We start from the raw sequence: 288,358 nt of genomic DNA, 5'->3' as shown, positions 1-288,358 counted from the left end.
AATGATCTAGCAAGTGTCCAGGTTCCTGCAACCCATTTAAAAGTCAGAATATTGTAGTGAGGTTAAATATTGCACCCCTTGTGTACAGTGGATGTAACTACATTTTAAAGGGTTTTTTTGTTTATGGGTGGTTTTACTCTTTGTTTCTATTCTAAGCCATGGAGGATGATGTGTGCCTATTGTATTTGTTATTTTTCTGTTGCTTTGATAAAATATCCAATTGAGAAACAAGTTGAGGAAGAAATGGCTTGCTTATTTTGGCTTACAGCTACAGGGAGATAAAAATCTATCACGTGGGGAAGACATGGTGTGGGGGCAGGAGCAGGAAGCTGGTTGACCATATTTCATCCACACCTGGAAGCAGAGAAAACAGGAAGAAGGGTGAAGCTATGAAACTCCAAAGCCTACCTTCAGTGAGAAGCTTAAACCAGCAAGGCTCTACCTTCTGAAAGTTCCCCGAACAGTGTCTAAGTCCAAGTGTCCACAGATAGAAGCCTATGGAAGATAATGAGGCCTTGGAAGGAGGACCACAAGCCACCCTGGCTAGTGAATCCCTGCCACAGAGAAGCAGTTTTTATTTCATCTGTCTACACATAGGAAAATGTATATAAATGTAAACTTACCACAGGCCACTTTTAAAAGATTTTGAACTTTCTAAGTACCCTGGTGTCTTTTCAAAACTCTGGGCAATTCTCATGGACATGCAGAATGACCATCACAGAGACACTTTGTACTCAGCCTCCTGGACACCTGCCTCTCTGGACATACTCTGTGGACCTGACTGACTTTCTGTGGCTCCACGTTAGTATTCTGCCTCCCTCTGGGCTCCCTGTCCTGTGGATGTCTCTCCAGTCTCTCCTGCTCCTTTACCATCATCTTTACTCATCTCTCTCTGGGTTGTCTCCCTTCGCCTCAGTTCTTCACCAAGCCTGAGTTCTGAGTCTGCCATGTCCTAGCCTATCGCTGCCACTATATGCTGTGAGCTCTACCTTCCCCACTCCACTCCATAGCATTTACCCCATAGTGAAACGGAGTGCATGGAGTTTCAAAGCCTGGTCCATCAGTCATGTAGGAAGAGGAACAAAACAAAACAAAAACATTCGTTGCTGTCATTTGGTATGTTGACCGGGAGGGCAGAACATGTCTTTGTCGAAATTACATGGCAATTGCCGTGTGTGTGAATATGTGTGTGTATGTATGGATGTGAGTGTGTGAGTGAGTGTGTGTGTGCTCATGGTTGTGAGAGGATTTGTTAGACTGACTTACTTGATCAGAGCTGAGTGTTTTTATCATTCTGTCTGTAGTGGATAGCCATCCCAGCATTGGCCTGGAAGTTCCAACCTCCATTGAGGCTTTGGTAATGGTCATGCCCACAAGGCGGGCAGAGGAGGAAGTGGAAGACCCAGGATAGAGAGGAGGGCTCTCTCTTGGTTCTGGGACGCTGGACGCAGGAGGTAGACCCAGCAGAGTTCTCCAGAGAACACCGCCAGACTGCGCCATACCTTTGCCAGACCCTACAACCTATCCCTTCATTTGTAAGTTACCCCACAAAATAAACCTCCCTTTTAACTACATGGAGTGGCCTTAATAATTTCACCAGTATCTGTCTACAAGCTGAAGAGTCAGGGAATAAGCATCTATTCGGTTCAAGAAGCTGGAAGCCCAAGCGAGTGGAAGCAAAGATGTAAGCCCGACTCACACCAAGGCTAAAATCCTGGGAGCCCTGGAGAGCTGCTGGTGTGAGGCCACTTCACAAAGCTGGAAACTGAAATAGGGATGGAGACAGGAAGATTGGAAAGCTGAGCTGATCTAACCCAAATGAGTGTATTATATGAAAAATACACGAGGAAGCTACTACTGGTTTTTTAAACTAACCTTGTATCTACAGTCAACAGGCAGCAGCAACAATGAAATTGCACTCACTTGAGAGTGGGGTCTGTGCATGGAAGTTTCCCCTTCCACTTTCCTTCTACTCCAGCCTCTGGCTTATCACACGGTGCCCATATTCAAGGCAGGATTTCGCCTTCAGCTCGCTGACTCACACACTAATCTTCTCTGAAACCATCCTCACGGACATATCCAGAGTTGAACTTGACCAACATTGTAGGCAGCTCTCTACCCAGCTAAATTGACAACCAAGATCTGTCATCATACACAGCCATAGAAAGGCAGACCTGGTTTCCTTAACACATAGACTATCAGGATACATCGTGCTGGATGATGCTGGCTTCATCATGAGTAAACATCATCTGTTTCCCTTGGTTAGTTCCTGTTACAATCACTGTGTGCTGTGGTGTGGATTCAATCCCACTGGTTTCAATGGGCTGAAAACAGCCTATGTGTGGCTATGACCTGTTTTGTCTGGGTTAGCTCAGTTCTAGAACAAGGAATTGCCTTCTTGATTCACTCTGCTGTCTCATGTCCCGGAAAAGCTGAGGATCTTTGGAAGACCAGAGAAGATAATGGAAAAAGTGATCTGCTCTACCCCCACCTTGGGGAAACCACACATGTACATGAGACCCAAGCTGGAAATCTTGCTTACTGTGTGGAGCTATGACATTAAAATTTTCATCCTTTTCAGTCTGGTCAGGGACTTCCCATTTCTCCCAAGTCCAAATGTCAACCTAAAACCAACACTCAGTCAAGTGTTGATATTTTCTGTGGGTGAAGAAACTATGGAAGGTGTATTTTTATCTTGAGCTTGAGCTGGAATGAAGTGTTTTTCGGGCTGCTGCCCCAGAAGCCCCAGGTTAAGTCTGCTGAATAAGCAAGGACAGCATGATATTCCAAAGGGAAGAGCTCCCAGAGACTGGCATTTTGAGGTTCAAAAGGAAAATACTGTAAGTTTGTTTCATCCTGGGACATCAATGGGCCCCTCATTTGGGAAATACTGGAATGAAGGTTTGCTCTCATGAAAATGGACTAGAAACCACTAAGCTAATGAGACTGTTATCTTGGAGATCTAAAGAAACTGGAGCTTTTGATTTTGTTTCCATGTGCTGCAGTCCCCCCACCCCTGCACCTGATCCCTGGGATCTTTCAACCGTGTTTGTGGGGTAAGTTGAGCAGCAGCAGAGCTCTTGGTATCTCCCTCCCACACTGTGTACAGGTATGCACACATCCACCACCTCGCCCACACAGCTGGCCTGTCCACTGCCCGGCTTAAAACCAACTGTGGCTTTTAAGAGTCTGCTTTCTTTTTAAAATCTTGATCTAAGTAAATCCCAAGCTCAAATAGACATGACATCAGACAGAGGCACAGAGGGACAGGCACACATGAGCTGTCTTTACATTTCATTAACAGTGGATGCAGGAGGCCACTAAAGTCAACACTTAACCATCTGAGACCTGTTCATGATTTGCTCCTTTGCTTAGAAAAACAAGCATCATCTGGGTTACCCTGAACCCCCCAGCAGTGCATGGCCCAGTTGGAAAGAGGGGTACAAGCTCCAGGTAGCATTTAAGGCCTTTCTGCCCTTTCGACCCATGTTAAGGCTGTTGTAAGATAAAAATAGACCTTTCATAGTTTCTTCACCCACAGAAAATATCCAAGTAAAGGTCAGTGAATGTAGTAAGCTTTCTTTTTCTTTTTTCCTCCTTCCTTCTCTCCTTTTTTCTTTCCTCCCTCCCCCTTTTGGAAACAGTTTCTCAAACTAGCTACATAGTTAAATGATCTGGAACTCCTGATTTTCTGGAAGGTTGTCACAAAGGCTCAACCTCATGCCAAATCCCACACTCACTGACTTCAAAGTTGAGGATTATGGGGGAACGGGCACTTAGCGTAGAGGTGATTCTAACTGCAGGGTCAAGTTTGAAGTACATTTGAGTTTATCCAATTTACTATGCAAAAGGCCATCTGGTAGCTACATTGTGTCAACCATATGCATACTTACTGATGAGCTGGAGAGGCCAGGGGGTCTCTACAGCACTGGAACTGTATTCCTAGCATTCTTATCTTGCCGAAGAAAACAGAGGAATGCAAAGACAAACAAATCGGTCTCATATTCCAAAAGACATAAAATCAGTGGCGTGTCACATAAAGGCATGCAAATCAACCTGTGCAGGTGTTTTTGATGTTACTGTTGTTCTTTGTGATAAGGAAATCAACAAGCTAATTTTTCCTGTTTTCAGTTACATATGAGAAATGTGGTTAAAAAGTAGAAAAAATTATTTTATAGTCAAAGGACAGACACTAAACTCTACAGAAGAACTTGTTTTCTTAAACGATGGAGACTTTTGTTACATATTCTTTGTACCTAGCCTATTCCTTAGCCTGAAGTAGATGTTTAATATACAAATATTTATTCAAAGTGAGGCAAATACATATAGTGGCAAAAGAAAGGAGAGAGGGGGAAAAGGAGAGAGAACAGAAGGAAATATAAACGTGATACAGAGAAAAAACTTTAAAAAGTTAGAGGCAGCCACCCATGCCTGCAGGTTCAGTATCCACGAATTCAGCCGTGCGCTAATGGAAAATCCTTTCACTTGCATTTGTATTGAATATGCCCAGATTTTTTTTTGTGACCATTCCCTGTATGACACCTATTTTCGTGGCATTTACACTTTATTAGGTACTACAAGTCATCTAAAGATGACTTTAAGTATGCAGGAGGATTACAGAGGAAAGATCCAAATACTGTGCCATTTTAATAAGGTATCTGAGCCCTTGAGCTGTGAGAAACCCTCAAGAGGTCCTAGGGTCACACATTCATGGGTACTGAGGGTTGGCTGTCCAGAGAGGAGATATCAGGTGCAGAGGGAAAAGGGCTAGAAGATGATACTTTGAGAAACAAAGAACTAAGTCAGTTTATAAATTATAGGAGTAAGGCTCATGACCTTTAATTTAAATGACGTAGCTGCTAGGAAATGGAATATTTCCTCTTTCAAAATTATCTCTCAAAATCCTTGCCTCCAAATGCTGGCCAAGTGTCAAGGACCAGGAGAAGAACTCTGAGGGATAGTTCTTCCTGTCCTGGTCTCAATAGAAAATGTCTCCTGTGGGCTCAGGTGTTGGAACACTCGGTCTCTAGATGGCGGGGTTGGTTTGGAAACTTGTGGAACCTTTAGGAGGTGGAGCTTTGGTGACAGGGTGTGCCTAGAAATTTGATAGCCTAGCCCTAACTTCCTGTACTCACCCCATACAGTATGACCAGCCGCCTCACTCTCCTGCCACCATGTCTTTCCAACCAGAACAGACCATTTGTTTTCTTCAACTGTAAGCCCTTCCTCCATGAAGCTGCTTCTTGTCAGATAGTAGGTCCAGGGATGAGAGAAGCAGCCAATGCACTCCTTAGCTGAAAGAATTCCCTTTCTGGGGTACAACTGTGCAGATCTCCTAAGTTGCTTGAGAGGCGGTGCATGTAAGGAATGAGGCAGGTTCTTGACCGAGAGAAGAGAGACAAAGGCAGTTTAGGTTTGCAGAGAGGATTTCTCAGAGTTGCAACTTGCAACAGCTGCTCATGGGTTTAGGAAACGTGGCTCAGTGGAGCAAGGCAGGTGAATTCTCACTGCAAACCACAGTCCACTGTTCACCTCACAAACAGTAGCCCGGTTCATGCTTGGTTTCGTGTCTAAAATCGGAACATACCCTAATATTATATGATGTGCAGAAACTATGAAGAGTGTTCCCCAGAACTGAAAATGTGAATGCTTGCTGGCTGCTTTCCTATAGCAGCTAAGCAAAGAATACAAGGTTCAGTTAGGTGTCAGAACACTTAGACCTCAGAACAATATAACTTGATGTAAACCCTGGAAGAGGCCTTCTCCCTACTCCCAAGGAGGCATCTGCTTGTTCAAGAGAAGACATCAGTTCAAACTCAACTTGTAGATAGAGACCTGGCCAGTGGGTCTTCAGAGGCATAAGAGTGATTACTTTCTAGGCAAGATGGTGTTTTTCCCCCCAATTAGTACTTACATTCAGAAACACCTGACCCTGAATGCATTTTAGCTAGGGTTGGACATTCACTTTATCATCTCAGGTCATAAATGAGAAAAGAATGGAGAAAAGCAGCACCCAGTTCCATTTCTGCTCTGAACTCTATTCAGAGTTGCTATTTATTTGCAGAATGTGGTATTTAATAATGTGGATGACAAGATATTTGATATTTGGTTCACAGATGTGGAAACAAAATCCATCTTGCAGTCAGTCCCAGACTTTCCTAGGTTTGTTTGAACTTGACTCAACAGTATCCATTCCCTACCCATCCCACCCAGAAAACAAATTGAGACTTTACACTTTTTGCTTAAAGAAATACATTAGAAAGAAAGTAAACAGACATGTAAAAAAATCTCATGAAAAAAAATGTGGATTTTCTGTACATGTACACAAATGCAAGTAGAGCCTATGTGCAATCCTTCAGTCTCTTTGCAGAAACTCCTCCCCATCTTCTCTCTGGGGATGGCTGACCTAAATTTAGATGCATCTCTCCTCAGTCTCCCTGGTGATTTCAATGGTTACAATCCCACTAACCATTGTCATGGTTAAGCTTGGTTGTCTGCTTGATGGGATTTAGAATCAACTCTATAGCAACACCTCTGGGTGTGTCTGTGAAAGTGTTTCCAGGAAACTCTAACTGAGGAAGACCCACACTGAATGTGGGCTGCACCATCCCATGGCAAGCTGGGCAGAATAAAAAGGGACAGGCTGGAGAGCTGGATGGCTCAGAGGTTAGGTGCATATGTACTGCTCTTGGAGAGGATCTTAGTTCAGCTCCCATACCGGGCAGTTCACAACCATCTGTGTGTCTTTCCAACTCCAGGGTATAAAAAATTTTTAATGGATGAAGGAGAAAGAATGAACAAAGCATGAACATGAGAGTTCCCCGCTGTTTTCTGACTACAGATACAATGCGACCAACTGCCTCCAACTTCTGCAACCTTATCTACAGCCAATCTTAAAGCCATCCTTTTTTTAAAAAAGAGAAAATTTACTTATTTTTATTCTATGTATGTGAGTGTTTTGCCTGTGTGTATGTAAGTATACCATGTGAGTGCCAGGTACCAATTGGAGGCCAGAAGAGGACATCAGATCCCCTGAAACCAGGGTTACAGGCTGCTTGTGAATAACCTTATGAATTGAACTTCGGTTCTCTCCAAGAACAGGAAGTGCTCTCAACTGCTGAGCCATCTCCCCGTCCCCTCCTCCCAGGCTTTCTTGCCTATAGGGCTTGAACCCTCAAACCATAAACTGAAATGAACTCTTCTTTCCTGGTATTTTGTCACAGCCTCGTGAGTACTTAGTGATGCTCCACGCACATTTTCAAAGCAAAGCCCTGGAGCAATGGGGATGCACCTTTCCTCGGACAATAGTGATCACTCTGGAGTCAACTGAGTTCATAGAAATCTCAAACCGGTTCAGTTAAAACACGTTACCTTGGATTCCATATTACTATTGTTTTATTTGTAAAACATTGGATGTATAACATTTTCTATTAAATTGAGCTCCTTTTCCATCTGAAGTCAACATGGGATTGCATTTACTGGGGTGTGTCATTCAGTTTCCCGTGTAACGCGTGTGTGTCTCTTGTACTTAGGAACAGGCCTTGACAGATGCAGAAGACAAAGGAGACATTTCAGTTCCTAAGAACCTTTGTACACAAGGAAACAGAAGAAATGAACGTGTTTATGAACTAAATGACTTTGTGCAAACACATTCCTCCTCTCTGAGATAACACCCTCTTACTAGTAAGAGAGTCAAAAGGACTGCTGTTTACTGAGTCCCTACCACCGGCTGAGCATTTTACACACATCATTTCTTCCACCGTTACAGCCAACGCATGCAGATCTTACTACTGTCCCTGTCTTCAGGTGAAGAAACTAAAGATAAGAAGGTAAAAATGAAAAAGAAAAAGGATAATGTTACCAGACAGCTACTAACAGGGGTTCAAACCAATGCTCAATGCAAAACCAAGGGCCATTCTATTGTGTGGTGTGGCTCTATTTGCTAACCCTATCAGTTTGGAATTTTTGTTTTTTGGAAAAGGTCTCAAAAGGCTAGATTGTTATAGCTGAGGCTAACTTTGAACTTCTGACCTTTCTGCCTCCTCTCTTCAGTACTGGGATTATAGGCAGGTACCACTATGACAGGCCTTTGTGAAACTGGGATCAAACCCAAGACTTTATTTGTACTAGTTAAGCACACTATCATCTGAACTACACCTCCCCTCCCGTCTTTCCGTCTATCAACTTGTCATTCTAATGTATCTTCCCTCATGGCTGATTGTCAAAAAAGTAAACCACCTACCTCCACACACACATGTCTGCCTCTTTAAGTCCATAGCATAATGTATAGAGCACAAATATTGGGATGAGACTCCATCCCTCAGTATTAATATTGGCCTCTTTATGACACTTTCTACTAAGTTACACTGTTCAAACTTCCATATCAGCCATGTGTACTACAAGCAAGGTACACAGGCAATCAGACTCAGTTTCCCTTCTATAAAATATCCGCATGCAGTATAGAAAACTTACATATGGCATCTGTGATAGAAAATTATAACATGTCCACACGGTTGAGCTTGCCCGGCAGACCACCTAATTATTTCTGGTTCAAAATATCCATTTCTAGGTCAGAACATCTTGTGTGGCTAGGACTCTGTGGCTTTACATGGTTGCGTAAAGAGCGCATGGCCATGTAATCTACACGCATGCGTGGAGTAGCCACATACGGTCCTGTACGCATGCGCGGCACACTCTTTAAAAAGCTGGCGCTATTTTGCACAGGTCTCTCTCTCTTCTATTCTCTCTCTCCTCTCCTCTCCCCTCCCCTCCCCTCTTCTCTCTCTCTCTCTCTCTCTCTCTCTCTCTCTCTCTCCTCTTCTTTCTCTCCTCTTCTTCTCTTCTCTCCTCTCCTCACTCATGTGTGTGCTTCACACAGGCCTGTCATGTCTTTTCTATCCTATATTAATAAACAGCTCTTCTGTGGATTTGTCATGTTCGGGATGTGTTCCTCGCAGGGTAAGAGAGCACTAAATAACTAACAATCTGGAGGAAACTCACTCTGATATATGAAATAAGTGTTGCCTGAGTCTGGAATCCAAAGGGAAGCCAAGAAGGGTCTTTAAGTTATAATCTTGTCATTTGACGTTAGCATAAAATTTACTGAACTGTCTAGAGTTTTAAAAAGTGTCTGGGCCATTTTGAAGATGTAAATATTAACCCTGGCTTAGGTCAAGGAGGATCAAACACATGAATAATATCGCTGTCCATGTGCCTTGACTCAAGCAGTTAGGGCAGTGAAAACTTTGTACTGAGGAGGGCGAGATTTTGCTCCATGCTCACAGATGCCTTCATCTACTCAGCTATGGTGACAAGTATTGTGGGCCTGCAGGGCTCCCTGACATAGAGCAAGTCAGTGCCCTACAACATATCAAACTTATCAAAAAGCAGGGAAGAATTCATTTATAAAATGAAAAGTGACTCTTCCTGTCGTGATTGAAAAATGATAATTATTATAGTAATATTATTCATTGTAGGAAAAAGATAAAAGCAACTGCCCTGTTCATCAAGAGAGGAGTTGATAAAGAAGCTGTGGTATAAGTAATTGGAGTAATATTTAGTTTTAAAAGGAGGGAAATCCCAACACTGTGAACCTTAATGTGTTAAGTGAAACAAGGCAGCCATACAAGCACAAATACGGATGATTCCTCACACATAAGATAAGCATGGCTAGGCAAATTCACAGAATGGCGACTTACAAGGGCAGGGGAGAGGGGAGAGGGGCCACTATTTAATAGATGTAGAATTTCAGTTTGTCAGGATAAAATGTTGTGGGGGTCAGTTCCATAACAATGCAACTGCTATTGAGTTATACATTAAACATGGCTAAGATGGTAAAAGCTTATGCTACACATGTTTTTATAATAAGTAAGTAAGTAAAAAACAAACAAACAAACAAATAAATAAATAAATAAATAAATAAATATAGATGTCAACCAAATCAACAATGGCTACCACGGTAGCCTCTAGTTAGCTCTGTTGTTACTGGTCTATAAGGTTTTACAGAATTATCAGTGATTTTCCTGCCAATGTCCAAGCTCAGTGGTGTGCCACAGCTGTGCTCTGTGCTCCTCAGTCTAAACAAGAGCGTGGGCCTCCTACCTTTAGCCTTTGATTCTTTCTCAGAAGACTTACAAATATGAACCTTGAATTAAGGGCTATGTGTACAGGACACGCCTGGTGACCCCGGAGAACCATTCCATATGGGAGATGGGACAGCAGTGCCACCGTGTTCCTTGCGGGACAGTTGTGTGAAATCTCACGGTTGTCAGAAGTGATGCTTTTGCCCCTGGGGACCTAAATAGAGCCCTAGGTGATATCCCAAGGCTTATCCATGTCTTTTCCTGGCATATACCCATCACATCTGCAACTTATTATTTGGGCCATTTCTCCAGCAGGAAGTGGTTGAGTCTCCTTTAATAGGGCTTACTGAGATTTCTGGTTTCAACCCTTTAGGTTAAAATTACTGCCTATTAATTCCCTTAAAAAGGGTGTTTGGGTTTCACAAGTGTGTGGATTGAATATCCTTTGTTTGCCTTGAACTGGAGGAGAGAAGACAAACATTATAGCTCCAAAACAAATGAGAGCTGCCTTCAAGTCCAGCATATCCATCACCCAGCAAGCGATTAGCCTTTAGAATAGTAAGGCAGCACTTGCTTCACTTTACCTAGACATTGACCTACATGCCTTATTCTTCCGTCTACAACTTCCTCCATACTTTGCACACATATACATGTTGAAGTGTGTGAATGAAGTGCATGTATTTGGTGCATATATTACGTGTTATATTGAAATGAAACTGGAAATAACAGATGAGAATGAGAAACTAGAAATTTTGTCTCTGATAAGTATGGTACTTCTATAGCACATTTTCGATCCAAACACAGCTCTCAAACAGCTCATGGTCAGCTCCACAGAAATCAAACTGCAAAGTGACAGCTCTCACCTTGAGTTGTCTCATAAAAAAGCCAGTCATTCTGGAGAGCAAGTACTACCTATTAGTGGAACGGGGCCAAGTGACCTCTGACCAGCCAGCCACTGGGGAGTTTGGGCCACAGCTGTGATTCCCATCAGCACCCACTGTCTTCCACGATGGGCTAGGGACAGCTCTTGGCCAAAGTGAGGAAGTGGTGTTCAAAGGACTTTGAGATGAAAGGGCCTTTGGAATCAAAAGGCTCAGTGTCGTGGTAGATTCTCTTTAATATGGTACTAAGAAATGACCTGCTCTTGGCCTTTTAAAGTGTTACTTCCAACCTGTCAAGATACTGAAGAGGAGCCACAGCAGCTGAGACCACCAGGTGTGACAAAAAAACTAAACTATTTTAAGGCCTAGACTGGCAGTTACATCAAGACCCTGACAAGAATGAGCCTTCTCTGAGAGCTTTCTTACTGAACTGGAGAAACTGGAAATGCCCTCGTTGGGAGCTTTTTGTAACAGGAGAATAGAGATGAGAAATCTACATTAAGCTTAGCATATAAAAGAAGCCAATTGATGGAGAAATTCTTCACCTGGGCTTCTTGTAATCAACAGCATATTTAAGAAAAGCCTGCCATATACGAATGTGAGTATGACAGGTGCGTGTAAGCATCCCATGTGCTTCCTGGCTGGGTGCTTTTGGAGTCCTTACAGAACACTGCTTTTTCCTTAGCTCTCTAGCCCACTCTCATTGTTGAGACTGCTTTCATTTGTCAATGAACTATTTTTATTCCTATTTCTAACCATGTGCCCCTGGTCCATTTCTTGATGGTGGGATACAAGAACTTGCATACTTTGACGGGTTCCCTTGGAACCTTCCAGTCAGATGCCCTGGGACGCGGGTCTGTATTTACTGCATATTGGTAAGGGTTTCAAACTTCTTGTGGGAAGGGGAAGCAAGAGCTTCAAATTAAGTTTCCCTTTTAAATTCCACCAAGAACAGGTGTTTGTTCTACTCAAGAAAAGATTTCACAGGCCTATTTCATGCATAGCTAAAAGCAGTGATAGCTCCCTCCCCCATGACAGAGTCTCTTTATGTAACCCAGGCTAGCCTCAAACTTGTGATCCTCCTGTCTCAGCCTCTGAGTGCTGGAGTAAAAGTTGTGTCCCATTAGAACTGGCCCTACTCCAGGGGCTTTCTCCACATACCATATTAAGTTTGTGTGTTTGCAATGCTGTGCTGGTGTCTTGTGATTGACTGCCTACTCTTTCCTTATTTGCAAAACCAGAACTTTCTACCAGCAAGTGGAATAACTTGCTGAAGTAGCATAACAGGCAGTGGTAGAGGTAGGTTTGAGCTCAAGAATTCCAGGGTTCTGCTTTCACTTATGATCCCATAAAATAAATGGCATAAATTGCACAGACTATGTGGAATCTCCAAGAAATCCTAGGTGACTATCTGCGAAGTCCATTCACTAGACTCTCCTCTATAGTTGACATATAAGCCCAGGAGTTGTAGTCCCCTTCATTCAATGCTCCTTTTCTTATGTGGATTTCAGTCCTTTCCAAGATTAGCATTTGGCTCTTTTGCTCTCTATGGCTCTATTGGTCACCTACCCAACAATGGGAAGGGAATAACAGAATAGGTCCTAATCGTCTTGGTCATCTTCCCTAGTGAAATGCCCATCCCTCTACATACTTCTTGGGTTGTACTACTTACACAGCCATGACTAACTGCCCAGTATTCTCTGTAACAGAGTCCCCAACATCACTCTCATTCCGTAATTACATATTGAGAAAGAAAAAAATCAATTAAGCTGATGGTCATCCGTGTTCCTTCCAACCCTCTCCTGGATGTGTTCATCCTTTTACTTCCAGAACTTTGATTCAGTATGTTCTTTAAGAGGATGCACTGTGTCAGACATGACACTGCATAGTCATAGTGGCTGTGACTACATGTAGAAGACCCACACAAGAGTAAACTGACAAAGTCCCACATGGATGGAGACAATCTCACGGAGTCCCATCCCTAGCAGAGGAGCTATTGGCTACTGACAGCTTCTAGGGGAAGAAGAGTCAGTTTTCTTCAGCGTTTTGGCTCCTGTGAGCGTCCTGTGTTTGAGTAGATTATTTTATACCCATGTACAGACAGGTACCACTAAGTGGACTCTGTGGGTTTAAAAAAATTAGCCCATGAAATTAGGAATGAATAATGGCAGGGGGTATAGGGGAGGAACTGGAGAGGAGGGAAACGGGGGTAGATTATATGCATATGTGAAATTCTCAAACAATAAAAAAGAAAACTTTAAAAATATGCAATAAATTTTTAAAAGAGACCACACTGTGTTGCTATGTTCCAGCTAGCTGGTAGCTAGCTAACTAGGTCAGTAAGTATTCTTAGTGTGGGTTTCCCCAGAACCACCTTGTGGTAAGAATTCATACCCAAGTAGAAAATGCTGGTAGAGGAATAAAGAAATGAGAAACAGGGAAATGAAGCTTATCTGTTAAAGGGGAATTGCCCAGTAAGTTACCATCTGTGGTAAGTGTAGCTCTATTCCACTGGACATTCTAGAAAACAATGTAGAATTTAATACAAACTATTTCATCATCATTATCACTATCATCACTACAGTCACCACCACCATCATCACCGCCACCATCACCATCACTACCCTCATCATTACCACCACCAGCAGCCTCATCTCAAGCTCTACCCCATATCCACTGAATCAGAATGAAACATTTAAACAGCATCTTCAAATAGTGAATTGCTGTTAAATGACTAGGGTAGAGTATGTTCCCAAATAAGTCAAATGGGACAAGAAAACTCTGATATTCAACCACCATATTCCCATTTGGCATTGTTTGTGTGCCATTTCTGAGGGTTTGACTTTACTTTGGCCCTTGTACAGGCAGAAGAAATCCCCCAACAACAATGTCAAAGATATTAGCAGAAAGTAGCTCTTGACATGCACCAGCTACTGTATCCAGCTACTACACCGTTAGACATAAATGTGCTATTAAAGCCGAGGTCAAATTGCAATGATTATAAGAACCATCACTATAGCACAAAGTCAATAGTAAAAATACATTAAATAAATTAGTCATCTTCTTTTATTGTAGGCTCTTATTCTAAATTTCCAAATAAACCAGCCAAGCTCCCTTTTAGAGAAAGAACATTACCACATTCATTTTTAACAAACATTAAAATAAATATAGCATTATTTTTCACTCAGTACTTATTTCAAACTCTGTCAAGCAAACCACAAGTGACGTCAGGAAATAACCTCCTGTGTTTCATTTGCTTCTTATAATTCCTAAGATCAATCCTCAGCTGTGGTGGAGAATGGGATGACCTATGTTCTTCATAGCAGTGACACACTGTGGCTGCATTTATTTTGGAGTGTATTCAAACACTGAAATTATAGTGTAAAAAAAAACTTGACTCCTATTATAATGTCAAACACTGGTAGAGACATTTGGACAACATCCAGAAAAATCAATGGCTGCTCCAGACACAATAAAATACTACACAAGAAAAATAGTCTGTATGTCTTACGATTTTTAACAAGACTATCAGAGTATTCCATACTGAGCAAGGGAAACATGTTTGTTTTAAAACATTCTAAGTGTATCTAAAGCTTCTCAGTTGGCTAGGAAACCAAGCTGATGGATAGTACTTCTAAGAAGCAGTGGGGTTTTAGATGTGATGAGGTTGATCAGTGTAGGAGCTGGTAGCCTGGCTCAGCAGGGAAGGACACTTGCTGCTTTTACAGAGAACTCAGATTTGGTTCCCAGCTTCCAAATGAGGTAACTCACAACTGTCTATAATACTAGTTCTAGGGGAGGATCTCACAGCCTCTTCTGTCCTCTAACTACATGTACAAATGTGCACACACTCCCTTCCCACATGTACACAATTAAAAATAAATCAAAGCCTTAAAAGATATATTAGCTTAGGAGCTCACAATATAAGTCTAATAATGGAAATTCAATAAAAATAAAGATAAAATAGATTAGCTATGATCTGTTTTGTTCAATGTACCAAGTGGGCTGAAGTGTTCAAAATATTGTACAATTCCACTTGTTCATTTGTCAACCAACTATCCACATTGAAAACCCTTCATCTAGAAAATGAAAAGTTAATGCATATTGTATATAGTTGACATGTATAACTGATAGAATCCCACAGAATACATTCTTAATCCTGCCTTTCCCCCCTTAACTCTTCAGTCTTCTATCTCTCTGCTCTCACAGCAGCAAAATCAGTTCTATTATCTCCATTAAGTAAGTCTTTCCTGATCCCATTGAACATTGTGTTTTCTGTGCATTTTATCACATTGTAAATGAGCTGCCTAGCTATGAATAAAAGTCTAAAGGGAATCTTGCTTTTCTTAGAATCTTTTCTCTCCCTTCATGAAGATCTTCAGCTCTGGTCAAAGTCCCAAAGGACAGAAGAGGTTTTATGTCTTTTATTTGTGTGCAGTGTAATTGCTAAACTCATTGGTACTATAAAGCAAAGCTTGCCACATTTGAGCATCCACTGTTTATTATGAACTTTAGTTTGCTAAAAAATTGTTAGGAACACCAGTGTGGTAGAGGAGAGTTCTCAAAGAAGCATAATGATTTTTCTTGCCCTGAGTCAGGTGTGGATTGAGGTCAGAAGGCTGAGGGTTAGGCTAGGAATGAGACTCACTTATGAACACAAGGAGAGAAGTGATGAATGCCCCAAATCTTGAGTGCAAATCAGATGTGACAAATCCATGGGTTCTCTTCACCAGCGCTGCCTAATAGGAGCATGATGTAAGTTATAGAAACAACTCAGATGTATGATTTTTCAATGTTTTGGTGGGTCCATCAGAAAAGAATAAAGGAGTGTGTGTGTGTGTGTGTGTGTGTGTGTGTGTGTGTGTGCATGCACGTATATATATGAAAATTCAAAGAACAAAATTAGCTTAAAAAGCAAAAATTAACAGGCAATTTCATTTTAATAGTATGGTGTTTAGCTCATTGTCTATAAAATGCAATTGTTATTAATATTTAGCAATCTCTTTTCCATACTAAGTCTTCACAATCAAGTGTGAATTTTACACTTATGAGACATTTTAAGGGTCCCCAGGCCATCTTTGCTGGCCAGTGTGGGTCTAGACAATCTATTAAATGAGTCAAATTGCTTTTAAAATCTTTGTAGGGTCTTTAAAGCCAGATCAAAGCCCTGGCTGAAGCCCTGACACTGAAACCAATGGCTTTACTACTGTGAGTCCTGACTTCTTTCATGTGTGCTTAGAACTCTAGCCATCTAACAATAATTTTTCTAAAGATTATATTGTCATCCAATTCAATTTTCCACACACTTGTCTTGAACATGTGTTATGAGCATGCAACACACCCGTGACACACACATATATTCTTACTCCCTACAGAGTCTTGTCCATGAGCCCTTAGGAGTTACTTTGGAAATTAGGAAAGCATTTTAAGTATGATTTTCTTTTTGGCACAAAAGTTAGTGTTATTACGTTCTGCTGTAAAATCTGATCTGCCTGGAGTGCAGAGAGGCCTCATGTAGAAGAACATTGAAGGTCTTTCTACAGTTGGGTGAAAGACAAAGAAGCAGGTGGCTCTGATGTTTGGAAACACTGTGTGCACTAGAATTCTCCAGTTTTATGTGTTGTGGACCTAAGTGTGGGTCAGAAAGGAGACCCAGCACAGCCTGGTCATCTCTATAAGAAATTCCGTGTGATGTACAAGGAAGCTTCTAGACCAGTATATTTGTTTAGCAAATTTGGTCAGTTAATACACAAAATCAATGCTATTTCTTTAATCTGACAATAAATAGATATTTGAAACTAAGAAATCAATAAAACCATCTATAAAAGCTAGTAAAAAATACAAAACACTTGGGGGCAAATTTGACATAGGGTGTGTAGTGGTTTAAACAAGAGTGGCCACCATAAGTTCATATGTTTGAACACTTGGTCCACAGTTGCTGGAATTGTTTGGGAAGGATTAGGAGGTGTGGCCTTGCCCCATCACTGGGGGCAGGCTTGGAGGTTTCAAAAGATTCCCATCATTTCCAGTGTACATGTGTGTCTTTCTGCTTCTTGGTTGTATGTCAAGATGTAAACTCTCAGCTACTGGTCCAGCACCATGTCTGCCTATTTGCTAGTGTGCTTCCATGCCATGATGGTCATGGTCTCTAACTCTGAAAGCCCCAAATAAACCCTTCTATGTTACCCTAGTTATTCTGTCTTCTCACAGGAATAGAAAACTAATTAAGACAGCTAGTAAGCTTTGTGGAGAGAAATGAGAAATTGGAGGATAATAATAAGTACAGATGCTTTGCCTATGGTTCAGAGAGTTCCAGTTTTTAGGGTGTGTGCTTTCTCCAGGTATATCAATGCAAGCCAAATCAAAATACTACTGACCTTTTTTAAAAAGCAGAAGATGATGTAAACATTCACCTGGGAATTCAAATGACCCAGAAGATATAAAGATACAAAGGAAACGAAAGCAAAATTGATTTTGAGAAAGTTTTGTGGTTCCCATGAGGGTAAAGAAGAGAAGAATGCCTTGATAGTAAATTTATCTTCAAATATGTTCACATAAAAGCATGTAGACTGTTAATTGTGTTGGGATTTAGGAAAACAAGATAGACTGGTATGCATTATCTGGATCAGCAAATATCTAACTGGTTGAGGCCACGCACTAAATATTTGTTAGGTATGAAGTCAGTTAGGTAGTGAAGGGTCTTGAGTGTTTGGGTTATGTTAGAAATAAACTGCATCCATTCTTGATAAATACATTTTTTTCAACTCACATGTTATTTTTATTCTACTGCCAGAGATTTATTCTCTTTTCTATGTATTTTACACCCTTGTGTATTCCTCCAATTCTCCTTTGAGCAGAGGGGAGATCACTGACTGGTTTCCACTCTACCATCATAAGGGTGGAGGACCAAAGGGCTTATTTATGTCTTCCTCTGTCTAGGCTTCTTGTTTATCTTAGATCCAGCTAGTACTTGAAGTACAATGTGACATTTCCCAAGACCAGGAGGAACAACAGGGGACTGGAGCTGTCATCCAGGCCTACCCATGTTAGGAAATTTCCCATCATTGTTCCATGAAGGCAAACGCTTGGGAACTGCACTGCAGGAAATGGATGGTTTTGCTTAGATGCCACATAGACCACAATGTCACACAATGTGTTACAACGATGGCATTCCCAACTCAGTATCTTTCCTTGCTGAGGAAAGGTTGATTTTCTAGAGAAGAAATTGTTGACTAGAGTTCACATTTCCTCCTCTAAAGATTTTCTTTATGATTATGAAAAAAATGATAGTAGCAGTAAGTGGTACTTAACATAAGACAGTAGGTTGGTGTTTAGACATGCTACTGCCTTTGATGGAAGTCAGAAAATTCTTATGTAAGCCTTACATGTTAAGAGATGGAGGGAAATTTACTGATATCTGAGTCTATAGCCTTAAGTATACTTACTTGGGATAATGAAGATTTTACTTTAGAAAAAAAATATATTTTTCAGCTGTGCAGCCTATAAAGCAAGTTCCAGGACAGCTAAGGCCACTCAGAGAAACCCTATCTCAAAAAAACCAAAAAACCAAAATACAAAAAAAAAAAAAAGGAGAAAGAAAAAAATTGAGACAGGGGTCTTACTATGTAGCATTGTATGGTCTAGAACTTGCTATGCAGACCAGGCTGGTCTCAGACTCACAGAGATCTATCTGCTTTTGCCTCTTGAATGTTGGCAAAGGCATATGCCATCATGCCCAGCTTCCTTTAAACATTGTAAAATAATGACAAAGGAGACAAACAGGTGCCATGGGCTTTCTTCTTCACTGCCAAAGTTGGTGTTGCTGTCTCTTCCAGATTGCTTACTTTGAAATCTTCAGGTCTGACTGCTTTTAAATCTCATATTCATTTTGTGCTGCCTGTCACACTGTCTCTGAAAGAAGGTGACACTTTATTTCTGCCATATGTCAGTGGCTGTTTACATTCTCTAGTGTAATTCACCCAGAAACCTTACACTGTGACTTCCTCAGCTACTTCTCTATCTGCATGGAACTGTTCTATCAGTATCTAACCATATCAAAGTATTGCGGTCATAGAAACTTGTTTATACTGGTTGTGATAGAGAATCTTCAATGTCAACTTGACTAGATTTGGAATCACCTAGGAGACACACTTCTGGATATGAAAGGTTTAACTGATGAGAGTAGGCCCCTTCCTGAATGTGGGTTGTACCATTTCATGAAATGGAATCCTACACTGGATAGAAAAAGGGAAAAGGCAGAAGCCAATTGAATGACATTCTTCATCTCTCTGTTTCCCCACAGCTGACACCCATGACTAGCTGCCTCACCCTCTTGTGGCCCCATCTAAACCTATTCTTGAACTCACACTTTCTCAAGTGTGATGGAAGACCCAACCCTCAAACTGTGAGCTAAAGGAAACTCTTTCTTAAGTTGCCTTTTGTCAGGTATTTTGGCACAACAGTGAGATTAACAGAAAACATATTTGTAGATTGCTTTCTGACTCTTGTTTGCCTCCCCCATTCCTGCCCCGATTTCTCTGGAGACAACATTCTCTAGGTGAGCGTTGACTAGAAAAGAAGTGAGGTGCACTTGTGTTGGTCGAGACAAGCACAGTGGAAACTGTACAAGAAAACAGGAAATCCAGCAACAGCTTATTTCTCACAGATCCCAGAGAGCAGAGAGCAGCATGGGTCATCTCCTCCCAGGGACAGTCAGGAAGAAGGCATGGCTGGTGTTGTGATGCTCAACCAGGGGATGTGGAAGAACACAGAGAGAAAAAGGCAAGAGGAGAGGAAGCTGTGGGCAAAAGCCTTTCCTGGGGTGCAGTGTTACCCAAAAGTATTTCTTAAGGGCTGGTCTGCTTTTGTTAGAATTATCCAATCATTAGTTGCATAAATTAATGAGTTTTACTGAGACATTTGCATGCAGGTGCATCTCTTGCTTTGAGCATATGCATACATGTTACCTCCCTCTCTGCCTGCTCTTCTTCCTTAACTACTTTGTTTTCTTTCCTTTCCCTAAAGTTGATCCTTTCACGTCATCATTAAAAAATCAGTTTCCTGGGTTGGGGATTTAGCTCAGTGGTAGAGTGCTTGCCTAGCAAGTGCAAGGCCCTGGGTTCGGTCCTCAGCTCAAAAAAAAAAAAAAATCAGTTTCCACACATAAGAGAAAACATGCAATACTTTTATCCCTCTGTCTGGCTAGTCTCACTTAACAGGACAACCTCGATTCTCTGTGGTGATTTCTAATTGGTGGGCTTCCAACAAGTAGTCAAAAGTGTGGGGTGATCACACTGTACTACATGTAAGCCATGATCAGGGGCAGTGGCCAGTCATTGCTCCACAGAGAGATGGCCACCAGGAGGCAACTGGTCAAAGCAGAGACATACTTGACTGACCAAACTGAGGAACCTAGAAGAGGAGGAAACTGAAATCTATTAGTGCTGACCAAGTCCTGTGCCTAACTTGGGAGTCCAACTTGTGTTTATAAAGGGTAGTAAAGCATATAAAATTATGGGAATTCACCACCATGCTACCATCCCTTCCACCAACTTCATGACACACTTCCTCCCTAGGTTTCACACTTACACCCTGTAAGGCAGCCATATGGAAATCATTTCAGTACTATATATGGCCTGGCTCCCAGCAGACTCTGGGGCTTTGCCATGTTCCATTTGTTTTAAACACCATTTCACACACAGTCTGTGTTTGGGTAACTTCCATGGAGCCTCAGCTTAGTGAGCATTTGCTTTGAAAACTTCCTGATGGACAATAAAAATGGGGATCAGATCTCCCTATACATTACCTTACTTCACTCATAATTCCACTGTCATTTTGGCAGATCATATTTCTAAAGATGCCCATAACTATACCTCATACCCCACGTGGTCATATGTACCAGGCTTTTTCTTTGGGACCACCAACCAGCTCCCAAATCACGACATGGAGATTTATTATTAGTTTTGAATGTTTGGCCTAGCTTAGGCTCATTTCTGGCTAGCTCTTTTTAACTTAAATTAACTTGTTTCTCTTCATCTACCTTTTGCCTTGAGACTTCTTACCTTTCTTTCCTTCTGTAGATCTTACTTTCACTGCTTCTCATGTTTGGCTGGCTGGTGGCTGCCTGGCTTCTGGTCCCAGGAATGTTCCTCATTGTCTCCTCCTTCTTTTCTTGCTCTTCCTCTAGAGCCTAGATTTCTCTATTCTCTCTGCCCACCAGCCCCACCTAGCCTTTATCTGCCTAGCTATTGACCTTTCAGCTCTTTATTAGACCAATCAGGTGCCTTAGGCAGGTAAGGTGAAATAGATGCAAACACATCTTTTCATAATTAAACGCACATTCTTACATCATTAAACAAATGCAGCATAAACAAATATAACACACCTTTACACAGTTAAAGTAATATCCCACAGCATAAACACATATAACACATTTTTATTAGTTAAAATAATATTCCACAATAGTCCTATTTAGTTTGTTCCTCAAGAAACTAGAGTTGGCAGCAGAGGCTGGGAGACTCAATTCTTCTCCTCTGTATGTAGTAAACAATAGAATTGCAGAGAAACAGTGGTCCTGATTCCCAAGACCAGGTAAGGAAAAGACATGCATCTTTGGTCTATTTTTTTTTTTTAAATCATAGCTCCCAGGGAATCTAGATTCTTGTGTATCTCTTAGCTGTCATGTTGGAGAGGACACAGAGTCAGTGTTTTCAGCAACAGCACAGACACATGGCCAGGGAGGCTGAAAGAACTTAGTCAAGCAAATAAGACAGCTCCAGATAGCCCAGCTCCAGACACTGAACCACCACAGCCATTAATGTCCCTGTTGAGACCCAAACACGATGAACTCTGTGCCTTGTCCAACTTCCTAAGGTGCACAGCCATGAACATAATCAAGTGGTTCCTTGAAGCTTGTAGGTTTGGGGATAATTTGTTATACAGAGCAAGAAAGCAAAATCCTATTAGGTCAATGGGTGTTCAGTCAGAACTTCCATGGAGATATGGGAGGTGGCAATAGAAGAACCATCCAGAGGCTCATGGGCCATCTAGCACTGGAATACTCAGTGCAGCAGAAGAAAGGACAGGAGAGACCCTGCCTCAACCAAGTGGAAGACAAGAATCAACTACTGAAAGTTGTCCTATTATCTGCACATTTACAGCATGGAGTGTGCACCCATCCACCCTAATACACCTCCACACTCTAAATTAATTAATTAAAAGTCTGGTTCATTGTCCCCTTATAATGGCTGATCTTGTCGACTTGATTGAATTTGGAATTATCTAGGAGACACACCTCTTTTGAGGTGTGTCCAGAAAAGTTTAATCAAGGAGGGAAGAGTCACCCTCAATGTCAACAGCACCATCTCATGAGCTGGGGTTCCAGAATGAAAAAAAAAAATAAAAAAGAGGAGAAAGATCCAAGCACCAGAATTTATGTTTCTGATTCTTTTTGTTTTGTTTTGTTTTTCAAGTCTGATTCTTGATGGGAACTATCATGTGACCAGCAGCCTCAAGCACCAGACTTGCTACCATGGTGAAATGTATCCTCAAGCCCTGATCCCCAAAGACCTTGTTTTTCTTTAAGTTGCATTTGCTTGTCAAGTGTTTTGTCACAGTGACAAGAATAGTAACTAATGAACTCCTTCATTTGAAACCCTTTTCCAGCATTTACACACACACACACACACACACACACACACACACACACCCCATAGGAGGCTGGGAGGGGAAGGGGGAGGTGGAGGGGGAGGGAGGAGGGCCACCTACTTTAATCGCATCTCACTCGGCCAGACCCTGGCGGTGAACACCTGTAATACCAGCACTCAGAAGAAGAAATGCAATAGTCTGAGGCCAGCCTGAGCTACAGAGAATGGCCTTGTTAAAAGAAAAAGGAAAAACTCCTCACCCTACGCAGGATCATTTTATGCTGCACTTACATTTTTGCCCCAGTTACAGAGACAGAATATAAGAGAGAAGAATAAGAAAGATAGCAATAACAAAAATTTTAAATAAAACATGACAAAGAGAAAGAGATGTTGCTTGGTGTTTGTCAAGTGATCTGAAATAGTAAACCTGTTTTTTTTTTTTTTTCATGATCTTATAAATCTGAAACAGTAACAGCTTACAAGGTAAGTGTAACTTCTAATTTACAGAGTTGTTAAATAATGTTCAAAGAATTTAAGTAGAAGCCAGCTGTGGTGGCAACACAGCATTCTGGAGGCAGAGGAAGACAGATCTCTGTGAGTTAGAGGCCAACTTGTTCTACATAGTGAGTTTCAGGACAGCCAGAGCTACAAAGTAAGACCCTGTCTCAAAAACAAAAAACAAAAACCAGAAACATAACAGAATTTAAGTAACTTTATAATGTCAGTAAATGCTGGAACTAGTGTTTTGTTTTGTTTTTGTTTTTGATAAGTTTAGCTCTCTCTAAATTCCATGTTTTCCCTCTTTAACAAAGGTGATTGCTGAAAAAAATATCCAAATAACGGACATGGAGCAGTGTCCAAACAGGCTTACTCGTAACCTAAGGATCACTTTGATTGCAACACTATACAGAATTGAACTAACACACTCTTCTCCAGATGTCTGAGCACAGCCAGGATCTCCTAACTAGCCTAGAGGCCAGTGCCTGGTTCAACAATTCCGTCTATGGAACTCAAAACCATTATGTTGTGTTGCATAGAAGATGGTAGAGTAATGTAGCAGAAGATTCCTAGCTATTACTTGCTTCATACCAAAGAATGCATTTATTTTTGGGCTCAAGAAAATTGGTGCCATCACGGCCATCTGGTCAACCTCTCTAATGGTACTGCTCATAGCAGCCCCTGTAAGTTGAGCTGGTTTTCTCAACCTCATATGACAAAGTGTGCATATAAAAGTTCTATTTGTTAAGGCAACACAGTTAATGATTTCTTCACTGATTACAGAAGAGATAAAGAAATGAAGGACCAGAATCAAGTATGTAGGTTCTCTATTAATTCACTCTCAGGTTATAAGGAATTCTCTGAGGCATTGCATAGTTTTGGGACTATGCTTTCTTGAAATCAGGTTTGGGTTCCTAAGAACACACCCAGGGTTCTATAGCTGATTGACACATTCCAGATCTGCAAAGAATTGCTCTCCAGAAACTTCTTTCAATGGCTTTTACTTTAATTTTCTGATTCATTAACTATTTCTCAATCCACTATTGTAGAGCACTCCATGTGGCTACATAGAGAACAGCAAGAAGCAGAAAATGAGATCACTACCTTTACAGTATTTGCTGGTCCCTGAGTGTTAACTGCTAGGTAAGTCAGGTGCCTTTAGGGGTAATCCACCATCACCTTCAAAGTGTCCTTTTCTTTATTTCAGCTCAAATTTTATGATACAAACAGAGCATGTCCAGGGATATTTCCATGCATCTTTCTTATCTTTTAAAGGTGTGCTCTGTGGCCTTGGCCTAAAATATGCTTCAGAGTTTGTTTCTTAAATGTTAGCCTTAAACTGAGCATTATCATTAATGTACTCCTTAACTGGGCATGTTTAGTAATGTACCCTGCCTTAAAGAACTTCTCTATGTGAGTGTACATAGACTCCTGAATATAATCCCACACTTCCTTTGTTGAAGGTGTTGCTTTGGAGATAACTGTGATGCTTTTTCTTACCTGCTGCAGGCAGTAAATCCTTCTCTACTCTGTGTCTTCAACATTCTTGCCTTGGCACTGAACTCATCAAAACCCAAGTGTATTGTGTCCAGTTACACAGGTTGTTCCCAAAATACCAACAAAGAACATAGCCAGGAGATGACTATTCTAATAGACAGTTGCATATTTAATTTCAATTATGGATTTATTCTTATTGCTTGATGCAGTATGAACCTTCAAGCCTCATTGTGAACTAGACATAAAGCTATAGGGGAGAAATAATTGGTCCTATAGTCCAGGTTCAACTGACTGATAGCACCTAGTGGTTATACTAAGGGTACAGCTTTCAAAAGGTCTCTGGCATTTCAATTTTTGGAGAGGACAGAACACAACTCTCCATGACATATTCATGCTGACTTTTAGTTCAAAGTCAGAGCACATAGTCAGATATATAATTATGATAGACAACAATTTACATGTAAGCTACTTTACCAGTAAGTGGCACTTTGGCTCTTCAATCTGAATGTACTTCACATGACCATCCAACCACACTGGAGAAAAAAAAAATACAAATCTTCTCTCTATAAATTCTACTGTTTAGAATATGATGTAAAAAGTCAAATTGTAATCTCATACCTGCTGAGTGGAGCAGCAGACTCAAATGTTAGGATGGAAGATTCCAGACATCCCAGTGGCGAAAGTTTATATTCATTCCAATGGAGAAATAAGGACATCAGAAAAAGTAGGAAATGAACTGTTAGAAAGCAAAACAGAAACTGGAAACTGAACAGCAACCTGGTTTACATCATTGATCCTGTTTAATATGACTAAAACAGGGCTCAATTTAGTTTCCAATAAATGACACCCTTCCCCACAGAGCACCCAGTGGCTCACAGCAGAAAGCCACTAAAATAAACCATGGAAATGGATTTGAGTTTATGTTCAGTATTCCTAGAACTGTTTCCTTTCTTGCTAATGAAAGGTCAGAATGTTCTAGAACATTAGAATGCTCTCTAGGAACTTAAAAAATAATATAAATAAATTATATTTTAACATGTTTTCTCTCTCTCATTCGCTCCTCTCTCTGTCTCTCTGTCTCTTTCTGTCTCTCTGTCTCTCTCTGTCTCTCTGTCTCTCTCTCTCTGTCTCTCTCTCTCTGTCTCTCTCTCCTATAGCAAAATGTTTTCCTGTGTCCCACCTGGTCCACAGCTACTCAAACCCAAGTAAACAAACAGAGGCATATATTAATTAAAACTGCTCAGCTATTAGCTCAGGTCTATCACTGACTACCTCTTACACTTAAACTCAGCCCATGTCTGTTAATCTATATGTTGCCACATGTTCCATGGCTTTACCTGTGTGCCAGGCTGCTCCCTGGACAGCAGGCTGGCATCTTTTTACTCATCTTTTTTCTTCCCAGAATTCTCTTTGTCTCTTATCCTGCCTATAATTCCTTGCCTAGCTCCTGATCAATTGGTGTTTTATTAAATCAGTGTACAAAAGCATTATCCCACAACATTTTCCCTTTTCTGTTTAATTAAAAAGGAAAGTTTTAACTTTAACATAGTAAAACTATGTATAACAAAACAGTTATTAAGCAAGAATTACAGTTACAATATCTAGTCTATTTATATTTGATAAGTTCGAAGAAAATATTCTATTTATCCTATATTTATGAGTCTAAGATTTCATATCTAACTTATCTTTTATCATAACTAAGGAAAATCATAACTATCTAGTCTTCAACTATATCAAAGACCTCAGAAGGATATAATATCTAAGTAAACAGGAAGAGCATTGTAAGCAACTTCCAAAAAAATCTAGAATGACAGAGACAGCTGGCTACCTGGACAGTTATCCAAAGTTCCTCTGCAATGTGGGGGTGTCCATTCTTCAGCCCACAGGCCTGGAGTCACTTCTTCCTGTGTCTGGCAGTTTCTTCTGTGAAGCAGAAACCTGAAGGACCATTTTGCCTTGCAAAGTTCAGTGGTCACCTTCCTATGGGTCCTACATGTCCAGTCGATATAATGCTGTGGGATAATGCTTTTGTACACTGATTTAATAAAAATGCTGATTGGCCAGTAGCCAGGCAAGAAAAAAGCTCAGTAAGGAGACGCCAGCCTGCTGTCCAGGGAGCAGCCTGGCACACAGGTAAAGCCATAGATCATGTGGCAACATACAGATTAACAGAAATGGATTGAGTTTAAGTCTAAGAGGTACTCAGTGGTAAGCCTGAGCTAATTAATAGCCAAGCAGTTGTAAATAATATTAAGCCTCTGTGTGATTATTTTATAAGCAGGTCACAGGACTGCAGGGCCCAGGCAAGACCAGAGAAACTTTTAGCTACACTCTCCCCCATCTCTCTCCCTCTCTCCCCTCTTTCTCTCCCTCTCTCCTCTCTTTCTCTCCTCTCTCTATCTCCCTCTCTCCCCTCTTTCTCTCCCTCTCTCCTCTCTTTCTCTCCTCTCTCTATCTCCCTCTCTCCTCTCTTTCTCTCCTCTCTCTATCTCCCTCTCTCCTCTCTTTCTCTTCCTCTCTCCTCTCTTTCTCTCCTCTCTCTTTCTCTCCTCTCTCCCCTCTCTCCCCCCACTCTCTCATTAAATGTAGAGAGCAGTACGAAAGAGCCACGAGGTATAGTTGTGGCATGACAGTTGAGTGAGTTACAAAATGAGTCAGGGTAGTAACTGGCATTAAAGTCAGTCCTTCTCAGCTGTACCACTCTAGTACTTCTCCAGCCTCTGAGAGCTTCCCATCAGCACCCTCATTTGGGGTCCTCTGCCACGGTGGTCGTATTTTAACAGGCCTTCCTTTATTGGATCTGTACTTTCTTTGCCCACCCATGCCTTTCTCACTTGACTTTCAGCTTATAGCCATTCACCACATGAAAATATCAGGCCTAACAAGATGATTAGATGCAAACTTCAGAATAATAACCATGCAATATGGAACGTGCCATCAGTGTGGTGTCCATGTAGTAAGTATTATGGCAAAACCCTGGTAATTGCCTGTCTGGTTTAATTTTCAGCTGAGTAGAGGGAAAATTCTTCCGAGGCTGGACTCTTTTCCTCTGTTATTCTTATTACAAGTATTCGTACTGGTCAGGGAGCCACAGAAACCCATCATTCTAGTTTTCAACTTGGCAGATTTTCCGAGTTGGCAGCTCTAACCCTAAGGTAAAGCAGTCTCCCCTGCTCGGCTTTCCAGAGTTCTTATATTTTCATTAGAAATGAATTTCATGTAACCTTTAGATAATCCAAAATAGGAGTGTGCTATGAAATTATGGGGTAGCTAAACCCCAGGGTAGAGAGTGGTGTGACCCAGGGTGAGGACACCGTGTCCTTACCCAGCCTGTCAGCACATGGCTTCACTCACAAATGGCCTTCTTCCATCTTGGAGAATTGCTGTGGTCTTCCTACCACAAAGAAAAGGTGGCCCACTGGCTTAAAGGCAGGAAGTGGAATGGAAAATATCTGCCACGGGTTTTCAGCCTCTTCTGTTTGTACCTGCTACAGCCATTAGCTTCCAACTTAAGGTCTGAGGAACATTTGGCATGACACTTTAATTTTTAGACCCGCACAAATGTCTAGTGAGTGTTCGGGGTCCGGGAGATCACAAACCTAGGCTGGAGCTACAATGGAGAATGCTTGGAGAGGGGACACAGGTCACAGGGGATGCCTGAATAAGTCTTCATGTACCTGTAGCTGGATCTATCTACACAATGACATCAACATGGAGGCAGCCAGGGAAAAGGAGATGATACTAGGCTGGTAAGAAGAGTAGGTATAAAAATGCCAATTGTTAGAAAGTTTAAGTGAATAAGAAAAGGGAGGGTACTGTGTTTCAAAGAGCTGAGCTTGAGTGTTTTTCTTTTTACCAGGGACAGTCCTGTCAGGCTACCAAATTCCCCAGGCTGGACAACTTAACTGATAGACATTTGTTTCTCACACTTTTGGATCCTAAGAAGTCTAAGAACAAGACCAGCAGATCTTGTTCCTGGTGCAGGCTTGCTTCCTGGTGTAGGTGGCCATCTTCTGTGTTACCCCAAGGCAGAGAGAGAGGGCAAGAACTCTAGTCTGTCCCTCTTATTACAAGGTCGCTAGTCCTGCAATGGTGCATGGTGTGTGTGTGTGTGTGTGTGTGTGTGTGTGTGTGTGTGTGTGTGTGTCGGGGGATTACTGCCACGGTGTCATCTAAACCTAATACTCCCAAAGGCTTAACCTCCAAATATTGTGATCAGGGTTTCTGTATATGAACAGGGCAGGGCAGGAGGAATGGGGGACACAAACATCCAGTCAGCACAGTTGCCACCAGTACTCACTGTTGTAAGATGAGAAATGGACCTATTGAGCACACTCCTCCCCAGATGCCTATAGCAGGATCACTATAGCCCACAAAACTGTTCTTACTCAAATCCACAACCAGTTAACAAAACTCCAATGATGGCTCCTCAGAGAGGCTGTGCATAGTTCTAAGACAGTCTTTTATTAGTCATGTAAATGCTTCTCTAGAAACCCACTGGTGTGCCCAGACTAGAGTGAGCAGGAGTTGGGGCACCACACCGTACTTCAGCAGCTTAGGTGTTGAAGGTCACAGTGAGCCTTGGGAAGATCGCTCAGTTTCTTCCCTACTGGTTTGCGATCACAGGGGACCCCCAAATGCTATGGTCAGTGCTAACTTAAGGCAGCAAATGTATCCTCCCCCACATTTCTTTTCTGTCTATTTCAGTCCCTTGTAATCCATAGATTTCAGTCCCTTGCTACTCAAGTAAGTGTAAAAGTTTGAGGGATATAATTTTTTGAGGGGGGTGAGTTGACATTTTTTTAATTGAAAATTAATTTTTGCTTACAGTATACCCTGACCACCATTTCCTCTCCTTGTCTTCATAGATCCTCTCCACCATTCACCCATCCAACTCTACACCTTTTCTCTCTCTCTTTAGAAAACAATCAGGCAAATATAATAACAAACAGTCCAGAATTAAAACACACACACACACACACACACACACACACACACACACACACACACACACCAAACAAAACAAAACTCACAAAATCAGAAACCATAATATATAAGCAAAAGGTCAGTAAAGTTAAAAAAAAATTCTCCCCAAATACCATTGAGTTAGTTTTGTGTTGGCCTTTTACCGCTGGGCATGGCCCTGCCCTTAAATGTGTAAATGTGGTTTATACACCCAGTGAAACTCTGCTGAAGAAAACTAATTTTTCCTATATGAGCAGTTGTCAGCTGGAGATAGCTTTTTGGTCATGGATGGGAACTTGTATCTATTTCTGCCTCTCAGTGTCAGACCCCATCTAGTTTGGACCTATGTGGCCACTGTACATGCTGCCACAGTCTCTGTGAGTTCATACATGTGTTAGTCCTGTTGTGTCTGAAAGACTCTGCATCCTCAGAGGGAGGATACTCCATCCCCTTTGGTTTTCCCAATCTTTCTGCCTTCTCTTCCACAGAGTTCCCTGAGCCCTGAGGAGAGGGCTTGATGAAGGCACCCTGTTTAAGACTGAGTGTTTCAAAGCCTTTCTTTTTGTGTATTGTACAGTTCTGGGTTTCTGTATTCATTCCCATCTACTGCAGGAAAAAAACTTCTCTGATGGTAGCTGAGCTAGACACTATCACTGTCTGGAAGGCCAAACTCCAGCAGTCTCCAGGGTATATAAAAAAAAAAATCCATGAATCCAAGACATTGTTTTATGAGTATACAGAATGCCATTAGGAGTCATTTTATTGCCATGGTCCTTTAGCAGACAGTAGTATTTGATTATCCTTTAGGTCCATGGTCTATTGAGTCTCATGTTCTTGGCATCTGAGCTGTGTCAGGGATTGGTTCTATCTCCTGGAGGGGGTCTTAATCCAATCAAATGAGGGCTGAAATTTTTGAAATCTCTATGAACTGAAACAAGAATTGGTGGAAACATAGATTTCACTTGTTGCATAATCACTGGTATATTTTTATAAACAGAACCTCAAAGTTCTTTTAAAACAGCATGCCTATGAGAAGGAAGCAGCTGATGTCATTTGTTTTTTTCATTTAAGTCATCAAGAACCCTTAGACCTTAGGAAAATACCAGTTACATGTGCCATTTGCCATCTTTCAGTGTAAACTAATGTTGGTGGGAAGGAGGAGTCTGGTTAAAGAAGGAAAAAGACACAGTGTACGGGGAAGAATCTATGTACCAAAGAACAAGGTCGCTAATGAAGTGACGTGGTTAACCAGAAGTTGGCTTTGAAGATGGAGATTCCAGGCCCCTGAGCAATGCTATTCCTTTTGCTCCAAGTCTGTCTATCTTGTTTTCAACTCCTTGCCTGGTGGTTTGTGGGTTGAGCTCACTGCTGGGCCAGAACTAGGGGCTAAACACACAAATGCACTGAAGACTTAGCTCACATCCCCTTAGAGGGCAAGGAGAGCTAGGATTTCATGACCTTCCTCCAGAATTCAGCACCATCTCCAAACCGGAAGTGAAGCTGTTTACAGCCACTGTCTCCTTTGGGTCCTGGGGTGTTTCCCTGGGATATATTTGGTAAAAGTGGAATTCTAAATTTGATGGAGAAAACAGTCACTTGTTATTTATAATAAGAACTAAATGTTTTCCTCTGTTTTTCCACACGCAGCCTTGGTTATTTAGAGCGGTCATTTATGGTTTGGATCCAAACTCAGCATGAAAAAAATAATAAAGCATGCATTCATCAGTCCACCAGAGCAGTAAACTCTGTTGAATACTTACTGTCTTCCTGGGGTTACAAAGAACTGTTAGATCCAGTTAGGACCTATAATGAACCTATAACTAGGCCACAGAACAGAAAGGTTATTCATGGTGTTTCCTCATCACTGCATTTCACACACCTAGCACTGTATTTATTTAGTAAATTCTAGGTGCTCTACAAATATTTGTGAAGTACATGAATGAGATCAGCATCTCATGAGGATACCAAGTACATTCCAGGTAAGAAGTGAGTAGGAATGGTTGTGTAAAGGAGATGGAATTTTAGCCATGCTTTCAGGAAGGGGTAGGGCTCCATGCAGTTAGTGAGGGGCAAGGGGAAAAGGTAGCTCCTTTGGGTAAGGAGACATAGTTGAGCCTGGAAACTGAGAGACCCAGGCATTTTCAGGAGACAGAATCGCTGGTGTATAAGAGATTCAGATGTAGGAGAAAGGGCTGAGAAGGGTGGAGTGGGGTCAAACTGGCTAGGAGGGAGAGGACCATGGATACTTGGAGAGGTGTCGATGGGTATGAATGCATAGAGCCCTGGGTGGTCTCATCTTGGGCTCCTCCCAGCATTACCTTTATCTGAAAGAAAGAAAGAAAGAAAGAAAGAAAGAAAGAAAGAAAGAAAGAAAGAAAGAAAGAGAGAAAGAGAGAAGAGAGAAGAGAAAGAGAGAGAGAGAGAAAGAAAGAAAGAGAAAGAAAGAAAGAGAGACAGAAAGAAAGAAAGAAAGAAAGAAAGAAAGAAAGAAAGAAAGAAAGAAAGGAAGAAAGAGGAAAGGAAGAAAGAAAGAAAGAGGGGGGCGGGAGGGAGGGAGGGAGGGAGGGAGGGAGGGAGAAATCACCTGCCTTCCTTTATACTTTTCCAAGTAAGTCTTAGTATTACAATGTTCACAGCTAATTTTGATATAAAGGTAGGAACAGAAAGAACATATCTCATGACCTCCAAGAGATTGCTTTTACCCAAAAAATTTAGGGAGTGCGGGGAATAAGTATTGAGAGTGAGAGGAAGTGTTGATGCTCAGAAATGGTACCTCAATCTGTCCCTTGAACTTAATGGAGGCAACTTTCTCTAAAACTACCTCATCACATGAACCCTGGACCCAACAAAAATGAGGGTGTCTTTCTGAAATATCTCCAACAAAGGAAACCTGAACTCACTCGATGGTAGATGACCCTGAAGTCAAGCAGCACCCAGAGCCCTAATGACATTTGTCCCCAACTGTCCTCAGTCCTTAAGGCCCGTTCCTTCTTCTAAAAATTATTTATTCTTCTGAGTTGGCTACAGTCCTCAATTTCCCTCCCCCAAGAAGACGGTACGGAAACTTCTAGATTCCATTGTATTTGGGGTACTTATCTTCCCATGATGCCCCAATGTACAAAACAGCTTAGTAAGTTTCTCTCCCATTCATATGTACACAGTCAATTAATTTCTAGGTCTCAAATATTGATCTACCACAGGAGAAAGAGAATTCTTTGGCCCTTATAGTTGAAAAGCCAGTGGGGGCCTAGACAATGTCATTCCTCTGAGTAGAACTATGTCTTCTCCTTCCACCTCTGCAAAACTAAATGATCTCAGAGAAGCCCCATAACCTGATAGATGCCTAAAAAAAAATAACAAAAATGTCAGGGAAAAAATTAGAAAAAAATGGAATAAAGAAAATCAAAACTCCTAAGATTAGATTTCTCAGAAAGACAGTTACAGGAAATTGCTTCTACAACAGGCAGAAAAGAAAAATTTTCTGTAATTAGCTTTCCTATCCATGTTGCAATAATATTATTTATCTTTATTGAAATGATCAGCTGGCCTCCCATCCCTTACTATGTTATTAGCTGTCTAATTACTTCCCTGTCCTTGTTGCTATGACAATATAACTGACAAGAAGCATATTAAGGAAGGGAGGAAAGGGTTAATTTGGCTCATAGTTCCAGGGACTACAGTTCATCATGGCAGCAGGAACCTGAGGTGACTGGTCACATTCAAGCCACAGTTGAGAAACAGAAAGGGACAAATGCTTATGTTCCTCCTACACAGAAGGGTGCTGCCCTTATCTAAGATGGGCCTTCTCTATCTAGAGGCTCCCTCACAGACATGCCTAGAGGTCTGTCTCTGCATGACTTTAGGTTCTGACAGGCTGACTGTCAGTCTGAACCACGTCAGATGAGCATCCCTGCATCTGGTCCTTTATCAAGTCCTCTGACTCAGGGCATGCCAGGTCCTCCTGGAAGATGGGAGAACATTGCTGGACACAGCAACCTATATCCTATATGGAATCCTAGGGGGACTTTGGAATTCAGTCTCCTGAAGAGTCTCACTAGCCACATGAGCTGCAGACAATCAACTTTCTCGGTGTCTCATAGGCAACCATGGGAATGAAAGGACATGTGCACGCACACACACCACCACCACCACCTTCCAAAAACCAAGTATTACCTTTCAAAATCATGTTCTCCATTTCAATATCAAGGAATCTGCATGTTTTCTTAATACAGCTCAACCTATGCTGTGCTAATACAATAATTGTCTTCTATCACATTTACTTGTTACATTTATTAACTCCTTTAGTCACACCCAGTAACTCTAGTCTCCCCCAAGGGAGGATCTGGGCCATCCTCTGCCCCTAAAATCCCACCAAAGAATTTTGGGGTCAGTCAGAGAGGAACACATAAAGCCATGCAGATGCCTCTGTGTCAGCGGTTCTCAACCTTCCTAATGCTGTGACGCTTTAATACAGCTCCTCATGTTGTGGTGACCCACAACCATACAATTATTTCCTTGATACTTCATAACTGTCATTTTGCTACTGTTATGAATGGTAATGTAAATATCTGTGTTTTCTGATGTTCTTAGGTGATCCTGTGAAAGGGTTGCTCAACTCCAAAGTTTAAGAACCACCAGGCGGTGGTGGTGCAGCCTTTAATCCCAGCATTCAGGGGGCAGAGCCAGGCGGATCTCTGTGAGTTTGAGGCCAGCCTGGTCTACAGAGTGAGTTCCAGGATAGGCACCAAAGCTACACACTACACAGAGAAACCTTTTCTTGAAAATAAAAAAATAAAAAGAACCATTGCTCTAAGGCTGTTTTCTATGTGTTAAGTACGTCACATTCCTGAGGGAGCATTTCAGAGTTTTTTTTATTCTTAAATTAGAGGGATAAGTCAGGATTTATTAGCCTTTTGTGAGACAGACACATGTACATTCCTTACTTTGTTTGAGACGGAGGCAGTGGGCCAAGTATTGTGAAGGGCGTTGACTTACTCTTCCAGTTATAATGACAAACTTCCTATTGCATACATACGTCATAGACATCTAGAGAAAGCAGAATGAAGACCGTTGTGCAATGCTTTGCAAAGGATTCTCCAAGTCCAACAGTAGTGCCAGAGGAATGGGTAAGACTGGAGTTGAGGGAATGGGGTATTCCTGGGTAAAGTAATAGCAAAGGGTATCAGGGCTCCTACAGGGCCACTCTGTCCAGAAATGCAGAGGGAATTTAGGATGTAGGAGCCCTGCAAAGGTAGCATGTATTTATGCATTATGTGGGCATGCATGCCAGTGCATATATGCACATACTTGAACAGCAATCTTTATTTGCACATTCTGCCTCTGCAATCCTTTCACACTCTCTCCTCAATCTGAAAAGCATAGTCTGAGTATTAGTAATGATAAAAGTATCTGACACATGGAAAATGCAACAACTTAAAAGAAGTATCCCTGTATCTGTAGCATGAAGTCTCTGAAATACTCTGTATGCTCCTACAGGTATTAGAAATGCCTATCATGGTAACTTTATTATTGCATGTAAAAAGTATTGTTTGCTTAAAGTAACTGCTAAAACATTTCCTAGGTGCTCTGAGAAGCTGCTAAGATTCTGCACTTAACACTCACTTGTTTTCAGAAGCATCTTTCTATAAAGTTTGGGGTGTACTGGGCTGCTTAGCTGTCTCTACCCTGGAAATGCTATTTCAACAGGAAGGGTGGGGGAGGAACTGTTGATCAGGAGTCTAGGAATGTAAGTGGTTCCTTTGGCTTCCTGCTCTGCCCACATAAAGGAAAAGTACCTTCAGCAAAGCCAACCCCCAGCTTCAGGCGGCTCAGCCAATGCTTTTTTTTTCTTCTTCCTTTTAGTGAATGCCAAACACTGTGGGATGCTCTGAACCTGCCATGCCTTTCTCAGAACCTTTCCCAGCGGGGTTCTGTGTTATGCAGCCCTGTGGCCCATGTGTGGGGAACAAGGAATTCTCAAGTAGTGTGTTCATACTTGCTAGACATACTCATTATCCCTGAAGCCCTGGCATCATTGCTGAAGTCTGTGTCTTTGGATGTTGAAGGAATGTGACTTAGCTTTGGGCTTTCAACCACTGTGGCAAAAAAAGAGGTTCTGAGTTCAAAACTTCTCTGTGGGGAGCCACTAAAATAGTGAATGGTGAAAAATCACCCCCCCCAACCCTTCTAATATGAGTCAGGACCGATCATGAGCTGACAATGGGACATCACCTAATCCCAGGTCACCTATAAGGTATGTGTTATTGTATTTCAACCCCAACCCACCTGAAAGTCAGTGAAGTTAGACAGCTTGCTCTAGATGTGGCTGCTCATAAACTACAGTAATTTTTATTTAGGTTTCACTACCTCCTCCTCCTCATGGAAGAAAGGTGTGATGTACCAGGCCTTTTCCTTTAGGCCAACCAGCTCCCAAATCATGACCCGGAGACTTATTATTAGTTATGAATGCTCAGCCTTATCCTAGCTCTTATTTTAATTTGTTTCTCTTCTTCTGCGTTTTGCCTCAGGACCTTTAACCTTTTTTCTTTCTGTAGATCTTACTTTCACTGCTTCTCGTGGCTGGCTCGTGGCTGCCTGGCTTCTGGCCTGTCCCTTGTTCTCTTCATTCCCCTCTCCTCTCAAGCCTGGATTTCTCCTCCTACTATCCTCTCCACCCACCAGCTCCGCCTAGCCCTCTGCTGTCTAGCTATTGACCATTCAGCTCTTTATTAGACCTGTCAGGTGCCTTAGGCAGACAGGGTGAAACAAATGCAACACATCTTTATATAATTACACAAATGCAGAAGAAACAGAAGTAACACATCTTCGCATCATTAACAAAGGCAGCAGAAACAAATGTAACACACTTTTACACAGGTAAGGTAATATTCCACAGCGTCAACAAATATAACACAACTTTTTCTAGTTAAAATAATATTCCACAACATTGTAATTCATATGTCAATTCATTATTTCCATAGATTGGTATTTAATGAGCTCCTGTTGCACACCTGGCTCTGGAAGCACAGCCCTGAATAAGACAAGTTAGGGCTCTTTTAAATACTGGTTGCTAGACAGAAAATTCACAGATAAAGTGCTGTGTGGTCTGCTTTCTGTCATTGCAACAAAATGCCTGAGATAATTAGCATATACAGAGAAACTTCATTTCTTCTCATGGTTTCGGAAGTTCTGGTCCGTGATCAAGTAGGTGAGTTACTTTTAGATGCCTGGTTAGTGTGTCAAAGACAAGGGAGCATGAAGCGGATCAAACAGCTCACTCCATGGACAGGAAGTGAAAGAGGAAGTGGCCAGAGTGTCAGAATCCCTTCAAGTGCATAAAAGCCAATGACCTAAAGACCTTCTTCCCCTAGGTTCTACCTCCCAAACAGTTACAGGAGGAACCAACCTTCTAACATGTGGGCCTTGAGGAACAGCCAGCATCCAAATTATAGCAAGTGCTATAGGGAAAAATAAAACAAGGAAATGATACATTCCTGATGACAGGACATAAACATGCTTCCCGTCATGTCAATTTCGAGAGCCCTGAAAACTGTCACAGCAGCTGTGATAACAGTATGACACTTCTACAGGCAGCAGAAGAGAATCCTCAGCCAAATAGGTGTGTTGGAGCTTGTGGGAAAACACTGTTGAAGTGGAAATGCTACAACACAGATGGACTGGATGGCTCAGGGGTGGTGATGTGACCCTCCCGAGAGCCATAATTATTCCCACCTTGATTAGAAATCAGCCTCTTCCCCTTCTTTGCTTACAAAGGGGTTTTGAAAACTGATTCCTCCCAATCTGGAAGCCATTTGGAGATTCCCATGAGGAAAGAGCTATGTAGTAATGTGATTATTGGTGTTGATTTCATTTACTATGACATGACTGGGGATTACTGGGAAAACCCATTACCAATGAGCAAATGAGTTTCCAAAGATGTGACAAATTAGCATGTCTAGAGATTGGCCACAACATCAGGAGGCTGATGGACTACCAATCTGTCTAAGCTGTGTAAATAGGCGCTGCTGTAAGTAGCATGATTTAGGGATCTACTGAGAGGGTGGTCCACCCCTTAGAAAATAAGTAATTTAATAACAGAACAGTGTCCTTTGAGAGGACTATGTGCCCCAGAAGTAGCAAGGTTTGCTAATATTTCATTTGATGGAGGATGGGACAATTCTCTCATCTAAACAGTCCTGCCTAGTTTTCTGAGATACCTGGAAATTCAGACAATGTATGAAAGCCATTATTAGAACAGTTGATAAAACTGAATGTCTTTAGTCTAGAGGAAATTGAAACTTAACTAATGCAGAAATTAATTTCACACAAAATCTTAACCCTATCATATTTTATATTTTGGACTGACCCCCTTGTAACACTTTCCAGGGTCTATACTGCTTTTGTTAGCAAATAAAGCTCAAATCCATAATTAATTGAAGTAACAATTGACATAATGATCATTTTATGAAATCTTATGCAAATTCATTTGATATCCCTTGAGAACTTTGATTACTTAGAAGTGTTAATACAGATGATTTTAATTTTATTATATGTTTGTACATATATCACTTTTTTACAATTTCTCCTTGATTCAAAAAGAAAAGCTGGGTTGGAGAAGTCATAGATGCTAACATCCATGCCACACAAGCCAGAAGAACTGAGTCTGAGCCTCAGCTCTCACAGAAAACCAGCTGTGCATAGAGGCATTCACTCGTCATCTCCCTGGGGGGTGGGGTGAGAGGGAGGTGAGGCAGAAAGACCCTGAGACTCACTGCACCAAGTCAGTGTGTCCAGCACAAAGTCTGACTATGAATCATGAACCCAGTGCCCTAGAACATGGAGTTGGGCGTGGAACCCCTGGATCTACTACAATAGATCCTATCAATTTGAATAGGAGTGGGCTTAGAACCTATGTCTGCAACAGTCAGCCTTCAGCCTGCAGCCACATGGGCTGAATTGGTATTGGGTAGGTCTTTATGCTGAGTGTTGTGTGACCACTCAGGTGAGAAAACAGATTTAGAGCCTGAGCCCACCTGACTTATACCCACAAATTCTGGCCTCATGCCAGAACAAGTCACAATGATCTTACATCTATGGGGACCATGTCCATTCAGACTGGCCTGGTGATTGGTACTAGAGATATCAGTTTGGCTTCTGGATAGCCTGAAGTCTGGGCTGTCCAGGTCAACTTGTCTATAAGTTAGTCTGGAACCAGGGCTATCCTGGTGCTGGACAGGCCTAGAATACATGTCCACAGGTACAACTTGGAGACGTAGTATGCAGGTTTCAATCTGATGATTAGGGCAGCGGATTCCTGCCTTATACTGAGACATGTATGAAGCCGGGGATCATAGGGACCAAGCTTTTCTTTGGGGCTGCTGGACTAGATGGCCCTTAGGAGAGTCTGGGGACAGTCCACAAAGGCTGCCCTAGGTTTGATGTAGGCTCAAAGCCCAAGGGCACTAAGGCCACTAAGGCCACCAGCATTGGGGTTGGTGCTGGGACTGAGCCAGAGTTTTTGAGTCTATTAGGCAGGACTGGATTTTGGCCTGACTTGACACTGAGGTAGGCATGGAGGCTCACTCCTTAGGTACCAGCTTGGAATCTGATACTGTGGTAGCCTTCCCAGCTTAAGTTTTACTGGGCCAAACCCCATGTTGGACTTTGCAGCTAAGTCATATGTTCAGCTGCTCATTTCTCCAAATGAAGAGTATCTCTCTACTGCATGCTCCCTAGGGCTAGAGGATGGAGTGGTGCAGATGATGCAAAACCTCCTCCCTATCCTTTCTCATGTGTTCTTTGTTATTTTCAGTGCTGAATCTTATCTTAGTGCTTGAGGAGATGCTTTCACACCTCCATAGTTGCTCAGAGTGATTTTCTGTGAGAGAAAGCCCTGGAGTGTCCTATTCTGTTTTTCCAATAAAGAACAGGCTGTATTCAACTGATCTCAAAGAAATTCTAAAGCAATCTGCAAGTTTGATTAAGTGAGACTCATGCTGGTTAGCCTTTTCTCATTCAAATTAAGATCAATAATGGCAGGAAAAAAATAATTAGGTAAACTGAGCTAAGCAGGTTCAGACCAAGATGGCCAGGTACCACAGGCAGCTAGCTACCTAAAGGGAACAAGCCAGTGGTGTAGAGCAGATTTTTGTCTTTGTATAATATTGCCATAATACATTAACTCCTCCCCACAAAGAAACTATGTGACCCTTGGCAAAGACAAGACAAACAGTCACTTATTAGAGGTCACTAGTCAATCACATATCTCTTCTCTTCTCTATTCACAGGCAGTACGAGAAAACAAATTCCATAATGAGAAGTCCAGATCCAAACCACTTTGCTGCCAACTCTAGCCTCACTGAAAAAAATGCATCAGTCCTTTATTAACTTTTTGAACATAATGGATGAAGGTGATTTGCTCCATGGGACTAGATTTATCTGATATCAAACCAGACCAAAGTATCACAAGGAAAGAAAACTACTGCAAACTATGTGATGTTAGACCAAGCATTTGCACGACTCCACCTAAGAATCATAGCCCAAACCTACAGCAAAGAAGTCACGAGGAGGATGTGATGGGGACAAACCGCCAGAGCCTCCTAGATGCAGCAGTTTGAATCCCGACATCTGCACAGGTCAGTGAATGCCCACAAGAAGCCTCCAGAAACGGGAGATGGCTTTAGAGCCCCATTCCCATTCAGAGAAGCAGTGCACCGAGATTTAGAAGCATCTCCTCCCGCTTTTTCCAGATATGTGCACTGTCAGGTTCAGCAGAGTCGGGATTTATTCATTTCCACCAGTTTAAGACCTTCTTTCATTATCCGTCACCAACCCAAGACCCTGAACTCTTCGCCACTCCATGTCAAATCCTCTGAGAACTGGGCCAGAACCTCAAGAAGACTCAGCAGTTAAAGGTGTTTGCAACCAAGCCTGTTGAGCTCTGTTTCATCCATGGAACCCGCAAGGTCGAAGTAGAGAAACTTGCAAGCAAGTTATCCTCTGACCTCTACACAGCGGGCTATGATGGGTGCACACATACATAGACACATACCCACTAAGTAAATGGAAGAAAAAGTCTGAAATCTTCTTTCATGTTAGGGTCTAGCAAATGATCACAGTCTAAAACCATTTCAGTAAGGTGTGTGCCTCTCACCAGATTCAAGCTTAAAGCTCCACACCAGACTCAACTGATCATTTGTGTCAGCTGACAGTTTTATACAGAGTGAGTTAGGGATGAAGAAAGTCTGTGTGCAGAAGGCCTCCAGATTTTCCTGACCTGAAAACAAACAGGATGTTTGGGGATCACATGATGGCCCAGCAAGTGGGGACACTTGCTGGCAAGCCTGATGACCTGAGTTTGATCCCTGCAACCCACATGGTAGAGGAAAAAAAAAACATGACTCCTAAAAGCTGTCTGCTGCTCTCCACACATGCACATGGCATGCACACTTACTTCCCCCAGCCCACAACAGATACATGTAATTAAACAATTGCAAGTCATATAAATATATATATATTTACTGAGACTATTTTAACTCAGGTGCCAAATTCAAGGCTCCTGGAAACACGGAAGAAGTAAAAACACTTGGGATTCCTGTTTGCAGCAGATTCCAAAGCTTGTCCAGGCTGTGCACAGGAGGAAAAAAAAAACAGCACACAGGAGATACCTCTTTCCTGAAAAACTAAACTTGCTTTCCCCCATATGCACAATCCACTATTTAGATATACTATATATTGGTGCACATTATATATGTGCCTAAGTATATAACTACAGGGTATACCTAAAACCTCAGCTGATAAAAAGACACAGAAGCATGTAAACTTTGGACTCTTGTTAATGTTAATGACAAGGGATTTTTAAAGAGACCTTTCTAATCCCTTGGTGATTTAGAAGACTTCTTGTACCTGATTAAAAAAAATCACTTTAAGTCGCTAGCATTTGGTCCTATAATCACTGGGGAATGTGAAGCAAGGCCTCCCAAAGCCCCATTTCCCTCATTTGCCCCTGAGATTAAGGGCATCCAAGAGGCAGGTATTGTGTTTGCTCTGGGACCATGCAGTCAGCTAATTCCTGTCAGCACCATCTGGACTACCTTCACTAATGCCATTTTAAGACTAGGAAGGTGAGGCCTGCTAATCTCTGGCGGATCTCTTATCAGGTGGTTGGATCTCTACCCACCCACAGGATTCTTCTTCTTACTAATGCTACATAAGGCACTGAAAGAAAAAAAAAAAAGAAAGAAGGAAAGACCAAATGGTGGGGAGCTGTAGTGTAGGAAATCAACCTGGTGGATCATTAGGGTGAGCATATGGGTTAAAAGTGGGGACCACTGAAAGCTAAGTGAACAGTAGAGAGAACTCCTGTCTATTGATGTCTTCGGGTTGTAAAAGGACAATGAAGGCTTGTGAATGCCGGGGAAGCCGACGATGGAGGAATGCTCCCCAGACGGCGCTGAGAGAATGCTCATTTTATTTTATTGCACAATAAAAAGGAAAAATGGAGAGTTTTAAATTCCCCCCTCCCCCAAATGGACCAGGCCAAAGCAGTTTGTGGCATGAGCTGTGAACTCATTCAGAGAAGAACCGACATATTTTAGAGCTGAATTGTCTAAAAATAACTTGTTTCATCAGTTCTAGGACATTTTTTCAGTCTTTTGCCAAGAATTCAATTAATGTGTGTGGCTTTTTTCTTCCAGGAAGTTTTATGGGGTCTTGATATCTTTTACTTTTTATAAAGTCCATACAGCCAAGTGTGTATGAAAAATAACTATGGGATCCGTGATGCCAATGCCGCTACTAATTCCCAGAGACTCGGGGCGCTCAGGAAGACCGATTAATTCATTTGAACTGTTCTGCAAGTCACCACCACCCACCCCACTCCGCTTCCTCTCCTGTCCTCACCTCTTTTCTCCTCTCCTCTCTCCTGCCCTCCTCTTTTCTCCCCTCCCCTCCCCTCCTCTCTAGCCTCCTCTCTTCTCCCCTCCTCTTCCCTCCCCTCCTCTCGAAGCTCCTCCCAGGGCTCACTTCTGCAGAATGCTGGTGTTTTGCTGTATGTGGGAAGAGGGCAGTGAAGGAGCAATTAAAGAGACACGAAGATTAGCCCTGGCCTGGACTTCATCCTTGCTCAGCGTCTACAGACAGCTATTAAGAAATATTAAATATGAGAAGTAGCCTTGGAAGGGCATCAACACTTTACTAATACTACTACTTAAATGATAAGAATCCTATGAAATACATACACTGGATGCCATGGATTTTGAAAACAGAAGACTTCCAAGATTCTGTTGCTGCTTTTCTAAGCAGGCTAGCTTGGGCTAAGACTCAGAAGCTTCTGATAATAAATGAAAATAAACATTATTACACATTACAAATGAACATTTCAGGACCATCTCTGACTGTTCATTTAGGAAAGTATTATCCAACAAAACCCTCAATGCCATTAGCTATGGATCCTAATATCACAATGAGCCCGAGAAGTCATTTGCTCCATCTACTACATGTGGATCAGTACAGAGAAGACACAGCAAGGGGTCCCGTTCTCTGGAACAGAACCGTGGCGCTATCGACTGAACATGCCATTGCTTCTCTGCTGACATTCTTCCTTTGGTGTGCAATGCCTTCTGCTACAAAGGCTTGGTTAACCATCAAGAACATCTTCTTGAGGGACACTGTATCCCTCCAGGCACCTAGCTGCTTCTTCCTTTCTCTCTGCTGTGGTAAGTTTTTTGATATTATTTTGTTTGAGCCCCTTTATAGCCAAGCAAATCAGCAAAGCAGATAATCACATGCAACCTCTGCAGTTCTGTTTTTTTCTAGTTTCTCCATCTGCAGGTACAATTCTAAGAAGAATCTTTTTTTTTTTTTTTTTCAGCCTATGTTTCCTTGCCTGTTTCCTTGTCTGCTCACTCCAACTGGCTTCAGTCCTTTCTAGTCATTGAATTCTTTGTGACGATAGTAGCTGTGCCTTCCACGTTGCCCACCCATTGGCTGATTTCTAATTCCCATTGTAATTTTCCTCTTTTGAACATCCTATGCCTTGACTATCACTTCTTTAAAATACGCTTAGGAACTGGGTGTGGTGGCATACTCATGTGATTCCATTCTTGTGAGGCTAACCGGGATGGCTGTGAGTTTGATCTAGCAAGGGGGAGGTCTTTTGCCCCACCCCTTGGCATTGTTATAAAAGCCCATTTGGAGAGCCAGAAGGGGCCAGTAGATATTGATCCAGTTCCTCCCAAAGCTATCCTGTGTTTCTGTCTGTCTTGATCTCTGCTATCTTTCTATCTACAAGTTTCACATTCCTCTCTCCACAAGAGTACCCTGCGTGAAAATGGGAGCTGGCTTCCCACACTCCGGTGGCTTGGAGGCATTTTTCTCAATCTCCTAGAGAGATTATCTTTCTCTCACATATCTTCCTAGATCCTAGACCTCCACTAGTTCTCTGTTGTCTTTGGTGATCTTATCCACTCCTTGCTTGAGTTCTTTATCTGCATCAGCAATATAGTGAGGACTCACACACTTTCTCTCCTTCCCTCTCTCCCTCCTCCTTTCTCTCCATTTCTCTCTTTCTCCATGGAGTCTAGATTATAAATCTGAATGTCTACCTACATTATTAGCACTGCCATAGGTGTGCTAAAATCTCACTAAAAACAAAATCCTCCTGCCTTAGCTTCCCAAAAGAAGACACAGAAGTGACAGAGACTAAGAGACATACTAATCCAGTTCTCTTAACTAAACAGGAACAGAAGAGAGGAATCCCATATCCTCAGACCTCTTCCTTTCAACTTCTTCTCTCTATATAGTTTCTTCAAAAAGAATAAAACCCCCACAGAGGGATCGTACTCATCAACAGCTCTGAATTTATGGGCTCATAGCTCCATAGACAGTGTTAACATCTTTTTTCTCTCCACTCAGGTTAAGAGAAAGACTTTTATTGATCCAATGAGGTTTCCACATCTCCGCAACAAGGCAGCCATTACAGACTGTGAGTCAGATGTTGTGATTGGTCAGACTGAGACATTTACATACCCTTTATATATATATGTATAATAAATTATGTATATATATAATTTTTATTAAGAGATTTTTCTATTCATTTTACAAACCAACCACAGATTCCCCTGTCCTCCCTTCTCCTGCCCCCGCAGCCTCCCCACCCCACCACCCAGCCTCCCCGCTCAACCATCCCCCATTCTAACCTCCTCCAAGGCAAGGTCTCCCATGGGGAGTCAGCAGAGCCTGGTCCATTCAGTTGAGGCAGGTCCAAGCCCCTCCTTCCTGCACCAACATATCTTTCTTGTAATTACAGAGGAATAAAGATGGGCTACGTAAGGTCACCCAACAGGTTTCTGCTCTGCCTTGAACATTCGCACTTAGCACTCTCAAGATCTCAATTTCAGACACATGTCTAGAACAGAGCCAGTGATGTTCTCCCCTAAAGACATAAGAAAATGCTAATCAAAACCACACCTCACCCCAAGTAGAATGGGTATATTCAATTGTGTAAAGTATAACAAATGCAGGCGAGGATGTTGGTGGGAATGAGAATTTACATAGTCATGCTGGAGAGTACTCTGAAGTTTCCTTAAAATATTTAAAGTAGACCCAATGTATAGTCCACCCATCCTGCCTCTCTGGGTGTATATGCAAAGGCAATAATCAAGACATTGAAGACACACATGCATGCTCATGTTTATTGCAGCACTATTCACCATATCTAAGATTCAGAATCAGCTGAGGTGGCCACCAAGAGATGAACAGATAAAGAAAGAGCAAGGCACCAGCTCTTCCCAAGAGTCAGGCAAACACATCTTGTTGAGAACTCTGCTAGAGTTCATCAAATCTTAGCACTCATCAGAAATGATTTCATGTGCAGATCATAAAGAGCAAGGGCTGCATCTGTTCCATTTGACACAGTGCGTGACACTTTGTAAATGCTTAGCCAGCAGCTTTTACTGAATGAGTGGTAATTCCACTTTATTATAGATCTCTCTCTCTCTCTCTCTCTCTCTCTCTCTCTCTCTCTCTCTCTGTGTGTGTGTGTGTGTGTGTGTGTGTGTGTATGTATTATTTTGTATATATGATATGCACACATAGGTGTGCATGCCATATGTGTGGAAATCAGAGGACATCTCTGTGGAATCAGTTCTCTTTCCACCCTTATCTGGGTTCCAGGAATCAAACTCAGGTCACTGGGCATGCGCAGCAAGCTCTTGTATCCACTGAGCCGTTCTGCTGGCCTCATTATAGATCTTTTCTGCCACAATATGAGTCTATTCCCTTCTTCACAAATTGTAAGATTGTTTTATGAGGTACATTGTTTAGGGACAGAAGCAGTTCTTGCCATAAAGAAATTATAGCATTTTGACTGTGCAACACTACTTGCTTTTTTCTTTCTGAGGTACAATAGACAGAGAGGGGCAACCAAGGGGCCATGAAAAAGAAGCCTCTGGCCCTCCAATCTGGTTCTCCTATCCTGATGTCAGGAGTCCAGAGACATAAACAGAGCTGAGAGCTGAAACTACTGGCAGAGATATGTGTTTCCCTTGAGGCACCTCAGACAAAGATGTCAAAAGCAACAAATGACCGCCAGCCAGAATGTCCTTGACCTTGACTGTTACCATATCAGCACTCTCAAGTCTCATTCCTAAATCTAAACAAGACACCTTATGAAACTGCTTTTCAATCTTATTTTCAAAAGAGAATTCTTAGATAAGAAAAATAAGTAAATCAATTCATATGTTTTGTTTAATTTTAAGATTTTACTTGGTTTTAAGCTTTGCTTAATCTCTAAACCTTGTTGTAAATTATATCCAATGAGGAATGTAATGTAGAAAACCACAGGATCATATACATACCTGCTGTATAGACTCTCAAACACAGTTCTCTGGAGAAGTCCATACTAATATCTAAGGATTGTGTACTGTCCTCTTTTTACATGACTCTATCTAAATACTTGATGAACTCCCTGACTTTGATCACTCTGCCTCATCCTAAAATGTGCATTTTTGTTTTACACATTGGGGAGGGCATGTAGATGCATACAAGTGCAGGTCCTTGATGAGACCAGAAGAGGAGGGTCTTAGAGTTCCTGGAGCTGGAGCTAGAGACTATTGTGGACCACCTGATACAGGTGCTGGGGACTGAACTCTGGTCTTCAAGAGTGGCAAGCCTTCCAAACCATCTCTTTAGCCCTATGAAATTCTTTTCTGTGGCCTTACCTAAACGGAGGTCCCTAGGGGGAAAGAGAACTCCTTAGATTACTGGTGGCTGCACTGGGTGCTGCCCTTCCCTTCCCCTCACTGCTGACATTTCTATACACATGGCAGTTATTAGCTATATGATAAACATTTGCTGCATTGACTGACTATCTGAATGAATTCATGGTACTTACAACCTGACCATCAGTTACTTCCCTGGAATGTGTTAACAGTTGTCTCACAATAGGTGTCACTTACTGATCACACAAACGACCCAGCATGTGTGTTCACTATCCGTGCCCATCTATAAATTCTGAGGATTCCACAGGAATCTATAGAGAATGCAGGGCCCTCGAGATCCCCCATGTGGGAGCTGCCAAGCAGAGCTGTGTATACCGTTGATATCGGTGAGTGATGACTGCCCTCTTTCCCTCTTTGGCCAGCTCTCTGTGATGTAAGATTGGAAGTGCTCAGTTCTCCTGGCTGTCTGGTGGAGTCCCCAGAAACCTGGCTGGTGTTGAAGGCAGCAGGAGGCAGTTCAGCGGCCCCTCTGTGGTATAGTGGCCCAAAAGGCAGACCAGAAAATGTTCCTTTAAGAAAAGTGCAACCACTAAGATACACAGCTTGTATTAGAGACAAATCAAGTAGAGATAATGCATAGGTAAAGCCAATTTTCTTCTTTTCTTCCATCAGCTTAAGAGTCTTCTTAAGACAGGGCGGGGCAGGCAGTTTGCTGTGTCTGAGCAAGTGTGTGAGAACACTGAGTGCAATGCAAAGCTGCCTCCTTCCTCATCTTCCTTCCTCATCCTCCTTCCCCATTCTCCTCCCCCAGGCCCTTGGCCCCCCCATGCTGGGGCCAGAATGTCTACTGTTTCCCAGCCCAAATCTTAGCTGAGAAGGATCTGAAACTCATTTACATTCAAATACAAATGAGGATTTGCAGCTGAGAGTGTCGCCTCTGCACGTGCTTCTTCTTAAAACATTGCAGCAATATTTCCAATCGGCTTAAGCAAAGGGCAAGATGCCATCTTTAGGGAGATCACACCTGACTAGCTGGCATTTTAAAGATGGAACTGTGCTAGAAAATCCTGAAGCCCAGCATAGGTGTAGATACATCACTGGGATGCAGACAAATCAGCCCTGTTTTTTGAAAGCACCAAGAGTCAACAAGGGTTAGATTCGAATCCAGACTATGAGGCATGATGTCTTAATTTCCTTTGGAAGGAGCTATAGGCCTGCTTGGTAGTCCTCAAATCATCTCAATTTAAAAATCACAGAGTATGTCTATGATGGCAACCAAAACTTCTGAGATGACTTTCTATGCCTTAACTCCTTTTCCCCAGAAACTAATTTTTGTTTAAAGCATTTAAACAAATGGGATCAATTATGGAGAATAGTAAATGAGAAAATTAAAGATCGGCTCCTGGCAGTTCATGCCTCAGTTCAAGAGGGTTGGCTCCTATCTGAATCAAATCTCACTTCCTTATCGCCTCGTTTGGAAGGGGTGAGCCTGACTCCCCCACTTTGTGCTCTCCTCAGCTCTCAATTGTAATCATTGCAAAAGAACATCTCTTTCCTCTATGGGCAGTTCTGCACGTTGCTGGCAGGGTCACCTTCCTGTAGGATAGTGCTGGGCAAGCCTGTGGAATCCACAACCTCACCAAGTCTACGCAGAAGCATCAGTTACCTTTTTAAAAGAATGTGTTGCTTCTCTGTGTAGCTGTTTCCTCCCTCTGGCTAGTGTTCATACGGCCCAAGGTGCTACATAGGCTGCTGGGGAAGAAAGCCAGCAGATTTCCCACCTGTGGCCCCTGCGTGCTAGAATACCGATTTTTCAAGCAATCTTTATCCACTAGTGTGATAGTGGTGTGACTGACTGCTTAGTGGGTAACCAACCACTTTCTGAGTGGATTTGAGGCTTGCTTCATGGGAACACATGCCCGGTACTGTAAAGCTGGCTGGGGAGGTCACAGCTAGTAGGTATTGGTGAAATTATTAAGGCCACTCCACGTAGTTAAAAGGGAGGTTTATTTTGTGGGGAACCTTACAAATGAAGGGATAGGTTGTAGGGTCTGGCAAAGGTATGGCGCAGTCTGGCAGCGTTCTCTGGAGAACTCTGCTCAGTCTACCTCCTGTGTCCAGCGTCCCAGAACCAAGAGAGAGAGACCTCCTCTCTATCTTGGGTCTTCTGCTTCCTCCTCCGCCCCGCCTTGTGGGCATGACCATTACCAAAGCCTCAATGGGGGTTGGAACTTCCAGGCCAATGCTGGGATGGCTATCCACTACATCTCCCCCTTTTGTCTAAATAAGAAAGTTCTAACCTAATACAAGACTATATACAAAGAGATGGTTATCAAATATTGTCCAGGAGTGATGAGGGATAATGACCTAGATAAGTTGGAATTACAGTAAGTGCAAACAATATCAAGCAAAAAACACATAGTAAAATCCAGGGAAGTCTAGAGCGTGGGTAGGTAGCATGTTACAAAGATCATTCCAAAAGATGTTCTATCCTAAAGAACCTGAGTCTAATACTTAATATATCCTATCTAAGATATTATATATGTATATATACTAAGTTGTAACTGTAACTGCTAATCTTCAACCTCATCAAAGACCCAAGAAGGAACATAATAATACCTGAGAAATGGGAGAAGGATGCAAGCAACTTTAGGGAGTCTTGCAAGAGTAGACAGAGACAGCTGGCAGCCTGGACAGTCACCTAATGTTTCTCAGCATTGTTGGTGCATTCAAATTGGCTACAGGCGTAGAGTATCTGACAGACCATTTCCAGAAGCAGGAATTCTGAAAGACCATCTTACCTTGTCTTGGCAAAGTATAGTGGTTGCTTTCCTTGTGTCCCGCTTGTCCAGAAAGGACAGCATTTGTACTGTCAGCAGTTGAGGCAAGGGCAGTTCTTTGCCCAGTAGGCCATTTTGTGCCAAGAAGACAAACTTCCAAATGGAAATGTCTTAGAAGCCCAACATTCTCTCGGGATCAAATTGGTGCTGACAGGAGCAATTGTGTCTCACGTCAACAGAATTCTAAGTTATTTAAATGCCATATTCTCTAGGTCCATGAAGTGTTTGAAGATTACCTGTCCATCTGACCTATGTATTTATAAATCTGGATAACCTAACTAACATAATTATAGAGATGACAAGCATAGGTGACAATAACTCTATAAATCTTATCAACCTAAACAACCTAAGGACTAAGCTTCCTATAAATAAGGCAAATAGTCTGTAAGCAAATGTACAGTAAAAGGACAATGACTTTAAATTGTGAAAATACACAAAATATCTTTAACAGAGGTAGGAATGTATAGTGCAATATGCAATATGATAATAATCCTAAATATATATCAGTATACGGAATATCTTAAACAGAAGTAGAACATACATACAGTATGACAGATATAAATTTACATTTGCATCAATATACAAATATTTTAAATAAGAGTAAAAATATGTGTACAATATAACAAACATAGTTCTGTATTTGTATCAATATACAAATTATCTTAGATAGGAATATAAAAACTTTATATTTGTATCAACATATAAGAATTCATAATAGTGCAAATTATCTAAGGCTGCTATTTTATTAAATTTGTTTACTAATGTATATGATAGTCTACCATAATATATCTATCCATTCCATTTCTTCTTTTCCCTTTTTTTTGAGACATATTTTCTTTCCTTAAGGAGAGTACTGAGTAACAGTTTCTTCCACCCCCAACCCTAGAACCATTATCCATAACCCTGAGAAATATGAAACCTTAGGGATAAGGGGCGTCGTTTTCTTAGAATTGCTTCCTGCTGTTTAGGGGCAATAGTATCTCTGTTGGGTATTGTGAGAAAGCTCAGATAGTTAAATCTCAGTTAGACTAACTGTAGATTTTGCAGCAACTCTCAGAGTAATGGGTAAGATTGTCTGAAATTCTGGCAAGAAGTGTAGTATGATGATGATTACCATGGCATCATTTTGGATCGGGTAGAGTTGTTGTTGGGGCCCCATCTTCCTTCTGGAGACTTCGGAGATTGCTATTGGAAGAAACTTACTTTTTATCAGAATGGAAGGTTTGGATTTAAAGAAGTCATGGCATGTAAGAAAGGATTCCAAGAAATCAAGAGTAAGCATGGAGAGAATTAGAATCTTGAAGTTAATGGTCCCTTATTATTGGTTTCCTTCTGTCACACATCAGAGGGCTCTTCTGATATGGGACTGAAGTATCTCTCAACCTTTTTTTTTATCAATATGCTTGGGTTTAGAGAAGGAGTGAGCCAATTCCATCTCCAAAGCCAGCTTGGTTTATAATTAAATTGGAACCACAACTATTCTAGATTGATAGAGATATAGATGTTAGACAGTGATATCTTACCCTGTGTAGATTGGTACCAATAGATTCTTTCTTTCTGTTGTAAACATCCAGATATCCAAGGCCTTATGATTTTTGGAAGATGGGTATTTCCATTATCCTGGAAAGACAAAAACAGAACCCTACCCCAACCTTTGATTGTTAAATTTTTCTTACAACCTGAAGAGATATCGCATTGGTGGATAATCTTTTACTTCTCCTCATCAAGGGGTTTCTCCTATTCGAATCAAATTTTTGGAGATAATGTACCATTGAATATTCTGCTAAATGGACATGTAGCCAAACTGCCTCCTAAATATTTATGTTTATAACCCAGACTAGTGCTGCCTTCAGTCTGGGTCAGAGAAGCTGCTTTTTACTGAGGGAGATAGTTATGTCAGAGACTTAACAGCTGGTCAAGGTTCTGAGCATAAGTGACTACTGAATCCTCAGCCCTAAGCATGAAATCTGTATCACTCCTTCCAAGGCTCAAAGAATACCTCAGAAAACGGTGTGAAAGGATTGTAAGCCCAACGATGGAGAATACTATGAACCACTGTCTTCTGGACATGGCATGGACACAGCCATCATGAACACACAGCAACTGTGGCTACCTGCATAAGGCCCATAAAAAGAAAGAAAGAAAGAAAGAAAGAAAGAAAGAAAGAAAGAAAGAAAAGAAAGAAAGAAAGAAAGAAAGAAAGAAGGAAGGAAGGAAGGAAGGAAGGAAGGAAGGAAGGAAGGAAGGAAAAGACAAGGTAGGAGGAGGAGTTGGAAGGAAGAGAGTCATCAAGAGCGGAAGAGGGATAGGGCTGAATATGATCACAATACATTCTACTTGTATGAAATTGTTTTTAAAGGAAATGTTCACAGTACTATCATTGTGCCACCAAATTCCTACAAAAAGTTGTGTATCAAGAGATTGCATTACCTTTTAAATATTAAAGTGTCTCTACATAAAAATTTCAAAGGCAAGCTCTTGCTCACAATTTTCAAGGCCTCCGTGTGATTTCGGCCAGGCTACTCTTTTGACCTCCATGCATACCATGTCTGACCTGCTCTTAGGTTCACTAGGACTTCATGGATCCTGGGAGAACGCCTGCCTCTCCGATGGCTTCTGTCTCAAGGATGCTGCCTTGTGGCTCCCTGATCCCCAAATGTATTTCTCCCAGGTGCTCACATGACTCAAAAACTGCCTTCTCCTCCAGCAGTCACTCAGGGTCATTCATGCTAGCTTCATGTTTGTTCACTTCGCCCATTTCTTTGCTTACATCTCTGGCTTTGATGAGAACCTGGTTTACCCATCCACTGTTCACTGTTGTACCTAGGTAGCAAGCACATTGTTAACTTTCCATCACCATTTTGCACAAAACCAAATCATTCCTCTGCTAACATTCTTTCCAGGTTTTACATCATATTTAAAGTCAAGTATACATTTCTGGATTCCCAAGTGCCCTAATGCACTCACTAAACTATATTCATGGAGTGTCATTATTATAACAATTAACACACTCTGTTAAAATCACCTGCATGGGCCTGTCCTCCTGACCTTTCATCCTAAACATGGAGTGAGTGTGTGGATCAGTATTAATTGGCCTCAGGTAGGAGGGTTTGTTTTCTTTTTAAGTATAGACTATAAAGCCTGGCACTAGCCCTACTGAGTCACAGAATCTGGGCCGAGTTGAATGTTCATGGACCGCGTACACACCTCCCAGTCACTAGCTGAACAATATTGGGCCTGATATGTATCAGATGAACTAGTCAGCATTCTGCTGGATCTCTCATGAGGAGCTGAAGTTCATGGTGTTCAAATTTTAACTAGTACTGGGATCCCTCAAAGACTGTTCAGCTTCATTTTCCATGTGCAATGCTAGATTGGCTTCTGAATGGCTTACCGAGGCGAACCCCGAAAATGCTCAGCCTAAGTGGAAGAGACGTTAAGCACATGCATTGTGACAACCTACTTAACCCACTCCACCAACAGTATTGAGGCTCTGACAGCCAAGGGAAAGTCCCAATGCACCGAGGAGACAGTAATGACAGAGTTTGCCCACCAGTTGGTTGCAGGGAGAGCCAGGGACAACTGCTAGAGTCATGCTTCAGAAATGGGGTGTAGGTGGTCTCATAGTTCAGAATAGAGTGAGGTTGGATGTCAGGAGAGATTTGGGAGCTCCAAAACAGATTGTAGACCTGGCCTATGTTGAGTGCTTACTGAGTCAGATTCCCACCCTGACCATTGTTTCCTTGGCCCATTCACAGTCACACAGTCCTGCACCCAAAGCAGCCTGTTTCAACAACCTTGCCTTCCTCCACAAACCCTTACCTCCTCCCCATGTACAGATTTCAATCTTTGCTGATAACTGGGTTTCCTGTCTCACAGAAAAAGCAGAAGCACTCTGAAGACAATATGGATACCCATGAACCTCAGCTGCCATTCCCACGCCTGAAGGCTGCCCTTCTCTTGTTTAGAAGCCAAGCTCTCCCCTAGTTTCCTGTGGCCGGCTCCCTTTTGCCGCCTCAGGAACTCCATTCTAACAATCCTGTCTGCTCCTCCGGGATCATTAAACTGTCTGTGTCTGGGGCTGGAGATGTAGCTGTCAGAGAAGTGTGTGAACTTTCTGTTAGATGGCTTCTTTTATCATCCAGGGACATTAGCACTCTTAGCTAAGAGAAAACAAGTCTTTACCGGCACAACCCTTCTATGTCCATCACCCCGTTCTTCTGTTCCCGTTAACAGCAAAGCTCGCTCATCTGCTTCTTGCTTCTTGATTGACTTATGCCGTGCAAGAGATTGAACCCAGAGCCTTGTGCACCTGCAGCCCTGAATTTTGTTCTTTGGAAACAGCATCTTACTCTGTAGTTCAGGCTAGCCTCCAACTCACAGTATTCTGCATCTGCCTCAGCTTTCCCAGTACTGGGATTATAGGCATCAACCACCATGCCCAGCTGCCAATCTTCTTCAAAATATTTTTTTAAAGTTTTTGTTAAAATATAACTGTGTCATTTCTCCCTTTCCTTTCCTCCCTCCAACCATTCCCCATCCCCTCCTTCCTCTAGTTCTTCCCCCTTTTAATCCTTCTTCAATTCATGGCCTCTTTTCCTGTTATGTGTATGTTTGTGTGTATATACATAAATATACCAATACACATGCTGAGCCTATTTAATGTTGCTTGCATGCACATGATTTCAGAGCTGACCGCTTGGTATTGAACAACCAATTATGGAGCTTCACCCAGGGAAGGCATACTCTCCCTCCCTCAGCAGCCGTTAGTTGCCTGTAGTTCTTTGTCTAGGGTGGAGCTCTGAGGGATTTACCCTTCCACGTTAGCATGGCTGTTAGTGTTGCCATTGTTCAGGTCTCACTCTAGCAGCTGTATGTTGAAGTATCTTGGGTGTAGCTTCTCTGTCCAGGAGACACAGTCTCACTGCAGACTTCCTGGTCCCCTGGCTATTAATGTCTTTCTGCCCTTTTTCCTTGGTGATCTATAAGCCTTAGGTGCAGGAGCTGCATTGCAGATGTGTCTATTGGGGCCCATCCTCAATATTCACGTTGGGCTCCCTCTCTTGCAGACACCTTGAGTTGTCACACCCTATTCTTAGATGTCATTTGTCTCTGTGTTCCATGTGCAGCTCCCCTGGGATCCTACTCAGAGATCCCATCTCTGATGTCATCTGCTAATGCTCCTACTTCTACCTCCAGCCAGGACTTCTTCCCTAACACTCCACATTCCCATATTTATCACTCCTCTTCAGTATCTAATCTAACCAAATGAAGTTTCGAGTCCCATTCCCACTGGTTCCTCTTTGGTCATTTCATTTCTAAAAATGACAACTTCATTTTTGATTTTCTGGGGCCAATATCTCTGATCTGAGTGTTGCTTTCTTCCCTCCACTTCTTCACCTAATAGGTCTTATGGTTCACGTGTTCAGTTGTGTGTTTCGTTCTTCCATCTCTCAGGGTTTTACTGCTCCTTCATCCTGGCTCCAGCCTTCATCACCTCTGACTCTGACTCTACTGGTGGCCTTAGAGCAGTAGTCCTCAACCTGTGGCTCTTGACCCTTTTGGGGCTAGAATAACACTTTCACAGGGGTCACATGACAGATATCCTACATATCAGATATTTACATTGCAATTCCTAACAGTCACAAATTACCGTTATGAAGTAGCAATGATGAAATTTTATGGTTTGGTTATTACAACATGAGGAACTGTATTAAAGGGTCACAGCATTAGGAAGGTTGAAACCACTGCTCTACAGTGTAAGTTGGATCCTCTCCTTAAAACAAGCAATGGCTCCACACTGTACTCATGTCCGAAGCTCTAACACTGCCCACAGCCCCCTCCCACCACCCATCCTTGCTGCCGCTCTGCTCTTGTTTCCTCCTTCTTCCTTCTTGTTTACTCCATCCTGGTGATCTGAAGATTCCTTGAGGATGCCAGCAGCAGTCCCACCCCAGGTTTCCTTACTTCTTTTTGTCTCTGCTACTTACTGCCATGATGGTCCTTGGCTTGCCTAAGTGCTGTATTGTTTAAAAGTCATTACCTGAGTCTCTGTGATGAGAACAGTCTTCTTGATTCATGCCGCCCTCATCTATGACCACTCCATTTAACATAAGAAATGTTCTTTCTGATTTTTCAATACCAGTCTTGTCAACCAGTAAATGTCACAAAGATAGAAATCAGTCTGTCTATTTTGTTTATGTCTCCAGCAGATAAACTAATACCAGGCAGAGAGTAGGCATTCCATAAATAGACATTGAAGACATGATTAGATTGAAAATAGTATAATGTCTCAGAAAATGTTATGAATGTATAAATAGGAATTGGAGGTTTAGAAAGGAAATGTTCTTAGATCAGGAATTGAGAGGAGCAAGGAGAGATAGAGGACTCAGTTCTCAGGGAAAGGAAGAAAAAGGGGGGAAGGAGTAACAGGAAGAAGAAGAGGAGGGCTAGGAGGAGGAAGAAGATCTTGTAAATGGGTGAGGAAAGAAGTCACTGGAGAGAAGGTAGGAGATTGACCATGGGAGGATCAAGACCAAGGGGCAAAGCAGAGCTTCTGAGAGTCTCCACCAAGTAGAATGTTCCTGCAGAAGAACCAGGTAAGAGAAAAGTGCAAACGTCCATTGCGTTTACCCAAAGTGCTTTGGAGACCTTGTTGCCTCCTAGCAACCAGAGAGTGACCAACTCTCCTAGAAGGCTGTGATGTGCCCTGGATCACAGCACTGGCCCATCTGAGGATGGGCTGACTGACGTGTCCATTACCCATCAAATTAGCCTGTCGGTGACTGGAGCCCTTTGAGGATGGCAAGGGCATCTCTTAGACAGTTCCTATAGATGAGGCACTGTGCTGGGTATTTTGCACACACTAATGTGTTTGGTCCTCAGAGTGACCCAATGAGGTGAGTGTGAGTTTCCATTTAACTTATGTGAAAAGTGACACACCAACCTCTCACGACTACTAAGGAAAATGCTGTACTGGAGCGTCAGGCTTCCTTACTCTGGGAGACTACCAGGGTGTGGTCAGGTCTACCCCCGCTCCTCCTGGGTCATCTCTGTCATCACTGCCATCGTTTGGAAGTCCTGCTTCCTAACAGCCACTATTGGTTTCTCACTCAACAGCCCCCTCTTCTTCCTCCTAAGGCACCAGATTCTGCTTCTAGACAGAGCAGGTCTGTGGTCCAGAAATCCCTGCATCCTTTCTTATCCCTAGGGTGCAAACTTCAGCTGGTCAAATCCAGTTATGATCACTTCACTACCCTGTAGGAAAGGACTTGTGACACATTTTGAGCTCTTCAGAGTTCAGGACATACCTGATGGGGAACAGGGGTCAGAAGTCAAGAACCTCTATGAAAGGAGTCATCTCAGAGAGCACAGAGGAAGGGTGGGCAACATGGCTCTACAGGTGAAGGTGCTTGCTGCACAAGCCTGATGATCTGAGTTCAAATCCTGGAATCCACATGAAAGTGGAAGGCATAAACTGATGCTTCCGAAAAATTGTTCTCTTGCCTCTACACATATGCTGTGGCTCACATGACCGCACACATATACATATTATACATATGTGATAGTAGTGACAGAAAAAAAAAAAAAACCTGTGAAGGGCCTCAAAGACAGAAAGGTCCTTTTTTGTTATTTTGTTTTCTTCATTTATTTTAATTTGTTGCAGTGGAGAATGTGCTGCCTAAAGCTATTATAACTGTTTTCCAATCATGAGGGAATGAAGAACTTGAGGAACTAACATACTTTTACAGAACTATCAAATTAGCCAACCCCTGACAATCCTATCCACCCTCAGGGCTCCACCACGGTGCAAAGATTCATCGAATCCATTACAAAATAAATGTTTACGTATCTGGAGCCAAGAGCTCTCCCCTGGATAGTCTCACTTACCAGTTCACTCCTGGTCAGAACAGAGAGATAATTGCTCAAAAAATATGCCTTCATTGATTGCATGAAGGCTTTGATGTATTTCTGAGTAAAAATGAACAATTCCATTAATTACCATAATAGAAGTCCTGAGTGACAAGACCCCATGGGAATTCTTTCTAGAAACACAATGGGGCCCAGAAACACACATGAAGCTAAGGACAGATGCCACCAACAGAGCCTAGTCATATGTAATAATTCCTTCCACTACTCCCGCAGAGTACGTGCAGCAACAGTGTGCTACAACTCCATGTCAATTGGACAGCCATTTCCTCCTGTATGGTTAATTAAAACGGAAAGCAGCCAGTTTTGTCCCCAGTTACTAAGATTGAAAGTAAAATCAGCCCAAAAAAGGTTTTTTGTTTTTGTTTTGTTTTGTTTTGTTTTGTTTTGTTTTTAGCTCCAGCTTGGCCTCTTGAAGCTGTGAACACAGCACACATTTTTATAGCACAAATCAGACGAGACTTCCATGGAAGAGTTTCCTCCAGCAAGATGGTGAGGATGGCAGAGGCTGGCTCAGACGATCCAAGGGAATGAGAATTATTCTTTCCAGTTAAGGAGACCACCCCACCCACACCTCCAGGGCAAATGCAGCTATGCAACAAATGCATGCAGTTCAGACGTATCAGCAATATAATTTTTGAATTTCCATAGGCTTTGGTGGCCTCTTTTGTAAAGATTAGCAGTTAGAGTCTTGAAGGGTTGAATGCAATTACCTGAACTGTTTTCCGAATGTCTGTGTTCAGCTTTGGGCTTGGGGACCATTCCCTTCCCCCTCTTTCCACCCCTCTTTCATCTGAATGGAGAAAGCCCGCTGTGGCTCCAAGCTCCAGTTCAGCCTTGGTATATACAGGGGTACATAGAGAAGAAATGCCTTGCTCACAGTCCTCCTCTGAGATCAGTGGCCACAAGTGATTTCTTATATGCAGATGCATTTTATCCCTTTGGTCTAGAGAGAACTCAATCACAGGTTTATTTGTTGACTTTCTGTCTGGATTACCAGCCCATTGCTAGAAGTGGGTGTTAGAGACTCCAGCTACTGTACTGTAGCCTGACTCTCCCTTTACATCCATTTTTTTTTTTTACTATCTTGTATGTATTCTTTAGCTATTTCACACATATATGCAAAGTGTCTTATTCATATCCACTCCCTTTAAAAATGTATTGATATTTGATTTACATAATTAGGTGCCTTGATGTTGGGTGCATAGGTGTTATGGTTGTTACAACATTTTGCTGAATTAAACTCCTTTGGCATTATATAGTGGCCCTCCTTGTCTCTTTCTGTGGGTTTGTATGAAACACCATGTTATCTTTCACCACTACTTCTCGTTTCTTACATGCAGTTGATTCTACTTGATCCCCATGATCCTGGCTGATGGAAGCAGAAAACAGAGTTGGTGTGGAAGACAGCCATCCATAAGCTGCTACAGCCAGACAGATAACCCAATGGACTCCTTCTATACAATGAGGATGTCCAGTGACTTCCAGCCGAGAGCAGACTGGATCAGAGCCTCTCATTCAGGAAGCTTGGAGTTGACTTACAGGTAGACATATGAATGTCAACACAGTCCTGGATCCAAGAGACTCCCATGAAGGAGCCAGTGGTGGAGGTCGAGAGTAGGCCAAGTGATGGTGAGAGACTGGAGGAAGTTGAGAAAGCTTTGAGAAGCACCAACAGTGCTCACAGACACACAAAGTCTCCTTTTGCGCTGTCACCGAGGCCTGTTGTTGAGAAATAGATAAAGTTGTGGCATCTGCAGCCAGAACAAAGTGTTGACATCTGAAAAGCTTGAGTCAAGTTCATTTGAACCCTCTGCTCTTTTCTGTAACATTCTTTTTTATCATAAAATTTCATTGGTTAAGAGTCTGATTACATCAGATATTGCCACTGGAGTTTAACAAATAGAATTATCAGCTTTGTGACCTTGGAGAACTCAATCTCCACAAATATTCATTGTCTTGTTTCCACATGTGACAGATAGAATAGTAGCCACAAGTATCTTCATGTCCTGATTCCCAGAACCTGAACATACATGACCTTACATGGTGAGACTTTGCAGTTGTAACTATATTAAAGACCAAGAGAAGGGCTCATGTTAGTCTTGTCTAATTATATAGGTCCTTAAAATAAGATTGAAATTTCCCCAGCTGGAGTGAAGAGGAGATATGGTCAGAAAAATGTGATGTGAGAGGTAGCATAGAGGCTATAAAAATGGAGGAAGATGACCATGAGCCAAGGAATAAGAGAAAAGAGGAGGAAACAGTCTCCCCTGTTGAGAGAAGAGAAACTCTGCCATGCCAGCATGCTAACTTGACTCAGTTATGTCTGTGCTGGACTTCTAACCCTCAGAAACACAAGGCAATGAATACGTGCTGTGTTAAGCTACTGTGTTTGTGGTAACTTGATATAGGAGCATAGAAAGTAAACATTATAGTAGATCACACTGGATGTACGTGGGGAAATGTCTAAAGGAACATACACTCTGGTGTAACAATGATTGCATGACTTTTTTGGATAACTAAGACTTTGTAGTTTCATCAATGAGAGTATGGTATATGAGTGATAAATAAATAGTGGAACTAGGCAAGAATATGTAATTCATACTGAAACAAAGCCAAGGACCCCCCATGCTCGGCTCAGCAGCTGCACTGTATGAGCTAGCTAGGAGGTGGCTAAAGAGTCATTTTGTATTGATGTAGAAGTCTCAACTATTATACAAGAGGATAACTAAGAGTGATATCAAATCACTCTTGCTGTCTTCATCTTCTTTCCCACCTCTTAGTTATATATCATCTATTCACAGCACCTATTCATGGTTCCAATGTGTTATATACTTTTGTTACATGTAGTTTTTCTTTTCTTTTGTTATTATATATGACTAAAGACAGTCATATATAACTATAGGGGTACACAGTGATAGTATGGTATGTATACACCATGTGGAATGATATCAAGCCAGTTACCATATGCATCACCTTGAACATTTATTTATTTTTCCTGTCTATGATTTTCTGGTCTAAGGCCAATAGCTCCAGACCTGTTAATTACCCTTCCAATTTGTTCCTGTGAGTTCAATATATATATAAATAAAAATAGGTGTTTTTTGGCCTGTGGCTGGCTTATTTCACTTATCATAATGTTCTCCATCCATATTATCACAAAAGATAACCCATCCACTCATCCATTGACAACCTAGGGAAGCCCCTTACTTCAGCTATTGTGAATTATATTACATGAACTTGGGAAGACAAATAACTTTAACCTAGTTACATATGTAAGACCTTTGGTTCCATAGCTAGAAGTAAGTGTGCTGACTCCATATTGCCTTTAAAAATAGTTTGCTCTTTTGCTAACAAACCAATCTTTTAAGTATCCTTTTGTGTCATCCTGAAGTCTTTCAGATAACCTAAGTTTTGTGATGTTTTTGACATGTGCATTTTACAACATATCTCAAGATGATGATCGAGATCAACATTAAAGGGGTCCTTTTTTCAAAGGCATTTTAGAGATGCTGTTGCCAAACGAGCCTTGTCCATCCTCACGGTTGTTCACCAGCCTCACCTACAGCCCAAAAAGCTCTCAAAAACCTGTTCACCATCCACCCAGAGTCACCAGAGAAGGACTATTAACCAGAATGGAATTATCCTCATTGCTGATAAGCTCAGTAAAGGGAGCCAGAGAGATCATTAGAAGACCCTTTGAACCACTTAAGAACATGGCTTTGCTGTATTTGTGAGTAAACTCTGCGTTTTTTAGCTCAGCAAAGCCATGTTCTTAAGTGGTTCACAAGGGTCTTCTAAAAATGCAGAGTATACTCACAAATACTGGTTTCCCTCTTGAGAAAGAATGTCTGAGTCCTTATCACAGCCAACCATCTTCCGGACTCTAAATGACCCTAAATGCAACTTGGCATTTGGACAGGACAATGGGTACTTTGCATGACTCAGTTAGAGAATAATGCAAAGCTGTTTCCCATTAGGTCACTTTGATCTATGCTGAGCCAAATACCTGGGTCTGTCACCCTGGAAGCTATGCCCCAGACAGAAGGAGAAAAGAGGGCAGACTTTTAGGAGTAGAGATCCTAGTATCTTCAATCATGTTTTTATTTATCAAATATTCACCAGACACCATAGATGTGTTCTCCAACATTGGGATTACCCAAGAGCATTCTGCCCCCCCCCACCCCCGACAAATCGATCCAGCAGTTCCACAGTTCAGCCAGGAAGAATCCTAGGTGAATCTGATGAGGGACTTCTAAGGACCACATTGTAAGCTGTTTAATTTGGTCAACAGTTTCTTGGCCTTAGGAGCCTTGAAACCCAGAAGAGAACAGCATATCATTGTGACATTTTGTGATACATGAAGTCACAGGGATGGAGGAAAGGATCATTCTTCAGGGCATGTGATGGTGAAGGCTGCTGTCATGTTGCCAGAAAGAGAAGGAGGACAGGGCTTTCTAGGCCATGTTATAATCATGAGAAGTCACAGACTATGTGGGAAAAACTGTGTCCCATGTGATGTGAAGGTGAAGGGGACTGGTGACTTGGACAAGGTTAGAGAAAATCTAAGAAGACAATATGGGTCTTGAGTCGCTGAATCATTTCAGTTTCATTTTGTAGGCAGCCAGGACTTGGTAAAAGTCTTTAAGGAGGGTATGGCAGGAGATCTCTGAGAATATCAAATACTGTGGAGATGCTCCTTCAGTTAATATCTTTGTCACTTCCAGCCTGCAGTGATAACTTAGACTAGATGACTTGTAAACAATAGGAAATCCATGACCATGGTGCTGGCTGTCTGGACGGAGCCCTGGTCCTCACAGATGATGCTTTCCAGCAGTGTGGCCACCAGTTGTAAGGGGCAACCAAGCTGTGTTGGAACTCTTTTATATGGGTACAATAGCACTCATGGGGTGACACTTTCATGTTTATCACGTCCCATGACAAACCTTACCTATCAGCATAATCACAACGGAGGGGGCGTTTCAGCAAATGGATCTCAGAGGAACACAAATATTTGAGCCATTGTACCTGCCACATGGTCTTCTCAGTATTCACATTGGAAGATGGCTGTCACAGCCAAGAATTGTCCCAGTAGTCCAAGCAATGAAAATCTAAGCCAAGCAGTGGCTGGAGTGCGCACAGAGAATGGGTCGATATGATTTGAGGCTTATTTATTTTTGACAAAGCAACTGGAAATAACTTTTATTCATATTATGAGCATGTGTGGACTTAGGTGGCTTGTGTTGTTCCTGCCTTTACCTGCTCAGCACCCTGGGTACAGAGTTTTGCAGCCGAGATGAACTCTATAGCAGTGGTGTGAATACAGCACATGCAGAGAGGCTTCTCCTGATCTGGATGAGATGGGCACCCCCACCAAGAGCAGCAGAATGATGCATAGTAGGTCTAACAGTGAGACTTAGGCAACAGGAAGAGGAAGAGGCTTTACTGAGCCATGGAGGAGAGGACCAAACCTGGCAGCTGTCCATCAAAGAAAAAGGGTATGGGAGGGAAGCAGTGGTTGGCCCTTCCTTTTGGTTCCAGTGCTGGGGATTGAACTGGAGGTCTCATGAGTGGTAGGCAAATCCTCCACCCCTGAGACATGCTCCAGCCTAGCCTTTTAAAATACAGTGTAAATATAAAACCTCTCTAGCATCTATCTATGGCTCCATCATCTGGGTTATCAAGGATGAAATTAGGAAGGCACCAGTGAAGAGTCAGGGATTAGAGGCATGGATCCAGGTGAAAGGAATGCAGGGAGGAGAAGGGAAATGGAAAGTAAGAAGCAGAGGTGCAGACAGCTGGATATGAAAGGAAGAAGACTAGGCAGCAGGGCTCCTGCAACAGAGGGATGCATACAAGGAGAATGTGGACAAAGAGCTTTGTTTTTGTGAAAGGAAAGTGAAGGGGGGAAAGGAAAAACAGGTTGGATCCCATTGAAATTGCTATTATCTTATAGCAAATCATTCCATGCAAACTAAACAAAATAAACAGATGCTCCTGGGGTTATTAGCTAAAAATACCTCAATTTAAAAGTAGTAATCACTTCTCATGGGGTAGAGATGGGGGATTCGGAGGGATGAACATGTCCAGTGAGAAGGAGTGGGGAGAAAAGGAGGGGAAAGTGGACAGGTGTGAGCACAACACCTGGCAGTCCTTTTATGGGCCTGGGGTGGCAATCAGGGACAGCAGATATATGCGGCTAAGAGGAAGTGTTGTTTGACTTGACTTGTTTAGTTGCGTAGTCAAGTAGGCAAAAAAGGAAAATCCAATAAATGGCTTTATCAGATGGTACTGATCTTCAGTATTGGATCTGGGAATCTCTTTTCAGAGCTGACACATATGGATGGCAATCTTCATTTCCGAATATTCAGAAAACAATGAACAGAAGCCAAGTAAACCAAGGAACACAACCTTCCCAACCATCAATAGCAGTTATGCAACTTTGTCCCCTCCTAGTCTCAAGAATAAGTTGGCTTCAGGTGACTACTTGTGAAACCAGAATAACTGTTGGTTTCCTTCCCTCAGCAACAGGGTGCAATGGTTTCTCTTGTGTCCTGGTCATGAGCCCCCCAGTGATCACCAGGAGTCCAAGCTCATACACAAAAGCAAAGAGTCTCCATTGCAAGATCAAGCTTGGGCTTCTTGTCCATTTCAACACTGCAGTCGGAGCAGGGAGAGCATTGAGCTCAGTTATGGCAGGATTTTTAAGGAATAAAGGATGGGGTAGGGGTAGGGAATTCTGGATTCAGATGGGGTTGAACTCCTGATTGTGCAGGAGTGAGGTAACAAAAGTCTTGTCAAACAGGGATTGGTACTGGCATTGCTGTAAGGAAACTGGCAACCTATATACAAGTGATGTAAGCTATCCTTTATGTCTTGGAGCACCTAGTACTTGTTTGTCTCAATTCTAATAGGTCTCTTGAAGGGTACAGTTTGTGGCTTCTTCTGGTTATTGTAATGTGAGGCCTAGTCCCAGTATTGTTGGTCTGCAGCCTGTAATGGTTGCACTAATGTTAAGTTAGGTCTCTTCGGTTTTGTTTCATGTTCTGTTTGCATAGCACATTCAAGGGCAAGACAGCACATGAGCACAACTGTAAATTCATAACGCTGCATATGTTTCTATAAATACCTGGAGAGGGTCCCAGAAGAATGCATCTGAGACAGAGAGCAAGGTTTGTCGTGGGCAAAACACAGAAGAGAACTGAAATTATGACCGATGGATTGCTTTACTAGATTAGCTCGTTAACAAGAGAAAATGTATTCTGTGTGGAGCTTACAATTTGATTTAAGCATTATAGAAATATTATCACTAACAAGATTTTGGCATTTATTTATTTATTTATTTATTTAGGAAGTAAAAAATGGTTACTATCCAGTAAAGAAGTGATTTTTAAAAAAATTTAAAGTGTAGGTAAGTTTAAAATGCTGGACTGATATTTCACTGGAGAAGACCTTCCCATCAGTAATTCATTTTCAAATCCCATACTAAATATCCATACTTATCATTATACCCATTTGCATACATTATACAAAGTACACATATGATCTAATAAAGCTAATTTTGGAATGAAATCTTCATATAATCTCTTTTTATCATGTTAATATAATGGTTTTTATTGTTGTTGATGATGATGATTTTTCTGTATACCAGTCCTGGCTGTTCTGAAATTCACTTTGTAGACCAGGCTGGCCTTGAATTCACAGAGATCCACCTGCCCCTGCCTCCTGTGTGCTGAGATAAAAGGTTGTGCACCACCACCATCTGGCTAACGTTGTCTTTTTAAAAAGAAGCAAAAATGTTAGGGAGACATTGAAACAAAATATAAGTTACAAAGAAATTAGTGTTTGCTTTCAATAAATCAGAACCTTTTAGAGTTCCCACCCAGTGTCTCTGGTGAAGAACTCAGTCTTCATTTTACCGTCTCTACGTTCGTGTTTTCTCACACACTTGCCTCAAGCCAGAAGGACTGTTTCCTTTTGCAAATGTCACTTACCTCTTAATAACCATTCTTGAAAATGGCGGCCACTGATACCATTCTTAAGTAGTGATGGTTGATGCTATACTGAAAAGGAGTAAAGAAGTCAGGTAGTGGTGGTGCACACCTTTAATCTCAGCACTCTGGAGGCAGAAGCAGGCAGATCTCTTTGAGTTCAAGGCCAGCCTGGTCTACTGAGCTAGTTTTAGGATGCCCAAGGCTACACAGAGAAACCCTGTCTTGGGGGTAAAAGGGAGTAAAAATGGGCAGAAATAAAATTCAAGAAATAGTGAAACTCTCCTGGGCCACAGTATTTATAAAGAATAGAAGTTAATTTTTCCACTGGATCTATAGGTTGGAAAGTCCAAAACTGGGTAGCAGCTCCATCTGGTTTTTGGAAAAGGCCTTCCTGCTGCATCCTCAATGCTAAAGGTTACTGCTGTGAGAGGCAGAACATGGTGCTAGCCTGGGATACTCTTCTGTTTTTATGAAGCCACTGACAATATCATGGGGACTCCATCTTTAAGACCTCATCTAATCTCAACTACCTCCAAATGACCAACACCCTATGAGGTTGAGGATTAAGTGTCTAATACCTGAGTTTGCAACAACATATTCAGACTATGACCCTGCTTCGTAATCCTGCTAAGGGAAAGATTTGTCTCACTAAGCCATGTCTCCTCTGAGGTGGGGTCAGTGTCATGTGGACTGAGGAATCACAAATGCTCAGGGATGCTCCAGGGAGCCTGCAGGTACACATAGGTATTGAATGAGCAAAGAAGCTAGATCTTGAATGCAGCTTTTCCCAGTTAAAAAGGAACATCACAACACTGATTGCCATGCCTAAGCAGGGATGAGGCCAGACACGACAGAGAACCTTGGTCTCAACAAACCCACCAAACCAACTCTTGACCATACTTATTTGAATTCTTTAGTGGGAAGCTGATTCCCAGTGGCTGGTCACGTTTTCGATCATGGAAGGAAGTGAGTCAAACAAATGTTAAGTACTCCTCACTTTTCCCTGTCTCTCCATTCCATGCAACATTTGCTCCTTAGACCAAACAACCATGCCAAAGTCACAGCAGCTGCCTGGGGGTTGGCTGCCATTTAACAGAGAGCTGTGAACCATTTTGTGGTGTTAACTGAGATTTCAGCAATAGGGACAGCATGAAGAAGCTAATTAAAGAAGCCAGGGAGACTGTCTAAGTGCAGAAGAAATGTAAACCCTCTCTTTGTGGCAGGAGCAGTCAGAAACTGCTAACTGGTTCTTTGTCAGAACCATCTGGAGTTTGTAAAAATTTTAACAAGCAGCATCACCTGCCACTAATCAAACAGAAAGAAAAAATAAGCAAGCAAGTAAGCAACAAAACAAAACCAGAAACAGAAGGAAAAATCCAAGATCCCAAGAAAGAAAACAGACACAGAAGTCCTACATCTTATCAACTGTGAAAAATACTAACCTGTTTTTCTAAAAATAATTATGATTTGTTTTTAGACAAATTCTCAGTTCTCCAGTTTGCCTTAAAAGGAACATGCTCTCTCTCCAGTCTGAAACCCTCAGTGGAGGGACAAGGGAACATACTTGCTGTGCAAATGTGATGACCTGAGTTCAGATCCCCAGCACCCACATAAAAGCCAATTGTGACAGTACTTGTTTGTGACCCTGGTGCTGAAGCAGGGAGACGAGAGGATCCCAGGGTCTTGTCTGGTTAGCCAGCCTAGCTGAATTGTTGAGTGACAGGTTCAGTGAGACACCCTGCCTCAAAATATAAGTTGGAAAGTAATGAAGGAATGTACTCAACCTCAACCTCTGGCCTTCGCATAGGTACTCATGGGCAAGCACACCTAAACACACACACACACACACACACACACACACACACACACACACACACACCTATACTCCCCATACAGACATCTCATCAGAGGGAGAATCAAGCATCTAGATATGAAGAAGATCAGTGGGTAAGCTATGAAACCCAATGTTTTATGGACAAGCTACCCACACTTTCCCAGTATATCTAGTGTCCCAGGGATTTACAAGGAGAATCTAATGGCGTTTGTTACACTATAAAACTGTAAATCACATCCTAAAGTTCATATATTGAAATTATACAACAAGATGAAAGGCCCAAAGAAGAAATAATCCTTTAACAATGAGGAATGCATACAGGTATACTTAGACAAATTATGTACAGCCGTTTTCCTCTGCCCCTGCCAGTTCATTATGAAGAGTCTATGCTATTAAATAACAACTTGCAAACATAATAATCTACTCAGAGCCTAGACCAGGTCTGGATACATAGCATGAATCAAGAATGAGTTGTAAGAGGGAGAGGAAGAGTAGCTCAGGAGTTATTCTGATTCACTTACAGACACATGGGGAGAATAAATGGAGATGTTTTGTGCTGGTGTGGTCAGAGATCAACCTGCAGCTCTTGAGATGAGCTATATTTCTCTATTTGCCTGAAGTGGTGTCTGTTTATGGATAGACTACTCTTTAGTGACATCTTGCCATCTCAGGTGTTTTAACATAAATGACATGGATCTGAATTTCAGTGGAATGGTACAGGAAAGTAAAACAACAAAATCGGAGACAGGATGCAGTATGGTGGAACATCAATTGTATGATTGACATGGTTAGGGGTTGGATTTAAGCCACAGCATCACACACACACACACACACACACACACACACACACACACACACACACAGGGGCTCCCAAGATTATAAAAGAAAATGTGAGTTGAGACTGATAGTGTGGAGACCAAATACAGATTTTCCTTTGTCTTGATAAGAAACAGGGGTTGTACATGACTATCCTCTTAGCCCAGCTGGGACCACCTTCAGGAGTTCAACTGGGCCTGCTTATAAAAGATCATCGCAGCTGGGCTTGTTGACTACTCAGGTTCCCTCATAGAGCAAGAGCAGGAAGTCATGGGACCCTCTTGAGTATCTCGCCACTTCTCCCAACCAGTTTCATGTAATTCTATCCTAATTGCACATGGCCTAAATCTCTCAAAGATGGACTAGAACATACATACAGGTGGAGAAGGGACTCTATCTACACAGCCCTGAGAAAGCCATCATCTATTATTGGGTACCTGACTTCCAGTGTGGCTGTTTTAAGGTCAGCCACATTCCTGCCCCGCTACCCACGGGCATCATCCATGCTCTGTAAGTAACACCAATAATCTCATTGGTTTCCTGGGGTGAACTTTAGTTTGCCATTGGGATCTCATGAGGAGGGAGGATGCCCCCCCCACCCCACCTGCACCCACCATGGAGTCTGGGGATTTTCACAAAAGCAGGCCAGAGATGAGAGGAAACACAAGGCACTAGAGGATGTTCAGGATAATTTGTTCAAATAATCTCTGTTTTCTCTCAATCTGCTATGTCCTCAAGTAATGCCCTGGGCAACTCTCAGGAAAGGAAAGAAGAAAACAAAGACCTAGGTGGAGAGATACAAAACTGGTCCTGATAATTCTATCAAACGCTCACATAGCTCTTACTTTATGCCTGATTCTAACCATTCAATTATTATAGCGCTTCCATGGTTTTTCTCATTGCTCAGGTGAGGACACTGAGGCCCAAGGGCCCCAAAAGTATGCAACGTAGAACATAACTCTGGTCAGCTGGTTCACTCATCTACTACTCAGAAGCACAGAAGAGGAAAACAGGGGTGGGACTAGATGGCATTCATCTTCCCTTCTACTGGCTCAAATATTTGTTTCTTGCTACACTGTAAGTTGGAGATTCACTGGGGACATAGTCCCTAGCTCATTACCTATTATACTCCACAAGTTCAATAAATCCTACTATGCATAAGAATGTTCCATGTCAATTTACAGTAAAAGCTTCCAGAACAAATTTAGTCCATACAAACCCAGCTGCCTGGTTTTTTTGTTTGTTTGTTTGTTTTTTAAATAGCCTATATTTTGATGCACTGAAGCCCAGAAAAGCCATTTCAAGAGAATCTAATCTCAATATTAAGAATACCTGTGTTTCAAACCTCAGAAAAGGCATCCTATAAAAATTAGTTTGGTTAACTCACTCAAAATTACAAAGCATGTCCAGCTTATAAGAAAGTCTGACAGACAGAAAGCAGAAGGAGGAGGAGGAAGAGGAGGAGGAGGGGGAAGTGGAGGTGGAGGCAGCAGTACAGAGCGGAAATGCATTAAGACAACATCGCCTCTCAGCAACCGGAAGAAAAACCCCACACAGGCATAAGCCGCTCACATCCTACGGGTGTGGTGGCTCTGTAGAGAAGAACTGGCAGCTGCCCTTAGATGCAAGCAGGGCAGCTGCAGAGAGATAAGCATTAAGGGCACAGAGGGACTAGCTCCCATCCCTGCCTGCCCACCCAGGAGAGAGCAAGGTGACCAGGGTCACAAGATGGTCTGTTCACTGTGGTTCTGCCTTTGGGTGAGTGCCAGCCACTTGCTGTGGCTTGGGGTGAGGGTAGGGCTGGAATACATTCAGATTCTTACTTCCTGTGTTGGTGTCAGACATCCGGGTATGTCTCCACAGACAACACCCTTCCCAGTGGTGGGGAGGGCTCAGCCCGCCCTGGAGGCAGTTGGTTCTAAGTCCTGTCAAGTCTGATTAACCCCTACTGTTTAAATCCTATTTCAATGCTTCCTGGTATACAAGTACAGGACTCTTCCCCCACTACTGGCTTCACAAAACTTACCCCGGAGGAGATAAAGCTCTTAAATTATTTTAGTCCTGTAAGCATAGGTTATAGTCATTTGCATCGATGTAATTTTCAGTCTCTCTGGGAAACAAAAAATTGTGACTACTACCTGTTTCTGTGTGTCCCAACTCTGTAGAGAAGTTCTCATTACACTCTCTCTAAGGAGGGGTTCTCTCAGCTTCACTGGGTCACTCTGATGATTCCACCTTTACTTTTCTCTGTATTCAATTATTTAACACTTTCCCTTTATTTCATCTTCTTTCTTCCTGTCTGTCTATCTTTCTGTCTTTTGTCATTCCCTTTTTCCTGGAATGCCTGTAAAACGAACACATACAAAGGAGAAACTGTAAACGGAGGCAGAGGTCTTCTTGTCTGGTCCACCCAATCTCAAATACCTGGCAGCCACTTCTCAAGTTACCGTACAGAGGCTTATATTAATTTATAAATGTTTGGCCAATGGCTCAGGCTTATTATTAACTAGATCATACATTTAAATTAGCCCATTCCTATTAATCTATTTATTGTCACATGGTCTGTGGCTTACCTATCCCTTGGCATCTTAGGCAGTAGGCTGGAATTTATGCCCCAACTCTGCCCCTTTTCATCTCAGTCCTCAGTTTGATTGTACCTAAACTTATCCTGAATTGCCATAGGCCAAAACAGCTTTATTATCAACCAATGAGAGCAACACACTTTCACAGCACACAGAAGGACCATCCCACAGCAAGAAATATCATATCTAGTGAAAACTATGGAGACATTGACCACTAGGTTTTTCTATGTTAAGGGAGAATGGAGGTTCCAGTCTTTCAAACTTCCTTTTGGGGTGCTTCTCTTTTCCCCAGAATTCAGTTTCCCACTTGGAACAGGGTGTGAAGAAAAATTGTTCTGAACAAAATCCTGCAGCCCAGCCAAATGCCTTTTCTCCTCATCTTAGTTTTTGTTGCAAACTTGGTTGTTTTCAAGAACATTCTCATTCTAAGAATAGGAATAAAAACAGAGGAAGGGTAATATACAATCAATTTTGAATTAGAGTCCCCCATATCTCATCAATGAGTCAATTTATTTAACAACTATCTAGAGAGGGCTCACTATTTCCAGTCCTATTTTAAGTCAAAATCTGTAGAAATGGGAGCAAACTTGTACTCCAGGAGACAAGCAGACATTAACTAATACAGGGAAAGAAGAATTGCTTTCTTCTGTACTTCAAAGTTCATTACCTGAGTAGTCTGTGAATTAACTTGGCATATTAACCAGAGAAAAAACAAATTTAATTATATGGCTCAAGGCAGGCAGGTGATTGAGGCTCATGTATCATCCTGAACTGCAGGAGGAATCTAGGGGTCTGGGTTTCTAGTGAGTGGTGGGACAAAATGTGACAGTGGAGAGAAAAGCCTGCTTACAGCTTGATGTCCAGGAGAATCCTAGTAAAAATGAAAGGAAGGTGACCTTACTCAGATTTAACAGGCATCAGATCAAAGTCTGTTGTTTTGTCATTTTCCTGGTACAGAGAGTAAGACACACTAATAAGTGAGATCTTTCTTTCTTTCTTTCTTTCTTTCTTTCTTTCTTTCTTTCTCTCTCTTTCTCTCTCTCTCTCTCTCTTTCTTTCTTTCTTCCTTCCTTCCTTCCTTTCTTCATTTCTTCCTTTCTTCTCTTCTTTCTTCCTTCCTTTCTTTTTTTTACAGATGTAATTTTTTTTTATAAACAAGCAAGTGTCAAAACTTCTCTATCTGTGATTTCTCAAAATCACCCCTCAAAGCAGACAACACACCATAGGGCATCATTTAGATGATATATTTTGATGGCTTCCTATAGCCATGTTTTGAGGTGTTGTGTCCTGAACTCCATTGAAAGTCACACAAATGTGATGAAGGCCAGAACATATTCTGGGGAACACTGATCTGTCTTGGAGTTGGTCAGTTTCCATAAAGAGTGTGGAAATGAAAACTGGATGAGGTGGAGGGGATCTGGAGGCAGTCAGAGGGCAGAGGGATCAGCCACATAAAGATCTGAGATGAGAAGTCCACTGTCAAGTGAAGAGAGGAGAGGGGGGAAAGAGATGAACCTGGAGTATGGGAAGGGGAAGGTGGCATTTAGGATGCTATAGGCCAGTGGTTTTCAACCTGTGGGTTGTGACCCCTTTGGGGGTTTGAATGGACCTTTCACAGGGGTCACATAGCATATCAGATATCCTGCCATCAGATATTTACATTATGATTCATAACAGTAGGAAAATTGCAGTTATGAAGTAGCAACAAGAATAATGTTATGTCTGGGGGTCACCCAAGCATGAGGAGCTGCAGTAAAGGATCACAGTGTTAGGAAGGTTGGTAACCACTGCTGCAGGCCGTGTGTTGTATGTAGGTGGTACAGCCTCTTGTTCCTGCGACCATGAGGAACAAAGTGGCACAAGTTCACAACAAGCACTAGAGATTGTAGCAAGAGGCTCAGGGAACAAGGAAGGTTGTTCTGGGGTCACGTGGCAGAATGTTTTACAGTCAAACTGTGTTGTAAGAACGAGCCCTCTAATGATTAAAAAAAAAAGAGTACAGTACAGTACATGCCTAAACCAGTAGCAGGTGACTTATTATTAAGTACCACGTAAGTTGGGAATGCCATGCTTTGATCTGATTGGCAGTTGGTTCTTTCAGTGTCACCATGCACAGATGGATGATGTGGTGTAGGATGGCATAGTGACTGTGATCTAACTGAGAGGCAGGACTTCTCAGCTCCACCAGAATGTGGCAGGCCATCATTGTAGACACAGCCCGTCACTGACAAAGGTTTTTATTTGGCACATCACTATGTTTTAGTCTTATTATCCAATGGCCCTCTGCCCTTGACCTGAGACATTTTGGTTTTGAGATCTCTCCTATCTATTCAAGGGCTGCAGTGGGGGCAGGATGGGTGATATGCTTCCTTCCTCTGAGGCATCTTGGGGAGAGAGCACATTCATGACCTCAGGAAGCTCCTTGTGCCGTGACACATCTCGCCAAAGATTCATATCCTGCTACAAAGAACTTCACCCTCCTTGGCTGATCTGTCTCCTTCACAAATCGTTAGAGCAAAACTTCCAGAGTGTGGAACATACCATCAGTTACATGGAACAAAATGGCAGCAAGGGTCTTAATCCATTTGAGTCATATAAAATTTTTTTTAGCGTTTCATTCTTTTGGTCCACTGACTTTAGCCCTAGCAATTATTTTCAGTATGTATTAGTAAAGTCTGTTTGGCTTCATCTAAAAATGCACATGTCCTTATCTCTTTATAGATAGATAGATAGATAGATAGATAGATAGATAGATAGACAGATAGATAGATAGAAATAAAGACAGAGCTCATGTGACATAGATAGATAGATAAATAGATCATAGATGATAGATAGACAGATATTTTACTAGTGTGTGTGTGTGTGTGTGTGTGTGTGTGTGTGAGAGTGTGTGAGAGAGAGAGAGAGAGAGAGAGAGAGAGAGAGAGAGATTGTAGCTCTTTGGTAAATGGAAATAAATTCAATCTTACTACATGTCTTCTTCTGTGGTTTGATCTTTGGCTCAACATTGTTTCTCAGGGTTAGACATGTTGATACAGAGGTATTGATAATGGACTGGGAGAGCTCAATGGTAGAAATATCATGTGAGGCCAGAATTTTACCTTTAGCCCCCAGCATATGAGAGATAGAGATTTTTATTGATTGGTTGATTATTGATTAGTGGTTAATTTTATAGCAGCATAGCAGTGTATCACATGAACTCATGACAGTCTATGTCTCTATGAATTTACAGTGTTAAGCAATTGACAACTCAACAACTCTGAGTTAAGATGTCAAGAGGGTACAGTAAGCTGGGCGGTAGTGGCACACGCCTTTAATCCCAGCACCCAAGAGGCAGAGGCAGAGGCAGGCAGATCTCTGCGAGTTTGAGGCCAGCCTGGTCTAAAGAGGAAGTTGCAGGACAGGCTCCAAAGCTACATAGAGAAACCCTGTCTCAAAAAACAACAACAACAAAAAAAAACCAACAACAACAAGAAAAGAGGGCACAGTAGCTCTCAAATTCTCCCTCTCTGTCACAAAATACTGTCAGCAAAGATGAAAGAGGCTTCACTTGGAGTTAGAGACAAGTTTTAAGGGCCCAAAGTAGCAGCATACCCCTGTCATCCTGTACTAGGGAGGCTGAGGAAGGAAGCTGAAGGCTTGGTGCCTGGGCTATATAGTGAGATCCTATCAAGGAAAAAAAAGGAGGTAGTGGGGAGGAGAGGAAATGAAAGCTGTTAAGTAGACACTAGGAATGGATGACGTAGAAGCTTGAGTGACAGGAGAAGGCGTTATGGGGGCAGGGGGCAGGGGAGGAGACCTAAAATGGAAGGAGGAAGAAGGGAAAGATAAAGCTACCTCAGAACGTGAAAAAGACAAAAATTGTGCCAGGCCCAACCTGTGCAGGTTTGGGGGAATTCCAGTTTTCACTTTTATCATCCACTTCCCCATTATGCAAAACTCCTAAATCCTCAGTGAAAGGGTCTGTGTAAGTACCTCCCTTCCAGAAGCAGAGGCCCCAGACCAGCTGATCAGGTTGCCAGTGCTGGTCACTTTTCTTGATGCTAGCGAGAACGAGATCTCCTGGTGCTCACTTGGAAGTTTCCCGTGGAAGGGTTCTCTGCACTTGCCTTCCCTTGTAGTCCAGGGTCCAGGGACTGTGCGAGTAATCACACCATCATCCAATGATATCGTCTGTGGCCCGCTAGTAACCTTCTGACAACTTTCCGTGACTCTGAATTCCCCACCCACAGCCTCACTGGCTGTGAGAGGAAACACGTAGAGGCAGTGAAACTGTGGGTGGTTCTCTGTGGCCCTGGGAATCAAAGTGGCAAGCCGGAGGAGCCTTGGGTCACACCAAGGGACACAGCTTCTGCAAGTCACAGTCGTGGGTTGACCGGAAGTTGTGGCTCACTGCTGCTGCCCAGCATCATGAGAGAGGATCCAAACACAAAGAGATAGCCAGGGGACTGAGACCGAAAACCCCAAGTGTGGTTTGGTTTGGTTTCTATTGGGTGTGTATCACCTTTTTACATCACCAGAAAGTTGAAAAGTCCTAATTTGGGCCTTTCTAAATTGAGGACCATCTTGTATATTCAAAGTGTGGGGGTGGAGGCAGGGAGAGGGGGTTTGCTTTAGTGCAGGAGCTGCCAAGGCTCAGGCCAGTAGGATGCAGTATTTGAAGCCCAGGGCCTTTGTCTAGTTAGGCTGGCAAGTGATGGGATGTGTCCCCCACAACATTGTGGATAGCCATCTTTATAATCGACAGATTTAAATATAACTCTTAATATCAATGTATTTTTATAATTATCAATATATTTTACCTATATGTATATCAACCTAACTGAATTGATGCATAAAATTAACTGTCTCAGATTCTGTCCTGCTTTTCAGAAACTTGGTAATTAACTATTCACAACTGTTGAGGGCTTAGTATGATTCTTCTGGGACTGCATCATGAAGCTGGCAGACAAACCCCATCCTCAAGCAGCTTGTCTGTGGCGGTGGGGGAGGAGGTCCACGTAAAAATAATGAAGTATTTGTGGTAGATTTCAGACCTCCGAAAGCGCTCCACTCTAAGTTCAGCTCATGTCAATCAAATTTAAATTTTCAATTTCAAAACATATTGGAATATACTAAGGAAAGGAGTGAAGGTTTTTTGTTGTTGTTGTTGTTGTTGTTGTACTTTATGGACTATGCTGTCTCTCAGGGATAACAGATCTGAGGGGCATGATAATGTGAGGCAGTCTCTCTCTCTCTCTCTCTCTCTCTCTCTCTCTCTCACACACACACACACACACACACACACACACACACACACACACACCATAGCATCCATTACACAGCTTTCAGTGGTATTGGAACATACAGTCAGTGTAAGGGACCAGGAGAGTGAACAATTACTTGCAATTGTACTAAAAATTAAATGGCCAGAGTCATTTGGGCATACTTATTTCACGTTCTTCACAGTCTCTCTCTCTCTCTCTCTCTCTCTCTCTCTCTCTCTCTCTCTCTCTCTTTCCCTCTCTCTCTCATGTCCAGCCTGTGCAAAGAACCTCCTCAGAGGTGACTGCTTCAGGAAAATATTAGAATAACTCAACAGTATGTACTGGTTTTCTCTGCATGGCTATTTATTTTATTGGCCTCTTTTATTGGTGTGTGTGTGTGTGTGTGTGTGTGTGTGTGTGTGTGTGTGAGAGAGAGAGAGAGAGGGGGGGGGGGAGAGAACAGACATCAGAAATCAAGGCACTCGTTCATGTTCTTCAGACCTGGGAATCTGTTTGCTCACAATGCATGTGTCTGTGTTGGCTGCTGGGAAATGACACACACATGGGCGTGGAAACAGAACAAAAGACTATCAACCCATCTTTAGGAAATGTGACTGTCAGAGGCAGGGGGCCACCATCTGCTGCAGTTTAGATACTGACCCCAAAGGTCCATGTGTTAAAGGCATTCATTGTGCTATAGGGAAGGTAGACCCTGCAGGAGTGAGGGCTATCCTGGGGGAATTAGGTCACTGGAGGCATGACCTTGAAGGGGAGATTGGCACCCCAGGCATTTCTTTCCTGATCTGAAGGTTCTTGGTCATCTTTGGCACATGTTCCTGCTGTGAGGTGCAACCTTGTCACAGGTCCACAGAGACAGAGCAACTAAGCACGGGCAGTACTGGTTACTTTTCTGAGTACTATGACAGAAAACTTGACAGAAGCTTATGGTTCAAGAGAGGATGTAGTTCACTGTGAGGAGAAGAGCTTGGGATCAAGAGCAGCTCTAGCTGGGGTCACAAATGCATGAGGAGGCTGGTCACATTGCATCCTCAGTCAGGACTCAGAGGCAATGCTGATGCTCAGCTGGCTTCCTCCTTTCTCCCTTTCTGTCCAGTCTCCTACCCCAGTCCAAGGGATGGTGCTGTCTACACTCAGGCTGTGTCTTTTATCCTTAGCTAAACTCAGAAAAGACCTCCACAGGCACATGCAAAGATATAACACAGACACACACAAAGATATATCACAGGCACACACAAAGATACATCACAGGAACACACAAAGATATATCACAGGAATACACAAAGATATATCACAGGCACACACAAAGATATATCACAGGAATACACAAAGATATATCACAGGCACACACAAAGATATATCACAGGCACACACAAAGATACATCGCAGGCACCCACAAAGATATCTCACAGGAACCCCACAAAGATACATACATCACAGGCACACACAAAGATATATCACAGGAACCCATAAAAATATATCACAGGAACACACAAAGATATATCACAGGAACACACAAAGATATATCACAGGTACATGAAAAGATATATCACAGGCACATGCAAAGATATATCACAGGTACATGAAAAGATATAGCACAGGCACATGCAAAGATATTCCTCATAGGTGATTCCAAATCCAATCAATCTAGTGAAGATTAACCATCACAAGAACCAAAAACTCTGAGACTGTGAGCCAAAATCACCTTTTCCTTTTGTTGAGGTGACTGTCTGAAGCCTTTTGTCACGGAGATGGGAAACTGAGTGGTGCTGCATCCCAAGGTTTCAGCCAGGACTGGAAAGACCATAGGGATCACACTGCACATAGGCATACTTCAGAGTGGAATTTTAGTAAAGAAATCATGGTTATGACTAACTGCTTTTCATCTCCAATATGTAGCCCATTCTCTCAAGAATCTCTCCTATTTGGGTGGAGCAGAGAACATATATTGTGAAACAAAAACCATATTTAAAACATACCTAAAAACACTGATAAGTGAAAGAAGCCAAACTGAAGAAGCTCCCTACTGTGTGATTCCAAATATGGGGCATTCTGGGCATGGTAAAACTACAGAGAGATGAAAGCTCACTGGCTGATCATGGTTAGCCAGGAGAGGAAGGATGAGGGGACACAGAGGATTTTTAGAACCTGGCAACTGCTTCATATGGTGTTACAGATGTGTATGTTTGATGCTATACACCTGTACAAACCACAGAGTCCTCAGCATTGTGTGTGAACCCTGGGCTAATGATTTATCAATGCAGTTCGATCAGTTGTAACAAACCACTGTGATATGGGATACTGACAATGGGGAAGCTATGCACAAGCAAGGCAGAAACATGTGGAAATTACTCTATGTTCCTTACAATTTTGCTTTGAGCTCCAAATTTCTACTATAAATAACTTGGTACCTTCAGTATGATATTCTTATCTTGCTTCCTTTGCTCATGACTCCTGACTCTGCCCTTCCTCTTCCCAGCATTCTTAGTTTGGTCGCCCCACCTATACTTCCTGCCTGGCTACGGGCCAGTCAGTGTTTTATTAAACCAATTCAAGTGACAAATCTTTCTAGTACAGAAGAGGATTATTCTACAGCAGCCAAGAAGGTCTCTAATCGGGACTTGGGCACTCATGGTTGCTCCTTCTTTTCCTAGCTGGTTTTGTTTTGTTTGATGGGGTATTTTGTTGTTGATGCTTGTTTGTTTGTGTCAATGTGATACTAGCTAGAGTCATCTGAGAAGAAGAATGTGTGGGAAGCCTGTGGTGCCTTTTCTTGATTGATGGGGAAGAGCCCAGCTCACTGTGGGCGGTGCCACCCCGGGGCTGGTGGTCCTGAGTGCTAGAAGAAAGCAGGTTGAGCAAGACATGGGGAACAAACCAGGAAGCAATGTTCCTTCCGTGGTCTCTACATCAACTCCTGCCTCTAGTTTCCTGGCCTGTTTGAGTCCCTGCGACTTATTGCAGTGATCAACTGTGATATGGAACTGTAAGCTGAAATGAACTTTCCTCTCCAAGTTGCTCTCGAGACTTGTGTTTAGTAGCTATGGCACCTCACCTGGGCAGCAAACTAGAGCTGACCTTGTTGGTGGGAGCTCATGTGAACCTGGCCTGTGGGAGCACGAGCAGGAGAGCTGCTCCCTCCCCCTCTCTTGTATGCCACAGGGTGGTAAGGGTAAGGGAAACATGCCCTCCCCACCACCACTTGCCACCTGCAACAGGCAGAAGAGCCAGGCTCATGGGCATGAGAATGGAAGAGCTGGCTCTGCCCCTCACCAAGTCCAGCAATCCGGAGAGTGGGCCCTACAGCTTGCCTGGACAAAACAGAAGAGCTGGTCCTGGTGCTGAGAGTGCAGGTGAGCTGGACCTGAGGGTGTGAGAGCAGGAGAACTGGCCCCGCTCCTTACTGGCTGCTATACTGGGTCAGCTAGCTCAGGCAGTGCCTGAGGTGACAACTGGCCCAGGTGGTGACGATGAGGGAGAGCTGGCAGGCTGACCAACCCAGTTACCACCCGGGTCCAGAACCAGGACTACAGGGTAGCCCAACCCAATGTCCACCTCATCTATGAACTGCTGGAGTATGTGAACGGGCTGAACTTGCAGGTCCAAAACTGATCTCCATGACACAAGGCAAAATAAGATATCCAAGAGGAGTCCCAACACCAACGAGGGCCAGTGTTGATAGTATAGCAGAAGCCAAGAGGCCTCAAACCAGACCTCTTTGCAATGAACACTTGCAAGCAAAGGTGTACGGACTGAAGGGTATATACTATATGACTCCCGGCCACACTACAGCTTCTACGCCAAGATTTTTTTTTTTTTACTTGTTTTGCTTTTTTTATTTTACTTTTAAATTTTGTTTTGTGTTGGAAGTTGCAAGGGCAAAGGGTAGAAGCGAGGGGAGAGGGAGATGAGTGGGATTGGGATACATGATAGGAATTCCATAGAGTCAATAAAATGTGAAAAAACCGAAAAAGAAATTCTAAGACATCCCAATCCAGAAAGAGCCTTGTTGGGAAACAGCTGTAAGGCTGTGTCTCTTCCTCATTCAGCTCTGTAGCCACATCTCACTGTGCCCAAGGCAGCCCCCTCTCACCGTGCTCATGACACCCCCTGACACACTCTTATAACCCATTTTTCCCAGCAGAGGACACAGTATGAACCTACAGTCTGTTGCCTCTGGACTGTCAGCTCCATGATCATTGAGTCCATTTTTTCCTCTATATGTCAGCACATAGGAAGTGCTTGAATAAAGGAAGGGAGGGAGGGAGGGAGGGAGGGAGGGAGGAAGGAAGGAAGGAAGGAGGGAGGGAGGGAGGGAGGGAGGGAGGGAAGGAGGGAAGGAAGGAAGGAAGGAAGGAAGGAAGGAATGAAGGAAGGAAGGAAGGAAGGAAGGAAAGAATCAAGTGAGTGAGTGTTGGAAACTAGCTCTCCAAGACAGGGCAAGAACACTCTCTGCTCCTAAGAAACAGGCCAGGGTGCAGAGAGGAAAGCCAGAACAAATGAGAAGGTAGAAACAGTGGCTTGAGCCAAGGTGTGTGAACTTTAGTGGGGCCTGATGAAGAGATCCGTAGTGCAGGAGGTGGGACAACAAAGGTAGGATCTGGGGTCACCCCCTTCTGCACCTTGCCCAAGAGGACAAGAGGCCAGGCCATGGCTGAGTGATGAGAAGATCCCTCCATCCAACTGTGCACTCTGTAGGCAAAGTTAGCCTTTTCCTCAGGAGAAGCAAATTTGGCCCTGCTCCCTCCCATGTTTGGATAACAGCCCAACAGACAAAGAGAGTTTCAGCAGAGCAGAGCAAAGACTATTTCTGGACTGAACATTTCACAGAGAATGCTTGCGTTGACCTCCAGAAACCTTTAGCAATGCTCCACACAGCCTCTCACTCCAAATCTACCCAGCACTCGGGCCCTGGCCTTCCTCCTTTTCTATGAGGATGATTTAGTAGAGTTCTCTACCTCCTGAGCTTTGTCTCAGAGTCTTCCTACACACCACTTAGCATCCTTGACAGTACTTCCTGAGAGACGTGGTGTTGAGCCTCTTTGTGTCATATTTTCTCTCTACTGATTTTTGTTTTCTGAGTAGCAGAGAAGGGCAACTCAGCCCTAGCACTCCTCACTCAAGTTCAGCCTGGTGTGAGTTTCTTCCTTCAGAACCTGTGTGTATATGTGTGAAACGCAGGAGCCAACATGATCTGGATGCCCATCAGTGGGGTCCTAATAAATTACATTTGGGGTACTCTGGAGTAGTATGCTACTCTTAAAAACAGTAGGGGACAGGAATATGAAGGTATGAGTACCAAGTTTAAATCAACCAACACAGTAAAATATTCAGTGGATTACCAGTTCTTTTAAGATTTATTTATTTTATGGGTATGAGAGATTTGCCTACATATATATATATATATATATATATATATATATATATATATACACACCTTTTATGTGCCTGATACCTGTAGAGGTCAGAAGAGAGGGTTGAATCCCCCAGAACTGAACTTCTGAATGGATATGAGCTCTGTGGGTACTGGGAACCAAACCTGGGTCCTCTATAAGAACAAGTGCCATTATCCACTGAGCCATCTTTTCAGTCCCATAAGGCTAATTTTTTAAATGATTTTTTTTTCATCTATCACTCATTTTATGCAATATAAGTCTAACAAAATATAGACCCTGAAATCTTTTAAAGTGGGATGGGATTACTACATAGGCTTATTTTATGCAACAAACAGCGCCAAGCTTCTAGAATTTTCAAGTGAATTTGTTATTTTCATTATTAACAACAGATTCAGACATCGATGTTACATTGATGTATGTGTATATTGGCAAATACACATTTGTGAATCTGAGAATCTGTGATTGTGGGGAATGGAGAGTTATTAAATTTCTGTGTTTTCCTAGTCATTGTTCTATTTCTGTCAAGAGACATCATGACCAAGGCAACTCTTATACAATAAAGTATTTAATTGCGGCCTTACTTATAGTTTCAGAGGTTTAGTCCATTTTCATCATGGCAGGGAGCAGGGTGGTGGGTGGGAAGACAGTGCTGGGAAAGTAGCTGAGAACTACATCCTGGTCTGCAGGTAGGGAAACAGCTGGGCGGGGATGGGGAGACTGGGCCTGGCACAGGCTTTTGAAACCTCAAAGCCCAACCCCAGTGACACACTTCCTCCAACAAGGCCACACCTACTCCAACAGTCCACCAACTGGGAACCAAGCTTTTCAATATATGAGCCTAGAGAGGCCATTCTTATTTAAACCACCACACGAATTAAGAATTGTTAAAACTTTATAGTAAGTCTCAGATCTTTATTGTTTACTTCCCTTTGTTTGGTAACCAATAATTGCCAAAAGAGAACAGAAAGTGGAAATATTTTCTAGGTGACATAGAAGCAATAATGTGCATTCCTTCCTTAGAGACCCCTTTCTTTGCAGCATGGGAACAGTCAGGAAACAATTGGCAACAACGTACATTGAGACATAAGGACTGGGATTCAGGAGATGGACAGATAGAAGGGAGTTGGAGTAGCTGCTGGTGTATTAGGGAAGCCAGCAGCGGCCCAGGTTCAGATTCACCTCTGCCACACACCTGTCATGTTCCCTGGAGCAAGTCAGTCTCTCATTTGCAGAGGATGTGACAAGTCCTACCACACTGGATAGTTTTGAATATGAGTTAACAGGTGAGCACACACAAAGCGCCTCCAACTATGTCTGAGACATTAAGGTGCTTGATTTGTATTACTTTGTAGGGGTGAGCAGGCAATGAAGTTTCATAAAAGAGAAGGCACAGGGCTGGGGTGTGGCTTAGTCGTAGAGGGCATGTCTACCATGCTGAAGGCACTCCCTAGATTCAATTCCCCAGAAGCATATAGACCAAGTGTGGGAATATATGCCTGCAATCTTAACACTCAGGAGGTGGATGCAGGAGGATCAGAAGTTCAAGGTCATTCTCAGCTATGTAGTAAGTTCCAGGCCAACCTCGGATATGGGAGGGATAGAAGGATTTGACAAGGAAAAAGAATTATATCAGAGACAAAGCTCAAATGCGTCTACAACATTAAGTTCAACTCAGTTCAGCCTCAGTAAACAAAGTCACATGATGTCTAGAGTTGATGAGAACAAGTGAAATAGAAGAGGCAGTCTTGAAGTGATTTATACAGACCAACCTGTGGTCAGCATCCATTGGTCACCAAACATGGTCTGGGTCTCTGCAGTGTGCTGAGCACTGGTGAGCCCAACTCAGACATGACCTCCACCAGCATGAACTTTTTCAAATGGATTTAAGTTGGAAAACTACTGAGCTCATTTTCTCTGGTGTGTGTTGATTTGTAACCAGGTGTGGTTCATTAATAAAGAGAAAGATTTGATGTATAGACTTTCAATACTGACAGCACTTTTTAAAATCATTCGTCTGTTACGTGTGTGTGATCTCTCATGAGCACATGTATGCATGGCACAACATGTATGTGGAAGTCAGAGAACAACTTTTAGGGGTCAGTTCTTTCCTTCCACTGTTTCACTTTGGGGGACTGAACTCCAGTCATCAGGCTTGGTCTAACTGCTTTTGCCTACTGGGCCATCTGACCAGCCCTCAATATTTAGTGTTAATGAACCATGGGAATAGAAAGTGTTGCTAGATCTAATATGTTCATTCTTTATAAATCAAATAGATCTTCATTGCTTTGCCCTTCTTGAACATATGTGTAGGTCTCTGATTCACCTCCATCCCTATCTCTTCCTCTCAAAGTACAAACATCCACTGAGGACCAATGCCCAGAGAAGAGCTGAGTGCCAGGCTGTCTATGAAATGTTATGTTCATGGCTTCCCCTTGGCTAACACCTTGTCTGTCTCACTCACTGAAATACTTGGGAATATGCCCCTGAGAGTCAGCAGTTACAGCCTCTGACCCCACTTGGGGAAAGCCCTTGGGGAAGCCAAAGCTGAGCTTCCTGAACTACTGAGAATTCTGATGGAAATCCCAAATTCACACTGCTGTGCAGGGCTTGTATTCAGGAGGGCTAGGCAGATGAGGCCAAAAGAGCTAGGAACTCCGTTTACGGAATTCTAGTGACTCGTTGGTTCAGAGAGCGTCATTCAGTCTTAAACACACATTGCCATAGATGGGGCTAAGAGTTTGATCTCCTGGGAAGAGTTAAAAATCATACAGGAACCATCATAAGAATTTTCATGGCAAGCCTTCCAGGAGAAGCAGAGAGACTTGCTAATTGTAGTTTACTCAAAATCTAACTACAGTCTAGCATTTATGAAGAAAGATCAGGTTTCAATGACAGTCATGGGGGTGGGGGTCTGAATAAGGCAAACATAGTGGGCTCCTTCAGTGAGGAGGAGACAGCACTGGGAGATCAGTCAAATTTCCTTTCTCTGAGATTCTTTCCGACAGTATGAATTGTCGAAACATACTTGTGCTGGCTGTATATTTCAAAAGTTCAACTGCATAATCACTTTCACAGGCACACCGCACCACCCTGCCTAGGTTTCCAACATTTCCTTGATGAAGCGTGATTACAATAGAAAGGAATGCTATTCTTCTCCAGCCATGGGGAAGGATGTGTCTTCCTTTGTCCCAGAAACTAAATCACGGGCTGTGACAGAGGCCTTGACCTAAATCTTAATTGATGCCCATAGCCTGTTTAGACCACTGTGTACAACTTAACCAGACAGTCGCAGGAGGAAGGATTAAGGCGGCCACAATAAGGAAAAGACTGATATTTTGACTGACTATTCACGGAATTTATTGCAATGCCTTTCTGCCTATAATTTAGCTTCATTAGGTTTGGCTCTTGGGGAAATCCTTTCTTCTTAATGTTTAGTAGAGTGAAAATTAGGTTTCTATTTTATGTTTAAATGTTCTCTTTAATCCTTGCTCTAATAAACATCATTAATTTAGCCAAAACATGGACTTAGCATGCTGTGATGGCTCCTGTCTGTGATCCCAGAACTTGGAAAACAGATTCAGGAGGATTTCTGCAAGTTCAGGTCTAGCCTGAGCTGCATAGTGAGTTCTAGGCCACCCAACACTAGAGTGAGACCCTGTCTCAAAACAACAAAACAAAAATAATAACAGCCAACGTTGGCATGCTAATTTATTGTTGCTCAGCACATTAACCCCTATCGTTTCATTAGATTTTCACAGTAGGCCTAGTAATTGTTGGTTGTATCCTTCTCTTTACTGATAACAAAGCTCAGTAGATTGCAGTGGGAAGCTGTTTAGGTAAAAATTGGGGCAGCTGACCAAATAATGCAGATGTGAGTGGAATCTAGGTCTTCCAGCTCAGGATTTGCTTAAAGACCCCTTGCCAGGGTCTGGACACCATTTATATCTTTGTTGTGAAAATACCAGTTTTCCTCAGACTAACATGCCTTTTATTTCAAGGCAGGGAGTCTTTCTTTTCGATTTCCATGTCTCATACTTTATCTCCCCTACCAAATACTGGCTACTAGAATTATCCTGTATGAGAAGCTTCCATATGTATGACATGGTCCTTGGAGACCACCAGCTTTTCTTCCTAAGTCTTACTCCTTTACCCCCTCCCTTTTTGGCACTCATGAAGGTGAAAGTGTCTTTTCAAGTACCCAACATCCATAGATTTACTCGATTTTACTTTATCAAAACTGGACTAACAGGGATGGACTTTGATCCCATGGCTGTCAATCATTATAACTCCAAGCCACAGTGTTCCTGGCCTTTCCATTCAAGGGAGTGTTTTCATAGTGTAACAAGCTCTGCTTTTCTAGGAAAGAGAATTTCAAGGAGTGGATGGAGGTGAAGGCATCTGTCTTTCCCCACCCCTGCTGTCTACCAGTCAGGCAGCCTGGGCTCTTACAAGCTCATCTCTCACTGCAATATCATCATTACCGTCTCCTCAGTATGGCTCATCACAGACAGACCTTCAACACAAATAGTTTCCCTTTCAAAGAAGTGCAAGAATAGATCTGTGGGAGGATGATGCCATTTGACTTTTCTCCTTGGAAATGGGGTGTCTCTTTATTAATCAGAAGGCTTGAGAGGTAGGAGGGGGAACTGAGAAATAATAATTCCAGTAAACCAAGTCTACCACTTTTGTGCTAAGAAAGTGTGCCCAGTTGCGGGTGGATAATAGAAAATTTGGCCACCATAAAAGAGGGGGCTCTCATACACTGAGTCTTCTAAACATCCAGCTTCCCATGCTGACTCCCTCACTGTCACCTACTGTGCCTGTAGACCCTCCAAGCTGGGAAGCTGGAGGCCATAGAAGTCAAGAGAGAGGAAATGCAGGAGTTCCTTTTGTCTTAGAAAGAATCTGTAATAATAGATATCATTGTAAAATAAACAAATGGAGAGCAGAATGAGTTCCACACTATAGCTCATCCTTTTTCTCCAGGATACTTTCATTTCTCAGGGACATTCTGTTGGCCAGTGGGACTGTGGTATTCAGTAAGGATGTGGAAACGATAGGGGTGCATAATGATATAATAATAGGCTATGTGGTGTTCTGCATGTTCAAAGCAAACACACCTGCTCTGATTTGAGCCACACTATGAGGGAGGTAGCAATCCTACAGTTTTAGAGTATACATAGAGGTTAAAAATCAGCCATTCTGTGCAGGTCCATATACTGGTTATACCTTTGTGTAGTTTCTAAACCTCTTCACCTTTAAGTAATAACGCCATAGTTACTTTAAATTACTTTAAGTAGTAATGACATACACCTACGGGAAGGGGATTCCCAAGGCCACCCTCAGGTACACTGACTGGTTGGATAACCAAAAAGGTTCAGCATGCAGCTACACCCACAGTTAAGTGATGCTACATCAAGAGGACACAAGCCAGGATCCACAAAGGGAGGAGACCTGGCATCAGCTACCGTGAATCCTGTCCCCATGGAGTCATACAGGATGCACGTGGCTTTTCCAACAATGACTTGAGTCAGATATGGAATGCTGTCTATCTGGGAAGCTCATTAGAGACTTGGTGCCAGAGTATTGATTGGGGCTGGTCATTTAGACACTCTCTGTATTAATCACAATTCCAGACTCCTAGAAGAAAAGCAGGTTTTTGGCATAAAGCACATTGTTTGCACACATAGTTAAGTGTGTATGGAACAATGGGAGTCTTCTATGCATGAGTCCTCAGATGTAAGCCAAGGGCCAGACTTATAAGCAGGGCTTCCTGAAGATAACTGGTCTCAGGCCTCCATGTTCATGCTTCTCTGCCCCATTGGATTGTTGGGAAATTAGGTGATGAATGTGTATCCTTACAATACTACTTTATACTTGAGAAACTCTAAAAACTTTTTCTGTAATTACTAATAAATAAGACAGAAATACTGAGACTTAAAATTACTACGGAGCCAAAGCTAGCTAACTAGAATTTTAATTCCCATCTCTCTGACTAAAAACCACCCATCCATGCAACAGTTCATTCCACTCTAACATGAACAAAATGGCCTCCTTCTTCAAACCACTTCAGAATGCAGTTGGTAGCTTTCTTTTCTCTCAGGGTTTCAGTGGGAGGAGCCTTTAAGTATTGGTGATGGTATTGAGTGCATAGCTTTCTTAAACTGTAAGCAATAGCACATTATAGAGCTGAGTCCTCACTGGTTCAACCTATTCAGAGTATGTTCCAATTTGATTTCTTGTTGCTGTGGTAAACATCATAACCAAAAGCAACTTGGGGTGTGTATGTGCAGGGGGTGGAGGGTGGAGGGAGGGCTTTACCTGGCTTACACTCCCAGGTACAATGCATCATTGAGGGAAGTTGGGGAAAGAATAAAAGCAGAAAGCATGATAGAATATTGCTCATTGGCTTGTCTCTCTAGCTCATACTCAGCCAGCTTTCTTATACATCCCAGAACCACCTTCACAGGAGTGGTATCACCCACATTAATTAACAGCAAGAAAATGCCCCAGAGACATGTCCACAGCCTGTCTGAATCAGGGAATCTCCCAATTAAGACTCCCTTAGATAATAACTCTAGGCTATGTCAAGTCAACAGCTGAAGCTAGCTAGAAGAAAGTAAGTTTATAGGCTACAACTTTAATGAACCAAGAAAGCATAGTTTGGGCTCCATACCATCTTTCCTACTCAATTAGTCATGCTTTCCTGATGCTCCCTATTTTTCAAGATATGTATACCTGATACCCCAAGAATTTCTTTTAGGAAGATCTAGATAGTAGATGTATGAAAATTAGAAATCATTCAGCTATAATGCATTTTGGGCTTAAAAATTCATTGCAAAGAACTCCCCCCTCTCCCCTAGAAGCCATAGTCAGTTTCACTTATCATAGGATGGTTTCTGTCTCATGTTTTTCCAGGTTTCAGGGTAGCAGAAGTATCTGTGTTGGTCAGAGTTCTCTAAAGGAACAGAAATGATAGAATGAATTTCCATCCCTCCCCCACTATATATGTGCGCGTGTGCGCGCACATATATAATATATTACACAAAGAGAAACACACACATAGAGTCATACATACACATACCACAATATATGTAATATATATATATCTCCAATATATATGTATGTTTATGGGATTTCTTTAGAATGGCTTACAGGCTGTGGTCCAACAATGGCTGTCTACCAATGGAAGTCCAAGAATCCAGTTCAGTCCATTAAGTTGGCTGCCTCAGCTTGTCTTCAGTATGTGCCAGGATCCCAGTGAAGTGGGCTCTAATATCAGTGAAGGAATGGACTTGCCAATGAGAGGGAGGGCAAGCAGGCAAAGGCAGAGAGCTTCCTTTATGTCGACTGCCATGAGAAGGTGTGGCCTGGATTAAAGGTGCATCTTCCCACCTCCAGAGATCAGAATTAAAAGTGGGTCTTCCCACTGAAGATAATTTAATCAAGAAAAATCTCTCACAGGTGTACCCAGCCTCTTGGGGGCTCAGTTAATTCCCAAATGTAGTCAAATTGACAACCAAAAATGGCCATTAAGTACCCAACAGCTAACTCAAATAGACTCTAAGCAACTGGGGTGTGGGTCAACCTGACTACTTCATAGAAATTATCTGCATTGAAATGCTTGCAGCCAATTGAGAGGGAGCTTTTGGTTAAAAGACTGGGGGTATAGAAAGAGGAAAAGAATCTTTCAGAAGGGAAGTTAAAACTTTTCTAGAAGTTACTTCATTAATGGATCATTGCTATTTGATCACTTCCTTCAATTTTGGCATATGCTTCTAGTTTTTTCCAATAAGCAAAGATTTTTGTAAACATCTTAATTACTTCTATTCCCATAGAATCTAGATTTAGACATGGTGAGTGTTCAGTAAAGACCAGATCCATCAACATGCAAACCCCAAAGCATTCAACTTCAAATAGGTGATTTCCCTTTGGGTTTTGGGGTTGATGCCATCCCAGGTGAGTAGGTGTCTATTTCTTGATAGCTATAGTCTAGTACCAGATCCTGACACCTGTATAAATCACTTCCTTTGGCAAGAAAAGTGTGGTAGTTTGAATAAGAATAGCCCATATATTTGAATGCTTAGTCACCAAGGAGTAGAATTGTTAGGGAAGGATTAGGAGATGTGGCCTGGCTGGAGGAGGTGTATCACTGGAAGTGGGCTTTGGAAAGACACAGTCTCTCTCTCTCTCTCTCTCTCTCTCTCTCTCTCTCTCTCTCTCTCTCTCTTTCTCTCCTACCTATAAATAGAATGTAAAGCTCTCAGCTACTACTTCTATGCCATGCCTGACTGCTTCCCACTGTGATGATCATGGACTAATCCTCTAAAATTGTAAGCAAGCCCCCAAATGATGAATGCTCTCTTTTATAAGAGTTGCCTTGGTTATGGTATCTTTTCAGAGCAATAGAACTAAGCAAGAGTATGGAGTTATCACAAAAATAATGTGAATAGAATAGTCTAATATCATAATTAGAATAAGTGTGTTTGAACTAATGGAATATGTTGGTCAAAATACTGGCTACTTCTATCTGGGCCCATGGACACTACTGAATGATTTAAGATGTGTCAAGTAGAAGTAAGGCAAACATATCAAAAAAAGGAAAAAAGAGAGAAATGAAAGATAAAATTGCATTAATGCTGGTATCAACTCAGATTACTATGGCAGAGAGCTACAAATTTATTTCTTAAGGCCAGAAGTAGAAGAACCGGGTGCCACCATGGTTGAGGTGCTGCCCCTGGGTAGCAAGTGTTGCCTTCTTGTTGTATTCTCATATCTTAAGACCAAGACAAAACAGGTGAGAGATCTCTGTTTGGTCTTGTGATCAAGGCACTAATCCATTCATGAGGATTCCACCCTCATAATATAACACTTCACAAAGGCCCTGCCTCCTAACACCAGCATGTTGATTGCAAAAGTCAGTACAGTGTTAATGTGCTTCCAAAATATTCCCTGGATATCTGTGACTCTGCCTTGCTCAGGCTAATTTTCTATACACACATTACAACCACCAATGCTCTGTCCTTCCATGTATTACAACTCTTCTCCCTGAAGGGGTATTCTAGAACAATCTAGTCCCTAAGAATGAGAACTGGCAGAAAGGTGTTATAAGACCAAAGAAAAGAGGCATACAGATCTAGTATTACACAAAGTGCAATTTATTTATCAGCTTACTGACTGAAGCATGATCCTAGGTGGCAGCAGTCCCAGGTAGAACTCCACAGTTTGAGTCACAAGAAGGTATATGTATGTTGGTTAGGGTAAAGGTTATTTCAGCTAAGCCAGAATGTACCTACTCTATCTTGAGATAACATCACTGTCAGATACATTCCAGAACCAGGAACCAGCTGAAATTCTTTGCAGGCCACTCTAATCATTTAGCCTACTTATATTTTTTTCTGAGAGAAAGCGCAGAAAACAGAAAAAACAATTCTGACATCTCTGGGTGGTGGTTATGACACAAGATGGCTGCCCTCATGTCAAATTGAGACAAAGGTGAATTTGCAAACAAAGAAAAGAACTTATAGGTCACTTTATACTTACTTATATGTAGTTATTTCTGTTGTATGAATTTGTCATGGGAGAACTAGCCCTCCCTCTAACTATGGGGGCAAAAAGAAGTTGTTCTTTCAAGTAGATATGTTACAACTGCAGACATATGCCACCATGTCCTTTTACATGTGTTCAAGGGGTCCAAACTCAGCTCATTAGGCTATTGGCAAGTGATTTTACCCCGAGACATCTCTCCTGCTCAAGAGGCAATTAATTATTAGGAGTGAGATGAGGACCGCTTCCCTTCTCTTCCCAAACACCCTTTCTACCTCCTGCCATGCTCATGAACTCCCATAGGACTCCCCACTAGAAGCCTGCTCATTCTCCCTGGAGGATGACCTGTCTCTCTAACTGGCTTTCAAGGAGAAACTTCCCACATGGAATTTATTATCTAACATAACATTTTCCTGGCAGCAGATTTGGAGATGCTTCCTGATACATAAAGATTGTTAACACAGAACCATAAAAGTTCTAGTATAACTGGACATATTATAAGACTATGCCTATAATCTCAGTACTCAGGGGTTTGAAGCAGGAGGATCATGAATTCAAGGTCAAGCTGAGGTACATAGTGAACCTCTGTTTCAAAACAATAACAAAAATCCACCAGATTCTAGATTCTAGAACTTTCTAGAGTTCCCAAAGCCAAGGCACCTGGCTCACAGCATTAGTGGGGAGTGCATTGGTCAGGCAACAGCTAAGTGGCTGTTCCTTAGCTGTTGAAATGTCACATCTGGAGGAGGTACCCACTGTGACTGTCTGGGTGGAAGGGCAGAGAAGGCTGTTTTTTGATTGTGGCCATAGACTCTGCCCTTCCCTTAGGCAGATTTTATAGAACTAATTTAGAAAGGATCTTGTCTCCACAAGCATAGGCTCTGGTTAGAACCAAACCCCCTTTCCAGGGAGGAACCAGAAGATCCTTGTTTCTTGGGGATCATCATACTAAGCACCAACAAATTTACTGTCATGGAAACAGGATTAAAGAGAAAGAATCTCTTTGAAATTTTTATTCTTGTTATTTGTGTTTATTTTGGGGGCTGCCATCTCTTATTTCAACCCTGTTATGTAAAAGCTACGAAAGCCACCTAAGCACCATCCTCGGAATGTTCCTCCAGAGCTTGGACTGCACTCTCCCTGTTTAGTGGTTAATAATGGTCAGTGGTTTCTCTTCCTTTCTAACTTTATTTGGGGTGTGTCTGGCCTTGAGGTCTGGGATGTGGCTATGAGTAGGTCTCTGTAGTTTAAGAAGCACTTCTTGTCCCAATGGAGACAGAGAGACAGTACTGCGCTGCCTGCAGCTGTCCCCACACTGAGAGCAAAACCCAGTGAAAGGACATGTGATGGTCAGAGTGCCTGGTGCACATTGCAGGGCATGCACTGATCATTTGGCAGCAGCAGCATAAGCTTATGGACAAGAATAAAGAGATATAGCCACCAGAACAAGCTTATGTAATGATCCTACAAATTGATTAAAAAACTGAAACACAACAAGAAGATAAAGAATGCCATAAAGGAATTGGTGGGTGAGATGTAAACAGTCGGTCTTAGAAAGTAATAAAGCAAAATGAAACTTGGAGAAGGTCAGGCAGGATTGGTCAGGGCCCCCAGAATAGAACACAGCCACTGCTGGGGCATTGTGCTCAGGACAAAGTCCCTAAAATTGAAAGCCGGAAATCCTGTTGTCCCCACCCATGTCCTCATCCAAGCTCCCATGTAAGCCTCAGAGCCAGCAGAATCAGTTCGCCTGTGATAAAGGATACAGGCTCCATAGTCTTCAAGCAGCTTACAGCAAAAAATAAATAAATAAATGCTTGAGGTGATGGGTATACCATTTAGCTGGCTTGATCAGTATATTATATGTATTAAAATATCAGATTGTATTCTACAAATATGTATAGTTATTATTTAGCAATTGGAATTTGAAAAACATAAGAAAAAAGGAAGTTGGCACTTACTGACTCCAATAAAACATTTATCTGCTCTTTTATTTATTATATACATAATGTAAGGAGGAGGGAGGGGAGATTAAACCAGGGCTTCTGTGTGATAAGCAAATGTTTTACCACTGAACTACCACTTCGACCCTCTCCATCAGAAATTTACTAAGTACTATATCAGGGAGAGGTCCAAAGGCAATGTTACAAATGCCACAAAGATTAAAGAGACCATGCAAGACACTCAACTGAGCTAAGATATAAAATGATGCTCCTAACAGCAGCTGACAACCTTCTGAATTTAATGTCTGCAAATATCTTGTCTTGCCTGACTCTACTGTAACGGAAATGGGCATGGGTGGGGCAGCAATCCCACTTTTCTCAAGCCCTCAGGATGCATGGAAAGTTCAAGATGTACTGAACATGGTATCTGGAACAATGGTCTGTGTTGGTCATTTTTGAAATGTGTGGAAAGCAATCTATCATTGATGAGAGTCAGTGAACTGGCGTTTGTGAATAATTTATATGTATGTCACCTGACAAGATTTAAAAACAAAACACAGAACTCTGGTTCCAACCAATTCTGGTGGAGCCCAAGTTCAGAGGTGGGGAAGCCAGTACTGGGTTTTAAAGCTCTCAGGCGGCATTAGGAGCCACCAGGTGCAAGAATACTGGAGCCTCTTGACTCAACAAAGAAATGGAACTATGGAATTCTAGATTGGGTCCCCTAAAGAGCAGGTATTCCCCAATTTAAATGATTAAAGCCCATTTTTTAAAAATACACGAAAGAAACTTCTCTAGTTTCAACAGAAGGAGAGGTTGCTCCATGTGCCTCCTTTCTGTAGTGGCCCATGTAGCCCTTCCTGAAAGTCTGTATCTCCAAAAGCCTGCTTTGAAATACACAGGGTTTCTACCACTAGCCCCTCCACACACTCCTTGTTCATTAGTGTCAGAAAAGCAATATGACCTGATTATGGTAGAAAAGCATGTGACCAGCCTTAAGATTTGTCAGGGACTAGCATTTCCAGGACACAATACATTGAACTTCTATCTATCTATCTATCTATCTATCTATCTATCTATCTATCTATCTATCTTATCTATCTATCTTTCTAATCTATCTATCTATCTATCTATCTATCTATCTAATCTATCTATCTATCTATCTATCTATCTATCTATCTATCTATCATCTATTTATCTAATGTGTGTGTGCATGCACCATGGTGCAGGAGTAGAAGTCAGAAGATAACTTTCAGGAGTTTGTTCTTTCCTTATACCATACAGGTCCCAGAGAATCAAACTCAGACCATAAGGCTCGGCAACAAGTGCCTTTATCCACTGAGTCATCTTGCTGGAGTCAGGATATTTAGTTTTAAAACCAGAGATACCCTAGGACAGATCAGGATGAATTGGCCTCCCCAGGTCAAAACCTCTACTAATTCCATAGTTCTTACCTTTAGGAAAGTTCTTTATAGTGCCACGTTACTGCAAGGAGAGCTCAGCTTACTGTTGCTTTCCTTCGTAAAACTTGATTCTCTACTTTGAAAGAGCAGTGTGACCAATTGCCTTCAAAACAGTTCTAGTCCCCCATTCTGCCCACATTCATGCCTTCCCTGTCTCTCACGTCTTCCTATCCAGTGATGTCACATGCACACAAAATGTATCTTTGGCTTCAATGCATTTTTTGTAACATTTGTCATTATACTTTAGAAAAATCTGTGTTACACTCTGGGTTGATAGTAAAGAATACCTAATTTCCAATGCCTTGAATAAACAAAGGAAGTACAGTAGTTCTGTAACAGGAAAGAGATGATTACAAAACGTTGCAACTGGTCAAATGCAGAAAACAACTGACTGTGGGAGCCCAGCCCCACATGATACCTCTGTAGCAAACCCCCAATACCCCTAAGGCTCAAGGAATAGCACAGAGAGGGAGGCAGGAAGACTCTACGAGCCAGAGGCTCAGGGCATTTGCTTTGAGATTGTGTCTTCTATATTGGCCAGGGAAGCTGTACCCAGAAGATCTCAACAATATAGTAGACTAAACAAGACAAAACAATGGCAATACTAGTTGACATGCCAACACGGATGGGGAAATGTCCAAAGGGCCCACTCCTAGATAACAAGCTATAGGCAATTAATGACTGCTAAGAGAGGGAGACTCAGTCTTCCCCAGAGATGAGCCATCTGTTGGTTTTCCAATACCAAGTGGTCATCTCTAAATGCACATATAACCAAGCAACACTAGAGACAGTCAGCAGGCTGTATTTAAATATTTCTATGTATGTATACATGTAACAACAATAATGGTAAGAGTTTCTGGCATCCTGGAAACAGGTTCTATCTTGTTAAGACTTTCATCTCTCCCTCCTCTGCTCACTGAGATGATTTTTTTTCACTTTGTAGCAAGATTACAGCTGTAATTGTGTGCATCCCAATCCTTCAGAAGAGCAACTAACTTCATCTACCTCCCAATAGCTTTTGTAAACTTTACAAAGATCATCTTCTTGAGCTAGGATAAAACCAACCTAGCCAAGAATAAATACAATTTGTCTGAGGCCTCATTACAGTGGCAATCAGAGAAAACAGAGACTCCCACAGAACTAAAAGTGTGCTTTGAGGCTTTACAAAATGGCGGCTGCATTCATAGCTCTAATCCACAGTAGCGTTGGTAATTTCATCATCAGCTATTCAGAAATGGTGAATGGTGCCGTCAGAAGTGTCTGCTGACACGGTCTCTGGTAGTTAAAGGAGGGGGTCTGTCCCATAGGTCAGCTAGGACTAAACATTTAAACAGGCATCCCATGAGTGAAGCTGGTACATGTGCAGGCCAATCCAAAGCTTCAGCTCACAGGAATCTGTGGACAATGGCCTCCCAGAGACAGATGAGCACTGAGGGGTCTGAGGAAAGAGGATCTTCAATTGCAGGCAACCCTGGGATACAAATGAAGACCTTTATCCCACCACACCCCCATAAACAGTGACCTCCCAACTCCATTTTAACTGCCCCAAATGGATGCCACTCCCTTTGACTTTATTTTGTTCTTGACAAACCTTTTGTGGGCTGCTTTGTGCCACGTGCACATCTCTAAACCAGTTACTGCTCATGGGACAAAATATCCTGATGGGCCAGGCTGTGGCCCATCAAACACGGACCGAGAATGGAAAGTTGTTATCTCCAAAGGCAGTCAGAATATGATTCCTGGAAATGACAAAAGACAGAAAAAAGTTGGTTAGGTAAAAAGAGATGGTGCCACGGAATTCTGAACAGACTTAATCAAGCCACAACCCAATTCAAGAAAGCTGATCACTTTGTCACAGTGTGAAGCCCCATTTCTTTCTCCTTCACCGAAGCTGAGATCTAAGTGATAGCCAAAATAGCAGGGTCTGTGACTCGAGGGCTGTTATCAGCAGGCCTAATTTTAAAGATGTGTCCAGCATTTAGATGAAACTGGAGACGTCCCAAGGCCAACATGATTCCATCAAAATAACGATGGGTCCTTGAAAGTTGGGGATGGGAGACTCATACCTGTAGTCTTTAGTTGGTCCTACATCTTCCAGCTGGGTATGTGACATGTATGTGATTTGGCCTTTTCTTCAGTGTGCCCCATAGAAAAAAGAATAAGTAGCCTCAGAGCACCTTTTCCTCCTATTGTCCTTCCTGTAATTCATATGCAGTCCAAGTCTGCTTTGTTCAAATCACTGGCTTTCAGGTTGCTGGGCAAGTTCAGACTGAGCTGTTTGTGCACATTACTCTTCTAGCCTACAGTTAAGCCAGAGGTAAAGTTATCCCTGAGGTTAATTTTCAGTCTGTAGACTTATCCCTTGTTAACGCTGAAATCTTAGATCAAACTGGTGTGAAAATACTGGCTCCCTGAGACCCTCCAATTATGGCCCTGTGGTACTCTTCCCACCTCAACATTTCAGGCCTTTTCAACCTTGTTGGGTTCTTTTTGCTTCTCCCTTAGGACAGCGGCTCACATAAGCGTTTTTTTTTTTTTTTTCTTCTAATTCACCCTGGCTCACCTCCAGCCTGCCTCTGCCTTCCTGGTGCTGAGAATGAAACCAATGCCTCACAGACACTGGTCAAATGCTTTACTGCTCAGCTGCCGCCCCACCCTCATGCCTACAAGTTGATCTGTTTTAAAGGCAGACATCAGAAACGTTATTTCTCAAGTTAATAAGCCTTTCAGCCATTTAGAGTCTAGCAAATAATGGGGCCATTGTGTTCATTTTCCATAGACAGGGCCATGCTCCGCACAGAGCTTCAAGGAAAGATTCTCCTCCCTTTCTGTCTCCCAGAGGTCCTCGCATTCTTTGGCTTATGGCAGCATCATTCTGAAGCCTGCCTCCATCTTCATGGAGCCCCCTTTTACAAAAAATACAGCTAATGCATGAGAGCTGCCTTGATGATCCCCTCTTACCTAAGAACTATGTCCAAATAAGGTCATATCCTTAGGAACTTGAGGTAAAGCTTCAATGTTCCCCTTTTGGGGGTAGGGCGCAAATTAACCCATAGCCATCAGGAAAAAGATAGTAAGAGAAAAACAAGGGACTGAACTGTAACTCTTCGGTCTTGGGAAGCCAAAGAGGAAACCCCAGTGATCTCAAGTTGGCCACCCTAATGGAATGTCTGCAAACATACAGAAAGGGCCTGTGGTAAAGACGGCCAATGAGAACAGGAGTCCACTGGAAGTCTAGGAGGCCAGACATGCACAGGCTTGGGGATCTCACCATGTGCTGTAAATGCCTTTATCATACTACATCCTCAGATGAAAGCACCAAATACTGCTACGATTCTCACTTAATAGACAGGGAAACTAAGGTTCAAGGCAAAACTGAAGTTCCAAATATAAACAGAAGAGCAAGATGCCATTGCTGCTACTGTTCTTCAATTTTATTTTACCTGGTATGGTATGTGATGTTTGAGCATGAACATACATGTGCTAGGAACATATGTGAGTCAGAGGACAACTTCAGAGTAGTTCTCGCCTACTGATGGGTTCTAGGGTTCCATCTCTGGCCCTCAGGCTTGAGCAGCAAATGCTTCAACCTGATGAACCCCCTCTCTGGTCCCCTGTTTGTGTTTTTATAGCCATTGCCCTTTACACGACTACCACATGCTACCAGAGCTCAGAAAATGACCCCTGAAAAGTGAAGGCCTCACTCATCACACAACTGTGACCAAGTAAATGTATTCAGTGTCTTCTATTGTTAGTTCAATAGATTAAGACATTGGACCCTGAGAGGCAAAGTTGAACTTCCCCCACAGTTAGAAAACACTCTAAAGAGCTGCATATCTCAGAAAGCCTGATATTGTGAGTATTCGACATATGAAAAAGAATCTCAGAGAAGTTAATTGCCTGAGAAAATTAATTAATATATTCATTACCTTGCTAAATCTGAAACTCAACTCTTTCTGACTATGCAAGCTGTTACTAGCATAATTGCTATGTCATTGGTGGGTGAAACACATCTAGTGTAAGATCTTTTAGCTTCAGAGCATGAAGTTGTGGAAAGAAACTGAACTGTATTCTTGAGGCTTAACAAAGTGAGCCTTTGAAGGACATGTTCCAGAGGGAGCAGCCATCTGGAAGGGGATCAAGTTAGTTCAAGAAGCAAATGCCACAGATGGGTTAGGAAAAGGCAAGGCCAGGCCATTATGTCTGTGTGAATGTCCACAGTGCTCTCCAGGTGAGGAGGACACATCTCTTCATCTATGCATAGAGGCTGTTGGAACATCTGGAGTACAGACGACTCACATCTTAAGAGGACAGGTAAGAGGGGAGAGACAGCTTCCAAGCCACATGGTCTACGAAGAGCGTCTACTCCATAGAAGGAGAAAAGCTAGAGAGGACCAAGGTTGCCAATCTGGAAGGAAAGGCAGCCTGAGGAAGTAGAGCAAAAGAGTCTCCCAGCCTGGCTGGAGGAAGAGGGGAGGTTCCACCTGCCTCTTATGGAGGCAGCTTTGGGCTCTGATTGCACTCACATGTTTCTTACAACTGCACTTGCCTCAGAGCAAAATGGACTATACCAATGGGTCCCCTAAAGACATCTTAAGACTCAGCTAGTGTCCTCTTATATCCATACCATTTACAATCCAAGAGGCTACTTTTTTGCTTAGGGATTGTAGGATCAGAAAGATTTCATTCTTTATTCAGTGCCGAATTTGGGGCTGAGGTCCCTGGATTAAAAGGCAGAAGAGAGAATCATGCAAGTTTATTTGATATAAAATGTACATGACATGAAGCCTCCTAAAAGAAATACAGACCTGAAGCTACGAGAGAGAGAAAAAGAAAGAGAGAGAGAGTAGTTTGATGCCTTAGTTTGACAAAAAGGCCACAGTCATGAAAAGACATGCAGATGGACAAAAGGGTGTTATCTGATGTTGATGTGTTATAGCAGGGTTTGGCAAAGTCTGTTGATGTTCTTTGAACTCCTATGTCTTCAAGGTAAAGGTGTTTCTTCCAAGTATAAGGAGAACAGCCCTACATGAAAGTTCATGACCTGCTTCAGCCTTGGGAGAGACCAGAGTGGCCTTCCTGCCTCTGCTGTTTGCTCAAGACAAGGTTCAGTGTGTCAAGTTAGCAGAGCCTGAAACACACTGGGATGGTGGCAACTCCTTAGCCAAGCTCCTGAGACTGCTGCTAACAGGCTCTTGCTTCCCACTCCAGCCTCACTTTCCACCGCTCCTCACCTCAGACTTTATACTTCAACCTGGAGATTGCAAGTACCTGAGGTGTAGTTGGAGGCTCCTAACCCTGGCCATCTCCTCTTCCTTTACTGGCCGTCTCCACTGCACTCTGCTCCCCCCTTTTCACTGTTCCTCTCATTCCTGCCGTGTATGAATACAGATTGAACACTTTCTGGAACATTCTCTCTACCTTTGGGTCTTTTTCTAGCTCATTCTTTTTCTTTCCTTTCAAGTTTCCACTCCTTAGAAGCAAATGATGCTCTGTGAGGTGATGGACATGCTAATGAACTTTGATACTGGCAATTGTTTTACAATACAGACTTACATCAACTTGTACAGCTTAAATATATACAAATTTCACTTTTGGAAAGATGGGGGCAGGGAATAGATTTAATATCTCCTATGAAGGCTTTATGATGCCCCAACAACTTATTTAACTATCTCCTTCCTGAGTTGAGTGACAGGATCTTGCTTGGCATTGTGACCACGTCCCTTCCATCACCCACTATGGCATCTGGCACACACTAGGAACTCAATAAGTGAATAGTCTAATAATCTTAACTGACTGGAGACATGGACAAAAATGTCAGGCCGCAGACTTCTAAAATCCCTCCCTCTCCGAAGGCCTGTGAACCCATATTCCTATCCTCACTGTTTAGTCACAGAGGAAGTTGCCAAAGCCAGATGATGACACTTCTGTTTGGGTTGCCCTGGTCTACAACTTGGAATCAGGGTATTTGAAAGAGAAACTAAACCAATAGAAAAACAGCTTTGATGAGCCAAGAATTGCAAAATGTCTAGTTGTGTAACAATGATGGTGGCCTCAGGGACTACTTTTGGCTCTGCCCAGATTATCAGGTGTTATATTCATGGGTCAGCCTTGTACATGGGCTCAAGACAAAATTGGTACTTGAGTGTTCAGCTGGCCCCTGTCCCTCAAGTCTGGCCTCTAGAGGTCAGGCTGACAACTGACATCTCATCTTCAATGATTTGGAGATACTAAAAGGCTGGATGGAACTGGGTGTGATGGTACACACCCTTTAATCCCAGCACTTAGGAGGCAGAGGCAGGTGAATCTATGTGTGTTGGAGGCCAGGCTGGTCTACAAACAAGTTCCAGGACAGCCAGGCTACACAGAGAAATCCTGTCTTGAAAAACAAACAAACAAAAAGGCTGGATGGAAATTAACTCATGTTTCCAAAAATGGTGGAGCCCTTGAATTCTTTGACCATGAAGACCCAGTTGCCAATTCATGTATTGTTTATTAGGTAAAGCTTCAGCCTGGAACATCAAGATGAGTTTGTACACATCTTGTACATACCTGTTGATCTATAACTAAGAAATATCCTTGATTACGGATATCTATCCCATACTTACACAGAGAGAAACAGAGTACTCATCCTTAAAGTTGCAGCTGGAAGAAAACATGATAGGCCTGGTATGCTGATCCATGTGCTTCAGGGTTTCTAGCCTCAGTCCTTCTCATGGTGACACAGGAGTCCTTAGATGTGCTTCGGCTTAGAGGAAAAGATGGGGCAGAAACTAAGAACAGGCTGGGTGAAGTTGGTCTGTGGGGATGCATGAAGGGCAAAGAAAAGAGGAGTTCATTATGAGGAAACAGCAACAGGAACAGACTGACCCATCCGTTTGTAGCTATCAGGCTCCTGTTCACAGGTGGATGTTGGCTGAGCATAGGCTTCTATACTGTAGAGAACTCATTCTCTCCATGTGGGCATCTGAGAATTGGGACCCTACCAGGCATCAGCCCTAGCCCACCACCTACAGCAGCCACAGGTTTAGTAATCAAAGCAAGTCAAATAGGCTTGAAAAACTAGTCTTGACATTCCAGAGCTCCTTGGTTCCACCCTCCTCCCCGAAGCTAGTCGAAAACAGATGACCATCTCTATGGAGATAGGTCAAACAAGAGAGCCAAGCGCTCTCTGCCTGTGAATTCTAGTGTGTCCATTACAACAAGATTTATTCCACTCAGTAAACACAGAGGACTTTGAACTCACCTGGGGGCTGCTGAGCCTTTTTATAACCACACAACAAAAGTGCACCTCAGATGTTTACTTCCTTGGTAAAGAGCATTGCTCTGTTGGGTGTGTCCCTAACAGCTAGCACTGGTCACCATCATTCTGTGTTTCCAAGGCTCTCCCCATCATCATATAAAACAGTAGGGCTGGGAGAGTCTGCTGAACCAGTACCTAGTGCAGAAGGCCTGCTCCTGTGTAACATAAAAGATATACATCCTGCGCCAACAGGTCTGTCTGCTCATTGGATGAACATTAACTGGCAAGTTTCCACATTCCAAGAATGGAGAGAAAAATGGGCCAAAGCAATCATTGGATACAGTAGATTGTGTCAGTTAGACAGGGCCTGGAGGAAGCTGGATGTGGATGTTGTATAAGAGGGACTTTAGATAAGGAGGTCCTGGTACTCCTGCAGGTGTAGGGGAGAGCCTCCAACTAAAGAGAACAGGTGCTGAAGCTGCATCTGAGCAATAAGAAGGCCATGTCAAGGTACAAGCCAGGGACCATGGGATGAGATCAACCTGTATATTATCTCCATTCCATCCATCTCGCTAGTGTGGCTCTTTGAGTTTCGCTAAAAGCACTTTCCAACAATACACTAGCTTCATGCTCTATTGATATTTACAAACCAATATGTGTGCAGTGTGGGATCTACTCAGGGAAAATTCTACCCTGTTTCTATGGGACTGCAAAGGAGGTCAGGATCATCCCTTCTTCTGAAAGTCTCCTTGGAAACTTGAGAGCAGAGGACAGGATGACTAAAATGATTTCAGTCTTGGCAATCTGAGTTCCACTTGGAAATGAAGCCACTGTCCTCTATGGCTGAGACAACAAGGCAGCAGGCGCATCCTGTCTCTACATGAGGAGCTAGGTGGGTAAGAGGAGGGGGTCTTTGCAAGACACTCAGAAGCAGCAGACACATGTATGTACGTACACATGTACGCTCATACACAGACCACGCTCATGCTCACACCTGCTATCTTGGTGTCCAATTTTCTATCATTCTCTGATGTCCTGAGCACCAAGATAACCTCTTACATAATAACTGGAACCTTCAAAGCCCCTTCATATCATCTGAAACTACACACTGTCAGCACAAGTCACAATCGCCATTCTCTCTCTCTCTCTCTCTCTCTCTCTCTCTCTCTCTCTCTCTCTCTCTCTCCAGTTTTCTTGGCTCAGGTTGAAAGCAATAATCATCCTGTCTGTCTTCTCTGGCTGCCGACCCCCCCTGACTCCTCCCCACGCAGTCTTAGATGTCCCCACCCTGGATTTCTTCTCCCTCTTTCCTCAGAACCTTCAACTTACTATGAATCTCACTCCCAGCCCTAACCCTGCTCCTGACCTGATCATCTTCTCAGGCCCCTTTCTCAGGCACCCTCTTTCAGACATGAAGGCCTTTTAAAAACCATATCTGTCCTCATTAATATCATCCCTACTTCAGTGAGAATTCCCCGGATTCCTTTTCTACAGAAAGAGCTGGCTCCTGGCATTTATAACTCTAGAGTCAAAAGGGCTTGGAATGAGAACGATGTGGACCCCCCCTCCTCCCACTCTGTGTGTCTCAATCCCTGGGAAGGAGCCGAAATTTAGAAAAGGATAGTGAGTGAAAATGAAGAAAAGAAAGTGTGTGTGGGGTGTGTGTGTGTGTGTGTGTGTGTGTGTGTGTGTGTGTGTGAGTGTGTATGTGGGTGTGTGTAGGGTGTGTGTGTGAGTGTGTGTGTGCTTGTGTGTGCATGCACGTGAGTGTAAGTGGATGTGTGACATGTGTGGACACATGTGTGTGGAGTCCAGAAGTCAACCTCAGGTGGTGTTGCTCAGGCTCCGTCCATCTTGTCTTCTGAGATGGGAGCCCTCACTAGGATCTGAGGCTCAACTAGGCTAAGCTAACTGCTCCCTGAGATCCACCTGCGCAGCCCTGGGATTAGAGAAGCATGTGCCACCATGTCCAGCTTTCTGTTTGAGTGCTAGGGATCAAACCTGGGTCCTCACAGTTGTGTAGAGAACACTTCACTAAGTGAGCTCTTTGTCTGGCACCAGGAGGGGGTGTTTGTGTTTTGAATGGTAAACATGAAATAAGAGACAGAGGTGCTGGTGTGTATGCTAGGGCAGAGGGAAACTGAAGACTGCCTGACAGAAAGACCTTGGTCTCAAGCAGAGTGGGAGTGCATGTCAAAAGTGGGGGTTCGCTAAGTAAGGTAGAGATCAGAAACAGTGAGAGTCTTGCAGGAGACGGCACTGAGGCCGCCCACACCAGGGTTGACCTTGAAGGTTGGGCTCATTTTGCCAACAGTTTGCCTAGGACAGACCTGCCCTCACCTCAAACCTGGGACACAATTGCTCTTTTCTTTAGAGGAGTGTGCCACTCAGGACAAAAGTGTGTCTCCATGGGTGGTTGTTGCTCCACCTCTCCACCCGCCTCTGAACTTCTCCTCACCTTGAGTGTGCCCTCTCTCCCTGGATTGTTTTTCAACTGTCTGGAATTGAATGCTAAAATGAGATGCTTAACTCTGAGGCCACCTTCATAATCTAGTGTGTGCATTACAAGGGCTTATCACACATTTTATAGCCAGAAGCATGCCAGACTTAAGTGTCAGGAGATAACACACTTGAGCGGTTAAACATATGAATTGCCTTCAAGAACCAGGAGGGGGCCTCAGGGCAACAGTGGTGGCTGGGTGACAGATGGCAGTGTACTACCCCCAACCCCCTGCCACTTCACCCCACTTCTCCCCCTCTTGTTGCTCTAACTCCCCAGTACCCTCCTATCTTCTAAGGAATAAAGTACAGAGAAGTATCTGCGATCCTGTTTACTGTAAACATCTGTCTTCCTATCAGTGCTCAGCTGAAGTACCCACCAAAGCTAGCCAATACTGCCCCATGTCTCTGTGTGGCATCATCTAACTTGCTCCTTGCCTCTTGATTTTGAATTAGGCAAAAATCGGTGTCCTAAATTTACAATGTATGAATGAATATTCTGTAACATTAGAGTATACACTCAATTTGGCAGGTAATGATGGTAAAGAAATGCATTCATTGTTTATGACTTTATTTATTTTGCTCATGTGAGATTTACTGAGCAACTTGTATATGACAGGCACTTAAGATTATAACAATGAGTATAACAAACCAAAGCCTTGTCCACATGAAAGTCATATCCTGAACCAGGCGTGGTAGCAGATGCCTGTAATTCCAGCACTGGAGAGGTTGAGGCCTGGGCTATGAATCAAGATGCTGTCTATAATAACCAAAACCATCACCAACAAGGTCAATAGAGGTAAGAAAAAGCAATTTGCTGGATTATGTGGCAATGCACTTTTAATTCCAGTTCTCTGGGGCCTAAGACAGGAAGGTTACAGAAGTTCAAAGCAAACCCAGGCCACAGCTTGGGCTACATAATGAGACCCTAGCTCAAAAAACAAAAAAATTAAATTAAATGCTTAGTCTGTTATATAGAATTTTTGTTCTAGTGAGAAAATTAAAGATAGAAAGTATTTAGAAAATGAGGATATCTAGGGACCCCCTCTTAAAAGTTTACTTCTCTAAGCGTTACTATTTAAAACTGACTTTATTATGGTATAATTTATGCACTGTAAAATTTACACATGTGAAGTACACAGGTTAGTGACTATATATACATATATATCACAAACCAGGAGCTTTTGACCAGGTTTACAGTACAGGCATGTGGACCAGGCCTCAGATCCAATCAGAAAGGTCTTGGTTACCCCATAGCCTCCATGCCACTGTAGCACCAGGGAGCCATCATCTTACCCAGCAGGTTGGTATTGTAGCATCCACAGTCCAGCACTGAGTAAGACAACCATTCTCCCTTGGCAGCCTGTGTATCACTTTCGAGCACCATAGAAACTAGTCAGAGGGAAGAAGCTTTCAAGTCAGTTCCAGCTTGATTTCTCTATACTCTGCTACCAAAGCATATTGTGTCTTCAGCAGTGGGTATAACCACTAGTGATGGCAGGCAATCAAGAGCAATGCAACAGCCCGTGTTGTTTGGGGTTACCTCTGCGGTCCCCCAAACCAACAACTCACAAGGAAGTATCTCATATCTAGAACTGAGATTTTTATTTAGTAACTCAAGTCTTCTGGGGAAAGCAGTGTTCACCATGCAGGGCACCTTTGTTCAAACTCCTTAAAAAAGTAAATGTATTTTTAAGTTAGTTTACAAAGTAGTGAGTTTCTGTAAGGATTTTTCATATATCCCTGGCTTTGGCTAGCCTAATCCCCCATCTCTTTCTTCTCTCTTCCCTAATTAATAAGAAGTAGTTTACCTATTCACATGTTGGTGTCTTTCTCTCTAATTAATTAACATGTTGTAATTACTGGAATATATAGATTGTTTGATTTTAAAATATTTTAAGTGTAACATTTGGTCCATCATAGAACCAGTTTCTTCTGACTGGATACATTTTTCCACAACACTCTCTCGGTTTGCTTGTTGGCACGTCTTGAGATCTATGACTGAATTCTGGACATTATTTACACTAGTGGGATCTGCAGATCTACTTCTCAGTAGAACTTCCTCTCACCTCATGTCTCCTCTTCACAAATTTTACAATCCTTCGCTGACTATTCACTTTGCATGATCTATTAGCCATTTATTTCTGTGTGTGTGCATGTGTATATGGAGGCCAGAACAAGTTTCAGGTGTTGATTCCTTCCTTGTACTCATAGGTCCTGGGAAGAGAACTTGGCAGCAAGCACCTTTACCCCCAGCGCCATCTTGCTGGTCCTGGTTTCCATTCTCCCAAAGCTATTTTGTATTGTGTGTCTTGAAAGTTTGTGGGGATAGGCTGGTGCAATACTCATAGCTCCATCACAGACAGCAATCTGAGGAGACTCCGTTTTCATAGCGGTGTGCAGGATATGAGAGAGAGGTCCCTGAAGGAAAATGGTTCAGATAGAGAGAGCTTTGGTGGGAAGGGCTGGAGGTGGAAGCAGGCTTGGTCCCTTAGCAGCAAGGAAAAGGCAGGAACTCAGGTAACAAAAGAAATAACTTTAAAAATGCAAAGGACAGAGCAAAAATGTCCCTTGACGCCACATTAAGAAAAAAAAAGAAAAAACAAAAACATTATTATCCTGTGTGCCTTTTCAAAATCAGATGGATAGAAACTTATAGTCCCTTGCCATGTCTAACCAGCTTTTTTTGTCTTTTTCTACTTTATGTATCCCATTTCCCTATCTTATCAAGGAAATTTGTAAAACTTGCCTTCTAAGTGAATGTGCTGTGTTTATTTAGCTGACCCAAGGGTCAGATGTGAAAAGAGCCAAGGAACAGTGCACAGCTGAAGGCAGCCAATGGCTGGATGACACGTTACTAGAGGAAGAAGAAACTACCACACTCAGAGGCTGAACACTTGCTCCTACAGGGCTTTTGCTCTGCTCGTGCGGCTCACCCATCCAATAGAAAAGACATAGAACAGGCTAGGTGAAGACAGGTCATGGAGAGTCTCAACAGTGAGGACAATAAGCACTGTTTGGAGCAGGCAGGCATAGCCCCAAGCTCTAGAGCTGCCAGAGTACTCATTAACATGGATAAAGAGGCCCATAATGAAATCCTCAAAGGATGTGGTAGGTGAGGCAAAATGCGCTACTAAACACAGCTGCAGGCTGCCAAAATCCCCAGGCTCGCTGATGAGCAATCCGGAGAGAAGTAGAGACTATGTGCGCAATAGGAAGAAAAGGAAAAGGTCTCCAGGCTGTGGAAGCCTGGCCACCGGCCGAGCTCTGCACCTGCTGTCTTCCACACATCCTGGGAGGGCATGTTGGGCCTCCCTCCGACTCACTCCATCTCTCCATAGTGAAAGAAGCCACCGAGAAGTGACGTTTTCCAATGCAGGAATCGATACCTGTGTGGCACATAAGTCCATTGGAGGCGAATACTGAGGCTTGCTCATTTCCAAAATATCTAAAGGCATTGTGGGGGAGGTGTTGGGAACTAAACTGACTAATTAATCAGGCCCTTCACATTAGATTTGGTCTGGCTTCTATTGCCCAATACAACTTGCCTATGCCCCCAAGCCTCTTTAGAAACAGCTTGGAGTTGAAACACAAGTAGTGTGGGTTATTGGTGCTTTAAGATGGGGTCTCAAGTAACCTAGGCTGGCTTCAAACTGGCTCTTTGGTTGTGGGTGGGCTTGAACTGGTCAACCCCCAGCCTCCACTTCTTCAGATCTGGCATTCCAGGTGTGCACCACCACATCAGGCTCACACGCTGCTTTTAGATGGAATTCAATGGGTTTCACCTACTTCCTTCTTTGTAACCCACAGAGCAAGCCTCAGAACAAATTGAGTGACTCCTCCCTGTGTTCCTTCTCCCCTTCTCTCCCTGCCTCTTCCCTACCTCTCTTCTTTCCTCTTTCCAAACTGAAGGAGCCATTTCTGGTATTACTGTTTTCTTCCTCAAGGTAAACTGCAGTCTGTTTTCATTATTCTATTAGAATTGGCATTCAGTGCCCTTATATAAGATGGCATTTTCATAGAATTTACACAGAAACTCCTAGGTAGTCTAAATCCTTTCTAAATTACTCTTAACACCCAATACAGTGTAAGTTTGTATAAAACAGTTTCTACAACTGTGCTGTCTAGGGAATGATAACAAGAGAACAGTCAGGACACTTTCAGCATCTATGGAGGACATTTTTTTTTTTTTCAGAAAAATTTCCACCTATGGTGGGTTAAATCAAGGATGTGGAACCCAGCCAAGAAGGGAAGACAGAGCTGTTACAAGGGGGACTGTTTATTCTGCCAAATAGAAATTAAGGGGTGTGCCTTTGTTGCAAAGCCCCCTCTCAAAACCTTCACAGTCTCCTGAAACTCCATGCCCTCCTGAAGCAAGCAGCAACTTGTTACAGTACGTGTGTGCCTGGCTCAGGGACGCTTAAAGCACAGCACCTAGGCCCTGGCCTCTGAGACCTCACAGCTTAGCTGGGAAGTCAGTTAAACAGGGTGTAAGACGTGCTACAGTCAAGCTAGTCACAGAGTTTGAGGAATGTTGAGGGTGATTTCTCAAGAAGGGATGTATGGTTTTAAAAGAAGGAAACAGCATTGTGGGTATGGCATTATAAGAACATCTGGGTGTAGCTCAGTATGATGGAGAAGAGGTGAGCATTGTCTGTCCTAACAAGGAGGCTTCCTGTCCTAGAGATAATGAGGAGACATCAATAAGTTTTAAGGATAGTAGATATGGGAATGGTTCATAGTCAAAAATACATGGTCAAGGTATTCCTTGAAGTATGAGCTACAAGTCTGAGACCAGCCTGGGCTAGAATATGAAACCATGGAGAGAGAGAGAGAGAGAGAGAGAGAGAGAGAGAGAGAGAGAGAGAGAAATAGACAGACAGACACACATACACAGAGACAGAAAGACAAAGAGACAGAGACAGAGAGAGACAGAGACACAGAGAGAGCAGGAAGAAGAGGGATTCCTGTGTCATCACTGACTATACCCCAGCATAGTAACATCCTTCTTAATCTATGAGTTTGAAGTCTGACCAGAAACCAGCCTTTCTGTCTTCTGACAGGAAGGTAACAGGACTAACAGCTCCAGGTGGAAATAAGATCAAAGGCAGTTTGCAGATCTCACTGCCCTCCTCTCCTAGGAAAAAACACACATTAAACAGACTGTGCAATGGTGGCCATTGATACCAAGTGGTTTTTGTTTTTGACATTTATATCTTTCATCCTAAGGGCTCATGAAAGACACTCCACTTCTGGTTCTCACTTGGGCCAGTGACAAAGCTTTTCATGTATGTCAACCTAACAATCAGCCTTAGAGCCGACCAGCTGCAAAACAACTATTACTGTGTTGAATTAAGCTGCATCTCAGCAATGCCTTCTCCCCAGCCCAGTGCCTGGGCTTGCCATTGCCACAGGAAGAAAAGCCCTGCTACCCAGCCAGGAGGTATCATGTTTCTCTGCCTGTTTCAACAGCAATAGGTAGAAAATGTTAGGTCAAACACCAATGCATTACAGACTCTCCCACAAGATCCAATCGCTTCCTTCTTGTACAGAAGAGCGACCTTGTGAAATGAACGCACTGACTATGGTCAGACCAGCCTGGTGTCCCATTTGGAGACTGGAATGGGTGGCATTATGAAGAACAGGAAGAAGATGACACTTGCTAAACTGTTTTCAAGAGTCTGGTTTTGACCTTGCTCATTTTCAGCACTCAGTATTGTGAACTGTCACTATCCAGAAACATTTGTTGGGCTGTTTAGTTTTACAGCTTTTAATACAGTTGATGAACATTTTTTTTTTATCTCAGAGGGAGTTCTTCTAGGCAGTGTATATGAAGACAGTGACCTTCTTGGCCTAGGCAGAAACCAGTCATACCTCTTAGCTCCGTATAGGGCTTCTCAACTTTGGCTCTATTGACAGTTTGAACAAGCTCTTTCTTGGTTGTAGGAGGCTACCATGTGCACTGTAGGACATTCAGAAGCAGACTTGGTATCTATCCCCTTGCAGGTTAATAATGCACAATCCTCCCAGGTCCAGCTATCAGAAAATGTCTTTGTATTCCCTGGGGGGCATCTGACCCCAGCTGAGAGATTATGCTAGGATGGCAGAAACAATGGAGGCCAGAGAGGGCTTAACAAACATCCTTAGGAGCAAGGTGAGTTCAGATTGTGAATGCTAAGAGGTGGAGACATTGCAGGGGGCAGGGCAGGTGCATGATGTGCTCTTAGAATGTAACAGACGAGAAGAATTTAAGAGTGACATTGATAGCCAGAAAGGTATTTTTCCCTTGACTTTCAGATTCTTCTTGATGCCAAAATGTCATGTATGTCAAAGCCCTTAGAAAATGCAGGGGATATTGGAAATACAAAGAAAGGTAAGAGGGAAAAAAAAAGGCCCAAGGGAGAGATTGTAAGATGAGTCAACTTATTCCAGTGAAGGTGAAGGGTCTTGCCCTCTGTCACTCTGAGATTTCCACCCCAGTGTGTTAAGCCCCCATATCCCCAAATGGCCATTTACACACTAAATGACCATTACTGCCTCATTGCAGCACGAGGACTATAAATTCTAATCCCAAGCTGTATCTCTCTTCCCAGGAACAGAGTCATAAAAATGTTCGCCCTTACATGAGTCTTTGACATGTGTTGGGCCACATTTGCATATTTGTCCCTGGGCCCTCTTGAGAGCTTAGCACTTCTCCTTGACCCAGGCAGGATTTTATGTGCTACACATTCCTTTCAATCATGACATCATATGTGTATCTCACCATGGGATTCTGAAGCAAGGCATTGGGAAGACTTAAATGTCTTAAACAAGCAAATGGTTTTCATTATTTAAGATTTTAAGGAAATCAGGTTCTGAAATATTTGCGGTCAGAGCCCCCTTTGTGGTTCCTTGCCGACCTCTTCTTTCGGGAGTCGTCTTATAGAAAAGGAGAGCCCTTGGCCTGCTCCCCAGGGGACCACTAACACACAGCAGAGCTGGGCCAACCATGGTGTGGGAAGACTGCAGAAAAGCTTATTGGCCTTATACTCCTAGATAAAATGAATGGAACTGAAGCCAGAACAGGGCAAAGGCTAACAGGGGCTGAAGGCTCACCCTGGCAGTGGCATGCCTGCATCATGGGTTTAATTTGTGTTCTGCTTTGGGGGATGATGGCAATGATCTCACAAGAAAATAAAGACAATGATTCAGCAATTGTCATTGCACTGAGATAAAAAGAAGCCACCCCACAACATACTCTGTGGACTTGAGCCTGCGGTAGAATGAGTTTCTAGATGAGTTCTGTAATGACCTTGACATAGTCCTTTTATCAGAGTTGTGGAAACCAACATGCTACACTGTCTAATGGGTCCAGCATCACACAAAGTTCTCCAGTATAATCTGAACCAGTGTAGAATGGCCAAAGAGTTCTTTCCATAGAACAATTAAAGGCAATTCTTAGATTTTGTTTTCTCACAGAAGGTGCCTTTGACATTTTGAGTAAGGTAAGTCTTCATTATAAGAGCAGAAGTTGCTAAGTGGTGTCCTTGTTGCACCCCCCACACACACACTCACACATTTCCCAACACACTGGGTGGATAGCACATCACAAAGTCTATTGCCCTAGAAACTAGAATGTTAGTGGAAGTCACGGGGCATTTAGCAATAGACATGTCCTTTTCTTTCTCTTCTCTCTGCTTCTGCTATTCTAAGTCTGTGGAGGTGCCCTCCAGGCTGCTCATTCCTTGGCCCCAGAGTGAGATCATCTGGGTGGAAGAGAGGAGGCAAGAATGAGCAATTGCACAGAAATTCCATTCCTGCTCCCTGTTCATATCCTGATGTGAATACACCCTAAAAATTTCCCCAGGGGCTGGGGCAAGAAGCCTTACGTAGGAGGGAAATTACACCCAAGGCAATGCTCCCTCCACCTCCACAGGCACCTTGTCCAGGTGCATCTGCCTGCTTGCTGGCTCCCTTTCATTGTCTATCACCTCTCTATGTCCCTATTTCACAGAGTGGGAAGATGACACTAGAGTGGTCAAGTGATCAGGGTCATTAGAACTGGGTCTGGATAAAAACAGCATCATCCATTGATGTGGTTTTCAACCTCACCACTTAGAGGTCTACTGGTCATAAATATACCGGGAAGGATCCCCAAACTGCCAGCACCTTCCAAAATAATAGCAGAACTATTAGATTTACTTTAATAAAAGGTACAAGTTATATCAAAATGCCAGGTTTTCAGTTTGGTTTGGTTTGGACTGGTTTATTTTACTGAAAATTGCATCAGCTTCAGGTGGTACTAGTTATTGAATGCCGACTGAAGTCTCTGATTAACAGAACTTCTCCTTGTTAGAAGTCACCCAGCCTTACTTAATGTGATTATTTTGAAACATGGAGACTTTAGAACGAGGTCCTTGATGACAGAAAAGCTAGAGAAACTTGAGACACAGCAACACTGACTGGCTTGCTGGAGATCACGTAAGACCTGTCCTATGACTGCCTTGACCATGCCATGACCAGGAATAGTCCCCACTAGACCCTGCTGTCTTGCCATAACTATCAATACTAATCTTTGTCATTCAAGAAGCAGTTCTAGTTTGGACAAAATGTGTGATGTCACTCTATCTAAAACACAAGTCTTCCTAACTATGGACTCGTCCCTTTTCCCATTACACAACTCGGCCTCTTCTCTCTTTTTTTGTGGTTCTCAAAATGGTTCCTCCTATCTGAACCCATCTGTTATGTGTTTGCAAATTAGTCATTCTCAAAGTTTGGGTGACTGTAAGTGACACTCCAAACCCAGACTTCCCAAACCATAGGTCCTTTTGTTCCTGGGAGGATGAGGAAACAAGAAACTAGAGGGTGGGATCAGCCAGGCACCAGGCAAATCCACAGCCTTGACCACACCTTAGACAACCATCCCTGTGCTCCCAAGTTCTCAGTGATACAGGCTTGGAAAATAGATGATAGGGAAGGTGATGGATTCTTATGGGGTTTTTTTGTTTATTTGTTTTTAAATGCACACAGAATTGAAGAGAAATGCAATATAAAATCCCACCCATTCGGCTCTGAAAGTCCCATATGTCAGATGACTCAATATGAAACTCATAGGCTGGTAATACTTTGAAATCCTCTGTGAACAATAAAAGCTAAGCATGAGAAAGGAAGGGTTTCACACATATACACACAAGAAAAAGGAAGATAGAAAGGAAGGAAAAAATCCTTTTCTCATCTGCCTAATGGAGTGGAAGATAACAGTACCCCGAATCTGTCTATTAATACCACCCTCATGGATTTCCTACATGTAATGTAATTTGGTGGAGTTCCTTAATCACAAGCCAGGAGGAACCAGCTGAGCTGGGAAGACTCACAGCTGTGCACTTGACTCATGCCCGTGCTAGTGCGTGTGAAGCAGGACCTTTTGATAACCAGGTCCACTGGACGTGGGAGCGAATTGTTAAAATGAAAACCCACTCTCTGTAGTAACGAGAGATACAAATGAATCTGTTGTAGCCTGAGGGACTTGGTGATGCTGTTTAATTAAAAGGGTGTTGGACAGAGGAGTCTCTTCCTAATGAGCACTCTTCCTGACAGCCTTGGAAAGAACTCTTCAGCAAACATAATTTAATTCAGGCTCGAGAACACAGTCTCTGCTGCCAGCAAACCTGGGTTTGACTGGGTTCAACTAACAGGGGGGAGGTGAGCTCTTGAGTGCTCTTCCAAACCCCCTTCAGCTTCATTGCTCCAATTGCACAGTGAGGACACTGGCCCCGGGTAGGCTACTGAGTTACTAGGAAAGGGGGAGGCAATAGATAATGCATGTAAAGTGCTCAGAGCCTCGCTCATGAACCACCATTATGTTATTACTATTTAAACAACCAAACTCTTTTGAGACCAAATGCCAAGTATTGCACAAGACTTGGGGCCTCACCAAGGAGTGAGGCAAAAGGTCTATCTGGGGGACCTTGTGGCCCAGGGGAGGCAACCGATGAGCATACAGACACCTATATGGGGATTCTAAAGCAGAATAAGGTAGAAAAAGCCAATGGTTAGATAATAATTTATTGACCTATTTACTGATTTACCTAAAGCATTACCTGTTTGCCAAGCGTAACTTCACTGGCTTCCTAAAACACAATGATCTGGAGAGACAACTGAAACAGTGGGCCATTGCCCTTAATTTGCTGCCCTGAACCATGTATGCTTCTGTAAAATCTGCCTCGCTTGCCCATCCCGGCTTGTGTAGTAGAGCATAAAATGAGAATGCAGACTGGACTCAAGATGGAAGCTTTCAGGAGCTGTCCTGGCTTCGTCCCCTGGGGACATCTCTTTTCTTCCCCTCTCACGGTGTCAGAGTCACTAGTCTAGAAGGAGGCCCACAGCAGCTCCAGGCAGAAGCGGAAGAGTGTTTAGAGAGATGACAAGTACTTCTCTTATCCATTGCTATTTCTGTTGACTTTTGAAGCATGGATAGAATCCTCTGCATTATACAGGAGGATAATGGTCCTGAGGTGACTCTTACCAAGTGACCCTTACCTAAGTAGGTGGAAAAGGTGATCAATGGCTTGGCTCCAGCTCAGCTATTGAGGAACAGATTGTGACTAACTCTAAGCTCACTGTTGCTAAGCTTTATCTTCCACTCTCCCATCAAAACAAGCAGATGGAATTAGGAAGCATGGTTTCCTAAGTACCAAGCCACCTGATCTGTGCTCACTTGGTCATTGGGGTCAAAATCTGCCAAGAATAGTGCCCACAATGGAGCAGCTCTTCAGGCTCCTCTCCAAATTCCTGCTCATCTGAGTGGCAAGATTTTTGTATTAGTTTTGGTGCACACCTTAACATCACCCCCACCCCCCAGCGCCTGTGTGTGTGTGTGTGTCTTGGTCTGTGTGTATATGTCTACGTCTGTCAGTTTGTCTCTCTGTCTCTCTCTCTTTGGTGGTGGTAGTGGGGGCGGGGAGGGTGTTGCCAGCACTACTGAGCTATAACTTGGCCCTTTCCATACTTTACATTTCTGGGACAAGGTCTCACACTAAGTTACCCAAGACGTCCTGGAACTTTCTCTGTAGGCCAAGCTGACCTCTGTCTTATGATCTTCCTGCCTCAGGCTCTTGAGTAGCTGGACTCCTAGGTAGGCAGCACTTGGTTTAGATAAAGCCCAGATCTCGTGTAAGTATCTCCTCATGTTGAGGTTTCTGGCCCACAGCTTGAACTTTCTTTACATTGACTTCTTATACAAAACAACTGTCTTGGTTGAAATAGGTCATAGAACTCGTCAGGGTGATGAGCTTGTTCAGAACGTCACTCAGATAGCTCTACCAGCCGGGGCCAGAACTCTGGACAGAGACAGGGCGTGCTGGGGTGAGAGAATCTGGTTGTTTAGGAAACACAGGTGAGGAGTGAGGAATTGAGACCAGGCAGGGAAGGAGCCCATGAAAATGCACAACAAGCAGTTACAGGTATGGTTTGGAGCCAATTCCACAGGAAACATGAAGCCAGTGCAGGCCACATCCCAGGCTGTCCTGGCACAGGAGGGACACTGGAGCTGGAGTGCTTCTGCCTCCATATCTGTTTCCCATTGGTTGAGTGTTTTTCCCAGGGAGCATCAGTTCTCACACACCTTCCAGGGCCCTAGGCAAGGTGTTCTCAGAGTCCGCCAGCACAGGTGCTCTCGGGGTTGGTCACTGGTAGTGAACCATATAGATGGAGCCAATGCAAAATGAAGATAGGGCGCCTTTTGCCAAAGGCACAGAAATATGTTCCAATTAATATAGAAGTCTCTTCCTTTTGCCCACACTCTTCTGACTTGCCATGTGTTTTTTTAAAGTGGTTTGTGATTTAATGCCACTCTAAGTAAAAGAAAATTCAAAATTTTCAATTGTTAGCATGAACCTTCCCTTTCATTTCTACAGTATCAGCTCAAATGCAAACAAAGGCATATTGAACCCATATGCTTACCGGCCCAAAATACATGATTTGCATATTCCATTCTGACTGGAACAATGGAAACCGCTCAGAGCCAAGTCAACTGCTTTTGCTTCGCTTCTTTTGTTTTTAATTGAAAAGTCGTACAATATATTCTGATCAGAGTTCCCCCTCCCCCATCTCCTCCCTGATCCTTCCCACCTGCCGCCCTACAGCTCCATGCCATCTCCCTCCCTCCTTCTTCCTCTCCCTCCCTCCCTCCCTCCTCCCCTCCCCACTCCCTCTCTCTCAAACAGGTCAATAAAAAATTACTTCTTGATCTAAACAAGCTCTATCAGCTCAATGAGAGAGGAAAAATTAGCAACAAAGGGGATGAGTTCCCCTTTGTGTCTTCATTTCCAGAGCTATCTCTTGAGAAAGGCAGGGAGTAAAATGAATAGGAACGAGATTAGGCTCCTTACCTACCCCGTTTCTTAGAAAACCACTGGCTTCCATGCTGGGGATAGAATTTCACCTTGTCACAGAATAGAAAGTGTGGCCTCCTGGAGCAACCAGCCTCCTTTTCCTTCCACAGATAATTGTGTTGTAGACAAAACATACTTTTTTTGAATTCCCCTGAAAGTTCATGGACTCTCTCATACATGGTGGACACACAGAGTATGGGTGCTCCCTGTGGATGCTCTCTGTAAATAGGGTGGCAAGGAAGTACAGTGTGCATAGTGTACATGCTTCCTGTTCTCTCTCTCTCTCTCTCTCTCTCTCTCTCTCTCTCTCTCTCTCTCTGTGTGTGTGTGTGTGTGTGTGTGTGTGTGTGTGTGTGTGTGTGTGTGTGTTGTCTACAGGTGTGTCTCTTCACCACGTGCTTGCTTGATGCTCACGGAGGCCAGAGGAGTGTGGCCCTAGAACTGGAATTGTAGACGGTTATGAACTACCTTGTGGGTGCTGGCATACCAAACCTGGGTCCTCTGGAAGAGCAACCAGTGTTCTTAACTGCAGAGCCATTTTTCTAGCCCCCCCCCCCATCATATTTTGAATATGAAGGAGGGAGATCCTCCAACCCACTAAAGGGCCCTAGGCAGCTGCACAGGTGGCCTACCTTGGCAGGCTTTGCCCTCAAGAAGGAAGCATGCATGGAAATAGGAAAGAGATCATGGGATGCGGAAGATGCACTTATGAGGAACACTAGCAGCCAACCACTTTTCACATAGAAGGGCATAATAAACAGTATGAGTCTGGGCAGCCAGTGGCATTTATTGCCAGATGAACAGTACCCCCCAATACAGGCCATGCCAATAGAAAGGTCACAAATAGAGGTGAGAGAACAAATGGAATGAAGAGCTAGAGAAGAGGCTTAATTAATGCTCTATCCTGGAGATTCCTGGGGAAATTGATGAAATGGTGATGAGGATCCCGGGGAAGAAAGACACAGGTTGCATTGAAAATCCTCTTCATCAAAACTGCATGAGACCAAAAGTGTTTCAGATTTTTGTACTTTTGATTTATTTGTATATACTTATGTAAAAAGGTATTGCTCTGGAGGTGGACCCAAGACCAGACGACAAATTCATTTATGTTTTCTGTATTCCTTAAATTCGTGGCCTGAAGGTAGCTTTGTACAATGTTTTTAATAATTTCATGAAACATGAAACAAAAACTTGAAGCATGAGATATGTTATCCCTCAGATGTTTCCAGATTTGGGGCATCTGAGACTGAGGGTTTGTATGAGAGATGTTTCTCCTGGACTGGCCAGTGATTATCAGCATCAACCCATGGCCATTTGGATATATTTGCAGGCACTGAGGACTCTCTGTGATATCCCCCAAACTCCTGAGGTGTGCTGGTCTGGATGTGACCCTTCCAAGTGTCAACCCAGCTGGACAACTCTGTCCTGCATCCCTTTTTCCCTGCTCTATCCTTGGTAAGAAGCCCAAATAATTCCAAGAATAAAGCAGCTTCCTTCCTTCCCTGTGGAGAACCCCACCTCTGCTTTCCCCAAGTTTTCATTATGAAAACAGGCAGGAAACAGGCTACCCAGACAGTAGTTAATGGTGGGCCACCAGCTTACCAGACGCCAAGACCAGCTGTGTTTCTGTGAGGTTTTGCAATACAGCAGCTGAAGGCTGTCCCAGGGAGTGTTTCACCACTGGATGAATCTGTCCATCATCGCCTGCAGACAAGTCTTTTGTGGTGACTCAGAACAGGCTTTCTCAGCCTCAGCCTTGCCAACACTTTGGGTGAGATAACTGTTAAGAGACACTATCCTATGTACTCCAAGAAGCTTACATCCATCCTTAGCCTCTGTGCTGCTTAGGTGTTTGTTTCTTTGTTTTTGTTTTCGTGTTTTTCCAATTGAACACAAGCTAGAGTCATCTAGGAAGATGGATCCTCAACTTAGAAAATGCCTCAATCACACTGGCCAGTAGGCAAGCCTGTGGGGCATTTTCTTGATTGATGTGGCAGGGCCCCTGGGTAGCAGTCCTGGGTGGTATCAGAAAACAAACTGAGTGAGCCATGAAAAGCAAGTCTGCAAGTGGTGACTCTTCATGCTCTCTCCTTCAGTTCCTGCCTCTAGGTTCCTGCCCTAACTTCCCTCGATAACAGACTATGGTCAGAATAAGCCGCATGAATAATCCCTGTCTCCTCAAGTTGGTTTTGGTCACGGTCTTTATCTCAGCAATAGAAAGAAAACTCTGCATGACAAGCATGTCACTGAACATTGCCAGATGTCACCCTGTGTAAAATTCATGGATTCCTGTCTATGCTGCTCAAGAACATAGCTGAGGACACTGGTGCTTTCTACAGCAGCTGGTGTCTGCTTTCTGAACATGTATGTCTCTTTATTACCTATACCCCCTAGTCCCCACTCCTGGGTACACTGACGAGGCTTTAGTGGGAAGTAAAGCTACTACTTACTGGCAAGGCTCCTTGCTCTGGGCCCACACAAAGAGAGTGATGTCAGCATATAAAATCGCCACACGCACGCACACACACACACACACACACACACACACACACACACACACACACTGCTCTAGTAACTGTTCTATTGCATGACCAAGGCAACTCTTAAAAAGAAAGCATTGGGGGTTGAGGATTTAGCTCAGTGGTAGAGCGCTTGCCTAGCAAACACAAGGCCCTGGGTTCGATCCTCAGCTCCAGAAAACAAGAAACAAACAAACAAAAAGCATTGAACTGGGGACTTGCTCACAGTTTCAAAGATTTAGTCCATTAACATCATGGCGCTGGAGCAATGGCTGAGAACTACATCCTGCTCCACAGACTGAGAGAGAGAAACTGCCTTGGCATAGACTTTGGAAACCTCAAAGTGGCACACTTCTGCCAACACGGCCACACACACACACACACACACACACACACACGCACGCACGCACACGCACGCACACACACACACACGCACACGCACGCACACACACGCACACACACACACTCACACTTGAAGCCTACACAGGTTTTTGTCAACATACCATTCCTTTTCTAGCTCGCTAGAGTAGTATATGTTAATATTTGGCAATAGCTTGATACTCATCAGCCTTGTTACATGTCTTGTATCATTTAATTATCACGGAGGAAAAAAAAACCTCCAATTAAGTGGTCTGTCCATTTTTACAGATGGGAAATGAGATCAGGAATTAATGAATAACTTGTCCAAGATCACCAAGGTATAAATGGATTTGAACTTGGATTTCTTATTCTTCTCAGTTTTATTTTATATGTATGGGTATTTTATCTGCATGTATGTCTGTGTACCACATGCGTGCCTGATACTCATGGAGGAAGAAGAAGGTATCAGAGTACCTGAGCTGGAGTTATGACCTGAGAATTGAACCTGGATCCCCTGGAAAAGCAGCTGGTACACTTAACTGCTGAGCCACCTCTCCAGACTCTTGAACTTGAGTGTTTTTAGCTGCTAATCAGAGACCCTTTCCTTCTACTAACACCTCTGAAGTTGAGTACCTGTGAGACCCATCTAAGGGTTCATTTTGTGCACAGTGCACATTCTTAGGTCTCACTCCCAGATGCTGCATCAGCAAGGGTAGAACAATCCCTAAGCACCAGGGCATCAGCACACCCATCCTTTGACTCTGATGCAGGTGGTATGTAGAGGTCACAGTAGGAGCCCCGACCTCCATCCCACTACATAATGTGGTGATTCCTGTGGCGCCATTGGGAAAAAGGAAGGGGGAAGAGGCGACTGGGAAGGCCAGGGACAGTCTGGCCATGTGGAATCAAAGCAGTTGGTTCTCCCTCTCTCTCATCCTTGCAGTCTTAATCAAATATCTGATGATGCCGATACCACACCCCAAATTCACACCCCAAATTCTGCTCCCAGAGGAATGCCCCTTGCTTTCTCCTGCTCTTGTGCAACCAAGCACATATGTTCAGCTGGCTGATTCTCCAGCAGGAACTCGGCTCCCTGACAGTTACCCACAAGGCTCTTTCTTTGGCTTACTGTCATAACTGGACACAGCCCCATAGCAATGCATTTGTCCAAAGATGCTTTAAGAAATCCTTGGCCTTCCATAGAGACTTTCCCTAAAATACTGACTCCTGTTTGGACTCCTAAAACCCTGGATGAGCCCCAAAGTTGGATGCCTGGTCTGGATTTTTTTTTAAGTGGTAAGGTGAAGCCAGAGGTGTAAGACACCCTGTGACAACGTGCCTTCCAGTGAAGAACATTAGGACCCAGTAGCAGTGATTGGAGCTCAGAGCCCATTCAAATTAAATAGATCATCTAAGGACTCTCTCTCTCAAGGTTTAGATCTAGCCAAAGGGAAAAGAATGTTCAAGGCAGGCTTATGTTTCAAGCTCCAGCTCTCTCAAATCCCCCAAAGGGACATAAAAGAAAACCTACAGAGAAAACCCTTTGCTCATTGTATCCACCACTTGTGTGTCTGCCCTGCGACGCTCCCCAGGGTCATGGAACTTTTAAATAGGTATTTGTAATGCGACACACCCAGCCTTTCACTTGCTTGCTGGGAGTTTGGTGTCTCTGACCTACGATTGCATGGCTCTTCTTTCCTCAGCCCAGCCATTGCTGCTGGTGACTCTCTTTCATTCCGGGAGGTACAGCTTCCGGGACAGGTCTGTTGGCACTCCTGTGACCTAGATTTGAGCCCAGCTGCTGTCCTTAATTGTTCTTCCCCCAGTTCACCATTTCCAGAGAGCCAAACCCTGTTCACAACTGTGCTACTAACCCAGCTGCGCCGTTCAGACGAAAGACAGACTGTTGACTCACTCAGAGCTAGAGCACTGGAGCCTGAGGTTCCGAAGAAACAATCCTCCCATCACTTGTGGTGTCTGCCTGTCTCCTCTGTCCCTGGGAGGTAGGGAGCTGGGAACGAATTCTTTTTCATTATGCAGCTGGTTGTTGACTTCTAATGAGAGCCTGTTATTTGTGCAATGTAGACTCTCTAACTCAAGGGTAGACTTTCCAAGAGGTCTTCCCAGGTTTGAGATTTCCCTCCCTTGACTTCCTGCTCCTCTTCTTCTCTTACCCCTCTGCTCTCTTGCTGCAGACCAAGCCCAGAGCCCCTCATGTGCTAGACAAGCAGTTTCCTTCTTCACTGAAGAAGGAAACCTGAGAAACGGTAGAGCCGAAACATAGGGCAGGGGAAGAGCTGGCTTGTCTGTGTGGCCCGGCTCACTCTCTTTGACTAGGTCACAGGTCATCTGTGCACGCCACTCATAATCAGAGAGCTGGCTTCCTCAGGCCCCGCTCCTCATTTGTCACATGACCATCTTGACAGCCTTCCAGACACCCTGATGTCTGAGAGGGACAGCATGAGGCACATTCCGTTTATTAGGTTTCCTGACTCAGTGGAGGACACTATCATCCTGTATTTGTGAGCCATGGGAACAGAAAGACTCAGTGATAAAATCTAGTGGGACAACTATGTATTCCCTGCCCAAAACACAAACCAGTGTCCTAGGATGGCAGAGCAGCAGATGGCATAAGCCAAGCAGCATTTGGTTTTATATTGAGAGTTGGATATAGTAGCTCATGTCTGTAATTCTAACATTTGAGAGGCTGAAGCAGAGGGGTTACTGAGAACTTGAGACCAGCTTGGGCTATAGTGAGACCCTAACATAAAAACAAACAAACAGCAAAAACCCCAATAACAACAATAAAGAAGCTCATAATTTGTTTCTGGGCAAAGAGCCATGCCCTAGAACAGGGTAGTTTCCTTGTGTTGTGACCAGAGGCATCAGGGTAGCTAATATTGAATGCCGCATTTGGAAGGGAGCATCGGGGGTGCTGGTCTGAGCCTTGGAGGAGAGGATGCTGGACTATTGTTTCTTTGGAATGACAAGAACCAAGGGGCCTTCCAATAGTAATTTACCTTTTGAACTCAGAGCTCTTACTCCATGAAGTCAGACCCTAGAGTGAGAGCAACTGGGTTCAGTGAAATATAAATAATTTTTATTAAATGTACTTAACATAGGAACTATTTGCTTCTTCTCTAAAATTCAGATTTTACTTTGCCTTGTGTTCTGCCAACACTCCCTGGACAGTCCCAAGTAAATGTGACATGTTTTCCTTCATGTTCTATATTTGGTGATAAAGGTGAGAAATACACACTATGGACATCTATTTCAAGAAAAGCAGCAACCGCAAGTCTTGAGCCTTAGTGAGCTGTGAGTCACTATTTTCTCTTTCATGGTCAAGTTGACTTGCTGAACCTGCTCTTCACCAGGGAATATGAGGGGTAATGGCTTTAGAGTCAGGGAAGGAATGTCTCCTGTCCCTTCTCATGTCTAATGCTCCACAGAGGGTCTGGCTTTGTTCCTCCACCAAGGAGATGGTAGCTGCTGACTGAGGTGGATGCAGCTGGTGGTGCTGGAGAACCCAGGTCTGCCTAACACTTACTGCACAGGGGATTAAGGAGGGTGGGAGGCAGAGCAGCATAAGGAACACTTGTGTGGTTGCCTGTTGTAGCTGGCGTTTTCTCCAGTCCCACCTGGGGTCTGCCGCTCAGACCCAAATAAACACACAGACGCTCATATTAGTTAAAAGTGTTTGGCCTAATGGCTCAGGCTTCTTGCTAGCTAGATCTTACACTTAAATTAACCCATAATTCTTATTTATGTTTAGCCATGTGACTTGGTACCTTTTCCCAGTTCTGCCTTCATATCTTGCTTCATCTGTGTATGGCTGGTGACTCCTGACTCAACCTTCCTGTTCCCAGAATTCTCCTCTCTCTTTGTCCCACCTAGACTTCCTGCCTGGCTATTGGCCATTCAGCACTTTATTTATAAACCAGTCAGAGCAACACATTCACAGCATACAGAGTGATATCCACAGCACCTGTATGTGCTCAAGGAGAAATAATCTCATAAACTTTACTTAGAATCATGAGCTGATGAACTACATTTCCAAGAAAACAAAGGTATCAACTCTGGTGGTAGCCATTGGTTACCCCTCTTCCGCTCTCTCTTCCAATTTCCCTTCTTCCCTCCATCCCCCTCCTTGTGTTTTTTTAATTTTTTATTTATCATTTTATGCATATGGGTGTTTTGCCTATTTGTAATTTGTGTACCACGTGCTTGCCCACCAAAGAAAGAAGAGGGAGTCAGATCCTCTAGAACTGGAGTCAAAGATAGTTGTGAGCTGCCCTGTAGGTGCTAGGACTCAAACTCAGATTCTCTGGAGGAGCACCCAGTGCTCTCAATGTGCAATCTCTGGTCGATGGAAATCACATTGTTTGTCATGGGCATTGCAGTGACCTGAATTTTTACCAAAACTCTGAACAAAGTGGGGTGATCCTTGCTAGAACTGATTCCTGGGCTGAGTGGGGATGAGAGTGCATGCAAGGTTGTTTAATGGCAAGATTAGGTTCCCCAATCTGTTACTGTCAAAACCCTCAAATCAGAATTGTTAGTGTACAACCCAAGCAGGAATTTGCTGTTAGAGGTGGAACCCAGGGATTTGCTCATGCTAGGCAAGTGCTCTACCGTTAAGCTCCCCAGGCAGCTGTTTCATTCTTTTAAATATAACTGAATATCCTCAGATTATTTGGACTGCAAGTAATAAAAGAGACTCAACTCAACTTTGTACTGGGTGAGAAGGAAAGGAGGAGAGGCAAGAGGTGCTCACTGTGGGGTCAGGAATACATCCTGTGGTGTCATGGTAGGACTGCCAGACTTCCAGAAGGAACAGCACTCAAGGCCAAGAAACCAGGAGAAGTCCACAGAATGCTATTCTCTAGCTCAGTGGCTCCTACAGTTGTTGTTCTCACTTTTGCTCAGCCTTTCACACCAATAACTGATGTTAGTTCACAGCTCCCAAGTTCATGTTGGAGAGGAAATGAGTGAAGGGCTGTGTGTATGCACATGCACCTATAGACATAAGACCTTCCTGCTAGAATTCCCCACCTCTAAAGCAGGACTTTGGCCCTGAATGTGGGGGTCATGTGCCCATCCCTGGCCAGAGGAGTTTGAACAGTGGAGTTTCATGAATTTCTCAGGTTGAGATGAGAGCCTCAGTGGTTCTATATAAACCAAGCAGATGGGCGAATCTTTGTAATGTGGGTGGATGTTCCAAACGGCAGCTGCATGGGTAAATGAAGTTGTTTATCTTTGCTACTTTAGTGTGATGACCAAAAAATTCTAAAGATAGCACAGAGACAAAATGCAGTCTAACTGCCCAGTAAGCTTGTCTGTTCTGGTCAGTGTTCTATTGCGGCAAAGAGAGACCGAGATGACAGCAACTCTTATAAAGGAAAGCATTTCATTAGGGCTGGCTTCCTGTTTCAGAGGTTTAGCCCAGTATCGGCATACCGGCATGCAGGCAGAACTGGCTGAGAGTTCTACATCTAGATCCACAGGCAGCAGGAGGAGGGAGACTCTGGGCTTCGAATGGGTTTTTTGAAACCTCAAAGCCCACCCCCAATGACACACTTCCACCAGCAAGGCCACCTTTCCTAATCCTTTCAAATAGTGCCGCTCCCTGTTGACCAAGTATTCAAATCCATGAGCCTGTGGGGGCCATTCTTATTCAAACCATTACACTGCTGTTTAAACTACTCTGGTGATTTTCATTTTATCATGGCAGAAATAAGTTAGGAATAAACTAGACAGACGCTTGTCTCAGCTGCTGCTGTTTTCAAGGTAGTTCCCTGTAAACTGAGTCATCAGGAAAGCTCTCTAATGGGTAACCATGATTCAATATTGTTGTTTATGGCTTTGGAGACCAATCTTACTTGGTAGTCTAGGCTGGAACTCACTATATAACCCAGGCTTTCCTCAAACTCACAGGAATCCTCCTGCCTAAGTATCCCAATTGTTGGGATCACAAGTGTGAAACCCCATGATGGGCAATAGAATTTTTTCTTTTTACATTAAAAAAGTAAAAATACCTTTCAAAGCTGCTTAGACTCTCCCAATATGACATCCCCCACATGAAACCAGAATGTCACATGTCCCATTAAGTCTACCACTGTTTTGTAGGCTTGTTTCTTAATTTCCTTTCTCACAGTGACACCAGACTTCACCCAGTCTCTTGAACTTCCTCTTGGGAGCCATTCCTTCCCTTCTAATCATATTCAGCCTCTGTTCTTTTCTCTTCTACTTTTTAATACCGTCGTTCATTTTTCTTCTATGTCTCTGTCAACAGCTTAATTAAAACCCTTCCCATTTCTCATCTGGATCAAAGCTGTCCCCATGGGCAAATATATTTCAAGACTCCTAGTAGATGTCTGACACCACGGATGGTATTAAGCCTTATACATACTTTGTTTATTCATATAGACACATATTTGCTTATGATAACACTCGATTCACAAGCTGAACACAGTAAATGAACAACAATAACTAAACATAAAGTAGAATTATTATGCTGCAATAGAAGTTGTCTCCAACACATGGATTGTCTATTTCTGGAATTTTCCATTTAACATTTTAGTACTTTACCCGACACCATGGATAAGGGAAGAGAGTTGTACTTGAATGGCTTTGTAATGGACGTCTCTCACCTCCACTCCAGCAAGTTGAGTGCTGGATGAGGCACACATTTGGAGCGGCTAGGACTTCAGGACACCTAAGGTCTAGGCAAGGATGAGTCAGAGTAAAGAAGAAATAGAAATTAACAGCAGATGGACACGGGAAGTAATGGTCACCATCCAAGAGCTGTACTGAGGTGGAAGATGTCCTAATGCCTTCTCTTCTGCAAGATTCCCAAAAGTCCAGAAGAAGGCAGGTCCAGACCCAGCAAGACACCACCTCAGACCTGTACAATAAACTGCAACTTTCACCCTCCCATATTTCATGATCCCAGTGAGTTTTCTCTTCCCCAGGCTTCGGCCCCAGGGTGGACTCTTTTTCTATTTGTGGAGAACATTAGAATGTGAAGTGTTTGGTTGCTAGGCCTCCAGGGTGCACACTCAGATGCCCAAGCAGAGTCCTTTGCACTCTGCTTTCTTTAGTGAGACTTCCCCAGTTAAAACAAAGGAAACCCTTATTTTGTAGACATTTAAAGGTATCTGAGGATTTCCAACTCAGTGAAAAGCCAAGCATGTCTAAGGACCCATCTCTAAGAGCTGAGGTCATTTGAAGAGCTGGATACCAAGAGCTCAGTTAAGTTGAGCCAAACCACCCATTTTGATTGTTTAGCCAAGTTCAAGTGTGTCCAATGCATTAGAATTCCAAATCCTCAACAAATTCTCCTTTGGCGTGACCTGACAAGATCACTGGTATTTATTTATTATTTTTATATAAATGGAAAAAATTACACTAGAACCAGGAAACTTCCACAGGTAACTTGGTTAGAGTGCTGAATGGGACCCAGGAGAATGCTGAACATGATCTTCCCTGCCAAAGAGCAGCAAAAGCTTTGACTTTCTGCACTGCACGCAGGTGGCTGATGGACTGTTTTATGATGGGGATAATTGTCTCTGTCTTTCTCTCTTAGTTACCTACCAAAATAAACTGTGCAAATCCCAACATATTAGAAGGACTCCATCATCAGCTGGCAGGCCAAACCTTAGCAGGGGTCCACAGCCCCAGGGGATGAAATTGCTAAGGAAGATAAGTCAGTCAGTCTATAGTTCAAAGGCCCCATGTTATGTACAGTCAGGGGCTCAGGAAGTGTGCTTGTCCTACTCTACTAGGGAAACATTGCCAAGTCCTAGATGATGGTCTTTTCTGACATCTTTGATACAAATCTGGCACAGGCCAATCTTCATCTCCTCACAGTACCAGTTCTTTGAAGGCAGGTCACGGAGAGAGCTGCACTTGATTTATGATGTTCAAATAGGAATGTCTCTTGATAATATAGCAGGGTTGAAGAGAGAGAGAGAGACTCTTGGCTAATGCTGCTTTTGCTAGTGTTTCAGCAATTATATTTCCAGATACAGGACTGAGAATGACTTTTTATCAGACTCTTCCATTTTATATATGACAAAACTGAGACCCAGAAATGGTTGAGTTGCTCAAGTCCCACACTTGGACTCCACACACAGGGCCTCCTGATGTGGAGCTCAGTTTCCTCCTGCCATGAACATCCTCACACTCTGCCAGCAGCATGTGTCAGAAAAGGGATCATAGAAAGCTGGAGGACATGGCCTACCTAGCGGCTACCTTTGGTCCACCTTATGAAGGACCTTCAATGTAAGGATCAGACATCAGGTGGATTAGACATGCAGGGAGAGAGAAAAACATATACTTGGTATTTGAAAGCAACGAAGTAGGAAATATGGGCTCTAAGAACCCAGTATCTTGGACAGTCTGTGCTGAGGGCAGCTGTGAGAGCCACCTTCTTCAATCTTGCTATTCCAACCCATGGAAAGAGCCATTTACAAGCTACTGCCAGTGTTGCGGTCTTGCTCTGACAGCCCCAGCAAACTTATTCAGCCAGGCATTATGGCCAATGTGTTACCTGTTTTTCTATTGTCACAAAGCTCCACTGTAGTCAGCCTTTCCTTTCCACTGCCAGCCCCAAACAGTGACATGGAGACATTATTACTTAGGAAGGCTCGGCCTTAGCTTAGGCTTGTCTCACTAGCTCGTGTAACTTAAGTTAACCCATTTATTTTAACCTAGGTTCTGTCACGAGGCCCTCATCTCTCTGTGCTGCCCATGCTGCCTTCTCCTTATCTGGCTGTCAACCCCGCCTTTCTTCTTCCCAGAGCCCCCTCTCTCCCCAGAAGTGCCGCCCAAACTCTTCCTGCCCAGCTATTGGCCATTCAGCTTTTTATTAGACCAATCACAGTGACACATCTTCATAGAGTGGAAAGGAATATCCCGCAACACTCCACGAGGCAAATGTTTCTCTATCCCCTTCTATATATGAAGAGATTAAGGCTTTGAGGGGTCAATGAAGCCGTTTGTAGGAGATGGCAGCTAATAAATGGCAAAGGTTGTTATTGTCTTTTTACTATTTTGGAGGGCCCGCCACCCAGCTCTCAGATAAATCACACACAGAGGTTTTTTCTTAATTATCAGTGCCCAGCCTTAGCTTGACTTAGTTTCTTGCCATCTTTTCTTAACTTATTCCATCTACCTTTGCCTCTGAGCTTTTCCTGTTCTCTTATTTCTGTAAGTCTTACTCTTACTCCATGGCTTACTGTGTAGCTGAGTGGCTGGCCCCTCTTTCTCCTCTGGCTGCTAGATCTTAGCTCCCTCCTTTCAGTTTTCTCCTGTATATACTCTCGGCCTCTCAGCCCCACCTATCCGTTTCCCTGCCTCACTATTAGCCAGGTCTTCTTAGACCAACAGGTGTTTTACACAGGCACAGTGACACAACTTCACAGAGTTAAACAAATGCAACATAAACGAAAGTAACACACCTTAAAATAATATTCTACCACAAAAGGTCAATAAATAAAACACTAACACAGCTTCCTAGGGATAGTTTCCTAGTATCAAAAGAAACTGGGAGTGGCCATAAACCACAAAAATTCATTATCTCCCTCTTCTGGAGGCCGAAGTTGGAGGTCAAAGTCTGTCAGGGTTGGTTTCCTTTGAGGACTGGAAGGGAAGGTGCTTTTCCAGGCTTCCATACTGGGCATGCAGATAGACAGTCTTCTTGCCTCCTGTGTCTACTCATCTCTACCTTCCTCTGTGTGTATGCATTGGAATTCCCCTTTGGAACAATATGATCTCTTCATAACTAGGATAATCTGCAAGGACACTGTTTCCAGAAACCAGTGCTATCCCCAGGGCTTAAGATACCAACATATGAATGGACCAGATGAAGAAGTCAGACCTCCACACTGCCTCCTTCCCTTTTTACACAGAGGCTGTATGAGAAGGATTCAGACAACCAAGTAATCCCAGACTTTGTGACCTGAGCGCTGTGAGATCGAGTCAGAGGGGAGACAATTTATAGAGATGTCCTTGAGAAGATGAGGGGGAATAGCACTGAGTAACAGGTAGAGTAGTAGCTTGGCCTGGAGGTGGTGGGAGACAGTTCCTTCATTGCAAAGGGAGGAATGAGTTCACATGTAAAGTGAATCCATGTGGAGGAACGAAGTTGAGGAACTTTGCTTCCCATATACCTACTGTTTTCTTTTTCTTTCCTTATTTTTTTTAAACTTATACTGGGTTGCACAAGACTATTTTTGTGCAAGCATATAAATGTATTTTTGACCATATCCTCCCCCATATTCCTCACCCTTCTCTTTCTCATCCCCCCAATTAGTTCTCTTGATTCCCTAAACAGTTTGCTTCTTCTTACATACATGTTTTTTATGTATCTATATTAAATCTAAGAACCACAAATAAGAGACATGGGGGGGGGGGACCCCGCCCACTGTGGGTGGTGTCACCCCAGGGCAGTTGGTCCTGGGTTGTAGCAGAAAGCAGGCTGAATAAGCCCTGGAGAGCCATGTATTCTTCCATGGTTTCTTCTACACTTCCTGTTTCCAGGTTCCTGCCTTGAGTTCCTGCCCCGACTTCCCTCAGTGAAGGAGTGTGACATGGGTGAATAACCAATAAACCATTTCCTTCCTCAAGCTGCTTTAGGTCATGGTGTTTTACCCTCCATTCTGATTTCCAAGGTGGCTAGGCTAGTTTCTATCCCACCAGCAGATGATTCCTTTTGTCTTTCTCCTTCCCAGTGGGGTGCACCCACAAATATCAGAGGATGCTCTGGAATACACACACCTCTACAGAGCACATCTGTCAGGTGCCTGCTCCTATGGTGAACTACATGAGTCAGGCTACTTATGAAGTCAAGAGAGGTCACAGTTTTAGAGGGTTGAGTCTCTAAGATCAAGAGGCCCCACTGACTCGATGAGGGTGGCACATCACGGCAGAATTGGGTCCGAGGAAGTGCTCATGTCTGTGGCAAGAAAGCCACAAGGAAGGGTACCAAGTCCCCCTTGACAGCACCCCCAATAACTTAAGGACCCTCTCACAACACCCCCCACCTCCCAGAGTTCCACTTTTTGTAAGCCATGATGTTACCTTTCAGCAAGTTCACTGCTGAGAAAAAAAATTTAAGCAGAAAATTGCTACTGTCACTAACTGGGGACCCAGGAATATATTTCTAACACTGTTTTGCTTATGTGCAGATAAAAAATTTGTGACAGGTGTTCTATATAATTAATTTTCCTTTTTTACTTTCAGTGTGTGTGTGTGTGTGTGTGTGTGTGTGTGTGTGTGTTTTTGACATTGTTGGGAGCTGTAAAATAAAAGATTTACATTATGCCAGGTAGTATATTTTCTGAAAATAAATTTGGAACATCTCCCATCTTAAAATGAGGTGTTTAAGTAAGAGTGTACACTATAGTCATATATACTTCAGAACTATAGCTTACACCAAAATGCTGGTAAAGAAAACTTCCGTCTGACTGTAGGTAGGACCATTGGGACATTCACAGCTTCACATTGGAACATATAACACCATTAGAACTGGTCCCCAGACCCAGCCTCCCATCCAAGCTATCCACTCCATGTTTCAAGGGCCTTGTTGCCCTGGGCATGCACCTCCCAGCCTTCAAGTCTATTTTCATCCCCCCCCCCCATCCCCAGCTCCACCCTACAGCAAGGCAAATCAGAGGAAAAAGACCTGAAAGTGGCTAGAATCACTGGGCTGGGATTACTAACGTCCTATAACTTGGCACATGGTCTTGCGAGGCAAGCACAGTCTCCACATTCACACTACCTCTTGGCCACAGATTCATTTAGAAGGTGCTGGGCTGGATGAAATTCAGACTCCAAAGCCCATGGATCTACACAGGCTCATCCTTGCCTGGAGCTAAGGGCAGTACTGCCTTTTATGTGTGAAGAAAGGGTGGTAGAGAACCTCCAGCTGTGCAGGAGGCTGGGGGAGGCAGACCACCAGCTCAAGGCCAGCCTGGAGAACCCAGGCTTGGTTCAGTAAGAAGTAAAGAAGTCTGAGAATACAGCTTATTAGTAAGACATTTCCGTAGCATGCATGAGGCTCAAGGTTTAATCCCCAGAGCTAGAAAGAAAAATTTTAAAGTATGTATAAGGGGATTTCACTGAAAATTTGCAGGGTTCCAGCATTGGTGCATGCCTTCATTTGGGGGTCAGGTACATGTCTCACAATTTATTAAGCTCTACCTTTGTTGTGTATCATCTTCCCTGTGTATGTTTACACACACACACACACACACACACACACACACACACACACACGCACACACACACACGCACAAACATACAAATATAATTATGTAATTCCTGGTGCTGTACTCTATGACTTCTACAAACAAAACTCGGCCCTAAGTGATTGCCTTGTAAACACAGACAGTTTGGCAGTTAAAATATGTGCAGGTGTGAGGACCTACAGGGACATGAACAGGATGCTGGGAACAGTCCTGTAGCTCCCTGCTAGTTCCCTGCTCCGTTGCGGGTGGAGAAGCTTGGGTAACCATGCATGGGTTCAGCAGGGCAAATGAGTCATAGGCTCTTGTCCGCTTGCCATGCCACTGCAAGTGTCTCAGAGGAAAATTCCTTCCCCTCCTCCCTACCAAGATGAGAAAATACTGTGTTTGTGAAACCAAACTTGCAGCAGGCTGTTACCATCCTTACAGAAGCCACAGAGAGCAACTCCCACTGCCCTCTGCTTGGAATGTAGCTCTAGAAATGCTTGTCTTCCTCCTGAGGGCAGCTGAGTGGATTCAGGAGACAGCTAGCTTAGCAGCTACTGTGTGCCAGATCCATTCCTCACTTTTCTGCTCCAACACTGACTCAGTTTTGATTTTGTTCTTGACAGGGGAAACTCTTTCCTCTTGCAAAGATTCAGATTGCCAATTCTCAAAAAGATTTCTACATAGCATGTGTGGTTTAACTATCAGGGTTTTTCTAAGAACATATATTTTAATACTAGTCCATAAATACACACACACACACACACACACACACACACACACACACACACACACACACACCACTTCAGAACTGAATCTTACAGCTGTGAGGAGATAAAAGGTATGATACTGGGCAGCACTAGCCCTCTGAAAGCCCAGAAGATTTTTCTTCCAAATGAAAAAAAAAATCAAAATCCAAGCTTTGTTTCTAAACTTCTTAAAAGTCACATTTCCAAATATAACTTTTCTCTCTTTGGGAGGAAGTTCGAAAAACACTTGGCTTGAGTGACCCTCACAAGCTGCGGGTAACAGGTAAGGCAGGCACAGGAGGTGCCTTCAAACAGATTAACAGAAACATGGTAAATGGGTTGAGAGAGGGGTTTGAGATGAGGCGACAGGCGTGGGAGAGCAGGAAGTGAGCCAAGTCCATGACTAGAGCTGTGGATTGCAGACAATGAGAGCCCTTTGACCTCCATTCCTGAGGAGAAAACCTCTAACATCTCCTACCGCTCAGGGTGCACCTAGTGCCCATCTTCTCCATCTTCGTCTTCTCCCTCGACACACTGCATATGTGACCCAGGGAGCTGTCACTACATTTCACTCCAGAGTGTGAGCTTCTTCAGGGCAGGGCCATGTTTTATGTAGCTTTGACATTTAAGTAGATGTAGCGAGAACTGTCTATGATTTTGTGCATATGTGAATAAGTGAATGGTGGATTCCGTTTGTGACACTGTAGATTTGACCTTGACTACTGCGATGTGACCCTTAACTGGCAGAAATGAGTTGACCCTTTCCAGAGTTTTAAACACCTTTCCATTTCCAATGTGTGTTTTCAGGGTTAGTGAACAGTGAGTCTCGAACAGCAGACACTGGCAGAGAGGCACGCCAACATTCTTCAAGGGAGCTATGACAAGGAGGAATCAGGCCAGCAGACTGCAACCCTGGAACTCTCCTGGAGAGCCAGAGTACCAACACTTCTTCAGAGAAAATGTGGGCAAGGGTGAGTACTGACAGAAAACACAGTTTGGGCCATTGCTTTTTCCCCAGTTTCAGGAGGATCTAATCCTCTCAAACAATGTGATGGAGCTGATGTCTGAAGAGAAAACACTCATTAAGGCCTTCAGATTTTGCTCTGTTTGGTCGGTTTTCACATAGATGTGCTGATGTGTATGGGAAAGTGTCTTCCAACCTGAACTCTCTCTTGCTGTCATCTGGATAAAATAAGACTTAGGAGAGCAGGTGCCTGGGCAAACCCAGAAGTCACTGGGACTACTCCAAGTGAATGGCCTAGTGAGCAAGTATCTTGTGTGTGTGTGTGTGTGTGTGTGTGTGTGTGTGTGTGTGTGTGTGACGTTTTCTGTGCTGATCATGTTGAATTACTCCATCATAGTAAAACATTCCACAAGAAAATTGCCTTGCCCTAGGGCAGAAGTTCAGATTAAAATGTCTGGCTGTTCCTAATGGTTCAGTCCTATGATACCAACTGCTTGGGAAGCTGAGGCAGGACAAGCAGAAGTTCAAGACTTACCTGGGCCACAGAATGTGCTCGAGACCAGGCTACTTCAAAGTAAAGAGAGCTGTGGGCACAACTCAGTGGTATAGTGCTTGTCAAGCATGAGGGAGGCCCTGGATTCAAATCCAAGCAACACACACACACACACACACACACACACACACACACACACACACACACGAAAATCAATTCATCTGTCTAAATACAGGCTCCTAAAGACTCTTAAAAATAAATAGAAAACCTCCTGTGTAATTATACTCATTGACAGATTCCTAAAGGAGGCAGGACTCGTGGCATGCTGTAGTGTCACTGGAGATCACAGAGAACTGCATTTTGGCCCTCACTCTTCTATTTAGTAGTGTTAGTTGAGAGCCAGCTGCTCAGTCTCTTTAGATTCCTGTCCCAGAACTTATAAAATGGCTACCAGGGGTTTAGGGGCTGAAAAGAAAATTCTTAAAGTGAAGCACTTTAAAGGAACAGATAGTTCTCCTGCCTGGACACCAGACAGATGCTTTCTGGGTCACACAAAAAAGCATTAACTACAGACAAGTAGAAAACCACTGGGTAGCCACAGCTCTCAGAGAAATCTTTTTACTCATAAGAGAAAAGTCTGTAAGTTAGTTACAATAAATTCAAAATTGGCCTGGAAGTCATTAAAATCCACTTGAATTTTCACACTACTGTGGTGTTGTAAGATAAAGTAATGACTTCTTAAAAATCTCCCATAGTTCTACATAAGCCAGCCAGGACTATCTAGTGAGATCCTGTTTTAAAAACAAACAAAAACCTCCCATAATGATGGGATGCTAGGACAAAAATCTGTCACAGACCGTCACAGAGGTTTTTGTTCAGCTCAATCACTAACCTAACCTGAAATGAATTATATTTATACTAAACCTTCCAGACCCTTCAGCACAATTATCAATTTCTTTATAGATAGGGCACCAAACATTAGCTCTTCTGGTTTTTTAATAGCTCCTCAGCCAGATCTACCAAGACAGAAACAGAGGGCAAAAGGAGAAATAACAGAAGCAGTCTCTCAACCAGCCAGGGTTTGGTTCCATTCAAGCCCTGTGATAAACATCAGCGCTGTGCTGTTTCAAATGCATGTTGACTTTCAGCTTTGGTATGTGAGACTCAGAATCCAGAGGAGTTCACTGCTGGGAATCTTCAATGAGATTTAGTCAATTTGTCTTTTGAGAGTCTAATTCCAAGGCTTCTGGTGGATTTTTTTTTCCTTACTGTTGAATATATTTCAACATCCCAAATGTGTGTATAAACACACACACACCACTCCATACTAGAGAAAGCAGAATGTAGTACTCAGGCTTCACTTCAAATCACATAAAATTTCACCTTTTAGTCAGTGGAATTTAAGTATTTGGAAATTATTATCATTTTCTGAAGAAGAAAAGCATTTATTCATTGCTATGTCTTCTTCTTAAGCAAATATTCCTAATGCTTGTGGGGAAGACAGAACATACATCTTTCAAATATGCCAGGCTGCTCTTGAACCCCAGCCCTACCACTAAGAAGTGGCAGGGCCTCGGAAGGTAATTAGCTGCTCTGTGCTTATCTTAGTTCACTCACAAAGTGAGGATGAGAGCAGCACCCACCTGGAGGAGTGGTTGTCATGAGTAATAAGTAGGCAAAGTACTTCTAATATGATGGCCACATTCCAGGCCCTCAAGATCTTCCTGTGACACCTGAGTCATATAAGATACACACACCCACACAGAGAGAGAGGTGGGGTGTGTGGAAAGGCCTGCTGAGAGATGGGCCTTGAAACCCTGCTTTAAGGCATGTCTTGGTGGCCCTCCTGGGTTTCCTGGTTTCTGCTGTCAGCAGCCAGCAGCAATAGCGAAGATTCCCAGGCATAGGATTGTTTCAACATTAAGTCTTCATGCGGAAATTGAGAATCAACATGGAGTTGAAAACCGCCGGGTGCAAGTTTGGCCAGGACCATCCTTAGGGAAAACCTGCACGGATGTCATAAACACTGGCAAAATATGCCTCATTCAAAAAAACTCAGCCAAGAAAAGCAGGCCCCGAGGTCACTGTTCAAATATGACGTCAGCAGGCGGGGGAGTGGTCACATCACACCTGCGGGGCCATCTGAGGGCTGTAGAAGGGCTAGGCACCCTTTGCAGAGCTGTTTGATTTGTTTTTCAGAGAGCTGGGAGTTAAACATTTACCCAGGCATGCCTGGCGAGAACTTGGAGGCTGGCTCGGAAGCACCATAAACTACCAGCTTCTCCAGTCAGCATTCACACTCTGCCCCTCACAGGGAAGCAGGAAGCTGGCCTGGGGTGAAGAATTGTGCTTAATCTGAGAGCAAAAAGCCAGATCATACTTCAGAGACTAAAACAGTCCATGGGCATTGTCTCTTCTTCCCAGCAGACACAAGTTCAGTGCAGGGCCAAGGTCGACATTTATTTACTGTGTGCTTAAGTCTGCTGAAGAGGGAGATGTGACCGATGTCAAACCCACAGGAAACTCAAGTTCCCCAGACTCCAAAGGGCAGTCCATAGGCCCAGAAATGAGCTCAAAATGGACTACAGGACTTCAGCATTTCTCAAGCATTTGTGAAATCAGTTCCCATCTGCCAAAAGGAGTCATTCACTTACCTCTGGCAGAAGGGACATGTGGCTACATGTGGCACCTATAAGCCTGTGCTAGACTCCATGCTCCCTCAGCATCACAAGTACCAGTTACACATTTCAAAGTTCACACTAGCCTCTCAGCCCTTCTGGCCTCCTCCTTCACCCTAAACTTCCTCCAGCTTATGGCATGCCCCCCCATCCCCAACACACATAGATACTCATCCTTATAACCCAGCTATTCTCACTACACTATACTATCTATCTATATCTATTTGTCTGCCTATTTATTTATTATCTATCTATCTATCTATCTATCTATCTATCTGTCATCTATCTGTCTGTCATCTATTCATCTATCTATGTATCTATCTATCTATGTATCTATCTATCTATCCATCTATCTATCTCTCACTCCCAGGTACTCTCTCTTATTCTCTCTCTTTCTCTCTCTCTCTTCTGCTGTCTTACTATTTCCACTGTTCTTCCCTTCTATCTTACTTCCCTAGCCCTGGTCATGTGCAGTCTACTTCTTTCTCTGTCTGCTCTAGACTCTTCCAGATGCCTCTGGGTGTTCTCACTCTCTCATATCTACAATAAAAACCTTAACCATATCATGCAGCAGTAATGTTGGCAGTTTCTCTCTCATACCCCCTCAAATACATCTGTTACCAAATCCCAGGAGAGATACAAATGGAAACAAGGGCACAGCCTCTCCTAACTGAACCAGGCCTTTGATTTGACTGTCCTAAGGTATCGATCATCTGTTTCTGCTGCCTTCTGCCATGCATCACATTCAACTCCAAATTTTAGAGTCCACCTCTCCAGCTGTTCTCTTCTACCCACTCTAACCACCTATCTCTCTTTGCCCACTAGGTAAGTGTCTCTCTGGCTCCTGGAGCTTGCTGCAACCTCCTGGGCACCCATCATGTAGAAAGGCTATATCTCTCATTGGCTGGCTGGAGTCTGCTGTATGTGTCTCTACTGTGATTCAGGGCATCTCTTGGCTAAGACACCCACCTCTTTCCCTCTATTGGAATCCTTTCTCTGGCAAGATTCATGTTTTTTACCCTATTCTCCAAGTCTCCTCCATCTCATCCTTGCTCTGCTCCTGGCTGCCTCCCCACCTGTCTCTCTGACTGATCCTGGGGCTTGCTCACCTGCCTTCTCTATTCTCTTTCTCTCCTTGGACTCAGAGATTACATTACAGTCTCACTGTCTTGCTACAAATGGCTTGGCCTCAGTACCACTCACTGGCTAAGAACAGCCCATTTAATTGCCAAATTCTTGCAGATTGTAACAAGTACCACTGCACAAGCAAATGACGTCAAAAAAATCTCTCCTCTCTAAACTTTCTCTGCTCTCTACTCTTGAAGACCTCCTATCTCCAAGCCTTCTTTGTTCTCTCTTGCTTCAGTTCACTGGTTCAAAACCTTCCTAACTCTGTGACACTTTATTACAGGTCCTCATGTTGTGGTGGCCCCCAACTATAACATTATTTTTGCTGCTACTTTGGCTTTTGTTACAAATCATGATGTAAATATCTTTATTTTTCCCATGGTCTCAGGTGACACCTGTGAAGGGTCGTTCAACACTCCAAAGGGTCAAACCCACAGGTTAAGAGCCACTGCGTTAGTCAGTCTCTATAATTACTGAATCAGTTTTACAGAGATTCAGGTGTCTTTGGGGTATGAATAATGTTAAAATATTGTCACATGCTGTTCTGCTCTGTATAAAACTGGCTCTAGAACTGGGTCATGCCCTTCCCTCTCCAGACCCAAGCAAATGTGTTTAAAAGTTGGCTCTAAAATCTCTGTCCTAGGTCAGGCTGGCCACCTGACTGTGACAGAGAGGACGACCAGAACAGCTCTGAGATTTAAAACCAGTTAAATAGTAAACTATTGCTCATAGAGATTACTGCTGTTTATCTCATACCCCTCTTCTTGGTTTTGTTCACTATCTTCAAAAATGACGAGGTATAACCACAGATGTTTAACTCTGTGAACACCTCCCTTGTACTCAATGTAGACGTGACTGATCACATGCTCTTTAATCATCCTTTAAAATATAATTATTCTGATATCCTTTGAGGGATGTGGAAATGCTGTCTGGTGAGGATTGCCTTCATACTCCCTCTGGCCTTCCAGTTCCTCCTGTGCAGACTGAAGAGCATCCTAATTTTATTGGACCTTTATAAGCTTAAAAAAAAAAAAGGAGACGTGACACAAAAAGGCAATCAAGAAGCATTCATGCATGCTCTTCCCTCTGCCTCAAATAGCTCACTGGCAACACTTGGCTGCAGTTGAGGAAGAAATGGAGGCTTCATCTAACTTGAGAGAGAATATTTCATAAATCTTAGGTACTCAGAATCACTGGTAAAGATTGTTGAAACCCAGATCCTACTCATTCTCGGGGACTTTCATTCATGACACCCAGGGTAGGGCCCTGGAATGATCCATTTTGGCAAGTTCAGTGTGGCTTTCTAATATGCAGAAAATCTGAAGGCTTTCTGATTGAGGTCGTGGGCACTAATCTTGACCACGACACTAAATATCTAAGCTCTTGTCAGTTCCATGCTGATATGATACTGCAGATGATCCTGCTGCCCTTGTCATGGATTCTATGAGTGCAGGTAGATGTGCATCACAACGTCATATCTTGAAGACCTCTTCCTCTTGCACAAATATCATGTCTTCCAAAACTAAAACATGCACAGACCATGTTCATTAAAGAATGAAACGAATTCTCCTTCTGGTCCTCTAGTCTTACTGAGGTGTAAGTCAGGCATCCAAAGCAATTTAGTACAGACAGACATTTTCTTCAAGGGTATGGATCCCCTGGGCTTGTCTGGGGAATGAGAAACATATACAAGAATGGAGTGACTTTGCAGGTGTAAAAGTAGCTACAAAGAGGCACATCTGGACGGAGGCTTCACCTTCCCCTCAGATGGCATTGCTGAAGGGTTTCCATGTCTCATTAGGGCTCATGAAGTCCAGCTGTGGGGTTTGCCCATCAGGAAGACAGACTAAGGTCGTGTAATGGCAGCAAGGTCTGTGGTGCAGCAAGTGACCCCGAAGTGCCAATGAGCTTTTCCTTGCTCCTGAATACTACCCCTGATTTAACACCAGCTCACAGGGGGTTTACAGTGCCATCTGTGGCTTCCTTACCCCACAAATAAACCTCATTTATTGTAAATTATGATGCTTTAGGGATTTCTCAAAAATAGTACTTTTTTACTCTGTCAAAATAAGAGGGGATGGAAATTATATGGGAATCCACTCAAGGAAGCATAGACTTAAGAAGACTACTCTCCTCAACCCATCAGCAGTTGAGAGCACCAGCTGCTCTTCCAGAGGACCAGGGTTCAAGTCCTAGCACCCATGTGATAGCTCACGATGATCTTGAAACCCCTGGTCCAGTGAATCTGATGCCTTCTTCTGTTCTCTGAGGGCACTACACACCATACAATGTACAGACAGACAGGTAAAACACACGTACACTTAAAAACAAGAATTAATAAATTCATTTTAAAAAATCTTAGAAGCAGTACAATGAAAATGGTATGCTCACTGAGAACTCTTTGGTGGCCCCGTGTGCACCATCTCTACAAGAGCATCAGAAATGGGAGGGGGATGGAGGGTAACTCCTCTTGTCCTTAGGTTTATACTCCTGATAACAAGATTGACTCTGAATCTCCCCTGATTGGTAACTAAAGTTTCCAGTATCATTTCCTCATACTTTGTCTTTTCTCTCTTTTTAAACTGTCTTCCAGTTGAACTCCTGTGTTGTAACACACATAGAGTCATCATTACATTAAAAAGGAATGTGTATATTCTTTCCCTGTCTTCCCCCCAGACCTCTTGGGTTTTCACTGGTTGACTCGAAGAAGCATTTTTCTTATATAGTTTTATATAGTGCTAGCTACCCCTATTCTAATCTCTGTCTATCTCTGCCCTATACTGTGCCATTCTTTAATTAAGCACAACTGGAAGGCACATTAGTCAGGATAGTGCCATGGTATGCTGTGGTAACAAGCAAGCCCTACAGATCCTAGTCGCTCTGTGCAATACAAGTGAGTTCTTTCTTGAGGGATAGCTCATGAATCTCTCGGTCAGCTAACCCCAGAAAACTGGCCTTCTTCCACCGTGTGGCTCTGGCTTCTCTGGGTCCCTCACTTCCAGCAGTGTTGATGAAGTGGAAAGAAGATGAAGACATGTCAGGTAGTAAGGTGGAAAATGGAGAAAATTGCTTCGGCTAGCTTCTGGTTGACTGGAATGAAGTTACAGGAGACATCTAAACTCAACTCAAAGAAGGCAGGCACACAGGTGACAAGAATAACTCACCTCCATTTCTTCCAGAAGGCTTCTTACCTGCCGGTACCATTCTTATCCAAATATGTAAGTGCTCATAAAGTGCCAAACATGGTTGGCCCTTCATTCCAGATCTTAGTCTCCAGGGCTCCAGGTTGAGGAAGTCTATGACTATTCTACCCTGAAGCCACAGTTCCCAGGCAGCGCCTGTGGGCCTGAGAGCTGGTCAGAGCAAGTGCCAGTAGCAAACTGTAATTATGGGAAACACATCCTGGTTCCTAAGGGAGGTACAATTGCTGTGGGGAAAGCTGAGGAAAAGAGAAACAGAATACATGTAATGCTTCACTCAGAGGCTGTGTTGTCCCCGAAGGCTGAGGTTTTCAACCCGATTCTTTCAGGATAGGTTTAAAGGGTGGAGATGGGGATTATGGGAAAGAAGTTCTGGAAGGAGCTTGGCTTATAGCTATCACATGTTTGGGGAAATTGAGTTTGGGAGGGTTGTTCTCCGTCGGTCAGATAAACTGTGACAAGAAACAGAGGCTTCCAAAAAGCACTGGATAAAAATGAGGAAATGGGTGTGGGCCACCAGGGTCTCACTGGTCGAGTCTGAGAACGGACTGGGGGAATGACATCTTGTCAGCAGAAAGGCCTCATTTGTGGTGAAAATCTACATATCCGCCTCTAGCCCTCCACACCCTTGAGACTGGGCAGTTAGTTACATTTTTTTTGCTTTTGTTTTTTATACTTTTTTTTGTAAATTTTGGCATTGTGGGTGGTGTGTCACAGCACACATATGAGGTCAGAGGACAACTTGCAAGAGTTGGGATGACGTGGATCCCCAGGACTGAACCCAAGTCATGAGGTTTGGTGGCAAGAGCACCTACTGAGCCACCTCACTGGCCACATCTGTAGGATCTTTAGCCTGACTAGTAAAAACCTATTATGTTACTAACCCATTTGCTCACGCATGCACATGTATGGGTGTGTGTATATGTGTGTTTGGGGGTTACATTTGTGGTGTGTAACAGAGCCATAATATGTGTCCAGCCTTGCATTCACAACCCCCCCATCTTCCTAGTTTTGGGATTGTAAGCATATGTGTGTGATAGCCCCCAGTTATACCATCCATATTTTTAAGGCCCTTGAAGAAATTATTTAACATTCTGATCTTTCCTCTCCCATAACAGCTAGAGAGAAATAAATATATAAATAAATAGTACCTGCCACTTGGCTGAAAAGTGTTAATACAGTCTGCACATTTCTTAACATCAAGTTAAATAACATTCCAGGCACTGCACACTCGTGATTTCATTACTTGAGAGTCTGAAGCAAGAGGATTGCCATGAGTTTGAGGTTAACCTGGGCTATCAAGTGAAACCCTACCTTAAAACAAATATATAAAAATCAAATAATAATAATAATAGAAAATAAGCCCATAGTAGTAACCAGAATTACTTTATTGTACCTTTCCCAATATCTTTATAATTTCATTTGCTAGAGGACAGAGCAAGTATAAGAATCAGCAAACCTATAAAGCTCAAGGTCAAGGTCAACCAACTTCATCCTTCAGGTTTTCATCTCATTCTCCTCTTCCCATGCTAACTGCACGTGTGCATGCACCCCCCCCCCCACAGAGAGACAGAGAGAGAGAATGCAATGCGTGACCTCTTGGCTCACTTCCATACTAGCTAACTGTATCAGTCTTGCTTTTCCAGCTCCTTCATATTTTGCATAAATTTTTTAATAAGATTAACTCTGCAGCTTCCTTGTCTCCAAGTTCTTTCAGGATATCTAAACCACTTGCCTTCCCATCTTGCCTCCCACCCTGACAACTAAGGTTGAAGCTCAGGCTTTGCCAGAAACCAATCTGTGCTCAGAAAATCCCCTCATCTTATTGATTTCAAATAGCTGCTAAAAAATGGGCCCCATATTTTCCCAAATGACAGGGTCAGGGTGTGCTTTGGAAACAAGGAACTTGCAGAGTTAATCTCATAAAATGTGTGTATAACATGTAAAGGAGCAGCACTGATACCTTTAGCCAGTTATGGAAGCAAGCCAAGAAGCTACCCATCTTTATGTGAAGGAGAAGTGTATGCGGTCAGGCTTGGTGGCAGCAGATATCTGTAACTCTAGTTAGTGCTCAGGAGGCTGAGGCAGGAGGATCCTGACTTAAGCTACGTAGTGAGGCTCAGTCAAGAGAGAGAGAGATGGGGTGGGAAGTACCTCAAAGTTCAATAATGGAGTGTAGTAAGGACACACATATGGATGCCCATTCATGAGCAGAGAGTCAATTGGCTGGGTGAACAGGAGTTGATTAGCCCAGAAAGCACTGTGAAAATCAGAGGATCACAGAAGACCTCTGATGCAGAGCCCATGTACATGGAAATACCTTGACACTGTCATATCTAGACTGCCTTACATCACCAGCAGTCAGATTTTAAGAACACTCTTCCTATTCTGCAGACATCCTAAGAGACCTGTCACCAAAGCTGCAAAGCATGCTGGTCTACTTACCCACTGTATTTATTATCTTAAATTAATATCATCCTTCTAATGCTAGGTGCTGCCTCCTTTGTAAGCACACTGACAAATGTACTTTTATGAGCCAAACATATTTCAGGCCATTGTGTACTCTTCAACATCAACAGCTTAGTGACAGATGGATCCACCTGAGCAGACAGGATGTTGCTTAGCAACACTGCAGCTCTTCCTCTGAATGAGACATGGGTCATTGTGACAACATCACATTCAAAGGTTGCTCTAATGCTACAACTGACTTCAGCAGCCTGACAAGACAATTGCTGTATTGCAAGCCAGAAACAGGCTATGGGCTAAAGGAATGGACATAGCCAAGATCATTTCAATAGACAATTGCATCTGTGACTCCATCATAGACAGCTTCTCCTATGGCAGTAAACTGTTGACAGGGCAATGCTTTCCAGGTTTTTCCATATCTTCTGCCTTTGCAATGGCTGTTAGGTGACAAATATAGTGATAGCTCATTGCAAAATCCAGCTTCCAAGGTGGGTTACGTGGCCCTGTCCACCTGTTGGGTTATAGGTGTGGTAAGTCTTACCTGCATGCCTTCTCTACTCTGACACCAGCCCCAACTCCATCTGGAATCTTGAGCATGACATATTGAATTTTACATGAAACCTCTGTCTGGACTATGAACACTTCCTTCAACTCCTAAACTTTCCTTACACACATTCTTAGCCACAACTCCTGACACCTCCTACCGTTCCTAGACAACCTGTTTCTTTAATTATTTAATTATTTGGATTTGTGTAAAAGAAGCATAGATAAGCTGGCATAGTTGTATGTAGTGTGTGTGGATGTGACTGTGGAGGTCAGAATCAACACTGTGTGTCTTCCTCAATGACTCCATCTTTGTTTTTGAGATAGTGTCTTTCACTGGCCAGGGGTTCACTGACCCAGCAGGTCAGGCTGACTGGACAGCACGCTCCAGCAATCTTCAAGTCTCTAACTTCCCAGGTCTAGGATTACAGGACCATGTCACTGTGCCCCACATTTATAGAGGGTACTAGGGGTTTGAACTCAGGTCCCTGTACTTGTACAGCAAGCACTTTACCAACTGAGCCATCCCCCTAGACCTGCACTCTTTGCATTCTCTTATAAAGTATCTATTCAAGTATTTTATCCACCTTAAACAGATTGCTTTCTTATTTCTGAGACTGAGTTTCTCATCTACTTGTTCTTGGTCAAACTGATAGGTTGTGATCCTTTTCTTCCAACATCTGCCTTGTTTCATTTTAACAATGTCTTTAGAGCAGCAGGTCTCAACTTTCCTAATACTGCAACTTTTTAATACAGTTCCTTGTGTTGTGGTGACTCCAACCATAAAATTATTTTCATTGATACTTCATAACTGTAATTTCACTACAGTTATTAATTGTAATGTAAATATCTGTGTCCTATAGTGGTGATGAGCATGGTTTTGTGAGTCCTGGCACTGAGTCACTGTATTCCTCTGAGCTATTCTGTAAAGTGTCTTGCTTTTAGCTTGTTGTGGTTTGTTTTTGTTAGCCTGAGTCATACATGTTTGCACATGAAGTAAAAACTCATCTTTCAATTTCTATCAAAAGACTGCATTAGGATTTTGCTTGGGAGGAGGGTTGCCATTTTTACCAGCATTGAGTCTTCTGGTTCCTGAATACATGTGTGGCCTCATTTCTTTCTCTCTTCTTGTATTTTTCTCAGGGATGTTTTATGGTTTTTCAGTATATAGAGAACTCAGAGAGCCCTCTTCCTGGGAATAGAGTGAGAACAATCCGCTTCCTCTTCCAGATGAGCTGAAGGCCGAGACCCTTGGGTTTCCTTCAGCAGTAAACATACTATGAGGACAAGAAGGGGGTGGGGACAGTTATACCCATGCCCCAGAACACTGAGGGCTAAGAGAAAGATCAGGGCTGTGAGGTCAGCTACCTGGGTTCAAATCTCAACTCTTAGAGTTCATACCTGGAAGATTCAGTCTTTCTGAAACTCAGGTTTTCTGGTCCACAAACTGCAGAGAATCCCAGAACCCCCTGGGAGGCCTCTGTGAAGTAGAAGTCAAGTGACACTCAGACCTATCCCTGTCACCTCAAAATCAACTAATAAATATTACCAATAGCAGCTGATTTTTTTTTATCAATAGTACTTCAGAGCAAGAAAGTAGATGTTGGCTTACAGTGCAGACTGGGTCACCCAGTTAAGAGCTTCAGGTATGCCTCTCACCTGCCTTGACAGTTACCAGTAGACCAGAATTTTCCAGAAGAAAATGCTGTCCTTTGGCTTATGTGGCTTAGCTACCTTGGGATCCTACCACGACACACAAATCCCAATGGTTAGCTTTGCTACTGGTTTCTTTGTTTATGCACCATTCATCTTGAGGTGGGAAGGCTTTAAGGAGGCTGCATTAATTATATCACCTTATTACTCCAGAATCTAAAAGCCTGACTCCCCTAAAGGATGACTCGACCCCACAGACTGTTTCCAGAGCCCTCAGTTACCACATCAAGCAGGAGGAGGCAGAGGACTCCAGGACCGTCTACCTCTGGTGGCTGAGACCTTTACTTCAATGACCTGGCCACAAATATTCACAGACAATGTTAGAAACCAGCCTCAGTTGAACTGCCAGTTAGAACCTCCCAGAAGCCTTCCCCAAAGCTCCCGTGCATGCCCAGCTGATGTCTGTGTTCTCCCAGAGAGTGAATACATTTTTGTATCAGCATCTGCTCCTTTGGTGTTCAACCAGGGAAGGAGTCTGCAGGGGTAAAGAGTTTGCAGGATTGGTGCTCCAAGGTGGAGGGGAGGAAAGGACATACTTGTTCGTCATGCATGGTCCAGTCATGATGAATGAAAGGAAAAGTATCACCTCAGGGCCCCCAAGACCCAGTTCTCAGCACAAAGGAGACTCATTTGCCCCAGAGGGACAGAGGGCAGGGATCGGAGACAAAGACAGGAGATAGAGGATGAGGGAGAAGGGGAAGGGGACACAGGAAAAGGGACAGGGATGTTTGTCCTAGAGGGACAAAGGACTGCCTCTGGACAGAGAGGAGACAGACTTGGCACATAGGCAAATGGCAGCTTATAAGGGTAAAGGGGAAATTCCATGTTAGGATGGGGTGTTTAATTTTAATCGGGCATGTTAATCAGGTGAACCAATTAGGGTGCTTTTGATTACTGGACTTCAATACCTCAATAGCTGGACTTTGGTAGGCAGCCTCAGGAGGAGGAAGTGGTTCAATAAGGGAATAGACCTTGGTGGCTAGCTTTAGGAATGTAATCTAATGGTTTTTAGCAAGGCAGAGGGAGTCAGGAAGAAGGGCAAGGCCTGCCAGAGCCATGCTTGCCACACTCAAACTGGCCAAAGTCCCTTCAATGACCGTTGAATGTCCCCTTGCATGGTGCCCTGGCTTCTGAGCTTAGGGTAGATGGAGTGGTAAGCCAGCCATCAGTGGCAGCTTGTCAGCCATTTCCACATCACACCATCAGCCTGTTCAGCAAGCATATAAACAAGAAGACTGGCCTGGAGAAAAACAAGAGAGAGAGAAAAGTTGTTTGGTCTGCTGTCTGGAGTACACTGTTGGAGCAGTGCAGCCCAGTCCAAAAGGAAAACCCAGAAATAACAACTGAGAGTCACGTCCCACACTCATATCCGTGACGCCTTCCTTCACTGGTGCTGTGGAGTGCTTCCCAGACAGCAAGACACTGGCCTGTCTCCCCCCAGCACCTTGACTTGGTAAGCTTACATCTGTCCAGAAAGAATGGAAATGCCATCTGTGTCCATGAATCAAAGGCAAAGAAACTTCAGTTCTGCTGAAGGTCAACAGGTATAAGTGTTTCACAAATATTTGCTGTCATCTAGAAATCCATCATTTTAGTTGGTACCCAGAAAACAGGGGTAGAAGGAATGGGTGTTCAAGGCCAGCCTGGGTTCCACAGCAACATGCTGTCTTTAAAAGGTGGGGGGGGGGTAACCCAAATGATGTAACCTTCCAGGAAAAACAAACTTTCTGAAGCCCATTCATTTCCTTTGCTCCAATAAAGCATATGGACAATCATTCTATTTATTTAAGTGACTCAGTAAGTGGCTGTGATGTAATAATTAATGGTAAGATGTCCACAGACCTAGAAGCAGTTTGCTCAGGCATAAATGATCACTGATCATGGCTGCTTTGTGTTATGTTATTTTCAGATCGTACATAAACTCTACAAGCTCCTCTGTATCCTCCTGTGTGTAGCCAGGACTCTACTTAGAGCCCCTGGACCTCTCCATCTGTCACCTCTGTCTTCTAGCAATTGCCACTGTCTGCTAGGACAGTAGTCCCCAATTGTGGCAGTAAGTTGAAATCCCCTAAGGATTATATGTGCCTGGAATACATCCCCAGAGCTGTAGCTCCATGAGTCCGGGGAGATGAATGACCTGACCATTGAGAGGTCATAAAACTTCTGAGGTGTTTCTGTTGAGCAGTCCAGTCTGTGGACCACTGGAAATATGAAAAATGATATCCTGTCTGTTAGAAATGTGAATAGAGTAGGTTAATATGATCTGAGACTTTCCTACAAATAAGCATATGAACCTCATGGGCGTGTGTTTGGAGCTCTTGGGTCTTGCCTTCTTCCTGCTGCTCCAGCAATATGACCTCAGGTTAGGGAGAGGCAGAATGAGTCAGTTAGAAGCTTCTGAGTGCAGAGCTCTGCCTAGCTTCCAACCTCCACTGTGGCACTTTCCATGTGACTTCAGATGAGTGTATTAACCTTAGCTTCATCAAGAAAGTGTAAAGTATGATCCTGAGCAGAGCAGCATGTGACAGACTATCAGGACTCAGAACCCAGCAGGGAATTGGATTTGCTCTAGGTACTTAAGGTGGAGAGACAGTGCAGGAGCAGATAAGAGTTCCAGGGTGTTATGGCACCCAGAAGTTAGCACCTATGTGAAAGCTGTATCTAATCCAGGAGGGAAGGGGAGGAAAGAGAGTGGTCATCACCCAGGGCAGGTTGAGATTGTACAGTTGACATGGGTGAAGAACAGCCAGGCACAAACCTGTCATCCCAGCTCTCAAGAGGCAGAAGCAAGAGGATGGCAATTTTGAGTCCAGCCTGGACTGCATAATGGGGCACTGCCTCAAAAAAAAAGGGAGGATGTGGCTCAGGGGGTGCAAGGTGCTGAGTTCAATCTCCAACCAACATCACACACACACACACACACACACACACACACACAGAGAGAGAGAGAGAGAGAGAGAGAGAGAGAGAGAGAGAGAGAGACAGAGACAGAGACAGAGACAGAGACAGAGACAGAGACAGACAGACAGACAGACAGAGACAGAGTATATATAACTGGAAAAACACAGAGAGGATACTCCTAGCCTCTATCTCTTTCCTACTGGAGACTTGCACTGGCTGGCAACCCACAGAAGCCAAAGAGAGCAGGCAACCCACAAGCAGAGGACAGAGAATGAATCAGGTGGATGGGGAGACCAATGCAATCAGCAACACAAGGAGCTACGGTCATCGTCCCTGGATCTGGGAAGTCGCCAGGAGCCAGCAAGGTTACATCACACCACCTGCAGTACCCAAGACAGACTGGCCCTTCATCCATACTCATTTCCAAAACTAAGATGGGCCAATGATGGCGAAAGTTGAATTGTTTTTGTAAGTCACAAGTTCTTTGGGTATGGAGGACCCTGAGCATGTTCTGTCACCCCCATGGACTAATCCCTACCCATTCTGTGCCTTCTTCACATGCTCCTCTTCCCTCCTGCTCCTGCAGATCTAAACACAGACTTCCCTTCTGCTCACTGCCTCACTAATCATGCATCCTGGAGCCTGGCTGGCAGGGTCCCCTGAAATGTCTTCCCTCATCACATCCCTGTCCCCAATGCCCCCTCTTTCCTCTCACTCATGAATGTTGACCTTTAGTACATTGGAGACTCTAGTCATCCACTTTCTACACAACTAGCCACTCTTGGCTCTTCTCACATTAGCTCCACAAAACCTTTCATGGTGGTTCAGCACCTGCCTAGGGCTGAGTGATGTTGGTAGAAGCAGAGGCTCTTCTGGTTGCCATGGAAACTTACGGTAGGTGTCAGGCTGAGAGGTGGCTCTTGCAATAGGTATCCCCACCATCACCTGCAAGCCAAAATAACTAACATCAGGTTCCTGCCAGGGTCTCAGGCCTTCCTATCTGTGTGACATGTGTGCTTAAGTCAGAGACCCTGCAGTGATCCTGTCATTTCCGACATTAGAATTTTTCCAGCTCCTACAACCACAAATTCCCTTACCAGATTTAATTAAACTATTCATCTTTGTTTCTTCCTGAGCTCCTCTCTAATCCCTTTGGTCCTTGCCTTCTGGCATACACTCATTGTGCTTTGCCAATGACCTGTTCTCTCTTGAAATTCTAGTTATAGCTACACTTTCCTAGGAAAAGAATAGGAACCTACTCTTGGTGCCTCCCAGTACCTCGTGCTTAGTGTCTGTGCAGCTTAATGAGAAACCTCCAGATAAAGAAGGGTCTTGATCTTCAGTGAGGCCTGGTGAACTCGTATTTGGTAGGATTTTAACTAGAGACTGGGTTCTGGTTGGGCCCAAAGCCTCAGTAGTACCAGTTACCAGTTACCAGTGATTACCAAGCAATCACCCCCTGAGACTCTTTATCCAAGCCTAAGCACTCAATGCATCCTTGTTCTCAATGACTTGCTTTAGGTTAGGATAAGGTGATAGGTCAGGAGAGTGAGGGGGAGCTTCTGTATTCTATATTCTATTCTATATGTTAACATAGAATATATTCTATATTACAAAGACACAATAATACTCTATGTTATAAGAAGAACAATATGTACAGGTTTCCAATACCTTAGTTCACCACAGTTAATAGTCTGACCATTCTGAGTTAACTCTCCAACGACAGGGTAGGGAGTGGTTCCAAGAAGTATCCAAGTCCAGACACCCAGAGGTAATGGAAGGATGCTAAGGATAATAAGAGAGGAACAGACATCACATGTCTCAGGAGTGGTTGGTCATCTAGCCAGCAGGGCAAGACTGAGCTCCAGAATGACTGGCTATCTTCATTTACCCATCCCTGTCTAATCAGCTAGCTGGAGAACTGGGGGTGAGATGGGATGCCATTTGTATAGCGTGTGAATCCACTGCCTTCTCGGATGAAAGCTCTCTGAATAAAGCACACCTTCAAGACTCTATTCTTCACTGGCATTTGTGGGTACAGTTCAAGCATCTGTATCCTGGTTACAAGAAGACACAGTGTGTGATAATTTGGGCTAGCACAGGATGAATGCTGATTAAGTCAAACATCAATAGTGCAGTAATTTCATCGTGTTTTTTAAAAAATCTGTAGCATTAGCATTTTCATGAATGAAGATGCACTTCTTACTCAAGTATGGTAGAGTTTTTGCTGGATTTCTTCATCTCTATTTCATATGCATAATTTAGGTGAGATATTTCCCACTTTCAGAGCTCATATGTTGATTGACATCTTGAATTCATGACAGTATTGTATGTGTATGGAACAATGACCTATCAATAGCTGAAGATGGATTCAAGATGGCTTCTTACGGCTAAAGCATTATAAGGTAGAAAGTGTGTGACCTACTCCTCCTGGTAACATAGGTAAAAATGGGGCTTGCACTTTCTGTGTCACTTCTCACTTCCTGCAGTGTGGTGTTATTCCAGCAAAACCAGTACCTTCCTCGCTGGGTCACCTCTATCACTAGACAAGGAAAAACAAGGCTCAATCCTGAGCAATGTTAGCTCCCAATTCATACCGATGAACTCAAATACAATAAACTATTAGCTTGTCATAATAATAGCTGTTATATTTACCTGGAACTCTGTCCTCATATCTATCCCAGCACCTTTGATGACTGCTAAGCTTGCCACCAATGGTCACATCCATCTCCCCAGGAAGAAAGGAATCTGTAGTGTATATTCATGGTATAACATCTGATGTTTTGACATACACTGAAGAATACTTCAATCAAATTAATTAATATGTCTATTACCTTGAGTTAGCATACTGATCACTTTTTGTCCTTGGGACTCGTAGCATCTACTCTCTCAGGAGTTTTTAGGAATATAGTCCTTTGCTGTTAACCATAATCACCATGATGTACAAAAGAGATCCCTTGAACTCGTTCACCTTGTCTACAGTTTTGTGTCCTTTGAGACACAGCCCCTCCTCACTTATAAGTCCCATCTACTCAGCTTTTTTAAGTGCTACATATAAATGACATTGTGGGGCTATTTGTCTTATTGTCATTGGCTTATATGACTTAATATAAAGTTAGTCTATATTGTCCCAGATGACTAAGGAAATATTAAAGGTTGAGTATGCAAGTATGTATTTTGTGCATATGTGTGTGTTTACATCTTCTTTATCAGTTCGTTTATTAACAGATGTATAGATTGTTTCCATATCTTATCTATTGCAAATAGTGCTGCAATAATGATAAGCATGCAGATAACTCTTTAATATTCTAAGTTCATTTCCCTTGGAGAAATATCTCATAGTGGGATTACTATATCATATGCTAGCTCTGTTTATAATTTTTGAGGCATTTGCATAAAATTTTTCGTAATGGCTACACCAGTTTCATTCATTGACTCCAACTGTATACGAAGATCCCCTTGTCTCCACATTCTCACTGGCATTTGATGTTGGTGGAGTTTGGGGTTTAACCATCTGGAAAGATGTGTTATGGTTCTCCCCATGCTCCAATGGGTTTTGCTCAGCTTAGCACTACCTACTTGGAGCATGGTTTTTTATACCCAGTCAGCCCAAGGGGAAGGTAGACTGAGGCATGGATCAAGTAACTGATGACTGGGAAATGGAGACTCATAGACATTCATTCTGGAGAGCAAGAAGCACATGTGGAGGTGATGGCAATGAAGTGAAGTTTACCTACAATGTCACACCCTTGCCTAGTGGAAGAATCCAGAGTGTGTGACTCCTGCTGTAGTAACCCTGCTCCAAGGGCTATTGACTGACACATAACTGGGGTATCATTCCCAGGTCTGAGCAAGGATCTAAGGCCATGGCCTGCCCTTCAGAACAGATGCCAGGGACACTCCCTGTCCATGGGGATAAGTGGACTGGAACCAGATCACTAGTCTTAAATCATATCTGTGGTAATAAACTAATTTTATTAGTCCTGTAATACTTTGAGGCAAGGATGCATGCAAACTTGACCTGTCTAAGCACATGCAAACTTGACCTATCTAAGTGAAGCTCATCACAAACAGTGACTTCAGGTCTAATGTGGTTCTTGCGCTTGATTCAGAGTGGAATCTTGTAACTTATCCTCAGTAGAACAGTTTGGTTTTGCTCTGAAACAATTTTAGGAAAATAATCAGGACAAAAAAAGCACACGATTGTTTTCTCACTGGAGCCGTTGACTGAGTGGCATCAATAGAAGGGGGTAAAGTGAATTTGGATAGGGAAGAGTTGTTTGTGTGAGCAACTTGGAAAGTTCTAGTGAGGAAAAACCCAATCATACAGAAAAGAACAGGGCACTTCAGATCCCTAGCCACCCCCATGTAAGTGTTTGCTTATCCTGGCACCTGTGGAAGGGAGGCTGTTTGGGTGGATAGAGGTGTTTCCCAAAGAGCAGGCCCAGACCAGGTAATGTTCTAAGAATACAGGTGCCCTGCAAGTCACTGGGTGTCCATTTCTGTCTTTAGTCGTGGAAACAATGCCTTGGGTAATGTGAATCTTGATAACATTGACTCAAAACCTTGAAATAAATGAAGTCATCCTGAGTCACTAACTGGACGGACTCTGCCAGCCAGCTGGAAAGGGAACACGGGGTTCAGCCCAGGGTGGGACAGTGCAAAGAGCAGCATGAGCCAGTCAACACGGATACCAGATACGGTCACAAGCCTCAGCCTCCGTGGCACTGTGTATGGTATTTGTCACGATCCAGGCTGCCCTCACAGTAAGCAAATTCAACTCCTTTGTATGGACTTGTTTTGGTGAAAACTAAGTAGAGAGGCATTATTCATTCTAACTTTGTTTTTCATTTTTAAGTAACCAATCTTTCTCTGCTAGTACTACAATGTTTAATGGGTTTGTTATTTGGTGATTTTGTGAACAAAGTTTCACTATGGAGTCTGGGCTGGTCTAGAGCTCAGTGTGTAGATCAACGTGGGATTATAGATATGTGCCAATACTCTTTGTGTGTGTGTGTGTGTGTGTGTGTGTGTGTTATAATTTTACCTTAATCAAACATTTTCAAGAATATATCTGTTAATACTGGCTATGGTAGCCTCTCATTTATAATCCCAGCATCAGAAGTTCAGGGTCATCCTCATCTATCTAGAAAGTTTGAGGTTACTCTAGGGCTATATAAGTCTGTCTCAAAAAATCCAAAATAAAAAATAAATCAGATCAGGCAAGAACACATCTGTTAGGTTTAAGTACACAACAAAATGGAGGTAGGTAATCATACACCTATGTAATTCTCAGTGTCATAAGCCTGTCAGCATAGCTCTACCTTGTCTTACATTGTCCACCTTCAAGGAAGCAAGTTTAATTAGGCAACAGTTAAACAATAGACTCTTCTTCCCATAGGCTAACACAGAGCCCAGGTCCCTTTGACTACCTGCTAATAATCAATCTGCAAAAACAAATGGAGCCTGGTGACTGACACTCCCGGGCCCTGCTGCCGTGGAAGCAGGGTCAGGCATGGACAGGCCAATGGTTTCAGGGTCCCAGTGATTGGACTGGGAAAGAAGAGAAAGTCGAGCAGGCAATTACAGGAGTTCAAACAGTCCAGTACGGGTATGGGATGAACAGTGCTCTCCCTTGCACACTTGAGGGAGTGTGCAGGGAAGCATGACTAAAACGAAGCCAGTAACAGGAAGGGGACCTCCCAGGGCAGCTCCCAACTATTCTCTCTTGAACACAGAGACTCCTCTGTGGTCTCACTTTTTTGGCTCAGAACCTTGATCATACATTTCTAGGGACTGTGTAAGCCAAGGACAGTGGAAAGCAAGAAACCAATCAACCTGACATTAGGGAGGAAAGAAAGAAATGTCTGCTGCTAGTCATGAAAAATGGGACTTCCTCCTTTCCTAGTTAATGACCTTGAAGTAAATTCATCAGGCACATTTTTGCTTAGTCTAATGAAAGAGAGACAGCGAGAGAGAGAGAGAGAGAGAGAGAGAGAGAGAGAGAGAGAGAGAGAGAGGGAACTCTCACTGCAAATCGGGGCCAATGCAACTATGCACATAGCAAGAAACCAGAGAAGGAGAAGACAATTGTTGTGTTACAGCTGAAGGTTTTGAACACATAGCATCTCGGCCACTGTGTCTTCCACTCAGCCTCTCCTGGAAGAGGCATTGGAAAGAAGCTTGAGACTGCAGAACAACCTGTGGATGGGTAAAACAGGGCTTGGTGACACAGACCTTTAACTCCAGTGAAGACTGGGAAGTGGAGGTTGGAGGGTCCATATACATAGTGTGTTTGAGGTCACCCTGGCATATATGATACCCCATCTTTTAAAAAGTAAAAAGGTTTGTCAATGGAGGAGAATAGAAAGATGTTTGTTTTCATCACATAACAAGTTCTCCTTCAAGATATGAAACCTGAGTTTTCAACTTAGAAAGGATCGGGTAAAGTAAGCCCCTGGGCTCAGGATCCAAGGGAGAAAGTACAGGGGAAGGAGTTCCTGGCTTGGCAGGCTAGCTCTGTCATGGCCTGGCCTATGAAAGGTCAGCTGCCTCCTATGGTGGGGCCATCTAAGAAGTGCTTGGGAAAATATATCAATATATATAAAAGAACCAGGTAGAATATCCAGGGCAAAGATGTGGTGGGTCATGGCGGTTTCTCAATCCTCCAGGCCAATTTACATAGCAATGGCCCAACCATGTGACACAGTCATTCTTCACCTATGCATGCATTTATCACCCCTTACCAACACCAGCTGGGAAAATGGCTAAGTGACATGCGGGAGAGAGCGGGAGCGCCAGGGAGTCCAGCCCCTAGGAGAAAGGCTTACAATGTCCTTGATAAACTGGGCTTCATCCCAGCCACCTGGAACTGATGTGGCAGGACCATGACACTGCTCTACACAAAACAAAAAAGGGGGGTGGGGTGGAGAGAAAATGAAACAGAGGAGCGCAAGAGCTCACTGCAAGGCCTGGCTGTCCTGCAACCTCCGATCCTCCCTGCCTTAGTTTCCCAAGCACTGTGATTACTGCGGTGAGTCACCATGCCTCGCAAGGCTATGGACTTCTTAACCTTTACATTTTCAGGTCCTGCGTTGCTTTATTCCTCTCAGAATCCCCCCAGCTCGATTCAATGCTCAGAATGCACTTTCTCCTCTTCTCTTGAGTCACTGCCCTCCAAGAAGTAAAAGGGTCCATCCATCCATCAGTCCGCCCGCCCCCGTCCGTCCCCCCCCCCCCGGTCCGTCGCCCCCCCTCTCCCCCCCCTTCCCGCAAACCTGTCCACTGCTGAGACCATCCCCAGCCATGGTTGGTCCCAAAGCCCTCGGCAATGGAGTCCAGCCCACTCCACCTGAGTGGCTTTCTCTGTCCTCCTGAAGCAAAGGAACCCGAGCTCTAAGGATTGTGCCAATAAAAGGCAATGCTCTGGTGCCATTTATCCACAGCCAGTCTTTGTGTTGCTGCCCTAGTTCAGAACACCCAGCCTCCCACCCTGATACCCACTCATTCCCTTCTCTGGTCTTCTAATTCCTCTGCTTTCAAGCTAAGGCATTGCCTCCCTCCTTTGGGTTCTGAAGCATCTCTAGAGCTGTAAATAAGTAGTGAGGGCAACAGCCTGAAGGGTGAATGGTCTCCATCCCAGTGCCTTTGACCAGATGACTGTCCCTCATTGAGATGGATGACAACCTTGAAGACCTGTTCCCTGGAGTCCTGCCAGCTCCTTCACGCGTACGTGACACTCAGGAAATGTGTTCCTCATATTCTTCTCCTGCTGAAGTTAAACGCCCCACAGTGTCCTTGCGTCAGAGTTCACTGGAGGCTGAAAAGACAAGTTCCCTCAAGGTCTCAACCATCCTGAATGTATCTACTTGTTTGTTGTAGGTAGATAAATGTTGCTATCATTCCTGGGAAGGGAAAAGATGCTGGGAGCTGGTGATCCCTGGAGACTCTTTAAAAGTTCAGAACAGTGTGGTGGTACCTGGGACTCCCTGACACATTGAGGGGGGGGGGGGGACTTGAAGATACTGTGACTCTGTCTCCCTTTAGTCATAGTCAGTCACTACTTACTCTTTTGTAATGAAAGAATAATGCCAAAGCAGTCAGCCTAGCTTCTCGGTTGAAGTTCGCGAGTTGCTAGAGAGAGCTCCAGGCAAGTCCGTTCTTTTCAGTCAGGCACCGTTTCCATTTTTGTTTATCAACAAGGGATGTTTATTTCTTAGGCCTTATTCTAGATTAAACTCAGAGGAAGTCAAGAGATTATTCTTAGAAAGTCCCTGGGGGCAAAGACTAGCCATTGTGAGTGAGCACTCTCTCAGAACATAAACTGGCACAAACCAACTAGAAAGGAAGCCATGTGACCATCACCAACTGGGTTTCTCTCTAAGGAAGAATATGAATAAAACCAAGTGGGACAGCTCTGATTCTTTCAGACCTCTTCCCCAAATTCCCAGCATCTCTCTGGAGAGCCTATGGCATCTGAGATTGGAATGGAGTTGGTCACGTAGCTGACACCAGTAAGAAGGGCCTATTTATTGCCTTCCTGAGCAGAGTACAGAACAGAACTGTGATAGTACAAGTGCCACAGAAGGGCCGTTGCGAGATCAAAGGACAGTCCTGTAACACTGCCACTGATATTCCGGCCCCAAACTTTTTGTGTGTATCTGTGTATGTGTGCATTCCCATGTGTGCAGACATGTGTGCCTGTAGAGACCAGAGCTCAATATTGAGTATCCTGCTTAATTACTCTCCATCATGGTTTTTAAGCAGGGTCTCTCACTGAATCTGGAGCTCACTGATTCAGCTAGACTTGCTGTCCAGCAAACCCCAGGAATTCTCCTGTCTCTGCCTCCCCAGCATTGGGCTACAGGTACACACAGCCACACCCAGATTTTATGTGGGTGCTTTATGTCACACTGAGGACCTCACAGCTGTTTGGCAAGCTGTCTCCCTCAGTCCCACCTTTGTCCTTACAGTCACTGACTAGTTAGAACTGAGGTGTATGGCCTAACATTACACATTTCAAAGATGAAATCACCACTTTGGTATGAGAACTGCTTTCAGGAACTTGAACCTTCTTTCCAAATTCAAATGTCCCAGTTTACCAATCTTCAACTTTACTTTAAAACAAGTAAAATTTCTCTCTCTAATTTCAAGATTAGATTTTCTCTGGAACCAGATTAAAGCCAAGATAAGATATAATGCTCCCTCTTTGGTTAGCTGAAGCAAATATAATTTTAGCCCTTTTCTTCAAACACTGGAAAATTCTTTATTGTCTTCAAGAGCCAATGTCATGAACTCAGTATTATTTGAGCTTTTATTAATAAGTGGCTTTTTATAAGTATAGTGATTCTGGCTGGGAAGATGGCTTGGAGGCTAGAGTGTTTACAGGACCAGAGTTTGGATCCTAGAACCCATATTAAATATAAAATGCAGGGTGGCCTGAAATCCTGCCTGTGGTCTTAGCCTTAGAATGCGCAGAGGGTCCTCAGACAAGCTAGCTAGAGAGAACGGCCATGTCAGCCAGCTCTGAGTCTGACTGCGAGACCCTGTGTTGATAAATAAGCTGGAAAAGCCCTGGGGTGCTATACTCTACCTCAACCTGGGCCCACACACATGCACACCCTACACACATGCTAAAATCGAAGAAGGGGAAAAGTATACTGATTATATTGCTTGTTTTGATTTTCAGATTTATAATGTTATAATGGCTGCCAAATAGTTTAAAAATCAGGGAACTCTTCATTATAAATTAACTGTGTTTTGGTGGTTTGAAAGAGAATGGCCTCCCACAGGCTCATATGTTTGAATGCTAGGTCCCCAGTTAAGAAAACTTAGCAAGTATGGCTTTGTTAGAGGAAGTGTGTCATTGAGGGTGGGCTTTGAGGCTTCAAAACCCCACACCATGCCCCATTAGCTCTCTCTGCCTCATGCTTGTTAGTCAGATGTAAGTTCTCAGCTAATGCTCCAGCAATGTATCTGCCTGCTTGCTGCCATGCTCCCTACCATGATGGTCATGGACTCCCCCCACCCCCATTAAATGCTTTCTTCTATCAGTTGCCTTGGCCATGGTATTTTGTTATGGCAATAGGAAAGTGGCCGAGACACTGTGATATAAACCATATTTCATTAGAAAAATAGCAACACTTCTCTTGCTGTCCACATTACAGATAATGTACTTCCCCCTTTTGTTTTTCATTTGCCAGATGTTTAATTACAATCAAGAAACAGAGAGGCCTCTCATTCCCAGGTTTAGTCATCACATTTCAGGATGTGTCCCTAGAACTTCCCCCACACATACCAAAAAAAGAAAGAAAGAAATGAATTAATGTTACTCTCTTCCCTAGAACTGACTCAGCCCAATCAAATCCATAAAAGATTTCTGGATAAGCCATAGAAACCAAATGAGAGAGAATGGCCAGGAACTTGGGTAGAACCCAGAAGGCTACTTCTAGAAAGTAGTCATATTCTAGAAGCTGGTGCTTTGCTTTGAAATCTCGGGAACGTGGTCTATCTGTATCTGAAAACATTTCTCCCTGCATAGCTAAGGCTAGCCTCAAATTCCTGAGCCTCCAAAGTGCTAAAAATACTTAAATAGCACTTTGTTGATGAGTGAGAGGTCTTTTCTCTAGACAAGTGGGGAAGCCTTAGGATGCTGTTACAACCTGATCTGAGGGTAGATATTTTGCCTGAGAGCAAACACCAGAGCTGAAGGAGACAATGGAGAATCATGGTCCCCTTCCTCCTTGATGTCCTATGATACAAGGATCAGACCACTAGGAGGCATTTTTCATGACATTCCTTCCCAAGCTATTCAAGGGTAATATAATGAATGATCACTGAGGTCATTGTTGTTAATATCATAAAATACCTATTTCAAATATTATAAATATTTTGCATCCTCTGTATTAAACTAATATTTCTTCCCATGCTAAACAATCCATGAGGATTTGGTAAATGAATCCAAATTTGGGATAATATGGAGAAGGATTATCTTGCTGAGTAACTGGTGGAAAGCAACACTAAATATATGGATTCATTCATGTTCCAGAACATTCATCTTTGAGGCTCATAAATTTGTGCTAAGGAGACTTGGGGAATATGTGAGTTCCATCAAGCAAATATTCTCAACTTTTTACAGTTATAGTCATCCCTCCATATTTATGAGGTTTGGTTCCAGGGCCCAAGAGTATGCTAACTCTGCACTGCCTTGGGTCCTAACCACCTTGCCACTAACACTTTCCCTCTAAGTTTATTCTCATGCCAGATGCCAGTTGTCAGCCCTTTGGAGATCCATACAGGTTTGTCTTTCTGATCCACATGAGCTCAAGGTGAACTAATACTGTGTAAAACTGAGCCCAACTTGGAATTGTAGGGTGAAGCTGGGGGAGGTCTGTACTGTCTCCTTTGACTACCTTCTTAAATTCAGTGTACTAGTGTATTAGGGAATAGATTTAGAATCCATTTGCTATAAGTCTTACATGTATATATTTAAATACACTTATTTATAATGAAGCAGAAGGAGGCCATTGTTTGGTCCTCCCAGAGAAGACCCAAATGTGGACATTGATAATAGCACCACAGTTTCCCTTTTCTTTGCACCTTTATTAGTACCATATCTGCTGGATTACACACATTCACCTCCTTGCTCCCATGGCTTGTTGCTAAAATTGGCAATATATGCTACAATCAGCATACTTAGTTGGAAAGCAAGGTTGTTCACAGCCCTAGAAGCTCAGCTTTCCCCTTCAATACTCAAGGATTCTGTATTACTCGACCATTTTAAGTAATACAACTTATCTAAGATGTATTCAATCAACCAAAGTATGATTCCTAAGGTATTAAGGGATCATATTCAATAATTTCATTCATGTGCTCAAGAAAGTGATTGCCTCTTAGATTTGCAAAGATTTGACTTTGTAAGAGAGTTGGGCCGAGAATTCAAGTTATCTGCTATTTAATATGCACAAGAGACCCGTGTTCTTTACAGGCTAAGACTGGGTGGTATGTCACAAGCCATTCCCAGGCTTTGTTCTCTTTAAAAGGCGTGTTTGCTGGGAACTGGAACAGAATGACTGTAGCTGAAATACAATCACAGATATCGAGGGATACTGCTTTCAGAAAGAGCAGCTTAAGGTGGCATGCAGAAATGCTGGAGTTTTCATATGGAGTCTGTTTGAAGTCATAAACCAGACAGGGAATTCCACTATGTACAGGTTCTCTTGGAACAGATGCTGTAAAATGTGTTGAGCTGATAGCAAAACCTCTTCTTGAGTGCAGCCTTTCTCCTTTTGTATATGGGGTTTTCCCTACTGACTCAAAGTGCCATGTGGTCCTTAAAGTGAAGAAAGATAAGATCATCCACTATGTACACACCTAGCAGATCCAGTCTTGCTGCATTAACTTACTGACTAATGTAACTGTCAGTTTCCCAGAAACTTCTAATAGCATGGCTGGGCGTCCTTGGCCAGCTGGAATTGAGATCAGAGACCCCCTCCGTCAAGGTCACCTAAGATACCACTGGAAACAATAGCTGCCCTCGGATAGATTTGCATAGCTGGATACAACTACCTTTCTCCATCCTTACCTGAAACCCTGAGTTGTTGCACAGGCTAGGGCCTAATTAAATATAGATAAATAAAAAAAAAATTTTTATAAATGTTCTGAATAAATAAGGTTGAAGGTAGGGGGATCGCTACAAATTTGAGCCCAGCCTGGGTCACAGAGTAAGTTCAAGAACAGCCTGTCTATAGACAAAAACAAGCAACCACACATCTCCCCAATGACCCAAACATAAAACAAAATAAGACAAAAAACACAAACTCTGAAAGAGCTTTTATATCTAAAACGGGATCCTCTCCTCTAGGCTCAAACTTATGAATAGACTAACCCTCTATATAATGGCTTCTTCTTTAAGACTTTAGGGTGGAATGTCTTGAATAAACTAATCCTCTATATAATGGCTTCTTCTTTAAGATGTTAGGGTGAGATGTCTTAACATCATCATGATTAACATTCAGTTCCTTGTCTCCTGCTAACCTGAACCTGAAGGACTAATATCTCTGTGCAGCTCAAGAAATTAGCTCCCAAGTGGTCTCTATACTAGATGCTTTTCTTATCACCACACTAGAACAACTGAGAGGAGGGAAGATGGATATGGCTCGTGGCCTCAGGGTTTCATCTGTCCTAGAAGAGAGGATGTGTCAGAGCAAAGCAGCTCCCTGACATCCAGGAAGCAGAGAGAATGCCTGTGTACAGGGGCCTCACTCATAGCAGGTCTTCCAGTTGTCAGAATAGAATGGTCTCATTGGCACACAAGAAACATGAGAAGGGAAAGTGACCTGACAAGAGAATTTCTGAGAAAAGGGATGGCCACTACCCAAACTAGGCTAGCAAGAAGCAAACTGGTCAAGATGGCCTCTGTCTTTTATCTCTAACTCAAGGTAGAGTTTGGCTGATCCTCATTGGCTGAGGGTCAACCTCACAGTATACCTCTGATTGGATAATTTGGGAAGCTGTGCACAGGAGATACAGAAAGGAGAGAAGGAGTTGGTTGCTATGGGCCATCAAGTTCAGAGAAGGCAGCCAGGGCCCTGCATAAACAAAAGTGTTCCGGGGAGGGGATTAAAAGATTAAATTACTTTGCATAAAAGTTTTATAAGGCTGGGAAGATTTATGCAATATTGGTCCTTAGGCTAGCCACTTTTGATAGAAAAAAAAGAACATTCATAATTAATATTCCTTAGAAACTCCTTGACAGACACACCTACAGATGTACTAAAATAACCCTTTCTAATCTAACCAGTTGATAATATTAAATGTTCATATCCCTCCCTCCCCCAAAAGAGAAATATTTATGCAAAACATAAAGTACTGAAGTTGTTATTATTTTTTTTAAATTTTATCTTTGAAACAGGGTCTTTCTGTATAGCTCAAGCTTGCCTCAGACGCAGAATCCTCATTCCATCCCAGTCCTAGGACCACAGGTGTGTGCTGCCGGGTTCCACCAGTTGTTTGAGTTTTCTGTTTGTTTGTTATTTGTAGATGTAACCATCTTGTTAAATAAGAAACACAGCCGATTGCAGAGTTACAAGCCACGAGGTCAGTGCAAGAGCTGAAAACCTTACCCTTCACTGCTTCCTGGGGCTGAGTGGGACCTGGAGAGAAGCCCTCCAACTACAGTTATTGCTGTTGTTTGGGATTCAGTTTTAGGAAACAAGGTCTCACACTGAAGTTCAGACTTGCCCAGAACTCACTATGGGTCCTGGCAGAGATTACATTCATAGAAATTCTCCTGCCTCTACCTCTTGAATGTTGAGATTATCAGCATGAACCACCAGGCCCGGCCAGTTGTAACTTTAAGTTGTAGTTTTCAGTGTTTGTCTTAGTTATTTTTCTATTACTATGATAAGACACCATGACCAAGGCAAATTACAAAAGAAAGAATTTAATTTGGGGCTCATGGTTCCAGAGGGTTCTAAAGACCATAACTACCAATGGAGAGGCACCTGGCAGCAGGCAGGTAGGCATGCCCCTGGAGCAGTAGCTGAGAGCTTACATCTGATCCACAGCATGCGGCAGAGAAAGAGAGAGCTAACTGGGAAGGGCATGAGATTTGGAAATATTGAAGTCTACCCCCAGTGACACACCTCCTCCAAAAAGGCCACATCTCCTAATCCTTTCCAATTTAGGACCTAGCTTTCAAATACATGAAGGAGAGGGAGTTCTCACTCAAACTACCGCAGTGTTAGAACTCTATTGGTATCTTGATAGGATTGAAGTTTGGTTACTGGTGGGATTATATACCTTGTGGTAGACATGTTCTCTCTCTCCTTCCCAGTCTACCCACTGGAAGCTGAAAAAACCATAAATTTAAAAAAAAAAAAAAATGTACTGACTGCTCTTCGCCTAAAGGTCATCAGAACTGAGCTAGCTGAACATTACACAGGATGCCAATCACTTCCTTTCCTCTCTTAGTTGTTTGTTGTTGTTTTTCCCTTCCTTTTTCTTTTGTTCTTTCTTCCTTCCTTCCTTCCTTCCTTCCTTCCTTCCTTCCTTCCTTCCTTCCTTTCTTTCTTTCTTTCTCTCTTTCTTTCTTTTTAAGACAGGCTGTCTCTATGCAAGCTGTCCTAGAACTCACTATGTAGATCAGGCTGGTTTCAAACTCCTGAGTGCAAGGATTAAGGACCCAGCTTTGGTGGGTCCTTTTAAAAGAGCTGCCTCTGCCTCTGGTGAGAATCACAAGAGACGACAGACCATCCAGGGGGAAAAATCAAAGTCAAGACTTGAAGTACAGTTTTCTAGTGAATGTGTATCGATTTCATATAACTGAAACACAAAACATTCAATTCAAACCATCCTACTTTGGGAACTGTCTATATTTACATGTGTCCCTTGCACTTTTTTTTTTAGCTGCATTTCCTACAGTTATTTGGTGTCAATTTTATTTAAAGTGAATTCTTTATTTTAACTCTTTTTTTTAACCCACTTTAATTGGTATTTAAGACGCAGCATTGGCAAATAGACCCACAGACACTATGTGATGAGCTGTTGAACTTGATAATAACTGCCTATGCTTTCCTAACGACTCAGCAGGAGATCAAATTCCTGGTGGTCATGTCTGTTCTCAGGCTTTGTAGACCCTGCTCCTCTGTAGTCTGGTATCACTCCAGAGGTGTCCTTGGAGTCTCAGTAGATGCTGGGCATTGCAGTTCCTCACACTTCCCTGAGGTGACAGGATGTATCTCTGGACCAGGACCTCTTGCCCAGACACTGGGCCATGCCACAGTCACCTCTCTATCTTTCAAAACAGCGGCAGAGCAGATTCTCTTCTTCTGAGCCCAGGGGACTCTGATAGCCCTCCATTCCCTCCCCTCCCCACTCTTTTCCCATCATGTGGAGAAGGCAAAGTGCCCTCAGGTCCTGCCTTTGCCCTGGGGAGCCACCACCTGTCCATGTCTATGTCCTTCCTGCCTTAGTGTCCTGTAGTGTCTCTCTATTCCTGAGAGACCCCAAGGACCCTAATAGACACCAGAACATTCTCTTTGTACTCTTAATATTCTCACTCATCCAAAAATGTACTTATAAAATACCTAAGATTATTATCAATATCTCAGGATCGTATTGAACCCTGCAGTAGGGGATAGACCATTTCCTTTCATGCTCTTCAAGAAACACCATCCTATTTACTCTGGCCGCCCTAAATGTTGGCTGTGGTTTTCATAAGCTTTATACACAACAGGGCATGAGGAGACCATCTTGCATTAGTAGCTGTCATCTTTTAGATTATGGCCAAAAAAAAAAAAACCACCTTAAAGTAACATCTATACAAGGAAGTATTCTATAATATTTTGATAAAAAGGCATGTATCACCTATACAAGGAGGTGTTCTATAATACCTTAATAAAGGGCAGTTTCAGTAACTTTATTAATAAATTTCATGTCTCAAGGGGAAATTTTATAAAGAAACATCAAAAACAACTGAAAGGTGAAAGCATAAACTTTAATAACACAGTCCTAAGTCATGGTGTGGGAGCCACATTCTAATAAATATACCTTTGGGCAATTTCACCATCAGAGAAACAGTTTAGGGAACATACATGTAAACGAAGGTGTCTGTGGAATCACTAGGCCATATAATCCCACTGCATTGGCCTTGTGAATGGCACTGGTTTTTTATAAATGGCTTTGTTCAATCACATGATGACCCCTAGGTAGGTGGCACTACCTTATGCCTGTTTTTAGGACACTGAGGCACATCGGAGTTAAAGAATTTGCCCACGGTCATACACCTAATGAGAGGAATCCATGGCCAGAAGGTTCTCTGAGAGAACATGGGCCATCTCTAGACACAGACTATGGAAGATGGACTGCTCTCCATCTTGAGTAAGGTTTAAAGAGATACAAGCTTACGGAAGCATGATTTAAACTGTGGGTTAGGAGTAAGAATTGAACTCGCTTGCTTGCAAGGCATGGGGTTGCATCTCTCAAGCAAGGTTATGAGTTCCCTGGGTCAATGTCCCAGACAAAAATGGCACCTATTGGAACAGACTTGCAGTCCAACCAAACCATGACCTCATGATGTCACAGGCCAGGAATGTGAACTGGTGTGGTGAAAATATCAGCTTGCTTTCACTTTCCGAGCACAAGCCAGCCAGCCCAAGGCCAGCTCTCCGCAGCGCAACGGGACATGCGTGTGCCAGACGGATTAAACACTAAGGGAATCTGATACACACACTCCGGGAGGGTTTTTTCCACTACTCTCTAATCCAATGAAGCCTGGGCTGGCAAAGACAGTTGGATTGAGAGAGTGACTAAATATGCAGAGTCCTTGGAGGGCAGAATACAGACTGTCTACAAGGCAAAGGCATTTTGCCTTCAGTCTGTCTGGATTCCTAATATCTCCTGCAGACTATTAATCACACGAGCCAGACTCTTGAACCTCTCTGAATCATTTTACATTCAAAATCCTCCTTACCAAAACAAAGCTGCAAAATCCAGCCTGGGTATCTGAATTAAATGACTCCAAACGATGGTTTGCAGGGGATATGTGACCCACATTGAATACCTATTTTAATAGCTTTCAAATGGATTTACACACACACACACACACACACACACACACACACACACACACACACAAAAGGAAAAAGGAAAAAAAACCTGCACTCACAATCATATCATGAAATCAGAATTAAGAATTAGCCAAGGACTTATTATTGTTCATTTCCTTTCAATTACCTATTAAAACATCAGTCAACCCAAGCTTTTGCCATCAAGAATACTAATGAAAACCAAAGAATTGTTTTTCTAGAAGGCAATTTCTGTCCAATTTCATTGAGTGAGAATTTGGCCTGGAGTTTACAGTTTAATATTACCATTTTTGCATTTTAAGTGTTGTTTGATTTTATTTTTGACCTTCACATGAAGCAGGTGTCATGATTCATGGAGCCGTTGCTACCTGAAGCCCTGGTTTCCAGGGCTTTTTTCTATTCACCGGTATGATTCTTTTTCCCCATGTATGGTATTCCCAAGCTTTCTCTGATTTCATTCTTTTAACGAATCCATGCTGTGTTGAGCCCGAGTTTTCTCATTCTGTTTGCTGGGATGTGTGGATAGAAATGTTTTCCTCTAAGAACTTTATCCTGGGGTGACAGCTGAAGCCAAATTGAAGCTGTGGACCCATGCTGGTATCTAGATTCCAGAACAGTCCTGATCCCCCACTCCAGCCACATATAAATTCCTCGGTTTGCTTCCAACAGAAAATTTGGGACATGAACAAAGCCTGAGTTTTCCTCAGAAAGGGCAAGCTGTGTGTTTACACCTCAGGGCAGGGAGGAACTTGAGACCCATAAACTCTGGATTGCATAAGCTCGAAGGCTGGACTGGTGTGAGAGAGCAAATATTTAGCCAGGCAGGTCGAATGTGACCACCAAATCTGTCATCCTGGTAGCTGCCAAGAAGTAAGCTTTTAGAGGAAACCTCTTTCATTGTTGTTGTTGTTGTTGTTGTTTGGTTGTATTGTTCTGTTTTGTTGTGGTTTTGTAATTTTCCCCTGAGACTCCCAGGCAATCTGAGAGCTGGGGTTTTTACCTTCCAGGCTCATAGCAAATAGAACGTGGACCAGCAAAGCAAAGAGCTTCACTACTACAACCATTTCCAGATCTAATCTAGACACACAGTCTAATATCCTACACTGGGGAATGTTCCGCAATACTTATAGCTTTTACCTTGTCTATTTCTTTTTTAAAAAAATGTTTGGAAGTCAGATAATGCTAGGGAATTTGAGAGGTGCTAAGGTAGAAATTTCCAGAAGGAACAATTCTACAAAAATGAGTTTCAGATTTGACCATGTCAAGATGACACAAGAATCTTAACACACAGCTATACTGACTGCTTGGTCCTCCATGAACTCTGCATTGGGCTAGGGTGATCTTTCCCTGCACAGATTTGCAGGTCTGCAGATATCAGAGATGTTGGGGTAAAAATGATGTGAGTGTTCCCAACAACAACCACAAAGTCTGGAGTCTCTGGGACTCAAGCTCTCAGCTTCCCTGCCTGTTTGTTGCCATAAAGGCTGTCATCTGGCCAGGATATGTGTCTCAACTTTTAATTAGGAAAATTAAACATATTAAGTAGGTATACTTTTCAAAAACAAGTTTCAAGTTTACTGTCCCTTGAGGACAATGTTTATCTTTGTATCTAATGCCTCACATGACGCATGGCAAATAAGGAGACCTCAACATACCTAGAGTGGATAAACTGAAAGATGCGTCAGCTAATGTAAATCAAAAGATATATGGGGAGGTGACTATTATTTTATGGAGTGTTATTATTTTACTTCCATTATTGGATTTAGCCAAAAGGAAAACGGCAAAATCCTGGGTTCAAGCCAGGCATGGTGGCCCACACGGTCTTTAATCCCAGCACGTGGGAGGCAGAGGCTGGTGGGTCTCTGAATTGGAGGCCAGCCTGGGCTACACAGTGAGACCCTTTCTCAAAAAATCAAAACAAAGCAAAAACAAATACCTGGCTATGAATCCTAGCCTGGCTTTGCTAATGCTATGAGCTTTTTACACAAATCAAGGATAACAATGAGTCTGATAGTAGGGGGTAAACTGAGGAAACCACCATAAATGTACATTTGTGTCATAATCATTAGTGTTGCAAATCACAGTCTCCTAGGACTCTGGGAGCTCAGTCATTGAATCCTGCCAAAATGAAAACTGCCACGTCACCCCAAGTCACATGCCACATCTGCACTTACTCTTCCAAGTGGCTTAGATTTTACAGTAATTATAAAATAACTCATAACATTTTGTATTTTGTCACTATAGTGAGCCAAGAAAGGCATGATCACAATTTGGAAAATTAGAGAGCACTAATCTCAGAGGAACTCTTTTACAAAACACACGTGCATGTGTACACAGATTCACACACACACACACACACACACACACACACACACACACACACACACCAAACACCCTTTTAGTGCTGAAAATAATTCTGGCGGTTGTGCAAACACACCCTTAAAAAACAGAAATAGTTTTTCTTCTGCAAATAGCAAACTTTCTTTGTCTTCTCTACCTCCTCCTCCTCCTCCTTTTCCTCCTCCTCCTCCTTTTCCTCCTCCTCCTCCTTTTCCTCCTCCTCCTCCTTTTCCTCCTCCTCCTCCTCTTCCTTTTCCTCCTCCTCCTCATCCTTTTCCTCCTCCTCCTCCTTTTCCTCCTCCTCCTCTTCCTTTTCCTCCTCCTCCTCCTCCTTTTCCTCCTCCTCCTCCTCCTCCTCCTCCTCCTCCTCCTCCTCCTCCTCCTCTTCCTCCTCCTCCTCCTCCTCCTCCTCCTCCTTCAATAGTGTTCTCAGCCAGAGTTGCCAAAGCATCCAGAATCCTCATATTATGAAGGACCTGTCATCCACGACCTCCCAAATGACTATCACCTCTGTTCAGGAAGTCAACCCCAGTCACTAAATTCTGGAACTGGGGTAACCATAAATAGAGCAAGAAAACTATATTTTCTTTAGCATCATCTTTCCCATCCTTGTCCGTGAGTGTTTATTTACAGTGTCTTTATGTTCATTCTCTTCCAATCTTGACAACATCCTACTAAGGGTCAGTCCCATCTAACATAGGAGCAACTGAGGCTTAGAATGATTAAGCCATTTTCCCAAAGGCACAGTTTCCTATGGCAGTGTCTAGATAAAAAAAACAAACCCACCTGAATCTAAAATCTATGCCTTAAGCAGTTCACTGTACATGCCCCCTCCCCCCAGCCCCAGTGATTTTATTACGGGAATTTTGGGTGCATTGGAGTCAAAACCAGCCAGGGAGCAGAGGCACTTAGAAGAACTCCTCAACTCACATTTAGTACTCTGTGAATTACTGCCAATCTACTAACATTTTTGAACCAATTTCTATATATGGCCCCATTATGCTAGGCATGCTGGAATACAAAACACTATTTCTAAAATGTGAATGATTAATGGTAATTTAGTTCCCTTTTCTGGGGTTGTCTGTATTTTAAAAATGGTCTATGCCATGAGCCAAATGAATGAAACCTTAATGGTATAACTCCAGCACTGAGGCAGGCAGATGGAGAAGATGTGTTTACAGCAGGGGCGCCGTTAAGATGGCGTCATACATGTTAGGGTATCAGTACTCAACTGCCTACCCCATACCATTCCAGCGGCCATCTGATCTGAGCTCTCTCCAGAGCTCTGACTTCATTGCTACTCCTCACTTCACCCTCACCCTAGATGTGACCTTGTAGTAATGCTAGGTGTTTGCTATGAGGAACCCACCTTCAGTAACAGCTATCTGTGGTATGGAGGGAACCAAGGATTATTCCTAAAAGGATGACTTGTTCGTCTGGTTCTAAGGAGGATAAAGGGATATGCTTAAGACCACACATGGATCTCTGTCTCTGTCTCTGTCTCTCTGTTTCTCTCTGCCTCTCTGTCCCTCTGGGGGGGGGGAGGGTGAAACTTCTGGAGCTTTAGGGGTCTTAGGGTCTTTTGGCTCTTTGAATTGTGTGTATGCAAACAAAATTCCATTGTATACCCGGTCAATTTTGTTAAATAATCACATGTGTCTGGAGATCTAAAACTAAATTACTATACAACATACCAATAAATTTCTGCTCAATTCTTTTATAAAACTGATGGTAGGGGACCAAGCTCACCTTCAAAGTTCCCTCTGTCATATCAAGCTCTCAAGCCCTATGTGATGACAAGTGTCTATAATCCCAGCATTTGGGAGGCTGCAGCAGGTAGGTGGCCATGAGTTCAAGGGCAGTCTAGAATCTTAAGTGAGTTCCAGGCCAGTCATGGCTATAGTAATCCTGTACACACACACACACACACACACACACACACACACACACACACTGCTGTGTATGGTCCCATTGCTTTCACAGACAATATTTAGGATTCTGAAATGGCTTGTTTAAAGACCCCTGGGGGTAGCCATTTCTGCCCATCTGCCCCATGGGCATTGAGAGTGCAGTCTTCCAGAGCGAGTGAGCAGAGTGAGCAGGTGAGCCACGGAGAGTGTTTGACTAAACCAGCTCAGGCAGGTATCCCTCCAGGGTGCTTGCTCTTGCAAAATAGCTCTTCCTTCCAGGCTATGAGATAAGAAAAAAACACAAGGAGCCATGCTACTGCCAGAGGGTCCTGATTTTGCAAGGCTCCTCAGCCTGCCTGGGGGCATTAGAGTGAGAAGAAAGGGTGCTTTCTCACTTGGTAAGGACTCAGGCCAGGCCTGAATTCGAGTTGACTTCCCTCCTCACCTTGAAGTTAACTCTGCTCCTTAATAGCAATTACTCAGAACTGTTCACGTATCCTGCTAGGACCCTTCAGTTCTGCACACAGCGGTTCTACTCACCCTCAAAGAAAACCACAGACAGCTCCAGGAGCCACAGAAAATGATGAGATGTTCAGGTCACGGCAGCCTCCGCAGCTCCTCCTCTACAATGAACAGCACAAGCCATATCAAGACTGTAAAGTAATAGCTTAACCTTCCCCAGCCTTTGATGAGCTTGGCCTCACTTCAAGACAAAATCAACACTGAAGAATTTACACTCTATGTCCTGCAACCCAACGGCCATCACCCTCTGTGGACATTCACTGAGCTTATTCCCCCTCACTGCCAAAAATACCCTACATGGCCACCAATGTATCATGACCTACATGGCCTCTGGTCCTTCAAGACCCTGCAGCCTTTAGTCCCATTGATGACAGAACTTGGCTGGTAAAATGTCCTCTGAAGCAGGTCAAAGAAGAAAAAATAAAATAAAATCTTCAAGTGACGTGAAATTACACGAAAAAAGAAAAGAAAAGAAAAGAAAGAACCCACAAAACCACTTCCCTTCCAATTCTAGATACAGAAGTGAGACTTATTCTAAGCAAAGTTCAGAGAAGCGCAATCACACCTCTTCCAGAAGAGCCAGCTGAGGCACCAGAGCTCAGTTCTCATAGAGCTCTCAAGAAAAAACATGCTGACATTCAAGGCACGAGGCCTGTGTCACTCTAAACCTCACTTCCTGGTAGGTGCCACATCAGAGCATCCCAGAGCCTGTTGCTCTGAAGTCTGTGAAACTTTGCACCATCAGGAAATTGGCTCTGTGTGCAACAATGGCATGGTGTCTGTGTAGTTCATGGTTTAGAAAGGGGCCTGAGTGATTTGAACTTACGGAGCCATTACAGGGCCCGTTGCTGGCTCTGCTCTTTCCTGATAGCCTAGCTCCCCAGATGGTAACTGTATGGAACTGTAAGCAGTTTTTCAGTGGCTTGCTGTGAGTGAAGCTTCAGACCTGTCACAAGGCATCACATGCTGGTAACAGATGGATACAAGGACACAAATCTATGGACCTGGGGACAAATAACTCAGGATGTAAGGAGTAAATCAAGACAGAGAAAGAACACCAGCATTGTACCTTGCCATAGATTTATGCTGTCCACTTGGGGGCTTCTCTGAGTTTGCACAAAAGATAGAAAGTCACCCAAATAGGTCCCTGCTTTTTGATACCAGAAGTCCATGGCAAAGACTCTGTTGAATCCAGCGTCATAGTTAAGTATTAATACATGATCTAAGACTCACTATCCAAGGTACTCCAGAAGATAGGTGGAGAGATAGCTCAGTTGGTAAAGGGTTTACTGAGCAAGACTGCCAACCTGAGTTCAATATTCCAAATCCACATTTAAAAAATAAATAAATAAAAGCCAGGCACAGCAGTATGTGTCTGTACTCCCAATGCTAGGAAGGTGGAGACAGGTGGATCCCTGGGGCTCACTAGTCACCCAGTCTAGCCTAATTGCCAAGTTCCAGGTCACTAATAGACCCTGTCTCCAAAGGTAGATGCATAAAATAAGGTTCAACACCCAAGGTTGACTTCTGACCCCCCCACCACCACCCATGAGCACACAGGTATATGGGCATCTCCTCACAAACACCCACTGCCAACACACACCAGAACCTACTTCTTAGCAATCCTTTGATGAATGCAGCCAGCAAGGGCAGAGGCACCTCTGCGGAGTTAGCGTGGGCAGGAGAATTGCTGCAAGTAGGCTAAGAGTTATAGAACTCTGCTGCCCACCAGCTGATAGAAAAGGGCCAAAGGAGAAAATCTCAACAGAAACATTCCAGAGCCAGCAGGTGAGCATCTCCCTTGGGCTCTGTCTCAAGGGCTTGGATTGTTCTGAGGAGCACAGGGTAACTGGTTTGTGAGTCAGCCTGCCTTCATTCCCCAGGTCCTCTGAGGTTGACATAGCCCTGTGGCTATTGTGAGCTTGCCCTGTTCCATGCTCTGTGCTTTACTGCCCTCCAGCCTAAACCCACACAGTAGCTTTTGAAATCCTGCTTCCTCTGCTGAGCCAAGCTCGTGTACATATTGCTCAGTTACCTGATGGAGCTACTTCTATTATTGGAAGAGATGAAGGGACAGCAGATTGCCTTACCAGGTGACTGCAGGTGCTGTCACTTCCTACCTAATCTTCTCTTGCATATCTGGCTTCTTTTTCATAATGGGGTGCTGGTGGTTGTGTAAGATCAACAAACTCATTCCTTGGTATGGACAAAGAACTGACCATCCAGGAAAGACAACAGGATGGAATGTCTGGGAAAGACAAAAGACCAAGCTGCAGAGAAAGGGAAAGTAACAGTTTTATCGCCTCGGGATAGTAGGGGCCCCAGGCTGGAAGCTGGCTTGGGCACTGTATAGGACCTCTGATTCCTCCTCTTTCCCTCATTAGTTCTGTTTAAATGCCCCCCCAACACACACACACACACACACACACACACACACACACACACACACACACACACACTCATTCCTTCCTGCTGTTTCCCCTTGCAGTGTCTTCTGTCAACAAGAAGCCATCATGTCAGGGAGCCCTCTTTCTCTCCTTGTCTATCTATGTCCCTCTAACCCTCTTTACATTATAATCTCCCCTATCCACAGAGGATATTGTACCTCACCATTTAAATACAAAAGATAGCTCCACAGTGCCCTGAAAATGAAGATAAAGTTCCCAGCAGATGTCAACATGTTCACAGCCCGAGCAGCTTCCTGTCTACTCTCCCACCGTGATGCCTGTGTTCCAAGCACACTGACTGGTCTTGGAGGTTCCCGTTCCTGTTGGCCCCAGGGTCTTCCCACATGCAGGTTCTGCCCTGCATTCTCCCACTAGTCCCTCACCATGTGATTAATTCTGTTCTCCATCTACAGTGTGACTCAGTCGCTGGTCTTCTCCACTCCCACTTCATCCCTCCTCTACCGTCATAGTACCATGAATCTCTTCTTCATGGCTCTTCACACATTCACAAGTTTACATTAATTAATGCTTCCAAGTTCACTATGTATCTACCGAATACTCGATGAGTGGGTGAATCATTCCCTCCCATGTTGGAACAAAACTTTCTTGGACCACGTATCCCTATTTTTGTCTCCTTAGTGGTTCTGATCGTTCACCATGAGAAGCTGTGGGCTAATGTCTTTGTGCGTAAGAACTTTTCTCATCTCTCCGTACTTGACGCCTCCTCTGTTAACTCTGCTCATCTCCCAGTCTTCATGGAATCCTGTAACATTTCATTCCTTACACTTGTGTCTCTATAAATTGTCACCAGTTGAAGATATGCAGGTCTTTCCTAAACTCTGAACTTTTTGCAAACAGAGACTCAACGCACCATATATTTTTCATAAAGCAGCATGTGCTTAGTATCAGTTAACTGAAATACCACCACCAATTAAAGCTAATGAGATATAACCTTGACTGGCAACCTGAAGGTGATATCAGCATGCTGACATTCCACCAATTAGGTTTCCTAGAGGATGTAGAATACAGATTGGGAGAACTCAGGCATGCTGTGAAATTTTTGTGATCAATAATAGGTTCTTGCCATCTCTGGGGATGAATGTAACTCCTCTTGTTCAGCTAGTTATGGGGATTACTATTCTTAACATATAAAGTGGTCATATTTAGCAAATAAAAAATAAGACCCCAGTTAAATTCAAATGTTAGACAAAGAAAGAAAAACTTTCTGTATAAATAAGTCCTAAATCTTTTATGGAATATTGTTATACTGAGAGTCTCATAGTTTAATCTGAATTCCAAGTGTGACAGGCTTTCTTGTATTTTTACCCACAACTTGAACTACCTGCTTTTTGTCATATGTCTGATGGTGCCAAGATGTTAACTACTGGTTGAAAATGACAAATCTTAAAATGTAAGTTTCACTGAGCAGGATGTGGTGGTATGCAGCTATAATCTGAATGCTCAAGAATCTGAATCATTTTGAGTGTCCAGCCTAGGTCATATATATCAAGCTCACACATTGATAGCTCAGCAGAAGAAGGGATAAAGAGAATGTAAGAGTCAAAGGGTATGGAGGAGAGCTGTGAAAAGCTGTCTTTTAGACATGGCATGGCTGGTTCACATCAACCCACGGCAGTTGTGGTTGCCTGCACAAGACCAAGTCAGCCAAAATTCCAGCATGGATAGGAACCCTGACCCTAACAAAGATGGGACAAGTGACAATTAATGGTTGCTGAGGGAGAGTCACTTTTCTTAGCAAATGTGGCTGCTGGTAGGTTGCCCATGATTTATTGGATGAACCCATACCCATGCACATATCGTTAACAGTAAATGGACTGGGGGATGATGATTGTAAGTGCCCGTGCTTACTTACCAGGCTAAGGTTACCTGATATGGCCGGTCAGTGAATTAAACCAGGTTCGGGTTGGAAAGGCCACAGAAAGACTGAGGCTGTGACAATTTTTATTGATAGCAGTAAGACTCTTCATACCCTATCAGAAATAGAATACAGTGATAATTTCCAGGATCAATACAGTTGCAGTTGCCAGGATACAATGATGTTTGCAAACCTTACAGAGTACACAAGATTAATGTCTAAGACCAGTTGTCCTGTCAAGCTTCCATGCTTCCTTGACTTCCAAGGGAACACATAGAGAAACACAAAGCAGCCTAAATGCTTCACTGCCCAAGGGAATGCATCAGTTTCTCACAACTGAAGGCACACGGTGTCCCAGGAGCCATGGACTCTAACCTGAAAAACCTATGATGCATGCCCCTCAAGGCAGCTAGATCAGGCCAACTCCATAATTCCTCACAGATGATGATGATGATGATGATGATGATGATGATGATGATGATAGGGCATCATGATCATGGTGATTGGGCATGATGATGATGATGATGATGATGGTGATAGATGATGATAATATAATATGAAGCCATGAAGAAGACAGGTTAGGAGGTCATGGGGTACTAGAAGGAGGTAGTACAGGTAGGTATGATCAAAATACATTGTATGTATATATTAATTTTCAATTAGTAAATAAAATATTATTAATAAGAAATAAAATTGTTGCTTCAAGTTCAAAGCCAGCCTGGCTCCATAAGGAGACCCCATCTCAAAACTAAGGCAATAATGACCCGCTCAGAATCCCATGACTGTCAGTGTGAGATTACCTTGTGTGTAACTCTGCAGTATTTACTCTTTTGTCTCTATGTTCCTCCTATCAGTGCCTGAGTCATTATTGTCTTAGAGGGTGGTGCTGGACCTATTTTAGTCTTTTTTTTAGAATCCACTGAAGGCTGGACTTCATGCATATGTGTGTCCCTGTGTGTGCTCTTTGGGGAGGAGGAATAGACTTTAGTCTGGGGCTTTTAGCATACTCTCATGAAAGAACTACGTTTCAAAACCATACCCTGGTTCTCCACACTTAAAAAAAAATGTATATTTAAGCAATAGCAAAAGTATTAAGAAAAATAGGAAGTAGTTTTGAACCTCTAAAATCCTTTATTGTGGAAATTCAGGCTTGAGTTCACATCTGAAAAAAAAAGGTATTACCCCCTCCATACATACACACAGAAAGAGAGAGAGCAGCTTCCTTGGAGTTACCAGATGTTTCAAGTAGAAAAAAATAAGAGAAAAGACATGTACCTTGATGGGGTTTGGCTTTCAGAAAAAGCAGCCACTACAAGATACATCCTCTGTCTCACTTCCTGGGGATGCTGGGTTTCTGTGAGTGGGAAGGCTTCTTGGACATCATTAAACATCTTCTCTCTCACTGTCCTGCAAGGGGACACTCCCCCCACCTTTTAATTGAGAAGCATGAAGCTTGGCTTGATTTGATAGATTTGTGTAAGCTCAGGAGTTACACACTTCTGTGAATGAGCAAATGGAATGAAAACACATCATACTAAAAACTTTGCATTCTTACCATATCCTGGCATGGTCTGGAGGCTCTGTAAAGAACACACCCTGCTTCCCCATGACAGAGACATTTACAAGACTCAGGTCATTAAGATGAGCTCAAACATTCTCTTGTCTCTGTGGCTTCCCTAGAAGATAATGTTTGGTTCCTAGGCAACCATTAGTAAAGCACTAAGTTAAACAAGCCTGTTCCAGGTGATCTTAGTTGTTTAATTTTCCCGAAGACTTTCTTGGTGAAGATGTAGGAGAAAAGAAAAGAGAAAGAGAGAGATCAGTTTTGTCTATGTCCACTTTTAAAAAAAAATAATTACACCCATGAGCATATGGTCCAAATAATTGGACTATGAGTTATTATTAGTAATAATAATAACTAGAACATGACGTCAGGAAGGGAGACAGGTTGAGAGGTTCCAGAGAAGTTGGATGATGCACGCTGTTTCGTAGGGTGGTTTGACCCTAGAATCAATCCACTCATAAAATAAACTTTATATTTAAAATGTGGGCCTTCTTTATTCTTATTTTCTGAGAGATTGGTTTCTTCAGTTTGTCATTTCCAAACTCACATATTAAGATAACAGCTCTTTGCTCAATCCAGTAGCGATAGGAACAAGCATGGCTGCCTCCTTGTAGCTTCTTTCTGATCTCCACAGGGCTTCTTTGACCATGGAATGGGGCAAATCCAGAAGGCATGGGAAAAGGTCAACTATAATGTCCAGGGTCTTTAACGCTCATTTGCAAGGATTCGTGTTTTAGTTCCTATCAGTGAAGAGGGGGATGTGCTGTGTGTGCTGGCAATTTACATGCCTCTTTAAAGGAAGAGACCACCCCAGCCCACTGAGAATTGCGGGTACAGACTGTGGAAAGGCACTCAATGTAAGCAGAAATCAGAAATGAGTTGGTGTGAAATGGGGACACACATGCTCACTCAGATAGTCCCAAGGGTACATGCTCTCCTTCGCTTGACTGGCATCCTCTTTGGAGCTGCCCAAAGCCCTTTTGGATTTTTGTGTTTGTCTATATTCTCTGTGGCCAGTGAACTGGAAAGTGTCTGAAATGCTCAGGCTGGGAGAAAGTGAGAATACCTGCCATCTCTGGCTTGGCCTCCCAGACACTAGACGCAAGACTAGTGAGAAGGCTCGTTGGGTAAAGGTGCTTGCCACCAAGCATGAGGACCTAAGTTTGATCCCAGGACACACATAGTGGAAAGAGAGAACTGCCACATGCAAGTTGGTCTGTGGCCTCTGTACATGAACAGCGGGAGAGATATGAAGAGGAGCGATCTGCAGTGTCCAGGCTAGAAGATACAAACTTCAGACCACGTAGGGAGAACAAAATACAATCTGGGTTTGACAGAAGGCAAGAAACACAGCCTCAGACCCTGGGGCAGACCCAACAGCACACAGCTATACTTCTGTATTTAATGTGAAGTGCAAGCAGGGGCCAGAGGGGACCACAGACTCAGGCCAAGGCATAAATCAGTACAGAGGCCCCAGTGCCAAGTCATTGAGGGCAGTGAGAGTACACAGGGTCTTTTGCTTCTAGACCCCAAGGGGAAAGGTCAGCATCCATCAGCTCAGTTTCGCCTGTGCTCCAGTGTGCCTGTCAGACTATTCCTGTGCCCCCACAGTAATCGAGCATCGGTGCCTGGAGTCAGCAGACAGGAGCCTAGTGAGTGGAAGGGAGTGAAATTTGATAGAGGAACCTTGGAGTTCTGCAAACTGGCTCCTCTGCCTTCCTTTCACTGCCCGGATAGAGTTCTGTCATGGGCCTTGCCCTCCCTCAAAGGAGAGAGAGGGGGAAAGAGAACAAACATATGGAGCCATGTAAAACAAAGGGGCTTCAGGCTAGAATGCTTGCACAGGGAGGTTGTGATTTTCTCCACAGTGTGACTGGCTATGTTGGCATTACTTACTCATCTCCCACCCCTGGATTCTAAAGTCCCATCTGTTAAAGCTCAGCACTGGACCCTTACATAGGCATCCTATTAGCCAAGGCCAAGGACAAGAGAAAGGGGAGTTAAATGAATAAGGGCCACCACAGCAAACTCATTGTTATGGTCCCTAAAACCACTGTCTTTCCTGAAATGTCGGTGTGGATCTGACCCTATTATTTAGATTTAAATCAGTTTGTCTTGTTGAAGAGAATGAGGATCAAGAGCATGTAATGTAAGCCACAACTTTTTGTGTGACTTTATTTTTACAGGATTGGACTTACTCTTTCCATTGTAGGTTATATGTCTTTAACACCCAAATCAGACAGCTGTTTCCCCCATGCCCCACTGTTTTCGTATGACTCCTTACTAGCTCCTCTAGCAAGGTGGCTAGCTCCTTTCCCAACCTGATGATACAACCTGCCACCTTGCTTGTCTTTCATGAACAATTTGGCATTTCAGACTTCTAGAACAAGAGAAGAGAATTCACAAGCATCTTGCTTTTAATCCCAGTCTTCTATAGTTTCCTGTTATCCAAGTCCATTCTAAATCTAAGGGCTCAGTAAGTGCTTGTTTTATTGAATGCTTCAACTGGTTGGATGAGGCCCACTGTGACTATGGGGAGCAATATGTGTGTTTAAAGTCTGCAGACCTGTCTAGATTTCTAGAAGCATCTCAGAGAAACATCCAAAATACTATTTGATCAAATGTCTGGAGAATACAGCCCAGCAACACTGACATATAAATTAACTCAGGGACGTGGTCCCTGCTGTGTGACTAGTGGACCATGGAAGCATCTTGGATTAGAAGAAACAGCTTGAGGGGAGGAATGAAGTCAGTGGAGCTCAGGAGAGCATCATTGTTTAAAGATCAACTAGAAGAGAGGTGGGGAGCTGGCACAAGAGACTAGTGCCAGTGCCAGGGACCAGCATGCCAGGGAGATCCAGGTACAGAAAACTGGGCCTCCCAGGACCGTAGTGGGGCCTCAGCATCCCATCGAAGAACAGAAGATGGATCAAAGGGGTTCTGGCCTTCAGGGAGGCAGTGTGTGCACTGTAGCCTGGCCATCAGCTCCTCGAGAAACCTGAACTGAGCGCTGTGGCAGGCCACGGGCTCTGCAGTGAAGAACAAAAGGCTGCAAGGCCATGAGTAGGCTAGTTGAACAGAACCTCCCTCCCCAAAGGCATAAATCAGTATGAAGCCCCCAGCACCAAGCCATTGAGGGCAGTTAGAGTACACAGGGTCTTTTTCTTCTAGGCACCCATGCTGTCCAGCCCCTTCTTTCGGAGGAGAAGATACAATGCCTGCTGCTGTTTTTCTAGTGACTGTGTGTAGAATAGCTATTTCCTCATTGGGCCACTTTTCTTAAGCAGGTCGAAGATGTATGGAAAATCTGGAAATGTAGCTAGTGGTAGAAGACTTCTGTAGTATGCATAAGGTCCTTGCTTCAATCCCCAGCACTACACACACACACACACACACACACACACACACACACACACACACACACACCCCTGTTTGATCATTGAGAGTTCAAAGACAATGCTGAATTATTAAGTGTGGGACTTCATGCCAGACTAGCTTCCCTGAAGTCCTTGCTGTGTGGTCTTGGCCTAGGCCATTACCTCCTTCAGGGTTTGTGATACAGGCTAACTGATTAGTCCTAAGGTAACCACTTAGCTACTTCTGGCACAGGGGCATCTCCTTGGTGAATACAAAGGAATCGTCTCCTTGTCTCTTTTCTTTCTGAACCTCATTCCTCTTTTCTTTCTGAAAGCCCTTTAAAGTCCTACCCACACTGCCCACCAAGTTTGCTTTCATTCTCTGTATTTCTTTGGCATGGGTGAGCTGTTTCGCTTCATTTTCTTCATCAAGTGTTAGATGGATCCATGTGTTCATGCATCTGAAGTATATTTTTAAATACTTAGAAAAAAAATTCACAGCCAATCTCATGGTTGTGTTTGGCCTTGGAACTGGGTTGAAGGCACAATTGCAGCTGCCTCTAAACAGAAATGAGATTAGTTTCCAAGGTGTTGGGGGTGTGGGTGGGGCGTGGCCCAGACCAGCAAGCAGTCTCATTCTGAAGTGAAGAAAATGTTCTGAAATTCTTTGATCCACCTCTGTGAATCCTGCAAGAATAACTGAATCATATACTATATAATGGTGTATTGTATGCACGTGGATCATATCTCAATAAAAACAGTTTACTATTGCCTGCATCAAACAGGAAATTGACTGCGCTTTGGTCAGCTATTGTACAAAGAAGAACACGCTGGCAGGAAGGCGCAGATGGGTTAACAATGGCACACTGTAACACAATGCTCAGGAATAGAGCACTGCCAAGCCTGTGCAAGGCCCTGGGTTCAAAGCATCTGAAAAAGAATATGTGTTGCATATGTGTGTATGTGTGTGTGTGTAGATGATTGAGGGTGAGCATAGCACTCATCAATAGAGGCTGCTTGACATTTCTAGAAGGTAGAATTCTAACTGAGGAGTCAGGGAGGGCAGACGGACCTGAATGGCTGATACAAAAGATGAGCATTCCAAAGAAGACTCCAGAAGGAAAAGGAGGTCATGGCTGCTCTCTTTCCATTGTTTCAAATTTTCATGTCTTAGTACATTGTTTCCAGGGAAAGATGGAAAGAGTGATGTCTTAATCTGTTCTACATTGCTATAGCTGACTAGATGAGACTGAACAATGTATGTTTTAAAAGTAAAAAGTTGAGTTGGGCTCTGAAAGTCAAGATCAGGTGGCTCTACCTGCTCAGTTTCTGGCGGAAAAGTCAAGGGAGGTGGGTGGGTGTGGGCAGGGAGAAGAGGGGAGGAAGTCCTACAGAGGCTAATCCACTCCAGTGAGAGAAATTGAGGGTGGAAGTTTGTGACACCCCTTTTGGGCCCCATCACCTTCGTCACAGGCACACTAGGGATTGAGTTTTGATGGGACTAGACACTGTAGACTATGCCAGCTGTAGAAAGGGGCTGCAGGGCAGGCAATCCCAAGGCCTTTCTGCCGAGGTGGCTAAGCACCTACAGCTTGAGTCCAGCACTGGAGGCAAACAGAGACTCCTGGAAAGACAACATCTTGACTTGCTGTGCCTTTGGGAGCTTGTCACTGCAAAGAGCTGCCTGAAGTCTGCTTCAGAGAAATGAAACTTCTTTGTTTTACAGAACTAGACGCAGCCAGGTGGAGGGGGTGGGGGGGGAGCTTCCTGGGCAGCCATCTTGTTTTCTGTGGGTGTGAAGTGAAAACCCCATACTTCCTGCAGGGAACAAGACACAAAAGGAGCCAGCCCACTGAGCCCACTGGGCTCAAGTGACCTTGAGAATGACTTCCTCAGCTGGACCACTGCAGGTCTGGGAAGCTTGCACCAAAGTGTTCCTCCAAGTTCTTGATTGTTCTGGACAATGTCTCAAGGTGGTGAACAAATGGCCATGCTGAGTGATGTAGCTGAACTTGAGACTAGAAGAACTCATAAAAATGGCCTGTTCCTGCCATGGACAGAGTTCAGGGGTAGAGCATTCATTGCCCAGCTTGTTCAAGGACCTGGGATCAAAGCACCTGAAGAAGAATATGCGTTACATATGTGTGTATGTGTATGTACATGTTTTTGTTATATGTGTATATATAATATATATGTATGTACATTGTAAATGCAAATGAATATATCTTATGTGCATACATTGCATGCTATGTGTGTATGTGTATGTGCATTTGTGAATGTATATAATTTCTTTTTTGAAGGGCTAAGGATGTGGCTCAGTGGTAGACTGTCTAGCAAACAGAAAGCCCAGGATTCAGTCCCTAGCACTGCAAAATAAATAAAGATATTTATTCCTGGAGCCCGAGTGGGTCTACCTTTGCTCTCCCTGGAACCATGGGTCACTGTGGTGTATGGCATGGAGGATGGGGATGTGCAAACAACCTCGAGACCCCATGAGCCTGAGCCATGCTCTGTGGTGACCCCTCCCTCCCTCACAGGTGAGTGGTCCTGAGTCACAGACATCAACAGGACCTGTAAAATCTGCTGCCATTCATCCTATTTACCTGGAATGTTCTCCGAGCTCCTCTGTGGTGCAGAGGAAGTCTGGGTGGGTGTGTGTCTTTATCCTTCTGTGATGGCACTATTATTTGGTCAGCAGTGCAGCTAGGTGGGACTCTTATCTAGACATCCACCCCTCCGCTACACTCCCTCTACCACCCCCCCAAATACTGTTCTGCCCTGAAAAGAATTGGTTTGGCATAGTGAAAAATTTTTAACATCCATTTTTCAGATGGATTGCTTTGCTAAATAGAAAAAAGTAAAATAAAGTTAAACCATGTGGAATGGGCCCTGAATACTGCCGCTTGCTAGACTTTTTTTATTCCATCTTATGGAATTTTATGATAAAATATCAGCAAGCTCATAAAGAAGGCTGTTTTAAAGTCCATAATCTTTCTAACCATAACAAAAGGGTGGTAAATATATTGTACAAGAGTGCGATGGAAAAATGTGTTAAAGTATTTCCATAAATCAAATGGAGCGCTTTGGCATTAGCGAGAAAGCATTAACTTTAGCAAATTAGAACCAGATGATTTTAAAATAGAAACTTACATAACTTGATGGGGTGATTTTTTTCCCCCAGCACAAGTTTATCTTCATGAAGTTACGTTGGCTGCAACTGTAATAGGTATTTAAGTAAGGGCTGTGTCTGGTTATTATTCATCTCTGTGGCTCCCACAGTGCCTAGTGTTATGTCGAGCAATTAGTATTGGTGGAAGGGGAATGAGATCTCTGCAGCTATTAGCAAGGACAAAATAATCAGCAAGGAAATGTGATACTGACGTCTAAATGGACTTGCAGGTGCACAAACCCCTGCTCCTCAGAACCTAACAGAGAGGATATCTTACTTTTCCTTTCACTGTTAAAGCTGTGTCCCAATCAACCAATGAATTGGTGTTACCATGCTTTCAAGTGCTGTCACCCAGCAATTTCCTAATATCTGACTCTCCTTTCTGTGTCTGCCACCTTAATAGATACTTCTTTGTCTCCCATTGCACAAATGTTAGGATGCATCTGGTAACTCAAGGCCAAGCCAGGAGTCTGGTGCAACACACTGAGTGTCTTTGAACTTAAGACTTCTATGTAGAGGACACACAGAGTGCACAATGTATGGGGAGATGCCCTTGCTCTCTGGTAGCAGGTTAACTATGACACTTAAGTGCCATTGAAAGAAGCCAGATTCAAATTAGGTTAGGGGAAAATATTTTCATTACCTGTCTTGGGTTTCTATTGCTGTGATAAAACATCATGACCAAAAGCAACTTGGGAGGCAAGTATTTATTTCAGCTTACAGTTCCACATCACAGTCTACCATGGAAGGGAGTCAAAGCAAGAACTCAAGGCAGGAATCTGGGGGCAAGAACCAAAGCAGAAGTCATGGAAGAATGTTGCTTACCAACTTGCTCCTCCTGGCTTGCTGGGCCTGCTTTCTAACCCTCAGGACATCCTGCCCAAATGTAGTACCCCCTCCCACAAGCTGACCCCTCCCACATCAATTATTAATCAAAAAAAATGCCTCACAGATGTGCGCACAGGTGAATCTTATAGAGGCATTTTCTCAATTAAGATTCCCTTGTCCCAGATACATATTCAGGTTTGTATCACATTGACAAAAGCCAACTAACAGGTCACCGTATGAGTCAGATTATCTTAGTACAGACTTCAGGCATGGCTGGCTGATTCAGAAAATGCAAACAAGGTCAGGACTCCCTCCATTCTTCTGCTCTTAATGTCTCTGCTTCAGTTTGCTAGTAAACTCCTCCTTTATCCCTGTAGACACGTGTTACAAAGAGGAAAGGGTATTTATTGCTAAGCATATAATATATGATCCAAAGATGAAGAGGCCTTCCTTTCATGGTGCATATACACAATCTCAAAGACTTCAGACTGATTTTCTCTGAGTCATGGGCCAAGTTTTTTAATAAGTCACTGTGGACATCAGGGTAAAGCCTTTGGCTGGCCAGGCCTGTGTGGTGATTAGGAACGTGTGCCAGTGGATGGATGAGGGCGGGCTATTCATGCTGTTACTGTTGGGGGTATAGAATTGACATGACTTGGACATTGATTGCACATGGAAAGTACAATCAGGGTGAGGATTTGGCTCTAGGTGACTGAGACAATGGTGGTGTGAAGTTCTATGGTAGTGCTTAAAGACTAGCTTCAAGTCAACAATATTCATTTGAGAGAGCTTCATATTTGTGTGACTCTGAGAAACAGAACTGCTGATGCTGGAACAGGAAGAAGCAGAATGCAAAAGTGCTGAGAACAGAGCTTTGAGGAATGTCAGCCTGAAAAGAAAACACGAAAGGATTGGGCAGAGGTAGGAGAGAATGGAAGAGCCTGCTGTCTATTTGGAAACCAGAAGGTGCATTTAGCTCAAGCCAGAGGAGGTGGGTGGGCATTGAGTCCAGGGGGAAGTAAATGTTTTAGCCAATGGAGAGAGCCTCCAACTTCAGGAGTAGAGAAGTTGGTGGTTCTCAATGGAGCATGGCCCCTCAAATGTGCCATGCAGGATTCACATTGGGCCGCATGCTGGACAGACCCACAGTAGGCAGGGGCAGAAATGAAGAATGTGCTCATTCTTAATTCTCTGAAACTCTGACAGCAATGGACAAGGGCTGTTTTATATAGGCTGAAATAATTCATTGTCACTGTTATGGTCAGAAGCTTACGTTTCATGAACTGTTCTCATCTGCTTGTTCTAGTAATGTAAACACTAGCACTGCACTGAATGTTGTTGCTTAGGACAAGTATTGATGGGTGGGACAGAGGCAGAGGTGTAGGGATAGAGTTAGAAGGCTAGCATGTGAGACCCTTCACTCTGGCTACAGAGATTGGTTGGCACTGGGGAAGGGTCGGTTACAATAGGGAGATTCTGAAGACTTGAGGATGTATCCAGAATGTCAGAATATAATATACAAAATTCTAGGATTTTTACATAGCTCACTTGAACGCAAACCCCTCATGGGATTGACCCAAGGTGGTGTCTTCTTCATTTCTTCTACAAATCCTCTGAAAGGTGAATGAATCTGCTCATAGGATCAGCCTCTGACCCTAAGGGAACCTTTGTAATCTGGAAAAACAAGGAGCTGAGAATCCATGTACGTGGAGAGAAGACCTGGATTTATTCAGAGCATGAAAGGATAGGGAATCTGAGGTCAAATAGGATGGCTAGGGAGCTGGGTCCCTCAATGGACTTGAGAGGAAAGAATTAAAGAGCTGTCTGGAATAGGGACTTTTATTCTGACAACGGGAGGTATATAGGTGATGACTTTTGAGTCATCCCTCCATATGGTGGGTTCCACATTCTCCATTCAGTCAACTGTGGATTGAAAATGCTTGGAAAAAATTTGCATGTCTGTTGAGTGTGCACAGATGTGTTCACTTGTTTTACTATTCCCTATATCACCTACTTACATAGCATTTACATTACATTGAGTACAATTCGAGAGCTGTCTAGAAAAGATTTAAAGCATATAGGAAGATGCACATTGGGTTCTTTGAAAATGCTAGAGCATTTTTATACAAGAGATTTGAGTATTCATGGATTCTGGTACCCATATGAGGTCCTATAATCAATCCCTTCACAGATATCAAAGGAGGGATGACTACGTAGGGTGACTTGGGGTATGGCAAATTGAGAGTTGTAGATTCTGCCACCAAAGGTCAATAGAGGCCCAGGTCTTGCTTCTAGTCACTGCTTTCTGCCCTTCCTAAGACCAGAAGCTCAAGCTTAGAACATGAGTCACGGAACTGCCAGGCATCAAAGTTCGAGGAAACCCTTTACAACACCCACTTGTCTTCATCTTCAAGGATGAAACCACAGAGGGCCCAGACTGCAGCACTGAGGGGATCTCATCCTCTGCAAACCTCAGCTTTTACAGAATGCACATGAGTAAGACTGAGCAGCTTGTGCCTGCTCGTCAGCACGGCCCTCCCTTTAGCTTTTCCTATAAAGGGAGCTGCCCCTATTTCTCAGCTTCTGTGGGCAGAAAGGAATGTGCCATCCATACTCCACCAGGCAAGTTGAGGGTGGACACTGGTGCCTTAGCCACCACCTAAGCTTTGGGGCCATTCTGGATAGGCATTTAATATAAAAGGTTGCTGATAGCTAGAACACTCTTTGTTTTTTGAAGACGAATCAAAATCGTTGAAAGCTAGGCTGGAACTGGGCACAGTGCACTGTGTCTCCACCCCACATTCTTCCCCTTCTGCCCCCTCCACAAGGCCCTGCATGGCTGGGATTCCTTCTCCTGGCTCATCAGCACCAGCTGGCAATGAATTGGGCTGGACAAACAGGCCTGAGGCCCTTGGGTCTGTGGATGTTTGCTGCTGATATAGGGACGTGGGGCAGGCTTTCTCAGAGGATTGGAACAGCTGGGCTTCTTTAGGCCTGCTGGGGGAAGGGGGGGCAGGGATGCATCTCCAACCCATAAAGAAATAGCTGACTCAAACAAAGTGGTTATTTGGGATTTCCAACCCCCTCCCTTCCCCGGACTGTCCAACCACCCCAGGCTCTGGAGTTACTCTAGGTACTGGATGCTGAAAACGACTGTCAACAGCCGCTGTGCCCTAGAAATGGCAAAGGTCCTGAGTCCACTGAAAACAGAATACCCAGATCCACCCAGGAGGCAGGAGCCAGGGTCCATAGTTTCTTGAGCTTACTCCACCAACACACACACTTATTCCACCAACACACGCACTTATTCCAACAACACACGCACTTATTCCACCAACACACGCACTTATTCCACCAACACACGCACTTATTCCAACAACACACGCACTTATTCCACCAACACACGCACTTATTCCAACAACACACGCACTTATTCCACCAACACACGCGCTTATTCCACCAACACACGCACTTATTCCACCAACACACGCACTTATTCCACCAACACACGCGCTTATTCCAACAACACACGCACTTATTCCAACAACACACGCACTTACTTCACCAACACACACACTTATTCCACCAACACACACACTTATTCCAACAACACACGCACTTATTCCAACAACACACACACTTATTCCAACAACACACGCACTTATTCCAACAACACACGCACTTATTCCAACAACACACGCACTTATTCCAACAACACACGCGCTTATTCCACCAACACACGCACTTATTCCACCAACACACGCACTTATTCCAACAACACACGCACTTATTCCAACAACACACGCACTTACTTCACCAACACACGCACTTACTTCACCAACACACGCACTTACTTCACCAACACAGAAGGGTTCCTAGGGGCTCTCTGGCCAGCCAGCCTAGTTTAAAACAGCAAGACCCATGTCCTATCAAGAGAATCTGTCTCAAATACTCATGTGGAAAGGGGCTGGAAAGAGAACACAGCAGTTAAGAGTGCATGTTGCTCTTTAAGAGAATTTAAGAATTCCCAGCACCACTTTGGGTGGCTCACAACTGCCTATAACTCCAGCTTCCAGCTGAAGGGGGCTAAGAAGGATCCAGTGACTTCTTTTGTCCTCTGTGAGCATCCACACATGTAGAACATACATACATACTTACATTACATTACATTACATACATATTGTTCTCTGACCTCTGTATACATCCACACCCACACATGCAGGAACATACACAAATGAAGCACATATACCCACACATATGCACGAATAAATAAATTCCATTAAAAATAGTAAGAGTGTTTAAAGTAAGTACTTTGCAAGAGTGACACTGTATGATGATTAGCAAGAGACAGCCTTTGTCTCCATCATTTAAAAAATGTTCTGTAGCACTGCTGTTACGCTGGGCAGTGCCTGTAAAAGAACACTGTGCTCTGTCCAGTCCTGGACTTCCTGTTTATTTGGTATTGGCAGATCACCTTGACCTTTGTAAACATCTACAATCTAAAGTTTCCACTTACCGGCAGTTCCCATGGAAGTTTCACATCACAAGTTGGACAAAGTAAGCATGCAAGAACAGAACACTTTGAGGCAAGAGAAAACAGGCATGCACCCTTACCGGCAGCCTGCACATTTTTGCCTTTAAGCCCCTTCTGTTCTGGTGAACACTATGCCTTGATCCGACTAGGTTCATATAAACTGTAGAAATGTGAACCTTTGAATATTTATAGAATCCAATAAATGTACATCTTTATTGTATACTTTTATATTTTTCTTACAACTTTATCCCTTAGTTAATTCTCTCACTGTTTCAAAGAAAGGAAATAGTAAGTGCTGAGCGCAGCCCCACAGTGCTTGCCATATTTCACTAGAGTTGAGTGAATTCACTTAGTGTGTAATTTAAGCTGTCAACCTTCCTTAGCTCTTTAGGAAGAGAGAGGGTGGTAATTAAGTATTCCCGAGTTAGTGGCATTAAGCATCAAAACTTCACAGTTGCACAGGTTTTCAGTGTAAGTCCAGGTACGGCCCAAGATCCCTCCACTTATGATGGTGTGCCCAGGTTTATGGATGATGGGCTGGGCCTAGGACTCAAGTCTACCACTGTGTTCTCAGGACTGGAGCTAGAAGTGGGAGAGGTGGTAGATTTTCTAGAAGACTGTACAGTGTCAATTAGTAAAAGGTTGGCTGAATGTAAGGCCCCATGAAGTCATTCCAGTGTGGGACCTACCATGCCATGCAGTAAGAGGGGTCATTTCCAACTCTTATAATTCAGAGCCCCACCTGGCCTCAGGTGGCCTGTCATCAAGTGAAGGAGAAACCAAGTCTAAAGTAGCCCAGGGATCATGAACCAACAAGCCTTTTTAGAATATGCTACCTTCCTCTTCAGAGACACATTTTAAAGAGATATCTCCTTACCAACTCCTTCAGGAAATGTAATTTATACCTGTTGCTAATAGAGAGTGGGGGGTGGGGGAGTAGCCCATGGCTGCAATACATTGAAGGGGTTGGCAGGGGTCGGAGGGGACTGTTGAATCCAACACGTAGAGAGAAGAAGGCCAAACAGTCATGACTATCTCTTAAGAAGGGAAGTAGGATTTGGGAAGTCATGACCTTGGCCTTAGATGACAGGAGACACAGTGACTGATGGGAGAGTGTCGGCAACAGTCAGTTTTCTAGGGAAGGTTTCCTGACAGAGATGGGTTGCAAGCTGGGGCAAGATGAGATTTAGGTAAGCCGAAAAGGACAATGAATAATGAAAGGAGCCGCGTGTGTGTGTGTGTGTGTGTGTGTGTGTGTGTGTGTGTGTGTGTGTTACAGTACCACCATCTGCTTCTCAGATATGCCCAGGCCTCCACCCTGAAACCATCAACAGGGCTCAGATACTGGTGTGGAGAGGAAGCGTGGTGGGCAGTGGGGCCCTATGGTTGAGGCCACACTGACTCAGGAAGGAGAGCGCCTGGGTTTCTACTCCAAGCATGTCACTCATCTGCCCTGTAACTTTGTGTGGACTGTAAAACTTTGCAGAGTTCCCACGTTATAATGTATGAACTAAGAACAATTCACCTACTAGATCTGGTACACAAGACAAGTGAGATAATGTCTGTAAACATCTACCTCAGAGCCCAGCACCTGAGGGATCTCAGGTCAAAGGTCATTGGACTGAAAGAAAAAAACGCTCGATGGCTTGTCTTGGGCAGGTTTTATAGGCTTGACATAGAATGGGAAAGTGGTATGGGCAATATTTGGGGGGATGATTTAATATGTACAGAGAAAAAACACCTGATATCTAACTAGAAATGATAACGCAGAGTCCTAGTTTGCCTTAGCTTAGGGCTTAGCCTGCTTCCTCTGGTCTGTGCTCCATTCAGCTTCTGTTGTTTCCTGTATAGAAGGATCTGAACCCAAAGCCAGAAAGATCTTGTACTATTTTAGAATATAAGTAGCACGTTTTCTGTGGAGAGTCAGATAGTGCTATTTTATTTGTCTATTTTGTCTTTGTGGATTTTGATGGGGGGGGTGGGTGGGATTCATGTCACCCATCCATTCAGATTGAAGTTACCAAGTGCTCCTCAGTACTGGGATTATAGACACATGCTAGCATTTTATTTATTATTTTATAAAAATATTTTACTACTATTTTACTTGACTATTTTATTATTTTACAATAAATATGTTCTTTGGCTCATTGGTATTTACCAACTCAGGAGCAACCCCTAAGCCCTACCTACTTACCTTTGTAGTTCAGCAGACAGTATGTAAATGAGCAGGGATGGCTGTGTGCCAATAAAACTTTACATGTAGACACAGAAATTTGAATTATACGTAATTTTCACATCTCTCAAAATGTTATTCTTTAGCCTCCCCGGCAAGCCACTTAGAAATTGTAAATGCTGTTCTTTGCTCACCCAGAACTGACAGCACCCTGGCGTTGGTTCTGAAAAGGTGCATCCTGTGTCTATTCTGATAAGTGTAAATTGGAGGACATTCTCAGATATAAGTTTTTTTTTTCCCCTATCCCCTTCCCGGGGATACTCTGAATTACTTCCTTATCCATAAGGCAAGGACTTGAACACCTACAAGGTATAAAGAGACAGAAAGATCAACCAGCTATCACCCTGTTCCTCCAGAACCCACCCCAAAGCCGGAGAAACAGACGTCAACACACCATGACCATGCAAACATGGAAAAGCACTTTAAGAGATCTGTGTTCCAAGTACAATGGTAGTATAGTCAGGGGAAGGAGGGATTTGTTCTGAAAGAGCGAGGTGGGCAGGATGGGGGCTGTGGACAAGCACACACAAAGGCATTAGTGTGTTGAGCGAGGCCTGACAACAGACAACTAGCTAGAGCATTCTCTACAGAGGGCCTGCAAAGCCAGGAAGCCTGGCCTGTGGGGGAGAAAACTGAAAGGGAAGGGATGAAGTTCTCATTATAGTCCACACCAAAGTGTCCCTACTCTGTTTCCTAAGGCATGAACATGTCACTGAGAGACTGTCAAACACAAGCTTCATGTCATCTGCTCTGTCCTCTAGGAATTAAATAGGTAGTATGCTGAAGACAGAGATGCAGAGAGACTTTAAGTTAGAAAACTAACAAGTAGAGTGGAGACTCCAGAGCATGGTTGTAGATACAGATGACTGCAGGGGACCCAACCTCTCTGGGTGTCCACTTTGTTCTCTCTTTGAGGCTTTGACTGATTTCCCAGGCAGCTCACAAGCTCTAGTTCTGAGACTTCACCTTTCACTCTTACAGAACAGCCACAGGGTTCTGCCAGAGCTATGGGAAGTCCCAGCATCTGCTTGATTTCCATCTGTGTCCCTGACAGTGTCCAATGGCTACTAGTAAAATCTCTCAGATGGCATCGGGTGCCATTTCCCTGACTCCTGAATGCACCAGGGTCTAAGGAGGCATCATTTTAGCTAAAGAGGCAGCAACTAAAAAAGAATGCTTGTGAGTGCTGAGCCCCATGTCCTGGTCCTTTTTGAGAAGGTACTAACCTGCATAATTCAATAATATAGTCCAGTCTCAGCATTCTTTTCACATCCAATATCTCAGGTAATAGATTCAGAAAGGGTTGTGTCTTTATTCACTGAGAGAACTTGTGTTTCCCCAAAGGGTTCAAAGGAAACACAACCAATAAAGCCAAAGACCTGTGTTACTTCAGCTGCACTGAGATCACAGCTTGATATTTTAAGGGCAAAAATGGGGAAATAGTTTCTGCTCTGAACAATCCAGTGTCCTCCTGTCACACTCAGAAAATTCCTAGCTCCTTTCCACCCAGCTCTCCTCTTCTGTGTTCTCCCTCTGTCCTGTGCACTCTACCCTAGCCACTGAGTACGGCCCCTGACACATGGAGCTCACTGATTGCAGCCCCTGCCTGACACACAGAGCTCACTGATTGCGGCCCCTGACACACGGAGCTCACTGATTGCGGCCCCTGACACACGGAGCTCACTGATTGCGGCCCCTGACACACGGAGCTCACTGATTGTGGCCCCTGACACATGGAGCTCACTGATTGCGGCCCCTGACACACGGAGCTCACTGATTGTGGCCCCTGACACATGGAGCTCACTGATTGCGGCCCCTGACACACGGAGCTCACTGATTGTGGCCCCTGACACACGGAGCTCACTGATTGTGGCCCCTGACACACGGAGCTCACTGATTGTGGCCCCTGACACATGGAGCTCACTGATTGCAGCCCCTGCCTGACACACAGAGCTCACTGATTGTGGCCCCTGACACATGGAGCTCACTGATTGCGGCCCCTGACACACGGAGCTCACTGATTGTGGCCTCTGACACATGGAGCTCACTGATTGTGGCCCCTGACACATGGAGCTCACTGATTGCGGCCCCTGACACACGGAGCTCACTGATTGCGGCCCCTGACACACGGATCTCAGGCCTTCTGCTGTCCTGTCCATGTGTCACTGCTGTCTGGAATGTTCTCTCCTCATCTCTGGGAGTGGTTGCATCCCACATGCTATTCAGATTTTGTTTAAATATCACCTCCTTCAGGAGCTTCTTTGAAGACACCCACTCACCCTCCACACAGACGCTGGTCTGTTTTACTCTAGAAATTTCCACTCTTTAATATTCTTTTCATAGCACTTGCTGCTGCAATTCATATTATACAATCCCTCAATTATTTTCCTGCATGAGGGACAGGAACTTTGTCTACACTACTGTGGTCTTCTTCCTCCTAGATAGGTACTTGGACCATGATGGACACTCAAGTGAGGCTTGTTAAATAGAAAACCGCTGCCTATGGAAAATAAGACACGAAGGGATGGGAGGCTGGAGAGATGGCTCAGTCGTTAAGAGCACTGGCTACTCCTCCAGAGGACCTGGGTTCAATTCCCAACAACTACATGGCAGCTCACAAACATCTTTAATGCCAGTCCTAGGGGATCTAATGCCTGGTCTGGCTCCCATGGGCACAGGCATGCCCATGATGCTCAGATATACATACAGGCAAAATACTCATATACATAAAATAAAATATAAAAATAAGACCCAAGTGGAGGGATTTCTCCACCTGTGTGTGAGTGCCTACAACACTCATTATCAAGAGCAACTTAACATTAGTGGTAGCTGTCTTTAATATAACTACATATTTAATTCACAACAGTAATGATATATAATAACATAAATAAGAGCAAAATAATATATAATAAAACCTACATTGATATTAAAATAACAATACTAGGAACCAGCAACCATACTTAGTATCATTAATTCCTGTAGGCATTATTTCACTTAATCCTCACTGTAACCTCAGCAGGTGTATTTAATTATGTTCTCTGTTTTACACTTAAGGAGACTAAAATTGCCAAGTTAAGAAATTTGTAGAGATTCCTAAACAAGAGGGTCAGCTGATAGGAATCAAGCCCTCTAGCTGGAGCAGGCAGTTTCACAGACACCTAGCCCAGGCTTCAGCAAACTGTTTTGCAATGTTCTGATGGGGTGCCTTAGCCTCGCTCACATTCATTAACAGACAGTTCGGCCTGACTGCCGAAGAAGTGCCTTTTCCATCTCCTGGAGCCCAGGGCACATCTTCCCGACAGAAAGTCCTTTGACCCATTGTCCTCCCATGAGTTTGTAGCCGCAAGACATGCTTCCTGCAAACATATCTCACTACTGTGTCTGCAGGGCTGCCAGGATGGTCCTTCTACCACACTGTGCTTCATGCCGAATCTGTGTCCAAAAGACCTTACAAATCACACAGCTTCAATTCTGCTCAGAGGACAAGGAGCAGAAGCCATGACCTGGAAGAGGCCTGAACAGCGGTATCAACTTCACCAAGGCTGCTGGGGCATTGATGAGGGACTCAGAGCCACAGCCAATTGTCAACTAACTGTAAATGTAAACCCTACACCCAGAAACCACTTGTGTGGGGCATCTGCTCTCCTGTGCTTTTTGCTTCAATCATTTTTATGTGGGTTTTTTTTTCCCCAAAAGTTTTAATCCATTGGGAATTTAGAGAGGAAGGCAGGAGGCAAAACTGAGTCTGGTCCAGCTTAGTCAGGAAAAAAAGTAAGAGCTGGTTTTTCCACCCGAGTCGAGCAGTCTGGCTGGAATGCATCCCAACTAGGGGATAGTTATTGAATGCTCCAAGTCCTGAGGCCCAAGGAAAAGGAACTTCTGTCTTCTCTTGAGAGATTCTTTTTCTCTATAGAAATCTCAAAATGGAACCGCTATGCAAATAATGTTCCGTGCTTTACCGGAGAGAATCTGTTCTTTTTTTAAACCAGGCTTATCAAACAGTGGGAACTCTTCTTCCTGGGTAATAAGTGTGAGTGGGTTAATGGGTCATTGTGGGGAGAGAGGTCAGAAGGAAAAAAACCCTCAGTGTTCAAAGACTGATCTGGCGATGCTATCGAAGAGCAAAGTGCTGGGCGGACAGGGATGATGTATAGGGTGTGTTCTATAGGACCTGCATGGGTTCCCATTTAACCTTTATCCTCATCAAAGACTGCCAAGGTCTCTCAATGTGTCTCTCTCTGAGGTCCTAGTGAGATGGTCTGTGAAAACCTGGTGCTTGTGATATCCTTTTCACTGAGGGAGAAATGGATTCCAGCTCCTACCAGCTGACTTTGCAAAGTACTTTGAACACTGAAAAGAAAAACGAAGAAGAAGAAAAAGAAAAAGCAAACAACTACAGAAAAGGGAAAGAAAATGGGACACAGAGAGTTATCAGCAGGGGTGGTTAGTAAAAAAAAGGGGGGGGAGGGGACTGGAGACAGAAAACCTTTTGTTTCCCCGACTCGTTTCATGTAGAGATTGTGAGGTGAATAGCTTTGAAATGAAATGGGTTTATGAACTAGTTGCTAGGTCACAGGAAGCATGATCATCAGAACTGCTTTGTGAATTCTTTAAAATTTAGGTTGATCTCAAAAGGAATGTATCTCCTTTGTCTGCTTCCTATTTCTTTCCTCTTTACATTTTTATTTCTTTTCGCGGGGTGGTTTGGGCCGCCTCCCCACTTTCTTTTGATAATGTGAAAAGAAATGATCATATTACACGCTCTTTGTCAGTGTCTCTCAAGTTAGGAGTGGGCGGGGCGGAGGCAGTGCCTTCCCCCCCTCACCAGCCAATGGCGGCGAAGTATGCAAATGTGGGCCGCGATCTTGGGGTCTCAGTCTCCAGCGTGAGCTCAGACTCCGCAGTGCGCCGGGAGGCAGGCGAAGGTTCTCATTTCCATCCAGCCCTGTGCTCAATGGAGCGGCGGGCAGGGCAGTGCTGCACTGTGTGACCAGGATAGGACCAGGGCTCACCCGACCACCGCCGAGATGAAGTATAAGGTAAGAGCGTGCCTTTTACACAAGTCTCCCGAGAAGCTGCGCCTGCGGGTTTCCCTCGGTGACCACTGTGCAGGGATCCCTTGTGTGTCTGGTCTCGTTTCCAGGGTGCCCTGGGGTTTACCCACAGGCAGGCTTGCGCTTTCAGATCTACTACTTCTGGCTCTGAAAGTTGCCCCGAGTGAAGGAAGGCAGTGCAGAAAAGTTAACATAGGGGCGGCAGCAGCCACTGGAGATCAGAGGGGTTTAACTCCTATCACAGCAGGCAAGTCGCAGGTCTCTGCCTGTCCAGAGCCGGCATGGGGAACCTTAATAAGAGGAATCAGAACTACCGGTCTCTAACAGACTCTAAAAACACTTCTTCAGAGTTTGCCTTAAAGACTTGAGCTGGGAAGCTGTCTACTCTAGGCACTTTGGGTAGAAACAAATTAAGAATCCAGATACTGTCATAGGGCTGACATGGAGAATTCCCGCATCCTTAGATAGGTTGGGTGTACAAGTAAATGGGTATTAGTCATTTCTAGGTGACACTTTATTGGGGTTTGAATGAGTCTGAAAGTATGACGGCTCCAGCTGGCTTATTTTCCCTGACGCCTACAGAATGTTGTGCTCATGTTTTGGCGGGCATCATTTTCCGGTGCATTTTGCACCACGGTTTCTGGGGTTACTCCTGGAAAATGATTATGACTTGCTCAGCACGTCCCATCGAAGGAGGCAGTTTCCAAGTGACTTGGCCCAGTAGCAGATCGCAATGACTTAGCCATGCTTATTATTATACTTTTTTTTTATGGTGAATAGATATGAGTCCTCTACTTTCAAAGGACAGTGGTATTACAAAAATTCATTTTGTTAAAGTGGCTTAACAGATCCTGTTAACCGACTTAGTAGGGGCTTTGCTTCCCTCTGAGGTGCATAGCTTCTGACCCTTCCTTTTGGATAGAAGGCTGTAAACACTTGCTGTAGCTAACAACAACAGGCTAACATCAATCTTTTGTTCAGTGTCTGTAAATCTTGTTCAAAAGCTGTGAACTAAAAAGCGGAGTCTTTATTGTAAAGCATGGGTGACAGGTCTTGGAAATGCTCCAGCAGTCTGAAGACCCAGGTATCCATTATTACCCCACAATCAGCTTCCCGTTTTTGTGCATCCGTGGGGAGAAGAAAGGATGGCTCCCCTTTTCATGGGAGATGCAGCTTTCTACCTGGAAGGAACAGACTTTCTGGGAGTGTTTCTCCCCATTGCTAAGTCTCCTTGTTCACAGAACTGATGGGGCTGGGTGGTATTTAGCCTGGAATGGTTTTTTTCTCCCTTTTCCCCTGTGGTTGAATCAAGACTGTATTGTAGAGAAAAGGGAAAGGATTTTCTCTATTACTGGAACATTAAATGGCTGACGTGAGCTTTGAGTGCCACAGTTTAGAAAGTGATGAAGTTTAAAGTCACTTTGATTCAGTGACCTCATCATGTTTAGCTTTGCTCTTTATGGAAAGAAATATCATGGGGACTGGTGATGTACACTGCAGGTGAGAAGCTGCAGTTGGGGAAAGCCTTCCACTTGGATGGGTCTACCCAGAGTTAAACACATTGCCAAGCGAAAAAAAATACGTGGTGGTGGTTGTTATCACCATCACTATCATCATCATCATCATCATCATCATCATCATCATCATCATCATGGGAAACTTCACCAACAAAAATGCTGAGCTCCCCAAGTAAACAAATGACCATAGGCACCCTATGTTGACCATAGCAGAAGTGAGCCACTTTCCTTCGGCCATGAAGTCCATCAGTTAATGAAAGGTAACTTTCTTTCAGGAGAGAATTAGTCACTTTAGGTGGGAGATGCCAAGCAGGGGCATGGTGAGTGGAGAGTTACAGGACTGTCATATTGAACTCTCCCCATAGCTCTAAGGCACACTTGTTTCCAGATGTAACTAACAATTGTGGCCCCAGAGGCTAAGTGACTTTCCCAATACCACCAGCTGATGAGTATGGGATTAGAAAGGACCTCAATTTAATACTCATGATTCAACCACTACCAAGAGGAAAAAAAAAAAAACTAAAACAGAAGTCATCTGTAACTCCCTAAAACATCCCTCTGACCAGTATGTTCTGGTCCCAGAAAGTTCAGAACTATTTCATCCCAAGTGTTCCCTTGGAATAGTCTTCTTTTCATTTTTTCCAATGGTAACTCTACTAAGTGAAATACAAAGTTGGCATTTATTTGTTTAATTTGAGCTACTTAAGTAGTAAAACCAGATAATTATTAGATTGTAAAACCCAGGAGTCTGGAATTATCTCTTAAACACTATGTTGCGCCATAAACTATAAATTTAGCATGGGCTTAAAAATGGATCATTGTGAGATTTATGTCAAGTTCAAAAGGTTTCTTTTTTCTTTCCAAAGGTTTCTTTTTCCTTCCCCCCTCCCCCATTGTTAACTGGAAGATCTTGTTTAGCTACTTCAGAGTTCATGGGGCAATCAACTTCCACTCATTTTGTCCTTAAAACACACGGCTCCAGGCCTTAGCAATTATTTACAATTATGAGGGCTATGGAATGCAAGCTATTGCTCTAGGGGACTCTTTCTGCTTAGTACACATCTAGTATGTTTTTATTTTACTGATATTTTTATTTGTTCATGAGAAGCCTGTCATAGGTGTTTAACGTTCCATTTCTCTTAGAAGAGTCTGCCTGGGTGATAGTTAACTGTGAGGGCTTTTTGTTAAGAGCCTACATAAAGAAGCCAGGCATGGTGGAGCACGTCTTGAATCCCCAGACTTCAGGAGGCAGAGTCAGGTAGATCCCTATGAGTTCCAGGCTAGCCAGGGCTACACAGTGAGACATTGTCAACAACAGAAGGCTCTCTATAAAATCCCTGTAAGGTATGCGGTATGTTCCTCATGCATCTGTGGCCTTGGCTTGCTTGTCCAACTTAGGATCTGAGGTAGCTTGTAGGAGGTGCCCTTTGTCCTGAAGCTGAGGGACTAGTTCCAGTTCCTTGTTTTAACAGAAGCCCTGAGGGCCCTGCCCACGGAATATGGGCCGAGAATGAGGCCCTGGCCCTCTATGCCAAGGCCTGGCAGATACTCAGCAAGTATAGCCTGTGAGTGAGTTCTTGTGGCTGATGAGCTTTTATAGTTTTGCCAAATTTCAGAACTCTTGCATGTCTACTGGAGCCAAAATCCCATCTATTTTCTAGTCATTATAGAGAAAAAGGTCACTCTTCAATGTTTTCACTTTAAAAACACAAAGTATGGTAAAGTATGGCAATACAGTTTAAAAAAAAAAAAAACAACTACAAGCTGGAATTCAGATTGTTGTAGTCCAGTTGAATGGGGGCAAAGTAGGTCAAGAAAAAGAGAAACATATAACAAAAAGCTTCTGGGGAGGAACTTTTCCAAAGCTGTTTTAAGGGAGACGTTATAGCATGCCTTTGATTTAGCTAATATGACTATTTATAACATACACAAATATCAATTCTCTCTTTGCTTTGATGTTTCAGCTGTAAAATCTTTCTTGATAAATTGTTGTATTCAATTCAAATTTAGGACCCCTTCCATACCCACCTGCTTTTAAAATGCTATACATTGCCTGTGGATTTAAAAGCACCAGAGGGTGTTTGGAAAAACATAGCTTCATTATTTATGGTCTTATATTTATTTAGTAAACCCATTTCAGAGCTAAAGGACTTACCTATACAGAGATGAGGCTTTGTCAAAATGCAGGTGTCCTAATAATAGCAAGTTTAGGACGTTGTACAACACACTCTGAATCCCTCCAGCATCCTTTTTTTTATTGGACCACAGGTCATTCTTGTGCTCAGAACGTTGCAAGTGCCTTTCTGTGTTCTCTGCCCCCAGTCTCTGACAAAATAAAACAAAGCTAGACCAAATCCTGCTTCGACACCTTTCAAAGCCTTGGCAGAGTCTGTCTCCCCTTTGTGCCTTTGTGACAGCATCACATCTGACCTTTCAAATAGGCACTCCTTGTATGTCCCTAATACCAGACACTGGTAGGGCTCGCTCCCACCCAGCTACCCACATGGATATGATGCACTAATGCACACTCTCTGTCCCTCCCCTTCGTTGCCCCTTTGAACTCCCTGTGGGGGTTCCTACTCCTTTCATGAGCATGTGACACCAAGTCTATGTGACTTGAGTAGCCAATCACTTCCCACTAGTAAAGTCTCCTCATCTATCCACTCCATAAAGCAATCAAAGCCTAAACCTTTGTCTCCTCTAATCTCTGAAACAGACCTTACATTTTCACCTCTGCCCTGTGCTGTTAGCACTGCCTTACTTATTAACCCCTGTCAATCAAACCACTATCTAAATGATACCTGCAGTGGACTCCAGTTTTAAGGAAGCCACATTGAATACAAGAGACCTATTCTGTACTGATATGTAGGGGCAGACTGACAGACAAACCCTTGTTGAAAGTGTAATATAGGCTCTGTCAGTCTTGAACAGGCGAGGACTTGGCTTTATATACTCTTGTAATAGGAACAAGATGGTGTGTGGAGAAAGACGTTTCCATTTCTTGTGACTGAAGGCCCTATGATCTTGGGCAAATTAAACTCCCAGAGCCTCAGGTTTAGCTGTAAATTCGAGACAGTATTAACTGCATTATACTACTGTTCTAAAATCTAATCCAATGTATAAATTCTTATCCTAAATCCCGGCACAGAGTAAGTAACAGTGAATGCTAGCCAGCCCCAGCTCTCCTTGTAGAGTATGTACTCGGTAGATATTGAAAGGTTGGGGTGGGTTTCGTGGCAAGATTATGTCTAAACCCCAATTATTTGGTTAAGATGGTTGAGTATTACTGATTATTCCCCAGCAAGAGTGTACATGGTCTGAATGCAGATCCCAGGTACAGGGACCCAGCAGCATGCCTATAGCACACAGCCCCCACATGCCAATGTCTCCTAGGCTTGGTTTCTTCGTTGTTATTGACAAACCTTGGGATTCCTGAAATTACAGGACCTGCCTCCTAGAGAGTACTCAGCAAATATTGTACTCAATGCCGAGTTACAGAAAACACCTATGCCAACAGCCTTTCCAAGGGCTCCAATGTCCTATGACATAGAAAGAGTTACATGTGTTTCAAATTCCACTTTTGCTTCTTTCTTACAGTATGTTTTTCAGCAACTACTTTAGACCTTTGTCTTATTACATAGCTGCAAGAATATAGTATATGAAAGTCATTGGTTCTTAGAACATAGTAGGCATTTGATAACTAATGGGTATTTATGTCACTTTTGTTATATGATCTTATAAAGATAGATAGATAGATAGATAGATAGATAGATAGATAGATAGATAGACACACAAATCCATAAATAGTGATGGAAGATGACAGTGACTTTGTCATGGCTAAGGTGCAATCAGAGCCCTTGGCCATGGAGAGAGATATATACCTAAACAGATGCAGATACATAGAGATACTCACATTATATAGCAAAAGGTTTAAGAAGAAGCCTTCTCGCCAGGCAGTGGTGATGCACACCTTTAATCCCAGCACAGCTAGGCAGATCTCTGTGAGTTTGAGGCCAGCCTGGTCTACCAAGTGAGTTCTAGGAAAGGCACAAAGCTACACAGAGAAACTCTGTCTCGAAAAACAAACAAACAAACAAACAAACAAACAAAACAAGAAGAAGCCTTCTCTATAGTTGTTTCCTCTTGGGACAGAAGATGGCTTTGCAGATAAAAACACTCACTGTACAAGCATGAGGACCCGAGTTCAAGTCCCCAGCACTATGTTAAAAGCTCTGTTGCTGCTCACACCTATAACCCCAGTGCTATGGGGGGCATGGCTACAGAAGGATTGCTTCAGCTTGCTGCTAAGTAGCCTAGCTTTTAAAATGGTGAGATCCAAGTTCAATGAGAGACCCTTTCTCAGGGAATGAGACAAAGGATGACATAACAGGACAGCCAATGTCTTCTTTCATCCATAGTACATGCATTTTCACCACACATGCACATACATTTATGACATATATACCACATCAGGGGTAGGACAGACTATTTACCCTTAACAAAAGGCTGTGAGGAAAAGAGAAAGCCATTTATTTAAATAGATGCAATCCATGGAAAGTGAGTTGGGGGTTATGTGGGAAGTTCATGATCAACTCTTTCTTATCCTGCTGCAGACCCAGTGACGTCAATGTAAAATAAGAGGTATCTATTTTTAGATCATTTTAGGGTTAGAAAGTAATGGACAAATTGATTTGGAATGCTAGCCCCCAGGCTGTGGCACTATCCTCAGAAACGTATAGACTTAATTACCAGGCTTCTCTGCCAAGACAAATGCAAGAGGGCCCTTGGGAACAAATACAATATTTCCAACGTAAAATGCCAGAGCTGCTGGTTTCCTAGGCAATAACTGATTGCAAAGAACATGGGCATGGAAAGAAGACAAAACTCCCCAAAGCCCTGTTTAGACTTCGTCAACAACACCCCCTCTGTCTTATTTACTTTGAACATTCCAGTCATCTCCCTGCGGTAGTTCTTACTAGCTAATGAGGACTCTGCATGCCAGAGGAGCCTCCATCTGCTGCCAGGACCCTTCCTGAAGGCTCTTCATTGTAAGACAAGTGGTCTTGTTAGAGACCTTTTCCACCCCTAACTTGGAAGGCTAAATCTTTTATAGGGTGCTTTTAATAGATAATGTGATCTGGGTTACTTGAGGGAGGCATATCATCTAGGGACAATGGAATTAGTACTCCAGAGAATATAGTTACTGATGGTGTGTGACAGCAGCTTGTTGTGACTGAGGTAAAGTTCTGGAACAGCGACTATGGAGATATTAAAATCATCAGTGGAAGGGCTGGGGAGATGGCTCAGTGTGCTTCCTGTGCATGTGTGAAGATCGAAGTTTGATCCCTAGCTCCCGTGTAAAAAGCCGATGACCCCTGTGTTGGAGAGGCAGACACAAGGGGATCCCTGCTGCTTTGTTGGCCAGGCAAGCTAGATGAATAGGTGAGCTCTACGGTTCAGTGAGAGACCCTGTCTCAAAACCCAATGTGGGTAGTGATTGAGGAAGACGCCTGCTGTTGCCCTCTGTGCATGCATGCACTGGCACACACATGTGCGTATACACATGAACAACTACACACACACACACACACACACACACACACACACACACACACACAGTTCCTGTATGAAATTCTGACGTTTATTCTTACCAGAATTAAGGATGGAACAACCAATGGATGTGTGAAAGTACAAGCCCTGCCAACCACAAAAATGTTTGTTGGCTCCTTTTGAAATCAAATCAATTTTAATTCTTTATTTATTCTTATGGGGACGCAGATGAGGGACAAGTTTCATCTGTGAGGCTCAGTGGAAAGTTGTAGTAATCAAAACACATGGAAGGCTCAGCTTGGAAGCATGTCTCCTCCCCTTCTGTTGAGGTGCTGTGTGTTTCAACGGTGTGACATGTCCTGCATACTTGTCCTTGCTTTTTGCTAGGCAGAAGTCCTCTGGTGACTCCGGTATTTTAACGGTAAACTCATCGGTAGTAGTTGGTGGTTTATGGTGCTTAATTGAACTTAGTGCCCCATAGGCAAAGCAGCTGAAACTCATTCAGACTTCTTTGTCCCTCATGGCTCTGCTCCTTCCTGATAAAGATGGATCTGGGCTTCTCTACCCTCCAAGGACCACCACCTCCTAGAATTAGCAGTAATATGCAAAGCCTTCACCCTGGAGAGGGCAGACACACAGGTTTGTGCACACTCAGCTTTCTTGGAGAGTGTTGTCTTTAATTTTGGTCATCTGCTGATTCTGTTTCTGTTCCTGGCCACTTGAAAGACAGCTTAAAGCTTGACTGGAAAATGACCCAGGGACTAACACAGACAGCAGAATCCTGGGGCTCCAGCTTCCTGGGCTAAAGCTTCAGTGTTGGGCAATGATCCCAGTCGCACTCTTCACCAAGCTCCGTGTGATATGAAGATGGGACCCGGGGGCAGGAACCACAGAAAGACCAAGAGCCTTTTCTTCCTGGCCCCTTGCACTGTGACGTAGATTCCTAGACAATATCCCAGACGTACAGAGGTCCCATTTCTTTATTAAAGGTCATCATGTCATCAGAGGACATTCATTTTCCCCATCACAGATTCTGACCAATACCCATTTTTCTCTTGAATTCTTAATTCAACCAAGGTAGAGATTCCTTAGCAAGAAATATATTTTCAAGGCTATCCTTTGTTTTGATGACATACTTTGGGGTGTGTGTGTGTGTGTGTGTGTGTGTGTGTGTGTGTGTTGTGTAATTTCCATGGATGTATCCACATTTCACAAACCACAGAATGGGACGTATGGTCTAACAATGGGAAGGATATTTGAAACTGAGGACTGCTATAGAAAGTTCAAGAACACATGGCCACTCTACAGATGGTCAACACGAGTGGCCCCAGAGATCAATCAACTGTCCAAGGCACTATCCCAGTCCCCTTATGGCCACATTTTGCAGGAACATATTATAAGAACATTTTTTAAGAGGATTTGGCTGGGTTCTTCACAGAGTCATAAGTAACATTTAGTCATAAATAATAAGGTACTCTTTTATATCTTCATTCAGGAATAGGCATCTTGGAAATGAAAGCAAGCTCATTTTGAAATGTGGGCTTGCTTGGCACACCTGAGTGGGGGATTGTATTTCAATTGTTCTTGCTTTAAACCTGGTCAGGTAGCTCCTTGCCTCGTAGCCTGCAGCATCTGTAACCACCCTCCCACCCTCCTTATTAAGATCTTAATTACAGATGCAACTTAGTTCATGGCTGAAGGGAAGGAATTTCCTTCTCTGAGCTGTGCCTGCCTTTGGTGTGGCAGGTATAATCATGATGAGATCATTTCTGGTCTGTGTTCCTTTCCTGGAGGAGTTTTTCTTCTGGGGCAAGGACGAATATGGTTAAGACACGATTCCCTGAGCTCAGCACAGAACACTGGCAACTGCTCCCACCTCCTAGAGCCTCTTCCTCCTGGAGGAATCAGAGTGTTTGGTGTATGTAATTTCATGAGCTCTCATAATACTTCTAAGAAGAACTTGTTTATTATCCTGACTTTGCAGATGTGGAGACAGAGGCAGTTGTCAATTGTTTTAAGTACGAGGATGGAGACTAGACTTTCTCTTGATGAAATTTAGCAGCCATTTCTCTAGCCAGTGGAGGGCTGGTCTGTGCTCCCAGCAGCACCCCAGGACTAGATTCCAGTAACACAGACATGTATACACACACTGTAACAATGAAAAAAACCTTCAGTTATGAATGTCCACTAGAAAAGATCTCTTCTACCCTAAGCTACCATCCTATCTTTCCTACTTCCTTCTGCTTAAAAATAATGGCCTCACTGGTTTTATGGGATGGAAGCACAGAATTGCACTCCTGGAAGTGTTGGCCACAATTTAATGATGACGAGGGTTTGTAACAGATCTTAACCCTAAACTAACTTCCTCCTATAGGATTAGCCCCCATTTGTTCATGAGAATATTAAAAAAATACTTAGAAGCATAAGATCTCACTCAGGCCAAGTGCGAACCTCCTAGCGATCTCTAAGATAACCACTTCTCCCAAGTCTTTTGGAATCCCTCTCTGAGTATGCCAAGAATCTTGGAGTATATGTCTAGACTTTAGCATTACAGAAACCTGTTCTCAGAAGCATAGCGAACTAAAGTGCCATAGCTTCCGAAACAGCTTTGTGACCACTGCTCAGCGGCAATACTGATGGTGTATGAGTGTACCACCTCTTAGACAAGGGTGTGGACCCAAGCTTGAAAACTCTTAGAAGAGCTTGCAGGATAAGTAGATAATAGCAAAGCAGCAACCCCAGATCAAGTGACTCTGGGGAAGGGTTTCATATTCATGTGGGTATGTGCATGTGTGTAGGGGGGGAGAGGGCAGCATCAGGTTTCTAGTTCCTTTATGTATCAACAACCTTGATTTTTTGAGTCAGGGTCTTTCATAACCTAGAGCTCACCAGTTAGGCTAGACTGACTGGCCAGCAAGCTCCAGGGACCTGTCTTCACTTCTTCAGTACCAGATTACAAGTAGGTACCACCATGTCTGGCATTTCTTCACATGGGTTCTTGTGATTGAATTCAGGTCCCCATGCTTGCAAGGCAAGCAATATACAAACTGAGTTATCTCTCTACCCCCTTTCAAGTAACTTCTGCAAGAGTCCCAGCAAAGGGCAAAATCCCAGTTTCATGAAATGGGTTCTGACAAGGATGGTGGTATATTTGAATTAATGTATTTAAGTATAACCTTGCACTCAGACTTTGGTATAGGAAGATAAAGACATATGAATATAAAAATAAGAGGATTCTTTCAAGCACTTTATAGATGTTACAGCTGTGCATTTTGACTTTTGAGAAATGATATCATTTTTAGAAATACATCATAATCAAATGGATTGGATGTTCCTACTCCTGTTTAACGTAATTCTTATTTCTCTTCTCCTAGAACCTGAATGTTAGGGGATTTGTCTAGACAGGCAGTCAGATATGATCCAGTGCCAACATTGTAATGCTGGCTGGAATCCAAAGGGTTGTTTTATTGTTAATAAAACCTATCTTTTGGGTGAGTGGGTGTCAAGACTTCATCATTATATGGCGCCTGTAAGATTTATCTAGGGACAGAACCCTAAAAAGAGTTCACGCTTGCCCCAGGTTTTTGATCCTTTGCCAATACACTATATTGAAAACCATCAAAACCAGGCAACCTGGGACAAATGCTTAAAAATCCCATGGCTTAACAGCAACAGCACTAAATTCCTAGGTGGAGCTGAGTCTCCGGAGGGACATTCTGGGGGGGGGGGGGGACTTTAGACGGGGAAGATAACCAGCTGTGACCTCTGGCTCTGCTGTTAATCTAATCTATGACCTTCTGGGCTGTAAAACAAAGACACCCACTGTAGTCAGTTCTGGTCAAGCTGTGGATGACCAGGTTGAAAATGTAGAGGAACCTACGTGTGCTCATCTTCTTTAAACTTCTTGGTACCACTTCAGTATAGCTCATAGACTCTGGACAAGTAGAAAATTGAACTCTTAAGGATCCCTGACTGGTAGATAGCTATGATAGACACAGAGGGAACAATATTATCATCCTTATGAAAAAAAACTAAGTCCTTCTTCTTGCAGTCAAATTCATCTTTGATCATGATTTAAGACATTCTGAAGTCACTCACATAATAGCTTATCTATCCTCCTGCCCATCTTCCATGTTCCTTATACAGAGCAAAGGTTTCTGCTCTGCTCAACGCTTGCATGGGAACAGGTCTCAGCCTATTTCCTCCATTTATTCCAATTCTTTAAAACTCTAGCTTTCGTGTGTGTGTGTGTGTGTGTGTGTGTGTGTGTGTGTGTGTGTGTGTGTGTAGAGCATGTACGTGGAGGTCAGAGGACAACCTGCAGGAGTTGGCGCTCTGCTTCCACTATGGCTTCTAGGGATGGAACTCAAGTTGCCAGTCTTGCTTGGCAAATGTGTTTACTCCCTAAGCTATCTTGCCATCCATCCATCAATCTCACATCCTAAGAGAATTTATGATAGCCATTCAGATACAGGGAAGAAGTGGAGCCAACACTATAAGAAACACTTCAGTATCATGTAGCACAAATCTAGAAAGACTAAAATTTCTTTCTGGGATCCACTTATTGAACTTTGAAGTGTTAGATGGCCTCACCTCCTTCAAGAACCATCACTTTGGCTTATAAATCATCAAAAGAACATGATGAGTGGTTACAGACCACTCATCAAATAGGAGTAGGCCAGTGTATAGATTTATGTGCCTGGGAGCCTTGTGGGCACTCACACACACACATATATAGTGCTACACACGAGAATATTAATGTTGTCCCTGCCTTGCCAAAGAACACCTGTTGGAACCTAGTATTTAATATCATCTATATTAATGCTTCTTTCAGTAAGAAATGCATAAAACAGAATCTGATTATCACTCTAGATCACAACGGTAGGGGCAAAATGAATGGTATGAATATTCACAGAGGGTCTAAGTTATTTGCAGAAGCTTTAGAGTTTAATAAAAAGCAGTTTCTGGAAAATAAAAATCACTGGTGGAAATGTGGTCCACTGGCTAAGAGTACTCTTCTGTGGGGAATGTCGAACAGGCCTTCCCAGTGGTCAGAAACTTGACCAGCATTCCAACGACTTAGTAGGAGCCTGCTACTGCCTTTTTGTGGGCTGTTTCCAGTCACCTGTGGAGCTGAGAAGAATGCAATGAATAATTAATCTGAAAACATCCATATCACAATATACTGTATCTTCTAGCTCCTGTACCCAAAGGTATCCTGTCTGCTACTTAGTAACAGCTAGAAGTTTCAAATTTAAAAAATATTAGTATTCCAGATCTTCACATACAAGATCAGAAGTGTGAGCCAAGCTTCCAAGAATCAAACTCTCGATACTTGAAAGTAGTAGACACACACACACACACACACACACACACACACACACACACACACACCACATCAAAGGTACCAATGAGAGGCAGGAGGGGAAATGTAACCAAAATGGCAGGACTATTCTCTGACCAGAGCTGATTTTTGTCAGCAGAAACAAAAGCCCAAGAGCCTTTCCCTTCACCAGCATGCCCTGAGGCTGACCTTGGCCATGTTCGTCTCTCAGCAGCTTCCTTTAAGAACTATTTCCTTGATGATGGCCATTTCCTCCAGTAGGTCTGTTTCTCAGGATCTGGTCTCTGAGTGCCTGTGCGTGCATGCATGCATGTGCTGGAGTCCACTAGAGATCTGGGCTAACACTTAGGGGGAGGGGTGGGCCCAGGAAAGTCTTGTCATCAAAGACCTGAGTCTTTGGCAGCCCCTCCTGCATAAATATAGAATGGAGTAAAAATAATAAAAGGAAGCCAAGCCATTGATGATGCTGTCGGTCACAGTGAGTGACACACCAGCCATTGTGTCTCATTTCTCTTCAAAGGACGGCATGAATGGTCATGGAAATTCCACATCACACCCCTCTATATTGGGAGAAGCAAATAATTTCCCTGGCAGTAGAAGTAATAAGCTTTCTTGACATTTCAATAGTGGTGGGGAAAACAGGTCGAGAGAGGGAGGAGAGCAGGGGTTGTCATGTGACTGTGGCTCTCCATACAGCCAGGTCTGTTTTGTTGTTTAGTTTCCCACTCCTCAGTCAAAGCCTGCGAACCCAGAACAGCAGAAGCAAACTAGCTAGTAAAGTATGTGAATGGCACTCTGTCACCTCCCAGACGCAGAAGGGAGGGGAGCCTCTCTAAAGGGACCATTGTATTCTATGGTGCTGGGATGGTCAGTTCCTCTTGGCCTTCCTGTTTGCTCAGTAGTTGCGAACACACCAGTCTGGGAGCGGGGAGCAGGCTCCCCCATCTGCGTCATTGTCCTGTTTAAATAGGGAGGGGCTGGCACTTTCCTGCTGGCTATCTCCCTTATTCTCAGGCTCTAGGCTCCAGGGACCTGGACACACTGTTTATGCTTCTCCTTAGATCTTTCTTCTTTACCTCCACCTGATTTTTTTTTTTTTTCTAACTAAGCATCTTGCTAAATTCTCAAGAAAAACAATTCCACTCTCCATGCAGAGAACCAGGGATGCAGAGGTCAGAACCTGGAATGAGCTCACATTCTAGAAAGGGAAAGGGAGTCAGGCGTCTCTGAACTCAAGTTCACAGCCTGGTGTGGGCCGATGCAGACCCTGCTATAAAGAAACAGTGAATTGGAGAAAAGGGCTCAGCAAGTAAAGGTGCTTGTCCCCAAGCCCAGTGACCTTTGTTTGCTCCCCAAGACCCACAGGGAAGGGAAAGAAGACCATCCTCTGGCTTCCACACCCATGTGTACACATGTGCCGCACACCACAGCCACAAAGAAACTGCGATAGAAAACTAGATGGGAAGAGGTCAGATGGATTATAGGAAGACAGTTACTCGGAAGATGGGTGCTAAGCTGGGAAGAGGTTTGATGAAACAGAACCAGTTGGGAAACGCCACTTCAGGAGAATGAAATAAACAGCCCAAAACAACAACAACAACAACAACAACAACAAACTGTTATTGCTAACATCCACACCTGGGGGTGGGGCAGTAAGGCAGGATATGGAGTCTGGCAACTGGGGCCAGGTAGTGAAGAATGTGTCAACTTCAGGCTCCCAAATCGGGCAGGTTACTCCATACTGTGTTGATCAAGAGGAAAGGGTTTTCTCATTTGTCGGGCTGGAGATCAAGACGGCCCATTAGTCAGAGAAGTGGGTATGGACTAGAGTGCCGAGGTATCTATTCTGTGCTGTCGATCTGGGTAGCACTGCCTCCCTATGTCATCACCTGGGTGACATTTCACTTAGCAAAGAGATAGAGGAGAGGAGAAGTGCAAAGACAGGTCCCCTGGGAGCATGACTGCTTAAGAGATGAAGGGAAATGGTCTATTGATGGAGAAAGAGAATATGTGGTCCAGAGAAGAGGAAGAACCAGGAAGCAAGGTCTTGGAAGAATAGAAGCCAAATTAAGTGGATTTCTAGAGAGCATGAGGTGGGATTGACAAACAAGGTCCTTCAGTTGGGATTTATAAACATTGGTATTCAACCTCCATTAGAGTCACTATTACTGGAGTATAGGGTATAAGCCTGAGCCCTGGCAGCCTTGACAAGCCAGGCTTGGCCACCTGTATTCCCTCCATCAACTAAAGAGCTAAGTAATTGCTAAAGTCTCAAGAAAACCAATTCCACTCTCACTGCAGAGAACCAGGAATGCAGAGGTCAGAACCCACTTCAATTTAATGGAGAATGGGTATGGATTTTATTTCAGACACTGGGCTCACATTCTGGAAATGGAAAAGGAGTCAGGCAGAATAGTGAGAAGTGGAGAGAGGAGATTTATTCAACGTGGCCACACTGAAGAAAAGAACAAGTAAAAGGCTCCCATGAGCCCCCCAGCCCATCTTCTAGGACACTGGTATGGGATTTTCAACAGAGGGCAAGAGGTATGCATAACTAATAGTCTTGGTCCAAGAGTGGCTCTGTCCGTCACAGCTCCATCATTGTCTGCCTACACTCTCTTCTGAAAGATGGTCAGAACTGTGTGAAATCTCTACCTGAGAGTCAAGTTCCCCTTGACTGGCACCAGGCTTCAGCCTTTCGTTTCCTGCTGCAGGAGATTCCTGGGGAAATTCCAATTGCTTAGTTAGGGTCCACTATCTCAACAGTCTGCTAGCCAAAAGGAGGGGTACAAGTGTCACCTTAGAATATCACCCCTCCTTCCAGAAGCCTGGACTGGGAGGCCTGGCTTCATACCCAAGTCCTAAGGTCTTCCAGCCAGGTGGCTTTGCAAATCATTAATTTCCTAAACCTTTTTTTTTTTTTTCTTAGTTGTCAAGCGGAAAAGCTAAACGCTTAACTCCTTGAAGAGCCCTCTGGCTTTCAAGTTCTGCGCTCTGCCCCAACAGCACTCTCTGCCTGGGTAACTGCCAGTCTCTGGAAACTGGGCATCCAGCTGGGTATAGACTTACCCAGCACTCTTATCTCTCCTTGATTTGTTTCTGTGCTGACCTTCTCCCCACCCCAGAGTTAAATATCCAATGGGCTGGGGGTTGAGAAGGAGTAGATCTTAACTAAAGGAACTCTGCCCTCCCCACGTGTGTGTGTGTTCTTAAGATGTTCAGATAAGAGCTTCTGACTTAGGGGCCTCAGGGAATCACACCTTTCCTACAAAGGAGAGCATCCCCTCACTTCTAAAGCAGGAATTAACTCTTTATTGGCCCTCCCATGAGTTAGTGTCCTTTGGAGTGAGGACCCTATGTTCTGGCTTTTATCTTTTTTTCTGGACTATTGCCCTCTCACCATGGCTTTTATCTTTTTTTCTGGACTATTGCCCTCTCACCAAGTAAACACACAGACGTCGCACCTCTTACCCCAAACTTTTGAAATCACTTTTATTTTCTGTATGTAATGGGTATTTTGTCTGCATGTATATCTGTGCACTGCTTGCATGCCTAGGGCCTCTGGAAACCAAAAGAGGACTTTAGATGCTGTGGAATTTGAGTTACAAAGGGGTGTGAGCTGTCATGTAGGAGCTGGGACTTGAACCCAGGTCTGCTGGGAGAGCAGCCAGTGTTCTTAACCACTGAGGCACTCCTCTAACCCTAGGATTGTTTCTTGATTAAAAACTAAGAAGAGGGAAGTGAATCGGAAGCCTGAAGTCAAGTGCTACCCGCAAATGATGTAAAATTCCACCACGGCTTGCTGTGTCTCCAGCAGTACCGCAACCTTTACTTGAATTCACTTAGTTCATTCTCATGGCAAACTTACGAGAGTACCCAACCTCCACCTTGTTCTATGAGGACAATATGGCAGGCAAGGAGAAAGTTCGAGTAATGCATTTGGGACTGCAAACCCCAAAGAATTGGTTTATTCCATAAAAATGGGGAGAAAAGACGGTTACCTTCAGAACTTTCTTGTATAATTGAACAGAGCTCAGCCAGGGCACTGATGGGAAAGTTAAAGTAGCTTCCCAGAGAAGAGGCTCACCCTAGAAAACCCCAGTTCTCTGTCCAGCTCTGACACCCAAGTGTGAGTCTTGAGGAAACAACAAATCTGTGTCCTCATCTTCAAAACAGAGCTACAGGCTCATAAGCTCTCTACAGGAGTATGTAACTATTTAAAGAGCTATTTAGGAGAGTGACCAGCTATATACATCAACTATCTCTAGACTGCAAAGAGATTAAAGAACTCAGTCTTATTTAGGCAAAGCTAATATCTACCAGGGTGTATAAATGGGTATCAGCCTGACACTGGGGGCAGGGAGGTCCTTGTCCACCAACAACTGGGTCAAGTTCTTTCTGAATCCCATTATTCAGTGAGAACACTGGAGAGATGTGGCCAATGGGGCAGGAGAATTCACCAATAGTGCCCACTTTTGCATAGCTGAGGAGGCTCTGGGGTTATCCTAGGAACCTCCCTTAGGCTCGTGTGCAGGCATGAGCATGCTGCTTGCCAGGCAGTGGGAAGGTCACGGGTGGAGGGGGCAAGCAGAATACAAAGCATATGGAGCAGACTCACTCGGGATTTCTATCTGCCTCTAATCAAGTGTGGCCCTGCGCGCCACTCAGCACCTCGTGGTGTTCCAGGACTTGGAAGAGGCCCAACTTGAATACCTCCAGCTGATTGCGTCTGACTGAGCTACAGCCCTTTGCCTGTCTACTGTTTTCTCTTTCTCTTCTTTTCCTTCTTTAAAGCCAATGTGACTGCACAGCTATCAATCTTCGGCTCCCATGGGGCTGCCCCAAATCTATTACTTCTGATGTCATCGAGGGGCTTCCTTCCTAACCATTCCCGGTTATTGAATGGGCCCAGGAGAACAGGACAGATCACAGCCACCAGCTCCCTCCAAATTCTAAAATCATAATCCTGGTGTAATCCTTTCCCTGGATCTAGAACAAAGGATTAGAATCTGATCCTCTGCAAACCTTTGACTCTTCTTTATAGTGACAGAACACCCAAAATATGGGAAAAGAGAAACAGAAGTCTTAGCATCCTGGCACATTCTTTAATGGCTCTAAAATTGAGGCAAGGATATGGCCAGATTTTATTATCTTCTATGTGAGCTTTTCATTGTCAGAAGGAACCCAGTGCTTCCTGGAATAGAGCTGCTCATAAGGAAGACCCTCTTCCGGAACAGAAGCTTTGGATCCCCTCTAGCTGTCCTCACTGCTTCCTGTGGAGCTCAGAGAACTCATCTCTCCTAGTGATAATATGTGCGGCTCCCTCTCTATCCACACTAGAAGAAGATTGGTTAGCCATCTGCACTGATAAGTACCTGTAATCCCAGAACTTAGAAGCCTGAGGCAGGAGGATTTCTTAAGTCCAGCCTGCCTGGGTAGTATAACAAGGTGCCATGTTTAAAGAAAAAGAAGATTCAAAAGTAGATGACCAACACAAAATGAAAACATAGTCTTTTTTTTTTTTTTGTCTTTTTTTTTGGTCTGTGCTTTTTGTTTGGTGGTATAGTTTATGGGTTTTGTCCTTTTGTTTTTGTTTAGTCTGCTTTTGAGAGGAGAAAGAAAGAATATGAAGTTAATTGGGTAGGGAGATGGGAAGGATCTGGGGGGCCTTGAGGGAAGACAAAATCATGACCAAAATATCTCGTATGAAAAAAAATAAAAATAATTAAATATGTAATGAAAATAAAACAAACTTTATATCATTTGAAAATGGAAAGCAGTAGAACTGGGCCTCTTCTACACTCCTGAGCAGAGGCAGACCCCTCCCATACACAGCCCCTTACATACAATCCGAGTCCTGTGGTTTCAGGCAGAGTCCAGGAGAAGATGATTAATCCATGTCTGTCTTAAAGAAATGAAAAGCATGGGCTGAGAGATCAAGTCCACATTTCTGGAGAGGAACACGGGGGCAGGGGTCCAAAGAAAAGTAGCCCCAAAGTCCACAAATATGTTATGGTGTGAAAGTCACAAGCAAGCCCCAGCCAACCAGCAGTCTTTTGCTCCATAAATGATTCCCCACCACAGTGACACTAAGTGCATCCAAACACTTACATGACATATGAGAGGGGTCACGTTTTACTTTTTCCGATGCCTGCAATGTGTTCCCTATGTTCCCTACTTCTCAGCACTCTGGGAAGGGGCAGGCATGTGGGACTGGCTGCCAGTGTGCTGGGAATCTTCGGAGCCTTTGAAAGCCTTCCAGGAATGTCAGCACAGACTGCCTGCCCACTCTCCTCAATGCCTCCTTGAGCTGTCTGCTGAGGCCTGGATGTGCCAGACAGGCCTTCATACAAAGACAGAGAGTGTTCTGGGCCCATGAAAGGAAGGCACAGTCTTTCAGATGGGAATGGCAAGATTTAAGAAGGAGGTGGTTATGTCTCAGAGTAAGGAAGAACCCTCAAAGAGGTATAAGATAGACCAGACCAAAGTCTGAATGCATTCCTGGTCCCTTCCACAGTCAGATCTGGAAAGACAGACTACTCTCACACTGTGTCCCTGTTGATTACCATAGCACATCTCTATGCTTTTGCTTGTGGGTTCTTCCTGCATCCAAAGACCTCCTCCTTAATCATAAAAGATATGGGAAGCCCTGCCAAGGCACAATTATGTGTACTTCTATTTACATTTCAATGCCGAATAAAATTTCTGTTTGTAGTATGTGTCATTTAGGATTTTCTTTGACTTATTTTTTTGCCTGGAATATATGAAGACATTGAGAACAGTCCACTGTGGTGCATCAACAGCTTGGAACATTATTCCCCTTCAGCTCACTTTCAAAAAGTTAGAAAAATACTTTGCCTGGTGACCCCTTCATAACTCTTTGGCAATGCTAGCCCAGCTCCTTGGCAAAGCACCCGCCGTTGGAGGGAAGATCTCTTCTGGGGTCTTGAGCTTTTCTGAGGAGTTCATCTGATGTCACTGGTGGCAGACACAGGGTAGCTGTGTCTGTCTTTTGTCTGAAGCATCTGCTTTCCTTCTTGCAGGCTATTGTTCATATTTCTTCTCCTTTTCCAGGAACTGTGCCTGTCCCTAAACATGCGGGCTCTATTAAAGAGATGGACTGAACATTCTAACACACTTCTCTCATTTTCTCTTCCTAGAATCTTATGGCAAGGGCCTTATATGACAATGTTCCCGAGTGTGCTGAGGAGCTGGCCTTCCGAAAGGGAGACATCTTAACTGTCATAGAGCAGAACACAGGAGGACTAGAGGGATGGTGGCTGTGTTCCCTACATGGTCGCCAAGGCATCGTCCCAGGCAACCGGGTGAAACTTCTGATTGGTCCAGTGCAAGAGACCTCCAGTCATGAGCAGCCTACTCCTGGACCCATGCATCAGACCTTTGGCCAACAGAAACTCTATCAAGTGCCAAATTCACAGGCAGCATCTCGTGATACTGTCTACCAAGTACCACCCTCCTTCCAGAATCAGGGAATTTACCAAGTACCTACTGGCCATGGTACCCCAGAACAAGACGTGTATCAAGTGCCACCATCAGTTCAGAGAAACATTGGGGGCACTAATGGGCCCCATCTAAGCAAAAAGGTAAGTGATTTTGAATTTAGAATTTTGTTCCTTCTTTTATGCCATTCATTGTCTTGAAAATAATAGAGGCAATCCCCAAATACTTAGAAATTGCCCAAAAGCAAACATACTAAATGATTTACCCCAGATATCATTATTGCATCAAATGCAATTCCATTAATGAGTCAACGACCAAAAACAAAAATTTTTTTTTCCAAGATGGAGTCTCACTATGTTCATCCCAGGCTGTCCTTGAACTTTAGATCCTGTTGCCTTGGACACCTGAGTGCTGGGATTACAGGCATGAGATAACACATCTAGCAAAATCTTTCTTGAACTACCATGTGCCAAGTACTATTGACAGGCAGCCAGTGTAAATGGTATTTCATTCTGGATCAGACTTAAGTATACAATTGTATCTCTGCAGTTGTGTGACGGTTCTGCTAAACTGGGATTCTGTGTGGAAATGGTTTGCAGTCTTCTCTATCTCTTCCCTGAGTAATGTGGCCACAGTTGTTACTCAAGCATACCGATGCAGTGTGGATCCTTTTTCCTGGGGCAAGAGCTAAATCATGAATTAGTCTGGCTAGACAAAAAAAATTAATCAAAAGTAGAGGAAGTAAAAAGGCTGACAGTACATCCTGTCTACCAACTCATTCTTCAGAGTTTTGGGTTTAAAGATTGATTTATTCAAAATACACAGATATTAGTGGACTTGGAATGAATCCATCCTTGTTTCCTTGAAATAATTCTTGTAATAATGTCCAAGGTAGAAGGTGAGTGCTTGGATATTTAAGAAAATTTCATTAAAAAATACAAGAAAAATGTGATGTATTCCTCAGATTTGTATCACTAAAACTAAATACTTGAGACAGCTAACTTCATAAAGAGAGAACATTTATTTTTAATCTCAGAGTTTTGGTAGTTCTAGGACCTGCCTTTGACATTAGCTCCACTATGGCAAAAACCCTTCTGGGGGGCACTCTCCCAGTGACCTCAGACCTCCCATCAGCACCCATCTCTCAGAGGTTCGACTGTCTCCCACCTTGGAAACCAAGGCTCTAATAGCAACAGATTCCTGGTGGAGGGAGGGGTGGTACTCAGACCATACCCAAGTTACGTGGCTAGGGAGCACCACCTGTTAGAATCTCAACCCAGAACAAGTGAGATGAATAGAAATGCATTCATTAAATAATGAATATTGAACATGTTTTGTGTTTTTGATACTTGTGATAAAGTGGTGAATTAAAGACTAAACAGAGCCTTCACAATGCTTACATGAGGGAAACAATAAAATACAAGGTCAGATGGGTGTGTGTGCTGGGAAGAAAATAATGACACTGGATTTACAGGCCAACAGCCAAACCCATAATGATGTTTTTGTGCCCATTAAAAGGGAGGGATTTCCTCTTTCATTTGTGAGAATGTTCTAGTAGTTCCTTCAAGGTGTGCTATTAAGAATAGACTGATTTCATACAATAAGAAAGTATCTCCAGATGACAAGAAGAAGGGGGAACTTAGATACCGGAAAGAGCTTGTGACTCTACAAACACGAAGTGTAGTGAATGCACCCGTCTATGAGAGCTAGGCAATGCTTGCTTACGTGATACAAAGTGTAGTGAATGCACCCGTCTATGAGAGCTAGGCAATACTTGCTTACGTGATACAAAGTGTAGTGAATGCACCCGTCTATGAGAGCTAGGCAATACTTGCTTACGTGATACAAAGTGTAGTGAATGCACCCGTCTATGAGAGCTAGGCAATGCTTACGTGATACAAAGTGTAGTGAATGCACCCGTCTATGAGAGCTAGGCAATACTTGCTTACGTGATACAAAGTGTAGTGAATGCACCCGTCTATGAGAGCTAGGCAATGCTTACATGATACTAGCATCTTTTCTCTAGGTGCATCTGTTTGTAAAGACTGAGTATTTTTATTTTATGTATGTAAGTGGTCTGATAGCATATTTCTGCACCACACGCATGCCTGGCACCCAGGGAAACCAGAAGAGGGATTTGGATCCCCTGGAACCAGAGTTAACAACAGTTGTAAGCTGCCATGTAGGTACTTAGAACCAAACTGCCAGTCTTCTGCAAGAATGAATGCTCTTAACCAGTGAGTCATCTCTCTAGTCCTCGGAACTCCTGTTTTTTTTAAAGGAGCAAGGAGAAGAAAGACTTAGTTCTGGATTCCTTAACAATGAATGCATTTCCCAATCACCTATTATACAAAATGTCTGTTCTAACAAAGCACATCTCAAGGGCACATGATTTGAGTTCTGCCTAATAGGAGGAATTCTTTCCTACTTAGAGTCCCCAGGACAGAGATCCTGGCTAGAGGCCATAGACAGTGCCATGTGACCTTCCAAAGCCCTTCTCGTTCCAGCGGTTTCAGCTCCAAAGGGAACACTAAGCCTGGCCTCTGTCCCCAGAGGGGGAAGGAACAGTTGAAAGGTGTAACTATAAATAAGTAACTCTCTCATTCTTAGTCTCGGGTGCCTGCACCTTAAAAATAGCTCCCCCTCATCTGAGCTGGTTCGAGGCAGACAGAGGAGGCCAGAACAGGAAATGCTTGGCTGAAAGGCAGAGGGACCAAACTTTCATCACAGTTTATTTTGGCAGGAAGGTGACATGTTTTCCTTTTCAGTCTCAACCTTTTCAGTTCCATGTCTGGGAAGCCTGAAGCCTCAGACCGCTCCCATTGCCTGTATTGTGGATGACGGCAGCCTTCTCCTTGGCTCCTCTCCTGGTCTCTACTGATGTCAGCGGCTGAGGCCCTCAGGTGGCTCTGGGTCACTCCACATGTTGTTTTGTTTTGTGACTTCCACACCCCATAGCCTTCGGTGTTCAGCAAAGGGCCAGCAAACCCTGCAGCAGTGAACCAGTTTCTAAGAAGCCCACAAGCCCATATGCCGTGCAGACCAAGCAAGGTCGAGCACCTGCAGTGGGAGCTTCCACAGTGGGGACCTGACTGGTGGGCTAGGATGGGAAGGACAGGAGAGGCGAGGCTAGCCCTTCCATGCCGTGCACCAGGGTCCTCTGTAACTACCCTGTGTGCGTGTGTTCATGCCTTCGAGACTGCAGGTTCCCTGCGCCCGGAACTGCAGGCTCACACCCATGAGGGAGTCAGTCATTTTGACGCTTCCTTTTCTTTCCATCCCTCATTCACTGCATCTCTTCCTTCTCCTTTGTCTTCTCCTTCCCTCCCTGCCTTTCTCCCTTTCCCACACTCTTTTCTCCCTCTAGTCCACGCTCCTTCCTCCCTTCCTTCCCCATTTTCCTTCCTGATTTCCCTCCTTCCTTCTCTTCCACTTCCTACCTCCTTATCCCGCCTCCTTTCTTTCATCTTAATGTTTCTTTCCTAATGGAGATGGCTTAGCTGCTAAGAGGTCATTGCAACCTTCCGGGCAGTAGTAACTGCGTTAAGAATTGGGGCTCCATCTCCCTGGCTGTGGTAACTCCCAGTGGATGGGAATCCTAGTGACAGATCTCAGTGCACAGGAGAGCAGAGGTGGGCTTGGTTGTTAATTATTATTTCTCATTTTAGAAGTTTGACTGGCCGGCTAACTCACTCACTCATTTTTTCTTCAATTTTCTGTCTGTGAATGGTGACAACCAAGGCTTAGGTGTTCCCAGGAGTTCTGGTTGTGGTATTTAAATGCTGTTCAAGGAAAATGAGGAAGCAGTGGGAACTTGTTCTGAGCTTTAGTGAGCAAGACTGACACCCAGAGAGGGAGGGACATCGAGTCAGATGCAGATTCCTAGGCCCACCTCACAGCCCTTCCTTCAGGGAATCTAGGAGGGGAGGCCCAGAAACCTACATTTTCCCAAACTTTGCAACTGCAGTGGGAGTCGGCCCAGGACTGGGCTCAGAGAAACACTAAGGAGAGACCATGGCGGGCTTGGATGTGTTCCAGTCTGACTATGATGGGGATTTCCACAGTTCAGAACCCTCCCAAGTTGGTACAGTGTGGGCTTCAGAAGGTTCATCTGCCACTGTGCCCTAATGAATCACCAAAAAAGGACTGAATTCTGCCTTCTGCCTAGCCTTTCTGTTATTCTGGAAACTCCAGCCTCCACCTGCCCTCCTGCACCCCATCCGTGTTAGCCAACAGCCAGAATTCGCTACCTGGGGAGTACCAATGAGAATCACATGCCCCCTCCGCCTCCGCCCCGCCCCCCCCCCCCAACTCTGTGAACCGGTTAGATCAGGAGCTCTGTGGACCTAGTCTGGCTCCCACTCTGTGGCTTTGTGTGCTCAGCAAATTACAGGTGTTCTCTCAGACACTGCTCCTTTATTTGTGAAGTGGGAACAAGCCTGTTCATCACAAAGGCTGCTGGGAAAATTAACTGGAACCATAGGTGGAAAGCTGCGTGATGCTTACCATTGTAGGAGCTTCAAGATGAGTTCTGTCTCTTGCCTTCCTTTCTCCTTTCCCTAGAGTTTTGTTTGGGTTTGTTTTTCTGTTTGTTTTAGATAAAGTCTCAAGTGACCCCAGGCTGGCTTCAAACTCACTAAGTAGCTGAGAATGACTTTGAACTTCTGATCCTCCCCGATGCTGGGTTAACAGATGTCTGAGCCCACACCCAATTTTCAATGATCATGTTGAATCCACGGACCTTGTGAGTTTCTCAGTATGTGCGGAATCTGTATATACTCTATTCCCAGCAAATATGCTGAGCCCTTTGAGCATGCGGGTCTTTCCCTGGCTCTGTAAGAATTCTGGAAAGGGTGGTGAAGAATCAAAGTCATCTGGAAGCCTCACACTGGGACACTTGGTCGGTTTCATTGGTCTTCACTCTGGGTTTTGTGTGCAGGACTGCTTTATTCATCAGGAGTTATGGGCCGAGTGCCCAGGGGCCGTGCAAATGTTTGAAAGCTGAATTAAAAAAAGAAAACTTTGGGCTGTAGAATATGAAGCTTAATAAGTGCAAAACAGAAATTAATCAACACATAGACAAACACTTAGGAAAGCTCATCATGCAAGCCTCATTAATTATATGTGGGACTCGTGACAATTCCATTACATTTGGAAAACAATTTGTAAGCTGGAGCTTTCTCACTCTGCAAAGACTTCTAACTATGTGTTGAGATTGCCAAGAACTCACAGACAGTTCTAAATTAAATGAGTTACTCATAGTCAAATAATTTGAAAAGCTGAATTTAAGAAAAAAAGTTTTCAGTCTTTAAAAAGGGGAAATTCTACTTAAAATATGAGAGTTGGATTCGGGTTAGAAAGCTCAAATGCCCTGAAGTCAAAGGTCTTCAAAGGTCTGAAAACAATCTCACCTTTCACTTCAGTAGCCATCAAACTGCCACGGGCCACACCCATTGCCCATTCAAGCTCCATGGGGAACAATGCTGGTTATTCTTTTCTTCCTTCCTTCCTTCCTTCCTTCCTTCCTTCCTTCCTTCCTTCCTTCCTTCCTTCCTTCCTTCCCTCCCTCCCTCCCTCCCTCCCTCTCTCTCTCTCTCTCTCTCTCTCTCTCTCTCTCTCTTTCGTTTTGTTTTGTTTCAAGACAGGGTTTGTCTATGTAGCTTTGTGCCTTTCCTGGAACTCACTTTGTAGACCAGGCTAGCCTCAAACTCACAGAGATCCGCCTGCCTCTGCCTCCCAAGTGCTGGGATTACAGGCGTGTGCCACCACCGCCCAGCGGTTATTTTCTTAAAACAACTATTTACTTAGCTAAGGTTTTGGTAAACATTCATATATTTATTTTCCAATGAATGTGTGTGGATGCAATGCACATGTGGAAGTCAGTGAACAGCTCACGAGAGTTGGTTCTCACCTTCCACCATGTGGGTCCCCGGGATTGAACTCAGGTCACAGGCTTAACTGTAAGTGCCTTTACCACAGAGCCATCCCACCAGCCCTCGATGATTGCTCTTTTCACTCACTGCTTTAACTGTAACCAGCAGATTATATATGTCTGCCTCCTTCTGAAGACTAGCCTGGAGCTACCTTCTGACTCTAGGGAGCCAAGATATGCAACTAAGTCTCAGTACCCAGACCAGCATGACAAATGACTGAACAAAGTGGGAGCAGGGAACAAACCCTGAAAGTTCAGTTACCCGCAAAACTAGCCACCAAAAGGTGATTCTAGGCTTCTTACTCACTCAGTCTCCTACTGTTCACCCCTTCTCCAACAGCTCATGACCACGTGGTGTGGCAGAAAGCGCAGTTTCCCATCGGAAGACCCTTAGAGGGTACACGACTCATTTTCCATAATTGTAACTGTCCTTAAATAATAAATGTGATACCAAAGTAAATAATGACAGAAATTTGAGCTTTAGGGACAGGGATATAGCTCTGTAAAAGAGCAATTGTCTAGCATGCATGAGGCCCTAGATTTCACTTAAGCCAGGTGTGGTGGCACATGCTTATAATCTCAGTACTCAGGAGGCAGAGGCAATCAGGTCAGAAGTTCAAGGCAGTCCTTGGCCACATTTTGAGTTAAAGATCAGTCTGAACTCCATGAGATCCTGTCTCAAAAAATAAAATAAAATAGAAAAACATTACATTGGACTTCTTATCTGAGGCCTAACTTTTTTGCCTAGTATAGGCAGCAAGACTAGTGTTGTAGAATATTATTTTAAGGTGTGTTACTTTTGTTTATGTTGCATTTGTTTAACTCTGTGAAGCTGTGTTACTGTGCCTGTCTAGAATACCTGATGGTCTAATAACTGAATGGCCAATAGCAAGGCAGGAGAAAGGATAGATGGAGCTGGCCAGCAGAGAGAATAGATAGAAAGAGAAATCTGGGAAGAGAAGATTGAGGAGCCAGGGAAGGAGGAGGACTCCAGGGGCCAGTCACCCAGCTACACAGCCAGTCATGGAGTAAGAGTAAGACTTACAGAAGTAAGAGAACAGGAAAAGCCAAGAGGCAAAAGGTAGGTGGGATAAGTTAAATTAAGGAAAGCTGGCAAGAAACTAAGCCAAGCTAAGGCTGGGCAGTCATAATTATGAATAAACCTCCATGTGTGATTTATTTGGGAGCTGGGTGGTGCCCCCCAAAAAAGCCAACAACCCCCCCCCCAAAAAAACCCAACATTTAAAGCTCATCTCCAGTCTAAAGCTTTCTCTTGGAAACCCAGTATTCTCTTCCTATAATACATGCACACCTCACTGATACTGTGGAGCTCACAGGTCCATTGGAAATGGGATGAGCTGCCATCACAGTCTAGGCTGGGGCAAGCACTATTTTATGGTGACCACTTAAAAAACTCAAGTATTGTGGAGGTTCACCAAGCCCCATGGCATAATCTCTAAGATGGGCAATTCCAAACTAGGGTACAGACAAATGTTGGTAGGAAATGACTCAAAGGCTTTAGGCAGGTCTTCCAGGCTGGTTCCTGAAAAGTAATATAAGATCCTGAAACGCATTGGTTATGAAGTCTATGCCTTCTTAGACACTGAATCATCACAACACACACACACACACACACACACACACACACACACACACACACACACACACACACTCATGACTGTTGGGCTTAGGAACCAAAGACTTCCCTTGTTGTCATTTAGGCCTTTTGAAATGAGTTGCCATAGCAACCTCAGATACCAGCCAACTAAATGCTATATATATTAAGCAATAGTATCTGTCTACTAACAAGTGAAAAATAGATTTAGAGGAAATTAAAGTTTCCGGTGTTGACAAACCCTGACTTTTCACCTCCCTTTCCTTTGTTCCCTGTTGTTCTGTCTGTCTGTCTGTTTCTGCCTCTCTGCTCCCTCCCCTTTCTCTCTTTCTAAACTCTCACACACAGCTAAAAAGTTCATTCCAGGACAGAGGATACCCCCAGGTGTTTTTCATATAAAGTCAGTAAAGTACAACTTTGTTCCAGAAGTGTACATGTCTATAGAAGGACAAATCTAATAAATCTTCCTAAGTGTTTATTTGGTTTGTGAAACTGTCCGGAGAACTGAAATGTTCCTCCCCTGAAAAATCAAGGTGCATTTTACACCAAGCCTTGAAGGTCATCAAGCAGGGAAGGGTGGGGCTTGTTGAGGTCACCCTGAACTGAAAGGCTTTTTCCCAGACAGTCACCCACGCCAAGGGAATGAGCAAACCCTGACACCTCCTTCACCGAACAAAGGTCTTTTTTGTTTGCTCAATGCCAAAGTCTTCAGATTCAGCATCAACACTCTGCCCTAAAGCTCGTAGATAATACGTATTTCTGAGGGTGTATTTGTAACTTCTTACACACCCGCACCAAGACAACAGAGGGTAACCTTCCCTTTCCACAGATTGCATGCTAAGCGACTGCTTATCTGAGTGAGTAAGATGTTGCCTGCCACAAGAGGCCTCACTGAGTGGATAATGCTCTCTGAGGGATGGAGGGTGGGCAGGAAAACTGCTTCTTTTATTATTGAATGATGAAACCTGGATGGCCTTATTTGAATACATCTTTAAGAAACAAAAGAAAAGAAAAAACCAACTCGTCAGAGTTCATTGCACAAAATGCCAGGCTAGAAAATGTCAGAGGTCAAAGCACTCTGTTCTACGTAGTCATACCTGAACCACTGTGTCAGGGGAACAGCCAGCAGAATTGCCCAACCTTTCTGACATTGCAGAATGTCAGTGCCCTCTACAAATGTCTTGGGCAACACTCATAGCTGTCCTGGGACACACGCAGCTAACCGATTGCAGTTTGTGCATGGCTAATATTAGAGGTGTGCCCACCTGCATGAGTTACAGGTGGTTCACGCATAGGGCAGTACTTCCTCAGCAGTCTCTGTTAATTTCTGGAGAGACCCAAGGGGTCCACTCTTCAAAAGAACCTCAGGGAACATCAGGGTCTGAAACATGGTACTGTTAAGTGTCTCCAACTTATTCTGCAATGTGGCTTCGAATCTGAAGTCTAGCAGTGACCTTAGTTACCTCCAAACCTCTGCTCCATTTTGAGGGCATTTTATCTTCTGTATCATCTAACCCTCCTGGCAGCTTATGACATGCTTACTACAGCTTTCCTTCCCCTCAACAAAGAAAAGGGCTGAGGTCTGAGAAGTCAATCTGCTGGAGTTAACTCACTGCCTTTCCCAAGAGGCAGTCCTGATTTGAGCTCATGTCTGGCTGACTCCAATGTTAATGGTTTCTACATCCAAGTGAATAGGTGGTATTGCCAGGCCTAAAATAAGAGAGCACGCTTACTTCATTAGCAATTCCAGCTCACCAGAACCCTGGGTGCTAAGACATTGTGTTAGCCAATAAAAATTAATGTTGCTGCAGAAGGCTTGCACCTCATATCCACATAGTAGACAAAAAGCTGAGAGAGGCGAACCACAGATGTCCCAGCCACACAGATATATGCCCAAAGCACCCATCTGGGAGATGCCAGATCTGCAGTACCACTGAGAATATGGCCATGTGGACATCTTCTCAAATGACAGCATTGCTCCAAATGGATAAGGTCATGTAATCAAATGGAGTTGTCTCCCAGACTGGGTTAGCTGTAGAAGGGGAACCCCCAAAGCATAAGATACCTAATTTTCAAGTTGTGTCTCTTGAATATGGAGGCCACTTTCTTTGGGAGCATTGCCTTCTATGTTTCTAGAGAATGTGTGCTATGTGTCACTGATATTGGTGAGAGGACACTGAGCAAAGGGTTGTGGGCACCAGCCGGGGTTCCCACTTACTCCTCCCTTCACTAGCTGAGTGACCTCCTGAACTCTAGTTCCCTTGATTGGGAAATGGCCGCTGAAACGGGATTCTCTCTAGTGGTCTTTGACAAAATTTTCTGATCTAGATATCCTTATTGGGTTCTTTCCCAGAATCACTTGAAAGATTTCATTAAATGACCTGTCCTCAAAAATGATTTTTAAAAAAATAAACTTGACCCCTAAACATTGACAGTTTGTTCCTCTCCTTCTTTAGGACCTGTCCCACCTTCCCATCCACAGCCTCTAAGCACATTAAATGAACTTCTAGAAGTTGGCAAGGGCAGATGGAGACTCAGGGTTACAAGGGCTGTGCTGTCCTCACCAGTGAAAATCAGCTTTTACCAGACACGGGTCTTATATGCAAGAAAACGTCCAGGACGCTCGTCATTTGGAGAACAGCCCCCCATGCTTTATTGTAAGGCAGGGAAGTGCTTCCTCCTCATACTTACTATTTCCTACCATCTTTTCCGAAATAAGCCTCATGGTCTAGGCAAAGAAATAGACCTGGTGCCTCTCAGCATGGCAGCCATCTTCAGAACTGGCACCAAATTCTGCCATATGTGCTATTTGTCCCATCAGCCATCACATCCTTCCTCCTGCTAAGCCATGAGAGGTCTCCTACTCAGGAGAAACAATACCCACAGGCATTTGGGTCCCAAACTTCTCCTCCATCACCTCCTGCCCATGGTCCAACAGGGCAGTCTAGAGCATCTAAATCTAGATGTATTGCATATGGTTCTGTTGAATTTATTCAGATATAAAAAGAGCCCAAATGCCTATTCCTTTATGGTTTCATGCAAAAGAATATTTCAGTCGATTGAAAAGGATATAAAAATTGACTTTCAATACCTAATTGTTGCAGACTGTATTCAGCTTTGTGCCATAAAAGACCTTGGTCACTTGGGGAACCCAGACGTCATTTCCCACCATGGTTTGATGTTCAGGGTTTCTCACTGCTCTTTGGTACTTGGTCAGTCCATAACTAAATATTGCTTTAGTGTTCACTATATACAAAGAGCTTCCTGACAGCAGCAGGGGAGGCATGCTAGTGGTTTAACAATCAGGCCTCTGTTCCCATTGAGTGCTTTGCCACACAACGCTGTGTCAAATGCCAGTGACCCAAGAGCGCTGCTCCACTTCTGAGCCTTCCCTTCTCCTTTCACTCAAGTGGAGAGAGAGGTTGGCTGTGATTGAGATGGCTTGCAAGGAGTTTAGTTCCAGCATAAAATCAAATCTCAAATGTCCTTAAAGCAAAGTAAGTCACGTCCCCAAAATAGAGAAGGAAAAGGTCTCCAAGAAAGCAAGAGAAGCGGTAGGTTGGGTGGGCTACGCCTGGATGTGGCTCGGGAGGGTGTGTTTTTAAGGTCAGACTGGGTTTTCACTGTGTTGTTGCTATGCAAGTAAACAAATGAACTCATTGCTGCACCCAAGCTGGGCAGAGAGAATTTACAGAGAATTAATGAATCCAGGGTGGACCACGTGTGGCTTTTCCTCTCCTCATGCAAGTGTAAGACGTAATCTTGGATTTCAAACAGGCAGCCCACTGTAGCTCTTGGTTGCTGAAAGCTGAGCCCCAGTCCGAGTGGCAGGCAGTGGTGGGGTGACATTTCTTTTCCTAGGGTTTTCTTGAAAAAGGAAGAGGGTAAATTGTTCATTTAAGACAAACTGTTATTATAAAACCTAATCAAGGCTGTGGTGTCTGTTACTGCTTTTTTATTTCATTTGAGTGAAATAGTTCCTATCTAATAAGCAGCTTTAGAAATTAACATAGTCTTGTTAATGCATGAAACCCAACGAGAGGTAGTATAAATAAATCAGGGAGGTTTGGGGAGGCAGAGAGCAGCGTAATTATAGTTCCCTCTGTTGCCAAGAGAAAGCAATGGATGCTAGTCATGTGACACACTTGTTCATTGGAGCATCTCAGGGATTGTTGATGGCCAGGCTGTATGTGGGTCTGTTGCAGTGCTATGCTCCAGCCTCATCAGCACCCGCTATGCTTTCTGAGTGGCAAATTTCCTCAGTTCTGGTGAAGGCCTTAGGGCAGAACACTAGAGCCTGGTTATTCACCTTCCTGCTCGGCTCCATCCTGGTCAGTAGTTTAGGCAATATCTAATACATGCGTGTGTGTGTGTGTGTGTGTGTACGCACATGTATATAGTGTGTGTACACATGCAGGTGGAGTGTGTGTGCCTTTATATGTGCATGTGTGTGCATGCGCATGTGTATGTAGTGTGTGTACACATGCATGTGGAGTGTGTGTGTGTGTGTGTGTGTGTGTGTGAGCATTCACACTCTGCATTTGTAGTATGTGTACACATGCATGTGGAGTGTGTGTACCCGTATATGTGCATGTGTGTGCGTGCACGTGTATGTAGTCTGTGTACACATGCATGTGGAGTGTGTGTGTGTGTGTGTGTGTGCGTGCACACTCTGCATTTGTAGTATGTGTGTGGACTTTAGAGTATAACTTGCAGGAGTTGGTTCTCTCCTTCTAGCAATCACAGGGATTGAACTCAGGTTGTCAGGTTTAGCAGCAAGCACCTTTACTTGCTGAGCCATCTCACCTGCCCATATCTTAGTAGCAAGGGCAACAGATTACACAGTGTGCCATTTCTAAAGCTGGTTTGCAAAAAATGACGGGATACAAAATTAGCTGCAAAATCAGATATTACAAGTGGTAACTGTTGTGACTTCCTATGCACTGTGATACGCTTAAAAGAAAATGCTTCCAGGTGGAATTCTTTATTATTGCCTTAATTTTTCTTAAAATTATATTTTGTGATTTTGTAAAGATTCTTTTGATGGTGCTAAGAACAGGACACAGGCCCCTGTACACACCAGACACACACCCACCACTGAGCTACATCCCACCCCTAGCCATGTTATATACAAAGTTCAGTAAGTAGGGTAGATAGGTGGTAAATAAACAGATGAATGGCAGAGTAGAATTATGAATAATAACAACTAGAATATGAGCAATACTTTTGAAGTTTCCTATGCTCTTCCCAGCCCATCTCCATGTCTCTCCTCTACTCTACTCAATTCTTTCTTCTTTCTTACTCAGATAGGTGTGTGTGTGTGTGTGTGTGTGTGTGTGTGTGTGTAATTTTTAAATAGCACATAGTTATTATGTATACTTTTAGGATATTTCAGTACTTGATCAGTTGACGTGGGTTGCCTTGTTCATCAGCTCAAACATTTGCCTTCATGAATGGCATATGGCTGCTTCCTTCCTGTTTCTCCTCATGTGCCAGTGAGCTAGCAGCAGGCAGCTGAGAGACTAAAGTTGTCCCAACCCCAGCTCTGCCTTAGGGAGGTGCTGCAGATGCCCAAGGGAAGATACAGCCCAAGCAGACTTGCTGAGGCCTTGGCCCCAGTGATATCATGTGGGGAGTTATCTCTAGGGCAAAGCTTTGCTTATCCACATCGCAGAGAGCAGGCTCCATGCCCTACTTCTTGGTGAGATACTCTTGACAAGCATTAGCTTGTGGTCTCCCACTGATGAGAATTTTAGTCACATGTCCTGAGCATAGGACCTCATCACCCTTTTCTTCAGAAAAGGCCTTCATCTCTAAAACCCATGAAAGCACCCTTTGCCCCAGGGCTTTCCATTGGAGTACCTTTACCTGTGGTGATGATAATCATGATATTGGCAACACTGATAAAATAAGAACCTGAGTAGATCTGCTGCTAAGAAACAAAGTCCCCTCTCATTGGTGCCTTTGCTTTGAAGTTCCCAGTGCCTCTTGGGCCTGACTTTCAACACTTTACACATGTGTAAAGTTGACTTTCTTTTCATATAATGTAAACATAGAAGTTAGTGATTTTTGTTTTATCTTCATGTTTAATCATGAAACACTTTGAAGGCAAACAGCCTTGAAATCTTTGTACTAAGATATGCACCACATCTCTACCAGCAAGCAAGAACTGGCTCCCCTCCTGTGGTACTGGTTCTCTGGGTGTCTTTGACACTGTCATTTAGATCATTTGTGTAAAAATAATTTGGGGTCTATGACATGCTGTCTACCTCCAGAGCAGATTTTATTTTCATCTGCCAGCCTCATAGGCACAAATAAATGTAAACTCATGCCTTTTACATCGCACACATGACGGCTTACAGCCTGGCTGCAGCCTTGCTCATGTGCTCATGACTTTTAAGTGGTAGAACCACACACAGGTCCAGCTCTACCCACCCGCAGCTTACGCCAGCCATCCACCATTTCCCTCTGCAGAACCAGTGAGCTTTCAACCTTTGGGCTCAAGTTCTCACGACAGGAGGCCCGTCACATGCCCTGGGAACTGAAGCACAATGCTTAGTCCTCTAAATTATGTTTCCTTTCTGGGGCCAAAGGAGACAGCGGAGTATGATGTCTTCTTTCTCCCAGCACAGCCGCTGACACATTCGTTAGTGGTTGCTGACCCACCGTCCACACTGAATGTCATCCTTTTCTTGGCTCTCTCACTTGCTCACCATGACTGATAGGAATCCTGCCCGTGAGCCTGGGGGTGCCACTCACTCCAGAGCTGGCTGCCCCAGAAAATCAGCTTATTCTGTGAAGGCAAACATAGTTTACTCTCCTTCTACACCATCTTTCTTAAAAGATGCTGTATCCAAGACACAGGGGTAAGGTAGAAATGGATAATAAATAGCTCCAACATACTAAGAAAAGCCATGAGGTCACCAAGAGAGTCAAACCGCAAGTCACACACATTATCAGAAGTGTGGAGAAAGTACTTGGAGTGTTACAAGGACAGAGGTAATTTGACTGTCTAGGGAAAGCTTTCTGGGAGAGAGGCATTCTGCTTAACTCTGAAAACAATGAACTCTGAAGATATGGGAGGGGAAAGAGTCGCATAGACAAAGAAGGTGCAGATGTGTGGGTGTTCAGGGCATTTAAGGAAACTAGAGACTGGCAGTCTTGATAGAAAAGGTATTGGTCAGACCTAGGGGTTTTCAAGGTCTCAAAGGCGGAAGTGGAAAATACATAGACAAAAAGCATATAGGTGAAAGAAAGCCAGGCAGCCTAGGCACCAGAGATGCAGTTTATTCAGCCAACACACTGCTTTAAATTTTTTAACCAATTTTGAAAACCAGAATTTTATACTTCTGGCTTTCAAATGCATGCAAGATCTGACAGCAAAGCCCAGTACTGGAACACAGGCATGGCTGTCTACCTTTCAATAGGATGTGCATTGACTCCCAGGCACGGAAGCCTGCCTGCCTGTTTCTCCTCTGCTCCTATTTGCCCGGCCTTCAAGTGTCTTAATGAAGGATCCCTGCTTGTCTGTGGTACAAGCCCAGGCGAACTGAATGTGAAAACATCAACAAAGAGCCCCAAGAGCTCTCCTCTAATCCAGACTCTCGCCCTCTGCTATCCAAATGGACCTTTCTTTTAACTCTAGTGTGCACGGCTCTCCAAAGAATGAATCATGAAAGTAGAAGGACTTGTCTGTCATCTCCAGGAATTCATTACAGGACCTCCAAAGACCCTTTCAGATTCTCACCGAAAATGGCATAATGCTTGTCTAACCTACACATATCCGCACACAGGTGTTGAATCATCTCTAGGTAACTTACAAAACCCATGCAATTAAATGCTGTGCCCGTGCTTGTTAGACTGTGTGATTTGGGACAGAATGACACAGAAGTGGAAGTCGGCATGTGCTCAGTGCAGGTGCCATTGTTCCCATGCATGCCCCCCACCCCGAGTTTGATCGAATCTGTAGCTTCAGAAGCTGCACCTACAAATGACAGGCTGGGTCGGGAACATCTTCAAAAGCTGTCCCCACCGTGAGGATCTAAGGCTCAATGTGAGGAGAACCAACCTCCACTGGAGTGCAAGGCAGAACTGCTGAGGTTGTCTGCTGTACTTATGTAAACACATTCATTAGAGGGCTAGCATTCCCTAGGTCTTGACATGTAATGCAGACATTATGGCCATCTATTCTCGAATCTTTTTTAAAAAATGAAGTTGAAAGAGGTTGAGGAGTCACCTGACATCAGCTTTTGGCCCCCACACACTCACAACTATACACAGACACATACCACACACACACACACACACACACACACACACACACACATGCACGCACGCACGCACACACACACACACAACACACTCACAAGTATGCACATTCACACCTACATATTCACACATGTACACACACATCCACACACTCCTAAGTGTACACACATATCCACATGCTCACAAGTGTGCACACACACCACACACATCTACACACTCACAAGTGCATGCACACACACATACATCCACATCCACACACACACACACACACACACACACACACACACACACACACAACTAATGAGAGCTGATTTTAAAAATTTAAAGGAAAGGAAGAAAAAAAGCCAAATGATTGCAGTCTGTCCTCTGCTTCCTGGCTCTTCTTGGGACTTTCTGGTTAGTTGACAAGAACAGGATCCCTCATCAGGCCAGAGACAGAGCCACATGTGACCACGCAGGTCCTTTGCAGCAGGTCCTTTGCAGGGTAATTACAATCAAGGAAGCAGCTGCTGCTGTTCTGGACCTTCGGGCCGCAGCCCACCTCACAGCTTAGCTCCCTGGGAAGCAGTAATGAGTTAAGAGGTCAGCATGGCTAAGCCTTTGCAACTATAAATAAATGTGTAGAGTAAAAGGATCACACAAAAGAAAAACAAACAGAGAGAACAGGGAAATGAAAAACCTGACTTGATTTCGTTAAGAAATTTATTTGAAAATGCCCTCGTGTAGTGATTTCATTAATGCCCGGGAGAATTCTTCCAAACTCATGGTCTTCCTCCACTCTTGGTGTGCCTCTTAGGCTGCAAGTCAGTAGTCCTAGGAGGCTGAATGAGGAGCGAATGTAGAGTGCTTTTTGTGTACTCCTGCCAAGCAGGAAGAAAGAACCCGAAGGTTAGGCTGGCCAAGCGCTTCCCCCTGAGGAAGGAACACCCCATCGGCATGGAAAGGGTCCTAGGAAGGGTGGAGACAGAGCTAGCACTGAGGAAAGCCTCAGCAGCCTTTCCTAAACTACCACGTGGATCACTAACTGCTCTGACATGTCCCACCAGATGCAAAGCTTTGGTCCCGTTTAAATGTCATTGGTGGACCCATGTGAGTTAGAGTGTACCACCGGGAATGCTGGGATGGGGAAGACTGTATTTTATTGGCTTTTTCCTTCCGTGGTTTTCGCCATCTGTTTCTTTAACTGCATAAACAAGGAAAAATGACTAGTTTGGAATGCAAAGTTTTAAACACCAGATGACCACAGGCATCCTCTAAATGAGAAAGAGAGAGCAAGTTGGGGTTCTGTGACATTTGTCAGGAAGTGGAATGGTAAATACCAAGAAGCCTGAGTGTGCCCTGCTAGGGAAGGGCCACAAAAGCAGGGGATGGCTTGGTCCCTATCCCTTTCTAAGGGTCATCCCCTACCCGCCTTCCCCAAAACCACACTCAGACACCAGCCCTGCCCCCTCTACATCCCTACCCCCCTGTTTTCCAAATATAAGATGAAATGGGATACAAGACTTCAACTTAATTGTCATTAGTCACCAGTATCCCTAAGTTGGCAGCTTGACACGCAATGCACTCTTGAAGTTTCCACACTCACCAAAAGCTGGGTTGTGAGCAGGTTCTATTATAAAGCTAAATAGAGAGCTATAAACAGAATGTTTACAAGATCTTCCTATCTCTCTTGCACAATGGTAAGTGAAAAAAAAAAAAAAACCATACAAGGGCATTGAAAGCCTTCAGCAAACAGCCCCCACTTTAGGAAGGAGTATTTGCTGTACACAATACAATGGTTGCTTCATAAAATGGTTCCGTCACTCCATGCCAACAAACTTAAAGCGCCGTGTTCCTTTTCTAAAGCCAAGACAATGGAGAGACTGGATGGAAATGTTTGCCGCATACTAATCTCTTTTACCTTCAGTGCAAGAAATAATCAGTTTGTAAGCATCAGGCATTTTAAACAAAATTGAACAGGGAGGTTTTGGAGCCCCTGGGGTCCAGACACTGGCACACTTGGCTGTGTTCCACTCCCTTCAGCTTAAGATGGACGTGGAACATTTTTCACATAGTTCTGTAGGCAGCCTGACGCCAGAGTTTGCACGTTAAAAGGGTGAAGGATGGGGGCTTCCTGGGAACAGACAGATCTTCCTAATTTTTGGTGTCACTTCTCAAAGACAGGGGTGGGGGGTGGGGGACAGTTTTTGACAGGGACACTGTTAATGATTTGGTAGAAGAGAGTCAGGCAAAAATTAGACTATGGCAATTTGCAAGCCCTGAGAAAATTAAATCAATTAAGTTGAAACAGTGTTTCTAGCCTGCTTAGAATTACCAATGGCACTACACAGCAGAACATAGGAGCCTACAGTGGGTAAAGTGCTTACTGTACAAATGTGGGGACCTGAGTTCAGATCCCCAGCACATGTGGGAAAGCCAGGTGTGGTGGCATGTGCCTATAACCTCAGTAATGGTATGGGCACCAGGAAAGGCAAATCTCAGGGCTTCACAAGCCAGCCAGTCTAACCAAGTGGTGAGCTCCTGGTCAGTGAAGAGATGGTGTCGATAGATAGATAGATAGATAGATAGATAGATAGATAGATAGATAAAAAGTGGAGAGAAATAGAGAAAGATGCATAAAGGTGGTCAACCACTGCTCTCCACATATGCACATACCACAGAGTGCATTCACACATTCACATACACACACACACACTCACACTCACAGAGAGAGGGAGGGAAGGGAGGAAGAAGGGACACACACACACACACACACACTCACACTCACAGAAAGAGGGAGGGAAAGGAGGAAGAAGGGAGAATGGAAAGTAAGCAGGCTAACCCACTAAATGAGATCAGTCTGTTAACTTTGGCTCCAGATGCCAGAGCCCATTGTGAGTGTATTTGACTTCTGATACCCACTGGATGTAGGTGCTGTTGGGGATATTTGCTTCCCTGGTGGAAATGGGGGAATGATTAGAGATTAGAAGTCAGGAAACTTCAAAGCTGAAAGTCCTGAGGGCTTCCTCACCAGCACAGTTTATCCTCTGCACCATGGGTTCCACATCAGAGGAGACAGCCAGCTGCAAGTCAAAACTATTTAGAAAATAATTATGTCTGCAGTGAACGTGTGTAGAGTTATGTCATTGTTCCCTAAACAATACCGTATACCATCTATTGACTTAGTATTTGTAAAGCATTGTAGACCACAAAGTAATTTGGAGAGGCTTTTAAGTGTGCCAGATGATGTATGGAGGTTACACGCAAAACACCACACCCCATGGGCTCAAGCATCCAGGGATCTTGGACCCAATCTCTCATAGACACTGAGGGAACTGTGTTTCCCTTGTTTCATAAATTAGGGTGAATGCTCCTAGGCAGTCTTAAGAACAGGGCTGTCTGCAGGGGCTCCGTGGAAGGACTAGGGTGACCTGTGGAATCTCAGTTATAATCACAGTAAGAATGTCAGATAAAGAGGCACACCATGGAAGGTGTGAGAGGAATTTTAAGGGGACAAACTGTTTGTCCTATGTACTGGACAAAAGCTCTGGAGCCTTTTAAAAACTGTACTGTTGTGCTTCGGCCACTCCAAAAGGACTGATCAGCTGAGACTTGCATTATTTTATTTTATTGGGACTTACTGATTTTTATGTATGTGTATGAATGTTTTGCCTACGTGTGTGTGTGTGTGTGTGTGTGTACCACACATGTTCCTGGTGCTGTTGGAGGCCAGAAGAGGGCATCAGTGCCCTGGGACTGGAGATACAGATGGTGAGTGGCCATGGTGGGGGCTGGAAACCAATCCCAGTGCCTCTGTGAGAGTAACAAGTGCCCTGAACTTGTTGAACCCTCTCTCCAGCCTGACTTTTATAATTTATACAATATAAGACAATTCCATATCTCCTTGAATAAAGGGAATTGAGACTACTGATGAACTTCGATAGGATTTTTGGAAAATGCTTAGGAAAGGAAATAATGGTATTTCAGACACTTCCTACATATTCTACCTCGTGTCTTCATGTGTTCTCTCTCTCTCTCTCTCTCTCTCTCTCTCTCTCTCTCTCTCTCTCTCCATCCTTCCTGCCTTCCCTCTTCTTTCTTTCCCTGCTATGGGGGATTGAGTAGGGATGTGTGCCTGGTGACAGGCTAAGAGGAATGCTGAGGACTCGGGATTGTCATTTGACATCTCTGTGTCTTTTCACCCACAGGTGATCACCCCCGTGAGGACAGGCCAAGGCTATGTGTACGAGTACCCATCCAGATACCAAAAGGATGTCTACGATGTCCCTCCTTCCCACACCACTCAAGGGGTAGGCGATGGGAACATCACCAGGGTCACTGGCTTTGGGGGTAGCATGTATTCAGGACCACGTAGGAGTGGAGGGTCTCCAGTGACAACCTCATCAAATGGAGCTCTGAGCTGCAGGTCCAGGATCTCAGCCAGTACGATTTAAACTGTTTCTGAGTTTGCCTTATCAGAAAGTCTAGCCTACCATCTGAGAAATATCTTGGTGCTTTATAAGTTTGTCATTTTATTTCTGGAAATGTGCAATTTAAATGATCTAAATTATAGAACAGACAAGTCACATGAAATCATTTTCATATTCAATTGAAACCAAATCATGCAAAATTTATAAAGGAAACTTCCATAAACCCCAGATGTCATGGGATGTTGTTAAAGACCAAGTCTGTGTGAGAGCTGATAAATCCATAAGGAAACAGTAGCTAGAGAAGTAATAGATGGCATCTCCATCCTGTGTAACTCAAGTGTTTCTCTTCAGGTATATGACATCCCTCCTTCATCAGTGAAAGGCCCCATGTTTTCGGTTCCAGTGGGGGAGATAAAACCTCAAGGGGTGTATGACATTCCCCCTACTCAAGGGGTAAGTGAGCTGGTAAAGCCCTGGGTGTGGATGAGTATCTCTGTGTGTATGGGGCAGGGGTGATGTGTGTCAGTTTGTTGGGATAAAACAATGGCATTCTCCAAAAGGGAAAAACCGTCTTCATGAGGGAAGGGGAGAGAGAAGAGAGAGAGGGAAGGAAGTAAAGGAGAGAAGACAGCAATTAATTACACATTTATAATTATAATTACAAATGTAGAGGGTCCCCTAAGATATAGAGACGTCGATGATGAGAGTCAATTGGAAGGGAAGATGGTGAGTTTGGTTTTCAATATCTAATACATCTCAGATTTCTAGAAAGGTCTACAGCATTGGTTCTCAACCTGCCTAATGCTGTGACCCTTTAACACACTTCCTCATGTTGTGGTGACCCCCAACTATAAAACTGTTTCCATTGCTACTTCATAACTATAATTTTGCTATTGTTATGAATCATAACATAAATATCTGATATGCAGGATATCTAATATGTGACCCCCTGTGAAAGTGTTGTTTGACCCCACCAAGGGGTCACAACCCACAGGTTGAGAAGCACTGGTCTACAGCTTCCTCAGTTTATTCATAAGAGGTAGCCCATTCGGTTTTCTGTTATTCTCCCAGAGTACCCACACTTTGAATACAATTAGCTTTGCTGAACAGATAGGGAGCTGTGCTTCTGAAGACTAAGGAGACCCAGGTAGCTTCACAAACGGTCTAATGACCAAGCAGAGAACTCGGATCCTTCAGTCCAGTGTACCATGTCTTCTGTCTCTCAGCATGGGTCAATCTGCGTAGGATAGTCAGTCAGTAAATGCTTGGAAACATGAGACCACAAAGAGCAACTTAGCTATGAGGGCTCTACCCCAGAGCCAGCCAGCACTGCCAATGGTAGTGGATGTGTCAGGATGAGGGCACACAGCCTCCGAGGATCATGCTGCATCCTGGGAAACATCTGAAATCAGTAAATGGTGGGAGGAGGGAGGAAGAAGATCTAGCAAATGGGTCTACCAACTGTGAACCACACCTTCACGGACTCTTCATCTTCTGCCTCCATCCAGGATGGAGAAATAAATTGGCTTTTTACTTACTTTCTAGGTCTATTCCATTCCACCATCAGCTTGTCGAGATGAAGCAGGGCTTAGGGAGAAGGAATATGATTTCCCGTCTCCAATGAAACAAGATGGAAGGCCAGACACTAGACCTGAGGGGGTTTATGACATCCCTCCAACCAGCACCAAGACAGCGGGGAAGGACCTTCATATTAAATTCCCCTGTGATGCCCCAGGAGCTGCAGAACCACCAGCACGAAGACACCAGAGCCTTTCTCTGCATCATCCACCCTCTCAGCTGGGACCATCTGGGGGCATTCAGAGTGATGCATATGATGTCCCCCGAGGAATTCAGTTTCTGGAGGCACCAGCAGAAACCAGTGAAAAAGCAAATCTGGAGGAAAGAGACGGTGTTTACGATGTCCCTCTGCACAACCCAGCAGATGCCAAAGGCTCTCGGGATGTGGTAGATGGGATCAACCGACTGTCTTTCTCCAGCACTGGCAGTACCAGGAGTAACATGTCCACATCTTCCACCTCCTCAAAGGAGTCCTCATTGTCAGCCTCCCCACCTCAGGACAAAAGGCTCCTACTGGACCCAGACACAGCCATTGAGAAGCTCTATCGGCTCCAGCAGACCCTGGAGATGGGTGTCTGCAGCCTCATGTCGCTCGTCACCACAGACTGGAGGTGTTATGGATACATGGAAAGACACATCAATGAGATCCGCACTGCAGTGGACAAGGTAGAGCTGTTTTTACGAGAATACCTCCATTTTGCCAAGGGAGCTTTAGCCAATGCCTCCTGCCTCTCAGAACTGGTCCTCCACAACAAAATGAAGCGGGAACTTCAAAGGGTTGAGGATTCCCACCAGATACTAAGTCAAACCAGCCATGATTTGAATGAATGCAACTGGTCCCTGAATGTCTTAGCTATCAAGAAGCCCCAAAATAAATGTGATGATCTGGACCGGTTTGTGATGGTGGCTAAGACAGTGCCAGATGATGCCAAGCAACTGACCACCACCATCAGCACCTATGCAGAGACCCTCTTTAGAGCAGGTCCTGGTGGTTCCCATCTGAAGAATGGGCCCGACAGCATCATGAACTCAAGCGAGTACACACATACGGGGGCCCAGATGCAGCCACTGCGTCCTGGTGACTACAAGGCCCAGGTCCACAATAAGCCGTTGCCTCCCACTCTAGGCAAGGACCAGCCACCAGACTGTAGTAGCAGTGATGGTTCTGAAAGGAGTTGGATGGATGACTATGATTATGTCCACCTACAGGTAAGGAAACCAGACCTAGAAACCACCTACACTCATATTCAAGGAGCCCAGAACTGATGTCCATAGGCTGGACAGCCAAAGGACAGAACATGCTGAGTGCTAATCTAAGTGCTGTGAAAATTAAGTAGGTGAGGTTGTACAAAAACTGTACGGCCACTTCATTTAACCTCCCTGGGCCTTCATTTTATTTTGAGAAGGCACTAACTCAAAGGGTTGTATTAAATCTCACTGATATACCTCAGGCAAGTTGGAGGAGACTCATCAATGGGGAACAGTGGGTCCACTAGTCATGGTATCAATTCTTCCTCTACTTGTGTTTTATGGCACAGTTCCATGGAACAGCCCATTGTAATAGAAATAAGTTTTAAAATATATCACTGTTAAGAAAAAAACTATTGAAAATATCTGTACATAGAGTGTTTCTAAGGAACTCTTGAGGCCTACACAGTGGTGTGTGTGTGTGTGTGTGTGTGTGTGTGTGTGTGTGTGTGTGTGTTTCACTGCTTACAAAGACACACAGCCCCATCAAATTTAGAGGACCTGTGATCATTTGCCAATTGGCCAACAGCTTGGCCTGCATATGTTAAGCTCTGCAAACTGCTTCCTAGAATTATAAATGGTGTAGTTCCCAATTGACCTGGGATCCTGAAAACTTCCCCATCAACTTTGAAGAATTCATTCTACCATAATCTAGTACTTACTACTTAGCTTAATGTTTTATTCTGCCATTCTTTTCCATTTGATTGAGAGCCATGAATTATGCTGAACACTGTTCAATACTGAAAGGCCAGAGGTGTAAGAGAGTAGGAAGGGTCAATTGAGCCTCATCTCATGCTGAGGAATGGCCTAGGTTAGATGAAGGAATTTAACATCATCTCACTGGGCTTCTGATGGTATACACTGGAGAATACCAAGTACAGGTAGAGAGATACAGGAGATTCAAAGAAATTGGAAATGAAATCTGCACCCATTTTTACCTTGGTTTGAAAGTGCATGGGTTCACGTATAACCCATTAAAAAAGAACCATGAAAAAGTAGTGCTTCTTAAGAGAGTGTAAAGAGGATCATGGGAAGCTCTCCAGGTAGAACGAGCCGCAACCATAGCAGCCCACTCGGAAACAGGCTTTTCTTCTCAAGCCTGTCTCCACAGTAACTCTGGAAGTCCCTGTCAGTGGTGGACAATGACGAGCTGGCCATGAAGGAAGTGGCCAGTGGACAATGACAGTCTGAGTGTGTTTGTCAATGAAGCTGTTCCCACAAGTGACTCAGAGTGGTGAGGTAATGTGGTCTTTGTGTTGAAAACCACAGGGTAAGGAGGAGTTTGAACGGCAGCAGAAGGAGCTCTTGGAAAAAGAGAACATCATCAAGCAGAGCAAGACCCAGCTAGAGCATCATCAGGTAAGTTCAAACGAAACACTGGGCTCTTTGGTGCCAGGAAAGGCTCCACTTAGTAGGGAATAGGCAACTTCAAAAGGTTGGGGTCCTGCCAGCATGCTGGCATGAAGACGTCCCAGGCATATAATAGGACATAAGAACAAAGTGAAGATTTGTGGTCTGTGACTGCAGCTGAGGATACCTGGATTGCATCCAAATGACAGGGTTTGTTCAGGCTATGCCTGTTAATATATAGCGTGTTAGGATTATTTGGGTTAAAGCCTTTGGTCTCAAGACACAAGTCAGGGTGGCCCAAGCTAGTTGGTTTTCTATTGGAGGCACAGTGAGGGAATTCAGGAGAATGAAGGTGCAGCCAAGACTGACGGGAACAAGGGCTGCCTTTCCTCTTTGTTTTTCTCTTGGTTCTCTTCCGCGATCAGCTTTATTCTCCTGTACTCTCTAACACTGTCTCTAGTTATATCTAGTTATCAAACTCACAAATGGACACTCAAGCCCCCTCTACAGGGCTTTGGTTTGTTATGTTATACTTTGGGATAGGGTCTCACTATGTAGCCCAGGCTGGCCTCAAACTTGGTATTCTCCTTCCTCAACCTCTTGAGTGTGGGGATTGCAGGTATGTGCCATTATGCCCAGCTCCAAAGCTTTCTCTGTAGATGTCATTTCACTTGGGATTCCTTAGCTAATGGTCAACACTTCTGTGGTTATCAAATTCCTAAGAGTTTGATTCTAACTCTCTCTTCAACCCCATCCCTCATCTTTTGCATAGTCCAGTATAAGGGTCAAAGGGAAGGATCCAATGTTTGTGAGACATGTTCAAGTCCATTTACTAAGGGTGGAGCAGGGCACATTCACTCAAAGGTTTAATGAGTACAGCAGGTAAGGAAAGACATTGCCAAGTCAAGGACAGGAAAACAGAGAAATGGACTAAAGATTCCCACACTCTTTAATATGAAATGAAATAGCACATCACAACATAAAGTGACAAGATGTCTTTAGAGGACCCTTGCTTTCTAGCCAACAGGAGTGTCAACTCAAGCATCATGTAATGGGCCAAAAATTCAATTCCTTCTGTATCAAATGGGAAAGTACTGCCCTCTACAAACACATGATTTGAAATCAAATTCATTATTTTCAAATAATGTTGGAACACCACCCTATATCTACTGTGCTTACATTGGCAGTTGGCCCAGTAAGATGGCAGTTTGTGGGGACTAGTATACACTAAAGTAATCCCTAAGAAACAAGTGGATTCTGTGCAATATAAAACTGACTATGCACTTCTCCAGGGAAGCAGGATGGAGGTGTCCCTGTACTGACTCAGCTCTGAATCAGGGTGAGAGATTAACTGAATCCTGAACGCAGTATTCTTAGTAAAATAGCAAGAAATTATCATTTCAATTTGAAATCACAGTTTTGTTAGGGATGCAAAAGAGGGCATCAGAAAAGCTGATATCCTAGCCATTGAGATGGCTCAGTGTTAGTGACTTGCTGCCAAACTTGATGACCTGAGTTTGATCCTCCAAACTGCCTGCCATGAATTGTCCTCTGACCTATACACATATGCTATAAAATACTATAAACAATTAATGCTCAGATTTCCCTGCGTCCTTTTCCCTAAGTAGGTGTGCATTTGTAATACTTTTCTTAGTGAAGGATCGTAATGTGTACATCTTGACAGAGAGGACCGGAGAAATAGAGAGTCTTCATGAATTTTCCATCATTAAGAGAAAGGCAGGGCCTTCCCTGGGGAAGTAGCGAACTATTGGTGATGTATTTGACAGTAAGGTCCCTGCATCTGGTTTTCCCTTACTGTCTCTCAACACTTAGTAAACATTTATACAGAGTCTGCAATTCACCAAACACTACTTCAACAGTAATTCATTGAACCCTCATAATGGCATAGAGGGTGAGGCTGGGGTTTAAACCCAACATTGCCTGCTAGACAGAATGCAAAAAAGACAAATGGTGTCATCACAGGTCAGAGCTGGGGGTCCCCAGGGGTCCCCTTCCTGGGGTCTGTGTTGTGCAGTTTAGGAAGGAAGGCCTGGCCAGTGTCTCACAGCTCCTAAGTACCTGGCATCTATTAAAGATGAAGCTGGTATCTCTCGACTCCACACCCACGTTTCTTTCTCTTGCCCTAAACGAAACCTCTCATCTCCCTTCCAGCTGAGTCAGTTCCAGCTGTTGGAACAAGAAATCACCAAGCCCGTGGAGAATGACATCTCCAAGTGGAAGCCCTCCCAGGCCCTCCCAACCACAAACAGCAGTGTGGGTGCTCAGGATAGGCAGTTGCTTTGTTTCTACTATGACCAGTGCGAGACCCACTTCATATCCCTTCTCAACGCCATCGATGCCCTCTTCAGCTGTGTCAGCTCAGCCCAGCCCCCACGGATCTTTGTGGCCCACAGCAAGTTCGTCATTCTCAGTGCACACAAACTGGTATTCATTGGAGACACTCTGACAAGGCAGGTGGCTGCCCAGGACATTCGAAATAAAGTCAGGAACTCCAGCAACCAGCTCTGTGAACAGCTCAAGACAATAGTCATGGCTACTAAGATGGCTGCCCTCCACTACCCCAGCACTACCGCCCTGCAGGAGATGGTGCATCAGGTAACAGACCTGTCCAGAAATGCTCAACTGTTCAAGCGTTCTTTGCTGGAGATGGCCACCTTCTGAGGAAAAAAGGAGGCGGAAGGACCGAGGGAAAAATTACTAAGGAAAACTGGAAATACTATCTGGTTTTTGTAAATGTTATCTATTTTTGTAGATATTTTATATGAAAATGAAAAATTTTAACGTTTTGTGTGAGCTAGTTGATTTTCATCAATTCAGGGAGATGAAGTGGGAAATCTTTTTTTTCCCCTGTGTGGTTCTTATATATACATATAAGTCTCTAAAACATAAGCTGTACAGAAACGTGTCCATGTTTGTCTATGCCTATGTATCCATATTTGTTTGTAGATGTGTGTCTGATACATTCCATTAAAAACATGAATTAAGAAGCACCTTAGTAAGCATATCCTAATGCTGCATTGTTTGGGTTTTGCAGAAAATTATACCAGTTGGTTTCATATTACATGTACCAGTAGTGATCTGAATCCAGCACACCCAAATCTGGAACTTGTGAGATATCTGCCAAGTGTTCACCTCCCATGTAACAAGTCATGGTATGGCTTACTGTTATCCAAAACATTTTTCAAACTTGACTGTCTTGAATCTAGTAGTAAAAGACCCCAATCTGGCTGAAAAGGCCAGGGTGGGGGAGGAGAGAGAGAGAGTTTCCAAAAGTATATGTTATCCTAAGTTACCCAGGGCCCATTGTTCCCAGTGCTAGGGAGAGGCAAGGCATGTGTGTTGTACTAAGAGACTGTGTCAACAGCCAGCATTATGCTGTTTTAACTCCGAAAGGAAGCTACAAAAAGGAGAGATCAAACACTTGTTTCCACGGGGCTGCATTTGTGAGTGATCAAGCCACTAGGTTTTCTAAAGGGTGTGTTTATTGTTGAATTAAAAGAAATTGCAGTAGGAATTCATGAAGATACATCAGACTGTGATAATGGACAAAAAGAAGGGGTGTTTCCAACTGCTAGTCATTGACTAGATGTCTCTCCCAGGGTTTTTCTACCCTCACTGTCCAGAGGAAAATGGCCGGCCCCTTAGTCACTGAACTGGAGAGCAGGCCCTTTCCTGGGCTTGTTGCTTGGTGTACCTACACCCTTCTAAAAGCTTGCACATGCAGACCCAATACTCAAAACAGCTGCAGAGATCTGATCTTCACATCCACCTGTGGCCAGGGACCTTGTGGATCAGTCATATCACCATGTGACAGCTAGTCACAGCATCGATCCTGCAGGCTGTCTCTTCACAGGTGCTGTGTGGATACAGCACAGGCACCAGAGCCACCAGAGTCACTGTGGGCAGACAAACTATTCCCCTAGTTCTTTATGACCAAGTCAAGATTCTTGTAGTCTCTGCCCATGGAAATTATTTCATTCCAGCCTATTTGGAGATATGTTTTTGCTTGTTAAATATGTCTTGACTGAATTGACGTTATTTGTTTTGAACAACCAAATTACAAATGCAAGGAGTGGCTTAGGAAGAACGTGTGATCTCAGTGTGTGTGTGTGTGTGTGTGTGTGTGTGTGTGTGTGTGTGTGTGTGTGTCTTTTAAATCATTGAAAGTTATCAAAGAGATGGTGCTTTTTAAAACAAAGCAGAACTGCGATTCTCAAAGTTCTGCACTGCCAGAGGATGAACAGCTAAGCTGCTGGACCACAGTTCACTGTGTGGAGCATCAGTACCACTGGAAGGGGATGCTTGTAGTTCTTACTGTACAGTGTGAATCTGTTGAGAGAGGGCAGCCTTATGATGACATTCCACATTGTTAAAACCAAACTATCCAATTTGTATTGCCTGTTGTATATATACAAGCTATTAAATTTTTAGGTCATTCTCTTCATAACCACTGGGTTTCTTTTCCACATGCCTGTCTTTATCATAAGAATTAAATATTGACTCATCTGTCCTCTTTGGGTATAGAAAGTCAAACTGGTCGACTGGCTTCAAAGTCACAGAGATCTGCCTGTCTCTGCCTCCCAAGTACTGGGATTAAAGGTGCGAACCATCACATCTGGCTGCAGTACCCATACATTTAATGAGGGAAAGATGCTTTCTGTTTCTATGCTGTGGGGAGGACCACTTAAGTAGTTTTAGAAACAGTGGGTAGTGTTTTATTTTTCTGGAATAGGCACAAAGAAAGGATTCAAAACTAATTATATTAGAAGAAAAATAGAGATCCTAAATGAATGAATTCCTAACCACAGTAAGTATTTGAGTACACCTGGGTATCACTGACTTCTTGTGTGATTACCACAAAATATCTTAGAGAAACCATGGAGGAGGGATTTCTTTTGACTCACCGTTTAGAGGGCAAAGTCAGTCTGTCCATCCTGGAAGATCTGGATGGTGGCTTGGTTCCCTGCAGTGGAAATGTGCATCATGGCTTAATCACATCTAGTCGGATCAAGAGACAAAAAGAGGGCTCACCCAAGCTGCAAGTGGGGGCTAGTTTAGTACCTCTGGGCCCACATCCACTCTAGGCTCTGTGTCTAAGGTGTGCACAACACACAAAATAGTGCTGATAGCTGAGGAGCCAGTGTTCAAACCAGTGCACCTGGTGGTGAAATTTCAAAGTCCAACCACAACACCTGTATCTTTTTGTCTATACATAAATGCACTAAATGATTTTTGACAAAAATAAGATATTCCAGTGGGGGAGATGGAATGTCTTTGGGGAGAAAATAGTGCTAAATAAACCAACTCTCTCTATAGAGAAAAATATTAACCTTGTATTCTTCACAAAAATTAGCTTGCATGGAACAAAGACCTAAATGTAAAACTCTTAGACTTCTGGGGAAAATATAGGAGAAAATCTTTTATGATCTTAAGCAGATAATCATTTCATAAATAGAAAAAACTCATAAATATATTTGCACATATTCAAACTTAAAAATTATTTACTTTTGAGGTTGGAGCAGTGGCTCAGCACTTAAGAGCACTAACTGATTTTCCAGAGAACCCAGGTTTGGTTCCCAGCACCCACTTGGCTGCTCACAACTGCCGGTAACTCCAGTTCTAGAGGATCCAATGCCCACTTTTGGCCTCCATGTGTACTGTAAATTGTCATGGTGCACAGATACATATGCAGGAAAAATACCCAACACATAAAATAAAAGTAAACACATCTTATTTAATGTTTACTCTTCTAAAGAGACTATTAGAAAGTCAAAATTAATTCTGGACATGACATAGCTCTCATGAGCTCACTGAAGCTACAGTGATCTACACAAGACCAAGCCAACAAGCTCAGCTGACATCACAACAGGCAGCAGGAATTGGACCTGGTGGGTTAAAAACAAACAAACAAACAAAACAGAAGAGATTGTGAAGTGGGCAGCAAGACATGTTAAGGATACCTGGGACAGGGGAGTTGGGGGATATGATAAAATATATTGTTTCCATGTATAAGGTTGTCAAATAATAAATAAAAGGCATTCTGCTTCAAAGAAAGTTTGGTTGGTTGGTTGGTTGGTTGGTTGGTTGGTTGGCTCAGTAGGTAAAAAGTGCTTGCCACAAAAGCCTGCTGATCTGAATTTGACACCCAGAATCCACAGTAAAAGGAAAGAACTCACTCCTGAAAGCTGTCCCCTGTCTTCCACACATTAATCTACACTCGCTCACACTCACACATACACCCTCACACATTCGTGTCATACATACCCACAAGGATAATAAGTGAAGTTTTAAAGATCAAACAAAATTCTAGCTTCATTGCAGCCAACATGCTTGTGCCACAAACATCAGCCAGGAGTTTGCATGGGGTGAGAGGACCAATCATTTTAGTGAGGCAAAAAATTCCAAGCAGAAGCTTCACCAAAGAAGATACATGAATGGGTAATAAATAAATGAAATAAAAACCACACCAAATGCACCGATTGAAAAGAAAAACATTTGCAAATATTGACGAGGAAAGGAAGAAAACTCACTCTCATAACTACTGGTGAGGATGAGAAACGGCACAAATGCATTGGAAAACAGACTGACAATCAAAAACAAAGCTTTGCCTGCTGGATGATCTAGTAATTCCTCTCCTAAGTATCTACCCAAGAGACATGAAATGCAAACATACAGAGACTTCGGTAGTAATGTATTGCACTTCTGTACATAACAAAAGCTAGCAACAACCAGAAGATCCGTCCTGGTGAAGGCACTAAGCTGTTCCTACCTACCCACATGGTACTATCTTTATTGGGTTTTCCGAACATGACCCAAGCTAGAGTTAACTGAGTAGAGAAAAATCACAATTGAGAAAATACCTCCATAAGATTGACTGCAGGCAAGTCTATAGGGGCATTTTGTTACTTAGTGACTGATTTAGGATGGCCTAGACCATTGTAGGTGGTGCCACCTCTGGGCAGGTGGTTCTGGAGAAAGTAGGCTGAGCAAGTCATGAGGAGCAAGCCAGTAAGCAGCACTCCTCCACGGCCTCTGCTTCAGTTCTGCCTCCAGGTTTCTGTCTTGGGTTCCTACCCTGACTTCCCTTCATGATGGACTAGAATTGTAAGCTTAAATAAGCCCTTTTCTCACCAAGTTGGTTTTGGTCATTGTGTTTTATTACAGCAATAAAAACCCTACCTAAGGCAAATCCCTACAGATGAAAAAAAAAAAAAACAGTCAAAATAAAAACTTAACATGAACAAATTTCAAAATCACTGTGATAAAAAAATACCCCAAACCCCATAGTAAATGCTATGGTCTCACTTAAATAAGACTTTAGAAACTATAAACACCAGGCCATGTTGTATTGCATGCCTGTAATACCAACACATAGAAGGCGCACACAGGATGCAGAAGTTTGAGGCCAACCTGGCTACACAGTCAGACTTGAAAACAATGCAAACTGCTGTATAATGACAGAGTATCAGTAACCACTTGGGGAGAGAAGGGATAAGAGGCATCAGTTTCAAAGGAGCCCAGGGGAATGCAAATGATGGAAAAATGTCCATTTTCTAGATGTTATGGATGATTTCACATATGTGTATTCAGACTCATTAAACAGCACACTACTGTGTTCAGCCTTCAATAACAACCTCTTTTTGAAGTAAGTAATCCAGATACTCCCATTAAAAATGAGAGTCTTAGACTAGGTTTTTTAGAAGCAAGGCTTTTTTAAAAACAGCCCATTGTAGTGGGTAGCCATCCCAGCCTTGGCCTGGAAGTTCCAACCCCCATTGAGGCTTCGGTAATGGTCATGCCCACAAGGCGGGGCAGGGGAAGGAAGTGGAAGACCCAGGATCAAGAGGAGAGGTCTCTCTTGGTTCTGGGACCCTGGACGCTGGAGGCAGACTGAGAGAGTTCTCCAGAGAACACTGCCGGACTGCGCCATACCTTTGTCAGACCCTACAACCTATCCCTTCATTTGTAAGTTACCCCACAAAATAAACCTCCCTTTTAACTACGTGGAGTGGCCTTAATAATTTCACCAATAGCCCATCTAAGTGAAAATGGACAGACAACAGCTAAGGAATGGGAAGAAAGATGCAAAGTTGAGAAATGCTAGAGCAGCCATATTAGAACATTGTAGAACTCAGAACAAGCAAGGAGGGCGTGTCATGACACAAGAATCAATGTACAAGAGGCAAAGCATTCCTAAATAGGCATGTACCCAATCACAAAGCCCCATAACACATGAAGCAAAAACTAGCAGAACTAAATGGGAGGAAAGGAAACTCCACAATGGAAGCTAGAGATGTGGGTATTTCTCTCTCAACAACAAATAGAACAAATAAACAAACAAAAGCAGTAATAACTGGTGATCTCTGAACTCCGGCATACTGATAGAGGGAATATAAAATGACATAACCACTACAGACAACATTTGACATGTAACCTAGATATTCCAATTATATATACTTATCCAAGAAAAAAAACATACATCTAATTATTTTGTTACTACTTTTTTTAATGTTATGTATAGGGGTGCTTTGCCTGCATGCATCTATGTGTACCTGTTGATGCCTATTGTCCAAGGAGGCCAGGAGAGGACATCAGATTTCCTGTAATTGGAGTTACAGATGTTTGGGAGCCTCCATGGGATTTCTGGGAATTAAATCCAGATCCTCTGGAAGAGCAGCCTTAAGACTCTTAACTGCTGAGTCATCTCTCCAGCCCTTGTAATTTTTTAATTATAAAAGATTTTAAAGCAGTTGCTTTTGGGCCAGTGAGATAGTTCCACAGGTAAGAAAGATTATTGCCAAACCTGACAATCTAGGTTTGAGCCTGGGCTCTACATGGTGAAAGGAAAGAATCAACTTCCATAAGCTGTGTAGCATGTGTGAATGTGTACACACACACACACACACACAAAATGAGTAAATGTGAAAAAGTTTTAATTAACTTCTTTTTCATTCATAATCATATTGAAGTAGAAACAGCCCAGATGTCTTTACCAGGTGACTGGGCAAACAAGCTGTGGTTAAGCAAGATTCAGAAACAAAAAGCAATGAACTAATTATGTATATAAAAGTGTTAGTGGATCAACCTGAGCAAAAATGCTTACCAAAACCATGCAATAACAATTAATGACAAAAGAGGTCATAAATTTGAAGAAGAGTGAGGGGATGTGTGTGGGAGAATTTGGAGGAAGAAAATGGAATGTAGAAATATTTTAATTAAATTATAATCTCAAAAACAAGCAAAAAGAATTTAAAGAAGAAATAACAGTGGCCTGTAAGCCATGACCTGAAGCTTCCTGGGAGATATGAGGTACAGGAGATGAGATTGGCTACATGATTGCTCAAGTGCTCTTCAGTGAAGTAAGCCCACCACTCTCTACACTGACTCTAAAGAACTCGCCAGAGCCTGCATAACAAATCACTGCCGGAATGAATGAAGCTGCGCAGCTTCCCTGGGAATACAGTGTGGCTGTAGACATGCTCCCTTGCACACACGTGCTGTGGTTTTCTACAGTTAAGCACTAAAAAGTCTGGAATGTACACTTCAAGGCTCACTTCCTCCTTCATTCCCTACAATAGCATATCCTCCCATGAATTCTGCAGAACAGCCTGTCTGGACCACTTGCCATTCCCTTACGCTGTCACTCACCTTAATTTCTGTCGCCGAGAACACAGGGCAGTAAAGGCAGAATAAGATTTACACACCTGCTCATCTTTTGGACAAACTTCATTAGTCTTCCCTCCAGGCTTGCTTAATATTAATATAATGAATGAACAAATCATTCATTTGTTCTGTAAATATTTATTGAATATATAGACTGGTGCCAGGCATTGAGGGTACAACACAACCCTTGCTTTTATGGAATGTATCATCTAACAAAAAGGAGGTGGCTTTAAAACTCCCCCCACCTTGGGTGTGTGTATGTGTGTGTGAGAGAGAGACAGAGACAGAGACAGAAACTTGAAACTCTATAACACGCTGTGCAGTAAGGATGTATGGTAATGTCCAAGGAGATACAGAACCAACCTAACCTCATGGGGGGAGGCATACATGGCTTCCTTCATGAAATAATGTCCAATCCAAGGCCTGATGAGTGAACACTTTACTTAGGCCAAAAGAGAAAAGGATGCTGTAAGGGGAGCAGGGAATGGGGAATGTAGGGAAGGGGGCTGGCTAAAGAAACCCACCCTGACCCTGGAACCCAGAACTAGGGAAAAATGGCTCAGATAAGGCCAGTGAAAGAAACACAGTTTGGCTCAGATCAGAGCCATCTCTGCCACTGGCCAACTGACTTGTGAAGCCAACCAATCACAGAGCAGGACAGTAGAATCCTGGCGCTGGGGCCCAGAACCAGGGAAAGAAATACAGCCTGGGTTTCTTTAGCCAGCCCCTTTTCTCTACATCCCCCCCCCATTTTTGTTTAGTAATAAGCATCTGGGGATTGTACCCTACAGGTACAAAAGATCCCGAGGATGCCAGGATCCCAGGTTCTAGAACCTGGAAGTGGCCAGCATACCAGGAGCTCTGCAGGGAAGGGACATGATGAACGAAGGGAGGAAGATGTGGCAGGTGCCATGATATGTGCTGCCTATCTATTTCCTCTGGAGGGTCATGTTGAAACTCACAAAACAAGCACCTTACGAGACCCTGAAGGAGCCTGACTTCAGAGGATATGAAGGCAGTATACAACTTCTGGGAGAGAAGATTCTTGGGTAGAGCTCCCTGCAAGCTATTCAGAGAGCTCCAGGGACACAGCTTTCCCATATCATCACCCTACTGGGGTGGGGTTCATAATCCATCTTCCTGAGTCCCCCACACTACTATAAGTAATCCCTGAACCATACTCCATAAGTGATTCCAAATAAACTCATACATTCACCAATCTAGACTTGGGTAGAAGTAATCCTTTGTTCTGTTGTTGCTGCCCTTTCTGGGGTGAATAGATATCTGTTCACATATCCCTGGGAAAACTCAGGCAACACAATTGATGCCCAAAGAGGGACAGACAAAACCAAAGATGAGTCTGGCAGGAGTACCTGCATGACCTCTGTTGCTATGGGCAATAAGCCATGCAATTGATGCTGACACATCTGAGGATGGTGCATCCACAGGAGCAATCCCAATAGGATGACCTTTCTTCACATGGTATGGGATGCTGTCCCCTCCTGTTGAAGTGGCAGTTGTGAGGCCCCCTGCTGTGGGTGATAAGACATGCAATGTTGTGCCAACTGAAGATGGAGTGTCCCTGGGTATACTCCCAAAGTGGCCATCTTACTTGGTGTGTGATATGGAATAGCCTGCCGTGCAAGGACAAGGATGTCCACAAAAGAACTAATGGACAAGCGAGTATGCTTTGGTCCTTAAGAATACATATGGAATTCAATCATATACACAGGCTTTGACAGCGACTGTCTGATCTCTACAGTAAGACATGCAAGGTAGGCTGAGCTGTCTATTCAGAAAAAACTTATCTGTGTTGGGGAAGAATCATCACAATGGAAAAATAGCCACGATGCCACCTTCTGCCTTAATCTCTCATCCAGCAGGAAAGGTGGGAAAAGGGGAGGGTAAGATGGAGATGTTAGCTTTAGCTTTCCATTTCTTACAGTCAACAGGAAGTAAGAAAGAGAGCACAAATCAGATCAATGCAGTGTCTTTCCAAGAAATCCAAACATTTGAAACCCATGGGAAGAATCAAACAGTGAGAACAGAGGCGGCAAGGTAGAAGTCATAGGAGATATCCCTTGGGTGAGAACTTTAATATACAGAGGAAATCTGTGATTCATTATGTAGAGAGGGGACCAGAATAATGGCCCAACATGCCATACAATGGTAGTTAGGAAATGCTCTGCCTCTGAACTGCTCAGACTGGGAAAGACTTTTAACAAAAAATTAAAGGCTGTGAATGTTGGAGCAAATGGGATGACTTTGAATGTGGTGGAAATGGAGATACTTGATGACATAACTATGCATCTATTCTTGAGGCAAAGGCTGAGGACCCTGGAGCCAGTCTCTAATGGACTGCTCATCTGAGTCATGAAGGACCCTTGGTAAGTGCTGTCTGAGGTGCCTATGACTATGAGGGATTTAGAAGACCCTGCAATAGAGAAAGAACAGGTATCATTGAGTGATCCAAGCTGCCGCCTTAAAGCTCACTGAGTGTGAAGATACACAGTATGCCCAGGACAGTAAGCCACAATGAAAAGACCTCATGTTTCTTGGAGAATATCTGTGAATTATGGAAGGAGAGATGAGGTAGGCTTTGTTCCCAACATTATTCTTTGGATAGAACAATCAGCATGAGTGATGGGATTGTTTCGTGCTGTATTAGAGTGTGCTAACTTCCTTTTTAAAAATATCCCCTTAGCTGATGATTCCTAAGACCAATTGGCACTTGTTTGGAAGCAATGGCAGTGGGTCTTCAAAGCTCTGGCCCATTCTTTGTAAAGAAATTTCATTATGTTAATCCTTGTGAGTCACAAAGATTTGGAAACACATCTATAACAGGCAGTAAAAACAACAAAGAAAGTTAAATGCAGAAAGTATTCCAAATGGGTGAGAAGGGGGCACTCACACAAGGTTGCTGAATGAAAACCCCAGTGCCGGGGCATGCTACCCTTCAATGAGCTGTTGGCCAGGAAGGCATCCCAAGGCTTCACAAACTACAAAGGCTGCTACTGTTCGCATGCCACGACCTGACAATAAGACCCTAATGTTGAAGACACCACACTTGGATTTTAGGACATTAGGAAGTCAAGCTATGACTGGGCAGGGAGCTTCTTCCTTGTCTACCAGCTTTTGTAGTGCTGGAAGGTGTTAAACAGTCTACGGGACAACTGTCATTGAGTTCTGCTCATCTATGGATCCTGTATGCTAAGTATTCAAGCAAAGTCAGACAAACCCATTGATACAACAGTCGTTTAATTGTTACAAGTGCAACCAACCACTCTCCAATTGGGTTTCAGCTGCCTCCAAAGGAAACCCATGTTTAGTACTATATGCTGGGGGAGGGAGTCAGTTTGTGGTGGGAAGGTCATAGGCTCCAGAGGTGAGGCTACTGCTATTATTTGGTCAAATGGTATACTCTGCCTGTTACATTTCTTTCTAAACATTTGTGTTTATACCCAAATATTACTGCTGCTCTCAACCTAGCTCACAGAGAGGAAATTTCTTTTCTCAGTGGGACATGGCTATTTCAGAGATCCATAACTGGTCAAATGTGGTTAAGCATATGACCCAGCAATCAGGTGTATATGGGAAGAAATGGTAGACATCCGTATGACCTACTCCAAGGTTCAGGGAACGTTATAGAAGCAGGATGGGGTGGGGAATGCTGGAGAAGGGGGTGGAGTGTTGTGTAGATATTTCCTGCAGATTGAAACATTCCCTCTCAGAGGGGGAGAAGTGAGGCTGGTGAAAGTCACAAGAAAGTCACATGACTCCTGAGGTCCAACACCAAGATTATATAGGCAGCACACAGACTCTGGGGGACAGGAGACTGTTCAGTGGGACTGGCTGCAAGCTGTACAGAGCACTGGAGGGGTGCTGCTTTGACCAGTTGGCACCTGTGCAGGGTGAACTTGCTAGTGATGAAGCTGACTTTGGAATGCTCCTGAATGTCATTCCACACCCACGGTCCTGCTGGGGACCCAGACAAACTCAAGCTAGACTTGGGAGGAATTGTTTCTTTGATCTGTCCGTGGTGCCGTTTGTGGTGAATAGAATTTGTTCCATCTCCTCAGGAAAAGTCACGCAACAACGCATCAGGCTTGAGAAGCTACTGAAAGGATTTGAGTTTTTAATCCCAGAGCAATTGGAAAGTTTTTAATAGGAGCAGGATGAGGCCAGGTTTCTGTTGTGAAGCATTCTGGAGAATAATCAGCAGGGGCCTGGTGGAGCTTAAGAAACTGATCAGGAGGCCATTGAGTAGGTTCTAAATACCTGAAGCAGTTAAGGTATCTGGGGACAAAATTAAAAAGGTAGAAATACATGGAAAGGGACAGGCTCTGGGAATGTGGGAGAGGTAACCCACAGGAGAGCTGATACATGCGGTTCAAGATGGAGGTAAGGGAACAGTGAAGAGATTGTTATGTAGTCTGTGCAGATACTGACCAATCGAAGAGATAGGGTGTGAAGGAGACTCCCCCATAGTAGGGGCTCCCTTCCAAACCCCAGATTAGGCACAAACCACATCCAGACACCTGCTTCCACTGAGAGATCCTTTATTAAGCAGGAAGAAAAGTTAAAATGGCCGCTTTCCGACTCAGGCAGAAAACAGCAGCAAATGACCTTGCAGGTGTAGCTTTGTTTTGGTAGGTTTTTTTTTTTTTTTTGGGGGGGGGATAGGGTTTTTTGTTGTTTTGTTTTTATTCTATGTGTCTTTTACATCATGTATCTTGATCCCATTCATTTCCAGGTTCCTTCACATCTGCCCTCTGTCCCTGTAGCCCCCCCAACACACACACACAAATAAAACAAAATTTAAGAGAAAAAAATGGGAAAAATAAAAAGGGAAAAATTAAAAACCTTGTTATGGAAGCTGCAGTGTGACCCAGTGAATCATGTTGTAAACCCCTTTGTCCATACATCTCTACTTGCAAGTGTTCATTGCAAGGAGTCAGTGGTCTGTTTTTAGGTCTCTGGTTTCTGCTACACTATGAATGCTGGGCCCTCACTGGATCTCCTCTTGGTTATCCTGTTGTTGCCCTGTGTTGTGGAGATCCTGCAGCTTTGGGTCTTTGGGTCAGGTCCCTTCACTTGCTCCAGCAGATCATAGATGGGGTGGATGTTGAGGCAGGCCAAGTCATAACCCTGGGTCTGAGCCTGCGCAGTTGTAGGGTTGGATGCCAGATGAGAAATGGAGACAGCTCTCCCAAGTTTACAACTTTGGGACTGGCTCGCCCATGCCTGCACTAATGAGCTAGCTAAGATGTGGTGGTATAGGAGACAGGGGACTGGAAAGGTCCCAGAGGGACAAAGGACTACCTCTAGATAGAGAGGAGACAGTCACCACACATAGGCAAATGGCGTTTTAAAAATATAAAAGGGGGAAACCCTGTATTAGGATAAGGTGTTTAATTGGGCATGTTAATTAGGTGAGTCAAAGGGAGCTTCTGGTTGCTGGACTTTGGTAGGCAGCCTCAGGAGGTGGAAGTGGCCAAATAAGGGACTAGACCTTGGTAGCTAGCTTTAGGAATAACAGTTTTTAGCAAGGCAGAGGGAATGGGGGAGAAGGGCAAGGCCTGCCAGAGCCACATGCTCCAATGGGCTGGTGGGTACACCAAAACTCTCTGCATGTCTGTTGTCTGGTGCAATCCTTAATGATACACTCTCCCTGCCTAGCACTGAGCAGGAGGCCAGGCACAGAACAAGAAAGGGGTACTCTAAGAAAGAACTGCCAAGCTGCAGCTGGGTCTGGAAGTATAGTCTATCATTCCAGCTCTCAGGGAGCTGAAGCTGGGGCATCGTGAGTTCAAGGACACTCTCCTGGGATACACAAAAGGCTGTACTTCAAAAAGGAAGAGGAAAGAAGAAGAGGAGGAAGAGAAGGAAAGGAAAGAAGGAAGGAAGGAAGGTTGGTTTTTAGAAAATATATAAATCACACAAACTTGAAATGATTTTAACGAACAGAGGCAAGAACACAGGGGATAAAAAGGTCAGCTGAAAATTCAGCAAATAGAATTTACTATTACCTGTGTCTGCAAGAAATTCCTTTGCAGCCTTGCAGATAGAAAAAAAAAATTCACTTCAGAGCCTCACAACATGATCTAACTCCTCTCTCAAGTACTATAATTAAGAAAAACTGAGTTAACAGAAAGAGTGTCTTACACTGTCTTCTCACAGACAGTTTTCCAGGGAGACAAGAGTCAGCAAAGAATGGTGTAAATGAAAACATACCCTTAATTTTCCCTTGCCTGCCTGGCAGCCAGGGTACGGGCAGACACCAGGCACGGCCCACCTTCCAGGAGTCATTCCTCCAAAGGTAGTTTATGAGATTCCTTTAGGACCCAGCAGCCTGAAGGAGGTGTTTGAGAACATCTGAGCTATTTGGGGCTTCAGTTCCTACGAAAGAGGTCAAAACTTCTGAGAACAATGGTTGCCAACTGAATGGTTTAGAATTGGACAGAGGTGCAACTTAGTTCAGAGTCTTGCACAAGGTTGGAGTGTCAAAGCAAAGGACTGGTGTGAGAGTGTTTTCAGGAGAGTATAAAAACGTAAGTGAACAACCCAAAGATATCCTTACTCTCTAGCAACGACTTTCACCTATCTAGACACCCAGTCCACACAGGCAAGGGCCCGAGATTTAACAAAAGAGAGTTTGGGTTTAAAACAGTGATCGTCCTGTTTGCAAAAGGAAATAAACAAGCAAAAGGAACAAAAGATCTGTGAGGAACACCAGTGCAGGACTTGTAGGGACCTGTGTGGAGAAAAACATGTTGGAAACTAATGAGCACACACTCTGAGGCTTGCGACCGAGGTAAACGTGGGGAGTCGGCCCATCTCAGATGGCGGTCCCTGTTGGGACCGGGCTCCCAAGAGTTCGTTATCATCCTCCAGGTGCAGCGAATGAGAACCCCTTCACTTCAGTAATGAGCTTTTGGGTGCGTTTTGCTCTTCTGAAACCATGTTCTCTGGGTGCCAGCTCAGGGATGCTGCTCACAGTGCCCCCTTGTGGTCCAGTGGGAAAATAGACAAGCTGAGGTGTGCGTTATAACTAAGTCTTCCATCAACCCATCTGTGAAATAGGGATGCTAATGAAGGCTATGCTCAACGCTGTGAAAAGAAGGTTTTAGGATAATTTAAAATGCTCCTCAGACACATAAGACACTATTGTTTTCTGGCATAAACATCTTGGATCATGAGTTTATCTCTGCCTTCTGATGTGGTTCAGACATGGAGCTCATTCCATGTCTGTTCTTCTTAAAGCAAATGGGACTTTGAAGAATCTATAAATATATTTATTTTTGGTTTATGTATGGGTTTATATCTGTCTCACAGTGGCCAGAACAGAGAGTCTGATGCCCTGGAATTAGAATTACAGGTGGTTGTGTGTGTCACCTGGTATAAGCGCTCGGAAGAGGATGCCCGTAAGCTATTGCTCTATCATTGCCTTCTGTGGAAGCATATTTCCATCCTGTGTTAGTTGTTTGTGCATCGCTGTGAGGAACATCTGGCAGGAGCAAGTTAAGGGAAGAGCGCTTTGTTGAAGACCAGGCTTTCAGAGGGCTGCAGCCCGTCATGGGGAGGAAGGCGTGGAGAAGTCCATGGCAGAAGACCAGGAGGTAGACGAAGCAGAAAGAACCAAGGGACAACATCAAAGGCTCACTCTGAAGGCCAGGCCCCACCCCAGGTTCCACAGCCTTCCAAACAGCACCCATGCTGTTACCGAGCTTCCCTGAAGATGACTCTGCAGAGGGTTTTCAGGTGGACAGCTCACAGCAGAGTGCCTTTCCTGTACTGGGTAACCAGAATCTTCGTTCCGTGTGTCCACAGCTCACAGCTGTGTCGGATGCTTTGCAAAGAGAGCAGGAGCAGACAGAACTGGGCTCTGGATTTAGTGCCCATGTTTCTGTGTGAGTCTGATCACCCCAGGCACCATCTCAACATGGCCAGTACATGTGTTTTGGTCTTAGGACTCCCATGTATCACAGGCTTTGAACCGTGGTGCCGACAGGTAAAATGATAAGAAAACTGACCAGAGGCCAACTTGAGGAATGGGTTTTTTATCAATGAACTAATTAAAAGGAAATGTATTCATATTTAGGTACCAGGGGATATGTTTTGTTTCTCCTAAGAAATTGATAAGCTTTTCCTGGTTTGTTTGTTTGTTTTAGTGAGTTTTTCTTATGGAAATTAGATTTTTGTAGCTAACTGATCGTGTTTTCCATTTTTTAAAATTCACTATCTAGGTCAAAGGCAAATTGGATGCTCAGTGTGGTGACTATACGGCACAGCTCACACACCTCAGTTCTAACTTTTCTCTTTATTTCAACCTGAATTATTCTTTGTCTTTTCTTTTCCGATGCCTCCCTTGGGTCACATGTAGTTACACACACAGATGTGGCTTCTCCCCACACAGAGTCAGAATGTTCAGTCCTAGGCTGGGCTGGGTTTACAGATCATTGTCAATTCTCTTCAATATCTACCCAACGCAAGGGTATTGCTGGGTAGATGAGCTTACACTCTCTTCTTTCTTCCCCTACCGCACACTTCAGCTGATACCTGGGACTGAACCTATGACCTAGTGCATGCTGCTCAAGCACTCTCCCACTGAGGTACAATCCCCTGGAATAGTACATCTTGTCATTTACACATACCTCCTCCATCTTTCTCTGTAGCTTCCTCCAGACCGTAGTGTAAAACTAGCCAGATGTCCCTCTTGGGTACCATCTGTCAGCCTTCAGGGAGGTGCTGCCCTTTCCTCAGTCTGACCACAGACATTTTTAAATATATTTTGCCCTCAAAGATAGCCACAAGGGTGGGTTCCATTCCTTTTGTTCTTTCAGGGCATGTCTTGGCCAGTTTATAATTTCACAAATACAAGGTTGAGTCATCAGAGCCTGCAAACATCCAAGCCCCAAGATGCTCTGACTGTATGTAAGATCTAACCAAATGTTGTGGAGTGGGTAAGCCTCTGCCACTGCAGGAGACTCTGGCTGAAGGTTAAGACCAAGTGCACTGAGCCCTTATAGGTCCAGGCTTTGGCACAAGTTCCCGAAACTTACTACTGCAAGGGTATGAGACAGTGGAGGAAATGACTGATGGCTAGAGCATTTTATAAGAAGCATTTGAGGATGGGCAGCCCAGGTTGTTTACCTAGAATTCATGATGGATGGAGGAGAGGAGTAAAGTGAGTCGAGAAAGCTTTGGGGTGGGAGGTCAGTTCATCTAGATCCATACATGACACTCCTGTGCTCACTGGGGTTAAGAGCCTGAAAAGTTCGTATGTAAATAAGACAGTGGTTCTCTACCTGTGGATCACAACCCCTTTGGGGGTGAATGACCCTTTCACAGGGGTCTCATATCAGATATCCTGCATATCAGATATTTACATTACAATTCATCGCAGTAGTAAAATTACAGTTGTGGAGTAGCAACAGAATAATTTTATGGTTGGGGGGTCACCACAACATGAGGAACTGGATTAAAGGGTCGCAGCCTTAGGAAGGTGGAGAACCACTGTGATAGGGAATAGTGGCTCTAGCGGCCTACATGATGCCATGTGATTTAAGTTTCTATACACATCCAGGAATGTGAACTGTCATCTGTCAGCTGATTAATGGATCAACTGTTTTTATCTTTGCCCTCTCCATCATCCAGCTTTTCCAGTTAGGTTAATGACATATTAGAATCTCTCCCCCACTTTTTTTTTTCATCCCATGCTCCTCACCTCTCATGGCAGGGAAACACACTTCAGTCTCCTAGACTGTTGCTTGGCTGCAAAGGGGAAAAATAAATGGTGATCACACAGTACAGAAAGCAGCCAACCCCTTGGGCAGCTGAGGCTGTCAAAGTTAGCCTCCATGAATATGGAGCAAAGACACACGGGCCCCAGAAAGGAGATCCTGAGATGGTCACAGGGTCATCTTGAATAGACAAACACAACATGAAGAAATGTGCGTTCTAGTTTTCAAAGGCAGGGAAAATACGTTCTGCAAAGAGGGCATTGTTAAGAAAGATGAAGAGGGGTTACTGAAATGTTTCCAATTACAGCAGGCAGAGAGATGTGGCAGCTGGGCACAAATGACTGGCTCTGAGCTGGATCCGATCTCAGAGGAAATAATCAAGGGCATTTTTGGGTCAACTGTCAACAAGGAAATACAGATGGTAAATTAAGCAAATTGAATCAGTGTTCAATGTATTCAACATACTCTGATGTTCTCTAAGGAAAAAAAAAATCCCACTCTTAGCAAAGATGTAGTCCAGTGTGGTCTGATGTTCTAAGATAGTGAGTGACATGATACACATGTTACAGACCTGTGTTTCAGCAAGACAACTTTACACATGTTAATAGTAAAGGGAACCTCAGAATGACTATGTGCTACTGTTATTCCTACAGCTTTTCTGAAATTTAGGATATTTTATTTTTATTTTGCAGTGTTCAGGACTGAACCCAGGGCCTTGTACATGTGAAATAAGCAGTTCTCTACTGAGGTGCCTCCCCGGCCCCTGGGAATTATTTATAAATGAAAAGCAAAAACAACACTATCTTAGCCTTATCTATAAGGGTTCAGTTTTCAGTCTCATCTCTATTAGCTATGTGACCTAGAGTCCCTTATCTCTCTGCAAGCTGTAACATGTCTCTGTAATGTGTCTGTGAGGACAAGGGCTAAATCAAGGGCTGGAGAGATGGTGTGCATGCACATAAATAATAAAAGGGAATTAAAAACAGTAGCTAAATCAGAAGCTTGTTAAAAGGTTGCAAACTACAAGTGTTTACCAGCTAAAGCATGGAGACAGGGTCTGACCAACAGTATCACACAACTGTTTTAGTATTTGGGGTTTCCTTTTTATTACAAATTGACTAAAATTGTACAGATTTATGCTTTGCAGAGATGTGATTTATGGAAGTGATGTGTAATTATTAAATCAAGCTCAATAGCATCCATCATCCCGAATAGTGCATCAAGAACATTTGTAATTCACATTTAGCAATTTTGAAACGTTCGATTTTCTACCACTAATTATATCATTACACTATACAAATGTAATAAAAATATCCTTCCTGTCTAATGGAGACTTCTTGACTTTTGATCATCTATCTCCCCAACTCCCTTATATTAATACTTGATAAATATATTGGTACTATTCTAAAATTACATACAAAACAGGCACATGAAATTTTGCCCATTGGAATTTCCTGGGCTGACTACAATATTCTTTGTCAACATTTCACAGACTTAACATGAACTGTTTTGATTGTATGGTGCCAATCAAAATCAAGCAGAATTAGAAATATGGGTGAGTTTGGGCTCCTTGTGAGAACCAACTTCTGCAAAAGCAAGGAGATAGATTAAGGATCAGACACTGAGCACAAACCAAATGACTACCCATCACACCTCTGAACTCAGCTTCGCCATTACTTTGAGCTTCCAGGAAATAAGGAGAGGAGGATAGATACTATCCTCCACAGCTCACTTTGTTTCTGGACGCAAAGCCATTGGGAAATCAGACACCATCTTCTTACAGTCATGGCTGATACTCCAAAGCCTATAGGACAATGTCTCATGCCATTCCAGACACTTCCTGTCTTTGGCCCCTGTACTATAATTTCCCCTGGAAAAGGGCAGAGTTGGAACAATCACGAATCAGTTGTATGTAAAGCTCCTGAAAGCTCTTGCTAGGCAAACCCTTATCTTAGCAGGGCCTGGGCAAGCAGTCCAGGTTCCAGGTCCTGAAGCCCACCCCTGGGTTGGCTCCCACCACCCCCACCACTTTGTTCCAGGAAGGAATGATGGAGGAGGTCACTGTACAAGGGAGGCAGTGATGAACCAATGCTTTAAAGGTTCCCCAGGACATAGTACCTACCCATCCCTCCAGTGATTCCAAACTATCCTGATCAATCTAGCCACCAGCAAGTTCCACACCTGGAACAAACTGCCTTGACCTCCAGATCTCAGAATTGTTCTTGCTAGCTTGATACCCCAGCCCCTCCTCCCCCTTGACAGATGTGCAAGCAATACTCTTCACTTGCATTCACTGAGAAATAAGTTGGCCCCTTAACCTGAATCCCTGAGAGTCACCTGTTTTACAAAAGTTTGTCCCAGCATTAAAATAGATTGTCTTCTGCATTAATAAATACACACAAAAATTCTTAAGATTGCTATGGTTTTAAAACACTAAAAGAAACACTGACATTTTCTAATCCAATAAGATATTCTAAAGGGGTAGGGACTGGAGAGATGTCTCTGTGGTTAAGAGCACTGGTTGCTCTTCCAGATAACCTGAGTTTTCTCCCAGCACCCACATAGCAGCTTACAACTTTCTATAGCTCCAGTTCCAGGGGACCTGAAGCTCCTGTGGCCTCTGTGGGCACCATGTGCACATGTGGTATACAGACATATGTGCATATGTGCGAGGAAAATACGAATGCACAAAATTTTAAAAATAAATGAATAAAGCTATTCTAGGGAGGGTGCAATTGTTGTTTGCAAAGAATGAGTGTAAAACAGTACAATGATGTACAAAAATTTTAAAAAATGGAAGAGCACACTGACAGAGGATCTTTTTATAGAAAGCTTTTCTCCACCCTACTTCCTTTGATTGTCAACTGCCTATTTAATTGGCTACTTGGCTAAAATGAACAGCAGCACAGGGGCTGGGAAGATGGCTCCATGGGTAAATGTGCTATCCACTGTAGACAGAATTTTCTTTGGGCTGCCAGCTCACAAAAAAATGACACAGCAACTGGTTATTAATCATGAAAGCTCGGCATATAGCTTAGGCTTGTTCCACTAGCTCTTATAACTTAAATTAACCCATTTATATTAATCTACATTTTGCCTTGTGGCTTTTTATCTCTCTTCCATCTTGCACCTCCTGTTTCCTCTCCCTGTCATCTGATGTCTCCCCCCTGCCTGGATTCATCTCTCTTTCTTCTCTCTCTCTGCCTGTAAGTCCCGCCTAACCTCTTCCTGCCCAGCTATTGGCCATTCAGCTCTTTATTAAGCCAATCAGAAGGCGCCTTGGCAAAGACTCATCTTCACAGTGCACAAAAAGATTCTTCCACAACAATCCTCCAAAGTGTGAGGGCTCAAGTTTGACTTCCCAAAACTCACGTCTTAAAAAGTACCAGGAGCATCTATAGTCCCAGCGCTCTATGGAGGGATGGGAAGTGGAGACATGAGACTTCTGGGAATTTTCTGGCCACCTAGTCTGCAGAAGCTGCTATAAAAGGGCAGCAATGAAACTCTGTCTCAAACAAGAAGGAAGGTGAGGACCAACACAGATATGGTCCTCTGGCCTCCACACAGGCACGTTGGCACCTGTAGACCTGCATTCCTATATACACATGTCACTAAATAAGCTAATTAATTAATTTAATAACTAGCTAATAGCACAGTAGGTCTGGTCACATATGCTATATGCAGTAGAGGAGGAAGAGGGTGGAGAAGCCATGAGTGCAGGTCCAAAGGTGTTAGCCACAGTGATTTAAACAGCATCCCGAGGGTGTCTCCTCGGACTCTGACAAAAGACAACACATCACCTGCTTTTCACTCCTCTCCTCAGCAGTGCCTGTCATTGATCGTCGGCCTGTGAAATTGGAATTCTCTCTACCTCCATGTTGAGTCCTGGCCTTCAAGAAGGCTTCATGCAGCTCCTGTGCTCGCCGCTTCTAAAACAGGAAAATCTTGGCCTACCTCCTTCTTAGTCCTGACTCTTCCCTGAATCTTTTTTTTTTCTCCCCAGCTTAACAGAAGTATCATTTGACAAATCAAATGTGTGTGGAATGGCATATGAAGTTTTGATACACAAAGGCATTGTGAAATGAGTATATCATAGTCAAAAAATGAATGTATCCATCACCTCATTTAGTTAGTGTTTGTGTATACACATGGGGGACGTTAAAGATCTGCTTTCTTAGCAAAATTCAAGCATACTGTGTGGTTTTATTAATGGTAATCTTTAAGGTATATGCTAGGAGAACTCACTCACCCTACATAATAGGTGGCTACAAAGGAACCTCCATGCTCTGTGACCAACATCTCCCCTCCACTTTACACTCTGTTTTCCTTAAGTATTGCATCAAATTCAATGAGACCTGGAGCTTCTCCATGCCCTGGGTCACACAAAAGAGATGGTGACAGGAAGGAGTAGGAGGAACAGAGAAAGAGGGCCCTGTAGGAGGACAGAGCAGGCAGTGGCATTTCTGTGCAAGTGCTTGGCTACATGAGGATGCCCCTTTATAAGGACCCCCGAGACATTTCCCTCTGGCCTGGAAAAGCTATTATTTACAAGATATGGAATGTCCATCAGTGGATAAATGGATAAAAAGAGTGTGGTATTTACACACAATGGAAGCCAGAAAGGGTGGCTTGACACTGTAATTTCAGCATTCAGGAGGCTGGGGAAGAATAATTGTGAGTACCAGGTCATCCTGGGCTACATGGAGAGACCTTGTATCAGAAACCCCCACCCAAATAAATATAAACTGAAAAATAAGCAGACTACAATACAGTCATATAAAGAATGAATTCTTGTCATTGGCAGCAACTTGTATGAAACTGTGGGACACTGTGTGAATTGAAAAGGCAGGACATCTGGATTGGGGATTTAGCTCAGTGGTAGAGTGCTTGCCTAGCAAGCACAAGGCCCTGGGTTCGATCCTCAGCTCCAAAAAGGGGGGGGGGGCAGGACATCAAAATACAAATACATATGTTCCTACTTATTGGCAGAAACTGAAAAGGGTTATCTCATAGAAAGGGTCAGCATCAGCCTCTCACCAGCTATCCTCATCTAACATAACATCCTGGTAACTGTCAGGTAAATCCTTTGGGATGCAAGCCACTAACCTTCACCAACCACAGACTACGACTGTCACCTGATTGCCTCTGAAACCTACAACACAGATTCGCTGGCTTTGCTGTAACCGCCCACCCGATGCCCCGACCAGTGTGACTGGTGAATGCATCCATTTACAACTTGCTCTGTCCTATGACTGTAACAGCTTGCATGGTGGACCACGGCATTCAGTGCCGACTGAGTCTGTGTTCCATAGGCACTCCCATTTCACTTCTCCACCTGGCACAAGCGTCTACTTCCTGCTCTAATCTTCTTCAGCATTCATGAACAACCTCACCCCTCCATCTGGCTCTCTGACCCCGGAGTCTTGGACTGACTGTGCATTTCTCTCTGACACGGAAGCACTGTTTTACACTTGCCCACCCGTTCTGGAAGGAGTCACTTCTCCCCCACCCCACCCCCAGGTTCCCACAGTCACTGAGTCCTCTGCTCATGTCACCAGGGCAGAAGGTCATCGTACCCACCCCCATTCCCCACCTCCTTCTTTTCCATGGAAAGGAGATGCTAAGTGGCATGTGGCCTCTCAAAACCCAAGTGTGAAACCTGAGGAACATAAACTAACGCCACAAGGAGGAATGTCTAAATTATGGCTGACAGGCCCAAAGGATGCACCAGTGACCTAACACAGTGCAGAGGAGGCCTGCTGTGCTCCACAAGTGTCCACACACCAGGACTGAGTCACACAGCAGTGAAGAATGGCCCTTCAGTTGCCTGCTAGGAGCTGTGAATGCTAAGGTCACAGACTGAAGTTCATGTCCTCTGATTTCAGTAGCTTGTGAAGAATTAACCTTTCTGCCTAAAGTGTTCTTTGTCTAAGCTTAAATTTCATTTTGGAAACTCTGGGCCAGCTCTCTCCAATTAAAATGAATCATGTTTCTGCCTTATGAAAGAAAATCTGCCATGTTTCTGAAGACAGCTGGTGGCACTTGGGAAAGTAGCTGGTCAAAGGGAATGAGAGCTGTCAGGTCATGTTAGTTGGAAAGATTGGGGAATATACAGTGAGGCTTGTGAAAAGCGCTCCATGGGGACACGTGTATCTCTGGAATGAGCAGTTTTAGGAAACAGAATCTGAACAATCCTACTCAAGCAGGAATAATAGAAGTGTGGTCACTGGCTTTCCAAGTTTCTCTAGAAAGTTACCTAAATTCTACAACCAGCTACAGGTTTCCCTCCTGCTGGGCAGTCAGATTTCACTGGGAATTCTCTCAGACTCATTCTTTGTACAGAATAACATAACTAACACACTGCCATATGTGGAACACAAAATGATGTTTTCGGGTCTCTTCAAAAGGCATCTATCTTCATATTCATATTTAAATGTAGAGCAGCATCTCCAAAAAGGCAAATGGATTTATTAAGGAGCTAAACTAAATAAATAATTTTTACTCAAAATAAAAATTTTTAAAGCTGAAATGAAGAATTGATTAATAGGAATAGAAGCAGAAACGATGAATAGAAATTTTAAGTAGCATGTATGGGGCAGGTAAGGTGATGCAGCAGGTTATGGCTCCTGCTGCTGAGCCTCAGGAGCTGAGTTTGGGACCCAGCACTCACATGGTGAATGAAGAAAACTGACTCTGGAAAGTTGACCCCCCACAGGCACGTTGGCATATGTACAATCCCTCCCCCACAAGGTAAATAAATAAGCAAGTGATTTTCTAAAGTAGAACTGTGGTTAAAGCCAAGATTTTTGTTTTTAAAAGTCCTACATAATACCCGACAAGTATGCACGGGGGGAAAGAATAAAGCCTGAGTCTGTAACGTCAGGATGAGACTTAGGTATAGGTGGAGAAAGAACAGCACACAGCTCTATAGTAACATGTTTTAGAATCTAGCAAAAGACGGACAGTTCTCAAAAAAATTAACTCTCAGAGTAAATAAAAAAGTAACAGGAACTTATTCAGAAAGCAATCCCTAGAAGGGACAATAAATGTTTTCAAATAATTACCCCCAATAAGACTAGATTCGGATGAATTTGAGTTCATGCTACCAAAGACCCACAGAAGCTATAAATAAGCCCTCTATGAGTCAAACTCTCTGAGAATAAAAAAAAATGGTGAACATTTTCTATTTCAAATCTGAAGGATTAGAGCATTCTCAGACCACAACAGAGAAAGAAAAAAAGAAATCCAATCTAATCAGACAGACACAAAATCTCTGAACAAAATGTCTATGACCTAAAAGAATAATATATCTTCTGTGCATTAAAAGAATTATATACCTCCAGGTGGTGGTGGTGCATGCCTTTAATCCCAGCACTCAAGAGGCAGAGCCAGGCGGATCTCTGAGTTTGAGGACAGCCTGGTCTACAGAGTGAGTTCCAAGACAGACATCAGTACTACACAGAGAAACCCTGTTTCAAAAAGATCAACAAACAAAAAGAATTACATAACATAACAAAGTAACATTTATCCCTGCTAGAATGGCTAACAGAAGTTAGCATAAATTATCTCTATTAGCATAAGTTATCACAAAAATAAGTTAAAGCAAAATAAATCCATATAACCATCTCGTGTTTTGCTCAAAAGATTTTCCAAAGAATTCCACATCCATCCATAACATACAGATGTTTTCCCTAAACTAAGACAGAGATGATTCCATAAGCTGAAACCTAAAGCGAGCATGATGCATACTAAGGAAATAAATAATGATGTCATTTCCACAAAGCTGAAACAAAATTTTCTAATCAGTACAACATAACCCTGAAAAAAAAGATTAAAAGATTGATTTGGGTTTAAAGCCAAACATTTATAACAATAAAAAAGTAAGTGAAAGTGAATTTCTTATAAATATTAAAAAAAAAAAAAAACAACAGGAAACAGGTAAGCCTTGTAAGGGACTAGAACCAGAAATTTCAGGAGAACAGAGCAGCAGACTGCAAAGCCTTTGACTCTGTCTTTACATGAGCAACAAGATCCTGAATTTGATTCAATATCCTCAAGGAGCCTGTGAACTCATGCTTATACATGTCATCCCCCATGCTGATCCAAAATTCAACTCAGCTCTCAAGGATATCCATAGCCTGCTAGGTCTGTTGCCAGATGCACTCTTAGAACACCTCTATGCCCCATTCTAACTCTGCCCTTTCTGTGCACCCAGTTAAATGAGCATTAGAAGACTTTCATGAGATATGTGTCTCTTACTGCCTTTAGACACTTCCTGTCTTTTTGTCTAGCTACATTTCTCCTAACTTACTGTTCAGTTTGCAAAGTGTTTTCTCAGCTGGGTCTAAACTGCTATGGTAAATTATTCTTTTTCAGTTATTCTATTTTCCAGTTCTACACGTTTAAGTTAGTTCCTTGTGGATTTGAAAAATCCAGTTTTATTAGTTCTAACTGAAATTGTTTCAGGATTTCAACGTGTGATTGATAATTCCACATCTTCATTTTGCTTTTACTAGCTATAATTATTCTACAATTAATATCCTTCTCTCATCAGTCATTTTGTTGTCTTGAATTGTCATAGGAAAGAAAAATTCATTCCAGAACAATAGTTGATGTTCCTGATATCGCCAGAGGAATCCAAAATGTTTTTCTGTTTGTAATATTCTAAAATTTAAAGATGATACTTTATTGAAATAAAATAGATGTACCTTAATATTGGCCACTTAACTGCAGCACTGTAGAATTTTTCATGCATTTATAGAATTATGCAACCATTTCTGGGTGTGATGGTACATGCTTATGATCCCAGTACTTGGGAGGCTGAAGAAAAAAGAACATCACAAGTTCAAGGCCAGCCTGGACTACAGAATGAGCCCCTACATCAAGACAATAAGAAAAAAAAAAGACAATAAGAAAGAAAGAAAGAAAGAAAGAAAGAAAGAAAGAAAGAAAGAAAGAAAGAAAGAAAGAAAAGGGAGGGAGGGAGGGAGGAAGGAAGGAAGGAAGGAAGGAAGGAAGGAAGGAAGGAAGGAAGGAAGGAAGGAAGGGAGAACACACAAAAAGAATTCTGCCAGTCTCACCATAATGTAACTGAAAACATTTTTATTACCTCAAGGAGATTTTGTATCTACTAATAGTAACTCCAAGTCTGTCCTCTTCTGCTCTATCCAAGTTCCAGGAACCTACAACAGACGTTCTCCCTTGGGCTGACTTATGCTTGACTATTTCGTATAAACAATGTCCTAGCATATGTGGTCTTTTGCGACTGCTTTCTTCCATGAAGCACTGTGGTTTTGAGACTCATCTGTTGTCTAGTCTGTATGAGCACCATAGTTTTCTTCACTGCTGGTCAGTATTCTGTTGTATGCATTTGGCTTATGCATCAGTTGATAGACTTAAGATTCCATCCACCTTTTGTGATAATGTTACTATGCATATTTGTCTGCAAATTTTTGTATAGATGTGTTTTTACTTTGCTTGGATAGATTATAGGAATGCAACTGTTTGTTACAGCACATACTGACTATAACATTTTAAGGAACTTCCAATCTTTTTTCCAACATGTCCACAGCTTTTAATAGCCATACTGGGAAGATCAAAGGTTCTGCTTTTCTCCAAGTGTGCACTAACACTTATTCTTGTCTGTTGTAGTCATTCCAGTAGGTATGAGGTGGTGTAACTTAGGGGTTTTGTTCATATTTCTCTAATGACTAATGACAGCAAGCACATTTTTATGTATCTATTAACTTTTCATTGTGTCCTTTGGAAAAATAGTCAACACTTTCTTTCCATCTTTATTTTTCTATTTTTCAAATATATTCATTTATTAAAATTTTTCCCATTTTACATACCAACCCCAGTTCCCCCTTCTTTCCCTTCTCCCGACTCCTCACCTCCCTCCTGCTCTACCCCCATCCATTCCTCAGAGTGGGTAAGGCCTCCCATGGTACTCAACAAAGTCTGGCATACCAAGTTGAAGGAGAGCCTAGCCCCTCTCCATTGTATCAAGGCTGAGCAAGGTATCCCACCACAGGGAATGGGCTCCAAAAAGCCAGTTCATGCACCTGGCATAAGTCCTGGTCCCACTGCCAGGGACCCCACAAACAGATCAAGCCACACAACTGTCACCCACATTCAGTGGGCCTAGTTTGGTCCCATGCAGGTTCCCGGGCTGTCAGTCCAGAGTCAGTGAGTTCCAACTAGCACCAGTCAGCTATCTCTGTGGGTTTCCCCATCATGATCTTGACCCCCTCTTCTTCTTCTTCTCCTTCTCCTTCTTCTTCTTCTTCTTTTTCTTTTTCTTTTTTTGAATGCTGAATGCCATTTATTGAAGGAGGGAGGAGGTCTTAAATACAGGCTTACAGCACAATGGGAGAACCCCAGAGGGCAGAAGTTTGCTTCTGATGTTTTTTTGTTGTTGTTTTTTGGTTTTTTGTTCCTTGTTTTGTTTTTGTTTTGTTTTTTGTTTTTGTTCTTGTTTTTTGTTTGTTTTTTGAGCTGAGGATCGAACCCCAGGCCTTGCGCTTGCTAGGACAGTGCTCTACCACTGAGCTAAATCCCAAACCCTGCTTCTGATGTTTTACAATCTTGCATCTAAGCTGTTAACGCCCAATATGCAGGATATACAGACTAGGAGCTTCCTTTAGGCATTCAGGAGGGTGGAATCTCACAGGGAATTAGCATAGGGAGGATATAAAGGTCAAGGTCAGCAAGCAATGCAACAGTTACCCAAAACAGGGGCCAGGGCACTACAGGTCCCCCCCCCCCCCCGCTTTTACTAAAAAATGAACTTCTGACTTAGGTTGCATGAGACATCAGCAGGTCACCTTACCCATCATGGAGACACTTGTCCAGGCCACACAGGTGTTCTGTCTTAGGTTGGTGAGTGCTCCCCAGGCATTACCTGTCTCTGAATACTCATTATCATACAGGCTCAATTGTGTGAGAGCTGCAGAGTTAACTGTTGCCAAAGATCTCTAAGTGGCGCTGGGCTTGCAATCTGTGTGTTCAACACAGAAAAGACCAACAGAAGTCTTAACCCACCCATAGCTGGTAGGTTAAAGGCAATTGAGTCATTCCCTTCCTTAACAAGCCTTACTGCAAATTGGAGACCTTGTAAGATGGTATCCTGAGAGCAAATGGAACTTAAGTTTGTAAATTTATAGCTTTCAAGGCCAATTGAAAATATATAACTATTGATTTAAATTTGTCATGCCCAATAGAATGAAAGATTAATTAACTATGGTAGCTACTTTTTCTGCCAGGGTCTCCACTGTGCTAGCTGTAGTAACCAATTATGAAATGGCAATCCCAGAAACAGTAGTAGCGGTGGTTGCCACTATTATAACAGCAACAATGGCAGCAGCGATGTCAAATTCTCTTCTGGAGCATGTGGGTATCCATTGGCATCTTTCCATCTTTAAATTCAGCTGGCTGTCCTTTTATTTTGAATGACAAGGATTCTTTACATATTTTTGATACCAATCTATTTTCAGATACATCATTTTTGAATTTTTTTCCCTGTGTGTTTTCCTCCTACTCTCGGGGGTGGGGGTGGGGCAGGCCCAAGGGACCAGAGCCCTCTTTCAAGCTAAGAAAGTCCTCTACCTGAGTTATAACTCAGTCTCTATTTTCTTGATATCGTTTAAAGTCCCCAGAGTTTTCAATTTTGATGAAGTCCAAGGTGATGGATAGCTATATCTATCTTGACCAGATCTAGAACACCTAGGAGTTAAGCCTCTGGGCATGGAAGACATGCCCTGAAAGTGGTGGCAACACTCCCTGAGTTTGGATCCTGGACTACACAAAAAAGGAAGAAGCTAGCTGAATACAAGTATTCATCTCTCTCCACTTCTACCCATAGATGCAGTGGCCAGCTGCTTCAGACTCCCGCCATCTTGACTTCCCCTCTGTGGTAGCTAGCTTTCTGTCTACTTGACTCAAGCTAGAGTCATCAGAGAGAAGGGAATCTCAACTGAGAAACTGCCTCCTTGAGATCAGGCTGTAGGCAAGCCTGTAGGGCATTTTCTTAACTAGGGGCTGATGTGGGAGGGCCTAGTCCTTTGTGAGTGGTGTAATCCCTAGGTTGGTAGTCCTGGGTTTTATAAGAAAGCAGACTGAGCAAGTCATGAGAAACCAGCCAGTAAGCAGCACCCCTTCATGACCACTGCATCATTTCCTGCCTCCAGGTTCCTGCCCTGCTTGAGTTCCTATCCTGACTTCCTTCAGTGAAGGACTAAGACGTGGAAGAGTAAGCCAACGGAACCCTTTCCTCTCCAACTTGCTTTTGGTCATGGTGTTTCGTCATAGCAGTAGTAACCCTACCTAGGATACCCTCTATGATGGATTGTACCCTGGAGTTCTGTATCAGAATGAATTCTTTCTTCCTTAGGCTGCCATTGTCAGGATATTTAGCATAGCAACAGGAAAAGGAACTGATATGTACCTTGTTATCATACTAAGAAATTATTACAAAATCCAAGATTATAAAAGTATTGTGTATTCCTCTGTGGGTTTACTGGTTTTGTATTTTACATATAAGTCTATAATCCATTTGGGGATAATTATTGTGTATTGTATGTGTGGTTTGGGGGTAAAACCTGAAACTTCTATATATAGTATTCATTTTTTTTCTGGTTCTGTTTGTTGAAAAAAACTATTATTTTTGTACTGAAATTCATTGATTACTTTGTTAAAAATAAGTTGGACATAACTGTACAGATTGATTTCTTGGTTCTCAACTCTAGTTACATTTATCTTGTGCCAAATCCACACTATCTTCGTCACTAGAGCTTTGTGGTGTGTTTAGCAGTCAGGAAGCTGAGCATGCCCACTTGCCTTTTCAATATTACCTTTGAATATTCAGATGACTGTTGAGAGGGATTGGGGTTGAAATCTGTAGATGAATTGTAATCACTGATATTCAGATAACAGCCAGTCTTTTGATGGGTTATCGTGAGATATTCTCCTACTACATAAAATTCTCTAGTTTTTTCCAATGCTAGTTGGTAGTTTTCAATGTCTAGGATATCTTTTATTTATCCCTGATCTCTTAAACCAGAGTTCAAAATCTGCACTAGGGTTAGAAATGAAGATCTGCCCCTGTTTTCTTCTAGTATTTGTGCTATGTGCACATTTATGTGTGCATGTAGCTGCACATGCACATACATGCATGTCCATTGAGAGACCAGAGGTTCAAACCTCAGATGTCATTCCTCAGGTACTGTGCACCCTGTTTGTTGAGAAAGAGTATCTCACTGATCTAGGACTCACAAATTTAACTAGGCTAGCAGGCTGGTGAGACCCAGGAACCCGCCCATCTCCCATTTTCCAGTGCTGGGATTACATGCATGCTTAATTTTGTATTTATATCTGTAATGCATTTGTGATTTATCCTTGTGCTTAAACTTTTCTTAAAATCCAGTTTTAACCTTCCCTTTACAGCAACCTAGTTGCCCCAACATGATTTAGGAGACAGGACTAACACTCTGACATCAGAGCTGATTTTGCTGGGGATCCCACTAATGCACTGATCTCGAGGCTTTTCTTCAGGCAGTATCTCGCTGCTTTAATCTGGAGGATTTACGGTGTTTTTGCTGAAACATAACAGGATTAGCCATGCATGACAGTGCAGTCTTTCCAAGTATTTCCTGGTTATTCTCATGTGCTTATTCTTTCATATAAACTTTGAAACCAACACATCTCTTTCCAGAGGAGAAAAATATAAGGAGGTTTATAATTGAGAGGTACAATTTAGGGCAAAATAACATTACTATAATGTCGAAGCTTTCCCATTCAATAGCAAAGTATAAAAGCCAGATACAGTGTCACATGCCTGTAATCCCAGCAGGGGAGAGGCTAAGACAGGAAGGTCAGAAGTTCAAGGTCATCCTCAGCTACATGGAAAGTTCAAAACCAGGTTTGGCTACGTGAGACTTTTTCTCAAAAGATCAAGGAAGGTAGAGTAGGGAACACTTCCCATCTGTTTAAAAGTATTGTTAAGCCTTTCAAAAATATTTTATAGTTTTCCTATATATTGCATATTTATTAGATGTATATCTAGACATGCACATTGTGTTATAGTACACATGATCTTCTTTTCAAACTACTTAAAGTTTATGTGTTACTTCATTATACTATTTCAGTGTACCATTCCCTCACTTTCTTATCTGTGTATCACTTTCCCACTGATTCCCTGGCATTGTCCTGACATATAACTGTATTTTCTACAAAGGAAGGCAGTCTGCCACTTCCCTTTCCAACATGTATGTATGCCTCTAGTTGTCTACTCACTAACATGCTAAAGCTATGTAACAGGACTGTAGAAACAATGGTAATCCTTATCTCAATCCTCATTTGGGAGGATGACTCCTGCCTAGCGTGTTAGACATGGGAAGGTTACGAATGAGGGCGATGCAGCCAGGCAGTGGTGGTGCACGCCTTTAATCCCAGCACTTGGGAGGCAGAGCCAGGTGGATCTCTGTGAGTTCAAGGCCAGCCTGGTTTACAGAGCAAAATCCAGGACAGGCACCAAAACACGACAGAAAAACCCTGTCTCAAAACAAAACAAAACAAAACAAAAACAAAAACAAAAACAAAAAACAAAGAATGAGGCTAGCTATTGGGTTGGCAGATCGAAATCAATCTCTCTCTCTCTCTGTCTCTCTGTCTCTCTGTCTCTCTCTCTGTCTCTCTCTCTGTCTCTCTCTCTCTCTCTCACACACACACACACACACTTTATTAGGTTAAAGAAAAACTGGTGTGCTGTTTTTCCAATTACATATGACACTACATATTTGCCTTTGAAAAAAATTATAGAAATAACATGAGACCTAGGATCTTGAGTCCTACTCCAAGAGAGGATTCTTGCTATTTATGCCACAATTCCAGGGATGCAATCATCAATCCAGACTCACCATCTTATTTTTGGATTTGGCATTCTAGACCTGATAAGTCACTTGAAGAGAGACTGTGATCCATAAGTGGTCCATTCAGTTCCCATCCATCCTTCTTTCTATTGGCAGTGCCTTGGAATTCCAATCCCAAGTTGTAAATACACGTAGGATCTGTTGGGCTGCAGCTTTTACTCCCACACCCCAAGGTACTTTTCAGAAATATAGCTAGTCATGCATTCAAGACCTGAAAATGTTAATCAAATCGTAGGTTTGCTCTCTGGATCCTGTGATCTCCTAGATTTTAACCTGTAAACCCTCATCACATTCACAGTTTTGCACACCAATTCCCACCCAGTCATTCTGACCATCTTACTCTGTGTCTCTTGTGCTAATCATCTCCAATTGCCCTCTAAATGCCCTGGCAAATAGGCAACCCTATGGGGCTTTCCCACACTCCTATAGCCCCTTTGCAAAATGACTGGCGCCTGATTTGGCACAAAGGGATGGTTTTTCATTTTCCTAATCACATTTCCCTGCCTCTCAGCCAGAACTCCTTATTGGCTGAGTTCTTCAAGGAAGTACAATCTTCCCAGTGTCTAGAATTGTCCCCTTCCCAGATTCCTCATCCTGTTGTTCGTGGATTTAACTCTTTATCTAATTTATATCCTGGGGCTTGAGAGTCCCCGCTTTTCTGATAATGGGCTCAGGCACATAGTGGACTGCCTATAACTTTTCAACTGTAGGTAAAGTGAGACAAGCAGGAGCCAGCTGCAAGCTAGGGAAGATAAAGATCTAGTAACCCCATCTTATCTGTGATTCTCTGACCCCTCCCGCCTCCCTTTCAAAGTCATGGCCTCTTTTTTTCATTAATTGTTGTTACAAGTATATTTGTATATGCATATATATTCCTAAATATAACATTCTCAGTCTGTACAGTGTTACTTGTATGTATGTTTCCAGGGCTGAGCATTTGGTATTGGATAATCAGTTGATGTGCTCTTCCCTAGGGAAAGCTATTTCTCCCGCTCTCGCTTCTCAACTTCCTTGGTTGCCTGTAGTTCTCTGTGTAGAGTTGAAGCCTCATTCCCTGTCCACTTTGCTTTGTCTATTGGTGGTATTCTTGTTCAGCTCATGTTTAAACAGTCATGTTGGAGAGACTTTATAGGTGTAACTTGTGGCGTTACCAGGAGACACAATCTTGCGGTAAACTTCCAGACTCTCTGGCTCGCACAACCTTTCCGTCCCCTCTTCCACAATGTTCCCTGAGCCGTAGTTGTAATAATTGATTTGTAGAGGTATCCACTGGGACTGGGATCTACAACCCTGAATTTTATTGGTTGTGGTTTTCTGTAATGGTCTCTGTCTGTTACAGAAAGATGTTTCCTTGATGAGAGATGAGGATTATACTTAACTATAGAAATAAGGACAAATATTTTGAATGTAGTTAAGGATTATGCTAGTTTAGTAAAGTGTTCATTGTAGGTTCTCTTCCAAGATCTATGACTTCACTAGTCCTGGGTAACTGGTTAGGTTTCCAGTAGCAGGCATGATTTTCCTCTTGTTGAGCAGATCTTAAGTACAATAAGAAAGCTGTTGGTTACAACCAACATATATGTGCCACTAATCTGCCCTTAAGGTTATCATGCTATCCTGGTCATTATTGTGATTCATAAGCCTCACAGCTGGGTAGACTGTTGGTTGCTTCCTTCCTTTGGAAGCTTGCGTGGTGCCTTCTGGTACCATGAAAGTTAGTCCTCAGGGAGGAGGATTTCAGGTAATATCTAGTTCAAGAGCCTCTGGGACCTATGTCTGAAGTACATAGTGTCTTTAGCAATATGGCTTAACTTTCACTGCTAGGGAGGAATCAAGGACAATATCAATAGTCTGGAATGTTTGGGGGAGTCTCTTGGACAGCCCTAATCAACAACTCAAAAGAGGGCTTCTCATGTTAGGTGGTCTTTGGCTCTTGGAGGAAGAATTGCCAGACCAATTGAGAAATTTTTATTTGTACTATTTGTGTATACTTTTATAAAGACTTTCTGTGTATTATAGTTTTTTAGGTAGATCATTAATAGTATGATTCATAGCAACCAGTGTGCTTTAATATCATCCTTCTACTTTCTCCTCCTCTCCCTCCCCTATGTGCCCCCTCTCAAACCAGACCCACTTCTACACCATTCAGCAGCACTTTTTCTGATCAGCTAGAACTCTTGTTAGCACCAGTAGCCACCCTCACCATCGCTGGATCAAACACTCCCTCCACTGAAACACTCTGTGTGCCTCAACTTGCCTTTATGTAGATAGCAAAGACTGCTTTCGAGAAGATGGCAACTTGTACCTTTCAAAATTTCTCATCCCCAACAACAAGAGCCAGAAGACAAAGGAACACTGACTGCAAAGCATCAACAGGAAATAGCTGTCATGTAAGATTCTTCACCTAGCTCATCTGTGGGGGAAGACAAATAAGACAGACTAGGATAAAGACTAACAGTCGACCACGCAAGACCGTCTCTAAATGTACCAGTACATGATGCTCTGTAGAAAATGGGACCGAGGCCAGAGGGAGAACGAGACTGAGGAGACAACAGAGAAGAAACTGGGGCATGTGAGAGTGCAGCTGAAGAAGCTGAGCCTTTTAACATGCAAAAATCATCTGGACATGCTGCACAAACCTCTAGTTCTAGCACTTGGGGGGCTAAAGGATGGAGGCTGCTGTGAGTTCAAGGCTCGCCTGGGATACAAGCAAAGTGCTGTATCTACAAAACTAATTTTTTAAAGAGTAGTTACAGTGACAGTCATGGTGATGGTGAACTAATGACTAGTAATGATTGCCTAGTTAAAACTAAGGTGGAGCAGAAGTATCCAACCCAATAATATGCAAGGACAGAGAACACTTGCTGTACCCTTGGCTCCTGATGTTGAGACAGAAGCACTGTGGTGTCTATCAGCTTTTTCCAACATGTCCATGTCTAGAAAGAACATGTATATCCTTCAACTTTTTAGCTATAGGCAATGGAAACAAACCAACTGGAACTGATTTCAACACCAGAGAGGTTTACAAAGAACACTGGAAATTTCACAATGTCTCAGGTAGAGCTGGGCCACTGCACCCCTGAGCATTTAGAACAGACAGGCTAGAGAGCATTACCAGCAATACTGAGAACCCCTGAAGGGTCTCCTGGGGAAATCAAGGCCCTTCACTTGCTGCTGATCCAGAGGGAGGGCTTGCTACGACACCCATCCGTCCTAGTACTGAGTGGACTTGTTGTTGCAAAGAGGACAGGGGATGTGCTTGCCAAGTTACTGTACCGAAGGCAGGGAAACCTTCTGTTTTGCTGAGATAGATGGGCTCAGCATTAAAACAACAAGGTAAGGACCACCAAAGAAAACTGACTAGACTGAGGAGGATTAGGAGGTGTGGGCATGTTAAAAGAGGTGTTCCACGGGGGTGGGCTTTGAGGTTCCAAAAGCCCATACAGGCCCAGTCTCAGTCTCTCTACACTCCCACCCTGCCTGCAACTTGTAGATTAGATGTGAGATCTCAGCTACTTCTCCAGGACCATGCCTGCTTACTACCATGTTGGGTACCAGATGTAGCATGAATCTTAAAGGTACTTATTAATAAAATCAAACCTGAGGTCAGTTATTGGGGTGAATGCTGGAAGATCAGAGAAGCACAACAAGCCACAGCTTCCTCACCTTGCCAGTTCCTCAGCTGATCCTGTTTCCTCAGACTGGAAGCCTCTCAGTCCTCATCCAGAATGAATCTCAGCTGAACTGTGCTGCTCAAAACCTAAAAGCTTAACCAGCCAACTGGTTCTAGTTTCTGGTCTTCACACCTTATATATCTTTCTGTTTTTGCCATCACTCCCTGGGATTAGAGGCTCACTTCTTGGGATTAAAGGTGAGTGTCACCATGCCTGGCTGTTTCTAGTGTGGCCTTGAACTCACAGAGATCCAGAGAGATTTCTGTCTCTGGAATGCTAGGATTAAAGGTATGAGTGCCACCATTTTCTAGCCTCTGTATCTAGTGGCTGACTGTTCTCTGACCCCAGATAAATTTATTGGGGCACACAATATTTTGGGGAACACAATACCACCACACCCTGTCACAATGATCATGGACTAATTCTCTGAAACTATAAGCAAGCCCCCAATTAAATGTGTCCTTTTATAAGTTTATAAGTCCTAAGACAAGTTTATAACTTAGTCATGATACTGCCTCACAATAATAAAACAGTGACTAAGACAATATATCCACAATAAAATTAAAATCATTTAGTAAGACATATAACTTTCCATACAGGGACAAGGAAATAAAATAATCAGGATGGTAGATGGTGGGGGAGAATAAACGGAGGGGTTTCCTGGAGCCACAGTAACATTCTCAGTCCTGAGATTAGCAGGCTTGATTCCTTCTTGGAGACTTGGAGGGCGAGTCTGAGGGTCCCCTGCTTCTGTGCTAACTTCCGGTGGCTGGGCCTATCCTTGTCTTTCTTTGAGTGGAGATGAATCACTCTACTCTCTGCCTCCTCCACAGCACTGCTGCTCAATATGTCTACATTTCCCTACTCTAAGACACTAGTCATTAGGTTAGGGATTAGGACCAGCCCTCATCCTGTGACTGCATCTTAATGTGATTACATCTGCAAAGACCCTGTCTCCAAATAAGGTCATATTCACAGGGTCCAAGTAGACATGGATTCTGTAGGAAAATTATTCAGGGTAGTACAGAGGGTAAAGGAAAGGAAATCACCCAGGAGAAGATATGCTTTGAAATATAGACACTCTTGTATTGGGGTTATATCACTATCAATTCACGGAGTCTATTTAACGAGCAAAGAAATTCATTTGGGGGTTAACTCACAACACAGAATAAAAGAATTTGTCATGGGATCTTGGAAGGGTGAGGCACGGTCCAATGCTGTTCTCTAGGCCAGCTGCCCTGGTCTGTTCCAGCATCCAAAACCACCAAGTAGAAGTAGTGAAGACAGCGAGCTTACTTGCATCCCAGGTCTTAAGGGTCCCCCAGTGGCCATGCCCCAGGGGCATATACTTCAAGGTCATAGGCAGGTGTAAGTTACCTGCTACCTCACTAGGGGCAGTGCTTCAGGGCATGGCTCAAACAGCCACCTATTACACACCTGTTCCCAGAGACTAAAGAAGGGGAAAGGCTACTTTTAACTCATACCTTGGCAATGCTTCTGTGTGTGAGAAGTGGCACCCTAGATACCAGAAGGCTGCAGGGCCACAAGGGTCCAGGGAAGCCTGCATGAAAGAGGTGGCCCTTTAATACAAGATGAGAAGTAACCAGACTGGCTAAGGGGTATACTCAACAGCATGGGCACAGTGCTGAGCAACAGCCAAGGATCAAATCTGATTGGCTGCCTGGTGTGGGGACAGAGAGGAAGGGCTCTGGTGTAGGATGGGAAATCTTTCTGTATTTCATTTTCTAGTGTAGGAAGGAGAACTTGGGCTTTGTCTAATTTGTAATCGCCAATATATTTGAATAAGATTTGCATTCATGAAAGATTTCATAATTTTGGTTTTATTTCTTTACATACATTTTATATCTACATCAAATTCAATGTGACTCTCATTGTACTCACCACTGAGTGAGGCATTCAGTATTAATTATTACTGATGTGTATACTTCCCTGCTTAGAGGCCAGAAGGATGCTGCCACAACCCAGAAAGCATCCTGTGATGCTTCACTCTGGCCCTGGTGGTCCATAGGAAGATAGGACACCATGGAGATGGTGACATCACTTCCTGGGCCCTGTGTGGCCATGGGAAACATAGCAGGTGTTCACACCCCCAAATTATAAGCCACCCTTCAGAGTCTTGTGCCAGCTTCAGAGCTAAATGAACGAAGGATGCATATTTCTGCTGTCAACCCTTAGCAATCCTGCCATTCTCCTCACATACCACTGTGTTACTCTCCCTAAAGGTCCCCCAGACCCCCACAAATCCTTCACCCTACTGGAAAATCCATAATTGGAGCTGCTCTGAACCCAAGCCTGCTGAGTCTCTGCGGAGTGAAGAGAGCCAGCAACGGAATACACAAAGGTTGGTTTGTCTGTCTGGGGCATAGGGATGAAATCAAAGGAAAGGCGCCACCACACTGGCTCACAGACATAGGTTCCTCGTGTGCTTGCATCTGAATACATTTTCCTTTGTGCTGATGACACAAAGTGACCTGGAAGCTTCTAAGACAGAAAATATTTTCCTCTCTAAGCAACAAGACAGGAGCCCAGGGTTTGGTGTTTAATCATGGCATCCACTGTCAAGCTCCTGGGACCTCATGAGGATACTCATGAGGATAACATCTTCCCTGCCTCCCATACCTACTGCAAAGCAAAAATGGGGGGGGGGGAGGAGGAGGAAGAGGAGGAGGAGAAGATTATCATCCATGAAAACAATATAGGAAAAAAACTGTTTTCAAATTCAAGGCACAATACAAAGCATTACTTCCACACTCCTGTAAGTAAATAAACAAGCCTTTGGGTCAACCATGCTTTCCCTGTTCATCTTCTGAAATCCTCTAGCTTCACTGGGATATGAAATTCCAAAGCTATCTTTGACTACTCTTGTCCTCGGGTTTCAGCCCCACATCAATGGGAGTCACAAGGGCTAGAATTACAGCTACCTGACATCTTTGCTCTGGATGGGGAGGGTGGCTGATCTGCTGTCCTGGCCCAATGACCTGTGATCTGCCCCCTCCCCCATTCTACTTAGAGCAATGGCTTACTGCATGTTATGTAACCCTCACTGCCTTATGTAAATCAGATTAAACCTTACACCTATGCCCCAAATAGGATGCCATAGATTACCAAACTTCAAACTTCATCCCCAACACCGTTTTAAAGCACACACTCCTGACCCCAGCTGGAATTGAATCTATACTTAATTCTAACTCTTAAAAACTGCCGCCACCTTGTGGTCAAAAGCTGCTGGTTTAGAACAGGCTCTTTTGACCTTTTCTGAAGGGAGTAAAAATGGACAGTAAGTGGAACCAGGGCCTGGCAAAACGAACAACCCATTAACACAATCGTGACTGTTGGTTATACAAAGTGGCCTGTTTACAGGAGCTGCTGAGGCTGAATTGGGCTGCTTGGATTTTAGGCTCAGATTCAAGGAAGAAGACTGTATCCAGCGGCTTGCAAGTAAAGTGTTATTTTGATATAAGCCCTACCATGTATCGAAATATTATTAGTTTTATTAGTTTAGCATAATGAGGATGGTGACATTTAGCTAAGTAAATTCACTAACATATGTTGAATCCCTGCCTGAGATCAGGCTGCTGAAGGAAGTCTGTTCTCTGAGAATATATCACAAAGGAATGGTTTGGAAAAGGTTGTTGGATGCTCAAAAAATCCTCTTCTAGAACAAAACTTAAGAGTTGATATGGTGATATTTATTTTGTGCTGAAATGTGATTTTATTTGTATGTTAATAAAGTTGCCTGGGGATCAGAGTTAAGAGCAAGCCATTAAGCAGAAGTCTGGTGGTGGTAGCACACGCCCTTAATCCCCGATCACAGGGCAGGCAGAATCTGTATGTTCAAGGACACAGCCAAACAGTGACCTGAACCTTTAATCTCAGTATGAACCATAGAGACCTGGAGGTCTGTATAGACAGGCAATGATGAGGAAGTCATGTGGTTGGGTTTAGAACCAATGAAAAAGGCAGAACAGAAAGTCAATAAAAAGACAGGACAGGTCTTGGCTCTTGGCTTCTGCTCCTGTCTCATGGGCTTTTAACTCTTTATTTGGCTCTGTTTTCTTATTTAATAAGACCATTTAGAATTACATCTACAAGTTGGCACAGGGAGACTGACTAGAAGGTGAGGAGTGGGAGACAAGCATTCATAGCCTATGAGAAGAGGACCACTCTGATGCATCCATAGGTGTGGAAACGGTAAGTGGAGGTTAGGAGCTGGAGCTGGAGGGGCTCATATATGCAGTCAGATGGGAAGGCCCAAAGCACATCCAGGATTTCAACCTTTCTCTTTTCTTCCCAAAAACCAACAGGAAACATGTTATAAGCCAGGAGGTAACAAAATTGAGTTTCAGAAAGATCCTTCTGGTGATAGTGAGGAAAAACCCCTAGAGACATGCCATAAAGGTGCAATACACGAGTAACAAAGTCCAGGTGAGCGCGCGCGCACACACACACACACACACCACACACTAAAATCTATCTTACAGATTTAAAGTGAAGTGTACAGAAAGCTAAGTCCAGAGACTATACCTGTAACCACTGGTCTATAAGCACTTGTAGTACAGTAGTTGACAATGGCATGGAGAAAAGTATATGGAACTATATTTCAGAAGGAGAACTGACAAGGCCTGATGAAGTTGGATACAGGACACCAGGCAGGGAAGTGTAGAAAGCCACATTGAGGCTACTGACTTGAGCAATTGTTGAGGGGTGCTGAGAGAGAAGGAAGGAAGGAAGGAAGGAAGGAAGAAGGAAAGAGAAAGAAAGGAAGGAAGGAAGGAAGGAAGGAAGGAAGGAAGGAAGAAGGAAAGAGAAAGAAAGGAAGAAAGGAAGGAAGGAAGGAAGGAAGGAAGGAAGGAAGGAAGGAAGGAAGGAAGGAAGAAGAAAAGAGAAAGAAAGAAAACCACGTTAGAAGGGGCCACACACAAATTTGATATTGACTTTGACCTGTTTGTGTGTGTTAGGTGTGCAGGGGATGTGTGCGTGCACGCGCGCGCGCGCGCGCACACACACACACACACACACACACACACACACACACACACATATATGCATGCACATGTGTGGAGGCCAACAGTCAATGTTGAGTGTCGTCTTTGGTCAATTCTTCTCCACATTGTTTTCAATTAGCACAGAGCCATGCCTTCCCTTCTTTTTATTTTTTAAACAGTGTCTCTCCCTGAACCTGGGGCTCACTGATTTAGCTAGGCAGGTTAGCCAGTGAACTCCAGGAATCGACTGATCTCTCTCTCTCCAGGACATTAGGGTTACAAAGGCTTATTGATCTGTACACTCCTACTTCTTTGCACCCCCAAACCCTCAGCCACCAGCACTAGGAATCTAAACCTGGGGCCTAATGCTTTGACAATGTTCTTACCAACCAACCACTTCTGCAGTGCCTTGATCAGTCTTTAAGACAGCCAAAGGAGATCCTAAGAAGGGGGGTAGCTCAAGAGAGAAGGGGCCCAGTGATGTAGAGTAAACATTTGAAGGCATAGTACAATGGCCCAGAGAAGGAGCACAGGGTTAGGCTCGTGAGCTGTGAGGTTCAGCTTCAGGCTGTTCATGAGACAGGAGCAGGGCCAGATGAGCAGGAATACAATCCAGAATCTGTGCCATAAAGCCAGGGAAAAGCGTATTTTGAGGAAGGAAGGAAGGAAGGAAGGAAGGAAGGAAGGAAGGAAGGAAGGAAGGAAGGAAGGAAGGAAGGAAGGAAGGACCAACTGTCCCTCAGATTCTGTCAGAGACATCACAGAGGCAGCTAGTGAGTGGGGTCTGGCATGAAGAGGAAAAGGCCTTTCTTTCCTTCAAGAATACACTTGAAGAATATTTGTGTTAAAGGAGCCGATCCAGCTGACAGGAGTGAGAAGTCACTGGTAGTGTGAATTTGATGCAAAGGAGGAAAGGAGACATACCTGGACAGACAGAGGGTCTGTCCTATGTCAGGAGGGAGGGCAAGGTGAGAGTAAACACAGAATGTGTCGGATTCCAGGCTAATGTTCCCATTGGCTTCCAAACAAAATGCCCAAGTCCATCCTGAGTAGGATAGAGGATCAGTGTTTGTGCACAGATCTGTTCTCACTAATGAATCTTACGTTTAATGAAACTCATTCCCAAACATGAATATGCATACTCTACTTACTTCTGGTATTGTAATCACATTTTTAACTAAATATTACAGCAAGTGTGAAGAGAGAGGTGATGTTCCTACGTAAAATGCTTTAATATACTGGGAAATTTTCAAAAAGGCAAGATGCTAAAATGCCTGTCCATCTAAGTAGTTAAGTTTAAAATACACATACCGAGACAGATGCAGTGGCTCACATTTCTAATCTCAGTTCTAGGGAGACTGAGGCTAATGAGTTACACAGTGAGCCCCAGACCATCACAGGACAGAGTGAGACCGTCTCAAATATACGCATGCACACAACACATTCTATTGTTATCACGGATGATAGAGTAACAACACTTTGCAAAGGTCTGTTCTTGAGATAACAAGACTGAATCAGAGAATTATGTCCGACTTTTGCAAAGACAAGATGAAACTCAATGGATCTGCAATCAGGCTAAAAAGGAATCGGGGAGAATTGGCTTGGTCTTATTCAGAAATAATATAGAATGAATGCATGTTTTCTGACTTCCTCTTAACTGACCTTTTTAATGAACTGAGCAACTCTAGACCAGGCTGTCCTTGGAAGACTTCTACAGTTAACAAAGGTGAAGGAATAGCAGCGACAGTTACTGGTTGTTTATATAGTAATACAGGGAATATTCTAAAAATCAGTCTTAACTCTCCCATTTAACAGATCAAGGAACAGGCTAAACAAACCATAAAGTATCAAGTTATAACATTTGGATAGGGTCTTTTTCTCCTAACTTTTAACCTAGTGTTGTGGGATATTTCGATTGCACTGTTAACACTCTGAGACTATTAAATAAGTTAAATAAAGTTTACCTTAAATGGCGGGGGGGGGGGGGGGGGGGGGGAGCCAGTGACTAGCTGACCAGAATTAGCCATAGAGAAGCCAGCAATGTGGATAGAGAAGACATACAAGAAGGAAAGGGTGGAACAAGAGTTTGAGCTTCCTTTTGGTTCCGAGACGACGGAAGAGACGTATCTCCTACAATGTCTCCAGCCAAAAAACCAAGTTCAGCTAGTTGCTACTCAACCTCTCTGAGCTTGCAGGTTTTTACCCCAGCCTTTGACTCCTGAGTGTTATTGATAAATAAAAACGATAGACTTAATTTAAACCTACATATGGCAGCCATGGCAGAGCCAGGCCACAGGACTGGAAGACCTGCCAAGTTGTGGCCTGAGTGGCCAGCGGGGCACTAACTGCAGGCGATAGTTAAAATATCAGTAGGTTTGTGTGTGGCTACTAAGCTGATATAAAAACATCAACTAGGATCTAGGTGGCCATTTTTATTGTTGTTGCATGACCTAGTCTCACTCTCAATCTGTCTCTTCCAGTATGTTCCATCCCAGCATCCTCCACCACTAGCTCAGCTGTGTTCTTCACCTGTTCTATCTTATCATAGAAGACCCTGTCAAATCAACTCCCATAAAAAGCTCTTCTGATTATCCCCTTCCAGCCTAATAGACTCATATTTAGGCATGAACTGCTGCACCAGCTTCCTGTTACCAATTCCTGATCCATGGACCACTGCACCAGCTTCCTATTACCAATTCGTGATCCATGGACCACTGCACCAGCTTCCTGTTACCAATTTCTATCTCCAACAGGTTCTCCCTGGATCCTCTGACTTGACAGTATTCAGTTTCCTTGGTCTTCCTGGTGGTCAGTGCTAAGTGTCTACAGCAAGCAAATTAGCAAGCTCTTGAGGCTGTTGGATGGTATAAGGTTAAGTATAATTAAGCACACCAAGAGAGCTGTGCTATGTGTCTTTTAGGCTCTGAGTTGATTAACTTCCTAGCATGGTAGATGCTATCCTCCCAGTTCTGAGACTTTTTGAGTTGGTGAAATGAGGTTCTGAAGTGTGGACCATAAGGAAAAAAAAAAAAAAATGCCTTTAAATTCCCATCATGTCCAAAGTACCCATCACACCCACTATCCTTAATTAATGAGACATACACTTGCTTATTTTCATTTTCATTTATTCTGTGCAAGAAGCTTTAGATATCCTAAGACAGGAACATCACTCATTTGCATATCCCTCATCTCTATTTTACATCTTGTTATATAAAGGTACTATTAACACACACAGTTCTAATTTCTTACAAAGTATTTGTCAAGCAGTAAGATGACAATGCATCACAGCACAGGACAGAAGTGCTCCTGTGAGAAACCACAGCAGCATTTGGTGAATGGTTATGCATAGAATTGGCGTGGAGGTTAATGCTAGACTGTCCTCAACAAGGAGTGTGTGCTGAAAAATGGAGATGCAGCTTCTACTAATACAGGGTAAAAATGTAACTTGTTATAAGTTTCAAACTCTAGGACACTTTAACAGCAGACAATACAAGGCGTTTTCATTCTAAACTCTATAACCCAACGCCATCCTACAGTCGCCTGAGCTTTTCTGGGCTCTGAGGACTGCTCATTGGCTTTATGAAGTCAACTTCAAATATAAAAGCACTTAGTTTACCAGTCAAGATCAGCAATTACACTGGGTACCAGTCACAGTCAGACACCTTCTAAGGAAAACTGACTTTAAAAAAGATTGCACTGTGGACTCAGTAACTTCAAACATCGTTCTTCTTAACACAAAACATGTACTATTTCCCATCATGTTTTAGATGTCGGCACATGCACACTCTAAACTTTGAGCAAAATACCATTTTGAAATGGTTCTTAAGTCTAATCTAAACAAAGCGGTCAACATGTCCATGAAATAGCTATCAAGTATCTACTTCCACTGTGAGAAGCCATTCAGTTCAAAAGCTATCGTCAGGTGTGGGTTTAACGCCTCAGCTAACTGTTACACAAATCTTTAGTGTTTTGGCATTTAAATCTGAGCCATGCCACCATATGGGCAATTTGTGCATGCGTATGTGCGTGCGCATGCGTGTACACACACAGACACACACACACACACACACACACACACACACACACACACACACACCTTCAGAGGCCAACCACAGATCTGGGAAGTGCTGGTGCGAAGGAACTGCAACAGTCTATCTACCTGAGTCCTCAAGTTTCTAATCAACCCTCAAAGAGATGAGGTGATCAGACAAGACTCTAGTATTTGTACATCGTGTCTTCAGACTTTGAGTTGAGCACAGCCCTTGCACTGAGAGCCTGAGAATACAGGTGTGACAGCTGTAACAGCTACAAAAGCACTCAGACAGGAAATGGGACAGAAACCCACAGCACACAGGAATCCTGGAGGGGCAATGGTTTCTCCTCTCTCCTGGTGGGGTAAAGGAGATCCATGGAACCACTTTTACACAAAGGACTGTGCCTTAATACTGGCATCCAAAATGTCTTTGCTTTAAGTTAAAACACACAAGTATAAGCTGTTATACCATCAGGTATTATTTCTCCAGCCAAGCACAGTTTTTATTAGTTTTATAGGATATGCTGGAAACATAAATATCAATAAATAATGCCCTGTATGTATCTTTACAGAGATTAGATTGGGCCTGGTTCTAGGTTGGGGGGGGTGATTACATCAGCCACCATTTTTTAATACTGACACAACAGAGGGCTCACTTGCAGCTTCTAGTTTTTCCTATTGCTATAGAAACCTTAGATACCCACTGTAAAACGTAAGCAAAACGCCAAAACTGGAGCTCACATCATTACATTATGAAAAAAAAATCCAATGTAAACAACCTCCCAGTACCAAGATGCCTTGTGGCATATCTTGACCCGTTTAGTGATATTTAGTTAGTATAAGAAATATTAAAATCAATGCTAGAAACAATGTCACTGCTCATTACATCTTCTGGTCACATTATGCCCCATAAGAAGACAGAACAATTGCACTCAACTCTCAGCTGTTAGGCATCTTCCCCAGAAAATGTTTAAATGAAGGCTGTCCTCTATAACTTTTCTTCCAGTGTGCCCAAAGGGCTATGGTGTCTACAAACAGTTCTTTAAGAACTCAACTTGGGTTAGCAACAGTAGACAATGAATAAACAAAATCTGCCAGGATAAAGAATGAGGTATCAAGATTAAACACAGCCATGAGTGACAAG

General features: G+C 43.5%; 1 protein-coding gene across 3 annotated transcripts; it reads left to right on the top strand.

The window, feature by feature from the left end:
* The first annotated feature begins 69,768 nt into the window (after positions 1–69,768).
* Nedd9 (neural precursor cell expressed, developmentally down-regulated 9) lies at positions 69,769–244,615 on the top strand. 3 transcript variants are annotated; one of them, XM_036188841.1, is made up of 8 exons: positions 69,769–69,958; positions 133,176–133,339; positions 215,447–215,890; positions 235,750–235,851; positions 236,323–236,424; positions 237,517–238,758; positions 240,067–240,156; positions 242,320–244,615. In XM_036188841.1, the coding sequence occupies exons 2-8, from the start codon at positions 133,328–133,330 to the stop codon at positions 242,827–242,829; spliced, it is 2,502 nt and encodes an 833-aa protein (XP_036044734.1). In that variant the 5' UTR covers positions 69,769–69,958; positions 133,176–133,327; the 3' UTR covers positions 242,830–244,615. The 3 variants fall into 3 exon arrangements, with proteins under 3 accessions (XP_036044734.1, XP_036044732.1, XP_036044731.1); XM_036188839.1 differs by lacking the exons at positions 69,769–69,958; positions 133,176–133,339 and adding an exon at positions 195,717–195,860; XM_036188838.1 differs by lacking the exons at positions 69,769–69,958; positions 133,176–133,339 and adding an exon at positions 210,732–210,830.
* Positions 244,616–288,358: the final 43,743 nt, after the last annotated feature.

Source organism: Onychomys torridus, chromosome 5, assembly GCF_903995425.1.
Source record: "Onychomys torridus chromosome 5, mOncTor1.1, whole genome shotgun sequence".
NCBI classification, from domain to species: Eukaryota; Metazoa; Chordata; class Mammalia; order Rodentia; family Cricetidae; genus Onychomys; species Onychomys torridus.
The sequence above is the reverse complement of the archived record's forward strand: the minus strand, read 5'-3'. Positions and strand labels throughout refer to the sequence as shown.

Bases quoted from the DNA above. Each gene is read 5' to 3' on its own strand.
- Nedd9 (XM_036188838.1), top strand. From the start codon at position 210,771: ATGAGCCCCCCAGCCCATCTTCTAGGACACTGGTATGGGATTTTCAAC. The intron at 210,831-215,446 runs GTATGCATAACT...TTCTCTTCCTAG, and splicing joins TTTTCAACAGAGGGCAAGAG to AATCTTATGGCAAGGGCCTT. The intron at 215,891-235,749 runs GTAAGTGATTTT...TTTCACCCACAG, and splicing joins GGCCCCATCTAAGCAAAAAG to GTGATCACCCCCGTGAGGAC.